General features: G+C 36.2%; 2 protein-coding genes and 1 pseudogene across 5 annotated transcripts; 1 reads left to right on the top strand and 2 right to left on the bottom strand.

Moving 5' to 3' along the window:
• Positions 1-18,252: 18,252 nt before the first annotated feature.
• LOC105857008 (ATP-dependent RNA helicase DDX24 pseudogene) lies at positions 18,253-21,640 on the bottom strand (annotated as a pseudogene).
• Positions 19,539-146,683, bottom strand: CEP85L (centrosomal protein 85L). 4 transcript variants are annotated; one of them, XM_012739129.3, is made up of 14 exons: positions 142,949-146,683; positions 139,193-139,363; positions 128,098-128,256; positions 114,060-114,847; positions 77,665-77,786; positions 69,141-69,258; positions 58,717-58,896; positions 54,469-54,621; positions 52,465-52,619; positions 49,151-49,268; positions 48,625-48,675; positions 35,044-35,151; positions 32,877-33,108; positions 19,539-28,917 (listed from the first exon to the last, which is right to left on the bottom strand). In XM_012739129.3, the coding sequence occupies exons 4-14, from the start codon at positions 114,771-114,773 to the stop codon at positions 28,754-28,756; spliced, it is 2,115 nt and encodes a 704-aa protein (XP_012594583.1). In that variant the 5' UTR covers positions 114,774-114,847; positions 128,098-128,256; positions 139,193-139,363; positions 142,949-146,683; the 3' UTR covers positions 19,539-28,753. The 4 variants fall into 4 exon arrangements, with proteins under 4 accessions (XP_012594583.1, XP_012594584.1, XP_012594580.2 ...); XM_012739130.3 differs by lacking the exon at positions 139,193-139,363; XM_012739126.3 differs by lacking the exon at positions 139,193-139,363 and having other exon boundaries at positions 146,196-146,683.
• PLN (phospholamban) lies at positions 96,827-109,931 on the top strand. The gene is made up of 2 exons (XM_012739133.3): positions 96,827-96,916; positions 107,283-109,931. Exon 2 carries the CDS (start codon positions 107,380-107,382, stop codon positions 107,536-107,538), a length of 159 nt encoding a protein of 52 aa, XP_012594587.1. The 5' UTR covers positions 96,827-96,916; positions 107,283-107,379; the 3' UTR covers positions 107,539-109,931.
• Positions 146,684-207,332: the final 60,649 nt, after the last annotated feature.

Below are 207,332 nucleotides of genomic sequence, written 5' to 3'. Positions count from 1 at the left end.
TCTCATAAATGCTAGATTGGAACATGAGACTTCAGCTGAGCCTGTGTGGGTCTCCTTGTGCTGCACTAAACACAGTTATTCGAATCTACACACTCTTGGAACTGTCCGAACAGATTGGAGTGCATTTGAAAAGCAGATTTTGAATCTCTTATCCCAATCACTGCAGGAAGAAAGACCATCTGCCATGGACCTTGGTCCCATCCAGGTGTACTTACTGCTTGAGGACAGAAGGCAGAGGAACAACTCCTGTCACCCGGTCCAGAAGTGAAGCGGAGGGAGCGAAGGAAAATGAATGTGTGGAGCCTGCATCTTGCTTCCGGGGCCCAGTTAGCCTTGGCTCAAACTCAGTAGAAGCCAAGTCCTGGCTAGATCGCCCTCTCTGTCTCCCCTAAGGAAGGAGGGAATAAGTGGATGGAAAGAGGCCATATTTCTAATTCTAGTACTTCACTTGGCAAGAATGGGGAGGAAATCCCTTCAACGTGGAAACAAGACCCCTAATGAGAGTCTAGACTAAAGGATTTATATTTGAAAGAATAGAATCTGAAAAGACACAGTTCATGTGTGTAATTAACAGGGGAGAAACAGACTAGTCAAGGGCACAAGGCAGGAGTGGCCGCAGCAAGTACATGGAGAGATCTAGGCAGGGTCCTGTCCTGTCCGGCCAAGTGAGCTACACTTTACCAGAGCTCCCATCTCAGGAGGGAACTAAGTGACAGTCAGGAACCAAAGCCTGGTCTGAGATACAGAGTATGGAACTGTGGAGGATATCAGGAAAAGGAGGGTTCAAATGACATATGGAGACATGGAGGTCACCACCAGAACTTAAGTTTTAGGGCAAACAGAAGTAATTCCAAAGCAATCCCCAGTTCATAAGCAGAAGTTTCCTAAAGGATCTCCAACCCTTATTTGTTGAAAATTAGAAAGCTATTCCCCAATCATCTGACTCCTAAAAATATGGTTCTTTAGGCAAGTTTGCCTTGAAGTTGGCATTGTGCAAAAACATGTCATTTAGGGGAAATGAGAGTCTCTGATAATTCTTTACAAAGCTAAGATGCTTCTGTTGGAACTACTCATGTGGTATTAAAAAATCAGCAAGGATTTTTAACTTTTATTTGCATTTCACTTCTATACTTACCAGAAAGGGAAACAAATGAAGAAAACACATTTCCCGGTACTAAACCACAAATTCTAGCTCAGTTCAAGAAACCAAATGACTAGGACCTCTGCCTTCTGATGGATGCAATAGTCAGTGGGGCTCTGCGTTAAAAAGGCAGCTAATAATATAGCGCAGGCATAGCAAACAACAGTTCTGGGAAGGAAGAAAACCAGCCAAACTCTTGCCAAAAATTATTGTATTAAGTGCTAAATCCTACTTTAAGGTGGGAACCACAATTTAGTCTTTTTGAATTCTTCCTTTTATAAATAGAGCCTCCTGCTGTTTTCTGAGGGGCTGAAGCATTTTTTTTTTTTTTGACAAGAGCCAGAATTGAAAACTGGCATCAAAACCCAGGCAATCTGAAGCCAGAAAGAAGATAGTATCACTGCCTATTTTATGTAGAGATGAGCCATTCAAATTTTTGGCATATTGATGCTACGTTTGCCTGAGAGCAAATTTAGGAAGTTTAACTATGTATTATCTCCTATCTCATGACTTGTCACCTGCATTGGTGAGGGAATGACTGGATGCCATTGGTAATTATTTGGAACCATCACCAGGGCTGCATCCACCAAGAGCAGCCCAGTTAAGCAGCACGTCCATGGTGTTCTGTCTCACAGGGACCAGTGGGCCCTAGCCATCTGCCCCAAGTCTATGAAATCTGTGGGAGAATGAAGCACGTACCTGAGGCTCCTCATGACTGGCCGTGTCCAGGCAGAGACTCGCCAAGGAGGATGTGAGGAAGGTTCTTGTTTGATTGGAAAAGTTGGCCACGGAGCTTGTAGGGGTGGAGCAGGTACGATATTATGTGTTCAAAACATTCTAAAAATCAAAATAGGTAAGCAGGTTCAGAAGATTGTCCAGGAATACCAAAAATAATGATGCTCTTCATTGTGGAATGCTTTAAAATGACTAATAAAATGAAAATATCTTCCCTTTAACATATTTTCAAAGCCTTCAGTAATGAAAATAATTGCTTCTTTGGCAATTCCCCATGCCTAAAGGAAAACTTATAATGCCATTAGCATGGAAATTGTGAAATTTAAGCTACCGAGCATTAAAAACATGTAAAAATGACATTTAATTTTGAGATTTAACTTTGAATCCTCAGGCGTCTTAAAATATGCTCTAATGATCAGACATCCTGATGTGCTGATCATATATTTATAAAGAAGGTCACAGCCTCATAGAAACACATACCAGTTGTTTAACCTTAGGCATTAGAAGAGAAAAAATGATTGATTATTAAGATAAAGGAAGTTGAGGTTTGGGATGAGAATCTGGAAAGAAATATCTACAACTGAAATAAAAGGTGAGAAATAAAATACATTCTGGGAAAAACTACGGCCTTAATACCTGGGATTATTCTATGAAGGCCACTATCTTTGTTTTCTACTTATCTTTTATTATATAGCTCCATATACCCTAATTATACAATATATAGCTCATTAAATGTCCTATCCTAATACTCCCCTCACCCCCATTTCTTCCTTCAATAGAGACTATTGGAGAAAAATCTTTTTAAAAACAAAATGTCTGCATGAACACAAAGGATACTATTTATGTCTTTACGTTCCTTATCAAGATAAACCTCAGTAGTCTTTGTTCCCTGTATCTTGAGTGCCTAGAACAGTGCCTGGCACATAATAAGTGCTTGTCTTAACCTGGAATCCCCAGAAAGCAGAGCTGAAGACAAAACCTTTAAGTTCAAGTACTTTGTTGGCGAAGGAACACTGGGGGAGCAAAAGTGAGGGTATGGGGTTGAGGGGCAGGAGGAAGAACTATTCCTTAAGCAGGACACCACTAAGTGCAGATGTTTGCCCCATCCTATGAGGCCATCCCCTGCTAAGCATGGAAACTACATCTCAAGACAGCCCCAGAGGAAGAAGGGAGAATTCATCCACTGGCCCCAGCCCACTGGTCTCCCATGCATTCCGAGCTGTGCGTGCATGCAGGCTGCACAAGGACCCCAGAGCCTCATCCCTTGTGGTCAACAGAAAAGCAGCCAGCAGTTCAGTGTGACACGGCTGCACCTGGGGGAAGCTGGGAAGAGCCCACACAGAGACAAGTAAGGGCCAGAGAACGTGAAGTGGGGCATAAAAGGAGTTTGCTACAGTACTCAATAAATATTTGCTGAACGAACATGGTTTTATTATAACAGTTTGTTATTGATTGAAGAGGAGCAAAAAGTCAGCAGGAATTCATCATCATTATCATCTGTAGTTTAGTGAAGAAAAGACACAGGTTCTTCTTTGAAAGAGCTTGTTTCGTGGAAGAATTTTAATATTTGCTGATTTTTAAATTTTTTCCCCAATGTTAGCTTAGTGTAATTAGAACTGATTAACTAGTGGCAAAAAGTCACAGACAATGCGCCTATCTCTCAATTGGACTAAAGAAAAATTATTCATAAAAATGTGAAGCAAATCACATATTCCATGAGCATCATTATGACAAATAATATGCCAAGTTAGCTTTTGTGCTTCTTCAAGTTAGCCACTCTCTTGTATACTGCTCCTTCCCTGTCCCAACATCATTTCCTTACTGCTACTCATCCTTCAAAGCTAAACTGAGGAATTACTGCCACCAAATAGCTTTCACCTTCTCTGTCTCTCTCTCTTTCCCTCCTTCACCCTCCCTTCCTCCCTCCTTTCAGGACTGGGATGGAGAAAGTTACCTTCCTAGAACCTGACACATAGCAGGCACCCGTTGAATTTCAGCTGAATGAAAGAATGGATAAATTGTGGAATGAGTTGTAGAGAAAACTACAAAGGATTTTGGGGAGAAGGGATTGGCTGATGGTTGTAGTTGGCTGAGTCAGAGAAATCTTGGAGGAGCTGGGTGTGGGCTGGATGCAGAAGGAGGATGAGACTCGTGGACCTGGGGAAAAGGGAAATTACATTCCAATTGGGGTTCTGGCATGAGACCAAAATGCACTTAACCTACTGTAAAGCAGTGGATTCTCCAGCTTGACTAGCGCAGAAAGATCTAGGGTAGTTCATAGAGAATAAAAATGGAGAGGAAAGTCATAGTGAGATTGTAGAGAGCACTAAATGCTGGGCCAAGCAGTTTTGCCTTTTTCCATATTTCAGGTTTTCAGAATGTTTTGAGCAGTAGGCAACATGACCAAGTGGAGTTTTAAAATGGCTGATAGATATGCAGAAGAGAAATTGGAAGAGAGAAACCAATTACACATAGAAGAAAAAAGTAATTCATTTTGTCAACCTGTAAGCCAAAGGAGTAAGACAAAGTTTGCCTTTAGAAAAAACAACTTGGGAGGGATTTAAAGATTATTTACAGATTCAGCAATTTCCTATCCCTTAGTTAGAGTTAACATTCTCCAAGATGTGATCTGTACTCCACTATTGGCCTAATTTCTTCATCTCCTACCAAACTGAACCGTTAGTCATCTGCACATATGACCTCTATTGCCGCATCTCCGGGAAAATCTTGGTGCCTAGAACGCTCCCCCTTCCACCCACCTCCTCCTGTCAAAATCTGACCTGCTGATTTTCCTGAGTTCTATATAGATCTAGTTATCAGTCCTTTATTGGAGTGTAGCATGCAAATATTTCCCCCCATTCTGTAGGTTGTCTGTTTACTCTCGTGATAGTTTCCTTGGCTGTGCAGAAGCTTTTTAAGTTGATCAGGCCCCATTTATTTACTTTTGTTGTTGCTGTGATTGCCTTTGGGCTCTTCTTCATAAATTCTTACCCTAGGCCAATGTCTATGAGAATTTTTCCAACATTTTCTTCTAGAATGCTTATAGTTTCATGCACAGGTTTATGTCTGTTATCTACCGTGAGTTGATTTTTGTGAGAGGTGAGAGGTGTGGATCCTGTTTGAGTCTTCTTTATGTGGCTATCCAATTTTCCCAGCACCATTTATTGAGTAAGGATTCTTTTCCACATTGTACGTTTTCATCTGCTTTGTCAAAGATTAAATGGTTATATGAAGATGGTTTTATATCTGGGTTCTCAGTTCTGTTCCATTGGTCTATGTCTCTGTTCTTGTGCCAATACCATGCTTTTTTAGTTACTATAGCCTTATAGTATAGCTTGAAGTCTGGTAAATTGATGCCTCTCAATTTATTCTTTTTGCTTAAGATTGCTTTTGCTCTACAGGGTCTTCTCTGATTCCATATGAAGCATAGAATTATTTTTTCTAGATCTGAAATATAGAACTCAGGAGAATCAGCAAGAAAAAAATCAAACAACCCCACTAAAAAGTGGGCAAAAGACATGAACAGAAACTTTGCAAAGAAGACAAACAGCCAAAAAACATGAAAAATGCCCAATATCAGTAATCATCAAAGAAATGCAAATCAAAACCACAATGAGATATCACTTATCTCCAGTGAGAATGGCCTTTATCAAAAAGTCCCAAAACAATAAATGTTGGCATGGATGTGGAGAGGTAGGAACACTCCTACACTGCTGGTGGGACTGCAAACTAGTTCAACCTCTGTGGAAAGCAATATGGAGATACTTTAAAGCAATTCGAGTAGAACTACCGTTTGATCCAGCAATCCCATTACTGAGCATCTACCCAAAGGAAAAAAGAAGACATTCTATAAAAAAGACATTTGTACTAGAATGTTTATAGCAGCACAATTCATAATGGCAAAGATGTGGAAACAACCGAGGTACCCAGCAATACATGAGCAGATTAATAAAATATACGTATACTATGGAGTTCATGTATCACTAGTATTATGTTAAGCTGATTGTTTCCAATGCTGCTATTCTTGCCTTTTAATTTAAAATTGACATGAATTTAGCTGGAATTATCAATTTAATGGTGGCCTATTTTGTTGAATCCTATGATGAGTAGTTCCACGTTTGCACCACTGGCCTATATATTTCCATTAGTTGGACTCTCATACATGTATGCATTTGAGGTTCAAATATGAAGTATCTACACCCTAATTAGGAAAGCAGATATACCTATTCTTTTGTCAAATTCTGCTTGCCCAGTGACATTTAACTGTGAACAAGTCCTTTTATCCACAAAAGGAAGAAATAAAGAGGGTAAGTGGGCCATAACTCTACTTGTTCACTGAATGCTAATCAGGGAGAATCATTTGGAGGTTGAAATTTATGAGGATGCCAGCCACAATCAAAGGTTTCTACCACCTGGAGTTTTACAATTATTATTATATGTGAGTGTCAGGATTTTTCTCTTTGGTTTGATGATTGCCTTAGCCAAGTGCTTCCTGAGTTTCTGCTTCCTTATTCTCTCTCACCATCAGGAGAGCTATTACTGATTTCATTTTCTCCTTGCAGACTGGAATAGGGTTTCTTTCCAAGATTGAATATTTTAAGATATTGGATGTTTCCCTCACTTTATGCTTGGTCCAAACAGCAAAGTGAGATATGTTTTCCTGGTAGTAATTGGGAAATCAGTCTAAGTGTCCCTTGGCTTTTTTCCACTTTGAAAATACAGGGAATTTTTTGAAGACTAAGCATATACTATTTTCATAAATTAAAAGTGTTTTTGAAATAAATGACTTGTTGAGAATGATTGAGTTAAGTATGGTCATTCTTTGTTATGAAGTGACTAGTAAGGTGATATTTTTAAAAATCATGTTTGCTTCTAGTTTTGCTAAAGGAGGATAAAGTAAGTCATCTTTAAAAAACATTATTTTTATTTTTTATCCTTTATTATCCTGGGAAAAGGGTATAACTGGACCTTTTTACTCTGTGACTTAAAAAGGTTCCCTTTCCCCTTGGAGCTCTGGGAAGTAACATGACAATTTGTAAACTTCCGGAGGGGAAAGTGTAATTCTGATCCCTTTTCCTAAAACCCTAAGACTGAGTCATTCTATGATTGATAGAGTGGGTCAGACCAAAGTCTGATGGTTGGAGAGGACATGACAGATCCCAAAGGGGAATTCTACATGCAGTATGAGGGAGGACGGCCTGTGGCCTCGTCTCAGCTCAGGGCTGTGGGTCCGTGAGAGGGCACCTGCCTGGCAGGGCGAGCGCCTGCGGCTGCAAGCACCTCCTGACCTGGCCACCCTGTCAGTGGCCTGCCAGGTACAAGAGCAGAACTTAATCCCGCTGAACTGAATGAGCCCCGACATTTCTAGACCAAGCCAAAGAGGAGGGGAGCTCAAAAGGAAGATACTGTATCCTGCTAAAATGTAGCCATTAACTGGGAACATATTAGACAGATTAACAGGAGAAAAGCATAAAAATTTATTTACTAAAAGTTTTACGCGATACAGGAACCCTCATAAGGAAATGAAGACCCAACGAAGTGGTAAAACCTGAATGTTTTTATATTATGTTGAGCAAAAGAGAGGCAACTGTGGAAGAGTAAACTATGTGAGGACGCTAAAGGAAGACACAAATTGTTTCAACAAGATCTGTCTGTACAGAATTCTCTTGGTTGCAACTTCCCATCCTTGATAATAAGAGTGCTACTTCATGGTATAGGGAAGACATATTCCATATGGGGTTTTTTTTCTCCTGTTTCAGAAAAAGAAAAGGAGGAGGATCAGACTGTTCTTCTTGCACCTGCTGTTTTTTTAAGTGCCTTTAGTTCAAAATAATCCTTATCCCAAGTGGCACATTTTGGGGTGGCATGTTCTGTCACCTTTTGTAACCCTATTTGTCCCCCAGGCTTATGAACTGAGTAATACCAGTCATCTTCCTGTGTTTGCCAGATGTAACGTAAGGAGGCAATGCTCCCTCAACCAAGTTCTATGCAGGGATTAGGGGCCTGGACGCTTGTTGATAATGTTATGAATAAAGCTCGAGCAGCAAGTTTTATGTGTGAGTTTACGGCCCTGTGCACTTCAGATGTGAGTTTCAATGGCCTGTTACCTGGGAAGAATACCCAGGAGACCCAGGGACAGCACAGTAACTGATGACAGAGAAATCTGGCAAACCAGCAAATGCCGGGATGCCTCTGAGTGTCGTGGACCCTCTGATCTGAGAGGAGGGCTTGCCTAGGTAAGCCCGGTCAGTGAGAGTGGGTTGTGTGGAAGTTCGGGGGTCTGCTTCCTGGGACTTTTTTGGAGGTAGGAGGGAAACTGTGGCTCCTGCTTAAGGAAGCCCCTACTCTGGAGAGAAGGGGAGTTCTTCTACAGCTCCTGGGAAGATTCCATGTGTCCCCAACAGCCTTCTCTCCCAAATGCTGCAGTGTCTGGAAGGATACCACAGGCCTTCATTCTTCTGCAACGTACCTCCCAAGGTGCCATTTAAAGCACTGCAATGAAACCCATTATAGCGTATGTAAACAAGAGTGAGAGATGTCAGGGACCATGAAAGAAATTATGCCTACATCTCTCTTTTGCTTGAGGTGGCTGTCTCAGTTTCCTAAGGCCACTATAATAAAGTGCCATGAACTGGGTGGCTTAAAACAGAGCAAAAACAAACAAAAAAAAAACAGCAGTAATGTATTTCCCCATGGTTCTAGGGGCTAGAAGTGCAAAATCAAGGCGTGGACAGGGCCATATTCTCTCTGACAGTTTTAGGAAGAATCGTTCCTTGCCTCTTCCCAACTTCTGGTGAGGAAGCAATCCTTGGCACTCCTCGGCTTTGCAGATACATCACTACAATCTCTGCTCCATCTTCACATGGTATTCTTCCCTTTGTGTCTGTGTTTCTATTGTCTCTCTTTATAAGGATACCAGTCATTGGATTAGGGTCCATGCTAATCTACTATGATCTCATGTTAATTATACCTGCAAATATCTTATTTCCAAATACAGTCATATTCTGAGGTTCCTGGTAAACATGAATTTGAGAGGAACCCTATTCAACCCAGTATAGTGGTTACACTTCCTCTTGGCTCTATTTGCTACTCCTAATGTTCTAGATAAAAAATATATATATATATCAAGATAAAAAGATTTCTTGCTACTTGGGATTAGTAGACAGCAGACTAGAGATTTTTGATTTAGTAAAAAATACGCTCTCTCACTAGATGGGGTAATTCAAGATCAATAATTGCTTTGCATGACATTGGAATCTATTCATGTGTCTTGTATGGTCTTCAAACCAGCTGCTGCCAGTGTTTCTGGTATAGGCTCTCCCCAAAATCTGCCTTTGTATGTTCCTGACAACAAGTTCCCTCTAGAATATCATGATTTGGATCTGTCCTATGTCCTCAACCACACCTCCTTCTTGTTGACAATAATTTCTGGGACTCTGGGAAATTAAAAGAAATAACTTTATGCAAAATTATTGCTGACTCTTTCTGTGGGCTCCTTCTGTGATACCTTTTTCTAAACATCTAGCTCTGTACAAAGAACGAATCCAGAGGAAATAACAAATACTAGTTGATATGTTAGTGACAGAAGGTATCACCTCATCCAAGTGTAGAGTGCTCTTACACACTCACTGCCTAAGCATCAGATATACACGCTGCAAAAAAGGTGCTCATAAGTTATAAAACTATCCAGTCAATAATCAAAGAAACATAAAGGAGTCATGATTCCAAACAATAGAAAGTAAAATCAGCCAAATGAAGGTATCTTTTCTAAATAAACATATTTTACATAACACGTTTATGATCATATTATACAAATCTGTCTGTTTCAGTCCTTTGTTGCTTTATCTACAGTAACCTAGCGAGAGAACATTGCATTGTCTGGATTGGATTCGGGAAGAAATTATAAAAGTCTCCTATGCTCATAAGCCTCAATAACGTTTGAAGTGATACAAGTGCCTTATAATCTAAATAAAAATAGAAGCACAGAAAAATTTGTTAGGAAATTTGAAATAAGCAAAAATTGTTATGGTTTACCTTCAATAGAAAACTATTCATTGTTTTATAGCACGCTATTTTAGCTTGTCTGATTTAAGCCTTTCATGGCCTTTGAGCTATTTTACAATTCTTATAAGTTGTAGGTAACTGACAACAAGGCAAAATAATTGTCTATCAACAATTCTTGTCTATTGAAATGCAGTAAATTGTGCCTAGTGGAGATTCAATTAACTTCTCTTCCCATGATGGAAAGTCAGTTTTGTAATCACTCACATTCATTTCAATATTTCTGATTTGTAAATGTCTTTGTGCTTTGGATTCTCTCTCGAATCAGTTGTAATAGGTTTTCCACTTCTATCATTTAATTAATGAGTTAAATCAAATCTTTGACATATGTTCATTTTATATTCATGAGTCATAATGTTACTTTTTTTGGAAAATTATCCTTTTACAGATTTATGAAATGAAATACTTCACCATTTTCAAGTTGAAAAGAAGCCTTCAATTTTTACTTAAAACTGAATCTAACCATTAAATTTAAGTGAATTTACATATTCTATTATATATTCCTAGCACAGCATTATACGGAAACATTAATCCCTGCATAGGGGGACTGACAGCTCAAGGTTGTTAAATGCACTGTTTTTCCATAGTGTCCCCATTTCTGATTATTTGTGGCCAGAAAGTTTTCCAGACCAGCTCCGTTTCAGGACTAAGGAAAAACTGGAATAGAGCCACAGAACTCATTTGGCTTGCTTTGTGAAGGCACATCAAAGTTGAGATTGGCAGCGATATAATTCTAAAAATAATTAACTGCTTGATGACAATGCAATAGTTATTATATTTGAAGAATACTTTTACAATTTACACAGCACATGAAGGAGGAGAAAGAAGGGGAATATACTCCCCAGCCCAATCATTCCAATGGGGAATGGGGGCTTACTATGGACCAAAGTCTGACTGGAGGTGACCTCCTTACTCCAACACACTCAGACCCCAGGCAAAACTGAGACCAAATCAGAGAATATGTCTTTGGTAGATTTTAGTTGTCAATTTCTGCCCTGCCAACCCATTACCACTACCTCAACAGCCAATATTCTCTTAACCCAGTCACTGCTGTCAATAGAAGATTTTGTATAACTCTTTCATACTAAAATTTTAATAACTTTCAACATGTTACCTTTCCCAGGAAGAGCTTTATTTTAAAAGAAAATTTCAACCCACACAAATATAGTCAATTAATCTTTGACAAAGAGCAAAAGCAATTTAATGGAGAAAGGATAGTCTTTTCAACAAATGGTGCTAGAACAAGTGGGCACCCACATGCAAAAAACTCAATCTAGAGACAGATTTTAAACATTTCACAAAAATTAACTCAAAATGAATTGTAGACCAAAATGTACAACGCAAAACTATAAAACTTCTAGAAGATAACATAGAAGAAATCTACATGACCTTGAGTTTGGAAATGACTTTTTAGATATATCACCAAAAACATGATCCATGAAAGAAAAATTAGATAAGATGAATGTCATTAAAATTAGAAACTTCTATTCTAAGAAAGATGCTGTTAAGATAATGAAAAGATAAGCCATAGACTAACAGAAAATATTTGCAAAACACATATCTGATTAAAAAACTTGTATTTAAAATATACAAAGGACTCTAAAAACTCAACAATAAGAACACAAACCACCCAATTAAAAAATGGAGAAAGGATCTGAAGAGACATCTCACCAAAGAAGATCTAGAGATGGCAAATAAGCATATGAAAAGATGCTCAACACTGTATGTCATTAGGGAATTACCAATTCAAGCAACAATGAGATACCACAATACACCTGTTAGAAGGGTTAAAACCTGAAACACTGACAATACCAAATACTGATGAGGATGTGGAGCAATAGTAAGTCTCATTCACTGCTGGTGAGAACACAAAATGGTACAGCCACTTTGCAAGACAGGTTGGCAGTTTCTTTTAATGATATAGTCTACCGCATAATCTAGCAGTCATGCTCCTGGGTTTACCAAAATGAGTTGAAAATTTATGTTCAAACAAAAACCTACACATCAATGCTTACAGCGGCTTTATTCATAATTACAAAACCTGCAAACAGCCAAGATATCCTTCAATAAGTGAATGCATAAACTGCAGTATAACCATACAATGGAACATTTGATGATAAGACGAAATACGCTATCAAGCCATGAAAAGACACAGAGGAGACTTACATGCATATTGCTAAGTCAAAGAAGTCATTCTGAAAAGGCAACATAGTGTGTGAGTACAACTATATAATGCTCTGGAAAGGCAATACTATAGACATAGTTAAAAGATCAGTGGTTTCCAGGGGGGTGGAGAAAGGGAGGAAGAGAAGGATGAAAAGTGGAGAACAGAGGATTTTCTGGCAGTCAAGCTAGTCTGTTACGATACTGTAATGATGGATACATGATACTACATATTTTTCATAACGCATAGAATTGCTCAAACAAATATGAATGCTACTGCAAACTATGGACTGCAAAATAACATATCAATATCAGTTCACTAATTATAAGGAAATGTACCACACTAATACAAGATGTTAATAATAGGGGAAACTGTGCAGAGGTGTAGGGAGAGTGGATGTATTTTCTGAGCAATTTTTCTGCAAATATAAAAGTTCACTAAAAAAAAAAAGTCCATACAAAGAGAATTGCAGGATGAGTAAAATGTTTAACACAAAAGCATGAATCATAATGATGGAATACCGGCAGATGTTTTGGGGTAAGGAATCCACCTTAGTATCTCTTAATTCTCATCAAATAAAAGCGAGCATTCCTCCTGTCTATCAGTAATACAGCCCTCCTGAGTACAATAGAAGGATTTTGCTTCATTCCTTCTTCTCCAGATCTGTTCTTTTTGTTTACCCCTGCCCCAAACTCACTGATGAGCAAATATTAATATCGAGTCTTAAATCCTCATACATTTTCCTGCACTCTTGCTATTTGCACACAGAGGTACTATCACTTTCATTCTGAACTCAAAAGCCAGATAAAGACAATTCCTATCCTATTGTGTTCACCAATCTTTGGTGTCCCCATCATATTCAGCATTTCATAACAAAACTCGTCAGTATCTACTACAATATTTATTCCAGACACTTCTCTACCTCTCCCCCGGAGTAGCTGATGTTTTAGTTTTTGCTTTGTATACACCCTGCCACTTGCCAACACCATTGAACTATTGAGGGCAACTTCCAAAGGTGCAAATCAGATTTTTTCATCACAGATTCAAATACAGATGCTTCTCCACATACAATGAGGTTATGTCCCAATAAAGTTGAAAACATCAAGTTGAAAATGGGTGTTTTGTAGACTTGATGGGAAAAACACAAAATATGTTCTCCACCAAATGCTTGCAACGTAGTACACTGTAGAGTATTGGTTGTTTACCCTTGTGATTGTGTGTCTGACTAGGAGCTGTGGCTCATCGCAAGAGAGTATTGTACTGCATATTACAGCCGGAAAAGAGATCAGAATTCAAAATTCAAAGTACGGTTTCTACTGAATTTGTATCACTTTTGCACCATCTTAAAATTAAAAAAAAAAATCCTTTGGACCATCATAAGTTGGGGACTATCTGTAATACATAAAGGTTACCTATTGAAAGGCTTGAGAAAATGATTATCCCACTTTATACACATTAGAAAATTGGACATTTTAGTCCAGCTCAGAAAGTTTTAAAACCCATATCCTCTCAAACAGACTTTTTATACATCTTTCTCCGGGTTTTTAAATTAACTAATCTGTATGTATTCTTGAAGATTCTCTCATAAAATTACCCAAAGCCTTCAGATTAGTACACTTAATAAGGAATCTAAATTCTTAAAACATTAGGATTCTTAGATACCAGTCACATGACTTACTTTGCTTAGTTGAATTAAAATAAAAATTAGCAAATTCAAATTATTCAACTGTCATCAACAGTCTAAAACGGTTATAAGAAATGTCAATACCATATCTGATGACAGCCCTTATTCGATAATTATTATCTAGCCTCCCAAAGATAGAAATGACTTCAGTAATTTTAATAATCATTTTCAGTAATGATTCAAACACTTGGGGAAGAAATAAGACTGACAACCCAACCCCAATACAAAATAGTTTACCTTTGTTTCTTTAACAGAAATGTTGAGAAAGAGAAATTACTCAAAGCAAATATTTTAGAGCCCAACTCTTATTTTCAGTGAAAAACATGTTTATTGAATGCAAACTAGGTGCAAGCCACTCTGATGCATACAAAAATAAGGAAGATACAGTCAGACATCATCTCATCTGGGTTGCATTTTGAGAAGTAGAAGTGGGAGGAAGTTCATTCTAAAGGAGAAAGAAGTATTAAGTTGGCTAGAAATAGCTTGGTACTTTTTTTTAGCAAAGCTGAGTGTCCACTTTGACCAATGTATGTGTATTAGATTGGTGAAAAAGAAAATCTTGAAAATAGAATAAAGAAAAACAAACAAAAATGGACCATGAACATCATGTTAAGGATTTCTTTAATACATAATAGAAACATGAAAGGTTGCTGAAAGCCTAATTAGGGCTACCATCTTGATGATGGTATCTCTTGCATCTCTTATTCAGGAGAGATGCAGGATACATGATGTGAACTAAAATCCTCAACCCCTACTGGCTGACTGAATGGACCCCCTCGTGGCCAGAGGAATATTCAAGGGCAAAGTTGCCTGCCAGGAGGAGGGAGGTCAGACAGGCCTTATCATGCCCCCCTCCCTTCTTGGAGACTTCCTTTGTAACCCATTAACAGGCCTGAGGGTATGCAAGACAAACCTGCAGGCCTTCTATTTGCAACAAATGGTGGCTTACCTCTGGTAAACAGTTTATGTTAAAACATTCCACCTCTTTAGACAAAGCTTCATGTCTTTAGCCAATTACAATCTAAAGAATCTTTAAACCCACCTATAACCTGTAAGCACCCCCGGTTCGAGATGGCCCTCCTTTTTGGGCCAAACCAATGTATGCCTCCCACACATTGATTGATGGCTTTACCCATAACCCTTGTCTCTAAAATGTATAAAAACCAAACTGTAACCCAGCCACACCGAGTCCACTTGCCCAAGGCCTCTTGGCAGTGGCTCTGGGTCATGGTCCTCAAATTTGGCTCAGAATAAATCTCTTTAAAATTATTTTGCAGACTTGGCTTTTTTCCGTCAACAATGAGAAGGGGATGGAACCGAGCATATTGAAATAGTCTAGGAAGGAAGTCATTTTTGTGTGATGATAGCAGTTCTTAAGAGTACAAAGAGAACTCGAGAGTTACTGCACCCTGTATACTGAAGCGAACCACTAGAGGCCGAAGGTAACAAAAGGCAACGTCGCTGGTAAATTATATTTTAACAAACAAAAGGGAGTGGTGGAATGCCCATTGTCAGGCTGAATTTGTTTAAAAACTGGTTGTAAAAATATCTTACAACAAACACTTTATAAAGATTTCTGCTTCCAGTAATGGCGAACTAGAAAATTCAGATCAGCCCTCTCACAGAGAACAAAAATGCTGGGGAAAAAAATCTCTTTGAAGACATCAGAGAGCTAATGATGTAGTAAAAAAAAAAAAAGAAATTACAGGGCTCAAGATCCAGTAGAAGAAAAACACTAAAAGAGGTTACCCTGGGCTTTAGAGCTATTTTTTCCTTTAGGGATATCTGCCGTTTCTGAAAAAAAGAGCTCAGAGGCAAAGAAGCTGAGCTGAGCTTTCCTCACACTTATGGAACTAGGACAGGGGTCAGCAAAATTCTCCTACAAAGGGCCAGATAAGAATGGGCATGTCTGTGCCCTCATAAGACTTATTTAAAAAAAAAAAACGGTAGTAGGCTAGATTTGTCCTGTGGGTCACAGCTCACTAATCCCTGGGGGGGGGGGTACAAATTAGAATTCATACCTGTCTGCTAGGTAAATCAGACATAGACTGGCTCTCCTAGTCCTCAAACTCTTGCTTTAAATTATCTGAGTCCGTGATTTGATTAAGGCAATTTGGATTCTTAGTGCCACTAGCTCTGCCAGAGGTAAGTTTAAATACTACCTGGAATATATAATATCATTCAGAGCCTCAAACTGTGTCTATAATATTTTCAGATATAATGTTCAGCTCTCAATTAAAAATGACCAGGCATATGAGGAAATAAAAATTTATAAAAAATGAAGAGAAATAAAAGATGGTAGAAACAGAGCAACTGGGGGTGGTACAGATAATAGATTTTAAAATATTTATGTTTAATATGCTCAAGAAATAACTGACAAAAATTGGGACATGCTAGCAGAAAACTGAAAATTCTAAGAACTAAACAGAAATTCTAGAACTCAAAACTACAATAATTGATATTAAGAACTCAATGACCCTTCCTAGGGAAAGGCAAAGATGTACAATGTAACCCAAAGGTCAAAAAAAGAGAAAAAAACACAAACTTTTATCGGGTGGTGGGCAGATGGGAGGAGGAAGGAGTGGTGCGCATCGCACCTTACAAAATAGGTGCGATGCGCACCACCTGGGGGTAGGACACACTTGATGTTTTGGTAAGGCGGGGGGTGGGGAGAGGAAGGGCAGGGGCAATATATGTAACCCTAACAATATTTGTACCCCCATAATATGATAAAATAAAATAAAATTTAAAAAAAAATTATACATTGTCAAATATAAAAAAACTCAATGAATAGATAGATTTCACAGATGAATATAGTTTAAGAGAAAAATAGCGAATTAGAAGATACATCACCACAAGAGAATGTTCAGAATGAAGGAGCAAAAGACTAGCAAAAACAAAAAAAGAAAAGAAAGGGGATAAAAAGGGAAGGTATATATAATTGGAGTCACAGAGAGGAAAGAAAAACTGAGACAAAAAAAAAATATTTACAAAAACAGAAAAAAAGCCCGTCAACTATAAATAGAAACAAAAAAATTAGCCAGGCATGGTAGCGCATGCTTGTAATCCCAGCTACTCAGGAGGCCGAGGCAGGAGGATCACTTGAGCCCAGGAGTTTGAGGTTGCTGTGAGCTAGGCTGACACCATGGCACTCTAGCCCAGGCAACAAAGTGAGACTCTGTCTAAAAAAAAACAAAAACAAAAACCACAACCACTCTTAGGTACATTATAGTAAAAGTGCAAAACATAAAGAGAAAATCTTAAAAAGAGTCAGAAGGGCCTCAATAAAATACCAGCAAACCAAACTCAACAGCAAATTGAAAGGATTATATACTATGACTAAGTGGGCTATTTTCCAAGAAGCAGGGAAGGTACGACATACAAAAATCCTGTAATACACTGTAACAATAGGATGAAGATGAAAATCCCACATGATCATGTCAATTGATGGAGATTAAACATTCAACAAAATTCAACAACTTTAATGACATAAAATTACTCAACAAACCAGGAATAGAAGAAAACTACTTCAACATAATAAAGGCTACAAAGTATAAACTATAATTTTGTTTTATATTTTACACAATGTTTACTTGTACACCAATTTCTTTGCTAACAGTTCCTTCTTTCTTCTCAATCCTTTCTGGATTTTTCTCTTAGAATTTATTCTTTGGGAATTCCTTTAATAAGGCCCTCTGATGTTAAACTCATTCCAAGTTTTGTTTTTAAGAAAAATGCCTTGTTTTGCTTTCATTTACATGACTTCATGTTGACAGTTATTTTGTCTCAGCATTTAGAAGTCATCATTCTACTGTGTTCTGTCCTTTGTTATTGCTACTGAGAATTCTTCTGTTCTAATTGTTTCTTTCAAGTTATTCTCTACCACCTTTAAAGACTTTCTTTTTAACTTTCAGATTCTGAGTTTTGCTACCATGTATCCAGGTAACACTTTTTTCCCATTGTTCTGCCATTAGTTTCACCGTATTTTCATGAATCTCCAAATTCATGTTTTTCTCTGTCCTGAAAAATTTACCCACTCTGGACAATTGCTCAAATAAATATGATCTCTAAATAGTTTCTATTCCCATTTTATCAGTTCTTTCCTTTTAAAAACTCTAATTAAAATTTCTATTAGCCCTTCTCATTATATCTGCCTTGTTTCTAAACCTCCTTTCCTGGGTAATTTATTATTGACTATATTCCAGTTGACTACTTCTCTCTTCATTTCTATCTAACATGATATTTAACTGCTACAATGAATTTTCTGACTAGTGTTTTTTATCAAGTCAAACATTAATCTATAAACACTGGAATACAGAAATATTAAGCTGCTGCATAGAATTCTTCTTACAAAACAACACAAATCTGCATGAGGTCTCTCTGGCTATAGAGGGTTAAAGTGAAAGAGATTTTTCTAACTGACATACATGGTGAAGTGAAATGAAATGATGGGAAGGAAAGAGATTTTTACATATAACCAGAGAACACAGACACCACTGTGTGGTCACCAACAAACTTTGACCTGGGACAGTCAAATTGCATTTGTACTTGTACTTGTTCCTGCTGCTGCTTTTTTGGCTGTGGCTTCTTGTCCTCCTTCTCCTCCTCTTCCCCCTGTTCTTCCTTTTCTGTTTGGAGAGGCGACTTACCATTTCTTGGGGCAGACAAGAGCACAAGCAGCTTGACAGATTGAGTTGGATACTTGGTTTTCAGGTCCTATTTAAGCATTGCTAGGGAGAGCAAATGGTGCAGCTCCTTCTTCAGGACCTTCATCTACTTTTGTCTTCAACACTCCTCTTCCTGATCAGCTTTTCTTCCTTTATATATCTCTTCTTCCAGCTCACTCTCAAGGGCAGCCACTGCATACTCAACCCAAGAGTTGTGCAGACAAGTCTGGATGTTTCAATACTCAGCTTTCTCGGTCAAGAAAAATAGATTTGCTCCTTGACTGTATCCATATACTTTCTTTCTTGAGGATTTTGTACATCTTCTTAAAATTGCTCACATCCCCAGGCCTAACCAGCATCAGGCTGAGGTCTTCATTGGTGGCACAAGCATTTCGAATACTTCGGTGGATATAAATCGCCAAAGTGTGGTGGACCTGGTAATGGATCACAAGCTAGACTTTAGGATTAGCCAGACCCTGAGCTGCCACATCTGTTGCCAGGAGAACATAGTCTTCCACATGGGAAAACCCGTTCCAGGCTTCTCAGCCTTTGCTTTTGGTGCATGCAGGGATGTAGGGTCAGCAGCATGATATTCAAGACTTTGAGGAGCACAGAGAGGTGTTTGATGCAAGAGGCCTGGACACTGCCTCTGGAAGTAGTACAGGCAGAAGTCTTACTTATCAGGCTCACAATGAAACTTGATCTTGGCTAGCATCTCCACTGTGGCCTTGTTCCTTGTGAGGTCAATGACCTTGGGCTGGCCCCTCATGCCAATCTTCTGCATGAGGACGTCATGTTGGCAGTTTTGTCCATTTTTTTGGTGTGCTGATGAAGGATTCAAGCAGCAGCTTGGTGTATTAATACCAGCTTCACTGTGACAGAAAAAAACAAGCATGTGTCTCTTTAGGTTGTATTAGGAAGTTTTCCCACATCCCGTCTCAGCACCCCTACGAATGTCCAGTTTGTCACAGATGGCAGGTGTCAAATTCAGAGCTTAAATTGATGTAGATGCAGAGAAACCTAAAAAGCTGAGGGCTCAGATAACTGATGCGGGTATAAACCGGTCCTTCAAGTTGATACGTCTGCTTTCTGGTCAGGCCCTCATGTCTTTGCTTTTTTGTGTATCTTTGGGATAGTGCCCTGGGAAGGCTCCAATTTGTTTCCCCTTCCTTCTTCTTCTTTTTTGGAACACTCTGAGCCAAACTTTCTGATGCCACCCCCCACCTCTGGATCAGGACACATGTGCCATCTCCCTGTAGCTCCGGCTCAGCCTCTTTGACCTTAAACTCTTTCTGGACACTGGTTCCTTCAGTTTCCACACCTTGGCTCTTAGGGAGCTAGACTCTCCTTCTCAAACACCTTGTGTCTTTTTCTTCTTGGACTCCTCCTTTAAGAAGAGACTGGAGTAATTCTTGGCAGGGGAGACCAACAAGTAATTTCATTTACTCAAAGCACACTAAGTCACCTGTCTGTCCATCTGCAAAAATTGATTTATTTGGGTCACTGTTAATTTGCTTCCTCTTTTTTCACAACTTTGGCTCTCTTCATCTTAAATTTTCATAGTTGACTTTGCCCTTCATTTTATCTCCTTCAACTTCATGGTTGCATTTAGAGATACCATCCCAGCTCCTCAGATGCAGGATAACCACCTTAAAGTTTTAATTAACATATTTTTCATTTCCAAAAATTCTCTTTCTTTTCTAAGTTGCCTTGTTCATTATTTAGTATAAACTTTTTATTGCATTATAACATACATAAAGCGCACATATTGTAACAAGACAGTTTAGTGAATTTTTACAAAGTGAACCCAGATCGATAAATGGAACATCCCCAGAAACCCAGAAGTTCCCGTGGGCTCCTTGAAGTCACAATCTCATAGATGAGTTTTACATGGTTCAGAACTTTATATAAATTTAACCATATAGTAATTCCTATTTTATAATATACATTGATAACTCCATTATCTGAAATACTTAGTTTCTAGCTCTGTTATTTGTTGGGTTTCTGCTTTTTCTTTTTTTTTAATTTTAGCATATTATGGTACAAATGTTAAGGTTACATATATTGCCCATGCCCCCCTCCCTGAGTCAGACCTTCAAGGGTGACCATCCCCCAGATGGTGCACATCTCACTCATTATGATTGTATATACCCATTCCCTCCCCCTCCCACCTGCCCAACACCTGATAAATGTTATTCCTATATGTCCACTTAGGTGTTGATCAGTTAATACCAGTTTGCTGGTGAGTACATGTGGTGCTTGTTTTTCCATTCTTGGGATACTTCACTTAGTAGTATGGGTTCCAGCTCTATCCATGAAAATACAAGAGGTGCTATATTACCATTGTTTCTTAACCACTTCGGTACGGCGCTCACCAGCCGCGAAACCTTGCCCACAGCCGGCACTCACAGTCCGCACGATAGTTTGTGCTGTGCATTGACGACGAATCCGTTTTGCTCTTGTGTGATGAGGAAAGCTTTAAAGCACTGAAAGCTTGTTTCACTTTACAGGCAGCTTTACTTGTAATGTAAATCAGAATAGGTAACATATACATATATGTTTTCATTACGTTATTTTTAAATGTTCACAATTGTATTTTGATAAATGAAAAATTAGAAAAGTCATATCATGGCTGTCAGCGACAGTCTGTGTGTGTTCATCTGTGGCTATGGACTATAGTCGATGTTCGTGCTGAAGTGGTTAAAGCTGAATAGTACTCCATGGTATACATATACCACATTTTATTAATCCACTCATGTATTGATGGGCACTCGGGTTGTTTCCACAACTTTGCAATTGTGAATTGTGCTGTTATAAACATTCGAGTGCAGATGTCTTTTAACATTTTAGAGTTTGAGCTCATGTTTGAAGGGACAAATCGATGAGATTCTGTGAGGAATCAATTCAAAATGCTTCCCTGTAGGGAATATTTATTTTGTTTTACCCAACATTTCCAGTGAGTTAGTAACCTTGAATTCTTTAAGTCAACTTCTGGCCTTAGTATTTCTTGGCCCACACGTACAAGTTTAAACCACATTCTACTTGAATGTAGAATTATGGTCACATAATCTCAAGGGAATATTTTTCATCTCCCTACCTGGAGCTGAGTCCCTGAAAACCAAATAACCTTTTAATTTCCTTTCACCAAGAGGCAGATTTTCTCCTGATCTCTTCTTTTTACTGAACATGTGATCTTTTGAGCATCCTGGCTTTACGTAGATGTCTTAGTTCCAACTCCCCAGCTTACAGGAACCAAGTCCTTCTCATGTGTCCTTCTTCTGACTGTTAAAACTGAAGGTGTTTCAGTTCAACCACATGATGTAATTTAGCATCACCAATAATAAACTGTTATCATGAGTTTCTACATGAGGATAATACAACATCACCACATGACATTTTTGTTAAAAATGTTTAACTTAAATCTAATAATGACGAATCAGACAAATCCAGAGTGTGGCACATCCTACAAGGCACTGACAAATGTTAATGATATAAAAACTCAGAAATTCTCTATTAAAAAAATCCTTTTTTTCTTGAGATGTTAAATCAGGGGTCTCAAGCCTTTTCTTGAGTGAAGTAAATATCTGAATCATCAATGATCAACAATGTAGCTTACATAGCGGTTTTCAGGTTCTAATCAAAAAATTTTAACTGAAATATGTGACATTTGCTTTATAATAGTTTGGGCCTAAGTTATATATATTCAGCAAGGGAGATGGAAATGAAGTACCCAAGACAAATGTGAAAGAAACAGAGAAAGCAGAAACTTCAAGATTTGACAACTAATTTGTTCAGGGCATGGTATCAAAGTTATAATGACAACTCCCCCAAAGATGTGCATGTCCCAATCCCTGGAACCTGCAAATACATTAAGTTACATGGCAAAGAGGAATTGAGATTGCAGATGGAACTATAGGGAAAATATTCAGCATTATCTGGGTGGGCCCAATGTAATGAAATTGTAGCTATTAATACAATTTCCCATATTCCCTATGTATGGTGATTTGGGGGACACAATGTATATAGAGGAATAAATGTGATAATGTATGCAAAGTCTGCTTAATTAGGCATGTATTCAAATGTTGGTTAATAAAGAATTAATAATAATGATGATATAGAAGACATAAAGTTTAGAACTTTAAAACTTAGGAGGGAATCAATAGAGATGAAGAGAGACTGTGTTTAAGTAAAAACAGGTTGGCTAAAATGGAAAGATTTTTCTTTTTGTGATCACACCAACTTTCTGTCCAGGATAGCAGTTTGATTTAAACATTTTTCTTTTTAATAAATAGATTTTAATAAAAAGAAATCTTTTATCATAATTTCATTCCTCAGACTGGAATTTCCTCTAAATCAAGACAATTGCCTTAACTGACGCGATCTTAGAGGGCTATTCATTTGCAGACTGTCTGCTCTACTGGATCCACACCCTGCTATTGTGGGGCATTACTAATGACGTATTTCACACCTCTTTTTAACTGAATCTTCTGCATTCTGACATAGAATGTCAGAGTCTGTGTGGTTGGTGAAAACTGTCATCAAAAGAAGTTCAAAGCTATTATCAAAATCAATAGAATGTGCCCTTTCAAAAGCTTTGTGTTAACCCTCCCCCAACAAAACACTTTTCTTTTTTTACACTAGAAAAATTAGCTAGGTGTGGTGGTACACACCTGTAGTCCCAGGTACTCGGGAGGCTGAGGCAGGAGGATAGCTTGAGCTCAGGAGTTTGAGGTTGCAGTGAGCTACAATGACGCCACTGCACTCTAGCCAGGGTTAAAGAGTGAAACTCAGTCTCAAAACAAGCCCCCCCCCAAAAAAAAAAACCAAACCATTTTTTAAATTTTTTACCAAATCAAAAATGATCCTATATTTCATCTGAAAGAGAAGCTTCTTTACTGATCACCTTAGAAATATTCTAAGATTTATATCCATTTTGTTCTTATTTCTAACACATCTGCTTGCAACCTAAGTAGCCTGTGATACAGGATTTCAAAAGTGAGTCTTTCTCTGTTAACTGAATTAGATGCCTCATTAAAGACTCTGACAGAACAATGTCAAGTTAGCTAAACTGGAAACAGATACTACTAATCAAAGTATTAACCAACTTCCCATAGAGATTGGGGCTATAGCCCATATATGTTAGAACAAGGACTTAGGATGCCATCCATGGGGCATCTCTGGGACTAGACTGACAAATTATCAAAGTTGAGATGTCAAGATCCTTTGCATAGCAACCTTATAACAAGGCTTTATTTGTACATGTTTCAGTAAGTTTTCAACCTTTGATTAGAAGGGGTAAAATAAAAAGATTTGACTTACCAGCACAACCTTTCAGCAGTATAGAAAACTGAAGTCAGATTTTTGTGTTGGAAAACTAGAAAGAAGACCCCTGATTTAAATAGGGATTTTAGAAATTCAGAAGGGTGACACAATGCTGTCAGCTGAAATGGACAAAGGCATGACTTTGAATTTACAGTATCTGGCATCAGAAAATCTCACTGTCCTTCTGAAATCATAAGACAGACTTCGAAGGCAGAAGTCTCCATGTTTTTAGTCAAGGATTCTCCAGTGTATTTATAGAAAGCTTTCACCTAAAAGTTAAGTCAGCATATTCTTGTCATTGAGAATTCGGAATACAGAGTCTAAAATTTCCAATACATTCTTATATTAACATTAGGCACTTGGAAGACACAAATCTTTTTATAAAAAATTTATTTCTCTGTAAATAAAAATTCCAACATCAACAAATAATAGTCCAGTGGAAAAATACTAGCCATTAACATTGAAAACTTTTTTCTTAATTTAATAAATAGAACTTTGGCATTCAAAATTCTAGCTGTAAACCCTATTAAAAAACAAAAACAAAAACAACCCCTTTACAAAAAAAGAGGCAAAAATGATAGATGAGAAGGCATAAGCCAACCAGTGGCTTCACATTCTTTTTAAAATAACTGTATTTCAATTAAGTCATGAACACTGTATTTACACATGAGGTATTCTGGGTGGTTCAAAAACTGAACCTAGTTTATAAAACCACCAGTCATAATGACTGATTACACACTCTGCTGTGCTTTTAATGTAACCACCTAGCACCTTACTACTTCTTGTCATCACATCAATGTGATGTTGAATTTTATGTTTGTGTATTTAAATAACTATTTATACATATATATGTACACAGATATACTCACAAATGAATACATTCTAAAGGAGTTTCCCACTCACTATACAGGAAGGCTAGATTCCAAAGACATATATCTGATATCTCCTCTCATATTTTACTGCCTAAAAATGAAAACCAACTCCTAGCTTTAAAAAAAATCCTTAAGTCTATTTACAGAGGAACAAGGTGCAATAATCATCAACATTCTTATAGCTCATGTAAAATAGAAATGAATGCTTACTGCAGCAAAAAGGCACAAAAGGTTCTCTCTATGCAGCTGCAATAGTGTTGTTAATGACTTATTGATTTGAAACTACATTCTTATTATATTTAATATTTCTTTTAAATAAGAAAAAAATCCAAAATCTTTCCCCTTCATGATTAAATGTATGATATAATCATATGGAAATATAACACCCATGGCTTTTTGGGGCAAAGTTGGAAATTTTACTCTTTATACCAAATAGGAAATCGTTGGTCTTGTTTTGTGAACACTTTAAAAGAACTGTCAAAAATGGAAACAAAATGAATTAACTTTGGCTCTGAGAGCCACAGCTACTGGCAGTTTCAAATTATATAGTCTGAGTCAGCATGGTTATGAAAATTGCTTATTACTATAATTATATATCTACAATGATAGAAATCTACATAAGAGAATGCCAATAATCCAAACTAAAGGCGTGTCTGAGCTGACATGCTATGTAAAAATATAGTCTAGGTTCTCAGCTACTATGTTACTCAATGAACTATTACTGATATTTAAAGAACATTTTCCCAATAAAGTAACTCCTTTAAAAATATCCTCTAAGAGATTCCTATTAATACATCTTGCACTATGACAGAATTTGTAAGCTCATTAATGTCAGAAATGTACAATATTCATTTTAACAACACATTCCAGCCCTTGAGATTGTCTCTAAAATCAGCTATTGAAAGAAGTCTAATTCAGTTTAATAAATTGTCACCATCAAAATAAATTTCACTAAAATATAATACTGTTAACATTAAATATTGAATACTAGTTCAAATATAAAAAAGGGGCCACACTTATTTTAAAATAAATTCAGGAATACCTTACCTAGTCAGTATAAATTCAGGAATACCTTTTTTTAAAATTAGAGGCCATTGAAAATTTACTAACAGTTTAAAGTCATCCTATTTTTCTGACATCAAATAAAAAGATAGCTATTGTGCCTTTGATTCAGTGAATTTTATCTGCACAGGTACTTTGGATTTTTCATTGAGACAACTGTTACTTTACCCCTGTTGTAACGTGACCGAGGCAGAATAAGCTCAACTTTAAAACCCAAACAACAATAATTAATATTAATACTTCATGAGATGCTTCCTAAAAGGACATTTAATCCACAAAATCATAATTAAAAAGAGGTTTCATTATCTAAGGAAACTTTCAAATAGATGTTCTTTAAAATTTAGGTTAATTTTCATTTTAGGCATATTTTGCTACCCTAACTTCGATGAATATCCTAGTTCACTTGCCCATCTTACTTGGTAACATCCCTCTTTTCAATATGATACCAATGTTGTTACTATTCTAATCCAATAGAGTGTCTTGAGAAAGGGGAATTTTCTGAAAAATAAAAATCAAAACTTAAATACTGACATATTAGAATATTACTGGTTTCACTTCTCCCCAAATTCCTTCCAAGGCTATCCACTGGAGGCCCCATTACAAACTCCAGATTCCAAGAGATTCAATTTTATAATTCAAGGTTATACTTAAACTATCACATCTTAATTCCCCTTTTTATGGGAAAGACACAATTTTCAAACTGAAATGCATCAGTAGGAGTTAATTTCCTACTAAGTTAAAACTTTTTTTACCTCAAGATATGTGAACTAAGTTTAATTCTGTAAGTTTCAGAATACTAACTAAAATGAATAAAAAATTACTTTATCCCAACTAAACCAGAAAACAAAAATTAATCTACAGATTAAAACAAATGACCATAAAACAACAATCATAAAACCAAAAACATACACCAAAAACCTAGGATATATTTAATAGACTACTCATCCAAATTGGTGACTGTCTGCCAGTTAGTTCTATTATTTTAGGGTGCCTCTATTTCCAAAATCATGGGGGAATGTTGGGATTGTATTCAAAGAGAATGCAAAAATGTTGTTTGCCGTACTTGTGGCTGATCTATTTTGATGTTATTATCTATTAATACTTTAGTATAAAGGATCATTTCACAGATACTAATTTTTTGCAAGGCAGAATTCTTTGTATCATATTTTTGGTACAAATTTATTATACCCTGATTGTCTTCAAACCACTAACATTAAAAAAGAAATGACCCATCAAAAGCCAAGTTCTTACCAGTAACTAATACCCTCCTTAGGTTAGGGACCTTGGGATGCTGAATCACTATAATGCACTGATTTCTTAGTGCCCAGATGCTAAGAAGTTAAGAAGAGCAACGGGGACTCAGGCACTGCACAGAAGGGAAATTTGATGTCTTTACAATGTATTATAACTAATTGCTGAAATAGAATTATAAAACAATTTATTGAGAGCAGTATATACGCCAAAATTCTGAACTGAGTATCTTCCTGGATAGCCTCCAAGAAGGCCTTGTCTCACTTATTTTCACTGTTAAAAATATTTAAGAAAAATATTTTCTAGGAGCAGCCTTTATACCACTATATAAGCCTGGCAAGAAAACAGACATGTGATCTGCTCTGACCTTATCAGTATTATCCTGCTTGATTCACACCCTGTATCCTTCCACCTTTTACTAATATTTAGTCTTGCCCTAAATGAAGACTTGGTTGCATCAAGAAATCAAGCCAATTGAAAAAGGACAAGTTTTGCCACAATTAAGTATATTCAAAGAATGTAATGAATGTTCTGAAGGCAAGAAAATATATAGTTCTTCCAAAATACCAACTAAAACATGGACAATACTCATTGGAAGTTTAAATGATTATATATCTACTTAAAAAACAGTTTCACTTCAGAGTAATACCCTGTACTCCAGATAAACAAATAACCTGGCCAAGTTCATATTCTATAAAAAAACTCCGTTGTTAATGTACTTATCTAATAAAAGAAATTAAAATATCTATGTTTTATTTTGTTTTGTGCTAGTGTTAGTTCAGATATAAAGAATATGTGTTGGCTTTCTCTTAAAGTAGTTTCAACTTTAAAACAGATACAAAACTGTTAAAATGTAAATGTTGAGATTTAGATAAATAAGCTATTGTTCCAGAGTCATTTCATTAATCTTCCTCTCACAATAATTATCTGAAGCCTCAGAAGATTTGCATTAATTATGTATGGCTTTGTTTACATTGATACACAAAATATAAATTAAAAATTGTAAATTTAAGGGATATTTTTAAATTAGTTCAAATTATGTTAAACTTCCTTATAATACATAAATTATAATGCTATTGAAAAAGATCATCACATCAAAATTTCAGCCCTCTGAGAGAATCCACAACCACTCTGGAAAAACAGCTGATCTATCTGCAGTACTAAAATCAACCCATGCCCACAACCTCATCATCTCAGCACACTGATTGTCCAAAATACAAATGCTTTTGCCTACTGTACTTCTATTAGAACACTTGCCTGCTGTTGGAACTCTTGTTCAGCCAGCCTCTGAAAATCCCAAAGTACAACAAAAACTTTAATATGAAAGAAATATAAGAGTAAACAGTGTGTGCCTTTCTCAGAAACTTTGCTTTGACCCTAGAAACCCATATAATTTTGTGAATAAAGCACGCACACACACAAAACACACGTACATGCACAAACACACAAAACCATAGGATTAACAGAAATTCTATCCCTTTATCTGAAGGGTACTCTTCACAGCTTGGTCCTATAATCAGTAGTTTGAAAATACAGACCTTTTTTTTTTTCTTGTAGACTTTATCATATTTTTCAAAGGTAATTTGATTCTTTTTTTTTTGCCTGATAAGCCTTTTTAAAACCTCGTCATATCCACTTTTCCCCTCAATGAAACAAATCCACAGAACAAAACAACCTATGTGCAGTCATATGTCACTTGCAACTTTCCATTATGGCTCCTAAAGAGAAATGTGAAGAACCGTAATGCAGCAGCACTTAACAATGGGTCATTATTGCTGTGGGACCAACACTTGATCACTGGGTAACGCAGTTGTCTCCCATGTCCTGAGCATAGCGGTCTGATATTGTAGTCCTTAATTCATCAATGTCCCTCCGTAACTGGCACACATCTGATAATTTTTTACTGAGTGTTTCTGGGCTGTGGTCATTCTCAGTCTCTTCAGCTGAACAGTTCATTGCTGTGTAAATAAAGCAAAGAGAGAATGTCTCACATTTTTTTGAACAAAGACATTTTAGGATTTTCATCTTAATGATCATAGAAATATAATGCTACATTCTGAGTAGCAGTGAGGCTCAGGTTTAACCTATGTATCATTCAATATTAAATAGATCTTATCTATTTGGTCCTTTTAAAATTTGGCTACTTAAAATGCATTAAATTCATACAGTGATACATACAAATTCGACATTTTTAATGGATGACAATATTCCAAAAGTAAAAAAGAACATATTCTAATGTCTCTCTATAGGCTCAACTAGGGCACTCAGTTTTTCCCATTTGACAAAATCTGAAAATCATTTGTGTAGTGAGAAGTGGCATCATAAATTTTTATGATTGCAAAATGGGTTTATTGGCATGAAAATATTAATTTTCAAAATATACTGTAAGTGTGTGTATATATATATGTATGGAGAAAGACAGAAGGAGAGAGGGAGAGGGAGGGAGGGAAGAAAAGGAGAATAGTTGGGGAAAGAGGAAGGGAGAGAGAAGGGGAAAGGGGCAGGGAGGGGTGGGAAGGAGGGAGAAAGGAGAGAGGGAGGAGGTAGAGTGGGAGAGGGGTAGAATATTAGAGTTGGAACCCTATAATGCTAAATAACTGAAGCACTGGGCGATTGATAGCTAATTGCCCAGTAGCTGAATAACTGAGAGTCCTAATTCAGCTAGGTTTTAATTATTTATTTCAGTTCCTCTCTTTGTAAGCAAGCATATCTCAACATAAAAGCAGGCAGAGCCAGTGACTGTGAAATAGACCTTTCCTTATATCTTCACTGGCCCTGACAGTTTATTGGAGGCATGAGAGTCAGATAATGTTATTTTAACAAACAGTAATTGAACATCTGCCACAATCCAGAGACTATGCTAGATGTTGAGGTCAGCAAAGTCATATACAGTGTCTTGTTCTCAATACTTAACACACAATTTCATGAACAAATGAACACAGTGACATATTGTAGGTGGCCTACCAATACACACAAGCTGCAGTGGCACAAAAGGAAGAGAACAAATAACTAGGCTTAACTGGAAAGGCCAACAGTTACTTGTTCATCAGGTGGCGGAAGGAACCAGAATGAATAAAGGTGTGGAGACAGAAAACAAAATAGCCTGATGGAGCTTGAGAAACCTCAGGTAAATCAATAACTAGCTCTAAAATGGTAGAGAATAAATATGTGAAGGGAGAGTGCCAAGAAATAAGGCTGCAGAGGTGGATAAGAGCTACCTATCTCATCACAGAAGAGTGTAAGTAATAGGATATCAGATTCATGGTTTAGACAGATCACTCTGACAACAGTGTAAAATGGACTAGGGCGAGGGGGTGAGCAAGATGGTTGACAGAGAGACAAGTCCAGGTAAGGGGCTATGAAAACTTGAAGGCAACAGTGCAAAGGAGATATAATGGAAGGAATAAATGTTAGGCATAGTAGGGGGATGATAGAATGGATAGAGTTCAATCACTATTGGTTTGGGTAAGAATCAGGGATTAGGACATGGGTCCCAAATGAAGGACAAAACGGGGTGAAGGATAAAATCTGGGCTGGGGTGACAGATGAATGATGGTGCTATTCACTGAGAAGGAGGAGCAGAGGTTTAGGGAAGGAAGAAAAGTGGATTCAGTTTTGGACATGTTGAATCTAATGCCTATGAAGCAGCTAGTTCTAATATATAGGTGGATATAATCAGGAGCCCAGAAAAGACATTTTAGGCAGGGTAAGAGGTAAATATCTATATGGGTGAAAGGTATAGCAATAATAGAAAACAGAGTGTGGATAAGATTACTCAATAAAAGGAAACAAACAAAAACCGACAATAAAATGTTCCTGGGATAACAATAAAAAGTGGCAAAGAGTCTACAGAAGACTGAGACTGAGCAGTCATAAAGGCAGAAGCAGAATCTGGAAAATGATGTCATGGAAACCAAGCAGCAGAGCGTTTTCAGAAGGGGTGTGGAGTGAACAGATGGAGTCATGACACAAGGATTCAAAAGAATTCATTGGCTTTTGACAAATTAGCTGGCTGGTCAAATTTTCATGATGCCAAATATAAGGTAGGGATTCTGGGGTTGAACTTTGAGGACCAGAAGCAATATACATTGGGAGGTAAAGGTGGTACAGTTCTTGATCTCCTTTTATTCATATTAGGATAGCTCTAGTACCCTATAACTGAAAAAGTTAACAAATTCTATCTAGATAGTGAAATATAGAAGGTTACAAAACAATTGAAGGGGTGAGCAGCTCTAAAATGGAGAAAATGAGTTCCTTTATGTGTGAGCTTTTATTTCTTGCTGCTAACATGTCAGATTTTTTTTTTTTTTAAGATGGGATCTTACTCTGTTGCCCTCCCTGGAGTGAAGTGGCAGGATCATAGCTCACTGCAGCCTGGAACTTCTGGGCTCAAGTGTAGCTGAGCTCAAATGTAGCTCCTGTGTAGCTGGGACTACAAGTGTGCACCACCACACCCAACTAATTTTCCTTTCATGTTTTTAGAGATGATGTATCACTATGTTGCCCAGGCTGGTCTCAAACTCCTGACCTTAAGCCATCCTCAGCCTCCTGAGTAGCTGAGATTACAGGGGTGAGCTACTGTGCCCAATAAGAGATCAGTTCTAAATCACTACATCCTCATCTGGCAAACTTCTCTTCTTCCTTCTCTAAGACCCACACTAAACACCAGCTACTCCATGGAACCTTCACAGCCCTTCCTGTGTAGATTTAGTTGGTATTTTTCCCTGTGTGCTCATTGTGCTTTGTCCACATCTGTTACGGCACCTATCACAATTCTCTAATTATCTGATTAATGTGTGGCATGGGCTGTGTTCATTTTATCTGCATTATCAGCACCTAACTTTGTACCTGGACCACAGAAGGCATCCGATAAATGTTTACTGACTGAGTGAATATATGCAAACATTAAGTGCTTTTTATATATCCACACTTACAAGCATACATACACATATCTATGAAGTGAAAGGGAAAATTCTGCTGATATTGAGCACAGAGAACATGTTTTACTTAACCAGTGATATACTTGGATCAAGAGCATTATTTGATTTGCCAAAATAATTATGATGCAAAACGGTGGAATATTTTTGATTAAACTGCCAACAAAACCAGTCCCTTTTCTAGTCATACATTAACCATATTATTAGGCAGCTAGTTAATATAAATGTTGGTTCATAAACCTATTATGTGGTCCCTACTCTATTCTTATCTCCTTACTGAAGTCCATTTCTTCTCTATTAAAAAGAGACCAATATGCTGATATTATCTAATTTGGAACCACATGCATAGATGAGTGTTCCTGCAAAAGTAGCACAGAGGGGAAGGACACTAGGATATTACTTTGGTAGCTCTCAAAATTATGTGTTCAGGGAGATAGAACTGAGGCAGAGACTGGGTGCCACACTGAAAAGCACAAAGCCAGCAAGTATGTGTGACAAGGGGGATAGATCTGCAGACCATGAAAACTGGCTCGTGTGATAGCACTGGTACTGACAATAAGCAACTGCCAAAAAACATACACTGCATTGGAAAGCAAGCGAGTATTTTCTTGCAAATATTTTACTAGTGGACCTATGGCTGGGTCATTAATCTATACAACTACTACATGAATTATTACTTTTCAAAACGTAATTGGGAAGTCAAACCTAACTACCACTCCATCCACTCATTTACAGATTCAGGCTAGGAAACATCTGCAGGCATTCTGCCAAGTGTAGTCCATAGCAACCCTGACCCTGCTCCCTTCTATAAGTATAATGAGGTCAGTCCTAGCAATGAAGTAGTAACAGGTCTAAACCCACAGATTGATTCAGAGATTTATAAATCTAAGAAAAGGAGATAAAAATAAACATAAGTTCCTCCTTCATGAATACAGGTTTCTAACTGTCAAACCACAAAGGACAAGTCATCAGCCACTTACATCTGATTCCCAGTAATAATGAAAGATTAGGCTCCTTGCCCTGTGCACGCTGATTAAGAATACTACACAATGCTTTCAAGTCAAACAAACAATAGGACATTTCCTTAAACAGTTGATCAATCACAGTCAAATCAAATAGAGGCCGTTTGGAAAGAAGTGTCTGCTGCCTAGATGGGTCTGTGTCCTGGCCCTGATCCATTACAGGGCACGTCTCTTCTGTTTGTCTTTGGTTCTAAAATGGATAGAGAAAACAAAAATCAGGTCGTTAGAACACAGGAAAGGTACTAAAAAATCAGACAGGTTAACATTTTCCCCCAAGTCTATAAACACAACAGTGGAATCATATGCACATTAACCAAAGTCAGTTGCATACACATAGTAGGGGGAAAAATAATTTAAATAGTAGAAATAGTTCCTGTGCCATCTGACGCCCCAGGGTAAACCGAAGAGAGGAAACATAAATCCAGACAGTTTCGGTTTCTAGGGATTTCTCACATAATGAGCATCTTGGCTGTGTATGTATTTTTTATATTAAGATTTATTTCAAGGATAAAAAGAACTACAAAAAACTTTTAAACCCCCCCATTCTGTAGTTTTATTGTTAGTAGCAACAGTAATTTAGTTACTTTGGAATTATTTTTTGCTTACTAAGAAAAAAAGCATATATACTATGTTACTGTTGATAGAAACCAAAAAATCCAGTGTAAGACACAAAAACACCCCACAAATATAAAATCAAACAAGGAAAAAATCCCCAACAACTCTGAATTGTTAAATTAATTTGGAAGTCACAATATGAACTCATGATTTATTACCCTCAGAAAAAGCTACCCTCACTTCACCCTAAAAACTGTCATCTTCTCATCATGAAAATTGCTAATTAAGGTAAGGTGAATTAGCTTTCAAATTGGAACTGTATTTCAGAACAACCAAATTGCTTGGGATCATAAGGAAAATATCATTTACAGATGAATGCCAGATAATAAATATGAAAGGAATGACGTAATTTGTAAAATCACCATTTTTCAATCATCTAATGATTCAGGTAATGATCATGAATGGGTAGCTAAAACCATCAAAGGGAAAAACTGCTGGCAAACTGCATACGGCCCCCTAAGTATCACCCCACAGATTATGTGCTATTTGCAGAGGTTGTAACTTCATAAGGGAAAAGAAACAGGCTGTCACCACCCTACCCCAGTGAATTCCATATTTGTATGTCACTTACAGTGGAATAATCGAATATTGTATATTCTGATGATGTGAATAACACCTACAAAGTATTCATGTCAAAAAAAGGTCTAGCCTAAATCTAATGATGTCCTTAGCTCTAACTTGTAGCTTACAAAATATACAGGGAGTAAAGAACAAGATATATGACACCTTGAGGAAGTAATCAAATCTAGGTGTGACAACCTATAAGTCTATGAGACAACAGACCCAGTTTCAAGTCACTAACCTGGGGGAAAAAGGGCCCTTATAAGATCTTGTTTATAAGACACAACAATGAAATATAATTTATACTCCTAACTGAATGCTGGTTTCAATAGTCCCTAGATAAAACATTTGATGATAAAGCAGGGAAATTTGAATATAGACTAAGTATTATTGAATGTCAAGAAATTATTATTTTTATTGGGTGTCATAATGGTGTTATGATTATAAAGGAAAATGTCCTTAATTTTTGGAGATGCATTCTTAAGTAAACTAGGAGGAAACTGTCATGATCACAATTAAAAAAACCCTAAGATATTTATTTTTTGTTGTTTAATATGTCCTTAAACATAAGACAAGTACTTCATCTCATACTTAAAAAGTGTGATCTGTTTTAATAAGGAAGTACCAACATTGCACTGACCTTAAGGATTTTCACAGGTAACTTTGTTTATGTTCAATTTGTCTTATTTGCTCACTTTGGAACCTAATCTTTATACTGTATAACATTTCAGTTAAGTCTATGGAATTGTATTATATGAGATAAGAAAAATAAAGTTTGGTCTTTTATGATAATTTTGGTAAGAAATCTAATGGATTTAATTAACTGGCACATCAAAATCAAGTCTCCAACTTAAAAATATTCTATTAATACGTATGAAATCAGCATTTGCTTAAACTTAAATAGGTAGTGAATCATCCTTTCAAAATAATTCAAATTTCTTCTACTCACTTCAAGCAATGCTTTTGTTAATCTCTGCAGGTTTCTTTCTTTCTTTTCCAGCTCTTCCATCATCTTTTGAGTGTTCAATTTCTCTTTGGAAAGTTTCCCTTGCATAGACTAGAATAAAAAACAGAAATGCAAAGCAAGCATATTACATGTAAAGGAAAATGTCAATCTAACATAAGTAACCAGGAATGTTGGTGCTGAATACTTTAGATCTTCTATTCTCCCCAGCTCCTTGGAATATGAAGCCTTAACCTTTAAGTCAACCTGTCTTAGTTATAGAGTGGCTGACTCCAAAAAAGGAAAAAATAGCATCTTACCAAGAAAGTTTTTAATCTGGATAAAATATGTCAAATATCAATATAAAGTTGCTGTATAATGCTGTATTATACACAGTTCCTATTTTATTAGTTTTTTATATTTTAGGAATGTGTTAACCAATTTATATCTTTGCTTTTACATTTTTTATGGTTAATAAGATGCAAGATAAGATCATAATAACAACTCTATTTTCTATCATTTGAAACATAGCTAAACTTCCTTCTTTCAGTGAATAGTATTCTAAGCAGTGAATATGATGCTGAACTTAGGCCAAGGTCAATTATGGAACTTTGATAAGCTAATCTCCTTCCTACTCCATCATAAAATTACAAATTATCTAGACATGATACTATTGTAAAAAAACCTGATTATACCCAAGGTATAGAGAACATTAAGAGTACTTGGGTCATTTCAGATATCAGTCTGCTTTTCAGCTACACACCAAAGAAAAACACATGCCACAAATCCATAAACTAATAACTACTAGTGAATTCTAGGTATTTCTATCAATTTTTTTCCTTTTGTCAGAACACAAAAATCAATAAACATATGACCAGAGGTATATCACTTTTTTCAGGTCTGTATTTAGTTTCAATTCCGAAAATATTTCAGTATGCTGACCACCTAAATAGCACATAATCCACTACAAAGGTTTTTTCTTCACATTATCTCTGGATGGAATAAGAGAAGACAGCAATTACCATGGCTTAAGACACTATAAATATAAAGCCATTTCTTTAGTAACAGATATTCAAATTTGTTGCTTTTAAATTTCATTTGCCTGCTAAACTCTGAGAAAATATTACATTTAATAACTCAAAAGTTGGATACAAATGAATCAAACTCTATAACAACTACATTTCCTTCCAGGGAAAATATGTTTTAAAGTCTACAAAAATGAATCTCACAGCACAAAGTCAAAATGGGGCTCTTCAAATATGTACATGTTTAACACAAATTCCTTTGTAACTTCATTAGATTGAATCAACACTTTATTTAATTGTCCAATAAATGGAGATGTATTTATCTAGCTGAAGATCTGTGCTTTCTGGCCTGACAAGATTATTTGGCTGGAATTCAGAGTTCAACGTAAATTTTCTTAAAATCTGTGACTGTTAGAATTATAGAAAAAAGGTATCACAGATAAAATGTGAGTTTTAGAGTAGTTTAACAATGAAAATTGAACCCAAGAGAGGTGTTTTCACAATTAATATATAACAGAATAATTATAATACACTACATATAGTATAATTAACATAATTCTTTAAAAGATTACAGTGTTTTATATTTTTACCAATTCAGAGTCATGTTGGATATAACTAATAATTAGCTAGCAAATCTAATATGCTCCTATATAAGACTGAATTTACATCAGTGAAGAAACAAGCATCCTCATCATCAGAATAAACTGAAAATGTTTGGCAGTAGTACCTTTTATCACAAGAAGGAAAATCAAATTTGGGAAATAACATCAAGCTTAACCTGTCATATGTTGGTTAGGTTCCAGGGCAGTTATCAAGAAGCCCTTTAATACATACAAAAGCTCACAGATATGTTTATCCTAAAAGGACCAACTGCTATACAATTTTTAGGATAATACCAAGTGTAAATGGTGTATAGCCCCCTGATAATAAAATTTCACCTAAAACATTAATTACTTCTCTATCCTAAATTGTATGAAAAAGTGTAGGTTTAAGGAATAAGAAGAAAAAGGGGAGAAAGGAAAGTTTCTACTAAGCTTAGAACGGTCTTACCAGATTCAAATTAAAATGGAACAAAACCTAATTATTAAGTAAGGTCTCCAAAACGAATTATAGTGCAGGCAGTACAACAATGCCATCTCTCATTTTAAGTCATTCTGACCTTTAACAACAGAAGGTGGTTTGGGTAAATATTTCCTTTTGGCATTTTACCTAAAATTCATATGAGCTTCAAAAATATTAGCATTTATAAATGCAAATGTACAATATATTTATTTTGGAATATAAATCCATAACACCAAGTTATTATCTTCTGCATGTATAAGATAGAAAACTTGATAGAAGTTTCAGTTTTTAATTTGTTCTATTTAGAATGAATAGTACATGTTATTTCACAAGGAATTTTGAAAAGTATTTTCTGAACTCTCTAAGATCTTAAAAACATAATTGCTTGAACTAATAGTACTCTAGTACGCACAAGTGAAATGACCCATTTTTTTTTAAAATAAGTGTTTGGCTTTGTGAAATTCACAATCACAATCTGTTTATAATTCACTAAACATGTCAGGGATTACTAAAATTAAAAATTTGAATTAGGCCGGGCGCGGTGGCTCACGCCTGTAATCCTAGCACTCTGGGAGGCCGAGGTGGGCGGATTGCTCGAGGTCAGGAGTTCAAAACCAGCCTGAGCAAGACCCCATCTCTACCAAAATATAGAAAGAAATTAATTGACTAACTAAAAATATATATACAAAAAAAAAAAAATTAGCCGGGCATGGTGGCGCATGCCTGTAGTCCCAGCTACTAGGGAGGCTGAGGCAGTAGGATCGCTGAGCCCAGGAGATTGAGGTTGCTGTGAGCCAGGCTGACGCCACGGCACTCACTCTAGCCTGGGCAACAAAGTGAGACTCTGTCTCAAAAAAAAAAGAAACAAAAAAAAAAAAAGAAAAAAAAAAAAAAATTTGAATTAATTTTCAAATGCCTATCTCTTAAATTACCAGTTTAATAATAATATATTTTTTAGTTATGCTAAGTTACTAACCTATAGGTATTCATCATGATCATTTCTGATTTTGAAAAGTGGTTTTAAGTACATTTGTTGTTTTCACATAAGTATACAGAAATACCCGATACACAAATAGCTCAAATGAAGGACAGCCAGATGTGCCTTAGCTAACAGATTCTATGTAATATACTAACCCAATTTAAGACAAAATATTTTGAAAGAAAAGTTATGTTAGCAGTTTTACTGCATATATACATATACACAAATACACACACATGCCATAAAGGAGTTTCACAAATATATTCCTTCCTGCAATTATTCATTCAGCAAAAGTCATTGCCAAACACTATTCTGTGCATTGGGTGATACACAACAGTGAACAAAACAGTCAAAACTCAGGAACATTGTGGAACTTTTACTAGGAGGAAAAATACCAAAGGAAATAAACAAAATAAATATATAAGTTGCACAGTATTGTATATTAGAATTTGACTAGTACTATGGAGAATAAACAGAGCATGGTAAGGGTCAGGGGGTTAAAATCTCAAGTGGGGGAGAACAAGGGCTCAAGAAGAAGGAGGCAAAGGCTTTAAGGAAGTGAGAGATTGGGTCCCACAGATAATATAGAGAAAATGTTTCAGTCAGTGCAAAGGTTCTGGGACAGATGGTTCCTTCTGTGTTTGGGAAAAGACAAGAGAGCCAGGGAGGCTAAGAGTAGTAGGTGATGGAATCAGAGAAGGCAGGCAGTGTGAGGAACCAACTGTATGGGGCCTAACAAGCCAGTGTAAGAACTTCGATTTTACTCTGGAAAAAATGAGGAATTATTGAAGAGTTCTAAGCAGAGACATGATATGATCCGATTTTTGTTCAATAGATTCACTTAAACTGATGAGAATATATTGTGGGCAGTCAAGAGTGGATGCAAGAAGAAATAATCCAGAGGAGAAAGGAAGATGGCTCAGACCAGGGTGGCAATGGAGGAGATAGGTAGAAAGGGGCAGATTCTAGATATACTTTGAAGGTAACAGAAATTTGCTGACAAATGTGAGGTAAGTGCAGAGTCAAGGATTAGGTCTAAGATTTCTGGACTAAGCAAATGTTAGGGCATATTTGCCATTAATGGGAAGTCTGGAAGGTATAGCAGCAGGGTTTGTTTATTTTTCTGTGGTAGTGGGGATAAGAAATTCAGTTTGGGACAGTTTATATCTGATAAGTGAAGTGGTGATATTGAATAGACCAGTAGTCCTGAACCTTTTTGGCACTAGGGACTGGTTTCACGGAAGACAATTTTTCCCTGGATGGGGTTGGGGTTTGGGGTGGGGGTCGGGAGAGAAAGTTTGGGGCTCATTCGAGCACATTACATCGATTCTGCAGTCAAACCTCTCTGCTAATGATAATCTGTATTTGCAGCCACTCCCCAGACTAACATCAGCTCCACCTCAGATCATCAGGTATTACATTCTCATAAGCAGTGCGCAACCTAGATCCCTTGCATGTGCAGTCTGCAGTAGGGTTTGCATGCCTATGAGAATCTAATGCCACTGCTGATCTGACAGGAGGTGGAGCTCAGCAGGTGACGTGAGTTATGGGGAGTAGCAGTAAATACAGATGAAGATTCACTCTCTTGCCTGCTGCTCCCTTCCTGCTGTGTGGCCTGGTTCCTAACAGGCCACAAACCAGTACTGGTCTGCAGCTGGGGGGTTGGGGACCACAGGAATAGGCAACTAGATACACAAGTTGGGAGCTCAGCAGAGAATTTTGAGCTGAAGACAAAAACTGAGTAGTGAGCACACGTATTATATTTAAAGCCGTGAGACTGGGTAAGGTCACCAGAGAAGAAGTATAAAGAATTCTAGGAAGAAAACCAAATTCTCTTTTGTGAAATATGATACAATATTATTGAAAATAATTTATATGTCTTCAAAATAAACTTTATCATTAATATCAAAAATGAAACTAAACTTATATGTAAATTAGAAACTGGAAAATTTTCCATTTAATAAGGCATTATTGTCCAGTTTATATATACTAATCCATTGATCTGCCTATATCTTTATTATAATAAGATTTATACTACAGATCTTAAGTTTATTGTGTCAAGTTAGATGAGTCAAATGAAATAACAAAATCTAAAAATTCTTCTGAGATTTTATTATTATACATATTTCAATTAGCTAGAAACAAGATACAAAATCATTGTAAATTTATTACTGAGAACAGTTGAATGGTCTCATACTAACTGTTATGATTCTATTAATATAGCACAATATTTTTGCAATAGCTTATGTAACTACTATACATGAAAGATAATAATGCTAGTATCAAAAGAAATAGCAATTAATAAAGAGCATGCATACTTAACAATGTAAGATAATGCCATCTATTATAGAAAGCATTAAAAGGGGAATGAACTTTTGAATGAAATTTAATGATATTTTCTCTCAATATATTTTAAAAACTACTTAAGAATAGAGTAATGGCATAAAATTTTGGAGTCAGACAAAACTAGGTTCTGAGTCTGGAGCTTATGTGCTGTGCAACCATGGATAAATTATGATTGCACAGCTCCAAATTCATCAGAATGAATTTCCAACCTTATAAGGTATTGTGAAAATTCAATGTGTTTGTAGACAATAGGGTGTTTGCCTATTCATAAATCCCACAAGTCACAGCAGTCACGTTTGTGCTAAGATTCTGTACTCTTGGGCCACAGCTCAGTGGATCAAGCTGAGTGAAAACTTTACCAAGCCTTAGGAATTGGGATGTAGAGTCTAAAAGTTAGTCTGCATGGGTGGTTGGAAATAAAGTATATAACTTATAGTTCTGTAAGTTCTGTGGGGCAGCCATATTCAGCCATGTGAACTAAAAAAGAAAGGAAGTCAGCCTGCAGAGAAAGAACAAAACACGCTGCAATGACAGAAGCAACAAAGTCCTTTCCTCCTTGAAGCCCAGCTTTCCTTCCTACTCTTTGGCTTCCATAGATATTACTGCATTTCGATAACACAGTAGATTCTACTATTTTTGCTTGAGCTAAATTGAGTTGGTTCTGTTGCTTACAACCGAAAAGCCTAAATGACTTTTATCTGGTATAAAAGATTTATGTAAAAAACACTAATTCCTTATACATATTTAAAATATATTACATAGTTTTAAAGGTACATTCCAAATTCAGCATAGTCAGTGAAATTCCTTGTGGGCAAAGGCATTTGTCTGTTTTGTTCACTAGTTTTCCTTTAGAAAAAGTGCCTGACCCATGGTAGAAATTCAGTAAATAATGACTGAATTGTTGAATTAATGTTCCTGAGGACATTAATACTGTTTAATCTTATGGGCACGATTGGAAACTACCAATCTCAAAACTGTAACTGTGTATCCTATTTATAATTATGTCAATAGAAGATGTTCCTACAGCCTCAGAAGATTCTATTCCAATTTTTAGGAAATCTCTTACAAGGCCTTTAGCTAAGTAGGTTTTCTTAGTAGAAACAGTGAGAAAATGGATCAGAAGCCAACAGAATGTCTTACAGGCAGAATACAACTTTCTTAACCTATATAAATATCAATCACTTTAATGTTTTCCCATTATTATTGTGTGGTATTTATCTCCTATTTTTTGTTACCTTTATTTTGTGATATATCCTAAAATAAAGTACTTTCTTCCTAAAGTTTAGTTTTTAAATTATTTACCTATGTAAAATTGCTTTATGATGCATGAAAAACTAAAAACATTCTTATCAGAAATATAATTCTTAAAAAATCTAGCAGCCAAATTAATGCCTTTTATCAAAAGAAAAGTAGCTTTTTAATTTTTAATTGTATTTATTTATTTTTTGAGACAGAGTCTTGCTCTGTTGCCTAGGCTAGAGTGCTGTGGTGTCAGTCTAGGTCACAGCAATCTCAAACTCCTGGGCTCAAGCAATCCTTTTGCCTCAGCCTACCAAGGAGCTGGGACTACAGGCATGCACAACCACGTCCAGCTAATTTTTCTATTTTTAGTAAAGATGGGGGTCTCACTCTTGCTCAGGCTGGTCTCGAACTCCTGAGCTTAAACAATCCTCTCCCACCTCAGCCTCTCAGAGTGCTGTGTTAAAGGCGTGAGCCACTGCGCCCAGCTAAAAGCAGATTTTTAAAAAAATAAGCTCTCTCCTATCCTTATACCTGTAAAGAGAACAATATTTACTGTTTGTGTAGATTTGTTTAATGCATGCTATTGTTGTTGTATAATTAAGACATATCAGAAAAAATGTTTAAATGGATTTAACTTTTGGAAATCAGTTCTTTTTTTTTTTTTTAAAGTCTAGATGTTGCTGCAAAGGTATTTATTTATTTATTATTTTGGCATATTATGGGGGTACAGATTTTAAGATTTCAATAAATGCCCTTTGCCCCCCTCCCCCCAAAAGTCTGAGTTTCCAGCATGACCATCTCCCAGATGGTGCACATCTCACTCATTATGTATGTATATACCCACCCCCCTCCCACTTGCCCAATACCTTATTATTGTAGTACCTATGTGTCCACTTAGGTGCTGCTCAGTTAATACCAGTTTGCTGGTGAGTATATGTGGTGCTTGTTTTTCCATTCTTGGGATATTTCACTTAGTAGTTCAGTTCCTTATGTTAGTAGCGAGGAGGAGTTGCAGGAAAGGAGGCAGTTCACTTGAATCATAAAAGAATGTTCTTAGGCCTGCCTGTTTGTGTTACAAGTGGTCACCAAATCTGTACAAATATTCAAATTGTTTGTGATGCTTTTAAAACTATATTATTTCTGGGCCCCATTTTGAACTTAATGAATCAGTATTTCTGGGGTGAAGCTTGAATTATGTATTATTAACAAGTTCTCCAGGCAATCCCTAACTATAGTCTGGCAGTAGTTCTACTCCTAGACCCTTTAAGAAGTATTATTACAATCTTTACTGTGCTGACCAGAATGGGAACTAAATGGGAAGACTGAGGTTTAAATTTAAAAAAGAGGCTTAGTTTCTGAGATACCTAGGTGTGTTGAACACATTTAAACTGTTTCGGTAGATCTTACTTATAAACTAGAATATAGATCAGAAGCTAGAAGCAAAGGAACTCAGGCGGTTTGTTTTATCTCTATATTGTGATAACTTTTTTTTTTATATTGTGATAACTTTTTAATAACAAGTTTTATTGAGATATAAGTCACATAACATACAATTCACTCATTTAAAGTGTATGATTCAATAATTTTAAATATAACCACAAACATGTGGAACCAAGACAACAGTCAATTTTATCACTCAAATAGAAGACTCATTCATTTTATGTGTTACTCCTTTAAGTCCTCATCTGTTCCACCAGCCAAAGTAACCACTAATCTAACTTCTAGTCTCTATAGATTTGTCTCTTCTGGACATTTCATATAAATGTATATGTGGTCTTTTGTGACTCTTTTTATGAGGACATCCAGCTGTTAACCTCCACTAATTGCCAGTTGATCATTCTGTTGTTTTCAACAATACCTTGTAGAATAAATTGTTTCATAGACTGATCCATTCTTGTTCCTCCAGTTCATTACAGGTTAGTATTTGAGATTTGTTCTGATTCCAGGAATGCTCTTCCCACTGACCTCACTCACTGTTTCTCTCTGGGAAAGTAGTCAGCCTATAGTTTAGACTACCTATAGCATCAATGGATCTAATAGTACCCTGCCAGTTGCCTTTTACCACAACCTCCAATGTTTTTGAGAGTGCCCTTAGGCTTGAACTTTTCTCCACACTGTTGGAAATGAAGCCAGTTCCTTATAAAGAGATATTTGGAGCTTCCTGTTTTATGGACTACTTTTCCTCAGACAAAATCTTTGAGGCAGGTCAATGGGCGTATAGACAATGACAAGCTTCTGAGTGACACCCCTACTCTAGGAGCTGAGCACTCAGTGGAGGGAGTAGGGCAGCAGCTCTAGATCTCCTTGGGCTTGGCTCTCCCAGTGTGGAACCCCTGTTCCGCAAGCTGGGGCAAGGCAACCAGGGCCCCAGTATTCTCAGTGGTGCTGCACTCAAAGTAAAGCCTCCATCCCATGACAGGATCTAGGTGGAAGAGGGGAGCCCCCACCTCTTAGCTGTACTTGCATGAAGCTTAGCCTCAGCTACATGTTGCTAGGAGCAGTATGATAAATACTGATGTCTTGTCCCTTCTGGGAAGGCAGCTCTCTAACTGGGAGCTGGGAGGAGAGGGAGCCTGTGTTATTGGCTGTATTAGCTATAGTGGTTTTATGAATATAAAGAAAGACAACATTTCTAAAAGGTCAATGAGTAAACAAAGGTATTCGTGCCAATTAGCAAAATCATCTTCACAAGTGAAAAAATGGTAGATAATTCTGTATTTTTATAGCACTCAACTCAGTTTCAAAATTAGCATATACTTTTACACGAAGTACTACTTTTTCTATATTTCAACAACATTATAAGTAGTTGAAGGCTGATTTCTCCTCAACTTTCAAATCTATGAATCAGTAAACTTTCCAATAAAACACAGCATTTTACTATGAAACAATGCCTTATTCTTATCTTTTATAAATTGGAAGTAAAAGGTACATGGTATAGGATTTTATTTTTCCCTTTTGGGATTAAATTTAAACTGTAAGAATAACTTGCTTGTTTCCAAGGCAATGTAGTACTCCAAATCAGTCAAATGAACTTCAAACAAATTTGGTCTTCTCGATAGTTTACAGGGACATAAAGAATCAGTGAAGGCCGGGCGCGGTGGCTCACGCCTGTAATCCTAGCTCTTGGGAGGCCGAGGCGGGCGGATTGCTCGAGGTCAGGAGTTCGAAACCAGCCTAAGCAAGAGCGAGACCCCGTCTCTACTATAAATAGAAAGAAATTAATTGGCCAACTAATATATCTAAAATTAGCCGGGCATGGTGGTGCATGCCTGTAGTCCCAGCTACTCGGGAGGCTGAGGCAGAAGGATTACTTGAGCCCAGGAGTTTGAGGTTGCTGTGAGCTAGGCTGATGCCACGGCACTCACTAAGCCTGGACAACAAGTGAGACCCTGTCTCCAAAAAAAAAAAAAAAAAAAAAAAAAAAAAAAAGAATCAGTGAAACATGAAATTCTAATAATACTAGCTTATCTTTGTCTACAAAATACTTTAAAATGGAAAAACATTCCAGTACTGTGGAGGAACAAAGAATACCCAACTACAATGGCAGTGAAATTTTATAAATTTAATATTATAGTGATAGTCAAACTGCATAATTTATGTTAAAAATAATTGGGAGGCTCTCTGTTACCCTTAATTATACAGTACTTTGTGTTATTTTGGCTATGTTAAGGAATTTAAAGAAATTAAACAGAGCTACAGCATATGGAAAAGACAACATAATCTACATAGGTAAAAACTTGGCCATCCTTTATGTAAGCAGATGAGGAAAAACTAGGCTGCTTTAAAGAATTAGTACTTGAAAGGAAATGCTCTATGAGGTGTATCAATTTGATAATATGCACATTAATTATGCTCATTAACTGCAGTGCAAAGCAATAAGAATACTTTTTCAACCCAAAGTATTCTTAAGGATTTCCAATGCAAGGGAAATAATTAGTGTTCTTTTTTCACAATAGGCAAAATTTTTAGGTTTTTACAGAGAACGCAACTTTTACGAAAAGGATTCATAGTCCACCCAATACAAACAAAAATAAAACCTTGCTTTTTCAACTTTAAGGGGCCAAAAAAATAACCTGAGAAGAGTTAAGGAAAGAATTTTCTCAGTATGTAAATCATATTTGTCTCCATCTATAATTTGCCATTCAAATAACATCTTGATAAATAATAACTAAATTGGCAAGTTATCAACATCTACTGTCTGTCTCTGTGATCTATACCTACAGATCTCTGTGTCTCTAGATCTATAGACCTATATGGTCAAAATGGGTAAAAGAGATGCAAAGATCAAAAATGAAAAAAAAAAAAAAAATGATAGCCATGCTTCAAAAGATAAGACAAAAGAATTAACAAGTATACTGTCTGGGCCCAAATATTTGAAAATAAATACATCTCATTAATTTTATTTCAATTTTCTTAAGTTGTTTGAGAAATGAAAGAAGCTAGGTTGCTCAAACATTTTAAGATCAAGGAACAGAATGGCATAATTACATATTTTTCTACATATTTATTTGTATATGGTCATGACATATTTACATGTGACTAAAGACTTGGTTAATGTGTAAGAGTAAATTGCATTAATATGCAAACACAAATGGCAAAAATGCACATTTCAATTAACACAAATACCTACTGAACACCTATAATATGAGAGATAGTATGTGATAAAATCTTATCAACAAAGTTTCAATGCCAAAGTTCATGTGGTGATTGTCCTTAATTTAGATTAAAATAAATTTTATTAGATTTACTTCTTGGAAAATGTTACCAAGTGGAATAGAAATTCCTTTCATTATGGTCTTTGATAGGAAATCAGATAATAATGGCTGAGGGAACCTAACAATTTTGGGACTTTAATGCCTTATGGAACAACTGAAGTTATGTCTGTAGGAATACAAAAGAGATTATAAACTCTGTGAATCAATCCATCAGGTTCATACATTTGTTGAATCAGATTGGTGTTTACTTAAATTGATAAATCACTTAATACAGCAAAAATACAATCAAAGCAGACTATACATAATTCTGACACACAAACCATTTACCATTTCTACTTCTACTTTAAGAAGTAATATTAGAATTAGGAAATATAAAACTAAAAATTTTTCAGCAAAATTTGTCCAATCGCTTCCCATCACACTTAGAATAAAATGCAAAGACATATACCCCTTTGTGATCTGGTCCCAGGCTACTTTCCACCATCACTTCTCTCCTCTCTACCTCACAATCCCTGCACTCTGGGTTTGCAGACTTCTTGCTGGTCTTAGAGCACAGCAGGCGGATTAAGGGCATTTGTTGCTCCCTTTGCCTGGAATGCTCTTCCCCTATATATTTTCATTCAAACTGCTGTTCAAATATTTCCTCCTGAGGAAAAATGTCATGACCACTCTATCAAATGCAGCACTCTCTGTCACTATTCTCTATCCTACCTAATTTTTAATAGCATTTTTTATTAATAATAGCATTTTTTTTCACAGCACCTGGCATCTATTAGTCTTCCATTATCTCCAACTCACCCCACTAGAATGGTCAGGGGCTTGTTTTGTTCATTGATTGATCCCCAGTGCCAAGAACTGTGCCTGGCATACAGGCAGGGGCTCAGTAAATATCTGACAAATAAATAAAAGAATAAAAATCCATTTAATTCCTAAAGTTTGGGGTGTGTTTTATGAGTCAGGCACTCTACTAAGATCTAGATCTACAGATGAAATATCACAGTCTCTACTTTCAAGAAACTAACTAGAAGGTAAAGACATAAATATAAAAAACAAAGTGTTATAGTTTGATATTACAGAAATAATATATACGGTTATTAGGAGGTGGAGTAAAGTTAATAGGGATGTGGGCCAATTCTCTCTAAAAGGTAGAGAAAGTATTTCCAGGTTTTATAGAAATGTTTCTGCAGAATCCTGAAAGCTGAGTCAATACTTGTCAGATGAGCATTCCAAGAAGAATATAGGTACTTTTTGGTAAACTCCAAGCCCTGAAATTTACTGAGGCACCATATATGCATGCTCATGTATAGTATGTATGTACTTGCATAAGCACGGTGTGTATGTTCTGAAGGTAGGGAGGTAGAAGGAAGTAGAAAAGCAGACTATGGGAATGCCATGCTTAGAATTCAGGACTTTTTCCCTCAGATAATAGGGAGGCACCAGATTATTTCTACACTTGAAAAGCGTCATCTAAATGCCTTATACAGGTTGTCCCAAAAGTCTCCATACAAAGGAAAAATTTTGCAATGAATACTTTGTAAATAAAGGTTTATTTAGCTACAATTTCCTATTTTCCCTATGTATGGTGACTTCTGGGACACCCTGCAGAACTGAGACAATGGCGGGGTAGAAGCATAATTGGAAGGCACAGAAAACCAGTTAGGAGAAAAGAGATAAAGTGATAATACAGATCTTAATGTTAGGCCATTATTAATTGGGATACAAGGGAGGGGACAGAGATATGCTTGCAAGATATCAATATTTAAGGGGTGGGGCAGAGAAATAGAACTCTTCATAAAACTGAGGAGAATTTGATGGAGAAAAGGGATCTTATGATGAACAGAGTGGGGCTGTGGATATGCTTCTAGATGAGAGCTGTATAAAGACCAAATAATATGTGGACTAAGAAGAATCCATCTTCTATTATTATATCACTTCTGACCTTAACCAAATGTGTTCTCAATAGTGGAGATAGGCTACATCCAATAACACAGAGAAGGAGAGGCAAGGAATAGAGAAGAACTATTGCACAATTTTTTGAAGAATTTACCAAATAGCATTTTCTTTATAAAAAACTAGAACATTTAATATTAAAGAATTTACAGCTTTACCTCAAGTGCTATTATTATCTTTTCATACATATATGTGTTAATATTTTTAGGTTATATAAGCATTAAATATGCATATAGCTAACTTAAAATAAGTGAAAAATATTCCTTACCTGAATTTCTAAAATCATTCTGTCAATTTCATCCTGTTGACTGTCTATTATCTAAAACACAGGAAATAAATCAGTTTGAATCAAATAATTTTTTCCATTGCTTTTTAAAAGTATGAATATTCTAAGAAAACAAAGGACAGAGAGTTATGAATTTATTTTTGAAAAGAATCTTTTTTTTTTTTTTTACAAAAGTATTCATACCAAGGATCCTTATGATTTAGGTCACACACATATAAAACTGTTCTTGGTAAAACTTTTCTCTGTGTTATTTATAAGAATAACTTTGAGATGGATTTTGAGTAATTTAGGAAGGAACAAGATATCCTTTTATTTTGGCTTTTATCTAAATTTAAATTTGTTTAAACTGCTATTTTCTTTCCAAATAAAAACATTCAAATTAAAATTCCATAAGCTATTAAATATTAATACAAATATAAATCACATAAATTAACTATAAATTATATATCTATACACACATATCCACACAGTATAGATTTCATTTTTATTATCAGAGGTAACTACTGACCTTATTAGCAGTCTCATTTTGTTCTCTGAGATTATCATTTTCATTCTGAAGCTGTTTTGCATCTAACATGGGAAGGCGGATTCCATCTTCAAGGCATCTTTCTACTTTTTGTTGCAAACTTTTCAAAAGACACAATCATATGAAGAAAATAAGCTCTATTTGCTGATTTTGATAGATGACTTCAACATAAATGATGTTCCTTTTTAGGGTATATAATATTTTTTAATCAAGAGCGACAGAGTAGTATATGAATGTGTGTCTATATTTTATAGAAGAAGCGTCCATAATTATGTAGATGCTGATCATCTTTTCAGAAAAGGCAAATTTGAGACCAGGTCCAGAGTTGCTTAGCATGTGACATACTTAGGCGCCAATGAAGTCCTCTATCAGAGGACTTAAAATCTGAGCTCTTTAATCTAACTCCTGTTCTTTCCCTTTCCCCTGAAAGCAGAGAATTCCTTGATTAAGATAATTGTGGTAGGGAGCCTAAAAATATGGATACATATCTTTTTGTCCATTTTCTGAGCTCAGGAAAAATCTACTTATAAGAATAGTTGTTGCCTAAACAAGGATAATTACATTCCTCCTTCATTAATAAGAGCAACAATCTACTATGTTTATAAATTTACCAAACAGTGTCTCACTATACAAGAGGAAAAACAACAAAAGGAAGCTCCTCTTTTAAATTAAAAATAAAAGGATAAAGGGGCTTTAAGAAAGGAAGAATAGTAATGCTTGGGTTAAAAGGCAATATTGTTAACAATAATGACGAAACCAAAACCAAAACAATAGCAGCAAGAAACCTAGGAATGTTTTATTTTAGCTTGTAATCATACTCAGAGTTGCAAAGTACTAAAAGAAAGTCTTCTCATAATTTGGGTTTGGTATTTTCATTATTCTTCTCCTTTCAAGTATTATGGCTAACCTGTGCCTTCTCTCTCTTCCCAAAAAAAAAAGAAGAAATGTTGAATCTAGATCATGGGCAGAGAACTGACAATCCTAGATGGTACAATTAGGGCCTCAGATGTGTTTATTGATAATGGCACCAGAGACATTTTGTATTACCAATGTAGTATACTGCTACTTGTCATAAAAGTATTTGCTTTTTGAGTCTAAAGGGAAAAATAAATTATTTTGATTTTAGAATAAGCTTTTTTTTTAATTAATTCAGTGTCAAGATACTACTTCCATGCATTTATAACACTTCAAAAGAAACAAAGTAAATTAAAAATATTAAAGTCTTTCAAATAAAAAAAATAGGCCAGCTATGAAGAGGGGAAAATGTACTGTCATGGCAAAATACCAAATAAGTTATTTTCATGTATACATTTTCCGGATATGTAGTATGCTCACTTCAAAAAGTAATAACTCTCTTGAGCAGCAGAGGTTACCTACAATTGCATTATTAAGGATCCCACCCACATCTTTAACTTTAATTCTCACTTCTAATGGAAAGCTTTTCTTATTATATTTATAAATTACTTAAGTTAAATATTCATAAAGCAGGAAGCTTAGAAATATTATATAAAACATATATATGTAATAATAAAATTCACAGTCACATATACATCCAGTGTTCTTTTGGAAATTAAGGAATATTATATCATAAAACTGAGGAAACTGTAGCCAGCCATATAAGTACTGAATAATTACAGAACTTCTTTGGTTCTTTATATCTATTTGAAATCAAGAGAAATTATCTGGGATGATAATCATCTCAGAGACTATGAAGATTAAAAATGGAAAATATTTTCTAAAATGCACTATACTAAATCTTTCAAAACCAAGAATAATAGGTGTTCTCCAAAAACCTAATAAAAGAAAAAGTCTTAAAAAAATCTATAGTCATATAAATATGTAAAAGCATACAATGGAACAAAACAACATTCAAATTATTTTCAGGTGTTGCCAATAGTGTTCTTAAAATAACACAGCTTAAGTTTGTGATCATACTGCTCCATAAGATAGAACTGATACATTGTCTATTTTCATTTTATCAATAAAGATGAAGAAAAAGTTGTATGATTGAATTAGGGGAGATCTGGAGACTGTTTTTAGACTAGAGATTAGGGTATAAGATGTAGAGTTATAAAAAGGGAAATTCAAGAGCAACAAAGCAGCAAATAGAAAAAAAATAAAGACAGAATGAAAAGTACATGATATTTTTTGGAGCTGAGATCAGGAACACTAACGATTCAATTGTCCCACACATCAGAGATTTTCTGCATTAAAATCCAAGAAAAAAAAAGTAGACCAGGCATGAAAGTAGTAGTAAAGCAATATTAATATGAAATTAACATGGAATCAGATGAATTTTGATTTAAAAGCTGAGAATACATAGAGTTTTACAATTGATATAAGCATGAAGTACGTATTTCTTATATTTAGTTTTTGTTGCATTTATTGTCTTATTCTTCAGGATAGTTTTATCTATTTATAGTTGATAATATTAAGGTTTATTTTACAAAAGAAAAATCCATGTTGATGCATATAAAAGATTTTTCCAGGTCTTTTAGGAATCCATTTCCAAGCTTAAATATAGAAATTGAATATAAAAATATTCACTGTAATTTTCACTGTATTAATTTAAAATAGAAGATTCCCATCAGGCAACATATGTGAGTAAATCTAGAAAGTATATGGCAAATCCGCCATACCTGTTACTCTATTTGCAGTAAGGTGAATGAGAGCCAATTACTTCACTTTAACATATACTATTAAGGAGTACGGATTGAGTATTTTGCTATCCCTTTTTTTGTTACTTATAACTTTTACTTATTTTTTTCACAAACCCATCAGATAAAGGGTTTGTGTTAATATTTTCAGTCTTCATTTGTGCGTTTTTGATGGTCTCACCTAGAATCTTTGGCAAGACATCGGTATGTTGCTTTGAAATATAAAATTACAACTGAGATGAGACAACCTGGTTCAATGAAATTACAGCTCTGGTTCTTAATACAGATTGAGCAATCCTAATCTGAAAATCCAAAACCTGAGATGCTCCAAAATCTGAAACTTTTTAGCATGGACATGACACTCAAAATAAATGACCATTGGAGAATTTTGGATTGTCTGATTAGGGATACCCAGTGAGTAAGTATACTGCAAATATTCTGAAATCCAAAAAAATATGAAATCCGAAACACTGCTGGGTCACAAGCATTTCAAATATAGGATACTCAACTTGTAGTTTAACTTTAAAATAAGGGAATAATAAAGTAATAATTATAAATTAGTGTATTTTAAGTGAAATGCTTTATGAAAGACATGAATAACTTTAAAATAACATAAAAGGATTCTGAAAGTTTTCTTACCTCTGAACAGTAGTTACTAACTCCTTTTCTTTCTTTTTCTGGCATATTAACTGTGACTCTTTATCTTGATACTGTTTTTTGATCTCTTCGAGCTTTTTTTCTGTAGCTATCAAAGTCTCTTGCAAATTCTTATTTTTTTCTTCTAAAACCTGCAACTAAGAAGAAATTTTTTACAGTTCATAACACATGGGATGTTAAAATATGTTTCTAGTAGAAATTGTTAACTATGTTCTCAAGGATTAATAGACTTAGAGCCAAATACTACACTATCTTCATTTTAGCTAGAGTACTTAACATCATCTCCTCCTTTGTGTGGAAGGAAGTTGGGAGAATGGGACTATGAAAAAGAGAACGGGGTTAGAAATTTCTAGAAGACAGAGAAAGGTTAATCTTGTTTATTTATTTATTTAAATTTTATTTTTTAATTTGGGTGTATGTGTGTGTTTGTATGTATATAACATAAAATTTACCCTCTTAACCATTTCAAGTATACAGTTTAGTAATGTTAGGTACCTCCGCATGGTCATGCAACTAATCTCCAGAACTCTTCATCTTGCCAAACTGAAACTCTATGCCCATGAAACAACTCCCTACCCATTCCTCTCTCTATGCCCTGGCAACCCTCCTTCTACTTTCTATCTCTATGATTTGACTCCCAGTATCGCATATAAGCAAAATCACTGTAATTTGTCGTTTTGAGACAGGCTTATTTTGCTTCGCAAAATGTCCTCCAGCTTACTCCATATTATAGCATGTGTCAGAATTTCTTTCCTTTTTAGGCCTGAATAATATTCCATTGTATGTATATACCACCTTTTATTTATCCATTCATCCATCCATGAACACTCAGATTGCTTCCCCCTTTTGGCTATTGTGAATAATGCTGTTATAAACATGGGTGCATAAACATCTGTTCAAGAACCTTAATAGCCATCCTTACGGTTGTAAGGCGGTATGATCTCATATTTTTTAATTATTTTATATTACTTTCTATATTATTTCTATATTACTTTCTGTTCCTGTTCATGCAACCTCCTGTGGTCCTTAAGTTCCTTCTTGACTAACCTCTCTTGGTTTTACAACTTTAAATTAATATAATTTAAATTAATATAATTAATTTACAACTTTAAATTAATATAAAATAAACAGAGACTGCTATATATGTCTTAAAAAGTATGCAGAATAATGACACTCCATGGATTAGACTAATGATTCTCAACTCGGGGGTGATTTTACTCCCAGGGGACGTTTTTGGTTTGGGAGAGAGGGGAAGGGACAGCACTATTGGCATCTAGTGGGCAGAAGCCAGACATGCTAATGCAGAAATGTACATCCTTCAATGCACAGGGCAGACTCCTATAACAAAAATTATCTGTCCCCAAATGTCAGTAGTGTCAAGACTGAGATTCCCTGGATTGGGAAGACTTTGGGAAGAGACTGAAGAATAGATTTAATGTATTTATAAATAAGGTTTCAAGAGGGTAGGCCTCACCAGAGTTAGTGGAAAGACTTTGGATGAGGTATTATTAAGAAAGGAAAATAGAAGAGAAGTCAGAGCAGTGAATAGGAAGTCACATATCAAGGTAGAAGAACGAATTTATGGAAAGAAAGGTTAAGAAGAATGAAGAAAATAAATGAACTATCTAGAAAGTCAACAAAAGGTCTTCTTGTGCTTTGGTAAATCCCAGAGAATACTGGGAAAAGTATTCTGGGGTACATGCATGTGTGTGTATGAGGCAGGGGTTATCAGACTAGTTTAAAAACCATCTTTTATAGCAGAATGTGAAGCTAAACAGTTAACACACAGGATCATTAGGAGGGCAATCACATATTAACTGACAATAAAAAAGATCTATTTATTCATGCTTAAAGTTTCTGACCAAAGTCCTATAAACATCAAGTAAACACATAGATTTAATTTATAACTAGCCAAATTTCTAAAGAGTCAACTTAAAAATCACATGTTTTTATGTCATTTAAAGATGAGCTTTTATTTCATGTTACCTGTAGACTCTGACTCTGTACATCATCTAGAGTTGGAAGATCAGCCAGATACTTTTCCAAGGTCTCAATTCTTCTCTGCTTTTCTTTGTTTTGTTCAGATTCCTTCTGGCATTTCTTTTTCAGGCTACTGATGTATCTATCTCTGGTTTTAAGCTAAAGAAAGCAATTATGAATCTTCAGTTTTGACTCATTAAACAAAATAAGAGAACCAACATTCCATATCTTAGGCATCATTGAATTCACCAACAGTTCTAGGCTATAGTGAAGACCACCAGCAACTCAATTAAGACTTACCTTATTTCATTCTAAGATTCACATCTTTTTCAAATTTTCATTATCACTGAAATCAAGAGTTTTGGAGGTATTTGTTTGCTTTTACAACTGGTGGCATCCTATAAACTGCAGTCAGCCAGGAGGCAGTAATGATGTAGTTTTTCTTGCTTGCACATACGCAAATTCGGTCAAGACTGTTCATATCTTTGTCATTTCAATATTGTTAAGTACATGTTGAACCTATGTGTTAAGTTTAAATTATGTTTAAAATGCTTCAAAAGTGTTACATTATAATCTGGTACTGAAAAAGTTATTGGATACCAACAAAAGCACAGAAATAAAGCTTCAGGGTATAATTTTGAAATCAGTGAAGCAAGTATTCATCTCTGAAGAAATTACTCCAATGACTTATTTTTTGCACAGCTTTACGTGAACTACGAAAGGAAGATACCTACAACTAACTACAACTATTTTGTTAATTGCAGACTCGCAAAGGAATTGCTTGCACCTATATCCAAGAGAATGCACCAAATATTTAGGAACAGTTAAGAGACATATGAGACCAATCTATACCTCAAGCAAGACTACTGTTAAGGCACTGGGTCATAACTGAATTTGCAGCATATTTTCTTTCTAAAAAAGGATGCCTTACAACTGATGTCATCTTAGGATTGATGAAATATGCTAATTGAACACCTACTATAGAACATAAATGGTACATGATTCTAGTAGATCCCAATTTATATAGGCTGAACATCAGACTTTAATGTACTAATATTTTTCACCTTACCACCTGAAACATATCATATTAACTTTCACATCTCATATACTTAAGATCAATTACAAACAAAATGTGTACAAAAATAGTTGTCTAAAAAGTAAACTCCAGACTCATATTTACTTTAAATTCCCAGCTTTCCAAATGTTTAATGCTCTTAAAATATTTTATAGCCTTTTCCCATATTCACCTGGGAAATAACTAGCAGTAATTAGTATTATAATAGATAACTTCTTCAAATTTTACTAAAGCTAACACTTGTCCATAGTCTGGTTTCTTTCATATCTTATCTAATTTCTTTTAGTTCTAATGTATAACTTTTATTAAAATAAATTCATTTGGAAAAATTATCACATCCCATTTTATGTATTCATCAATGACATTAGGATCTATTTATTACCTAGAGTAAGGAGTAATACTGATAAGACAAATAAATCCTATTATTTATTGGGGCTTTCTCAGGATTAAAGGTGAGTGTGCTGGTGTTACAGTTTAACTTGTGATCAAAATGAAAAAACGGAAAAAACACACTGCTGGTGACCATATAATACAATTCCATTTTAAAATCTGAGGCCCAGAGATCTTTAGATTCTTAATGACAAGTCAGTCAGTCAGAGTTGGAATTTAAATCTAGACAGTCTGACTGAATGTCAATGTTCTTTCACTTGGTCCATACACCTCATTGGCAGGTTCTCATAAATTCTCTAGCAACCAGCTATGCTTGGATTCCCAATCAACCAAGTCTGCTCTTGCCTTAGCAAATGATCCTATAAGTTACAAAAGTAAACAGGATTAACTAGCCTGTTTTACTAAATGCTCTTTAATTTAGTCAATTGTTTAAATGTGGCATAATGGTGCCCCAAAAAGCAGCAACTGGAATAGATCGGCCATGCTGTATGCATGCAAAGATGTCCTAGCTTTCCTCTTTTTCTTTTGGTTGGCCAACTGTCTTTGATGTCACATGTTAAGCTTGCTGCCCTTGATCACAATTCCTGTCAACATTCTCTTACTGGACACCATCTCTGTTATTTGTTGATCACATGTTGATCACACATAATTATTAAGTCCTGGGTTTTTTCAGCCCTGCTCACCAATGAGAAGTTCTTTGTGTTTCTCTTTTTTTGGTAACTGCCACTGCCAAGTTTTGTGTTGTTTCAGACTAACAGAGATTTCTAAAGTCTAAACTACATGAATTTCCTCCAGGTAAATGAGGCATCACTGAATAAATCTTCTCTATTTTATATGTAAATGATTAATTTTTGCCTTTCAAAAAGGCATGATGTAATACTGATACCAATCCTAGAAGGTAACAGGAGGGCCATGTTTCAGAACAGATTTACAAACAGTTATTTTTCTTCATTTTAAATACAATGATTAGAATAAAATAAGTTAGTGAAGAAATATTTCCCTCTAAATTTTTTTATAAATCATTATTATTAAAACCAAAGGATAAGCTGTAGAGTTAAATTATCTTGAGTTTTACCTTTGTTTTTTTTTTCCTTGTCCCATATTTTTTCTTTGTTTTAAAAGGGGGTACAGTATATATTCACAGGGTCTTTGTGAAAATTAGAATTAAATGAGAAAATGCACTTAGTGTACATCAACATGTCTGGCTCCTAAATGAAAGAGCTCATCAAAGGGTAACTTCCACTATTATTGTTATCAGATTAAATGTTTTTCTGTCACAGAATCAGTCATAATCAGAATTCTGGAGAGTAAATGCAGAAGGAAACAATGTAATCCAATCTTATGTGGGCCTAAAGTGCTATATATTTAATAGTTGATCTGTTATCAGTGAGCCTACTTTCTAGCCTCTGCACTTCCTTCAGGAACTCAAGCCATCGCATGTGCTCTGACACAAACTCTATCCTCTACATTCACTCTCTCTCAAGTTTCCCTGGTACTATCTTTCTATTCTTCACTGTTTCGCTCAGAGAAGCTATTCCTCTTCTTTTCTAAGAGTAACTCTGCCACACTGGCATCTGTTATCAACCTTTCCCTATGTTTCTTAGGGAAAGACATGCATGCTTCACCATGCACCCACTCTGACATCTTTGATCTCTCTCTAACTGCTTTCTTTATCCCTTTATTTGTGGCTATCTCATGGTTCCCCCCCCCTTTCACAAAAATTACCCAAAAGAATTTATTCATTTATTCAATATGCCAGGCACCATGGATGATGCTGCATATGCCACAGTGACACATACACATTTCTCCCACATGTATATGACCAATGAGTACATAACCTCCTTGCTTCCTCAGTTGTGGTACTGTATGAAGCCCCCAGAATAAAGAAAAGAAACAAGAAAGAAGTATTTAAGTTCTTTCAAGTTAACTAAGATAAAAAGACATCAGGTGGCTGAGATAGATCATGTAAAATTTTTTCCAGTTTTAGAAAATAAAAATTTCAACTCACATGCATGTATGTACACGCACAAAGATGTCAAATTCTCTATTTATAGTGCCAAACCTATCTGAAGAAATCACAGTGATCTGATCCAAGACCACTTGAATGGAAGGCTCACTTAATAGAATAAGCTGGGTATATCAAAAGAGAAGTCTAAAACCAATTCTGCCACTAAGTAGTAGCTCACAGATCTGTGTCTCTTCAATAAATTAGGGCTAACGCATGTTTTACTTGATCTTTAAAGACACTATAATGGAATGAGATGAAATATGTGAAAATGCTTTTAATAAAAGCAGAAAGATCAAATAAATTTTATATATATGTGTGTATATATATATGCAATATACATATATATATGTATTCAGCTTTTAGCTACTTATTCTGAATCAGGGGCTTCAGCTTAATAACTTGAAGTCACATCATTATGAAACATAGACCACCTTCATTTAATTTACTAACACTTTATGTCAAACATGACAGAAAAGTGAAATCATAGACTCCATTCCATTTTCTCCATGATAGAAAAAGGAGAACAGTTATTGGTATAGGTAACTGACTTTCTAACTCACTATTGGTTAGAAAGATATAATATAAAGGAGTATTTTTATCCCTCAAGGAAATCCTTGGATTTTCACAGATAGCACAGGGTTTCTCAAAAGTTACTAAAAAAATTAATCACTTCCATATGGTTGTATAAGCTGGTAGGACACCTGGCACAGGGTAAATGACAGACAAATAATATGCTGAAGTAATATTGTTGACCTAATACAACTTTATTAAAAATACCTACTTTTTCCTCCAGTTTCTTTTTCTCTTCACTAAATTGGCTTATTCTTTGTTTGAGAAACTCATTGAGTTGTAAAACTTCTTTCTCAGTAGATGCAAGTTTTTGCTCAAGTTCCTCTTGCTGGGCATGGGACACTGATTCCTCTGAAAATGGAGACTGGAGTGACGTGTTCTCATACTGTGGCTATTGGGAAAGGAAAACAAAGCAAGTAAGACTTTAAAATATTACTTGTCTTGAACAAATTGAAAGAAATTGGAAATGAGACATAGTACAAAGGATATTAGAGACTTTAGCAACAGACAGACCTTGACTTAAATCCCAGCTCTTCTGCTTCCTAGTTAAGTATTATGATTACAGCAAATTACTTACCATGTCCACACCTTGTTTTTCTCAACAATAAAATAGAAATAATAAAGCCTACTTTGTAGGATATTTTAAAGAATAAGGTATTAAGATTCCTAGCACATAACAGAAGCTTAATGAAAGGCAGTTATTATTTGGTTTTAAAGTATACCTGGAAATGTAAACAGTACATCAGATATATTCATAATATAAACGTGAAAGTTCTACGGAAATAAATAAAAACAACAAAAAAAAAATTCCTTCACAGGCAATCATTTACAGCTAATATTCAATTCAATAAGCATTAATAGAATGTTTCCCTAACTAGAAAGTAAGGTCCATGAAATCAGGGATTTTTGTCCTTCTTAAGGTGCTCAATATTCCTATTGCTAAGAGCAATGTCTGGCACAAAATAGGTGCTCAAAAAATAATTCCTGAATGAATAAATGTATTATTGTTTCTATGAGAAAAGCTTTGATTAAAATTCTTTTGAAGGGAAAGATCTCCTCCCTTCCCTTCATAGGATTAAAACCTAGAAGGGAGGACAGGTAATACAAATACTCCCTCAAACAAATCAGAAAGTGATAGTGCTATAAGCTATATCAACAAAACACTATGGGAAAAAAAAGGAAACATATTGTTTTTCTATTTATTCAACAGATTATTTACTACATACATATGTTAGGCATTGTGCTAGGTCCTAAGGATTCTACATTTAATAAAACGATATCCCACCTTGGACCTTGTAAGTATCACACACACAAAAAAAGATCCCCCCCAAAAAGAAAAATAAAAGAAAGAAAAGAACAACTAGCTAGTTGTATGTGTAGTAGCTATAGGAAAGTATTACAGAAGTGAACTTGAACTAAGCCTTGAATAACTGATACTTTTCCCCAAAGGTGGGCATGCAATTCAGTAATTACATAAATAAGCATTTATCACATGCAGGGTTATTTCAAAGATGGCAGACTCAGGCCCTGCCCTTTATGAACTCAAATTTTAATCACAGGCATGAGGGAAACCCTTTAGATAATTATAACATAGGACACAATATTATACGGTAGCCAAATAAAAGCCATGTGAAGTACAAAGTATCGGGATAGGGGAGGATAAATGAAGACATTGAGCAAATGAGGAAAAAGGCTTTACTGGGGAGGTGGCTTTTGAGATAGATTTTGAAAAATAGGATTTTGACAAGAATGGAGAAAGGAAGAAAAGCAGTCTAGAAAGAACATTAAATAAAGATAAAAGACAGTATATGCAGACACTATTTGTTTCTATTTATGCGGAGAGTATCATGTCATATTTATAAGCTAAATTTAAAAACCCAAGTCAGGACCTTACTGTAGAATCCCAACGTTCACAGTTCAACCTTAATTTGTAGGCAATGGAAAGATAGTGATGGCTTTAAAGGAAAAAAGTAACATGATTTAAGAAGAGTGTGAACTCTACCTTGTAAATCTCTGTACTTTCTGGCATTTACCCCAGTGCCTAGACTCTCAGTAAGTTTTGATGAAAGGGAAAAGAAGAGGGAAAAAGGGACAACAGAGTGCAAGAACAAAAGTGACAAAACTGGAGGCAGTAGACAAGATAACCTAGAGGACACTGAGAATGGATATGGATGTATCAATTGAAGAAATTATTCTAACTAATTTAGTTGAAAAGACAAAAGGAGCTGAAATAGAACACTGAGAACAGAACACAGAAATTCTAGAAGCAGAGAGAATTCAGAGAAAATTGTTCAAATGTGAATGTATAATAAATGTTAAAGATAACCATAGTTTGAAATTTTGAGCCTAAGTAATATGAAAGATTATATTTTGAGCAGAGGTTAAGTAGGAAGCACAGGTTTAAACAGATATACTTGATTTTAATTAGAGCCTATTGATATTGTGATTCCAGTTGAACATGCAAGTAGAGAAGAAAAACATGCAGTTAGAGAGGTAGATCTAGAACTCAGGACAATGGCTAGGCTAGGAAACTATAAAAAGTTAATACAGACTTCCAGTTTCCAGCCCAGCATGTAAGGAGATTAGAAGCAGCCAATTTATTCTAAAAAGAATAAAATGCTGAACAAACTAAAATATCAACAACTCTTCTAAAATCCATCAGAGTAGTGAAGGCACAGGGCAAACTGCTGCCTCCAAAATTAGACAAAGACACAGATGGATCCAGAGAATCATCCACAAGCAAAAGCCTCCATGCAAACCAATGCTGGGGTAGGAAAACCTTCACTGTAAGTTAAGGGTTCAACTGGACAAATATCAAAGTTAAAAATTCCATGGGGACCCAGTCAAAGGGGGACCCCCACACTTTGAGTTTTACCTTTAGGAGTTCTATAAAATCCTTGTAGTAACTATCAGAGAAAAATCCCCTCCAGTTTCTGGTAGGAGAAGAGGAAAGGGAACCATTTAAAAATATTCCAGAGCATTATGTTCTTCTTAAAAATGCCTACTTAAGGAGAAACCATTTTACCAGAGTCAAAACTGCTGGAGTTTTATCAGAGCTAAACCTAGCTAGGGGAAGAAAACACCCAACTCTAGCCAACTCTAGCCTTCCACATGGAGGAAGGAAAATACACAAATCAAACTCCCTCTCCACTTCCATGTGGAGAAAGGGAAATACCTACTCTACCCTCTTCCAGCCATCCTGTCCCACCTCAAGGTGATGAACAAACAAAAAAACTGAGAAAACTGTGAAGTTCACAATCCAGGAGAATAAGCTCATCAAAAGAGAGAACTAATCATAGGATTCTAGAATATTCCCCCTCCCCCACACTTTACCATTACATAACTAAAGGCCTATTTACCACACTTACTAAACCCAGGACTATCATGTCCACTTTCAACAAAATATTAGACGACAGTTTACAAAAAGGCAAAAACCACAGTTTGAAGAGAATGAACAAGCATAAGATATAGAGTCAGATATGGCAAGAATGTTAAAATTATCAAACCAGAATTTAATTTCAGAATATTACAGGGGTACAAATGTTTTGGTTACATGGATTGCTTTTGTATTGCTTGAGTCAAAGTTGTAAGTGTGCCCATCACCCAGATAGTATACCTTGTACCTGATAGGTATTATTTCACCCAATCCCTCCTCTGACCTCCCATCTGCATGATTTCTGTTGAGTTTTACTTCCATGTATGCACATGAGTGCTGATCAGTTAGTTCCAATTTAATAGTGAGTACATGTGGTGTTTGTTTTTCCATTCTTGCAGTACTTCACTTATGAAGATGGTCTCCAGTTCCATCCAGATTGTTGCAAAAGGTATTAATTCGTTTTTATGGCTGACTAGTACTTCATGGTATACATATACCACATTTTATTAATCTATTCATGAATTAATGGGCACTTGGGTTGATTCCACATCTTTGCAATTATAAATTGTGCTGTAATAAATATTTTTAAGTGCAAGTGTCTTTTTGATGAAATGACTATTTTTTCCTCTCTGGGTAAATATCCAATAGTGGGATTCTAGATCAAATACTAGGTCTACTTATAGGTTTTTGAAGAATCTCCATACTATTTTCCATAGAGGTTGCACTAGTTTGCAATCCCACCAACAGTGTGTATGTGTTCCTCTCTCTCTACATCCATGCCAGCATCTATTGTTTTAGGACTTTTTGATTAAAGCCATTCTCACTGGCATTAGGTGATATTTTACTGTGGTTTTGATTTGCATTTCTCTGATGACTAGTAACGTTGAGCATTTCTTCATTTGTTTATTGGCCATTAGTCTATCTTCTTTTGAAAAGCTTCTGTTCATGTCTTTGCCCACTTTTTCATAATGTTGTTTGACTTTTTTCTTGCTGATTTGCTTAAGTTCTTTATAGATTCTGGTAATAATTAGCCCTATATTGGATGTGTAGTATGTGAATATTTTCTCCAATTCTGTAGGTTGCTTATTTGCTCTGTTGATTGTTTCCTTGGCTGTGTAGAAGCGTTTAAATTTAATCAAGTCCCATTTATTTATTTTTGTCGTTACTGTGATTGCCCTCTGGGTCTTCTTCATAAATTCTTTGCCTAGGCAAACCAGGAATCTTTTAAAACTGTAACTAATACGATAAAGGCTTTAACAGTAAATATAGACAACATGGTAAGAACAGACAGATAATGTAAGCACAGAGATAGAAATTCTAGGAAAGAATAAAAAAGAAATGTGAAAGATCAAAAACACTAACAGAAATGAAGAAGGCCTTTGATGAGCTGATTAGAAGACTGACTGAGGAAAGAATCTCTGAGTTTGAGGATGTGACAACAGAAATTTCCAAAACTGAAAAACAAAGAGAAAAAAGACTTAAAAAAGATAACAGAATATCCAAGAACTGTGGACCAACTACGAAAAGTATAAACGTAAGTAATGGGAATACCATAAGGAGAAAAAGAAAAATAAGCTCTATTTGAAACAGTAATGACTGATAATTTCCCCAAATTGATGTCAGACACCAAACCACAGATCAAGAAGGTCAGAAAACACCAAGCAAGACAAATGCCAAAAAAAACTATACCCAGGCATATTATATTTAAGCATCAGAGAATCAAAGATAAAGAAAAAAATCCCAAAAGAAACCAGAGGGGGGTAAAACCTTACCTATAGAGGAACAAAGATCAGAATTATATCCAACTTCTCCTCAGAAACCATGCAAACAAGAAGACAGTGGAGTGAAATATTTTCTCTGTTGAGAAAATAAAACCACCAACCTATATCCTACAAAATTATCCTTTAAAAGTGAAGGAGAAATACAGGCAAACAAAAATTGAAGGATTTTGTTGCCAGTAGATCTGCCTTGCAAGAAATGTTAAAAGAAGTTCTTCAGGGAGAAGGGAAACGATATTGGTCAGAAACTCAGATCAACATAAAGAAAGGAAGAGCATCAGAGAAGGAATAAGTGACTATAACATAAAAACCTTTATTTTTCTTATTCTTAATTTATCTAAGTAAGTTTGTTGAAAATAGCAGCAACAATGTATTTGATTACATATGTGTGTGTGTGAATACACATGCTTAAATATGCTTGTATATAAGTAAAATGAATGACAATGATACAATGGATGAGAAGGAAGATGGAAGATTTAATAGGATTCTGTTATGATAAGGTACTTGTACTACCTGTAAAGTGGTATAGGGTTATTTGACAGTAGACTTGGATAAGTTGCAATGTATATGCAAATTCTAGGCCAATCACTAAATAAAGTAAAAAGAGAAATATAACTGCTATGATGAAAAGAGGTCCATGCCTGTAATCCTAGCACTTTGGGAGGCCAAGGCAGGAAGTTCACTTGAGGCCAGGAGTTTAAGACCAGCCTGGGCAACACTGCAAGGCTCGCTCTCTACTAAAAATAAAAATATATCAGGTAGGCACGGTGGTGCACATCTGTAGTCCTATCTACTCAGGAGGCTGAGGTAGGAAGACTGCTTGAGGACAGGAGTTTCAGGCTATAGTGAGACTATGATCATGCTATTGTACTCTACTCTGGGTGACAGGACAAGACATTATCACTACAAAACAAACAAACAAAATTAAAAGAGAAAATGGATTCACATAAAATGCTCAATTAAAATTACAAAAGACAGAAAAAGTATGGAAGACAAAGGAAAAATAGAGAACATTAACAAATACAGTGGATATTAATCCAACTATATCCATAACCACTGAACATCAATAGTCTAAATGCACCAATTAAAAGATAAAGATTGTCAGAGGGGATCCCCAACTATACATTCTCTATAAGAAACACAGATTAAATAAAAAGACACAAATGAATACAAACTAAAGGGATAAAGAAGATATGATACTAGCACTACTCAGAAGAAAGTGGAAGTAGCTATATATTAATCAGAGAAAGCAGACTTCAGAAGCAAGGAAAGTTGTCAGGGATAAAGAGGGACATTACATAATGACAAAGGGGTCAATATTCTAAGAAGGTGTATTTTTAACAATATTTAGGGTGTATTATTTAACAACAAAGCAAACCTGGAACAGACAGATACCTGTGATGGCCCCTCCTTACCTCCTCACCCACATCTCTTACAACTACCCTACTCTCATTTTACGTTTCATCCATATGGAATACTTTGTAGTTTTCCAAATATATTATCTCCCCTCATTTCTTTGGGCCTCTCCGCATGCTGCACACTATGCCTCAAGCGCTATTCCTACCCCTTCACCAGACTAAACTAGTGTAGTTTATCAGGTTCTCAGATTAGATAGCCCTTCCTACAGGAAGCCTGACTTGACCTTTGGAAGACTAATTTATATGTTTGTAGAAGGGGTTTCTAAAACACTTCATATAACATTTTGAAATTATCTATTGTTTGTCTGTGTTCACCATTAGACTACACATTCCTTGAGGGCAAAACCAACTTCATTCACATTTATATTACTAAAACCTAAATGACCTAATCCATAGTGAATAAAAATAACTTTTAAGGAAATGGATAAACATGTTTTTGATATAGTCTCCCTCTATGGACTTTGAGATCCATAACAGGCAAAAACTGTTCTTCATTTATGTAGCCCCAGTACTTAACACATTAGATGTTTAACGTTTTGTTGAACAGGCTCATTTGTAAAGGCGGGACTCATTTATTAAATGTTCATTAGAACCAAAGGAGTTGGTGGTAGAAAAAAAAAATAGCTGAAGGAAAAAGAAATAGGAAAAAAAAAAGATATAATGGGGAAAAAGGATAAAATGGAAAGAAAATAACAAATGACGCAGCAATGAAGCTTAGAAAGTTTCATATTACTCAGTATTACTTGGTTGGTCTTTTCAGAGCACATGTATATACAGAAAGAAGAAACCCCTAATCTTTTTTACTTAACACAATGAAAACGTGTCTTTCAAATTTCGTTTTTCCATGAAGGCCTATTAACCACAGATGGAAATTTTGGTGTACTGTACATATAAACTACTCTTTGGTTCTACCAATTCTACCCCTAAAACTATTTAGAAAGGTTTGGATTTTAGAATAAAGACATAGTTCTCATTCTCTACCGATGAGACTAAGTGACATCTATTGCAAGGATAGTGCAAGTTTTTAACAGGCAAATGGAAGTTCTCTCTCAAGCATATGCTTTTTATGTATAAATTCATAAAAGAATGTTATTTTTATTTTACTAATTGACTTAATTTACTCTATAATATAAAGAATATTAAAAGCATAATTTTCTTTGTCTAATGTGCTCTGGAATTAGGAAGAACAAACTATGGATCAGAAAAATAGGCATATGCAAAATGTTAGGCATAAAAAATAAAGCTGTTGTTCATAGATCCAAGGTAAATATTCTAATGCTAAAGAAATATTTTATCTTATCTGTTGTTTTTTCTAATCCTTGACATTTTATTAGCTCTCTGTATATCTACCTACTGATAAAAGTTTATCTTATATGTCTATTATACCCATATAGTATTTAAGATTTTCTTGTATTTCCTTTTATGAATTTTCCTTCTCTTTTAAAATCAAACTTCTCAATGATAATTCTCCATATAATTCAAAATCCTCCTAAATATTTTTAACATATCCTTCCAGATCTTTTTATCTGTCCTTGCAGACTGACTTGGAGAGCCCTCTACTGGCCTGATATTGTGTCAAAAAAATTTGTTTCATCATTCAGATTACCTATTTTCACATGTTTTCAGTAATATAATAATTGCATAATTAAAGTAAAACTGTTATTCAGAATGACAAAGAGAAAATGAATGGTTCTGCTAAAAGACTTATTAAATCAAATTATTCTACTTATATAGCATAGGAAAACCAATTTTAAATAAATGTACACTATTAATCTCTGTACAGCACCATAAAGCCTTGCTATCATGTGACAGAAGTGATAGATGAGACCACATTACAATGTATTTTTATATACTAGTAACTAAAGTATGAAAAACAAGTTGGAATCTATGTTAAATGCCTCCGCCTCAGGTAAATCTGATGGTTATCTGGTCTTTAATATTTCATGATTTTAACATATCAATGCCTTTAGTATTTATTAACATGTTAGAAGATATAATGAAAGGGAAAAAGTCCACTTAAAATGATGTTTTTTAAATCTAGGAATAAAGACCTTAATGAAGACGACAAAAAAAATTTCTGCAAAAAAAAGTATACACTACCACAAAGTTATCAGGCCTCACTTTTGATCCCAATAAAAATGTCAACAGTTTTATTTTCTTTTGGAAATAAGCCAATTATAAAGTTTATATAGAAAAACATGCAAACAAGTGTTTTGAAGACAGAGTCTCACTGTATTGCCGGGGCTAGAGTATCGTGGCATCATCAGCCTAGCTCACTGCAACCTCAAACTCCTGGGCTCAAGCAATCCTCTTGCTTCAGCCTCTTAAGTAGCTGTGACTACAGGCATGCCACACATGGCTAATTTTTTCTATTTTTAGTAGAGATGGGGTAACACTCTTGTTCAGGGCTCAGGATGCTCTTGAATTCCTGAGCTCAAGAGATCCTCCTCGCCTCTGCCTCCCAGAAAGATAGGATTACAGGCATGAGCTGCTGCACCAAGCCTAAGAAAAACTCTCAAAAAGAAGAGTAACAGTTAGGGAAAGTAGCCCTTCCAGTCACATAAATTTTGTTATAAAGCCTCACAAACTCTGTGTTCCCATTAGACTGTACTCTCCTTACAGGCCAAACTACTAACATTATTCACATTTCTTTTCCTAGGACCTAGACACTACCTTACCCCTTTTAAAACGAATAAAATAGATAAGAAACAGATAAACATGTTTTCCTAAATGGTCTCTCCACCTGTAAGTTTTGAGATCAGTAAACGCAGGAACTATTATTCATTTTTATGACATCAGAATTTAGCATAGTTGATTTTTAGTCATTGTTTTGTTAAATGGGTTCATTTGTAAAGGTGAGACTCATTTATAAAATACTCATTAGAATTAGACTTCATGGTAGAAAAAATTACACAAAGGAGAAAGGAATAATAATATAAACAGAAATTACAATAAATTTGGAAAAAGTACATTCAAATCAAATTACAGATAAAAGGCTAATTTCTTTCATATATAAACGGCTCCTGAAACAATAAGCAAAAACCTAAAACCTAACATAAAATATAAGCAAAAGGATATGAAAAACAATTCACAGAAAAAGAAATGTGAATTGGTCCTAAATATATAAAAAGATACTCAACATCACTCTAAAAAGAAATATATATTAAAACCGTATGGCGATACCTCTCTCCTGCATTTTGTATAAACCTACCAGAAGGGCAAAATCCCTAAGTTTGATAACATACTCTGTGACAGCTAGGGAGTTAGAGAGAGAGAAGTCTTACATAATGTTCTCCTAGATGGCAATTTGACAATATCAATAAAAACTGCAAAGTCATATAACACCAAGAAATTTCACTTCCCAGACTTTAACTTATAACAATATTTGTACATGAGCAAAATAATATTTATAAAAGGCTATTCTTCACAGCATTATTTATAATAACCTCAAACTGGAAACAACCCAAATTTTGATGAGTAGGGGGGATTAAAGTGAATAAATTGTGAATAAATGAATGAATAATAAATTATTATCATAATTTATTATAAATAATAATATTTTATTTTAATTTATTTATAATAAAATAATTTATTATAAATAATAAATAAATAAAGTGAATAAATAACACCATAAAATAGAAAATCATGTAGTTGTAAAAGCAAAGGGGCACTACATAAAGATCAGAAATAATGATCAATACAATAAGCATTATATTTTATATAATTTTATGTATTAATAATACATAGGAAAGAGGCAAAGTGCCAGATAAGTATATATTCTGATACTTTTTGTAAATGTAGAGGGATAAACTACATTTAGATCTGTTTGTGATATGCCTCAACTCTGAAGGATACATTAGAAACTGATCACAGTTCTTGCGTGTAGAGTAGGTATGAACTGGACAGATGGAAGACAGTATCTTTTACCACACATAAATATATATCATGTGAATGTATTATTAATTTAAAAAATTAACTTATAATATCCTAATATTTCAAGATAAATATATTTTTAACACAAGCTTTACTACTAAAACAACTACAAAATTCTCTGTAGCCTTACCTGCAAACTAGCCACATAAGAATCCTCACAATTTACATAATGTCCTAACATGGCATGCTGTGCCCGTAATTCATTATCTCTTATCCTCTCATGTAGGTGGGTAATTTGTTGCTTCTGCCTGAAAAACATAAATTGAGGTCACATTATAAAGAATATACTTTTCTAAAAGGTAGTTAAAGGTAGTTAAAAATCTTAACCTTTAGTATTCTAATAATTTTACATAAGAGTTTAAAAGTATTATCAATTTTACAAATCATAATGGGGAATTATTTGAAACCACAGTACCATGTGTAGAATTACAGTAAAAGTTTATATACTGTAAAGTACTTCCAGCATTCTGTAGAATACAATCTTTTGTACAATAATTCTCTTAGATTCTAACAAAGTCATGCTTTGCTTGCTTTCTTCTTGTTATTTAACCTAATAAATGTTTTGTCCTTAATCTGGAATGTCATTACACCTTAAAAATCATTATTTTCATTCATACAAATTCTGATCAATACTTTGTACCTTTTGAGAATCTCATCAGGGGTGAAAGTAGTTTTATAAAGATCATCTAGCCAAATTGCTGTTCTATGCCTGCATCTTATTTGATATATCCCAGGTTACACAGTTTATACATAAACAAAACCAGTGATGAAGAACTCACTCAGCGACAGATCTCCATCTTTGTATAGCTCTGACATTTCATTTAGTAATATAACCTCATGTTGGAACCAGACACATTGAAGTTCAAATCTTTCTTTAGCAGCTCATAGCTTACTTTAACCACGTTATTTAACTTGTGTGAATATGTATCCTTATAAATTTTAAAACTGTTATGTGTCAGGCATGATGCTGAGAGCTTTGTATGCAGTCTCTCTCATCTTCAAAAACTTAATAAGTATCATAATGAACTTATGAGGGAGAGAGGGCTTTTAAGAAATCATATAGTGTGAGTAAACAAATAGCTTTATGTTTTCCAAAATTACTTACAAAGTAACTTTTGGAACTAGCTAGATTATATGTTTCAGACTGCATCAAAGACCTTTTACTACTTAGAGTTATTTTTATTTTTTAATAAATTTGCTAACCTCTAAGAAACTCCATATAGAAAACATTAAATAGGCAATAGGTAAGTTAGGAGAGATTAGTCATGTAACACTTTTCAAATAATTTAAAGCTTTACAAAAAAAAAAAAAAAAGTCCTATGCTGAGTGACCCTTGAGAATTCAGTTGAATGTTAATTAATACATGTATGAGGAAACCACTGAGGGTACATATGGAGGGAGAGAGCCAACCAAAAAGACCAGAGGGAACAATGCTTGAAGCTCACACATGGCCTGGAATATTGCCTATTGTCAATTGCCAGAATGAGAAACTTCATGATTCACAGCACATCATCAGTTCACAGCAATTCTCTGGGGGCAATTTTAATACCAGGGTTTAGAGGCAGTTTTGATTGCCACAAGTGGGGCAGAATGCTACTGGTGTCTAGTGAGTAGAGACAAGGGATGCTACTAAATGCCTCCAATTAACAGGACAGCCACCCGCAAAAAAGAATTATCTGACCAAAAAAAATCCATAGTACTGAGACTGAGAAATCCTGGGTTTCTAAGATGGGCCTTGTCTCAGTACTGGGGAAAAAATAACCCTAGACAAAACAGCTCTAGTGCCATCTGACAAAACTTAAAAATAAGAACAAAAACTATTTCTCAGAACAAAGCTCAGGAACACAAAAATATGTAACATCTAAAACAAGTTAAAATTCATAATGCCTAGCAAATAAAAAAAAATACAGGAATGCAAAAAAGCAAGAAAATATAAGTCAGAATAAGAAGAAAAAGCAATCAACTGAAACGGAGCCAGAACTGACATGAGTGACAGAATTATAATAATAGGCAAGGACACAGAGTCAGTTATTATAACTGTATTCATATGCTTAAGAAGCTAAAAAAAATGAACTTGTTAAGTAGAGATATAAAAGACAAATAATACACTGGATGATGATTAAGAGGAGATTAGACATTGTAGAGGAATAGTGAACTTGAAAACAAAGCAATAGAAAATATCCAAAAAAACCCACAAAACACAGAAAAAAAGACAAACAAATAAGAGAAGAAGAACTCAGAACATCAATGAGCTATGGGTCTATTATACCAAAGGGCAGATATATGTATAATTGGAAATCCTAAAGGAGAGGTAAGGGGGGGGTGCAGAAAAAAATATTCATAGAAAACAGGCCAGAATTTTTCACACCTCATGAGAACTATATACCCACAGATTGGAGAAGCTCAGGGAACCCCAAGCACAAGTTACATGAAGAAAAAAACTAAGCCAAGGTATGTCTTAATCAAATGGTTTATAATCAGTGATAAAAGCTTAAAAGCAGCCAGAGGGAAAAAAAATAAATTCACTCAGGTAAAGAGAATAGCAGATTTCTCATTTGAAAAATGCAAGCAAAAAGACAATGAAGTACTTTAACATACTAAAATTAAAAAGCTCCCAATCTAAAATTTCTTACACAAGAAAAATTTTAAAAATAACACAAACGAAAAGACCTACCAATCTAGAATACCTAATCCAAGGAAAATGCAAAAAGCAGAGGTGAAACAAAGACCTTTTATGGAGACTTAAAAACTGAAAGAATTTATCACTTGCAGATTTCAACTACAAGAAATAATAAAGAGACACCTGTAAGCAAAAGAAAAATGATACCAGATAAAAACCTGGATCTACACAAAAGAAGGAAGTGTATCAGAAATGATAACTACATGGGCAAATACATAAGATATTTTTCTTATTATTTAACTCTCATTAAAAGATTATAGACTGAGTAAAGCAAAAATAATAATGTTTTACAAGGGCATATAACTTTTGTAAATATACAATCTGTGACCTTAATAGCTCAAAGGCTAGGAGAGGAAAAATGAAAGTATACTTTATAAGATTCTTACATTTATATGAAATAGTACAATTGGAAAATAGCCTGCTATATTTTAAAGAAACATATAATAAACTCTAAAGCAATCACTATAACAACATAACAAAGAGTTATAGCTAACAAACCAACAAAGGAGATAACAGGAATTATATAAAGAAAACATGATATATGTATGTATTTATGTATACACACACACATATACACACACATATACGGAATACTATTCGGCCATAAAAAAGAATAAAATCATACTGCAGCAACACAGATGGAACTGAAGGCCATTACCTTAATTGAAATAACTTAGAAAGTCAAACGTCCCATGCTCTCATAAGTGGGAGCTAGATAATGTATACACACAGACATAAAGAGTGGAATTATAGACACTGGAGACTGGGAAGCATGGAAGAGAGTGTGGGGTGAGAAATTACCTAATGTACCTAATGGGTACTATATATACTAACTGTGTGAGGGTTACACAAAAAGCCCAGACTTCACCACTATACTATTTATATCCATGTAATAAATCTGCTCATGTACCATATAAAATTAGAAAATAAAATTTTAAAAAGAAAACTATAAAAAAATAAGTTAATCAATAAAGAGATTATGCTGAGTAAGCCTGATCTTGTCAGGTGAGCCATGAAAAGATGGTTTTGAGGACAGAAATCAGAGAATTTGAGGTCAGAGACAGAAGTAGTCACAGAAATGCTCTCCTGCTGGACTTTAAGAAGCCAACAGCCATGTTTCAAATTTCCAAGAGAGGGGTAGTCTCTAGGAGGTCAGGGCCCCATTCCTACAACCACAAAGAAATGAATTCTGCCAACCACCACATGATCTTGGAAGACATTCTAAGCCACAATAAAACTCCAGCCCTGGCTGACACCTTGTTTGCAGCCTTGTGAGATCCTGAGCAGAGAACCTAGCTAAGCCACGCCTAGACTCCTGACCCATGGAAAACTGTGAGATAATAAATATAAGATGGTATGTAGTAATAGAGCACTAATAGACTACATTAAACATACCACCACATGTTAAGAGACTAAAGTGTTTTCACAAATCTTGTGTAATTCTATTAAGAAGTCTTCAAATAAAAAAAGATTTCATAGATTACAACATCAAGAAGCACAATCCAGAAAGAAAATATTGATGAATTAGACTTTATTACATTAAAAACTTTTGCTGTGTGAAAGACAGTTAAAAGAATAAAAACGTAAGCCTCAGACTGGGAGATAATATAATAATAATTATACATATGTATGTGTATGTATATATATAAGTATGTATATGTATGCATCTGTTTCCTGAACTCTAGATTCAAAACCTTCAATAGAAACTATTTTCAGAGACCCAGTTTAATAAAGGAAAGGAACTTTCTCAAAAAAGTTACAAATATACTTTTTTAGTTTTTTATATTTTCTCAACTGGAGACAGAATGTATACATTCTTATTCTTTCCCTACATCAGGTACACAAACTGCATTTCTAGCTAGATTAGGTATTTCCTTTGGTACATAGTTGTTACAGCAGATGCCTGAAGTGTGGGTCGCCGGGTAATCCCACTTGTGGCTAGCATCTGAAGTGGGATAGTCTTGTTGGGAACTGTGCCCTTAAACCTGTGGAATCTAATGCTAACTCTGGGAGTTCAGTGTCAGAAGTGAATTTCAGTACACCAGCTGGGACTGAAATAGAATAGACTCAAAAACCCATTCTATCATTGATTGTATAATATCAATACTATATGCCTAGGTATAAGCAACCAAAATAACTTCCACAGAAATAAACTATTAAAAGTACATTTAAATGCTCAAATTAGCTGGTAAAAATAATCAAATCTCACTTCAACACTTGTGATGGAAAATAACCATGATTCCTTCATTATGAGGTGCATCTCAAAGTAAAACACATATGTTACAAATTCCCATGAACATTATAAAATCCCACATTTCATAATCAAATGTGTGGAGTTTGGAATACTTTTCATAATCATGATATGCCCTTATAAGCAAGCCTTCCTCCAAGTAATTTGATCATAAATCCTATCTTATAAGGCAGATGAATTAGAAGATTATAAATTTCAATAAAAAAATAAAAATACTACATCAAAGAATTCACCAATGATTTTAAAAACCTATCTAGCACAATTAGATGACTTTACTTTCACATATAATTAAATGAGAAACATATATATATAGCAAACTTAGAGTTCCCTTCTACCTTGCCAGTGTCATTTATGAATAGCAGTAACTCAGTTGTCACCACAGGAGGCATAAGGGTCTCTCTGGGTCAGTTCCAAGTACACTGATTTACTATCTGATCAATTCAGTGGCAAATACTGAGCAATTTTAAAGTGCAAACCCATTATAAGAACTACTAGTCTAAGCAATGGCACAGGTTAACCAACAACGTTGACTTCTATTAAAATGAGTCTACTTCCTCTGAATATTTTTGAGCATCTATTATGAGTAATGAAATGTACAAGAAAGTCGCTTCTGTGAAGGAGCTCAGAGTCTTTTCAGGAGAGATAAGCATATAAACAGTAACAAACATACAAAACATGAGTATATGACTGCCATTCACTGATGGCTACTATGTATCAGGCAGTATATTCTGATTTTTAGATACATTCATTCATCTAATTCTCAGGCTAGAAAATTGAGTATAGGAGGGGAGTTGCCTAGAACAGTGACCTCCAAAAAACTTCATTTAAAATTAAAATATATATATATATGTATATATATATATGGGGGAATTTTATATGTTATGTATGTATATTTCAGAATATTATGGAGGTATGAACATTTTGGTTACATATATTGCCTTTGCACCACACAAATCAGAGCTACAAAGCATGCCTTTTTAATTGACAGAATTGTACATATTTGTGTGATATTTCAATACATGTATACAATGTGTAATAATCAAATAAGGGTAATTAGCATATCCATCATCTCAAGACTATCATTTCTTTGTGTTGGTAACATTCAAATTCCTCTCTACTAGCTATTTGAAAACATACAATAAATTATTGCTTACTATAGTTACCCTAACAGTGTTATATAACTAGAATTTATTCCTATCTAGCTGTAATATTGTATCTATTAGCCAACCTCTCTCTATTCCCCACTCACCACAAATCTTCCCAGACTCTAGTAACCACTCTTCTCTTTACTTCTATGAGATCAATTTTCAAAAAACTTCATTCTTGTTTAAGTGGTGAAACTCCTTTACCCAGGCAGATAAGTAGATTAAAATGCAGAAGGTTAAGCACTTTACTCAGGAAACACCTAAATGGCTATGGTGGCAGATAAAAAGAATGAGAAACTAGGTTTCCTGTTTTCCTGAATTGTTCCTGAAATTAATCTATAATATATGCTTTTTTCTCGTGAGATGGGGAAAATTTAGGAACACCATTTAGATAGCAGTCATTTTTCCCAAACATATGCTCTACAGTGTGAAAAAAAAAAAAACATTTTTTCTCATGTAATTATTATGGGTAACTTGATAATTTCAGAAATCATATCCAAAATATAATTTTTGTTAAGTGACTTGAAAGGTATCATCAACACAGAACATCCCAAAGTAGGAAGCTTAGCTTCTTCACTCTCAGTTCCATTCAACTGGACACCAAATCCTGTCAATTCTATCTCTGAAATAGCCTCTGCATGTGTCATCAACATTTTAAAGGCCATTAATCTAATCTACTTCTTCAAAAAACAGAATGTTATATATTTGGTTCTAATTTTAAGTAATATATATGTTGTAGAGATTTTTATATACAAACTTTTTTTACTTTTAAATATTAGTTATACTGCTTTTGAAACAAAAGCTGCTAGTTTCTCTTCTACTGTTTTATGCAATATCAAATGCATTGATTATCAAAAATTTATAATAAACTTGTAAAGAAACCAAAGATAATTTAAGATACTGGGTATGGTAGATTTTTTACCAAAATACCTCAATTATTCCCCTCCCTGTGTTATTAATGCTCCATTTACAATGTGACTTTGCTGCTCCTGCTGTCTAAAGGTCTACTGGCTTTGTGACCAGCAGAATGTAACTAAAGTGACATTGGGCCAGTTCTGAACCTAAGCCTCGAGAGACCTTATATGCTTCATTCACTCTTAGAATCCCACTCAGTCACCACATGAACAAACCCAGACTAGCCTGCTGCAGAATGACAGACCACGTGGAGTAAACACAAGCCATATAGCTGTGGCCACCATCCTAGGCCACCAGCCCCCACCCAATCTTCCTTAGATTTTAAAATTAATTAAAATTAGATTTAAAACATGCACCATTCTATAATATACACAATTAAGAAATATATATTTTGTTAGAATATGTCAATAATTTTCTACGTTTTCTACTGACTTATACCCAATGGAATGGCATTCAAAAAATAATAAAAGCCAATTGATTCTGTTTGAGGGAGAGCAAATCCATATTAATAAAATTCTGTAATGGTCTGTTTAAAAAATATTAATTTCAAGTATATTAAATTAAATTATAAGTGAATTAAATTATAATTTAAAAATACATATACAGCTGGGCATGTGTGTATTCATATATCAGATTTACTTGTATTGGAAACAGCTAATATTTTTAAGTAGTTTTTTTCTAAAATCAATTAAAACTACCTTCTACAATCTTCATTCATTTATCAACAAGGGAAGTATCAAGTTTTAAGCACATACTACATGCTAGACTCTCTTCAAAATATCAGGGACATACTAGAGAACAAGAAAGTCCAGATGTCTATGGTCTAGTTCATATTCCAGTAGATCTTCCTTTAATACTGCTAAGTTTCCAAGCAAAACCTTTTGAAATTTCAACTATTAAATGCATTTAACATTTGAATTAGAATTTTAAAGATGCAAGCACACAAAAATAAGCAGCGATTAGCACTAAGAAAAAAAAGCCTCCTAGAACTATTTCCCAATTACTATGATATACAACATGTTTAATTATCCCAAAAGCATACATAAATGACATAGAACCAGTCTATATCAAAGATAATATGATTAAGTAACATTAAGGTTTACTGCTTAGAATAATCAGGGGACTGTATTAAGTACAAATGAATTTCTTTTTCAAAGCTTAGGTACCCAAACATTCAAAAACTTTGGAAATGTCGCATAAAACTCCCATAATTCTCAACTATAAGTCATTATCTTCATAGTTTGTGGCTTCACACCTAACATATTTAAAGGAGATTACTATTATACTTTAGTTTTCCAATTTGATAGTTCCCAAGTATAAAACACAAAGATACTATCTTGTAGCTGTGATAGTTCATTAGCATTGCAGACAACCTGCTACATATACAGAAAAGACAGAGAGGAGCTTCCAAATAATAAAATATTAATAATTCACTAAGTGAATGAGGAGGGTCATAGAAATCAAACATATAAACCAAAGAGTGGTTTCTTCAAAGAGTGGTTCTTGAAAAGATTGGGAGTGAGGAGGGGAAAACATGTACCACTCAATGTATTTGTAAGGTTCTAGTTCTCAAACTCTAAGTAGTGGATGCAGAGGTAATTGTTTCATTAATCTACATTCCTGTGTGCCTGAAACATTTAGGAATTTTAAAAAATAGACTCACCGATCAATTACAATTTCTTTCTGTCTTAGAAGTCCTTCTTTTATTTTCAACATTGATTCCCACTTACTGAAATCCTGATAGCCAGAAGGTGAATAACTTTGACGAGATGATCCAGTCAAAACCTGCACAAACATGTTTACACTATTAGTATGCTAAAACTATCCAAAGGAATATTTATATACCATCTAATATTTTCCCAATGATTTTCTTTAAAAAACAGAGGAATTGCTCTAACTTTTCAAATACTATCTGAAATCACACTTGTGAATACAACATAACTTGAAGAAATTCAAGGAAGTTCCAAAGTAAATGTACAAGTCTAATGAAGAATTAATGACAACAGGACATTTAACCTGGCTAAATAATACCATATATAGGATGTTATTTTCATTATCTTGTGGAGTAGAATCTTTCTGGAAATAAGAGCTTAATCACTACCTAAGGAAGGAGTATAATAAAGACTCTACTCCACATGGCCTAACTAAACAAACATTACCAGGAGGGTTTCCACAAGGAAATAAAAGCAGTATCTGTAGTAATTCAGACTTCAAACTGTCATGCATCATATCATCATTTAATTACATTAAAATTTCAAAATGACAAATGTTTTCACCAAGTAGTAAATATATCCATATAAAATATGACTATCTATTAAGAAGGTAATTTGTATGATTACTGTTCTCCAGTGTAAATTATACCATTTAGAAAAAAATCTGCTTAGACTTTAAGAAAAATTTCAGATACTTAAAGTAAATCAACAATAAAAACCAATGTGGCAAATATCCTCAAATTTCTACCACTGAAATAACAACAAGCATTTTTTTAACATTGGCACATGGGTTCAATTGTGTCCCCTCAAAGAGATAAGTTGAAGTCCTAACTCCTAGTACCTGAGAAAGTGATCTTACTTGGAAATAGGGTCTTTGCAGATGTAGTCAAGTTAAGATGAAGTCCTCAGGGTGAGCCCTAATCCAATATGACTGGTGTCCTTATAGAAAAGGAAAAATCTGAACACGCACACAAGGAAGACCATGTGAAGAGGCACAGGGATAATCCCACATGAATATGAAAGCAGGGACTGGAGTGAAGCATCTACAAGCCAGTAAAACACCAGAAGCTAGGAGAGAGGTATGGGGCAGATTCTCCTACACAGTTCTCAGAAGGAACCAACTCTGCCAACACCTTAATTTCCAACTTTAGCTTCCAGACTGTGAGACAATAAATTTCGGTTGAAGCTACCCAGTTTGTGGTACTTTGTTAAGGCAGCTCTAGGAACCTCATTTCAAATAGAAACATAAATTCCTTGGCAAGCTAGAAGATGCTGTATTAAACATCACAAAGCAACATTAGGAGAATTCAAATGTGCAGTACTATTTTTATCCTTTATTTTCCAAAGATGCTACTAACAAGGACTACTTCTGAGTAAACTACTAATTGTGTGACATCAAGCAGTCCTAGATTAACTCTTTAAACAACCTCTATGGAAAACAGTGTGGAAATTTCTCAAAGAACTAAAAATAGAACTACCATTTGATCCATCAATCACATTACTGGGTATCTACCCAAAGGAAAAGAAATCATTATATCAAAAAGATCTGCACTGGTATGTTTATCATAGCACTATCCACAATAGCAACAATATGGAATCAACCTAAATGTCCAAGTGTCTTGTGTGTGTATATACACATATGTACACATACATACATACACACACACACACATATCATGGACTACTACTCAGCTGTAAAAAAGAATAAAATTGTGTCCTTGGCAGCAACATGGATGGAACTGGAGGCCATTATTTTAAGTGAAATGACTCAGAAACAGAAAGTCAAATACCACATGCTCTCACTTATAAGTGGGAGCTAAATAATGCATAGACATGGACATAGAAAGTGGAATAATAGACATTGGAGACTCATAAGAGCAGAAAGGGGCTATGGAATGAGAAATTACCTAATGGGCACCATGTGCATTAATAGAGTGAAGGTTACACAGAAAGTTCGGACTTCACCATGATGCAATATATCCATGTATCAAAACTGTACTTGTACATCCTAATCTATAAAAATAATTTTTAAAATAACATTATCAAAAAAATAAAATAGGCCGGGCGCTGTGGCTCACGCCTGTAATCCTAGCTCTTGGGAGGCCGAGGCGGGCGGATTGCTCAAGGTCAGGAGTTCAAAACCAGCCTGAGCAAGAGCGAGACCCCGTCTCTACTATAAATAGAAAGAAATCAATTGGCCAACTGATATATATATAAAAAAAATTAGCCGGGCATGGTGGCACATGCCTGTAGTCCCAGCTACCAGGGAGGCTGAGGCAGAAGGATCGCTCGAGCCCAGGAGTTTGAGGTTGCTGTGAGCTAGGCTGACGCCACGGCACTCACTCTAGCCTGGGCAACAAAGCGAGACTCTGTCTCAAAAAAAAAAATAAATAAAATAAAAAAAATAAAATAACTGGTTGGTTGTAGTGGCCCACACCTGTAATCCTAGCACTTTGGGAGGCTGAGGCAGGAAGATCACTTGAGGCCAGGCGTTTAAGACCTGCCTGAGCAACATAGTGAGAACTTATCTCTACAAAAAATACAAAAATTAGCTAGGCATGGTGGTGTGTGCCTGTAGTCCCAGCTACTCAGGAGTCTGAGGCAGGATCATGGCTTGAGCCTAGGAGTTTGAGGTTACAGTGAGCTCTGATCATGCCACTGCACTCCAGCCTGAGCAACAGAGACTCTGTCACAAATAAACAAACAAATAAATTAAGATGATAGTCAAGTAATATTAGGATTAGATATTTCATAAGGAAGATAGGATAAGTAGACTAGGGATAGAAACAGTTGATATTAATAACAGGGTACATATCTTCTCAGATAAAGAGATATTTTGAGTGTAAATGACACATAATAGGGTAGTTTAGTCAGAGATCCTGCCTCTGAATTTCTTTCTTTCCCTTGCCTAATTTACAACAAAGGCTAATAATCAGTCAACATGCACCAGTACAGATGTTAGTTGTTACAATACTGAAGTACTTCCACTATGGTTGGTAACTAACTGCTATCCAAACCCTCTAACTGTCCTTTCCCCAGCCCAGGCCACTCCTCAGAATGCTCCGTGACCCAACAAATAAAGTGTTACTACCCAGGGGGTATGGGAGGTGGGGAGAGACAGCTGACAAAAGACATTGGTTGCTTGATTGTCCCAAATAGAAGGAAAAGTTTCAGGTGAGAAAGCATAGCCCAAATGAAATGCTGAAAGAATGATGACAGAATCTACCCTTACCAGAGATCCCATGGGAAGATATGGAGCAAAATAAGAAGGAACAAAATTTTGGCAGAGACCAACCCCCGAGGGATTTGAAACCAAGCAGAAACGGTAGGTCAGAGTGTTTTGCTTTTCCTCCTCTCAATCCTGTAGCAGTCTGCCAGATCCCAATGTGTTGGAGGGCCCTTCTACCGTGACGAACCTAGGCGCTGCTACCATTGGCCAACTGAGAGCTTCCTGGGAGCAGGGCACTGGGCTGCGACCTGCATAGGGTCACTTCCCTTTGACACAGACCTGAGCTGAGACAGCAGATGCCATACTGCCTACATAGACACCAGGTGTCTCTAACGGATTTACAAAGAACAGGTACCTATTCTACTAAAACTGGCACATAACATCAGGAAGGAGGGAATCCTCCCTAACTTAATTCTATGAAGCAGTATCACCCTGATACCAAAAACCAGGAAAGGACACAACCATAAGAGAAAACTACAGACCAATATACCTCATGAACACAGATGCAAAAGTCTTCAACAAAATACCAGCAAACTGAATGGAACAGTACATCAAGAAAATAATTTACCATGATCAAGTGGGTTTCATCCCATGATGCAAGGATGACTCAACATACACAAATGAATAAATGTGATTCACCACATAAATAGAACTAAAAACAAAAACCATATGATCATCTCAGCATATGCAGAAAAAGCATTCGGTAAAATCCAGCACTGCTTTAGGATAAAAACTCTTAATTAGGCATAGAGGAACATAGCTCAAAATAATAAAAGCCACATATGACAAACCCATAGCCAACATCATACTGAATGGAGTAAAGTTGAAAGCACTCCCCCTAAGAACTGGAACAAGACAAGGGTGGTCCACTTTAACCACTTCTAATCAACATAGTACTGGAACCTCTAGCCAGAGCAATTGAACAAAAGAATGAAATAAAAAGTATCCAAATCAAGAATGAGGAAGTCAAACTATCCCTGTTTGCCAACAATATGATCTTATATCTAGAAAACACTAAAGATTCCTCCAAAAGACTCCTGGAATTGACAAATAGATTCAGTAAAGTTTCAGGTCAAATAATTAATGTACAAAAATCAGTTGCATTTCCATACACCATTAACAATCAAGTTGAGAATCAAGAACTCAATATTACTTACAATAGATGCAAAAAAATAAAATAGCTAGGAATATACTTAAGCAAGGAGGCGAAAGATCTCTACAAGGAGAATTACAAAACACTGATGAAAGAAATCATAGATGACACAAACGGATGGAAAAATATCCAATGCTAATGGATTGGAAGAATATTGTTATAATGTTCTTACCACCTAAAATTATTTACAGATTCAATACAATTTCCATCCAAATACCAAGGTCATTTTACACAGAACTAGAAAAAGAGTCCTAAATTTCACATGGAATAAAAAAAGACCCTGAATCGCCAAAGCAATCCTAAGGAAAAAGAATAAATCTGAAGCATCACATTACTTGACTTTATACTACAAGGCTATAGTAACCAAAATATTAATAGCACAGCACTTGTATAAAAGTAGATACATGGATCAATGGAACAAAATAGACAACCCAGAAATAAAATATGGACAACCAACTGATCTTCAACAAACCAGACAAAAACATATACTGGGAAAGGACCCCATTAATCAATAAATGGTGCTGGGAAAATTGGAGAGCCACATGAAGAAGAATGAAACTGGGTCTCTATCTCTCACCATACACAAAAATAAACTCAAGATGGATTAAGACTTAAATGTAAACCCTGATAACATAAAAATTATAGAAGAAAATGTACAAAAAACTCTTCTAGACATTGGCCTAGGCAAAGAATTTATGACCAAGACCCCAAAAGCAAATACAACAAAAACAAAACAAACAGATGTAAGTTAATTAAACTAAAAAGTTTCTACACAGTAAAGAGATAATCAACAGAGTAAATAGGCAACCTAGAGAATGGGAGAAAATACTCACAAACTATACATCTGACAAAGGACTAATACCCAGAATCTACAAGGAACACAAATAAATCAGCAATTTAAAAAAATCCCATTAAAAAGTGGCAAAAGACATGAACATTTTTCTGAAGATGAGACACAAATGACAAACATATGAAAAATTGCTCAACATCACTGATCATCAGGGAAGTGTAAATTAAAACCACAATGAGATACCACATTACCCCTGTCAGAACGGCCATTTTAAAATGTCAGTAAATAATAGATGTGAGATGGGGTGAAAAGAAATTACATATTCACTTCTGGTGGGAATGTAAATTAGTACAACCTCCATGGAACACAACATGGAGATTCCTCAAGGAACTAAAAGTTGACCTACCATTTGATCCAGCAATCCCACTACTGGGTATCCACACAAAGAAAAAGAAGTTATTATAACAAAAAAATATGTGAACTCATATGTTAATCACAGCACAATTCATAATTGCAAAGATATGCCCATCAACTAATAAGTGAATAAAGAAAATGTGGGGTGTATTATACACACACACACACACACACACACACACACACACACACACACACACCATGAAACACCATTCAGCCATAAAAAGAATGAAATAATAGCTTTCATAGCAACTTCAATGGAACTGGAATCCATTATCCTAAGTGAAGTATCTCAAGAATGGAAAAACAAAACCCATATGTACTCACTTATATGTGGAGCTGAATGATGGGTATGCATGGTCACACATACTGGTATAGGGACTTTGGGGAGAATGAAGGGGGTATGGTGGGAGAAGGGTGAGGGATCAAAAACTACCTATTAGGTACAATGTATACTATTTGGGTGATGGGTACACTGAAAGCCTTGACTTCACCACCACACAAATCCATCCATGTAACACAAAACCACCTGTAACTCCCCTAAATCTACTGAAACAATAATAATAATAATAAAACAGGTTGGTTAAATTGATGATCTAAAATTCCACCTGAGGCATTAACTTTAGTTATTTATTGAAGTTACTGCTAGTTCTGAAACAGTGTTTGCTTTAATTCTTAAATAGTATAGGCCGGGCGCAGTGGCTCACGCCTGTAATCCTAACTCTCTGGGAGGCCGAGGCGGGCGGATGGCTCGAGGTCAGGAGTTCAAAACCAGCCTGAGCAAGAGCGAGACCCCGTCTCTACTATAAATAGAAAGAAATTAATTGGCCAACTGATATATATATAAAAAAAAATTAGCCGGGCATGGTGGCGCATGCCTGTAGTCCCAGCTACTCGGGAGGCTGAGGCAGAAGGATCGCTCAAGCCCAGGAGTTTGAGGTTGCTGTGAGCGAGGCTGACGCCACGGCACTCACTCTAGCCTGGACAACAAAGCGAGACTCTGTCTCAAAAAAAATAGTATAAAATCTCACAGGTAGGAAGAGTCCCTCAACAGCCATTCAAGCTCCAGTGAGCTTTCTGAGATAGAAAGATCAAGTAGAGCAGGGATTCAAAAGTCCAGTTCACTGTCTGTGCTTTCATGGCATGCAAACAAAAAACAGATTTAATATTTTTAAACAGTTGAAAACAATTGAAAGAAAAATATTTTGTGATACATAAAGTTTACTGGAATACATCCACACTCATTCTTTTACATATGGCCTGACAGCGTTCACAACAAAGTTGAATAGCTGCAAGATACTATACATGTCTGTATATATATACATTTATTAAGAGACTATGTATTTAAAACTAGTTATTCAAAGAGCACTTTAAAATTGTATTGCAATATCTATCAATAAATCTAAAAATTTACATAAACAACTTTCTAAGAAAATATCAATTACCAAAATTAAGTCTTGAGACAGACTATCTGAATAATCATGGGAAGAACTAAGGGGAAAAAAGTCTACTCCTAAAATGAGTTATTGATTTTATAGGTAGTTTTTTCCTAAATCTAAAGAAAAAATAAAGCAGTAAAATAAGAAAAATTTTGAGAAAGCTAATGAAGTAGGGCTTGAATAATAATGAAGCATGTTATAAATTACCATATTTAAAACAATAATGCATCTTAATGCAGATACAGAAATTCAAATTAAAATACCACCATTTTCTGGTATCACTGAAATTAAATAACACACTTCTAAATAATACATTAGTTGAAAGAAAATGAAAATATCAAAATTTGTGGGATACAGATAAAGCAGTACTGAGAGGAAAATTTAAAGTCCTAAGTAGTTAATTAGAAAAAGGGAATGGTCTCAATCTAAGCTCCCATCTTTAGAAGCTAGAACATAAACTCAAAGCAACACCTCTGTTGTCATAACATGACTATACAGTAGTTCCCCCTCATCCGCAGTTTCTTTTTCCACAGTTTCAGTTACCATGGTCTACTGTGGCCAAAAAATATTAAATGGAAAATTCCAAAATAAACAATTCATAAATTTTAAATTGTATGCCATTCTGAACAGCATGATGAGTCCTGCACCATCCCGTTCTGTCACATCCAAGACATAAATCATCCCTTTTTCCAGCATATCCACACTGTGTAAGCTAATGGCCCATTATCCACTTAGTAGCCACCTTCAGTATCAGATCAACTGTCTTGGTAGTTCAGTGCTTGTATTCCAGTAACCTTTATTTTACTTAATAATGGCCCCAAATGCAACAGTAGCAATGCTTACATAGTGTTATAATTGTTCTATTTTATTATTAATTATTGCTAATTTCTGGGTGTGCCTACTTTATAAATTGAGCTTTATCATAGGTATATTTGTATAGGAAAAAACAGTATGAGAGTTTGGTACTATCCCCAATTTTAGGCATTCACTGGGGGTCTTGGAACGTATCTCCCACAGATAATAGCCAACTACTGTATACATTTTTCAAAAACTCAAACTATAATATTTTATGTACATTTAACCTTTCATATTTCAGAGGTTAAATTCCACTATATGTAAATCACACCTCAATGATCCTATTAAAAATGAGTGTATTTTGTTTGTAAATAATATCAATTAAATTGATTTTTCTACAAGTAATTCCAGGTGAATATTTACACATATCCCATTCAACACTGTAGATGACAGAATGCACTGTCCTGGCTATAAGTTCCTATCTCTTCATCACTTTGGTACTATCCCACAGGAAAATGGCTGATAAAGTAAATACCCTACACCAAGAGTACAAGAACAGAGTTGATAACAACCTACAAGCTGGGTTGTACTTAAGAGCTGTCAATACTCTAGCAGAACAAAGAAACCTCTATTAAGGCAGAGGACAATCTTGCTTCCTAATATGGAAAAGAGAAAAGTATTTTGTATTCAAATAACTTCTCCCCTATATCCCATCAGTAGCACATTTTATCCTAAGTAGTATCTATTCAATAAAATCATAACAAGCCATGAGATGCATACCATTAATGTGGCAGTTATATACTGGCAGTAAAAAACACATTTTGACTGTATCTTAGAAAACCTAGATACTTGTTTTGATAGAAAAATATATATCAAAATTCACATATTGGTAAGAGAAAATTACTCTGTTGTTATGCTGTTTTACTTAGAATTTCAAGTAGTTAGTCATGTTTCTACTTGACTGTATCCAACATAAGTAATCAAGGAGAACATAATTTAAACTTATGAATGTATAATTTATATTTATAGCTTATGAATAAAACTTTAACTAGATATGAACATGAAATGTAAAAGGTAATTATAAAGGCTTGTAGCTATGTGAATTAATCTGAAGAAACAGAAAGTATGTCATCAAAGTAACATTTTAAAATATGTCAAGGTGAAACAAAGACACTTTTACATGTAAAAATTGTTCATACATATTTGGTCAGGAAGGGAATACCCCCTTTAGATGTTTTATCTAAAAATGTACAACATATATTGTTCTTTGGTGGTTAGAGAAGAAAATAGTTTACTAGCCAAGGAAGAATAAGTCTTCTGCATATAAAATATAACCATATAAAGGTATCGACCCATAAGATACTTATAGGTACCTCTCACTGGGAATAGCAAATTCCACACTCAAAACTGAATATGGATAGTGGGCATCTACAACAATCCCAAATACATGCTACTTAGATGAGACCCAGATGCTATGAAAAGTTTCCAAAATATGTTGGTTAATGCCAAACATGCTTCTAATAAAAGTTTACTATAGTGCAGCTGAAAATAGCTCACAATTCTTTGGCTTGGACAAATACTGTTAAATTTAGATAATCCAATGCTACCACACTTAACTGGAATACAACCTCTGCAGTTCTTCAAGTTTGTTATCTCTCCCCTTCATTTGCCTTTGTCCCTGAGCTCATTCATCACTCACAACATGTCAAATAACACAGCAAATCTTCTTCTGTTTCCTGGAATAGTCTATCTGAAGAGATATTCTACAAGTGCTTTTAGGTAAAAGAATCAAGATACTGCACCCAAACATAAATAAATTCACAAAGCTCAACAGTGAAGATGAAATAAACTACAAATAACACAGAATTTAAAGAGCTTTTATTAATTAAGAGAAGGAAAAAATATGGATTATTACTAAAAGAACTGTGCATTTAAGATCTATATTTTAACTAAGCCTACATAATTATTTTAGAGTACATTACTACATATTGATTTTCTTTAACTAAAAGAACTGTGCATTTAAGATCTATATTTTAACTAAGCCTACATAATTATTTTAGAGTACATTACCACATATTGATTTTCTTTAACCAAAAAAACAAACAAAAAAAACAAAATTCTATCAGTAACCCCTTCCTCAGAGTGACCCATTATCAATTAAACTCTGCATCTTGACTGTCAAAATTTAAATTATATTAATAAAAGGAAGTTTTAATAATCTCATTATTGTTTCAATTTGTTTTTATTACTAACTCTATAATGTTCTCCTTGCCATCCTAATATGATTTACTGAAATAACAATTCAAGTATATTGAGTTATGTCACGGGTAAAAAACCCTAGGAAAAAAATGTTAAAAAGAAACTGACAGGAATATACGTCTGTATTTTATATCTTAAAAATACACATTCATGAAGATAAAGAGTACACTAAAAGTACTTCTGATTTCCACCATCCTAAACAACCAAATTACTATTCTTTTCTTTTAGAAGAAAGAACATCTTTTTTCTCAAAGAACAACATGGTTCCTGTCTGTGTTAGCATTATCATGTTTAAAAAAAAAATGCAAAGATATGAACCATGCATGAAACATGATCCCAATACAGTCATAATGTAAAAGTGAAGGGCAGAAATGGTATATCCAAAATTGAGAAGTAAATCACTTTCTTTAAGCAAGTCAATTAGAAGGTTAAATAAAACAAATGAAGCTCAAGTCTTCAAACTAAACTTAATCATGAATTTTACTTATAAAACAGATTACAGCCTTCCCAAACCTTTTGTTGCTATAATTTGCTTTTTTAAACTTAAGATAAATATATTAACAGTAAGGCCAGGCACGGTGGCTCCTATAATCCTATGCTTTGGGAGGCCAAGGTGGGAGGATTGCTTGAGGCCAGGAGTTCAAGACCAGACTCAGCAACAAAGTGAAACCTCTAACTCTACAAAAAATATTTTGAATTAAATACATGTGTGCACACACACACAAATACACACACACAGAGTAAAAGTTAATGAATCAATCCTTTGTAATTAACAGATAAGACAGTTACTACTAGCAACCAAACTGGGAAAAAATTAAGAGTATAACTGACAATTCACACAATATATAATTATGAAATGGAAATAAAAAGAAGCTTATCAAAATGAGGTATTTAATAAAATGTGGCTCTATTTTGGATCCTGCCCAAGATTATGAATAACAAATGTACTAGACTATAAAACAAGCTTCTACTAAAACAGAGCTATAGCACAAATACTAACATATTTCATGTATTTTAAAAATCAGATTACCAAAATGTGTTTTATCAAATATTTTATCATATTTTACTATCAGAGATGAAACGAAAATCTATAATAATGGTTATATACTGCATAACAATGTTTTGGTCAATAATGGATGGCATATACAATTGTGATCCCATAGGATTATAATACCATATTTTTGTGCCTTTTCTATGTTTCAATACACAAATGCAATTGCATTACAACTGTCTACAGTATTCAGTACATTAGCATGTGTATAGGTTTGTAACTAGAAGCAAATACTATATAGCCTAGGTGTGTAGTAGGGTATACCATCTAGGTTTGCATAAGTATGCTCTATGATGTTTGTACAATGACAAAATTGCCTAAAAAGACATTTCTCAGAACATATCCCCACTGATAAGTGATACATGACTACAAATACGTTCTGGGACAAAAGTACTACCTACATTATTTAAAAATATATCTAAGAATTTTTCTAAAAGTATATAAAAGAAATTATTAATATTAGTGGTGGTTATCTTGAGGGGAGAGAGGGAATAGGCGTTTACTTTCTATCAGTTGGGGTTATCTGACTTTGCTTACCATTTACATTCTCCTTTTTTCTTTTCTATCAGTGCAGTTATACATAGGTCATCAATGTTTCTTCTATTATATCTTAAAAATACCATTTAAAAAATGCCTAGGCCGGGCGCTGTGGCTCACGCCTGTAATCCTAGCTCTTGGGAGGCCGAGGCGGGCGGATTGCTCAAGGTCAGGAGTTCAAAACCAGCCTGAGCAAGAGCGAGACCCCGTCTCTACTATAAATAGAAAGAAATTAATTGGCCAACTGATATATATATAAAAAAAAAAAAAAATTAGCCGGGCATGGTGGCGCATGCCTGTAGTCCCAGCTACTCGGGAGGCTGAGGCAGAAGGATCGCTCAAGCCCAGGAGATTGAGGTTGCTGTGAGCTAGGCTGACGCCACGGCACTCACTCTAGCCTGGACAACAAAGTGAGACTCTGTCTCAAAAAAAAAAAAAAAAAAAAAAAAAAAAAAAAATGCCTAAAGAGTCAAAAATGGAAAATCTTCTCAGGGTGAAATTGTTGAGTGAAGTTTAGAGAGCTCTCTATATATGTTTAGAACATAAAACAGGAGCAGGTTGATTGCTGACACTAATTTGTTTTTTTAATACCCACAGTCTAGTTCATCGCCTGGCCCATAGCACGCAAAAAGAGGATAAATAGCTAGAATTCCCTAGGTATGTTTCTCAGCCTTCAAAAAAAATCCAAAACTATTTCCAACAGCACAGACAGGTATTTAATTAGCATACTGTAATAGTAATTATGGCAGTGGTTCCTTTCCCAGTTTAGTCTGTATCATGATAAATTGGGTCTTATTATTTTGTACCCCTTGATACTCAGCATAACACCTGACAATGTTTGTTAAATACCAACTGACTTAAAAATTTGGAGATTTCTACAGGTTACCCTCCCACAAATTATCTGTACTTAAAATCTCTATTACCATTTTCATAGCAATGACACAAGTAATAGCAGAAAATATCTATACTTTAAAAATTATAGTTCAAAGATCAGTACACAAACTTAGGTTTGAATAAAAATCAGTCTTTCAGGCCCTTGAGGTCTAGCCTCATTTTTGTCAGATCCAGGGAAACTGACTAATCTGCACTAGCCAGGGCAACAGAGCAAGACTCTGTCTCAAAAAAAAGACAGACAGACAGACAGAAAGACAGAAAGAAGAGAAGACAAGAGAAGACGAGACGAGACAAGAAGAGAAGAATGATCAGTGTCTATTCATGAAGTTTATGGCAAAGAAAATAAATCCACATTTAAAAATACATAAAGTCCCCTTCCAATTTCTGATTTATCTGACTTTTCTGAGTTATAAGAGATACTCATTACTTATATAATTAATAACCAAGGACAAACAAAACAGAGCTCCCTACCTATTTCAGAATAATGAAAGAGTTCCAAAAGAACAAGAAAGTGGAAAAGATTTCAGATATAAGAAATAAAACATAACGGCAGAGTTGTCAAACTGTTACAGTGGGAATAGATGACAATGGCCAGATCAGGAAAGAGCTTTTATGTAATGCTGTAAAAGTATGAGTTTTAATCCTGAAGGAGAATGAAAAGTTCTCAGCATATGAGTGACAATAAAATTTGCACTTGAGAAAGCCAACTTGGATTGCAGGGTGAAGACTGAGTAGGAAAGCATCACAGCAAAAGATAGAAAACTAGTTAATATATACACTTCTACAAAAGTTCAGAGAGCTGATGAATCTATGAGAACAAAGATTTATATTTGGTAATTTGCATTTGATTTCTTAATGTATAGGAAATCTGGCAGAAGACTAATAAAGGATGAACCTCAAATTTCCATTTTGTAGCAAAGTAAGTAATAGTGCCACAACAAAGCCTGGGAATGCAAGGGGCTCAAGGACTGAGGTATCGAGTCCAAAGATAATGAATTCAATGTGTGCAGGGTAACACTAAAATTACTATACAACAACCATTGAACTTCGGTTTAATGGAACCATCTTAACAATGGAACAGCATCATAGTCTATAGAAATTAAAGCAAGCATCTAGAGGCCTGAAGGATAGTTTTTGTTGCTGTTAAATTTATTTTGTGGTGTTGCCCTTTCTTATTTTGGCTTTGGTTCTATCAGCTTCCTTTGTATAAAATGATGTAGTTTTCTTAGAAGTCACACTGCTTTTTACTGTATGTGTTCATCTGACTATCAATTCTGAATTTCCTTGTTCTGGTGTTATCTTACACTCATTCTGAACTTCTAAATGTTAAATATTTCATTTCCATATTACTTGTATACCAATAAACAACAAATTCCTTGAAGCCACATAGCATGCTATAGCATTTCTATCACTTAGAATGTGTTTCATAAAATTTCCAAAAACTGTACAAATCTACTTGAGCCCTTTTCTTAATCTGTCTGGTCTCTTGATGTCAATATTCTTCTCCATCTCTAATTGGGATATTTAATAAGGAAAGAGATTCTGTCTAGAATTCAGACATTTATGAAAAAATATTTGGGCCTTAAGGTAACTGGAAAATTAGCTCTAAAAGTGAACCTATCTCCCCTGAAAAGAACTTAAGGTTTACAGGTTACTTTAGTATTGGTGAGTAACTCCTATTTTCTCTTCCTGACTGCCCTAGGGAGGAAATTCCCATCCTCTCAGTCTCACTCAGATCACTATTCTCATTCTCATTTTTGTTTAGATGTTTATTCAACAAATCTTTCCTTAAGAAGCTTTAAAATTTAAGGCAATAATTCTCAAACCCTCAAGTACCTTCAAGATTTCAGTAAAATGAATGTTCCTTCTGTGTGTCTAGGAGGGCTAACCTTTGAAAAAAAAAAAACAACCAAAAACCTTCCTATTCATTCAAGGCCAAGTGCAATGGCTCACACCTGTATCCTAGCACTCTGGGAGGCCAAGGTGGGAGGACTGCTGGAGCTCAGAAGTTCAAGACCAGCCTGAGCAAGAAGCAAGACCCCATCCCTACTATAATAAAATAAAAAAGTTAACTGAGTGTGGTGCCACATGTTTGTAGTCCCAGCTACTCGGGAGGCTGAGGCAGCAGGACTGCTTGAGCCCAGGAGTTTCAGGTTGCAGTGAGCTATGATGATGTCACTGCACTCTACACAGGACAACAGAGAGAGACTCTGCCTCAAAAAAAAAAAAAAAAAAAAAAAAAAAAATTCAAAGCTTACATTTTATTATATATCTGTCTAAATATTAAAATACTTTAATTTAGTCACCACTTAAATTAACTTTTTGTCAAAAAAAGTTTGCAGAAAATCTTTGCCCCTGACATATCACTAAAAATTGGAGTTTATATAATACGCAATGTAAAAGATTACATACTTCATGATATCCTCTACATAAAGTTAATAAAAAATACTTTTGAGGAACACATTTTAAAATGCCACAAAATTATAAAAAGAAAAACAAAGAAACAAATCCCAAATTCAGTCAAAACTGGAGAAATACTAAATTTCATTTAGAGCTTAGTAAAAATAAAGATGTAATTGTTTTCCTTTATCCAAGTTCAAAGACCCTTCAACTCTACCCATGGATGGTAGGTTAAGAATTCATCTTCTAAAGGAAAAGAGAGAGTAAGTACTAACACTAAATAAACTTATTATCATAAATGGAGCTACAGCCCATTCTACTATCACAGGAATGGAAAAACAAGCACCATATGTACTCACCATCAAATTGGTACTAACTGATCAACACTTATATGCACATATGGTAGTAACATTCATGGGGTGTCAGGCAGGTGAGAGGGGGAAGAGGGGACGGTTATACTCATACCTAATGGGTATGGTGCACACTGTTTGGGGGATGGGCACACTTGTAGCTCTGACTCAGGCAGGGCAAAGGCAATATATGAAAGCTAAACATTTGTGCCCCTGTAATATTATGAAATTTAAAAAAAAATTTTAATCAATAAATATCAGTTTTAAAAAAACACTAAATGTGTTGCAGCATCCCTGATAATCACTACACACACTTCATGTCATTAAACTCTCACAATACCATTCCACAGATCAGTCAGTTTAGAGAGGTTATTTGTATAAGGTCACATGGTCAAAAATGGATACAAACTATAGTGTGACTCCACATAAGATTCTAACAAAGCACCTCTAAAAACTTTTCCGGCTTCTAGCTAAGGAATTGTTTAAGAACACTTTACTAATTATATTGTAACTCATGAATGTTCTTATTAAACAACTTTTTGTTTCAACATCAGGTTAAAACTATAATCAAATGCAACACTTCCTAGAGTTACATATGGAATAATTATTAGTATAACAGCAGCAGCTACCCCAAAGGAAAAGGGTGAACATAGAAGCTCCCCACACTTGTACAAATTTAAAAGGTAAATTTCTGACTTCATTTTCCAACTATGTCACAGTTGTTTGTATCCTTCTAAGGTGTGCATATGCCTATGTATGCTTTTTCCCCCATTCATAAAACTTTTATTTCACTTACATAAACTTAATACATGTTCTTAACAATTATGCTTGGATTGTTCATAACATTTTCCTAAGACTATAAACAGAGCTAGCCATCATCTCAAGTTATTTCCCTGATATCTATTTTCACATTAAATGCATATTAGGCAAGTATCAAAAAAAAATCACAAAAGCAAAAACCCTAAAACTTAAATATGTGGGTTTTTTAATTTTTGTTTTACTGATCTGCTTGATACATCTCCACTTGATATACAGATATCAAGTAATTCATTTGTACTGCATCTTTTTACTTTTACACACACTTGTTCTTAAGATGCCTAAAATATTTAAATACAAATAAAATGAATGCAGAAAAAAAAAAAGAAAGCAAACCATAACTTTACAAATAATGGAATGTGAACCATTTTTGCCTTTATCCAGAGTAAACTGGGTCACAACTTTGTCTAAAGGAACACTTCTGCAATTGTAGTCTAATGTTAAGCACATTGAGATTGAGTATTTCACAGATATGGTTTAACACGTGGTATCCAAGAAATATCTGTTTCTGCCACAGCCTTGTAAGTGCTCCAAACCTTAAAGTGCCCATAATAACTACACCTGTGACTAGAACCAATTATCCCTTTTATTCCCCACCAGGACAAACTGAAACGTAGACAGTACTCTGTGCTTAGACATGGGAGCAGTTTTAACACCGGCCCTTGTGAAGCCACAACGTACAAAAAGTACTATGCCAAACATTTGTAACATGTATAAAAATTCCACATCTCCATACTCGCCACCACAAGATGAAAACAGGTAATTCCTTAAATGCTAACTGGCTCTACTCCCCTAATATTAAACAGAAAAACCACATGGAAAATAAGAAATTCAAATACAAATATGCCATACAATATGCCATTATGTATGGCATAATACAAATATGCCATAAATCTATTGGTGGGACAGCATGGAAGACAAATGGTATACTGTGTAAATTTTAGAATGAGGCAGACAAAAGTTGGAAGGCCAGCTTATTAGGTAAACTTGTAAACATATTAGATAACTAGGGACTATTTTCTTCTATATATTTTAAACTATAGCAGTTTCTGAGTTTATCCAGCTAAGTATCACTAATTCTATTTTCTTAGAACAAAAAGTTCTCAGAACAATGACCTATATCCCCTAAACTTCATTTTCAAATGAATGTGTAACTGGCAGACAAAATTAACAGAGACTTTCTAAAAATAGTAAGTCTTCAATAATTCTTCTATTCTATCTTTAAAATTTCTTAGTTAATATATGTTACTCTATGAAAGGTATATCCAAATTATGATTTTTTTCCCCACAATAAGCCAATATATCAAAAATTATAACTAAACAGATCTGGAATTGAAGCCTCAGCCTGTCCTTTAGCAGCTATGTTCTTTGACAAATGACTATAAACTTCTTTAGATTTCTAGGTTTCATATTGTTAGTCATTGGCAACTGATAATCATAAGAAATTCTCATTATGTAAGGATTGAAATAAAAATGGTTGTAGAGCACTAAGCAAAGTATAAAACATTATTCATGCAATTTCCTTAATTTGGGGTTTACTTTTAAGTTATAAATTTTCCCTTAGTAATGTTCACAGAGGGTCTTTGCTAAAATACTGTTTTTTAGTTAGTTTTAGCTGATTCTTTAAATAACAAAAGATTTGCTTGAGAGAAGGATTTTATCTTTCTTTGGAAGGAGCCAAGATCATCTCCATTTAAGGACACAGAAGCAGCTGCTGCTACACATTTTAGTTACCCATGAAGAAAGTGAGGTGGGCCTAGTTCACTCTTATATAAGCATTTAAAAATTAAAACTTATAAATAACTACTCCAAAATTAAAGAATTAAGAATTAGAATTTGCAACTGTGACGATTTAAGTAAATCTAATATATAAAACAACAAATTAGAAAAATAGAAAACAGGAATATGATGCCTGGCTTTTCAAAATGATTCTTTTTCCAGTTCCACTGTAAGATAAATTGGTCTAAGAAGTTCAAAATATCATCCTACTTACTTAAATATCATTTATATAGTAATTTTCAGGGAAGCATCTGCTGGATTAAATGAAGCACATCCCTTTAGGACCACCATACAATTTAAATTTCAACAAATGCGAACCTATGTCAATAAAGCCTCATTAACTAAGATACGCCTGATTAGTAATCTACAATTATTTTTTTTTTACTAGAAAGTTGTCCTTGATACTGTGCCAGCTTATTAAATAATTAGTAAGATATAATAATTTAATGTGGCTGTTAAATCTTAAAGACTTAAAATTGATATATTGCTTTTTTTTGCAGTGATACATATCAGTTTAAATATGGGAATTACAATTCACAAATATATTGTTAAACTGCTAACTGAAGAAAACATAAATGAATTAAATACATTTATTAGTTTTCACTTTATAAGGTAAAGGTGATTTTTTAAAACCAAATGCAGTTATTAGACTGGTTTTCTCATACACACTCCCTCCTCCATACACACCTATATAGATACAAGAAACAAAAACAAAATAAGAAGAGAAAAAGTATAAAATTTGATTCTGTGAAAATGTTTAATTATTGTCTTGCTAGAAACCAACATGAAGAAGCTGCAGTATTAAAGCAACAGAAGCAACATTCAAGGAAAGTTGTTTCACTTACACCAGTATTATTCTCATTCTATTAAAATTTCTATTATAATTATTTTAGCTCTTTATCACCATAATATACAATTATCTTTAAGCCTGAGATGCATGAATCTTTAATGAGAGCTTTCTACCAACCCATATTTACTTTTTGCATTTATCTGCCATATATGTTTTAAAATTAAAAACAAAAAATGAAGTACAAAGTGTTAATGACCTTTCCATACCAAAAGTAAGATAAATGAAGTTCTACAGTTTGGTTGTGATAAGACTAAGACTATGACTAGCCAATCATAACATCTGAATTCCTGTGTGACATCATAAGACCTCCCTAGAACACTTTTTCTCCTCCACCTACTGCAACTGTTCCCATAAACCTGGTAACAAGAGTCAGAAAACTTCCCAGCTAAACGCAAATAGACTTCACACAATCCAATACTCTATATTGTGATGATCGCAGCAGCTAAGGTAAGAAATAGATCTCTCTAATTTTGGTAATTCTTACTTTTCTATAATTCAAATTTACAAAACTTTTAAGAGAGTTAATTATACTTTGTAAATTTCAGTTCAAAGTTAATAAAATGTTTAATATGACAAATTAATTTTTACATAAATGCTTAATCTGTTTAATTACAGTAAGAATGAGACTTAACGTTGAAATGGAAAGGGTCACATTCATCTTTGATCCTGGTTATTGGTTTGTCATTTTAATTTAACTGTCACTTTTATTTTGCTTTTCAAATGAGAATTTCTGACAATTAAAAAAATCTTCCAATTATGTTACCATATTTGGTGGTAGTGGTGGTTTAATATTTCCACACAAAAACAATGACAATTTTGTTCTCTATTACTCTGCTAAGAAAGAGTGCAAAAGAGAGCTGTGTATTTACATATAGAATAACATGAATAGTCATGTGACTACATCATGTATATTATCAACATACCTATTCCAACATTATCACTATGATTCCTTATAGTGAATATTAATAAGATAAAATTTAAGAATATATAATACAAACTACTTTTTAAATGCTCTTGAGGATTTTTCCTGTTTATAAAATCCAGTCAACTTTTAATAAACACTTCTAAAAATTCTATGCTTTTAATAAATTTAGTTGCTTATATTAAATTGAATACTATATCATAAAGAAGTTTGGAAATTTTAAAACATTTGTCATAAATACATATAAAAGTCTTTCTAATGTTACAGAATAATAATTTGACATTTAAGAGACATTATTTTGGCACATAAATATTTCTAAATATCTCTTTTGAGCAAATTTAATAAAATGAATATTTATTCTGCCTATTAATTAATATACCTTTGGAACGTTATTATCCTCTGGTGTACTCAGTTTCTTCTCCTGAATTTAGAATGAAAAAAAGAAAGAAAAGGAAAAAAAATGCCCAGGAATGGCTATATGGCAATAAATTTTATGACTTCTATGCAAATTCTACTATATTCTTTATGTTATAATCCTCAATTTAATAAATGAAATGTTTCTTCATCCTTATACCTCTGTCAAGGCATAAAGAAAACTACATAGATTTTATTTCCTTAATTTTCCTATTTTTATATTTATGCTAAAATAAAATTTACCTCTAAAATTCTCAATCACTATGATAGATGTTCACTATAAATAAGAACTTTGTAATTCCATAAGCAGCTTTCCTTAAGACATATGAAAACATTTCTAATTTTTATCTACCACTAAAGCACTCTAACTGCCTCTCAACATCTTTATATTCACAAAATATTTTTCCTTTTGATATTATATAAGTCATTCAGTACAGGTATTGTTATATGCATATTTGTGCATTTTTATTGAAATACCTATCCAATTACATTCTCACACTTCAAATGAAGTGTTCATGAATTGTTTCTTTGTACCAGAATTTCACCATATCATTTATTGCTCCAAAAAGTATACAACTTCTAAAAAGAGCAGAAATTCTATTAAAGTTATCTTTAGCTAACTAGTATGTCCAGATTAATAGACATTACATTAGCTACAGTGACTGTTGTTCAAATTTCAAAAAAATGTCATAGTGCCAGATGTTATGTCCCAACTAGTTCATCTCTCCCTTAAAGTGACATTGTCTTTCTTTATAAAGACATGGTTTAAAACTAAGTGCTCAAAAAAGTGTTAGATGAAGTCAAATGGAAGAAATGTGAAAGATGTTTAAATCATGAAACATTAAGTCTTAAATGTGAAAGAACTAGAGTATTTGCTTTACTAAGAGGAATCACATCACTGCCATTTCCTAAAACTCAAATATCAAAACTATTTTAATAGTACTTTAGTAAACATAAGGAAAATAATTACATCTGGGCTATATATGAATACATATTATTTCTTAATCTCACTAATTAAGTAAAGACAGGAGAATTTTGCACAAATAAAATAGTACAAGAAAATAAAATTTTAATGTATTTAAAATGCTATATAATGTATAAACTATGTAATATATTAAAATTTTAATTGAAAAATTATAAATTACCTCTCTAAATTAGATATATTTATTTCCAATCCTAGAAATAAGGAGGGTAAATTAAAACTTCATTCTTAATTCTTAAAGAACAATTTTCTAAATGTACTATATACATAAATATTTCATTTGATCCTCTTAATTCCCTATATGTTTGATACTGCATCTCTATTTCACAATTTGGGAAACAGATACAAAAAGGTCAAATATTGCCCAAGGTCACAGAGCTAGAAAATAGGGAAACCTTGGCAAGAGCCTAGGTTTTGTGGCTTTAAACCACAGGGACATCCTATATTCTGATCAACATGGCTTAAAAACAAATCAGGACATTGGAAAACCAATATATATTAAAAATCCTCACATACTGTAAATGGTACTCCACAAGGCAAATCTAGAGAATACAAACTTCTATTTTAATTTAAAACCATGCCATTTCATTTGAAGTTAATTGATACATCAAGCATTATATCCTTAATAGCCTAAGTGATATTCTAATCACTTTCAATACCAAGAATATAAATTATTAGATGTCCTTATTAAGCAATATATTCTAAAAGGCAAAATTCCAAGTAATCATACAGACTTTAAAAAACAATAACATACCACAATCAATCAAACTGAAGTTTCCTTTTATTTGTTTCATTGTTAAAATACTTATGCCTTCACTCTATTCAGCCTCAACAACCCAAATCTAGGTTAGTATCTCCTCAAAACTTTTCACAAAAACCCCACTTTGGTACTTTATTCCATAGTTCCATATTAAATCCTTAGAATTCCTCAATTTAATTTCTCTCTCCCTTGTCCTACCCTTTAAATATCCAACCCCATTTGTTTTGAGGTACTTGAATCTTGTTTATTATTGATGCTATGAAAATCACTAACTTTCATCTAAACTGTGAATTAACACAGTGCTGATCACACTGGCAAAGTATATAAATCTGAATGTTGGGAATCAAGAAAATAATCCTTCTAAATTACAGTGGAATAAATCAGATAAGATTAGTCTCTTTGTACATTTCAGAAATAGTGTACCAATGTTCTTACCCTACCTAATTTTGAAGCATGTTTTAGCAAATGAACACATAAAAATGAATCTGGAATTATAGCGACACCTCAGTATACTCACAGTCAACTGAGGACCTCTAGTGGTTTTGAAAAGGTACTCCATCTTTAGGGCTTTCAAACAATGAACAATTCACTCACATTAATGGGGGTATATTTATTAAGAGCACACATTTTTCCTTAAGAGTTTACCAACACTCCCTTCCTACATCCTCTTCCAATAAAAACAAAAGGAATCTGATCCCAACTCCTATAGGGTTAAAAAGAGTATTTTAATTACAAATAAATTTTAAAGTATTGTTTCAACATTTGAAATACTAAACAGTAATGAAAACAAACCTACAAACAAAATAGCAACAGCAATGTGCCAACTTCACAGAGAAAATCTCTCCATGCTGTTGTTTAATGAATTCGTCTCAAGGCAAAGCTTTAAACCAAGGGAAACATTTCATTATAGGGTCAATTTAGGAGTGAGAATACATTGATTTTTAAGTGCATACAATTCTTTCCATAACCAGGAAGAAGCAGCTTGAAGATTCTTCAAACAGCCAGTCTGGACTAACAAAGCTCTGGAATGTTGCTGCCACAAAGTAACTTCAAATATAACTTCCAAGTTTAGTATTAGGCAATCTCAAAAGGAAATGATTCTACCAGAGTGAATTTTTATAAGCCAACAGATTGATCATAAATCTAATGATGAACTGTCCTAATTTATTACAAGTCAAAAAAAGATGCATACACAACCACTTCTGGCTTATATGTGGTAATGGCAGCAAGTAGTAGGAAAAAAAAAAAATAAAACATCAAACAATCCTAACACAGACAAGTCCTGTTTATTCAAATTCAATTTACAGAGAATTCTAATCTTCTGAACCAATTAAATGGGAAAAAATTTAAAAATAATGTCAGACTGTAGTCTTCAATGTTTATTACTTGAATTAACTAGCAAAATATTCCCAAGTTCACTGAAAGAACAAATTTGAAAATTCTATATTCCACAATTAGATAAAGAATCTCAGGTATTTATTATTTCAACATAAGGAATAGCCCCCCAAAATTAAAGTTTGACAAGTTTTTCAAGGCATATTAAATTATAGGTGGGGATTCCTGCTCAGCATATACAACATGATTAAAGTATCAATTGTCTAGCAAGTCATAAAGCAGGCCACAAAAAATTCTCAAGTCTATTACAGTTCCTTTTAAACAAGAATGCATCTGATATTATGTTGGTAAAATAGGATGTACTGCAGACAAAGTAAGGATTCTTGAAGGAGTTTATATATAGTACCTTCCATCCAACATGTTGCCTAACCTAGTACATGTTTTGGAGTTGCCTATGGTTTTTCTCTTTCCTTCTTCCACCTAACCAAAAAAAAAAAAAAATTATATATATATATATATATATATATATATATATATATATATATATATATTATCTTGAATTTGTTTTTTAAATTTCCAGTGTTACCGTCTTTGAGGAAAAGAGCACAACCAAAAGCTTTATAAATCCAAAAAGAATAGTAAAGAGTTCTTTACTCTTTATTCTTCTCATCCCTCTAAAAAATAGAGTAATCATGGATTCCACAGACATACAAGATACTTTATGAGTACTTTTCTGCCTCTCACCTGCAACTCAAGAGACAAGGATCTGGCATTTCCACAACCAAACTCCTATCAATCAACTTTCATATTTTCAATATTTTGATTCTAGTCTCTGATGATTTAACTTTTAAATTCATCTGTAAATGTATACTCCCCCTGTGCCAAAACAACCAATTTACATATACTGTCATCCTTTTAATAAGGTGTGTGTGGGGGGGGGGACAGTGGGGAGTTAACTTCAGTCTCCATGGCTGTTTAGGCCAGATGCAAGATCAGAGCATGCCAACACAATATATTTCTGATTGGACTAAAAGAATGATCTAGTCTGGGCACAGTGCCTCCCATCTGTAATCCTAGCACTTTGGGAGGTCAAGGTAGGAGGATCATTTGAGGCTTGGAGTTCCAAGACCAGCCTGAGTAACACAGCGAGACCCTGCCTCTACAAAAAATAGAAAAAGTAGCTGGGCTTGGTGGCACATACCTGTAGTCCCAGGTACTAGGGATGCTGAGGCAGTAGGATCGCTTGAGCCCTGGAGTTTGAGGCTGCAGTGAACTATGATGATGCCACTGCAATCTACCCCAAGCAAGAGAGCAAGACCCACTCCACCCTCAAAAAAAAGAATGCTCTAGGCCGGGCGAGGTGGCTCACGCCTGTAATCCTAGCATTCTGGGAGGCCGAGGCGGGCGGATTGCTCGAGGTCAGGAGTTCAAAACCAGCCTGAGCGAGACCCCGTCTCTACCATAAAAATAGAAAGAAATTAATTGGCCAACTAATGTATATAATATAAAAATCAGCCGGGCATGGTGGCGCATGCCTGTAGTCCCAGCTACTCGGGAGACTGAGGCAGGAGGATCGCTTGAGCCCAGGAGTTTGAGGTTGCTGTGAGCGAGGCTGACACCACGGCACTCACTCTAGCCTAGGCAAGAAAGCGAGACTCTGTCTCAAAAAAAAAAAAAAAAAAAAAAGAATGCTCTAAAAATATCAGATAACATGAAAATAAAATTAAACTATTTTCTGTGCTTCCCATCAAATTTACTCTATTAAACCGGTTGGCAATAAGAAATTTATAAAAAGAAAAGACTGCAGGTCTTCTAAATTCATAGGGTGGTTGTCAGTGGAGACAGAAAAAAGAATGATAAACACCTGACAACCATGCCATAAATTATAATGTAGTAAAGGTCGGTAATAGACAACTTCAAAAATAAGATTGTGCTATTCTCACACAAAGCTTTTCAACTTCCAACATATGACAGGAAGCCCCATATTCTATGGATGAAATCTGTCTTAATTATTATGATAGAAAGTTTGGAAGTTCGGCAGAATTAGGACTCAACACATTTCAGATTATACCACTGTAAAATAAATTGAGCCCAATAAATTAAATGCATTTTAGCATGTAAAGCAGATTTGTTTTCGGTTTTAGTGTAAGACTAAAAAGTAACTACAAATCACTTTAGGATTATGACATATTTCTAAGTTTGACAAGAAACAGGACACTATCTTTGGTCATCTCCTTTACACTCTATTTAAAATAGTTTCCAAGAACAAATTCTCCTTTTTCAGTAACAGTTAGCTATTGCAGTTTTATGAGATCACCTTTAAAGTACGTTAATTATACGTTCAACAGTAGAGAGCTCATCTCTTTTGGGCATGCCTCTTTGTATTTCACAAACACCAAATATCCATTTGTACAAAGCCTATTTCAGATTAATGTTGTGTTAATCAGGAGACCATGAATTTAGGTAAATCTTCTGAGCCTCATTTTCCTTATCTGTGATAGGAAGAGACTTGAGAAGAATATTAGAGTTTATGCATTCAACATCAAACTCTCGTTATTCTAACCAGTTAACCTGTTAATCACAGCACTATCTTTGATCATTAACAATTTTCTAAAATTTTCACTCAAAAAATTCCCTTATTCAACTTTATTGATTTATTCAAATGGTACCAATTTATGCCCTACATACTAGGATACAAAATGAACACGTTTCTTTACTCATACTAAGAAGTCTCACTGGGGACACAGACACGTAAATTGAAATTATAACACCATCTGATAGATATCCTGATATAAGCAGCACTAAAGCCCTACTAAAAACCAGTAGAGGTGATAACAAATTCTACCTAAATGACTTATGAAAGGTTTTATTGGAAGTGATATTTAAATTGGGCCTCTAAGCTGAAATTTGCTTGGCAGAGAATCAAAAGGTAGAGGCGGGCGGAGTGAGGCATTCCAGGCAGAGACAGAACAACATGTGCAAAGGACAAAATCATAAAAGGGAATAGAGTATTTATGGAAAGCTGACATGTTTCATGAGACTGAAGTACCATTCATCAGTGTCAGGGTAGAGGATGAGTCCTATATATGCTTTGTGATAAACTCGTGGCCATCTCCCTCCTTTTCCATGTTTTACCTCAAAATAATGTTTAAAACTCAGATCTTTTAAGACTATTTAAGCTCTGAAACCTCTACAAAAATGTAAGTTCAAATAGAAATTACCAATGTTAATGCTTATTCTTTTCTTAACTGTTACTCAGATTAATACAATGCAACTAGGCAAATACATAAAGGAATAAAGAAAATTTTCCCATAATTTTCCAACAGTATAAATTGACTAGATCTATAAGCAAATATAAGCAAAAGCAACTTAAATGATGCATCATCTTAAAGAACAAGAGAAAAATCTGTTATTTCTATAGTGTTTTATCTGAAGAATTCAAATAAAAGTAATTAAATTAAATATATACCAGCCAGGCACAGTGGCCCATGCCTGTAATCCCAACACTTTGCGAGGTAGAGGCAGATGCAGGAGAGGATCACTTGAGCCCTGGGGTTCTGGGTTACAGTAAGCTATTATCGTGTAACTGCACTCTAGCCTGGGCAATAGAGTGAGACCTGTCTCTTAAAATAATAAACAAACAAACACATACCAAGTTTAAGCTGCCATTTTCTAAGTAAGGAACATTATAGATAAATTAAGTAACAACCTTTAGCCACCTGTTTGAACAATAAAGAATACACACTAGAGAAATATAAGGTGCTTCTAATTCATTAAAAAAATGAGGTTTGATGTAAGTTGGCTGTTTGGAACTCTTTGCTGCAGGCCAATATTATGAAAGAGGACAGAGTCCCAGGTCAAATGATATAGCCCAATCTATAATACAATTCAAAATATAAGAAAGCTAAGTTGAAATACTGAAACCTACAGAATCTAAACACCATTTATTTACTACATGGTTTCTTTGTAAAGTAAATATCAAGCTCTAACTGGTCATGCCTGACACATATCTTCCCCCCTTTCACATATTTTCAGTACTCTCCTTTGCTCTCTTCTTCACTTGTCTCTCTCAGGAAAGGGCTGACAGGTTGAGATGGGCTTTTAAGGGATGTATAAAGACTAGGTAGAAAAAGAAATTTGGCAGCTGGGGTAGGGTAACAATATCTTGATTAATAATATATCAACAAATGATAATAGTGATTATCTCTGGACAGTTAAATTATGAGGTTTTTTTTACTCTATTCTTAATTTTTCTTATTTTAAAATTCATACAGAAGTGTTCTGATTTAAAATGAAATATCCCCAAGTGTCAATAGCCATTATCTCTAGCTATTAACAATGTATGGTCAATATATGGTTAATTTTTAATCTATATCTAATTTTTCTATAATGATATTTGTTATGTTTTTATTTTGTTTTGTTTATTAGTTATCAAAGCTTAGGCTCCACAGGCAGCAGTAGCTTGTGGGAGCTCTGAAAGAAGGCAAGATGGAAACCACTGCTCTTGAGCACAGGTCGTCTATAAATAGAAACTGCCTGTAATAAATAGTAAAATAAGATAACAATTACTATGCCTTCCAAGCCTGAAGTCTTCAACACTTAGTATCAAAGCTTGTTAAATGTTATTTAAAATAATATTCTACAAAGCTATAAAATCATAATAAGGAATGACAAACAATTTGAATTTATATTTCCAGTAAAACACTTTTTATTTAACTATTTTATTTTGGACCAAAATTAAGATCCAGTAAATAATCTGTTATATGCATTTTTTTTTTTTAACATAGCTGTAGAAAATGAAATGCATTTCTTTTTTATAAGATTGGCTCTGCAGCTATTAATACACTAAATGTTCACACCAATTATGTCTAGAGAGGAATAGACTTAAAGAAACTATATGTAAGAACTTTGCCCCAAACAAGGTGCACCCTAAACCAAATATAGCAGGTCCTCGAATAACACCTTTCCTTCAACATCGTTTCACTGCAACAGTGTAACTGTCTGTGTGAAGTTTGCACTGTTCTCCCGTAGCTCTGTATGGGTTTTCTCTGGGTACTCCTATTTCCTCCCACATCATAAAGGTGTGCATGTTAGGTGAACTGGTGTGTTTAAAGTATCCCAGTGTGAGTGAATGTGGGTGTGTGTTGAGTGTGCCCTGAGACAGGATGGCAGCCTGTCCAAGGCCGGTTCCTGACTGGCACCATGAGCTGCCAGGAAAGGCTCCAGCCATCTGTGACCCTGAGCTAGAATAAGTGGGTTGGGAAATGAATAGATGAATAAAAATTATTGTCAAATAAAAATTTGTGAAGTCTATGATAATCACACAAACGCACAACAATAAATGAGGCAGTATGAAAGCCCTCAGTGAGCTAGCCATTTCTATTGTTTTTGATCTGCATGGAGATCAGATTCCTGACAATTTTCACTTTGCAAACATTTATTCCTTGAATTAACCGACCACCAATACAGCTGCTGTCACTCACTGATTCACCAAAAATTGGGTAAATATCTTTATTAATCTTTCTTACATATATAGCTCCCATTTATTTCAATGTTTAATATTAGAAGCACGTAGTCAGGTACAGTGGCTCATGCTTGCAATCCTAGCACTTTGGGCGACTGAGGTGGAAGGATTGCTTGAGGCCAGGAGTTTGAAATCAGCCCAGGCAACACAGCGAGACCGTGTCTCTACAAAAATTTTTTTAAATTAGCCAAGCATGGTGGTGCTCACCTGTACTACTATCTAGTGGTGAAGCTGAGGCAGGAGAACTTCCTGAGCCCAGGAGTTTGAGGTTGCAGTGAGCAATGACTGTGCTACTGCACTCCAGACTAGGCAGCAGTGCAAGATCCTATCTCAAACAAAGAGAAAAAAAAATCTATCTCCTTGAGTGTGAGTGTGTGTGTGTGTGTGTGTGTGTGTGTGTAGCATCTTGGATCTTTATTTGGAAGTTTAGTGATGTTTTTGTGACCAAATATATGCCACAGGGACTTAATTCTCATTTAATATCAATTAGCCTAGGGTAAAACTGGTTTCCTTATACTTGGTTTTACTTAAAGACACAATTTCTAAGAACCCATCAATGATATTAAATGAAGACTTACTATAACACTTCTAGTCATTTTGGGAGAAGATGACAAAGACTGACGTTACAACATTCCAAACACAACACAAATGAGACTGCCATGGTGTACTACACAGAAAAGGACAAAGAGACACATGTAGAAACACATGCACATATACAAACACACACACACACACACACACAGACTATAGAGACATTTGATGTTCTGAATACAGTAGTGCTGAAGAAGATGAATTCATGCAAAATTTCTCAGAGTACCTGTTCAGAGAATACGATACACACAGGACTCTAATCCATTTACTCTTTTTACATTCCAGGCCACCTAAAAGAAGACAGTTATCTCACGTTTGGCTGCCAGCTTTTTATCTCTCTCTTGATCATTTAAAACTTCAGACTTCCTGCCTTCCTGGTGTCATGGAGAAAGTCCAATACCTCACTCGTTCTGCTATAAGAAGAGCCTCAAATATTGAAATGCCTCAACAAGCACGTCAAAATTTCCAGAACCTATTTATCAATTTCTGTCTCATTTTAATATGCCTCTTGCTGATCTGCATCATCGTGATGCTTCTCTGAAGTTCTGCTGCAACCTCCAGATCTGCAATTTACCACATCAGCTTAAAATCTGTCATCCCATGAAGAGGGGGAAAACAATACTGTATAATAGGACACTTCCAGAGTAGAAGAATTTCTTTGTGAAAAAGTCAAGATTAGAGTAAAACAAATTGTTAGCAAATGTATCCATCTGCTGGATCTTGTAAACATGGAAAGGGCTTTATTTTCAAAAATTAATAACTTTAAAATGACTATAAGTATGTAAAATGTAACTCTTGATTTATTTCCTCAACATGATTTATAAATTTCTATCCCAAATCTTTTCTAAAGATGAAATAGGAGTTTAGTTTTAAAACTGCACTGGTAACAAGTTCAGTTCATATATAAAGCATTAGCTTCACTCTTTGAGGAAAATATAATTTATATTACATTGTAAAAGCTTCTTTGAAACTTAGTATTTTTCAAGTCTTCAACAAGTATCAAAATAATAATTCTAATGAAGTGTCACTATTCAAAATAGCACACTGACTCCTCACATGTGTTATCTTTAGTATTATTATTATACAAAACTCTTTTATAGTAACTCTTTATCAGAACCTACATTCTAATATAGAAATTGGTATTGCTTTTCTATACCATATTAACATTTTAAAAGTTTACAAGAATCAGGTAGGGAAAATGCCATACTCTTGTATAAATAAAATTTCTCTTAAGTAATGATTTCAATGAATTATAGAATTCTAGTACATGTAAGTAAACCATAAATCTGTTCTCTCTAGGACATTATGATTAACAGATGAGAACTGGTGGTTAATTTAATATCTGACAGTGTGATAGCCATAATTACTAATATAATAATAGAACAGGTCGAACCTTCATTTAAGGCACTGTAGATGATTATCTGAGCTAGAGTACTTAACTTGTCATATTATATTTTTGGAGTCATGAAATCTTAAAACTTCAGTATGACTTTATAGGTTGTCTTCTATTCCAACCTCATACTCAATGTAGGCATGGAAAAGAATAAAAGATTTCTAATTACTGAAAAATATACTATTTCAAGCATTTTAAAAATAAAAATATGAATTCTTTCTCCAAATACTAATTCTTAGATTTTATTTTGAAATCAACTTTTTATACTATTATTTATATAGTTGACCCTTGAACAACATGGGGGTTAAGGAGCATTGACAATCCATGTATAACTTGACTGACTCCCTAAAAACTTAACTACAAATAGCCTGGTGTTGACCAGATGCCTTACCAATAACATACACAGTCAATTAACACATATTTTGTATGTTAAATGTATTACGTACTGTTTTCTTACAATAAAGCAAGCCAGAGAAAGAAAAACGTTACTAAGAAGATCATAAGGAAAAGAAAGTATGTTTACTATTCATTAAGTGGAAGTGATCATCATAAAAGTCTTCATCCTCGTTGTCTTCACATTGAGTAGGCCAAGGAGGAGGAAGATAAGAGGTTTGTCTTGCTACCTCACAGATGGCAAAGGAAGGAAAAAATCCACATATAAGTGGATCCTAACAGTTCATACCTGTTGTTCAAGGGTCAACTGTAGTAGAATATACTATTTTCCTTTATCTATCAACCAGATGATAAACACTTATTTTGTAGGCTACTCTACCAAACTAGATTATACATCTGGGAATCGTAATCCATAATTATTTTCTTTCTGAATACATTTTTAGTTTCCCCTCTGATCATTTCAAAACATCTTCTAACAACTCGTAAAATGATAAAAGTAAAAATTAGTGCTGGAAAATATATTCACCAAGCTTTGATAATTTAAGTTGACCCAAGTTTAAAATTAAAACTAAAATAGTTTACACCTATACTGTATAATCTAACAATTCTAATTTCAGTTCAAGACATGTAACTAATATAGCAATTATTAAAGGAGTAGAGAATGTGTAATTAACCATATCTTCTAAAATATGATTACTAAAAGAATATGAAATAGTCAATATTGACGTTGGTTTCTAACACAAGTATTGCTAACTAAATAGTGAAGGTGACACTGCTTTTAAGTATTCTGAATCCCTAAGAGGTAACAGAAATGGGGAGGGGAAGGGAGTCTGGTTCATAGATAGCTGAAGAACAGAGGCAAAGGGATTTCTTAAGTGAAGCCTCACCTACAGATGAGATCCCTAATAACAACCAGAAAGCTTATAAATAACAAATGATATACTCACTCCACTATTCTCAGTAAATTAACCAATAAGTATTCATGTTCTATAATTAACTACACTGATATTAAAAACTGAAAGTTTTGAACTAGTAAGTCCTATTCTTTTCATCACATTGTTCATTACAACATTAACTTCAAACTATTAACTGTGATGTTGTGGGCTTTTCCTCAGTAAAACAGAAATAAAGAATTTTTTTGTTCTTCATTATGTCCTTGATAGAAATTAAAATCTTACACTGTGAAGATTATAGAATATAACTCAGATTATGATACAGAACAGAAAACCTATTCTTTAAATTAAACTTATTTATTCTATCATGATGTGTAAAAAATAAGACATATGGGCCGGGTGTGGTGGCTCACGCCTGTAATCCTAGCACTTTGGGAGGCCGAGGCGGGCGGATTGCTCAAGGTCAGGAGTTCGAAACTAGCCTGAGCGAGACCCCGTCTCTACCAAAAATAGAAATAAATTAATTGACCAACTAAAAATATATATACAAAAAATTAGCCGGGCATGGGGGCGCATGCCTGTAGTCCCAGCTACTCGGGAGGCTGAGGCAGTAGGATCGCTGAGCCCCGGAGACTGAGGTTGCTGTGAGCCAGGCTGACGCCACGGCACTCGGCACTCACTCTAGCCTGGGCAACAAAGTGAGACTCTGTCTCAAAAAAAAAAAAAAAAAAAAAAAAAAGACTAAGACATATGAAAACAATGTATTTTAAAATTTTAAATACTAAATGTTCAAATACTTTCTACTATGGAATGAATTCTAATTTTAATTTACAGGGTACTAAAAAACAACTAATTTTTAAATGTTTAATGTCGCCCTTTATATTTTAATTGGTTAAAAATGTTTTGTTTAATGCAAACCATCAAAATTATCTACATTAAAATGAATGTTCTTCTTCAATTCAGTTAAATTATAATATACTTATGATTGACACTGACTATAAAATATTCTAATTATAAATAGTTTTGATTTTGTAGGGGTCATTTTTGGTGACTTTTTTCCAAATAAAATAAAATCAAAACTTCCTAGTCTAGACACAAGAGGGCAGTCTAGACACAAGAGGGCAGACCTATATAAAGTAATGAATTTGCTACTACCTATCTAGACACTACTTATCCTTTGATTATTTTTGAGTCTTCTGGCAAAGTGGGAATGTAATAAATTTTCTAAAAAGATCTTCTCTGCCACTAAGTAATAGCACACTTTAAAACGTCTAGAAATTACATGCTAATATTATATAGAAAAGTTGACAGATGAAAAAGTCAAACATATTATAACATATAAAAATATATATATAAATCATTTATATACTTTATATATTTTTTAACTACCAAAGGAATATGTCATATCCTATCTAAGATAGAGTGTCATAGTGTCCACATCTTTGATACTGTTATCTCAAATAGTAAAAAAATTAAAGACAAAATAGGTGACATTTTAAAATAAGAATAAAAATATTAAAACTATTTCTTTTCAGAGGACGTAATAGAATACATAAAACACTCCCAAGTTAGACATAAAATTTTCATTCTTACTTCATGTTAGACAAAAACAAAGTTATTTAATTTAAGTCATTTTATCAATTTTTTTATTTCTGTAAGAGAAAATTTTTAGTAAAATATGTTGAAATCATTAGGTGCCCTACCTTGATTAAAATACTTTTATAATTTAAATAGGCATGAAATTTAATCTCCTCTTTTTAATGACTAGAACCCAGAGTTTAGAAACACTCTAAGGAATGTAAGAGAAAAAAGGATAAATAACTTTGTCAATAAAGAGAGCAGTACTTCACCACTGTCTGGGAGATCCACTGTGGGCTTATAAGAATCTAATGGATATTGCTGTCAGGTGTAGAAGTACACATCCATTCCACCCCCTCCAAAAAAGGCAACACAAGGGGGACATGGAAAGGGAGCATTCTTCCCAAAGACTTTGTTTTTTTCTTCTGTCACAGTCTATAGACTCAGAAAGCTTATGGGGGTGGGGGGACAGGAGATAGAGGTATGATAGATTACAGAGGAAAAAAACAAAGACTAGTGGTGGACATTGCACATGGAGCCCTATATCCTGATTATCTGAGGGCATAATTCACAAAGTAAAATGCTTCAGAGAACTACACTACCAGCACTCTAGATGATCAAGGAACATCACCACGCACATAAGACTCTATGGCTGGCTCAATATAATTACTCTGGACTGAGTCCTAAAAATAGCAAAACTTCCATGTTAAAATTAACTTTGGGGAGGAGAGGGGAAGGAGGTTATAAGGATCAAATGAAATAAACCACTCTAAGAGCTACAAAGCTCTATATAAATCTATATATTAGATCATAACTTTTGGCCAAATTCCTAAGTTGTAAAAAAAAAAAGTTTTTTCTCATGGTTAGAGTTTAGCAGTTATGCTTAAAAATCACAATTTATCAGATGAGCTGATCCATATTAAGGTTCTTCTCTTTATGTAAAAGTTATATTAACAGGAAGTCAAGATTTCAAAGAGACTTTTAATAAACAACTATGATGACAGCTTTTAAAACAGATTACTTGGTGGCTCCAAGGAGAAGGTATTTAAGAACTTTTTTCTGCAGTAGTCCAAGAAGGAAATTAGAAGGGAAGCAGTCATTTAATGATTACAACTGAAGTGTCTAGTTTTCCTCACCTGGCTTCATCTTTCCAAAATTTAAAAGCAGTATAATGAGACCATTCCCAATATGATTAATCAAGAAGTAAGGCTTTCCAGGGATACGTGCAAATTTTGTCCATTAGTAGCCTTCTCCCTTACCACACACTAGGAAGAAAATTTAAAAATAAAATTTTCTCTGCAATGTACTTCCAACCCCATATCCTCTCTGCTTCAACATTAGGGAAAATCTTGTTTAAGGTACATCAAAACAAAATGAAAGGAGTGAATTAGTGCTCACTCCTTCAAATTTTCCCAATTTTCTCAGTTATCTTTCTCACATACCTGCTTCGCCTTGGAATAAGTATACTTAGCCCTCCTGAACAGCTCCAATTCTGTATAAAGACATTAGCTGGAGAAACAACTGTCTGATCCCTGTTCTCATATAAATCACAAGCATTTAAAAAACTAAAATGTGATAGTATTTGAAAAATTAGGTTTCCTATCTTTCAATCACTTGAACTGATAAATCACAAATAAATTTGTAATCCAATCATAATGATCTCCTGTTTTGGTTATGTGGTTTAAAAATATATAATAAGATTATAAGAACTGTGTCTAAAGCAAGAATAAAGAAGGTACATGGGATATGTTAACGGTTCTCCTATGAATGTAGCACATTAGGCTGTATGTATGTTTTGAGACTGCACTCAAGATTTGTGAGGTTTCTGGATGAGTGATCTCCTTATTGTTTCATAGATTATATTCTTTTATTCTTTATTAATTTTCATTAGTAATTTAATGAATAGTAATTTAAATGAATAGTAATTTAATGAATAGTAATTTAATGAATAGTAATTTAAATAGTAATTTTTTACTCTAGGGAAATTCTATCATTTTTGTTCAAAATAATTTGTTTCAGAAAATTCTGATAAATAAAAAATGAATGACAAGATTTTTGTCAGAAAATTGGTTTCTTTGTTAAAATAAGCTGTAGAAAATTATCTTGGAATAGAAACATTTCCAGATTAAGAAATTCATACATTTACATGTTATTCCCTAGGGCTATTAAGAGCTATATTCTATTTTTATTTATATATGGTATCAACATAAAGTGCTTACTTTAAACTGTTTAACAAATAAATCTTGATACCCAATTTAATTTTTTAAACAAGCACATCTGATTTATAAACCTCAATACATTTTCAATGATTATAAAAATTTTACAAATGACTGTAGTTTCCCTTTCTCATTTTATAGATGAAGAAACTGAGGCCCAGAGAAAGTACTGACAAGTCAAGAATCATCCAGCTTCTAAATCTTACAGAACCAGAAACAAAATCCAAGATCTCATACCCTCAAGTTAATGCTCTATTATACTATGTAAGCTTTTAGGTTTTGTTTACAAGTTTCTTTAGATTGAATAAATTTTGCTTTCTTTATTTTTATGCCCATTTAACAAATGAAAAGGAAAGACCAAGTTAGATATAAAGTTTTAAGTTTTTCATGTTAATTAGTCTCAAATGCTTTGTAAATTTTGTTTACCAACACAACACTTTAAGTTTATAATATTTCTGCTTATTAACTTATAGAGGAAAGGAAAAGCAAAACAATGTGACTGTGGACACTGTCATATGCTTACTGCAAGTGTACGACTGTACTCATAACATCCACTAGAGGGAAGCAAAGATTAAATTTTGAGCTTTACCTGCATTGGTGTTTCACTTCCTGGTCGAAACTCTTCAATTTGCTGCTGTTGCCAAGGAGCTAAACTGTAAGAGTCCTCTGTAGTTCTACCTTCCAAAGGGTTTGTCCGCAATTGTTCTGTAAGCCACATCTGAGTCCTCACAGAAGGCTGAATGGGAACTCCATCTACTGCCTGTTGACCAAGCATTAAATATTTTGGAGATTCAAAACTCTCTGATTTCGCCATAATGGGCTTGCTTTCAGGTAAGGCACTATATGTCATGTCTAAGGTTTGTCTCCTAAGAGCAGAGGAAGAGGTTTTAAAGTCCTCTTTGCTGCAGCTCTCAAATTTATACTTGCAGTCCAGAGTTGATGACCGTTTTTTATTTATTTCCTTGTCCTCTAACTTAAGCATCTCCATACTATCATGTAAACAGCTAGACCCAACTGTCCTTCGTTGTGATATTAAAGCCTTGCCCCTCCCTGTTTTTTCCAAACCATTCCTCGACTCCTGTGTGTGTGCAGTGCCACCCTGGCTGCAGTTATCTGGGGCAATGAGTTTGGATAAAGATGCCCATTTCCGAAGGGGTCGGAAGTCCTTCATGTCTAGTGATGAGTCCTGCTCCCCCCTACTGTGGCTTCCCAATGTCTGCATGAGGCTTGTACTCCATGGTGAGCCATCTGATGTCAAGGATTCCCTATGTTTGGAAATTGAAGCGCTGGAATTAGACGGCATCACATGAGCAGTAGGAAGAGTAATCAATGATCGACTAGGCTTAAAAGATAATGTGCCACTTGAAGTTGAATGATCTGGAAAGAGAAAAGATTGCCAAATTAGTTATAATTAAAAGACGAAATAGAATGAGGTAAAATATGAAATGCAGCACAAATTTTTCAGAGGTACTTCCTCAAAATGAGGAATTATTATTATTCCTTCAGGTTTATCTGAAAAAAGTCAAATATGCTTTCAAACATTATTTTCTAAATATGAATACATAATAAAGATATGCCCTTTTACTATCTATTATACTTATAGATGAAAAATGATTCGAAAACAGGTTTATATCTACCCGATTTAATCAAAGTATTGTGCCTTTAAAAGAAAAAGAATCCATCTCCCTATTGAGAGGTCTTAGTCATAGTCCAGCACTGAAGTCTCAGAAATAACTCTATCTGAAAATGGTATTTTTCAGTGTATTTCCTGAACTGTGGAAATCAATGCCAAAGGTGAACATTTCAGCACCTCCACAAAATATTCAAATTAGAAATATTAGTAAAGGAGCTCCTGCAATAATAGAAAATAATCAGAAAGATTCTAGAAATATATTTGCAGAGAAAGAGAAGTTCCTAAGCTTCCAGTCTTGCTTAATGGCATCATCAATGATATATATCCCAAGCTAGAATTTTGGAGTCTACTTTGATTCCTATCTTCTTCTTTACATTTATTATATCCTAAAGTTGTAAATTTTTACTTCCAAAATGGCTGAAAATCTATCATAGGTCATGCCCTCACATCATACTAGTCTATACTCAGAAATAGTTTTAATAGGCTCTATAAAAGACCAAAAGATAAATAAGAGCTTCCATATTCATTGAGCTTATTACCATCATATTTGCCAAATTAAAACCAAAGATAATTTTGTAATCAGAGTAGGAGACTAGGAAATAGGGCTGAGACAGGATGCAGGGGCTTCAAGATTGGGTGCAGATATTAAAGTAAACAACGTTAAACAAAAGGGGCTGATAACCACAGGCAAGAACCAGCTTCAACCAGCTTGTTGGCTATCTGTCACCTTACATGAACTTTGGCTAATTACAGTATCCTTTACATTGTGGTTTTAAAATTTCCCCACCCTTGAAATCGCCATGACATCAACCATCGCACGGTTGTTCTGAGACAACTGCATAAAGTAAGAAAATGGGAGGAAACCCAATTCTAGGAATTAATACCCAAATTCTTAGTGAAATCCAACCCCGTGGCCTTAAACATTTCTCCCCTCAATTACTAAGACTACAAAAGATCTAAAACCGCTTCCTCCCAATGCAGCTGCTCTCTTTTGAACCCGCCTACTCTCCTCCCTAAGAGTATACTTTTGCTTTCATTAAAAGGCTGTCATTTGTTTGACTTGCATGGTGCATCCTGAAATTCTTTTCCCTATGAACACCAAAAACTTAGAAAAACCTGCACCTATAAACTGGTAATATCTTTGTGGCCAGCCAGCCAGCAAACACTGCATAAGCCTTGATTGTCATATCATACTTTGAGGGAAGTACATTCTTGTGTCTCATCACTTTTGCAGTTTCTCAGTGAGTTACAGGTACATAACCTTGCTCTATCTGGCTGATTGTGGCTCCCCCTTACCAAGGTGGCAGAGGGTCTCTCCTCAGGCCATGCAGATTCAAACTATCACCAGACATTGAGTGACAACAGCCTAGGAAACTGACAGAGGACTTTCTCTGTGCCATGCAGGAGTCCAAATACTGACTCCTAAATCATGGCAATTCTATGCCTAGCTTCTTCTGTTAGACCTCATTCTTACTTCTCTGTACTGCTTCCCCATATTTGGGGGCAAGATGCACGTGACTTACTATTCCACCTTACAAGGCTTGGATGCCCCTACACTGCTTGCCCTTATAATGTTAGCCAATCTCCCCCTATTTCCTGTGTTTGTACTAAGTTTTTGTGGAAGGATTATAGGGATAGACAAGATGACCCAAAGGAAAGGGAACTTGGACTATGGTCTTGCCTGATCAGACACTTGATTGAATGGCACAGAGTAGAGGTACTTTGGGATAAAAGAACTCCTATGGAGGTCAGCTCCCATTTACAGAGACAATACTTGATGACATCAAATGTTACATGAAGAATAAAAAAGGAGCCTTCAAGACTCAGAAAGCTCTATTCCCTTTAACCACCTGTCAGGGTTAAAAATGCTCCATAAGACCTAGAAGAGAAGATAATGGAATTATCAGAAGTCTTGGAACCTTAGAGATGCCACTTCCAGAGCAATACATCCCAGCATAGGAGCACTAATAATTAGACATAGTCCATACCTCAAGCCCCTAGACAATTCCTGACTCCAGCCACCATGTCCGCAGATGCTGGGAAGGGGAAGGTCTCCCCTGGGGCGTGACCACCAGCGTGAGGAGTGTCCAGCAATACATGCGACCATGGACACTGTTGCAATGGGTAAAAGGCAGGGGAGAGGACAGGGACGCCTATGGCCTCCCCCTCACCCATGAGCCCCCTATGGCTCTATTATTACTCCAAAGAGCCTCCGGGAAACTCCATTATAACCCCTTCCTTTTTCTTCTTTTCTTTCAGGTCTTGTCTAGAGAGCCAAAGAAATAGGCAACACCCTTTCCTTTAAATAAGATAGCATAAAAAAAAACTCTTATTCCTATGTTACACTACTTGGCCCTAATATAAGCTGAGTGACAGAGAGGTCTGGCCAGTCAACGGGAAACTAAACTATAATACTATCCTCCTATTAGACCTCTTTCGCAAACAACAGAAGAAATAATCCAAAATTGCTTATGTTCAGACATTTATGGCCTTATAGGAAAACCCAGAGGCACAACAAGCTTGCATCCTAGCGCAATGCCATGTAAAACTGGATGTTCCCAAGTCCCTTTATATAAACCTTGCACCTTCTTTTAACCCCAGTTCAGCAAACTCTGAAGCCTCCTCAGAATCTCGGAAGCAGGGAGAGAACCCTTGAGGCAATTCCAGCTTCTGCCCCTTAACCCCCACCCTACCCAATGATAGATTCTCAATAACCTGGCCCTGGACTCCTGTGTCCTTGAGATGAGAGACCAGAGACAAGACAAGATGAGACCAGAGACAAGACAATCTTTTGGCAGTAGTCAAAGGCAAGCCCCGGCCACCTCAGAGCCACCTTAACCATCCTGGAAGAGGATATATAGAAAGGAGACTGCAGTTTGAATCTGTGGGGGGTTTGAGGTGAGTGGTGAAAGGCAATTTTCACAATTTATTCTATATATTCCCATATTGTTTGACTATTATGCCAGAACATATTTAATTACTGTGTGCTCTGATGTTGTTTTTTAAAAAATAGAGTAATAACAAAAGATACGTTGATTAAATCGTAAAAAAAAGTCAGATGAGAATGAGCCAGGCAGACTAAAACAGAATTCCAGCTGATCTATGTACAGAATTTGTTTACCTGGAGTTAAAAATGGAAACATAATATATTACAGGTGTAGGAATATGAGCAAAATTATTATAGTGGGTATTTATTAATATCATAGTCAAAGCTGCCTATTAGCTTCTGAAGAACCTTTCTGTATTTAGGAAAATTCTCACACTATTGAGTACAGCCTCCCAAAATAAATTTCAGACCTCAGTTTCCCAACATATCCTGTAACAACGATGCAGAGATTCCAAAGCACCAGCACAAGATTTCAGTTTGGAAGTGAGTCTTATAAGAAAGTGGGCTCTATGTGGAGCTACCACTTTTTGGCTGGTATAGGCAACAGCAGAAGCATTACTTTTCCACAATGGCAGGGGCAAAGGAGGCTCCACAGTAGCTACAGAAGTGGCAATAGTTAGGCAGGTTGGTGGACAAAAGAGTAACAGCTCTCAGATGTGATTTGAGGCATACTGCCTGGAAGCTTAACCTTAAGCCTGGCTCTCTAGCCCTCCCCAAAATTCTGTGAAGTACCAAATATCCTTAAATAAATTCACCATCTGCTCAATCAGCCAGTCAGCTTCTTCTGCTGATTAAGAACTTTGAATGATCCAAGTATGAAGCTAGAAGAATATGGATCTACAAGAAGAAAAACAAATTATTCCATTCGTCTATAGCATGGAGTTAAGTGCCAAGAAAAGCTGCTCAAGGTAATTCTTGAAAAGTAAAGGTGAAATAGAGTTGTACAAATCTTCACTTCCTCTGCTACAAAAAAAAGAGCCTGGCCTTCATTCAGCATGAAATGTGATATCACTGACTTTCTAAACAAAGGAACGAGTGGCATGATCAAAGCTGTACTTAAGATGATTATTCCAGTAGCAGAGTTATAGATGGATTAAAGCAAAATAACTGGCAACCTGACTGATTAACAGACTGTATCAGGAATCAGTAGAACAAGAAAATAGGGGGGAATATGCTACTGAGAGTTGGTTCTAAATATAATACGAACAGAACAAATGTCCACAAAAGCTTATGGAATATTTGATTTATATAGTATTACAAGATATTTTTACATATATATTTGCATTAATATTTCTAAAGGAATTTTTGTGTTAAAATTATCATAGCCCCTAAAAATATCTTTACATTAAAAAAAAATAAAAACAAGTTTTATATCAAATTTGAAATTTTCAATATTTTACATTTAAAAATTGCAGGTAAACCAAAGCAAGAGGCTCACTTGAGCCCAGGAGTTTGAGACCAGCCTGGGCAATAGCAAGACCCCGTGTCTACATAAAATAATAAAAAGAACTTAGCAAAGCATGGTGGTGTACACCTATAGCCCTAGCTACTCAGGAAGCTGAGGCAGGAGGGTCACTTAAGCATAGGCTTTTGAAGTTGCAGTGAATTATGATGAGGCCACTGCACTCTAGCCCAGGCAACATGGTGAGATCCAATTTCAGGAAAAAAAAGATTGCAGGTAAAGATATAATGGAAAGGTTAAATATTAATAGTTTTGAAATCAGCATTTATAGATTCATAACCTGGCTCTACCACTTAGTTGTTATGTGTGCTCAAATAAGTTATTTAATATTCTTGCATCATAAAGTATAGATGACAACACTGAGAATTAAATGAAATAATATACATAAAGTACTCAGAAGAATTCTTGGTGCAAAGAAAAATGTTATTATGCTACCAAAAAAGGTAAAAGTAAATATTATTTTTGATATAATAGACAAAAGGGCTAAATATCCATATATATAAAGAGCTCTAAGAAATCAATAAAAAAACCTAGCAATCCAATTTTAAAATAGGTTAAAAAAAAAAAAACTATAAGCAAACCACCAAATAAGAAATGCAACTAGAGAATACATGTTAAAAAAAAAAAAAAAAAAAGATGCTCAACCTCACTAACAGTAAAACTGCATTCCTATCATATTCATAAAATTATGAAAGGCTGCTAACACACCATGATGATAACAAACTGTTTTAGTCTTTGGAAGAAGAGTAATTTGTACATATCAATTTTTAAAATATGTATACATGTGTGTGAATATACATATAAATATATATGTACATATATATGTACATACATATATATTTATGAGCAGAGAAAAAGTCTGGAAGAATACACCTAAAACATAATATACAAAGGTAATCTCTGCATAATGGAAAGAGAGCAAAAAGGAGAAAGATGCTTTCACATTTTCATTTATGCAATGTCTTATTTTAATTTCTTTTCAAGGAATGTAACTTTACCATTTGATCAAACTGCTGCAAAGGTATTTTGTTGTTTTGTGACCTCAAAAAATTTGAAATTCTTCAAATAAAGAACATTGTTACTAAAATATGAATAATATATAGTTTATCATCTCACATCCCATGTCACAGCTGAAACCGCTGAAACTGTAACCCCAGTCTTAGCTATTACTTATATCTGATAATGTATTACTTTCCTGCCTGCTTTTACTAAGTCAATATTTTCCAAATGCATAGAAAATAGACAATTGGTGATAAAAAAAAACCAATTCCACATCAGACTAGTGTTTATTCCTGTAAATCCGAAAGCAGAAATGAACATATGCTGTTCATAGATTATTACATTGAATATATCCTTTACTCCTAAAAGTTCCTTATTAAAAATTCTCAGGCTGGATGCTGTGGCTCATGCCTATAATCTCAGCACTTTGGGAGGTCAAAGCAGGAGGATGGTTTGAGGTCAGGAGTTCAAGACCAGCCTGGGCAACACAGTAAGATTTCATCTCTTAAAAAAAACAAATATTTTTTTAAAAATTAGTTGGATGTAGTGGCACACTCCTATAGTCCCAACTACTCAGGAGGCTGAGGGAGGAGGTTCACTTGAGCTTAGGAGTTTGGGGCTGCAGTGACCTATGATCACACCACTGCACTCCAGCCTGGGTGACAGAGTAAGACCCTGTCTCAAAAAAAAAAAATTCTCAAACCTTAGCATACAAAAAAGTTGGCTGGGATCTGGTACCCTACTCCAAAAGATTCTGATTCTGAAAGAGTAGAAACAGGCCCAGGAAATAGCACATTGAAATAAGTGATTCAGCTGCTCTATTCACTATAACATCATTCTATTTGGATCTGATTCTAGTTCTAAAGCCTTCAAACTTAAATATCTCAAGTTCAAACATGACCAGTAGCTGAGTTCTAGTGTAAACTCTGACTTACTGTGACATTCAGAACTCATTACTGTCTTTTAAAACTAACGATCAAAGCTTAGTCAATTCACACACATATGTACATAGATATACATGTACACACAACACATGAATAAATGAACAAGGAACTAAATATTTGACAGTATGAACGTCTGGGGAAAAAAGACCATTATATCTTTGACCAATGAGTAGAGAAAAATGTTAATTTTAATAATTCTAACACTTTAAAAATGTTATTTTGCCCTAAGGAAACAGTTAATTGGAGGTAGATACAATGCAATTCCTAATATGCTATATTAAGCCACCTAATTGTAGCCACAAATCCCAAATGCAAGTTATTACAATGGCATATAGCCCACATCTAAGTTACAACACTGAAATCTGAATCTAGCACAGGATAGTCCTTTTAAAAACCAGAAAATAGGGGATACAGCATTCACAGGGGACATAGAAGAGCTAATGGTTTCAGACAGATTTAAACTTGTAAGGGCAGAACATAAGCAAAGGACATCACTGTAACCTGATAATGCAAGTAAATTATGTTTAAGATAACATATTTCTAAATTCCAAACAAAATCCCAATCTTGTTTCACTGTCATGTTATTCTTACCTAGCAATAGGTGAATGAATACATTGATTCTATTATTAATAATATCTTTTCTACATAGGGAAAGTATCTCTCTCTCTCTCCTCTATCCCTCTGATAGCAAAAAAGAATTAAATGGAAAAAAAAGATGACACCCTCCAGCACTCTAGATCTATATTATAACACTAAATCACAAGTCTTCACAGTTTAAAAAAAGTAATCAGGGCCGGGCGCGGTGGCTCACACCTGTAATCCTAGCTCTCTGGGAGGCCGAGGCGGGCGGATTGCTCAAGGTCAGGAGTTCAAAACCAGCCTGAGCAAGAGCGAGACCCCGTCTCTACTATAAAAAATAGAAAGAAATTAATTGGCCAACTGATATGTATATAAAAAATTAGCCGGGCATGGTGGCTCATGCCTGTAGTCCCAGCTACTTGGGAGGCTGAGGCAGAAGGATCGCTCGAGCCCAGGAGTTTGAGGTTGCTGTGAGCGAGGCTGACGCCACGGCACTCACTCTAGCCTGGACAACAAAGCGAGACTCTGTCTCAAAAAAAAAAAAAAAAAAAGTAATCAGGAGACTATATAACCCTGTATTGAAATATTCGGGTTTAAAATATAACATCTTAATATATTTATGAGTAAACAGGAAATATAATAATTAATATTTTATTATTTTAAATAAAAATGTTATGCTAATCCTAACCACAGAGACAATAATTAAGTTTTACATAACACAATAACTTTTTTTCTCTTCCTGGTAATACATGATCATATCGTATCATATACACACACAAAAAAAACATTTTATGCCACATGTAACCTTTCCCTTTTTTAAAAACAAATAAACACTTCAGAGTATTCTCTATATTTTTAGGTAAATATTTTTAAACATTATAAATCATATTTTGGTAGGAAAGGAACTTTATAAAGTAATTCACCAATAATTTAACTAAAGAATCTTCTAAGAATGTATTACGTACAAAGAAATCACTGTGCTAGGCAGAAAAGACAAAAATATATTATTCACAATAAAAGTATGAACTATAGGCCTCCCCCCTCAAGGCTTACAATTTCACTGTTACACAGCTACAGAGCTGGACTAAAGCTTATCATAAAGAAAATACAAAATACCAGACAATGAGAAGCAAGCCACAGAGAAAGAGCAGACTATTCATAAAACAGTATCACTATCTCAGAATGACAGCCAACTTCTCAACAGCAATAATGGAATCCAAAACACAGTAGACTAGTATCTTCAAAATGTTAAGAGTACAGGCCGGGCGAGGTGGCTCATGCCTGTAATCCTAGCACTCTGGGAGGCCGAGGCAGGCAGATTGCTCGAGGTCAGGAGTTCGAAACCAGCCTGAGCAAGAGCGAGACCCTGTCTCTACTATAAAAATAGAAAGAAATTAACTGGCCAACTAATATATATAGAAAAAATTAGCTGGGCATGGTGGCACATACCTGTAGTCCCAGCTACTTGGGAGGCTGAGGCAGCAGGATTGCTTGAGCCCAGGAGATTGAGGCTGCTGTGACCTAGGCTGATGCCACAGCACTCACTCTAGTCTGGGCAACAAAGCAAGACTCTGTCTCCAAAAAAAAAAAAAAAAAAAAAAAAAAAGAATACATAACTGACATCCAAGAACTGTTCTTTCATGGAAAATCTCTCTCAAAATTAAGGGCAAAATTAAAGTTTACCACCAACAGACTCACCAAAACAACTGTTTACATTCCCTTAGTTTCTTTCAAGATGAAGAATAATGATTCTTGAGTTTCAAAAAGTAATAGTGAGGGGAAAAATGTAAATTGGTGATTAAATCTAAGTAAATGACTACATTAAAATAATAAAAACAATATCTAATTTGTGGGTAAAAAAAGAGAGAGGGAAAGATAAAACAAAAATATTTGGCAACTATGGCATATAACTCAAAACAAAGGTAACTGTTATTCCAAAGTTCTAAGGTCCTTATATTTCTGAGAGAAGGATAAAGATTCTGATTACCATTACAGATAGTCAATGACGTAGGGGTCCATATTATGAGTTCTATATTAACATCTAAAAGAATACATAGAGATGATATAACTGGATGGCCACAGGCAAAAGAATAAAGTTGTACCCCTATCTTATACCATCCATGAATATTTATTCAAATGAATCATAGGCCTAAATGTAACAGTTAAAACTATAAGACTCCTCTTAGAGGAAACCATACATTTATATCTTCACGATCTTAAGTTGGGCAACAATTTCTAAGGTACAACACCAAAAGCTCAAGCAACAAAAAAATATAAAGTTGGACTTCATTAAAATTTAAAAATTTTTTGATGCAAAATGATACCCTCAAGAAAGTAAAAAGATAACCCACATAATTAGCAGATAATGTTTGCAAATCATGTATCTGATAGAGACTTTTATATAGATTATATAAATAACTCTTTATGTAATAAACTCAATAATAAACTCCTAGAAATGGCAGACTAGAAACAGCCTGCACACACTGCTCTCAAAGGAGAGGCTCAAAAGTTGCAAGGAGATGTTCACCTATAGCTTGACTGCATTAGAGAGAGCACTGTGAATTATCAAAGAAACAATGGGAGACACACAAAGTAAAGGAGAGAGAAGCTAGGTAAACTGTTTGGCAGGATCGTAAGGGGTACCTGGAGGAAGGCACCCACAAATAAGGAAGGGCCAAGGAGAGAGCCCAGGAACCACACTCTCCCTGCAGGCACAGCAACCTGAGTTGCAAGGGGTTGGCAGCACCAACACCACCACTACCATGGCAGGTACCAGACTTATCAGGGGACTGCTTGGAGACTGTACAGCAGCTCTGAACCAGAGAGCAGGTACTGTGGGATCCCACTGGTTTGTGATCCTGGGTTACTACAATTAATACCATTCTGAGCTCTCAGCCCTAGAGTGCCTGGTAAACACAGGGGTCAGCTCCACTGCAGCCACCTCCCCCATCACACCTGCCAGGCCAGGGAGGGAGTGGGCTGAGCGCACCCCAAACCCAGGCCCCGGAAGATCCTAGAAGAGTAGGTGCCCACAGGCCCCAACATCTCCCGTTACCATCTAGATAGCACTACCAATGCTGCTGCTGCTGTCCTGAGAGGCACCACAGCAACTACCACTACCAGTCCCAGGGGGAAAGAAAGCAACAGCCATAGCAACTTGCCCACAGCACACCTGCCCTCTTCAAGCTGCCATGACAATGCATACTGCATGCTTCAGCACCCCTGCCAACCATGTGCTGAACAGCCACCATTGCCCCATCCTGTCATGCCCTGCCTGGCTGCCACAGCCCCATCCACCATATGCCACTCAGCTCCAACCCGCCCACTACCCAGATGCCATCACAGTGCTGCTCCTTACACGCTGCCCTAGCCTAGACCATGGCATACCACCCACCATCCACCATCATGGATCCACTCCCCTCAACTGCCCCCCTCTACATACCACCATTGTACCCAGACCTCTGCGGAGCCAACTCCCACAGACCTCCCTGTGCGGCCACCATCTAAATAGCCTCACCCAGACGCCACTACCACCACTGCAGGGAGACCCAGAAAGAGCAAACTCCCACACTGCTGGCAGGGCGTGGAGAAGGAAATACCCAGCCTCTACCCAACCTTCCAACAGGGGCCTGGAGACCAACCCATTACTCTGCACAATATGCCCCAGCACTGGCTTGGACTGTGACAACCACAGGGAAATGGGACAATACAGAAGAACAGATGTGTCTCAAAGCATCAACTTCTGTCCTGCTGGGTCAATCTGGAGTAGGACACAAGTGTGCAATCCAGGGACCTCTCTTCCTTGCCACTAAGTAGGAGAGCTCCCAGCAGAGAAGAACAAGTGCACCATGAATTTATCTGTCTTGAGCTGAGAGGAGAGGTTTCAGATGAGAAGGAACCAGCATTGTATTGGGTATTATAAGTAACCTAGAGATGATTTAAAGTATACAAGAGGATGTGCACAGGTTATATGCTAATACTATACCATTTTACACAGGGGACTTAAGCATCCTTGGATCTTGATATCAGGGGTTCTGGAACCAATTATCCACAAATACCAACAGACAGCTGTATTTGCAGAAGACAGGACTGTTACCTAAAATTAAAAACTCTTGAAACTCAAAAAGAAAACAAACCACCCAATTAAAAAACAGGCTAAAGACCTTAACAGAGACCTCACCAAAGAAGATATACAGATGACAAATAAGTATATGAAAAGATATTCCACATCACATATCATCAGGGAAATGCCAATTAAAACAACAAAATATCATTACGTACCTATTAAAATAGCAAAACCCAGAAAACTGACAATACCAAATGCTGAGCAGGATGTGGAGCAACAGAACTCTCATTCATTATTGGTGGAAATGCAAAATGGTACAGCCACTTTGGAAGGCAGTTTCTTATAAAACTAAACCTACTCTTATCTTTTGACCCAATCATGCTCCTTGGTATTTACCCAAAGGAGCTGAAAATTGACATCCACACAAAAACCTACACATGGATGTTTATAGCAGCTTTACTCAAAAATGCCCAAACATGGAAGCAACTAAGATGCCCTTCAGTAGGTGAATGGATTAAAGAATTGTGGTATATCCTGACATAGAATATTATTTGGCACTAAAAACAAGTGAGCCAGCAAGCCATGAAAAGGCATGCAGGAACCTTACATGCATATTACTAAGTGAATGAAGCCAATCTGAAAAGGCAATATAATGTATGATGCCATTATGACATTCTGCAAAAGGCAAAACTATAGAGACAGTAAAAAGACCAGTGGTTGATAGGGGTTGGGGTGAGGAAGGGATGAACTGGCAGAGCATAGAGGATTCTTAAGGCAGTGAAACTATTCTGCATGATACATAATGATGGATGCATGTCATTATAAATTTGTTCAAACTCATACAATACACAACACCAAGACTGAACCCTAATGTAAACTATGGACACTGGGTTATAATAATTTATCAATCTAGGTTCATCAATTTTAACGTATGTACTATAGTGGTGGGTGATGATGATACTGTGAGAGAGTGTACATGTGTGGGGACGGGGGATCTGAGAAATCTCTATACCGTCCAAAGAATTTTTCTGCTGCTCTAAAAAAGAAAGTCTATTTAAAAAATGTTATCACTATCACAAGGAGATGTCACTATACGATCAGAATAGCTAAAATTTTAAAAACATCAAATGCTAGCAAAGATAAAGAGAAAACTGGATCACTTATACATATATGGCTGATGAAAATGGTACAGCCACTCTGGAAACAGTGTGATGGCTTCTTTAAACCCTAAACATGAAATTATATTACACAACTCAACAACTGCACTCTTGGGCTTCTACCAACCCCAGAAAAATGAAGACAAAACCTGTATGCACACCAAAACCTGTATACATACACATGTTTATTCATAACAGTCAAAAAGTGGAAATGACCCAGAAATTTTTCAATGGATGAATGGGTAAATAAAGCGTTGTCTCTCCAATACCACCATTGTTGAATACTAGCCATCAAAAAAAAGGAATGAACTGTTGATACAACACAACAACCTGGATGGATCTCCAGAGGTAAAAGTCAATTCCAAAAGATTAAGTATTGTAACCATTTATATGGCATTCTTGAAATGACAAAATTATAGAAATGGAGCATAGATTAGTGGTTTCCAAGAGTTAAGGGGGGAGGAGGGGTGAAGAGAGAAGTGGAAGTGGGCAACATGAGGTATACAGAATTGTTCTGTATCTTGACTATATCAATGTCAATACCTTGGTTGTGATACTGTACTATAGTTTTGCAAGATATTACTATAGGGGAAAATGGATAAAGGGTCTCTGATAAATGAAATGATAAATAAAAATATATTATTTTTTAAAACTGCATGTGAATCTATAATTATCTCAATATAAAAAGTTTAGTTAAAAAAAAATGAAAGGAAAACTGTAATATGACCAAAGGGACAATTTCTTTTGATATATAGCAATACTGAGCATTATTAAATATTCAAACACTACTTTATAATTTTTAGTTTGAAATAATAAAACATATCCCTTGAATATTCTCATATCACAACCATTCTCATGAATATGAAGATTCATATCTAAAGACTAAGAATTTTAGCTCACCTTCCACACTGTCAGAACAGGAAGTTCCAATGCCGGTGTCTCCACTGTCAGAAGCTATACTGTGTCTCCTGATATGGTTATTTCGATGGTTAGATGGAACAGTTGTGGCCTGCCACAATGATTCACTACCAGGTAACCATGCTGATAAATAATCTGGGCCTACAAAGGAACATACGCAAACGTTAACACATATGTAATATCTGAGTAGACAGAAGTTTTTTTTTACCTTGTGAAAAATACTTACAGGGTATAATAGGGTTATTTTCTGCCCAAAATAATTTAAAATGATAGATAAGATTCACCAAATAAACTTACATGTCTCATGCACATCAATTCAATTCTGATCTCAGAGCTTCCTCTGGCTAAAGAACTCTGTTTTTTGCTTCTGGCTATTGAAATTTCAAACATGTACTGTTGTCTTATTAAAAATTTTAAATCTACCTAGTTATCTTCAAATGTCAGTACTCTAGAATAATTGATGGGTAGGAGTCTGTGATTCTACATACAGGCAATAGTCAGAATTGGAGCTCAGGGAAAGTCTAACTCAATCATAGTGCATGACAATATATAAAGTATGTACATGGAAGATTAAAAAAATCTACTTTTCTACTATATCCTAATCACATCAAATGAGAAATTATTTTACATTATTTTAATTGAATTTGTTTTATATCTTTAACTTTTGGTAAAAGTTTTATAGCATCGCATTTTCCTACTCTTAGCTTGATTTACCCTTTTGAGTTATAATAAATCTTTATTTTTTAGCTAACTTAAGGTTTTTCAACGTTCTTTAAATGTTTATTTTCACTTATCTTGCCCATTTTTACTTAACTTTTATTTGCCTTTTTCTGTTTTACCCATCACTTTACTTAACTTCATTCTTTTACTGTCAAGTATAATGCTACTCAAAGGATATCCATGGACCAGGGCCAGTCTGAACTATGTGTTCCAAGTTAGGGGCAGAAATAAAGAATAAGTATTTGGAAATTGTTATAGTACTGTAATTAGAAAGAGCAATTTTAAATCTGCTGAATTTAATATAAAAGCTGTAGAAGAACAAATTTTTACTGATGCCTAATACCATGATTCTCAAATTAGGGCCTACACACATATTCATGAAAGTTAAATTCTCTACATGAATTTTAACTTTTCATTTCAATTATAATCCTTTAAAAATTAATAAGCATATTACAGATTATCTGAATAACTACCTTAAAATATTATTTCTACGTAATTTTAATACTCCTATTAATCTGCATAGCTACCTTAAAACAGATTTATCACATAATTCTAATGCCCCCCATTTATGTTTGTAATTGCAGTTGCTTCCAAGTAAGAGCAAATGACATCACTGGGCACTTACCATGATTTGAAACAAGATAGCTTTACAGAATTATCAAGTGACACCCTATTGAAATTGGTATGCAAGGAATGCCTTCTGGCAGTTTAAACATAGGATCACAAAATAAAAAACAAATACATAAAATTAATCACACCATTTTTTACATTTTTAGGAACAGTTATTCTCTATATTAATTAACATTAAAATCAAAACACAGAAACAAATAACAAAATCAGACCTGAAGTTACTTCTGTCATAGTAATCCCAACATTAACGATTCAATTTTAATAAAACATTATGCCACGTAAATATTATTTTAGAGATTTAAATATAATTTATAAATTAAATTTGGGCTTTATAGATGTATTAAGTATATAAGAAGCCTTAAAAGCAATATACATTTAAATTAACAACCCCAAATTGAAAAATATTAGCCAAAGAGATACTTCTATCACTTGGAGGTCCTGAATAGCCACTTGATACTTTGTAGATTCTAGACCTCTCTCAGAATGGGACTTATTTTAATTCATGTGATTAAACACTCTTACATTAAAGCACTATAAGCACTAGATGAAGATATTCTGTCACCAGATCTGTTCCAACTCTGATATGCGGTCTATAATCTATAGTAAATGTTTTCTTCAATCAGGCAATAACCCATCTAAATGAACTCAAAGTCCTATCTAAACCATCATCAAAACAGCAACCAGCCCACTACTTTCTCTCATAAGTACAAACCTATTAGTTGGAGAAATATTATTTTAGGAATACTCAACAATAGCATAATTAGCCTGGGAGTACATATACATAGAAAACAATGAAAAGATCCCCAATCTCACTAATAATGAAAGAAATGAAAAAGTTTTTGGATTTTTTAAAAGTATCACATTGGCAAATATTTGAAAGACTAGTGTCAACAAAGTGAAGGGAATGTTTGTATTTTTTGTGGTCTTGTAAATTGGTACAACCTTTCTAAAGTGCAATCTGGGAACAGATATCTAAATTTCAAAATATTCATGACTTCCTCCTGGGAATTTACCCTAAAGAAATACCAGACGAGTACAAATATATGTAAACACAAGGACATTCCTAACAGCCCTGCTGAAAATAAAATAAATAAATGCCTAGAAACAAAATATATATGTAAATTAGTTGAAAATGTTTAAGTGCTAAAAATTATTTTATCAATCTATTTAACATGGAAGGACATCCAAAATACGTGTGTGAGACAGTAGCATTTTACATAGCTGTATATATAGTATGATTCCATGATTGGAAAAGAGTCTGTACACACATGGAATAAAACTTTAAGGAAGTTCTAAATGCTAACATTGCCTATAAGGTTTTACTAAAGGCACAAATGTATCTAAACAGGAACATTTACTCCATCATTGATTGGTACCATTCATTCTGTCAGTTTATGGGGGAAAAGACTAAAAGTTACATATACTGATTTGCAGATTACATCAACATTTGATTCTGAGCTTCGGAACCAGCTATAGATAAAGATATATAAATTCAATAGACTCCTAGTAACAATTTTTAACAAAAGCTGCATAAAAGCACTAAAGTAAAAACCCTTGTTTTTAGTAAATGCAACTATTTTGAGCAGTATAAAGTAATGCTACATTTTCACCCACAACTGCAGTCCTCAACCCCCAGGCCACCATACCAGTCTGTGGCCTATTAGGAACCAGGCCACACAGCAGGAGGTGAGCAGCGGGCCAGCCAGCAAAGTTCCATCTGAATTTACAGCCTCTCCCCATCACGTGCCATCCACCCCTGTTCCCCCGAATTGTCTTCCATGAAACTGGTCCCTGGTGCCAAAAAGGTTGGGGTCTGCTGGCCCACAATACACCTTAACCCTATTTATTGTTGACAAATCTTCACCAAGGAAACAATTTACATATTAAGAGAACATAATCACACACGCACATGCACACACACAACCAGTAATGAGGGACAAAATCCAATATATATACTAATGCTATGGTGTTATTATCAAGAGCTAGAAAAATGTTCAATAATTAGTCTTTTATAACTACTGCCAGGAAGAATGGCTCAACAAAACATTTTATGTAAAGGGCCAGACAGTAAATATTTTCAGCTTTGCATGCCATTCTTCTGTCTCAACTACCCAACTCTGCGACTGTAGTGTAAATCAGCTGTAGACTATAATAGAAGGGGTGAAGCTATGCTGCAATAAAACTTAATTTCTAAAAAACAGGACAAATCAGATTTGACCTGTGGGCCATACTTTGCAGACCCCTTAAAAATTCTTTCTAATTGGAAAATATTCAGTAAGATTCCATTGATTCATAATGAGTAACTCCAGTCAGCACGGTACTTCATTCCTCTATTTGGAAGAAAGCCTGGTTCATCCTGGAATACATTGTGAGCAAGCCATGCTGTTCAGAATCTGACAGTTCATGAGAACGTTATTGAGGTTTTTCAAAGATTACAAAGATAAATGTCAAAAACTATTTTTGATTTCTTTTTCTAGAATAAAATGATCTCAGTTTATCTGTACGGCATGGAACTCTTGGACAACGTCAAATATGTGTGATAATTGACTGAGCCATGGGGTACTCAAACATTATTTGATCAAACATTATTTCTGTGAAGGTGTTTTTGGATGAGGTTAACATTTAGCTTGGTAGATTGGATAAAGTATACTGCCCTCCAGAACGTGGGTGGCTTCATCCAATCAGTTGAAGGCCCGAATAGAACAAAAAAGCTAACCATCCTCTGAGTAAATTATTCCTTCCTGACAGCCTTTGAACTAAAACATTGGCTTTTTCCTGCCATCAGACTGGATAAATAAGAAATTCACAAATAACCTCAGATTTCATATTGTCCAGGAATTCTCTGAACTCTTCTTTGCATATCTCTACCTTAGAACAAACCCACCACATCAAACTGAAGTTATCTGTTCATGTACCTGTCATCCTTCTAGGCTACAATAATACTCATTGAGGGCACAGGCCACTTGTCCCAGCCCTAACTCAGGGCTACAGGCAGCACATGGTAAAGATTCAAACAAAGAATGTACATAACAACTGCAAGGAAATACAGTACAGCAAAATACTGCTAATTTTCTCTAGATGGTAAAATTACTGGTGATTTCTTTGACCTTTATGCTTTTATTTTCCTTTTAATTATTACAGTTTACTTTCATAATCAGAAACAAAACTGTATTTTTTCAATGCATTTTTTAATGCTTTTTCAATGTTTAAATGCTTAACCCCTGCTACTAATAAACTTAATAATTTACTTATCATTTTAACACTCCTTAATTTCTTAGGAGATAGTTTTTCCTGGAATGAGAATGGCAACCTTAGTTGGCCTAGCCTAGAGTAAAATGAATACATTCTACCACATAAATCAAACCACTGTAACATCAAAAAATGTTCATAAATACAAAACCATACGTTAATGTACACAAAATCTTATCCACAAACTTGTATGGAAAAACGTCCATTACTTCAAAATAACCTTGTAATAGTCTCTGGTTCTCGTTTTGGTTGATATAGCTTCAAGTCTGTTTCAATAATATCACAATTGAGCTCATGAAAAGAATACTGAAGCTTTTTAAAGCTGTAGGAGGTTCTACTAGGGAATCATAGCAACTCATATATTTTGACAAAAAGATCAGAGTGGTCGTCCTTTTTCCAGGAAGGTATCCTCATCACAAGATGAGCTCTCGACCAGTGGTCCCCAACCTTTTGGGCACCAGGGACAGGTTTCATGGAAGACTATTTTTCCACGGAGTAGGCAGGGATGGTTTTGGGATGATTCAAGTGCATTATATTTATTGTGCAGTCAAACCTCTCTGCTAATGATAATCTGTATTTGCAGCCACTCCCCAGCACTAGCATCACCACCTCAGATCATCAGGCATTCGATTCTTACAGGAATGTGCAACCTAGATCCCTCACATGCCAGTTTACAGTAGGGTTCATGCTCCTAATGAGAATCTAATGCCATTGCTGATCTGACAGGAGGCAGAGCTTATGTGGTGATGCCAGAGATGGAGAGAAGCTGTAAATACAGAAGAATTTTCACACACTTGCCCACCGCTCACCTCCTGCCTAGAATACTGAAGATGATTAACCAATGTCATTAAAAATAACATTCAAATATTTTAATATAGATGGAATAAATTCATAGTCTGAGAAGAATGATATGTCTTGTCTCTAGATAAGTCAATCCAAAAATCACAATGCAGCAAAAAGTAGATGTAAAATATGCCTACCAGGTGATTTAATAAGAAAAATTTTCTCACAGAATAGTTACAAGACTATGCTACTGAAATGGGAACACTCAATTTCTAGATACATGCAATGAACTTTTAAAAAGGGTTAATATAAGTGATTTTAAGATTCTAGTGATCTCTGTCAATAAAGTCTTACTTAACAGGTCCTATCATACTAAAGCAAATGCATGACTAAAAAATCATTCTCTCTAAAACAAAGACAGAAGCATTACGGTAAGAACAACAAAGTTTCCGAGACACCCTACATTGGAACTTCTCTTTAGAAGACAGTATGTTACATTTTTTAATACTAATTTTAACTCCTTTAAATAGAATACTGAATACCCAGGGATAACTTATAAAAAGTTAGGAACATTTCTCACACAGAAGATTAGCATCAAATGAAGAAGCAACCTATTTTATTTTATTTCTGAAGCTTTCTTATTGGAAGCAAAAATGCATACAGTACAAGGTCTTCCACTGTATAAAAATATATCTGTAACTGCACTTAGAATAACAACTTATCTTCTTATTGAATATTTTAATGACAACTCCAAGCCAGAAGAAAATAAAACTAATACCACTGACAAAGCAGATTTATACTTTTACATAAAAAGCTAAATATATAATACAGTCACGAATATAAATGTTTTTCAAAATGCTGATTATCTATCACATATTACTAGGTCTTAAAAATCAACTTTGAGACCAACCTTTTAAAATAAAATAGAACAGACCAAACTAGAAAATATCAAAGTGCATTTACCCTTACATCATATAAGTTACACATATTTTACACTTTAATATCTGAAATATTAACAAGTACAAAGTACTTTTGCACAAAGAATCTATTCTCCTTCTGGAGTAACTCCACTCAAGCCAACCTCTACCCTACCATCAGAAAGAATTATCTTAGAATCAAGTATGTTTATATCATTCTCCTGCTTATATAGGTCTGTGGGGTAAAACTCAAACTTATTAAGTTTGGCAACGTTCTTCACCAGTTGTCAGCCTCATTTTCTAACGCTTTCCAACTTCTACCTCTCCCATTCTAGCTCCCCTGCAAATGCACTTACCTAATGGCTTCCTCCAAACACAACAGGCTTTTGATGACTCCAAGCTGTTTCCCTTTTGTACCTTTAAGAGTCCCAGTTCAGGCCAGCACAGTGGCTCACACCTGTAATCCAAGCACTCTGGAGGCCGGGGTGATGGACGTTTGAGCTCAGGAGTTCCAGACCAGCCTGAGCAAGAGAGAGATCCCCATCTCTACCAAAAATAGACAAAATTAGACAGGCGTGGTCCCAGCCACTCGGGAGGCTGAGGCAGAAGGATCCCTGGACCCCAGGAGGAGTTTGAGGTTACTAAGCTGACGCCAAGGCACTCTAGCTGGGGGGGGGGGGGGGAGGGTCACAGAGTGAGTAAGAGTCTGTCTCAAAAAAAAAAAAAGTCCCAGTTCAGACTTAATTTGCTCTGTCTTCCCTGATTCCTCCACATGGCATTAAATAACTATTACTTTGTTCACTTCCAACATATTATTCAAAATTCTATCACAGTATTTACTAAATTTTATTAACCCCTATACATATGACTTTCTTCTCCCTCACCACACTAGGAACAGTGAAAAATAAAATTTTGTTTTTAGTGTCCAGCACCTAGCACAGAGCTGCACACTTAGGCAGGGTCTCAATAAATGTAGTCATTATAACCACTGGGTATCCAATAAGTGTTCATAGAATAAAATTAGAATTTTGGAAGCCTTACAATTAGAGCTACAAAAATACCCTTCCCTGTAGAAGGATTAAAACAAGGGTTTTGTTTGGTGGTTGTTGCCTGTTTATTTTAAAATCCAGGATATTTTAAACTATCCCTTGAGTCAGTTTGCATTTAAGTATCTATTTAAAGATCAGTAAATATTTATCAAAGAAGCTTTTTTAAAAAATAATTTTAAAGATTTGAAGAGCTAATGACCAAAACTCCAAACAAAAAATAGGAAAACAGTCTCTAATAGGTCAAAAAGACACACAAAAGTCACAAAAAATAAATAAAACATTAAACCATATGAAAATAATCATATTAATGGTCACTAGAAAGAAAAAGAAAATCATGTACTGCAACTGAGAATATCTAACTAAGATGGCAGAAACATAATATATTGAGATATATAATCTTCATTCTAATCCTTTATTTCATTTTAGTACTGTATCTCTGGGGAAAATGACTCTAATAGTCTTAATTTATGTGTTTTATTATAAAAATAACAGTATAGCTTAATGGAAAAGGATATGGACTATGAAACCAGACTACCCGAGTTCAAGTTTTTACCACCTCTTATTAGCACAGTGAGACTTCAAAGTAAATCATTTAACTTCTATGTGCCTGTTTCTTCATATGTAAAAGGAATACAAACTTACATATATTACCTATGTTATAGGATTGTTATGATAAATAATTATGTAAAAACATTTAAAAAAGTACCAGGCATATTAAGATCTCAATAAGTGTTAGTCATATTTTTATTATTGTACATGCACAGAAATCTTCCAGAAGGATAAATAAAAACTATGAAAAATGGAAGACTGGCATGAAAGAAAATGAAGAGGCTTATCTTCATTTTAAACCTTTCTATATTGAGTCAATATTTTACTGAGCATATATATAACTTTAATAATTAGAGAAGAAAAATATCATCTGACAAATACCACATAATAATTCTTCTGTTCCTCATGAGAGACAGTACCCTACTCTTATAAGTTTTTAACCTTGTTCTTCTCCTTTCCTGTTCGATCAAGGACAACTAAACTATCACCAGCTTCTCTGCCTAATATAATAATTATTTCTCATTAGGATGTTTACAACTACTCCTTCAAACATATACCCAATACCCATCTCTCTAATAGCTGCCATTTTTTTTTAACATCTATATTCCAGAGATTAGGCATACAATAGCTTTCTACTTCTATGATCTCCAAAGTGGATACATTCATGCCAGGGAGTACAGGAATAAATCCATCAGATGACTGCTGGAAGAAAATGTTATAAGTTCTGTATACATTTAGAATTATCTTTAGGAAAAAGTAATGCGTTAAGTTTCACTAATATTTAATATACAAATTAACATTGGTGCCCCTGATTATCAGAACATCATGTTACATACAGGTAAGGTAAACTGAGGAAAAAGGGGGAGTTTTGGGGTTTTTTTACTTTTTAACATAGGTAAAAGCCAAAAAAGGGGGGAGTTCTACACAGAGAGCTTGACAGTGATATTCTCCTTCATTCAATTTCTTTGTATTGCAATGCATTGCAGTTTGTGCCTGATGAAGCAGATTTACATACACATGTAGTTTTATCTAAGCTAACACTTACAAAATGGATCAGTAGCTTTAAAATATTACTGCAAGTGTATCTACCATTTGACCCAGCAATCCCATTACTGGGCATCTATCCAAAAGAACAAAGTCAATCTATGAAAAATACACCTACACTGGAATGTTTATATCAGCACTATCACAATTGCAAAGATGTGGAAACAACCCAAGTGCCCATCAATACATGAGTAGATTAATATAATGTGGTATATGTATGCCATGGAGTACTATTTAGCTATAAGAAACAATGGTGATATAGCACCTCTTTTATTTTCCTGGATAGAGCTGAAGCCCATTCTACTAAGTGAAGCATCCCAAGAATGGAAAAACAAGCACCACATGTACTCACCAGCAAATTGGTATTAACTGATCAACACCTAAGTGGACATATAGGAATAACATTTATCAGGTGTTGGTGAGGGGGAGGGGATGGGTATATACATATATAATGAGTGCAATGCACACCATCTGGGGGATGGACACCCTTGAAGCTCTGACTCGTGGGGGGAGGGGGAGCAAGGGCAATATACGTAACCTTAACATTTGTACCCCCATAATATGCTGAAATAATAAATAAATATATTACTGCAAAGAAACCTGAAAATTGAAAAGCCTGAAGATAATACTGAAAATATAAGTACAAACAAACAAGAAAATATCCAAGCTGTGCTTCCTATGAACACTCTTCATCATTCTCTTTGCAAGAAGAAAAAAAAAGACAATCAAATCAGATCTGGCAGTAATATGTCACTTAGGATTTCAGTTTAAAAAAAATAACAGCTGATCCCCTTAAGGCTAAAGATGATGCTTTACAAGCTCCCAATATGAAGAAGGTATATTGGGGGTCAAAATGACTCACATACCTGCAAACTTTACAAGTTGGAAAAATAATTTTAACATATATCATTTTTTATGTACAACTAAAACAGTGCCAATTAAAGGATACCATGAATTATGAGACTATGCATGTAGATATCAGAAATATTAAAACACTTTTAAAGTACATCTTAAAATTGATAAACTATGATAAATATCACCTACATATAATAGGAGCATTAGGTGGAATTTTGACTGTTAGGCATTTCCAAAACATAAGGAATCCATTGCTTCTCTGCAGTCTCTTTTCAAAAACATTTGCTAAACACCTACCTTTTTCATGAAGGTTCAGTCATAATGTATCAAGAAAAATAATCAAACAGGTAGTAAAAAGGAGAGGTGTTTTGAGGCTGTGCTCCTCCTGTTCTAAAAGATCTAAAGATCAGCTCAAATATGAAATGTTAGAATTTATCTCTCGTTAGAACTTATGTCAGAAGAACCAAGAATAAAATAAAACCAGTTTTTAAGACTGAGAATTAAATAGTCACTGAAGATGATTCCACTCTGCTAAAATAAGGTTAGCAGCATCAAGTTAGTAAGTATACTTGTTCACATAACACATTAACTAGCTAAAAAAAATAATGACATTAAAATCTAACTCAGTCTAAGCTAATTGGCTTGCTTACATTTAAAGATTTAAATCAAATTTTTAAGTAAATTGGTAGCTAGTATTTGTTACTTGCTAAACATAAAAGGGGGAGGGCTCGAGAAAGGGGGGATGTTGATCAAAGGGTACGTTTCAGTTAGAGTAGAGGAATAAGTTTTAGTGACCTATTGTACTGCACAATGACCATAGTTAATAATAATGTATATTGCAAAACTGCTAAAACAATAGATTTTTAAGTATAACTCCAAAAGAATAAGTTGGTAAGAATGTTAATTAGCTTGATTTAATCTTTCTACAATATATGCGTAGATCAAAACATGACATCGTACCCCATAAATATATACAACTATTATTTGTCAATTATTGTCAATTATTTGTCAATACTATATTTTATCAAAAGTAAAGTATAAAAAGAAAAGTTTGAAGTTTGCTCATTAACCACTGCAAATAATTTTAAAAACATAACCACAAAAGGCATAAGAATACATTCTTTAAATATGATTCCAAATTTCCTTATTTTCAATTCTACTACTACAAGGACCTTAAACTAGGTTGGTTCAGGCTATGGCTAAAATTACCTCAACTAAGAACAAAGATCAGATGGATTAAAAAAGTAGTTCACCTTTCACAGAAAAAGTATGAATTCTTACCAATAAATATTCACCAAGTACTTCTTATATGAAAGAAGGAACTCCAGAAGGTAAAGGGAGCAACCAAGATGGATAAGACTTATCTTTCCTCCTTCTATGAAAAAATTAGATGTCTGTTGATTTCGGTGTGTGGACAAGCCAGACAGTACTATCTTCTGGTTACATGCAACACTGTAATCAAAAAAGCATTTTGGCAGCTATTCAGAATGATAGCCACATATTTAATTTATTTTTTCATAAGCCTTTCTTCCTGGTTAGAAATTAGAAAAATTAGGTACAGTTAAAAACTACTAAGAGTTGTTAATAAAACCACTACAAATGTGGGGGAGTACACCAAGTGGTATTTCAGGGGGTTTACCTTTGTCTTAGACTACAACTATTTCATATTATCACCTAATAGGGAAAATATTCTACACAGTAGAAAATTATGCCAAAACCAAGAAAGAGAGAGCATCAGCACTCAGGAGAAAATAAACCCCTTGATCAAAGTAAATTTTCCTAAATAAGGAAGTTGTTATACCTAATGAATACTACTTTTTTTAATGAAGCCATTGACTTCTAAAGGAAGCACAGTAGGCTAATTATTCTTCAATAGTCCTTCAATTTTTCTGATACTAGGGAATATAAGAACCATACATAATGCATCTAAATGTCAAAATTAAAACAAAATTTTAGTCTTAAAACACTTGAAAATAAAGTTTTGAGAAACTTTATGTCTGGAATTTTTGTCCCCCAAATTAAAGCACTTAATTTCTTGTCAAACTTTTCAGTACATTATTCCTAAAATGAGACAGAGAATGCTGAGTATTAATGAGAAATTAATTAATGAGCTTCAGAAATATCATGGCAAAGCCATATCTATATATAATTTCTTATGGTTAATAGTCATGCAATCTCTGCCTCTACAAAAGCAAGGTAACCAACTGGTAGAAAATTTTGAACCACATGAAATGTAGTACCACTCTTTCATCCCATTCTCTTCCAGAGGACCATAACTAAAAACTATAGTTCATTTCAGAACTCTGAACTTTAATATTAAAAATTAGTTTAAAAAGTAGTATCAATAAAGCAATCAAGTTTTCTTCACTAGATAGCAACTATATATAAAGCAGGCATGTTCACTCCCTTTAAAGTAACTCAAATTCCTATCAACCATTTGAATTAATTTAGCACTACCTAATGAAGCCTTAAAACAATTTATCACAGGAGGGGAAAAGCAAAAATAGAGGCAGAAACCAGATGTGGTCACTCACTCCTGTACTCTGGAGGATGAGGGGAGAGGATCACTTTAGGCCAGGAGTTAAGACCAGCCTAGGCAACATAGTAAGACCCTGCTTATAAAAATATTTTTTAAAAAATTAGGTGGGTGTGGTGGCTGGTACCTGCAGTCCCAGCTATTCAGGAGGCTGAGGTGGGAAGATTACTTGAGCCCAGGAGTTCAAGATCAACCTGGGTGACAGAACAAAACAGTCTCTTTAAAAAAAAAAAAAAAAAAAAAAAAAAGGCAGTTATTTTTCTGAGGTAGTCAGACCAGAGGGAGGTTAATAAGAGCATGAAATAAAACTAGATACAGACACAATACGAAAGTCTGATCCCTGTTGACAGAATCTTCCATCTGATGAGAAAGGGAACACTGTTAACACCAGTTCAGAGGCCCTGGGCAGAGAACTCTGGACGAGGCTCCACCATCATTTGATGTAAGGCATCCCAGGAAACCTTTCAGCCCTGGGCAAACCCAGGACACTTCTCCTAGTTTTAAAACTGAAAATCCCAGACGCCCAGACTGTTGGTCACCCTAGCTTGAGAACTGGTAAAAAGAAAGCAATTCAAACATTTATTAAGCCCCTATGTATAAATCCTTGTGCAATAAAATGAGTTTACTGGATTAGATAATCTCTACTTCCACCAGCTTTAACTTTTAAATCTCTCACTGAAACTGGCCAATGGCATTGATCCATTTTCTTCTGAGTCATCTTAACATGCCTCTTGGAAGCATGAGACTTTGAAGATCACTCCTGCCTTCAGTCTCCTCTCTTCTGGAACAACACATTCTCCTGCATTTACTCCTACCTCTCTGGTGCTGCTTCTCAGTCTCTCTGGATGGCTCATCTTCCTCTACCCGAACAGAAAATGTTAGTGACCCAGGGCTTGGACCTCTGCTGTCTTCTCTATAATGTCTCCATGTGATCCATCCAGCTCCATGACCTTTAAACACCATTTATACCCAAGTAACTCTCAAATTCCTATCTCCCCCCACCCCAGTGGTGTCCCCACTATGCTCCAGACTTGTAAACCAACTTCCTACTCAACATCTCACCTGAACTTCTCAAAAGGATCTCAAACTTCACATGGCCAAAACAGAACTCTTGATTCCACTTATCTTCCTTACACTCTTCCCTTACTCCTAACTAACCTTCCCCATCTCAGGAAATAACACTACCATCCATTATTATTACTGAAGCCAAAACTAAATTTCATCTTTGATTCTTCTTTCTCTGACTTGCAACCTCCAAACTGTCAGTAAATGCTATCAGCTTTATTTCTCATGTATATTCCAAATCCATCCTCTTCTCTCTAAATGCCAATCCAACCACTCTAATGCAAGCCATCGCCTCTTACCTAATAACTGCAATGGCCTATTAACTGGCTTCCCTACTGCTATTTTTGCCCCTATCCCTCCACAATTTCTTTCCCCACACAACAGCCAGGAGTGATTGTAAACACCAAGGATAAAGAATGTCTGTTCCCTGTCCCAAATACATAGAACAGTATCTGCCTCATAGTAGGCACTTGATGTACTACTACTGAGTGAAATGGTAGTCTCTCCTGCCGTTTCATGCTAAGCTTCCTCTCACATACAGAATAGAATCCAAACTCCTTACAATTCCTAACATTATTGTCAGGTCTTCCTCACTTCACATTCCTGCTCACTAAGCTCTATACTCACCAGCTTCTCATATTCTTCAAACTCCCCAAAGTCATTTCCACCCTGGAGATTTTGCTGTTTCTGTTCCCTCCACCTGAACACTCCTCCCTTCATGCTAGGCTCCTTTTCATCATTCAGGTCTCACAGTAAAGTTACCTCCTCAGAGAGGCAACCAAAGGAACTCTGCCTACCCAAGTAACTCTGTCCATCCTCTGCCACCTCACCAAGTTTTCTTTTCTCCGTAGTACTTAACACTAGCTGAATCTTGTTATCTGTTTACTTACTGACTGCATCCTCTCTACTAAAATGTAAGCTCCCTAAGAACAGGAACTTTATCTTTCTTGTTCAGTGATGTACTCCCCAGAAACTAGCACAATACCTGGCACACAATACTTACTGAAAGAACAATTTAAGCACTATGCTAGGTAACAATTTTTTAATTAAAGAAAAGTAGAAAGTAAAATATTGGTATGAAAAGCAATTTGATGTTCTTTTTATGTTGATTATTCCCATTCTTAAAATAAGTCACCTCATACAATAGTGTTCTTTTTAGAAAGTTATTTTTCTAGTATCAATTATGAAAATCCTTACAGTAATAATAATAATATCATGTGCCTTAACAATTACATGGGTGATCATATTCTTCATTTTTTCATGCAAAATTTATGGGAACTAGTTAAGCTATAACTCACCAAAATACTAGAGACTTTAACACTTCATCATCTCAGAGTACACATACACACATTTTATCCCATCAGAAAAATCATGACTCTAAAATCATTCTGATCACAACATACATAAATATTCACAACATGAGATTATCAACTCACCATTTATTGCTTGGCCTCAGATTAATTTACCAGCTTCATTCAAGCCAAGAAGTGATCAAATTCCAATTATTAATCAAGTTCATTTCACAAAAGTCATCACTAAAGTTGAGATTCACACCTCAACCCCAATGTCTATTATGAAAGAACATGTCCAGTTGAGCTTAGGCTAAAGAGTTGTTTCACTGTTACCATAGTACTCTTGGGTCCATCTAATTCAGAACCACAGCAGAAAACATTTGTTGTAATCATGCCAGTTATTACCACTATCATTATGACATCACTAAACACTAAACACTATGGCAATGCATCATCTAAGAAGAGACAGATGTAAAGCACAAAGCAATGAACAAATGACATTTTTTGAGGTCAAATGTGTCCTATAACATTTTCTTTTTAGCACACTTCAAAAGTATAATACTCTACCTCAAAATGTTTTAAGGGTTGGTTATTTTTTAAATTTTATTTATAAAAATGAAGAGACTCAGTATAACTAGGTATTAGGAAGTACTCAAAATATCACTATATCATACTAAATTTCAAAAGCCTAAGGGAAATACATCCTTTCTGCACCAAACTTTGAAACTAATATGCATTTTGAATGGGGTAATTTCAAATGCACTCAACCAAATGCATAGAAGACATACCACCACTTGTCCTATTTAAAATTAGCCTTCTAACCACACTTGCCAATACAAGGTGGGGGGAGCTTTTATTTGTCCTTTACAAGGAAATATTTATTTTAGTTTATAACACAATTACTAAGGAAAGCTGAAAAACTGTAGGTAAATCCAAACAGAAATCTTAAAGCAAAGGCCAAAATTTCAATATTTTTCAAACCACACTTCTATTCTTATTTTTTACTACCATTTCCTTAAGAAGAAAGTTTCCTCTGATTTTTTAGAAATCTAGTTCTACATTACCTTTGGTTTTCCCTTTAGTGTAGCCACATATTTGTATTAAAAAATCAACCAGGACACCAGACATATTGAGATAAACTCATTTTAATACTAGAAATCATTTATTTATCCCTGCCTTCACATTGGCCCTCAGGACAAAAAAGATTACCAATAAACTCAATCAGAAGACAGGTTCCCTTTGTTTCAGACAAGCCCCAAAATAGCTCAAATTAGTCAAAAGATATATTGGACAATAATATTTCAAAGATTTAAATTTTCTGCAAATTCCCAGAAGGGAAAAAAGATCCCTACATGAACCAACTCAGAGGTCATAATCTTGACCTCCACCATCTGCTCATTTGCTAAAGAAATGACACAAGTTTTCCACCTAAGGTATAGCTTTTTAAAACTTTAAATTATTTTAAATATCTTTATTAATATATTTGTTTGAAAATAAAGAAACAATAAATAATTACATATTTTTAGCATATAGCTGAAAAATTTTTATTGGAAAGCCAAGCCCTGATTTACCAATGGTTTATCATGGTCAAAGCTGAGATAAAATACATGCTTCTGTAAAGATATAATGTCTAAATTCCTTAAACTTGGATTTGAGAATATAAAATGTCTTCTTCCACAATATTCTATGCCATAGCAAATGTCCAGACGCTGCAATAAAACATCAGAGTCTTTCGGTTACTTAACTTTAAACACTAAGACATTTTCTTCATAGAAAATAATGCAAAAATGGATACATCGCTTCCAGTGATATACCTCCAAACAAGCTGCTATTATCAGAAGTAAATTTTAAGAGGATGAGTTACAAAGACATTACAGATGGCTTTTGACATGTACGGATAAATTGAAACCACTCCCTACAGTCCCTATCACTGAAGTTACCTTAGACGGCAAGATTTATGAAAACTGGTAAGCTCAGAAACCTCTTAACTCCTGTCTCCTTCACAGGATAAATAGTATACAATTTATAAAAAATAATTTTCTACCGTTTTTTTTACTAACTTCACTCCTACATCAAATTCAATTATTTCTAACAGCGATGCAGAACTAAACTTCAGTGCATGATTTCAAAACTAACTCTGGATTTTTAAAATGTATATGTCTTTTCTAAAAAACCACATTCCAAATGTCTAAACCATCTTGGAATTGCATTATTTGAAATTTCAATAGCAATAGGGTTAGTGTCAGATAAATAGCAGAAAATATTATCATCAAAAAACCATTTCCAAATGCTGCTTCTGCCTTTTTGTTTTGTAAATGATAAGTTTGAAAACATATACAAAAATATCTAAGTTACACAAGTCCAATGCAAACACTTTGTGGAGCAAGGTTACAAGGTTACAGGAGCTCGTTGTAGGGAAATTTTTGAGTACATACATATGGCTTTTTTTCTGAATAAAAGGTCTATATAACTTTCAGCTTTCCCAAAGGAGTTAAAAACTCAATTAAGTTTAAAGGACAGCCATCGTTAGGTAATCTGTCACGGGCAACCCAAACCTGATTTTTTTTATCCCTAATTAGGGGAGGATTTATCCTAATTTGGTGGCTCCTACACAACTTCTGAGCAATGCAGGCATGAAATGGCTGTCCTATACAAACTGCCCCCTTCACACAGGAACAAGGCAAACCCCTAATTTTCCCGGACGGGGCCAGAGAAAGACAAACGAATTCACACACCCATTGCTCAAAGGTCGATTGGCTCTCGCAGGACGTGCCCTCCCCTTACGCCGGAGGGGGCTTCGGGGCGGCGACCCGGTTCCTGTGAGGGGCTCAAGTTCCCTCGGGGCTCCATTACAGCGACCGCTGCACCCGCAGCTTCCTCCCGCCCCGAAACGCGCCCTACCGTAGCGGCCGCGGGCGCAGGCACGGGAGACCCGGGTCCGCGCCCCACAGAGGTCGGGCGGGCGCGGAACCGTGATCCGCCTGAACCGCCGCAGCACGGTCGCAGCGACCTTCCCGCCCGGGTCCCCGCGAGCGGCAGGCAAGTCCCGTTATCACGCCGGTCACACACCCCACGAGGGAAAAGGAGAAGGACAGGAAGACGGACAACAAAGCCTGAGCCGTGGGGGCCCAGGCGAGCTGGATAGCTGCGGGCACTGGGGCTGCGGCCGGCGGGACGCGGAGCCGTGCGGGGCCGGGATGCGGGGCGGACGCGCCGGGGACGCGGCCCGCCAGATGTCAGCCTGCCGGGAGGAAACGGGGCGCGCGGCGGCGGCGGGGAGGCGGCCAGGGGGAAGACAGGCCTGAGGAGGGAGCGGAGCGCCGGCGGGGTCCCGAGGCGCCGGGATCCGCCGCGACGCCCACCCTAGCCTGGGAGCTGTCCTGTTCCTTACCGGCCGGGAAGCTGCGGGCTCCGCCGGGGCTGTCTCGGCCGCCGGCCGCGGGGGCCAGGAAGCGCCCCCACATCGCCGACGGGAGGGCTGGGTGGGCCGGGGGCGCCCGACTCCCCACGTCCGTCCTCCCTCGCCTTCGCCTCGGGCTGCTTCGGCGGCGGAAACTTGAGCGGAGCCTGGGCCTCGGCGGCGCGGGCAGGAGGAAAAGCGGGCGGACAGGCTGGCTGGGTAACGGCTGCTCAGCGACGGACGGGGAGCGCAGGGGCCAGATTCGCCGCAGAGGCGGCGGCTGCCATGGCCAAGCCGCTTGGGCTAAGGCCCGGGCCGGGGAAGCGGCGGCTCGGCGGTGACGGCAGCTCGGTCCCCGGCTGAGCCCAGGCTTTTCAAAGGCTCTAGGCGAAGTTGCAGCTGCGGGTTCGCTCCGCCCCCTCCGCCGGCGGAGCCAGAGCTCCGTCTGGGCCCGAGGAGGGCGGGGCCGGGCTGCCGGAGGCGGGGCCTCGGGCGCTTACTTAAGACGTGCGCGGCGCCGCGCGGGGCGGAGGTTGCGGCCGGGTGGGCAGGCTGCCTTCTCGCCGCTTTGCTGCCCTGGCGGCGAACAGTCAGGCCCCCTGCCGCCTCTCAACCTCCCTGCCCTGAGACCCCGCGAGTTGAGAAGAGGGCGGGACCTAGGGCCCTAGCCCGTCCCCCTCCCTGGGTAATCCCTCACGCCGCGGAGCATCTTCCTGAAAGAGACTCGAGAGAGCTGCAGCCGCGTCACCACTGCCAAACGGGGAGGGGTCGAGGGGCTCCCGGTTTCGCGTGGGATTGGTGTTGGGATTGAAATCATCATGCATTCCACAAACTGCTTTTATAGATAACTGTTGGGATAGAAAAGAGGTTGTTTTCCTTAACTAATTTAAGGGGCGGGGGTACCACAGGCACCAGAATACCTACGACACCGAATGTATGCAGGAAAAGGTGGAAAAGATGAAAAAGGCTTGGTGGTAATTAAGACCAGAGGGTTCAGAGAGTGGCCCAGCTATCTAGTCGCCCAGTGTTTTTAGGTGAGCAACAAGAAAGCAGCCAAAATGGCATCAAAGTATATGATGGGACAGCCTTCCGCCTTGCCTCCTGACCTTAACATTCCTCCTCCTAGTCAGTGTCCAGCCTTCACCTGGACCTCCAGTGCAGGAGCAGACACCCTGAGGAAGAACATAAAGGTGCAGCATCCTTTTATTTTTAAATCTTGCAGCAATGTGATGATCCTTCCAACATTTAGTTACCAAATGGTTCATTTAATAAATACTGGGTGAGCACTGTAGTAGGAGCCAGGCTCTGTGCTAGGCCGATCAGTCAGAGGTAAACCAGTAAGCAAGTCCCTGACGTAGAGAAGTTTTGAGTCCAGTTATGCTTTTTGTTATTCAGGAAGTTTCTTGACAAAGGCCTCATATTTGTATTTTTTCCTTAAAGACGCTGTAATTGAGAAATATTGCTTAAAACTTTCAGAGGTTAAATTACATTTAGGTGTATATTGTATCACTTAAATCTGTGTTGTAATTTAGCTGATTGAAGTTTTACATTTAGTCTAAGGGATATGTAAATATGTAAATACAGATGATTAGATGAAATTTTAGATATTTAATACTTTGAGAGGGGACTTTTAAAAATTATAAATTGTCACAAAAGAGGGGAATAGTACTTAAAACATCATATTTAACACCAGACAGTATTAAATTCTTCATTTAAAATGTTGCATTCCAAAAAGAAAACATTATTTTAAAAGTAAAAAATGTTGCATTCATAATACTTCAATTTGGATCTAAATCTCTGGACTGATTCAAGTGGTGCTATCTTACATGTATTTTTGTGATTCAAATTTATCAGATTGTGCAGACATCAACTAGAGAACTGAAGAGGGATATACTATGGATAAAAGTGATATTTCAAAATTAAAAGAAAATCTCATGCATAATATGGAGAAAGCTCAAGAGAGCTTTATATTTTAAAAATATAAAGTATAAAAAATACAATGTGTAGGAAAATTAAAACAACCAATAACAATTGAAATAATTCCTAAAGAATGATTGCCACTAGATAGAAAATGATTTATGGATGAATTCCATAAAATTCCAAGAACTAGATAATTCTGGTATATCATAGGTATATCAAGGATCATGCTATACAACCTCTTCCAGATCACAAAAATAAGTTATCCAGTTTTTGACAGGTTGTAGTAATACCAAAAATCATTTATAACAAAGAAAAAATAAAATTAAGAACACTCTACCTTTTGAAGATGGATTTGAAAATCTTAATTGGATTCCTAGCAAGAATAATTCAACTATGTAACAGTGACTAGAAAACAATTAGGTTGCTTAAACTGTACCTCAATTCCCTCATCTGTAATTTGGGGACTATAATTGTAACTACCTCATAAGACTGCTGTGAGGATTAAATGAGTTAATATGTATAAAATACTTAGAACAGTGCATGTGTGCATCTATATTGGTGACCCAGACAAGCATACAATCTAGAAATGGAACTCTGTAATATCTCCCCAAGAAAAAATAACATACACTGGTATAAGCCGGATCAGTTGTAGAAGATAATTTATCTACATTATCAGAATGGAGTAAAGTATTGATTGATATCCTTTCATTACCCTTTAAGGTTATTAATTAGTCCAGGAATTATGGTGAAATAGTACACTCTTGAGCAATAGTTACCAAATTATTTGGGGCCAAGTCTTCATTCTAGGCTGTGATTCCCTACCCAGTGCTACCAGTATAAAGGAAGGGAAATTAAGGAGAGGTTGCTGGGTGGTCTGACTAGGCCAAGAGGACAAAGACAACTCATCTTAAGTCCCTGATTCCTAAAAGGTACAGTCCCTGATTCCTAAAATGACAAATCCCACCTATACCTTGGGCTCCCGGTTGCAGTGGCCAGTGATAAAGTAGGTAAAATGTGGGCCACTGAAGCAGTCCTTGGGATAGGGAGTCAGGGTGGGAAAGATGGAATTTATCCAAGAGATCAAGTCTTCCAAGAGACCATTGATGTTCACTGGAACTGCTTAGGACTGGTGTCTTGTCAGTGGAACTTATTGTAGTCACCACCTGGTCATACTGAGCCTATGAAAAGAAGCAAGGTTATTTACAGTGAAAGGTGGGGCAGAAACCTTGACAGTGTATAAGGAGACAAATTCTTCCCTGCCTGCCTTCCTTTTCAGACACTGGAGGGGTAAGTGACCGGATGGGAGTGTAGAGATCAGGAAAGCAGATTACACCTTTACTACACACACAAACACACACACAGCCTCCTCTCTGACCTGCACAAGTGGAGGACTGTTGAATAACTGAAAATGTCCCAAATGCTATGGAATTGGATTGAGATGTACTCAGTGGAAAGTCGGGGGGGGGGGGGCGGGGGAGTTAGTAAAGGACAGTTGGCAGGAGTTACTGGGGGAAAAAACCTTCAAGTGTATACTTCCAGTGATTTAAGTTTTCTCAGTAAACCAATTATGTATTTTATGCAATCCTCAAAACAATCTGTCATGAACAGTTAGTATTAGTTCCATTTTACAGATTGGGAAAAAAGACTCAGAAAAGTTAGGTAAGGCCATATAGGAAGTACAGAGCTAGAATTCAAATCTGATCCGCATGACTCAAAAGCCCCTGCTTTTCCACCATGCTCTTTAATATGTTGTAAAATAAAAATTAAAGATTTTTCTTCAGATGCTATGTGAGAAGGTATAATTAACTGATGATAGGTTTTCTGTATAGTGTTTAGGGGTCAGCTAAGATTGGTAACTGTGTGACATTAATCTGTGGTGCTGTGTGATTTTCTTTAGCTGGAACCAGCAGTTTGAGTGTAGGAATAAAGGCAGATAGACAAGGTTTTACAGTGTGAGCACTTAGACAGGAAGAGGGGGCAAAGAGTTTAAGGATATTCACTGGAGAATAAAAGAAGTGGTGAGGACCCGGATCTACCCTGTCTGCAGAAAGCAGTGAAATGCAGAGAGCTGAAATGTTGAGAGAAGATTGAGCAAAAAAAGGAATGGAAGTTAGACAATCAAAGAGCAAATATAATGAGATTAAGGGAGTGAAAGTTGCAAAGATAAGACGTTAGGGTGAGAGAGTAGGATGGTGATGTTTAGATTTCAGAGATGTTGCCGTGGAGGAGTTAACCTGTAAGGCAACATTGGAGGTACATCCCCCTGATCTTCCTTCAAAAAAGGCCTTGATGTTCAGCTACAAGGAGCACAGTTGGCTGACAGTCTCCAGGTATTAGCGCCTGCACGATCTGCCTCAGCCTTTATTTTTATTTTATTTTATTGATATATAATAGATGTCTATGTTTGGGGGAGTACATGTTATAGCTTAATACATTCATATGATTTGTAAAGATCAAACCAGTGTAATTGGGCTATCCATCAACTTAAATATTTGTTTTTATGCTAGAAACATTCGAATTATTCTCATCTAGCTATTTTGAAATACACAATAGATCATTGTAAACTAAAGTCACCCTACTCCTGGATCTCCCCAGCCAATGACTGAGCTTATCAAAGGTACTGGGGCCTGGCCATGCTTTCCAATACATCCAATACATCATCAGTCTTTGCTCTCTAGCTCTCCTTTGAGTTGACTGAGATCTTAACCGGTGTGCACTGTGGTCTGAGCCTTTCCTTCCAATCCTGCTTCCTGCTCCTTTCATCTTTCACAAGTGGTACCTTCCAAGAAACCTCTTACACTACTAATTCCATTTTAGCATCTGCTTCCCAGAGAGCCCAAGTGATACAAATCTGTGAGGAAGATAAAGATAGAAAGGAGTTGGGTTTTTTGTTTTAAATTATCATGATGATAATATTTCCAAGAAAGGACAGTATACCAAGGATGAGGGACCAGGAAGGCAGCATAAGGCAAAATAGACTGAGACTGTACAAAGTATAGATAAATAAGTGCCTATGTTTTGAACAGCAGGGTAAGGCAGGATTGAGGGAAATGACAGGTTTCAATGGACTCAATACTCTTTAGGCACATGAAACTCCTGGGGAGAAGGTCCCCAATGCTCCTGACTTAGCTGGGCCTGGCCGCTGCTGCCCCAATTAGAAAAGTTTGCCACTATTCAAAATACTTCCAAGAACAAATTACAAACTTGTGAAACTTATTGAAGTCAACAGGATTTTAATTAGTTAATTAAGAGTAATTAGTTGGTTACAACTTCACTATTCAAATAATTTTAAATCATTAAGATATTATAGTTTTCATAGTAGCTTCTTTACTTCCAAGCAGAAGACGAGAATTCAATTCAATACATTCTGTTAACGTTGATAATTTTCTTTCCAAAGAATTTTCAGCATATTGCTGACACAATGGAAGAATATAGGGATTTCTGGAACCATAAATAGAGTTAGCATCACTAAAACAATCCCTAGAGGAATCTGAGCTAATTTAAGGAGTGGACCCTTTGCTAAGACTTCAGTGGCAGTCTGGAATTTTAACAAGTATTATAATATAGTCAATAAACCAAACACAAGTCTAGCTACAATTTTCAGGTTTATGGGGGAACTAATTTTTTTATTTTGGGGATTTTTTTCTGGTTGTAAAAATAATACATATAAAAAACAGATAGTATATGAAATATTCATTAGTATTCATATGGCAATTATTTGTTGAATACCAAAGTAGGTCAGGAAAATTAAAACTAGAGACAAGTATGAAAAATTGGCTACTTTGCAATAACCCTTTATAGCTTTTTAATTTTCTAGTGTGTCAATATACATATATAGCTATGATGTGAAGTTTGTTTGTTTGTTTGTTTGAACCCAAATTATCTCTCAGAAAACATAAAGTCACTTTGTACTGCAGTCCTTACAGTTGCTCATATTATGGGTCACTCTTTTAATTATTTTGATCAACAACGTACTGATTGGAGAAGTCACTTAACCTAACACAAATTTGTAAAATGTAGAATCTGTATTTTAAAAAATAAATAAATAAACTTTGAAAATACCACTTTAAAATGGAATGCAATAATTATGACATTATGATTATAAATGTATGTTAAATATGAAAATGGGAAAAAGCAACAAAGTAAATCACTATATTTAATAAATATGTTATAAGTAAATTAATAAATGTTATAAGTTGACATTTAACTATTTCACTTATATCTCAAAAATTTAACGTATCAGCTTGTCCCAAACACACTTTTGAAAATGTGTTTTAGTTTTAGAAAAAAAAATGGATCATCTTATATTTTAACATATCTAGACTAAATCAAAATTAATTAAAATTAGTCTATTTTCTTCTCTACTTTGAAGCATAGAAAATTTATTTCTTGAGCATCTCTAATATTTTGTAATGTTATGTTTGGGAAATCTGTTTTTAACATACTACCTGAAAGAATAACATCTTACAGCCTTTTTTTATAAACAAGCAAGTAAGTCTTAAAAGTTTTTTGAAACCTAGTAGAATAACCAATCTATACTTTCATTCTAGTAATTGAGACTAGTTTTTTTTTAATGTTCTATGTACCTTGAATCATCAATTACTGAACTACAAAATGAAAACACAAAGAGCCAGCTGAATATCAAATATATTCATTATAAGTGTTCACAGAGAATATGAGATGAATTAACAATGAACAAAGCATCTAAAATTAATTCGCACTCCTCATATACTATGGCTAATGACAAGATAAAAGAAATTACAAAAGATATGTATATAAGATACACATAAATCTATATAACATTTCTTTGAGACATTATACAAATCTTTATATTAATTAGTCTTTATATTAATTAGGTACTTTTTTTGTCCATTAAAGGTAATCTCTTAATGATGATATGGAGCAAACTTTAGTCTTAGTAAAATCGGGCAAGTTATTTATACTGTGAAAGATAGCTGAAGAATAACTGTTTTCAACTGAGTCCAAAAGACATAGTGGTTAGCATTTATTTTCATAATCTTAAAGAAGTATACAATTTCAGCAGGAGAGAGCTAAAGTGACACTAAATGGGGGAGGGAGTTTGAGATTGGGAGTATTTAATCAGCATTTTGAAGAACTGAGTGAAAAGACAATATCAAGAAAATTCACCACCACAGTTGTCTGGATGTTGTTGTCTTCCTTGCTCACCCTTGAAGGTCAGTCTGATTCTGGCCTGGGCCCAAGATCTAAGTTTCAGATCATGGCAGGCTTAGGAGAACAGTGCAGACTGGAACATCTAATCCCACCCTGGCTTGCCCTAAAATGGCCCCTGAATTTGTTCAGCTCAGCCTGCGTTGGTCCTAACTGCCTGAAACTGTTTTTCAGAAAATTAGAGCATAGAAGAGCAATGCCGCGTTTGCTTCAGTTTTGATTTCATGTGTTACCACATAATTTTTTAAAAGAATTTTCATCTTCCCACATACCAACTTTTAGAACAGATGGCTTAAAATGTCTTAGAGGAAATGAGTTGTAGTCAGCAGATGAGAGTGTGCCTCTCCATGTTTCCATGGCACAGTTAACTATCACCCCACACGTACCACCTACCTGCTACACGTAAAGCTGGCACCAGGCACTGCAGTTTTTCTGTTGTCTTTTCATCCAGGGGGTTATAATGAATTTCCTTAAAATGGTTTGGTATACATGTGGGCATTTGCCTGCAAGTGTAGCCTCTGTTAAGAGGTTAACTTTCTAGGCTGCAAGGTGGCTATCTGGGGAGGTGACTGCCAGCCTCCCTGAAGAAGGTGTCAGCTGAAGGAGACCTCAAGCAAAAGCCACAGTGAAGCTCATATTCCTTGATCCCTTTTCAGATACTGGCAAAAGGCCAGACCCAGAGTATTGCTACAATGAGTAGCTGGGTGAATTGGCAAATTGCCAGGTAAGAGGCCACTCTGTCATTTATAAGGTGATGATTTCTATAGACTTCTAGTAATCCATTCTGCCACCTGCCTGAAATCCTATGGTTTCTGGAGGGTGGAAAGAGCCAGATTGCTCTCCTATTGAGATAAAACCAAAACAAACAGTAGATTTGGGTTTGTGGGATCTATATTGAATGTCTTTTCAAAGCACTTCATATTTATTTCAGTAAATATCCTTTGCATGATTGTGTGTCCACTCACACTTTTCTTGAATCTTGCTTGAGATGCTCCTTGCTCCTCTAATTGTGCCCTCTCATCCCACCCTGGCTGGGGACAATGTAATATTGTCTGTAATGCCTCATTAATTCCCACCTTGGATTCTCTGAACCTTGTTTTCTTAAATATAATGAGGAAATGTCACTTCATGTAAGATGTGTCAGAATATTCAAAGAAAAAAATGAATGATAAAGTGAGTAAAATATGATTACCATATAATGTCATCTTAGAAATGTTCTTGTAGGGCCAGGCATGATGGTTCACACCTATAATCCTAGCACTTTGGGAGGCCAAGGCGAGAGAATTCCTTGAAGCCAGGAGTTTCAGACAAGCCTGGGCAATAGAGACCCCATCTCTACAAAAAAAAAAAAAATTATAATTTAAAACTTGTATAAACAAAAGTGATATATAGAGATGCGTCCTACTAATGCAGGCAAGAGTAGATTATAATAATCTACATCCAGAGTACTTGTCTCTTGTGCCTTGAAAAACCAATAAAAAATAAGGTTTGTGAAATATGGTATATAAATACATTTTGATAAAGTTTATTCTTTTTCTTTTAAAATTAAATTTTATAAAACATAAATGTTAATTCCCTTCCAGTTAACTATTAATAAATATCCAGAATCATTATGGGTTATTTTAGTTAAAATGTTTAGGATTAATACATTAATAAACTGAAATTTGGATGCAGAAATTGCTTAAGATCTTTACTTTGTCTTACTAAAAAATCAGAAAAAGTAATACTCCATGAGATCTTAAATCTCTACTAATGTCAATATACTTATATTATTAATGCTAATATTATCTGTTGAGTTTAAGAATATATTTAGCTTTATAGAACAATAAAATCTTTTTATATAGAATATTCAGAAAAACTAGAGAAGGAAGACAATCCCAAGTAAAAGAGAAACTGGAATCTATCTGTAATGACTGTGTTAAAGAACAGGGTTAAAATGACCTCAAAGACCAATTATATTGTATCATGAAATGACTTGTTAAGTTTAGAGTTGATGGAACTAAAGCAAATAAGTGCTAAGTATGCCAGCAGCAGAGACTCGAGTTTGGACACAACTCTGCTCCCTACCGACTTACAGTTGGCATCAAATGGGATCATTGCAGTATTATTTCATAAAGCCATGGTGAGGAATAATATGATCATGTTGGAAAAGTTCTTCACAAGTTTTGTGTAATCTAATTTTTCTAAGAAGGACAAGGGGCAAATAACTCATAAGGGAAACTAGAATAATAATAAAAGATATTAGTGAGTGCCAAGAGTTTCACATGTACTGTCTCATTTATCTTCCTAAGAGGATGATAAAGAATAGTAGGAATTATTATTATCTCCATTTCATAGATAAGGCAACTGAGGCACAGAGAAGCCCAAGGAAACATGCTTATCAAGTGGCAGAGCAGAAACTCAAGGACAATTCTACCTGTCTCTAGAACCTGAGCACTTTGCTATTAGCCATGGTATATAAAAAAGTTCAACTTCATTAATAAAGATTTAAGAATTAAAATATACAAAAATGGGAATGTAGAGGAAGAGGACACATCAAATTCCAGTTGTCTCTACAGAGGGAAGGAGGAAAGAAGCAGAGTAGATTTGGGAAGAGGGTACACAAAGACTTCAATTACAGATGTAGTATTTTATTTTTATAAAAGCTATGGAAATATGGAAGTGCGTTAAGATTTGGTAAACCAGGACCATGGGGTTGTATTTTTTTCTGCATATTTTCTGTATGCTCAAAATATTCATAATAAAAAAGCAGTGAACTAAAGTTATCCTGTTTTATCTATATAAAGAATAATTAAGGAAATAATTCTGATGAAGCTTTGGAGACACTTATATTCTTATATACTTTTTTATTCATATAAATTGGTCCAACTCTTTTGTAAAGTCATTTGGCAATATATGCCATAAAAATAATTATGCTCTTTGGTTCAGTAATTTTCCTTTTGGGACACTCTCCTATGGAAAAAAATCGAAATATGCATGCACATACCTACAGAAACACACACACTAAAAAAACTATAGGTGTGAAAATGTTAACTGCATTGTTGTTTATAGCGGTGGAATAAACAATCTAAAATTTTAACAGTAGATAAATAATCAATATTTTTCAGCTTTTAAAGAAATATTTATGAAGGTTATATAGCAATTTGAATAATGGTTATGATACAACATTAATTGAAGAAAGTTAGGATATGAAATTGCACATCCACTAGAATTAAATCAATGAGAAAATAAGCATAGAAAAAATTTTAGGAACACCCTAAAGTAATGAGTACAGAATTTGTGTCAAGATGATGAGATTGTGAATATTTCTTTCCTCTCTCTCTTCCAGATTTTTGACAGTATTGATCTAACATATTGTTTTTGTAATGTAAAATTACAGTTGTCCCTTGGTATCTAGGGGAATTGGTTCCAGGACCCCCCTTGGATACCAAAATTCAGGGATACTCAAGTCCCTTATTTAAAATGGCATAGTATTTGCATATAACCTACACTCATCCTCCCCCATACTTTAAATCATCTCTAGATTATTTATAACACCTAATACAATGTCAACGCTATGTAAATAGTTGTTATACTGTACTGGTTTTATTTGTATTATTTTCCCTTTTTATTATTTTGGGTTTTTTTTTCAAATATTTTCTGTCACTTGAATATGCAGTTGGTTGAATCTGTGGATGTGGAATCTGCAAATAAGAAGGGCTGACTGTATTTACACAGTACAAACCCAGCTTTATACGTAGTGAGACACATATGAAAATAAACTAGAATTCAGGAGAAAAGATGAGTTTAATATAAAGGTTGTAGACAATACACAGTCAATACAGGAGATCTATCAGGCTGGGTTCTTCAGTAATGCTTCATGAAGGAAGGGTGGCCATTGTGGGCTTTAATAATTGGAAGAGCAGGGTAAGAGCCGGGGACTAGGACAGGAGCTAGGAAAGTGGTATGCATTGCAAGCTGCCAAGGAGAGTTGGGGCATGTTCTCAGGAAGCAGCACTGTGTGTCGTGGAATATTTCACTTTTAGTTTTTAATCTTACAATTTTTCTCAGAAAAGATGATGACTTAAAAGTTTTCACAGTTGAATTAATTCCACAGAACAACTGGTTGCAGAATCACATCAACATAATTATGAGCTGTGCTTCTGGCTCCAAATCTTTCATCTAAAAATAATCGCAATGACTATATCTTGGGAAAACAAAACCATTACCTATTCTTGTACCCCAGCTATCTTGGTAGTCGCTTACTGGAAGAGGAATCATGGGTAAAATAACTGCATGTTTTTAGAACACTGCTTGTCACTTTTACCTTAAGCGAGTTGATTCATGAAATAATTTTAAAACTTTCAGTCTCCAGCCATTCTCTGAGGCATGAACATGACTTAGAAAAAAGAAATCCTTTACCATCACACAAGCCTGCCTGTACTCAACAAGGGGGACAGCCCTGGCACTCCTGGGAGCACATATTGTTCCTTCAGGGAATGTTTTCTTGTTGTGCAGAAAGGAAAGCAGGGACCAGTACAGAGATGTGGGGAGCAATAGGAGGGCTTTTAGGTAAGTCTTGGCCATAGGTAAGGTGAATGGAAACCTGCATGCTCCACCACTCCCACGTACACCAGCTGCTCTTTGCCCAGCTTTGTTGGGTTAGATAAATATTCACTAAATAATATATGGATCAACAGGATGAGTGATGACAGTTATCATTTACTAAATGATTACCTTGTGCTACGAGTTTACATCCATTACCTTTAATTGTCATAAGAATCCTGCTGAGTCTATAACTTAAATGGCAGGGTACTCAGGCTCTTCAACTGACTCAGACTTTTCTGTCCTTTAAGATCAGTGTAAAATAAAAGTGTTCAATTGCCTTCTCATACATTAGTGAGAAATCTGCTGTTTTTCCCCACACCTTCAGGTTTCTCTTCCTTACCGCACATTCTGTTTTCCTGCACAGGCTAAATTCTCCACGTCTCCTTTACATCCCCCTTGTGTTGGCTTTCTCTTTTGTTCTATTGCCTCACCTAATACTTAACACATCACCCCAATTTCTTCACTCCTCCCAATGTCACTGACATATGACTGCTTGGGTAAGCATCTATTTAACTTTTGGTTAAAAAGGTAAAGAATGTTCCATTCCAGTGCCAAGTAACAATTTAATATTGGATATTAAGACTGTTGGTCCAAATAGAGCCCCAGGTTCTTGACTATTTTGCTGGACTTCTTGCCTTCCTAGGGTTGGTGCTTTCATCTCAAGCTCTGGGATGCTAAAAACTTATATTTTATTATACAAAACAATTTAGTTCTCCGCTCGGGACTTCCTCCTTCATATCCAAAGTAGGTCCATAAAGGTGTTTTCCTAAGCTTAAGAGTCCTAGGAATCAGAAGACCACAGTCTGCTCTAATTTTAAATAGCATTTTTCCCCATTATGTTATTATCCACATTTTACACAAGATGAAACAAGTTTAGTGGAATTAAGTGATTGCCCAAGAAAAAAAAGGACCAGAGCCTGAATTAAAAGCCTGGCTTTCCTAACTCAAAACTTATGCTCATTCCACTATACCAGGATGAATACATGTGAGTCAATACTTATTGAATGTTTGCAACATGTCTGGCTCTAAGAGCTTTGGGGGGCATTAACTCGTTAAATTTTCACATTGGCTAATACCCATTTTATAGATACAGAGATAGTAACTTGCCCAAAGTCACATAGCTAACTAGTGAAAAGGTAAGGATTAGAGCCTGGGTCAGTCAGTCTCTGTGGTTTTCATCATTATCTCCTGCCTTCCACCAGCCTCAATTTATAGCTCCCTCCAATTCTCACAGTGGCTGGAAATAAGGGCAGCTACTGGATGGCAGTTCAGTCTACATGCTAAAAATGACCCCAGCATGGTTTGGAATCTTCCAAAAGCTCTGAGAGTATAGAGAATCACTGGGGTCTGAAGGTATAGACTAGATTTGCTCAGTGACAAACTGAATTATAAACTTTGTAATGGCTGCTTTCAAAAACAATCATGTAATTCAGTCTTTCTTTGCTTAACAAGTTGCTCAATTCATTTAGCGAGTCAGTCAGTCAAGACTTACCGAGTGTCCTCTATATGTCAGGTACTGTTAGGCACTGAACGAACGAATATGAATCCTTCAAATCCTGGCTCAGTCCTGGAGTGACTCCAACCCTTGTGGGGAGCATGCAGTCCAGAGCATGCTGCTATAGGATTCCCTTATCAGATAGTTATACGATTGATGACATTTGAATCTATAGAGAATTGTATTTTACATCAGTGTATGGAAGAAATGTCTAAGAATTACTCTTTTGAGGAGACGGAAATGGTTTCATCTCCAGTGGTAGCAAACCCTCCAACATGAAAAGGGGATGAGCAGAGTCTGGGTGACCACCTGGATGAGAGCCTGTAAAGAGCATTCAAACATCTGGTGACCTGAAAAGTTCTCATCCTGAGAGTCTGTGATCCATATCCTGAGTGCTCAGAGAATAGTCATGTCAGTGAGTGTGGAGATCCGCATGGAGGCATAAAAAGGCAAGTTAAAGGATAAGATTATAGTGTATCTTCCAATACTGGTCTTTGGGGGATGGTGTTGAGATTCTAGATTTCCTGGCCTAGTTTTTTAAGGAAAAAAAATTACTAGCATGAGGAAGGGCATTAAATTGGGTTACTGTTGCTTGGTGGAACTATTTCTTGAGAATATAGAACTCACTTTGATTTCTTTTATGCTCAAAGTTCTGCTCTAAGGTTTGATTTCCTGAGTAGACATGACCATCAGAGCAAGATGTTCCCGTAGATGACAGCTAGCAATATTTTAGCAGGAACATCTCTCACTTTAAGTTAGTAAATGGGCATCTTAATGTAGATGTAAATCAGTGGTTTGCAAGCTGTATTTGTGGGGCCTCATATGCAAACAATGAACATTTTAAACTGCATGTGAAATCTGCATTTTTTTTTGGTATCTGATTTATATATTGAAATTTTGCAGTTCAATTTCATTTAGAAAAAAAAGAACCTTGTGGCAAAAAGTCAAACGTCTGAGATTTTGGCCCATTTCTCTACTCACATAGGACTAAAACCCAGAAAGGTTAAATGAGTCACCAAAATGGCAGAGGTAAATCTTAAACCTAGGTCATAGGTTTAAGGTCATAACCCTGGGTCACTGCTAGCCCAGGCTGCTGCAAACCTTCTCCTTCCTATCTGCAACCCACTGCGAGTCTGAAGAGCATGGGAGTCACCCAGGCCAGTGTGACTCTGGGTGAACTGTACCTTTCTAGCACTGCAACAGCTGAGAATTACACTCCAAGCAGGAAGATTCTGCAAAAATACTGTCCAGCCACCATTTACTGTTTATATGATTAAATGCTATGTAATCTAGTATGTTCCTCACAATAATTATTTAATTGGGCTGAGCAAGTATCTTCCCAGCCTCATCCTTAATTTTGTAAAAGGTATAACAGTCTTAAGGATGCTAGTTCTTTGAAGAAATATATTAGTAGATAATAACAACAACAAAAAATTCCAATCTTCTGACTTTTAGAAAGACAGGGTTCTGACCATTATGTTATATACTGTTCGAGCCAACTAGTGAGATTATGCAGTGCCTATGTACACAGGAAAGCAATGATGTCATTAAATAAGATAGCTCCCAAACTGACAGGCATAGAGGATAAAAGGCAAAGTTTAGATATCAACCTATGAGCCATGGACCTCTGCAGAGCTTTAAAATTATTACAAGGAGACCCATAGTCCCATGAGATCTGCTTATCTGTACCCTGAATAAGGTGGCTTGCATTGATATGTACACCCAGTTTTCAAATGAATATAGATGCTCTTTTGTCCAATAAAGTATGACTTTAATTAAAAGCATTACTAGTCCCAGCTACTCAGGAGACTGAGGTGGGAAGATTGCTTGAGCCCAGGACTTGGAGTCCAGCCTGGGCAACACAGAAAGACCTTGTCTCTTGGAAAAAAAAAAAAAAAAAGAAAAGCATTACTGAATGCAATTCATAGCAATGTATTTAGTCTTTATGTATTTTCTCAGTCAACATCTACTAAAAAGTAAAACTACTATTATGTAGGGCTCTGAAATTTTTTTGTTAAAAATGGAATCATAGTTGAAAATTTGGGGATTTTCAAAACATCTGTTTGAGGCTAAAATAAAGGGGACAGCACAGTATTAAGATAGGAAATAATTTTTTAAAACATATTTTGTATCTTTTCCTGTGTTTCTATATTAAAGTTGTATATCTGAATTATTGCTCTTTGTTTTTCATGTCAAATGGCTGCTTCTTATCTGGTTTTGTTTGTTATGTGTGGTCAGATCATGGATTCTCAGAAAAACTACCCTGTAGCCTAGCCCTACATTCCTCTAAGATAATATCATCTGCAGGAGTCAAGTTTCTTGCCAGGAGAGCTGATTTGCAGAAGTAAACAAACTAGAAGTAAAATCATGAAATGTTAAAGAAACGTTCAAACTTGGACAGGCCATTAATAACAAATACTATCTTAGCTATTAAAGGTCTCTAAAAAAAAAAAAAAAAAACAGTATATCTGGTCAAACCGACCTACAGAATTGGAGCAGTAAACAGAACACAGAAAGGGCTGTAAGCAATACCATCTAGGAACACTGAGGTAACAGACAGGCTCCGTGTCTGCTGGGACTGCAGGACGAACAGCTGTTCCCTTCTCTCAAAACAAACCGTCTACTGGTGTGTGTCAGTGTGCTTACCAGCTCAGATCTGCTTTTGAGGAGTAAGCCAAACACGTGGCCCCTGGTGATTTACCTTAGAGAGGGCATGAGGGAAACTTAAAAAACAAACATCAACTTGAAAAGGCCCTATTTTATATCTTTCCTCCATTTCTGGCAAATCTTCCATTCTCCTTCCACCTACCCACCCGCTCCCCCTTCCTTGCATTTGATTCTTTGTTAGATGAAACATGCAGACAATGGAAAGCAACTGGAGAACAAACTTAACATTTCCTTCTGGAAGTATTACCTAATTTTAAATAACAACTCAGAGTCTATAGATGTTTTCATTAGAAATTCACCCTCCCCCGACACAGAGCAGTCACAATGAAAAACCAATTTCTCCAAGCCAGAACCTAGCATTTAAGGTTTCCCTTCAGTGTACCACTAAAACCCTTCATATGCACAATGAATGTAGGCTTTTACCTCTGGAGATTGAAGTTCAGGGTCTTACTCATATGTTTATCTCATAGACTAAATTCCTATACTTCCATATAGAGTTGGGGTTTGGTGGTAGATCTAGAGAGGAAAGTTAGTGTTACAACATTTGGTTCGGTGTGGTAGAGCTTAGAATTGACTGTGTGATCTTAGGCAAGTCCCATACTCTCTCTGGACCCCAGATAACTAATCTGTAAAATGAAAAGATCATACTAGACAACCCCCACCTTTGTACAATTAGAAAATGTACTAAATAGAAAATGAAGAGTAAAGGGGAACAGCAAATCAAATTATGGTTGTGGTAATTGGATTATTCCCAATTCTTCACTCTCTCTCTGCTGTAGAATTATACAGCAATTGTCACTGGCTTGGCAGTACCTTCCACCAGAGTAGACAGAATATATGGTATTTCCCCACCTAATTCATATTGGGCTTGCCCATGTGACTTGATTTGGCCAAGTGAAGTGAGTGGATGTAATGCAAGCAGAGGCTTTAAAAGTGGCTTTACTTTTTTTGCTTCTATAATCTACCGCCCAGCCGCTGGTTCAAGAATGAGGAAAGCAGATGTGGAGCTGACCAAAACCTTGAATAAGAAAAATAAACATCTGTTGTTTTAAGCCTCTAAAATTTGTGGTTGATCGTTACGCAGCACTACTGCAGCAGAAATCCAACTGATACAATGCATCCCTGCTCTTTTACCTTTTTTCATGCATTTTATCCAACAATATTTCCACTGACCTGAAAATTTTATCAAAGCTATTGAGCTGCATTGAAACCATCTAGGTTGCTTAGGTTGACCATGAGAACGTTCTCCTCATTAGCACCATCAGTAGAACTATTGTTGGTGCTGAGAATACCAACTATCTGCTGGTGCAGAATATATTATTCTGCACAACTAGAAATTATTGTACTAAACTTTTCTGTGTAAAACATGGTGTATTTTTAGCCTGTGTTGAGAAATGACTTATATGAAATTGTGCTGTGTTGGCTGTAAGGATGGTGATCACTGTTTTGGATAAATTTCTGTCTGGTTTCAGGAACTAGAGAAATTACGGTCATCCTGAGCAATTTGATCATTTGAATCTTGTGTGCACAGGCTCTCTAACTGGTTGTGAGCCCTTTTGAAATTGTTTGGAAAAGTCAGAGGTAAATATGTGGCCCTCCACAAGCAACTGCGGGTAGGTGACCTTGCAGTTTGCATTGTGTTTATCAACTTCCCCTCCTGGTTTCATTTTATTTTTCTTACACTCATATTCCCTTTTTCTGTTTTCCCCATAATTTGTTATTGTTATTCCATTAAGTGTCATTATATCACATATACTTATGTCAGCCACCTTAAATCCTTTTAGGAACAGAGTTGAGAATATATAAAACACTACAGTTAATAAGAAAAATTTTAGTTTCAACTAGTACAATGAAGACAAAATACAGTCTCATCACTGATCCATCAACTCTTTTACTGTTAAAACTTACTGAAGATCTGCTATTTCTTTAGTCTGAATTTTCTCCAAGTAGGTATTGTGTGTAAAGCACTGATACCCATTTGTACCATTTCAAATCCGTAATCAAAATAAATATAAGGACAAAAAACTGTCTTTCTTCAAGCTGAAATAGGAAGGCTTTTTCTTTACTAAGAACTTGATATATTATTCTTTTAATTATTCAAGATAATTCTTTCAATATTTGTTGAATACTTACTATGTGCTTAGATGGTGCTAGTTGTTATGGAAAATACAAAGATGAATAAGGTACTTGAATATTTTAAGAAGCTCTTGTATGTGCATTATATGCTTCTACATTACAAAGACTTGCTTACCTTAGGTGTAATTGAAGTTCTTTATAAGAATGAAGAAAGGTGAGGCAGTGTGGAATGACTAGGGACCTCAAGCAGAAGCATAATCTGGCCTCCAGATTCCAGTGTAGGGCTCTAATACATCAAAGAATTGGTCACCAAGGATTGGGGTAGGACAATTATAGGAAATCCAGCATAAACACAAAATAAGAGTTCAGGGTGAGGAAAACACAAACCTGAACTAATTTGGGTCACTAGATGGAAGCCAAGAATAATCAGTCATGAAAAGAGCCAAATCAGAAGCTGAAATAAGGGCTCTGATTTAAGATATTGATCTAGTTTACATGTTTTAACTACCATTGAATGTCCAAAGGGATATGAAAATAGGGGAAAATATGAATTGGCACTTGCTGTGAAGCCTAGAGGATTTCTAGTAAAGTATTCTATGCTTAGAGGCATATGTGAGCTATAGGGCAGTCAGGGAGGGGCAAATACCAATCCTCTATCATCTATAGAAAGTTCATTATCAAAAAATAGGCAAAGGACATGAACAGAAACTTCTCAAAAGAAGATAGAATAACGGCCAACAAACATGAAAAAATGCTCAACATCTCTAATCATCAGGGAAATGCAAATCAAAACCACAATGAGATACCACTTAACTCCAGTGAGAATGGCCTTTATCAAAAAGTCTCAAAACAATAAATGCTGGCATGGTTGCGGAGAGAGAGGAACACTCCTACACTGCTGGTGGGACTGCAAACTGGTTCAGCCTCTGTGGAAAGCAATATGGAGATACCTTAAAGCGATACAAGTAGATCTACCATTTGATCCAGCAATTCCACTACTGAGTATCTACCCAAAAGATCAAATGACACTCTACAAATGGGATATCTGCACTTGAATGTTTATAGCAGCACAGTTTACAATCGCAAAGGTGTGGAAACAACCCAGGTGCCCATCAACACATGAGTGGATAATAAAATGTGGTATATGTATACCATGGAGTACTATTCAGCTTTAAGAAACAATGGTGATATAGCACCTCTTGTATTCTCCTGGATAGAGCTGGAACCCATTCTACTAAGTGATGTATCTCAAGAATGGAAAAACAAGCATCACATGTACTCACCAGCAAATTGGTATTAACGGATAAACACTTAAGTGGACATATAGGAATAACATTTATCGGGTGTTGGGCGGGTGGGGGGGGAGCATGGGCAATATATGTAACCCTAACATTTGTACCCCCATAATATGCTGAAATTAAAAAAAAAAAAAGTTCATTAAAGGTCTAGGCAGAGCACAGTGGTTCCCACCTGTAATCATAGCATTCTGGGAGGCCAAGGTGGGAGGATTGCAGATATCAGAAGTTCAAGACCAGCCTGAGCAAGAGCGAGACCCCATCTCTACTAAAAATAGAAAAAAATTAGCTGGGCGTGGTGGTATATACCTGTAGTCCCAGCTACAGCTACTATATACCTGTAGTCCTCGGGAGGCTGAGGCAGGAGGATCGCTTGAGCCTAGAAGTTTGAGGTTGAACAAAACCCTCACAAAATTCTTAAATTAACTGTGAACTCCAAACATGGTCATGAAAACAATCATAAACATAAACTAACAGATGAACAATATTCTAAACTAAAAGATTAAGTTTTAATCTATAAAAGGAGAATAACCATAGGAATAAAATTAAATGATCCCACCCATAAAACAATTAATAATAAAAACAAAACAAAATAAAACAAACAAACAAAGAAAATTTTAGAAAAATCTCCAAATGCCAGATACTGGAAAGACACTACCAACAAGATTCAAAAGAACATTACACCATATGTACACCATATGCAAAATTTAACACAAAATGGATCACAGACCTAATTGTAAGAGCTAAAATTATAAAGCTCTTAAAAGAAAATATGGGCATAAATATTTCTGAGCTGGGATTAGGCAGTGGTTTCTTAGATATGACACCAGAAACACAAGTAATAAAAAAAATAGATAAACTGGACTTAAAAGTTTGGTGCTTCAAAGGAAACCTTGAGAAAGTAAAGAGACAATATTTTCCCTCATTGAATGAGAGAAAATATTTGCAAATCATATATTAATAACTGATAAAAGATTTATATCCAGGACTTTTATAACTCCATAACAAAAAGACAATCCAATTTTTAAATGATCTGAATAAACATTGCACCAAAGATACACACATGGCCAATGAGGATTTGAAAAGATGCTCAACATTATTAGTCATTAGGGAAATGCAAATTTAAACCGTAATTAGATGCCACTTTACACTAAGTAGAATAGCTATAACAAAAAAAGCAAACAGTATAAAGTATTGGTGAGGATATGGAGAAATTGGAACCCTCATCCATTGCTGGTGGGAATGTAAATGGTGCAATCACTTTGGAAAAACAATTTGGCAGTTCCTCAAAAAGTTAAACAGAGCATTACCAGATGACCCAGCAATTCTACTCCTAGATATTTACCCAAGAGAAATGAAAACATGTTTACACAATAACCTATACACAAATGTTCTTAGTAGCATCATTCATAATAACTCAGATGTCCATCAACTCAAGAATGGATAAACAAAATAATATATACACACAGACCCATGGGTATATTATTTGGCAATAAAAAGGAATGGGGTACTGATACATGCTACAACATGGATGAACTTTGAAAGTATTATACTCACTAAAAGAGGCCAGACACAAAAGACCATATATTTTATGATTCTACATATATATATGAAGTGTCATATAGAAAATTGTAGATTAGTGATTGCCAGGAGCTGAGAGCATAGAAAATAGGGAGTGAATGCTAATGATTATGGGGTTTCCTTTAGGGATGTGAAAATATTCTAAAATTGGATAGTGGTGATGGTTACACAACTCCAAATATAATAAAAACCACTGGATGGTGTACTTTAAAATGGTGGATTTATGGCATGTTAATTTTATCTCAATAAAACTATCATTTAAAAAAATAACATATTTAAATCAGAATAATTTGATATTAGAGGAGATTAAAATAAGAATAAGATTGCTAAAAGTTAAAAAAAAAAGAATGAAATGGAAGCAGTAAAGAGCACAATTGGAAAATGCTGAAAATCAAATCAATGAATTTGAAATCAAGCTCAAAAAACCTTTCAGAATTCACAAGAAAATGATAAAGGAATGAGTAAGATGGGAGAAAAGGTAATGTATAAAGAACAGTCTAGGATATCCAACAAAGGATTTCAAAAAGAAAGGATAGAATAATAACAAAGAAATATATTTTTTAAATTTCCCTGAATAGAAGACCAAGCCAAGTTCAGATCCAGAGAATTAAGTGAAAAGAATTATTTCTTATTCTATTTTATTACCATTGTTATCATTGCTAATACTTTTCAGTCAGCTTGAAACTTTAAATTTTTGGGGGGGAGAGGCAAAAAAAACCCTTTATATTTATAATTGACACAAATTATATATATTTATGGAGTATAATGTGATGTTTCAATCTATGTATACATGGTGGAATGAAGGTAATTAACATATCCATCACCTCACCTACTTATTTTTGTGTGTGTGTGGTGAGATCATTTAAAATCTACTCTTTTAGCAATTTTTAAATATACATTATTTAAATGTCACCATGCTATGCAATAGCTCTAAAACTTATTCCTCCTAACTGAAACTTTGTACTCTTTGACCTTTCCCCATACCCACCTTCCCACCCCCAGCCTATGATAACCACTATTCTACTTTGTGTTCTGTGAGTTTGACTTTTTCTAGATTCCATATATAAATGAGTTCATGCAATATTTGTCTTTCTGTGCTTGGCTTATTTCACTTAGCATAATGTAACTCAGCTTTATCTTTGTTGTCACTAATGACAAAATTCCTCCTTTTTAAAGGCTGTATAGTATTCCATTGTGCATGTATGCCATATTTTCTTTATTCATTCATCCATTGACAAACACTTTAGTTGCTTCCATATCTTAGCTATTGTAATTCTTCTATGAACATAAGAGTTCAGATATTTCTTTGACATGCAGATTTCAACTCCACTGGATGTATACCCAGAAGGGAGATTGTTGGATCATATGGTAATTCCATTTTTAGTTTTTCAAGTGACCTCTATACTGTTTTCCATAATGGCTGTGCTAATTTGCATTTCCATCAGCAGTATACCAGGGTTCCCTTTTCTGGCATCCTCACCAACACCTGTTATCGTTCATCTTTTTTGTAATAGCCATTCTGACAGGGGTAAGGTGATATCTCATTGTGATTTTAATTTGCTTTTCCCTGAAGATTAGAGATGTTGAATATTTTTTCATTTATCTGTTGGCCCTTTGTATGTCTTCTTTCGAGAAATGTCTGTCAGCTTCAAACTTGTTGCTTGGAAAATTGTGAAGCCTACTACATATTGTAGTGCACTAGAACATTAAACCATGATCTTGTAAATCTGGGCCTCAGCTCTGTTACCAGGAATGTGGCTTTGCACAAAGCATTTAGCCTCTTTGGGGCACAAGTTCCTCCTCTGATAAAGAAAAAAAAAAAAAAAGAAAGAAAGAAAATCTTGAACTAGGCTGGGCTCTGTGGCTCACACCTGTAATCTAGCACTCTCGGAGGCTGAGGCGGGAGGATTGCTTGAGATCAGGAGTTCAAGACTAGCCTGAGCAAGAGTGAGACCCCCATCTATACCAAAATTAGAAAAATTAGCTGGACATTGTGGCACACACCTGTAGTCCCAGCTACTTGAGAGGCTGAGACAGGAAGTTCACTTGAACCCAGGAGTTTGAGGTTACAGTGAGCTATGATGACACCACTGCACTACCCATGGCAAGAGAGAAAGAAAGGAAAGGAAAGGAAAGGAAGGAAGGAAGGAAGGAAGGAAGGAAGGAAGGAAGGAAGGAAGGAAGGAAGGAAGGAAGGAAGGAAGGAAGGAAAGAAAGAAAGAAAGAAAGAAAGAAAGAAAGAAAGAAAGAAAGAAAGAAAGAAAGAAAGAAAGAAAGAAAGAAAGAAAGAAAGAAAGAAAGAGAGAAAAGCTTGAACTAGATGACTTTAACTCTTATGCCTTAAGCGTAACTTATGGGCCAAAGGAGAAGTAGGAAGTAAGACAAGAAAGCTAGACAGGGAAGATAATGAAGACTTTCTCTGACAGAACTAAAATATTGTGGGTGGGGTGTGGAGGGGGCGGAATGTAAAAGCAATCCTGACACTGTCCATAGTGCTGAAGCATCATTGTTTTGTCTGAATGCCAGTTGGAGGAGTTGGGAATTGCTTTGGTAAGCAATATGGAGATCCGACCAGTTTAGAGCAGAACAATGACACTCTGAGCTCATTCACTTCTATGTATTTAACTTTCACATCTACAGTGATGTTCCAAAACCTATCTCTCTAGCATTGGCCTCCTCCTGATCTCTCAATGCATCTTTTCAACCATCTACCAAGCATCACCTGCATTTTACTATATTGAATTTACTTCAAATTTAACAGGTCCCAAAGCAAATTTGTTATATTCATTGATGATCCTGCTTCTCCTCTGCATTTTTTAGCATGATTAGTGATAAAAAATTTATTCTTTTTGCCAAGCCAAAGACCTAGGAGACTTAAATGATTTTTACCATGCCCACTGCCTATCATCAATCACCAAATTCTGCCAATATTTTCCATAAATACATCTTACATTCATCTCTTTCTCTCCACCTCACTGCAAAGACTATTGGACTATTATAACACCTTTCTAATTAATCTCCCTGTCTTCAATATCATACACTTCCAACTTATACTTATGATGAAGTTATTTCCCTGCTAAAATCCTTCTCTGGATCTAGTTGATTACAGCACAAGGTCCAAGTTTTTAATACTTAGAATGGCACTCAAGGATACTTCATAATCTGTATGGGGAAGAAAATTCTGAAACAGGACATGTATTAGGGAGTTCCCTGTGGCTCAACATCTGTGGAAGAATGGAGAAGGGGACAGGATTAGGCAGAGGGAGAAGTTGAGCTGTGATCTAGCCCTAACAAAGGCCTTTCAGCCCACCCCATGGGTTGCCTTGGAGCTGGAATGGCCATTCAGAATTGCTCCAAGTTAGATCAAGTGGTCCAGGGCTTTATATAACACATTGGCCAAGCATTAGATGAAAGATGCCTCTTGAAGAAAGCATGACCTTGGCTAATGCTACAATTTGAGGGTTGCCTTATGGCAGCACTCCCAGAAGTTGAGAGAACAAGTACTTCATTTCCAAAGGTGGATCTGGGCAGCACATGAGAAAATCCACTAGTCTACCTCTACACATCTTCCTCTGTGCTTTCTAACCTCTTGCATGTACTGCCCTCTACTTTAATGCCTCTTTACTTCTCTGTATTCCTCATTAGACTCTAAACTGTGTAACAAATGCTGTGACTGTATAAATCATTGTTTATCCTGAATGTTTGCAACATAGCAAGTCATTAAACAAAATAAATCATTAAATGAATGAATGTGTATTTTCTTTCTCCCATTCTTTACTGTCTGGTGCTCCAGTCAAACCAAACTACTTGTAGTTCCTTGAATTTCCCAAGCCTTTCTTTGAACCCTTGCTTTGGGTTTGCTCTTCATTTGGTTCTAACTGAATTTATATGACTTGATCATGAGCTGAATGCCTACATTTTTTTTATTCCATTTCAATTTTTAAGTCATGTGGTCACCAGACAGAACCGTGTTTGGGCCTGGCGTGGCCTGCAAGCCTCCAGGATGTCTCCCCTTCTCCACATTATGAAATCACATTTTCTGAACTACAGTGGAACCGAGTGGGGGGGGAGACATTGGATAACATTCTCATCCCTGTAGAAAAACAGGGTGTTTCTTTATTTTTAATAAGAAGTAAAATTCTTTCTGAAATGGCTTCCAACTCTGCCAGGAAATCGGATTAGAAATTTCTTTGGCATTACAAAAAAAGAAATCCTTCTTTGTCATTGCTTTTTTATATATACAGTTTATTTTCTTCTTATTAAAAAAAAAGTAACATAAGCTCTTTGTGAAATTATTTAGAAAATATAGAAAGGAAAAAATCAAAAAATAATCTCTCCAAATTCTACCACCAAAGAGCAGCCTCTACCAGCACAGTCTGTGCATCAGATACCAGGTGGGACTGTGGAACTGGCATGCGTACTCAGGGCTAGGTAGCAAGCAAGCAGAAAAATAAGTTACTTCTAAACCTTTGAGTTTCTATAAGAACTTATGATCCAACAGAACTAATACAGACATTCTGAGGTGACTCTAAAGTGCCTGAGACCAGATGACCACGGCACAGGGCCTGATGAGGAGGAATTTCCTGCTGCGCTACTGTTGTTGAAATGGAACTTGGTTCTGAATCCACAACAGAACTATTGTGCTTATGACATTTTCTTTGAGAAATGAATACTGGATTGATAGTACACAAGAGCTTTTCAGTCTGGCCTATAAAGAACTTTCACTTAGTTGCCAGCTTCTTAACATAGAAAAGTGCAGTTTTTGACCTTAAAACATCGAATGTAGTCCTTAAAATTAAAAGATGTGGATTTATACAAGTCAAATAAGAAGACAATTACAATAAACAGAGCCACGTTTTTTTGGGGTTTTTTGTTTTTTAGGGAACTGTGTCGTATTTATATTTAGAGCATTTTGTGCTGAGGTATTCCCTGGCTCTTCTATAGAATCATAAAGAAGGGAGAAGTTGAGGAGAAAGGAATTAGATCAGAATATTAATTATTAGGGATCTGGAATGAAAAATAAACCCAACATATTCATTATTAATAGTAAGCAGACTTAATGTTAATATTTTCAAGAAGACTTCACAGATTTCAAAATATGTGAAGTTGCTCTACTTTTTTTTCCCCACTGAATTTTTAAATGTTTACAATTTTTATAAATAGTATTTTGTACTTCCCTTGAAATTTTCCTGCAATCTCATGGGTATATTTGAGGATAGAGTTTTAAGAATATCTCAGATGAGGGATTAGAAAAATTTAATCCATTATAAATATCTTTGGAAGCCAGATCTATTTTACTTTAATTATTATTTTACCATAATTATTTCTAATCATGATATTTCTTACTTACAGGCCACCTCATATTCAGATCATTTTTTCACATGTAATTAGAAATATAAAACCTGTACTGCACTTAAATATCACCATGCTGGTTTAACATGCCTTCATCTACATTAATATTCATTTCAAAATTATGAATCTTAAAAAGACAACTGAGGAACAATAAGGTTTACTGTCTCTAAGGTTTTAGATATTCAAAAACCAAGCAGCTGTTCTTTCAAGCTTAATATTATAGACTGATTTTATTAAGTAAGGTCTTACATTTCATAGTGGCAGCAGTTTATAAACACATGTTTACTAATTTTTTAATTCCACTCATCAGTCATGTTTTTGGTACTTTATGTGCTAGGGTTATACTAGAGACTGCAGTTCAGAAATACAGGTTCTCTGTGGGTGAGACATGAGCTTCACCTCCAGGGAGGGGTCTACAGTTTAATTCCATAAAGAATTTTTATAGAAGGGCTGCTTCACCATCGATTAAGAAAACAGGTGATTTGATGAACAACCAGTACAAGGAACATACGTGTCTCTTCCACTGCTAAGTTGTTCACATTTTCTTGGTTTGTGTTTCATGCAGAGGTAAGTGAAGCTTCAACTCATATTACCCCCTAAAGCTTCAAGCTGGAAAAAAGTCCTAGTCCTTCCACCCTTTACACATACACACCTTTCAGCTTGCATTAAATCTTTGCTCTTGAATATTAAATCTTAGTACTAAAATGTTATTTTTAGAGTTCACTGCTACCATATGGCAATGTGTCTAGAGCTTGGATCTAGAAGTTTATGTCTTTCTTGAAGTTCCCAAGTGGTAATAATAACCACAGTGAGGACAAGAGCACCAGAATAATGCCAAACCAGAAGATATAGCCTGAATTTGAAAGAGTACAAGTTTTTATCAGGCATGACGATTAAGGAAGTTGAAACCTTGGAGCTGCTACTAAAAGAAGTTGTGGAGTAGTTCCTGGGGCCTCCAAGGAGCAATTGATCATAAATCATAAAGATGTGTATTTTTCTGAATATTTCAAACAAGATAATTTTGAGGGTTCTTATACTACAATTTTTTTTTGTTTTGAGGCAGAGTCTTTCTCTGTCACCTGGGCCAGAGTGCTGTGGCATCAGTCTAGCTCAGAGCAACTTCAAACTCCTGGACTCAAGCAACTGTCCTGCCTCAGCCTCAGCCTCAGCCTCCCTAGTAGCTGGGATTACAGGCGTGCGCCACCATGCCCAGCTAGTTTTTCTATTTTCAGTAGAGAGGGGGTCTTGCTCTTGCTCAGGCTTGTCTCAAACTCCTGACTTCAAGCAATCCTCCCACCTCAGCCTCCCAGAGTGCCTCGCAGAGGCGTGAGCCACCATGCCCAGCATGTTCTTATACTACAATTATAAAAATCTGATGACTACATTTTAATATAGTGCGTCGTGTTTTTGCCAGCAATTTCATCAGACAGCTTTCTTTTGGGAAGACTGCCAAACCAATGTTTGGGGGAGAATCTAATCCTTTTTATGCAAAGCTGGTGGAGTTTTCCCCTTTGAATTTTTATGTGGAAGGATATGAACCATAAACATTTTTATATGAAAACCTAACCTTTTTGCTTTTTATTGGCTTCATTGCAAGGAGTCATTTGGCCCAGTATTCCTTCTCTTCTCCCAACTCCAGCAGTAATGATGGAAAATCAGTGCAGCATCCTGGTGCGTTTGCAGTGTGGTTTGACAAAGATCATGACGTTCTTGTCAACATATGATAACAGATCAACATCCAACCATAGATTCTAGTATTTTTTCTTACTGAAATAATAAGTAACTCCTGAATGTAGTATGTCTACTATAACTACCTAGTTTTGTAATGCATATAGTTAATTAAAGGGTAGGAATAAAAAACGTGATCAACTCTGTAAAAGCGCTGAGCTTAATGAGCTGTTTCTTGCAAACGTCAACCTGTGGGGTCAAGAGGCATTTGCTGGATTACAACTTGCTCACCTATGGAAAGGATCTTTCCAAGACGGGCCCTTTTTTCAGGACTGGGTCCTGGCTAAATATGCAGGACCCAGTGTCACCCATTTTGCCATGTCCCTTTTTGCCTTGCCAAACTGACTTTCCTTTTGAAAAACTATGTGGAAAATTAATGTGCCATTTTTCAATAATAATATTTTCTCTTTGTTTGGTTTTTCCTAATGATTTCATATCTATACAAAACATTCATTCCAAAGAACTTATGCAGGAAGTAGAGACCAAAGCTAAAACAAATTCACACCCTTTTCTCTGGCAGCCTAATTTAAAAAAATAGCAATTCAAAAAAAAAAAAAAACTTTAAACAAAACCCTTTCTGCTGAGATACTCTCTCCCTAGTTTATGTTAGAAAATTCCACCTAATATTTACATGGAGTTTTTGCTGTTCATGATCTTAGTTTTCATTATTGTGGCTTAACAAGTATGTATAAAGGTCAAAGATATTTTGAAGCTGCAAAGAAATCTCATAAATTATGAGTGACCTGTAGAAAATGAAAGCTCAGCATTGTTTCTTCCTACGCTGCTCCCAATAGGGCTGAACAGTTTATTTTACACCCTTGAATGCAGTCTGCCCTAGATTGTCTGTGTATATCCATCTCCTTTAAGACAAGATATGATATTAACCCATAATAGTAACCCATAATTTCATGATCTCACATAACAAGGGCATTATGATCTGTAGTCCTGGTTGTTTCCTTTAAGCTGAATTTTAAAGGAATTTAGAATCTCATTCTCTCACATTTTTGTAACCAAGAAACAAACCCTGACAATAGAGACTATTAATATGCTAATTATTCCCAGCACTATATATTTCATGTGAAAGGAAGATGGGAAAAGTGAGGAACCTGTCATCTGTTCTACTGAAAGGGAAATTTAGTTTTTGCTTATTTATATCTATAATTGTACTTTGCTTTTAAGAAAATAACAGAAAGAAATTTGAATAAAATAAGACAGGCGGTTGGCCAATGGAACAATTACAATATAGCACTTAAAAAGATGTACAGGTGTGTAAAAATCATTAAGTAATGGCAGTCTCCAATTAATAAATCAAAAATAAATTCTAACCATTTCTTTGACTTCAAATATCTCTTTTTTCTATAGAAATAATGTGATATGTAGTGTTCCCTCTACTGGATCAACCCACAAAAGTATTTACATTGATATAAATACTTTTTGCAATCGAATATTCTTGTTCATAATGAAAAATAATTTTAAAAGACGGGTAGAGTATAAATAAGCAAAACTTTAAAAATACAATTTAATCAAATTTTTATTTTTCATGAACACAATTAGAGGGAGAACAGGTTTGACTGAACAATAGGGAGGTAGCGGGAAATTTTGAGGATGTTGTTGAGAAGGACTTTTTAGCACTTTTGAGTTTAGAACTTGATAGGGCAAAGTACTACTTAGGCTTTCCTTTCTTTTGATACTGATATGTCCCCAATAGTGTTCTCCTATGATTATCATCTCTTTTAAGGGTCACAAATGGAACAAACAGAGAAAGAGTGACCGATGAAAATGAAGAAAATAGAGGGACAAAAGGGAGGAAGAGAGGAGAAAAAAAGAGAAAAGAATGTAGCAAAGATACATTTTTAAATAGTTGGCAATGGTTAGAAAAGTGAAAGGAAAAAGTTCATGAGTTAAAAATGATAAAAGAGATTTTTAAAGTAAGGAACCAACCAATCTGAGAGTTTTGAAAATAAGGGAAATGGGGAATGCTTGGAATGTGTATGATCTACTGAGAGGCAGGAAATTTGGGAAAGAAAGAAACATTAAGTCTATCCATTCTCACAGTAGGCCCCTGAGTGATCGGGGAAGGTGGAACTTGGTGCTTTTCAGAGCAATGGGGACAGGGGACAGGGTAACCTCAGGTCAAACCAAGGTCTGCAGAAACTGAGGGTCCATATACTCTGAAGATATAGGTTCTAAATTCATAAATCCATATATGTTTTTAGAAAAAAACTTTAAATCTAAATTTAAGTATAAAATACCTTTAAATTCACCTGTTTTAAATGTACAATTCACTAATTTTTGGTAGATTTACCACATTGGGCACCCATTACCACTGTCTAGTTTTACAACATTCCATCACTCTAATAAGATCTCTCCTGCTTCATTACAGTTAATCTTTGCTTCTACTTTTAGCCCCAGGTAATCACCAATCTGTTTTCTCCATATATAGATTTTCTTTTTCTGGACATTTTATATAAATAGAATCATACAATAATATGGTCTTCTATGTCTGTATTCTTTCATTTAGCACATTTTGGTGCTTATCTATGTTGTAGCATGTGTCAATATTTCTTTTTATTGTTAAATGGTTGTCCATTGTGCTTGAGGATAAACATGTTTTGTTTTTCCATGTACCAGTTGATGGTCATTTGAGTTGTTTCTACTTTTTTGCTATTATAAATAATGCTGCTAAGAACACTTTTGTGTTTGCAGGTCTTTGTGTGGACACCAATATGTGTTTCAAGCAAAACATGACTGAGAGATCCCTTTGTTCATGGAAAATAGAAACACTTAGGCCTGTGATGTTCCACAACTCCAGAGACCACAGCTGCACACACACACTTTTCACATGGCAACCAGAGTGGACTTTTTTAAAACAGAAAATCAGATCATTAAAATAATCCCTGAGGAGAACATTTAGAGCTAGGAGTTGAGGCTACAAAGTCAACCTCCCCTACCAGGAAAAAAATTCTCCACCATTGATTACTTTGAAGTCAACGGGTTTTATTTCACTAAGGAAAACATGAGTTTATTACACCAATTATACGAAAGCATAAAATTAGACATCCGAAGTAAAAAAAAATATTAACCCCCCAAACAAGAAGAGCAAGAGTACCCAAATTCTTTTAATCTAACAGACCTATTAAGACTTCTGGCTACACTTTCAGACTCAAGGTACGGATGGCAGTGAGCTAGGCCAGTGCAGAGGAAACGAGACAAAGTGTAGGTACAGTGATAGAAGAGGGTATGGGGGACTTTTGCTGGAAGTCAGGATGAGAAATCATTAGAAAGGAAGTTCCACTGTAGCTTGAACTTTGTCTATTTTGAGTGCTTGGGCATCCTCAGAACCTAGAAGCATGCCCAGCACACAGTAGGCCAAAACCTGAGGTTGGGACTATTTAAATTCTTCTTACCTCAGGTTAGGATTTGCCCTAAGAAATCAGCATAAACAGATGCTGAAGGTGGGACCCATGTGTCCCCAACTGTTGAGAGGAAGTGGAAGGACAGTAGAGACCTCTAACCAAGCTCGTTGGAAAAATACCTGAAAGTACTACATTCAGTTCATGAACAATAATAGTCCAGTGATAAATTTTTAAAATCCTCCTAGAATCCTAGAATAGTAACATGTACAGTAAGTGCTAGTGACACAATATTTATGGAAGGCATTGTCTTTATTTTCCATTTCCCAAACCTCATATTTAGTTATCACGGAGTCAATTATTAATATGTTTCTTTAAAAATTTCCATGCTTTCAAAGAGAGCTGTTTTCTTCCTTAATTATTTATACCAGCTGGAGATTGACCTAGACAATACTACTGGGTAGGTGGATGAACATTTGTCTTTCCTAACTTTTAATATCATCAAAAAGTAAAACTTACTAAGAAACACTCAATTCTGAAAACAATGTTAGTGCTGCAAAAATAAATTTTTTTCTTTTGGAACGATATCTTATAAGTTAATACAGAAGATCTATGTGAGCCAGGAAACCTCATGGCAAAGAATAGAAATGGATTCTGCCCATGTGGGCTGAAAAGGGATTTATCAAAAGGACATTGGGGACTGTTCAGGAAAGCAAACAAGCTCAGAGGTTATGCAGCCAGAGATTCAATCACAATCATACCAAAAACTGGCCTTGTGTGGACATTGCTGCTGCTGCCACATGGTGTCAGATAGCACAGCTACAGTTGACACTTGGCAGTGTATATCGGATACTGCTGTAGATGCGGCTGGCAATGCTATCCTTGGAAACTAGACACTATTGCCACAATCACCAAAAACAGAAGTGCTCCCCACTCTCTTACTTGCAAAATTACCTCCCAATTAAAAGTTGATGGTTTGAATCTAAAGCATATATTCATGTTACAAGGAGAACTGGAAAGCAAGTATCTAGCATTTTTGGCTTCTGGAGTAGTGAGGTTTGACTACCAGCAAGACTCATAGAAGGTGAGGAATTCCCCAAATAGGAAAAAAAAAAAACAGGGACCACTCTAGTCTACATTGCCCAATTGCAAGTACTATCTTCTTTATTTACAGTTACTTATGTGTCTGCCTAATATGAGGCAGAAATTTCCTAAACAGCAAAAACATACTTAACTGCTCACCAAATAGAAACCAAAATGTGATCAGTTACTGCATTCAGCTTCAAGCCCAGAATCTTTGGGTAATGATATTCATTCACCTTATAGTTCAATTATAATCCCATCTTGATATAAACTATGGATTATATTGTTCAGATTCACTACCTCCATTTAATGTAAAATAATGAAGAGGAAGAAGAAATGAAAAGAAAATCAGTTAAGTTATACCTCATAAATTTGTATCATATTTTACCAATTTTAACATATATTTTTCCCACAATTTACCATGCCTGAAATCAATCAATGGGATCTTATAATTGATGTCGACTGATTAGCAATTATGATGTAATTGTCATTGCCTTTGTAGTAACTTAACTGATTTTTAAAAATATTTTCCTTTTAGTATTTCAAAAAGGTAATTTGTGATGGAAATCTGTGTCTAAAACACCTAAAATACCTCCTTCGAGAGGTATAAAATAAAAATTCTAAGTGAAAAGCAGGCATCACATCACAGTTCAGTGGGCAGTGTTCTTTCTCTCAAGGTAGTACATAAATAAGCCTTGTAGAGTCAATGAAAGAGTACATGACACAGAAAAACAAGCAGAGGTAGATACTACAATGTCCATTTCTGCAGTTGATTACCAGTTGGTAGTTGCTATATAGTGACAGATTCCTTACTTCACCACCCATTCCATGCGCCCCTGGCCTCCCGTCAATACCTCAGTTGGTCAGTATTCTTTCCCTGGTAGAGTGACCCAGGCCTTTATCACTGAGGGACCAGAGCCCCCAGAGGTAGTCCTGTTTATGTATGATTGTTGCAGTCTTTCATTAAATTTTTACTGTGGACGTGGCAACATGGAAGCTGCCCCAAGAGACCCTCTTTGCTCCATCTGTGCTCTCTGCTCCTCCTAATCCTTAGAAGCAGCCACATCTACTTTTCATAGACAGGGTCAATAATTCAAGCCAGCAGCATATACCACTTTTCCTGTCCACCAAGTGACAAGAGGGTACAAACAGGGCCAAATGGCAGTCTCAGCTTCTTATTCAGTGGAACAACATTATTCCCTAGTGGAAGCATTCTTCCCTTTAAGGTACTAAAACTTCTAAGCTGCCAGAGTTCAGTGTTACAGGGAAGAGAAGCAAATAATTTGCAAATAGATCATTAGAAGTAGCAATGAGGGGCCAATTCCTACTTCCACAACTTGGTTTCTAGGGTGTATTGTGCCTATGGGGAAAAGGAGCAACATGTTTTGGTTGATATTTCAGAGCAGTGGTTCTCAAACTTTAATGTGCATCAGAATTTCCTGGAGGGCTTGTATAAACATTGATTGTCGTGCCCACTTCAAGACTCTCTGTTCAGTAGTTCAAAAGTGAAGCCAGGTAATTTGCATTTCTAAAAAATACCCACATGATGCTGATGTTGCTGGTCTTGGATCACCTTTTCAGAACTCCTGGTTCCAAGAATATATCACATTCTATAGGACAGTATCTTAATTTTGCCTCATAGTTGTTTGTCTCATAGTTGTTTGTCTATTTATAGTTTTTTCTCTATTAACTACGTTCACAGACATATGGTAAGCCGTAAATGTAGGCTCTACTGCTTATTTCACTAACAAATGGCTTTTCATATCAGAAACAATGTGTGCAAGACACCATGATGGTGCATAAGTAGGGTGCCTTTATAATTTGTTGTCTGACCTGGAATGCTTTCGAGGGTAATGGAGGCTATTGATTACACCAGGACAATAGCAGTAAACGGGGACTGACATGGGCAAACCAATGGTCACCTTTTCTATGGTATTTCATATATCTGGGATGGCTATACTAGCAGGTGTTACACAGGAATGTTAGATAGGAAAAGAAAATCCAGAATAAGCACCCCATGCAGTAAGGACAAATTTCTGTCTTTTCTATGATAGTACACAGCTAAAAAATTGACCTGCCACCCAGTGGCTGTTTGGCCTCCCAGGGTGCAATATAGTAGCAGAGGTTCAGGATTTATTGGGGCTCCTAGCAAGTTGGGCACTCAGCGGTAGCAGCATTGGTGATGGAAATTCCACATTGTTGAGTCTGTGCATTCTGTGCATCCAAGTTGCTGCAGATACTTTGTTGATGAGCCCACTGAGTAAGCCCTGGGGTGGATGGGGAAGGAGATGACTGTTATGTGCAGGTGGATCATCTTGTCCACCTGCTCATTAAGCTTCCTCCACAGGGGGTGCTTTTTGTCGAGTGTTATCAGTTAAGATTTTTTTTTTTTTTTTTTTTTTTTGAGACAGAGTCTCGCTTTGTTGTCCAGGCTAGAGTGAGTGCCGTGGCGTCAGCCTAGCTCACAGCAACCTCAAACTCCTGGGCTCGAGTGATCCTTCTGCCTCAGCCTCCCGAGTAGCTGGGACTACAGGCATGCGCCACCATGCCCGGCTAATTTTTTTTATATATATATCAGTTGGCCAATTAATTTCTTTCTATTTATAGTAGAGACGGGGTCTCACTCTTGCTCAGGCTGGTTTTGAACTCCTGACCTTGAGCAATCCGCCCGCCTCGGCCTCCCAAGAGCTAGGATTACAGGCGTGAGCCACAGCGCCCGGCCCAAGTTAAGATATTTTTGACTGTAAGAAAATAAAAACCTTGGACATTTGGTATAAACAATAATTTATTACTTTATATATTAAGAAATTCTAAGATAGGGTAGCTCAAGAGTTAATTAGATGGCTCAAAAATTTTATCAAGAATCCAGGTCTTTCCATCTTTTTGCCTTGTTATTCTAAGCACAGTACCTTAGCTTCTTTTATGGTCATAAGAAGGCTAACACAGCTGTTCCAGGTGACACATCTTCACACACTAGCATCTAGAGACAGAAAAAGGGAGTACCTCATATTTTCATTTTAAGAGGTAAAGAAATTCTAAGAGAACTAACTGCAGCAGACTTCGTTCAAGTCTCACTAGCCGAAATGGGATCACATGGCCCTTTCTAAGCCAACCATTTATAAGGGGAAGACAATCACCATCATTGCCTAGATTCACTGATTCACCTGCTAGGGTGGAAATGTGGCCAACCCTCTCTGGAACATAACATCACATGCAGGAGCTTGGATACCTGTACAAAACTGAAATTTTGTTCACAAGAAAGGGGAACGGCTATTGGATTGACAGCCAATATAGTGACACTTATATAGATCCTGAATGTCTTTACACTTTGGTACCATTTTGAGAGCCATCCACATACTTCCTCCCGAACTCCCTTGTCACCAGGCCTCTGGTCTTTTTCTTTCCACTTCCATGACAATCTGAACAAACTATTACTGTCCATCAGTATTTCTCTCTTTCCTGGGAAAAGCAAAGATGCTATACCCTCAAAGTTCTACCTATTGAAAGCATTTTTCTTTCTCCACTTTTACTTTGGTGGGATTGAGTGGCACTATAGCAATCTACTTTTTAAGCTTACTTTGCTGTGATGCCAGTTTATTCTACAAAGCTAGATGTAAACTATGCTCGATTTTTCTTTATCTTTCTTTCTTTTCTTTTCCTCCCTCCCTGCCTTCCTCCCTCCCTCCCTCCCTCCTTCCCTTTTCTTCTTCTTCTTTTTTCTTTTGCTCAGAGACAGGGTTTTTCTCTGTCTCCCAGGCTGGCTGAAGTGCAGTGGTGTGATCATAGCTCAATGTAACCTGGAACTTCTGAGCTCAAGGGATCCTCCTGCCTCAGCTGCCCATGACTACAGGCACACACCACCACACCTGGCTAAGATTTTTCTTTTTCTTCAATTAAATGATAATAGAGAACTATTTATGAAGTTGTGTTGATGGGTGGAGAGGTAGCAATGTGGCACTAAGAGGAATATGAGGAAGATGAACCATCAGCATGTGAAACCTGAGCTCTCAGGACCAGCTCAGATGCACCCACTTGTATACTATTTCCACTTGGATGTGTCTGACTTTATAGCTGGGCAGATCAGATAACATTCAGTTCGTGGTAGGCAGCTTGTATTTCATGGTAGGGCCTAGTAGCAAGCCAAGGACGGTTCCTTCAAAGAAGAATGGCTACTCACTGGAGTGAGTATAGCATTGCTCTAAAACCCTGATGTTTCTGCTGTGAACCTTGTTTGTATTTGGTCTTTCTGCAGACTCATTTGACTTTTGAGCACCACTGGTCCCACTGGATCTTAAGGGCCATGCGGCCATTTGGAAAAACTTCAGCCTGGACCAGCTAGATAGCCTTCTGGGCCCTACTCAAAGCTGTCAAAGCTGTCAGCATATGGAGAAGAACCACCAAGGTGCTTTTTAAGAATCTAGGCCTTGCTCACACCAAAGCCCCTGGTACAACAAAAGGTTTTCTATGCATTTCTTCCTCTTTAGAGGAAGGAGACAAGGAACAGGTGAGTAGTTCATATGTGATAATTTACCCCAATACTCTTTTATCTCATAAACTTTTGGATTCCTTACCCTATATTTTAACAAGAAATTTCTAGCATCTCAAGTTCATTTAGAATGAACTACCATTGAGCACAGCTCACAAGAGCCAATAATTTAAACAACTTGCAACTTCTTGAGCCAGCATATTACATCCAGAATCTCCAATAAGTGTATTTCTATTGATAAATTCTATCTGATCTACAGTTGTGCTCTTCCTTCCTTCCTTAGTCTGGTACTCTCAGAATCCATTTCCACACATATCCTCCATATTTGGCCAGTGTAACTTAGCAGTCTTTCAATTCCTATGATGAATATGTCTTCTGCTCCTGAATTTGGCTTTGCAATTGACCTCCTGAATCTGCTTTTGGGTCTGGTGATCACAGAGACAGTTGGAGTGGGGCATGAGGGGAATTGACTTGCCTGTAAAACCTTCCCTAGACTCTCTCAGGTGACAGTATTGAGGACCCCTCAGAACAGACAAAAGCAGCTGCATCAGACAGGAAGAATCATTCAGACTAAAAATAATAAAACCTGTATGAAACTGGCCTAAAGAGTAAACATGTTTATTATGTAACATACAAGAATTCTGTAGGCAAGATGGGCTTCAGCAGTGGTATATAGGCAGGCTCTGGTATTGCTTCTCTTCAGTTCTCTTGTTCTGTCCTCGTGTGGTAGCTTTGTCCTCAGGTGGCACCCTTCGTGGTTGTTAAGGTGTTGGCCATCTAAGCCTAATACCTCCTTATTTGCATTTGGTAGGAGGGTGACAATCCATCCCAAAGTCATGGGATACAAGTCCTCCCGTTCAGAGTGACTTGCCATCAGTCACAGTCACCATGGAAATGGCATGCATAGGAGAGCTTTCAAAATTGGGATCCTGAACCTATCACTAGCAAGGGAGAAGAAATTAACACAATGGATCAATCTAATAAGATTTACTCCTATGGTGGTAGATTATGCCTGTAATACCAGCACTTTGGGAGGCTAAGGTGGGAAAATCACTTGAGGCTAGGAGTTTAAGACCAGCCTGAACAACATAGTAAGACCCTGTCTCTACAAAAAATAGAAAAATTAACTGGGTGTGGTGATGCACATCTGTAGTCCCAGTTACTTGGGAGACTGAGGAAGGAGGATTGCTTAAACCTGGGATTTGGAGGCTGCAGTGAGCTATGATTGGGCCACTGCATTCTAGCCCAAGGGGCAAAATGAGACAAGAAAAGAAAGAAAGAAAGAAAGAAAGAAAGAAAGAAAGAAAGAAAGAAAGAAAGAAAGAAAGAAAGAAAGAAAGAAAGAAAGAAAGAAAGAAAGAAAGAAAGAAAGAAAGAAAGAAAGAAAGAAAGAAAGAAAGAAAGAAAGAAAGAAAGAAAGGAGAGAAAGAGAGGAAGGAAGGAAGAAGGAAGGAAGGAAGGAAGGAAGGAAGGAAGGAAGGAAGGAAGGAAGGAAGGAAGGAAGGAAGGAAGGAAGGAAGGAAGGAAGGAAAGAAGGAGAAAAGGGAGGGAGGAAGGAAGGATGAAAGGAAGGGAGGGGAGGGAATGTGGAAGGAAGAAATTCCTTTTTTATCATTCGCTATTTATACTAATTGGATACATGCCTGTCAAATAACTACCTCTTATTTACCTAAATTTTAAAAATTTTAATGCAATTTTAGTTACAAAGTAGTTTAAAGGAAGTAAGTGGGAGAAAAAAGTTTTGTGTGCATTTCTTTAACCTTTTGATAAAACCTACACGTTCTAAAACAAGTTTAACATTTTCCAAATGTGGTGGATTAAAATGGTCACAAGAATGTTTACAACTCTTTTCAAAGAGATGGAGTTTATTTTTTCACCCCTTAAACTCTGGCTGGCCTTGTAACTTTCTTTGATAAACAGAATGCTAAAGAAGTGACTATTGGTGACTTCTAAACAAGACCTCAAGAGAACTTAGCGGCTTCAGCTCCTGCCTTCTTTAGAACCCCAACACTCCGTGAAGAAGCCTGGCCTTGCCTGCTGGAGTGTCAGCCACAGCCAACCACCAACTGACTCCATTTTCAAGTTAGCCCAGTTGACACCACCTGGAGCAGAGATGCTTCGGCCCAGCTGATCCCAGCACAAATGGCTGGCCCAAGAATTGCAAACAAATAAATGATTATTTTAGGCCGCTAAATTTTGAGGTAGTTTTTATGCAGCAATAGATAACTGATACACCAAGACTCTCATAGTTTTTATTGTGTCTTCATGTTCTTTTCTTGTCATTTTAGTGGAATTTGGGGAAGGAGTAGACTACACAGTGTGTTGTTACTCAACCATATTTAATTAGAAACCAAATATTACAGAGAAAAGTTTTCTTAGAGGAATAACTTAAAAAACTCAGTCCTATCTTATATCTAGAAAAACAGAAATAACATATAGATCTGTATGGGAATGATAATATAAATGTCACTCTATGCATCCCTATAAAATATGATGTTGCATCCCAGAGCAGGGATTGGGAAAATGCTATTCCATTCCTATTTACTGTAAATGCCAACCAAGCCTCATTACACAGTGTTATATGATATCTCAGTGTTGTATGATATCACTTTCCCACCCAACCCTCAGCCAAATTTGGCTGAGGGTTGGGTGGGAAAGTGAAGGTAAAGATGGGGAGATGAAGGTTCCATTAATAAATAAAATAAAACCCTTAACCAATTAAATAAAATTTAAAATATATTGAATTTTACCTTTATCTCATCATTATTAATATATATATCATAGTCTAATGACCCATCTATTATTAGATAATACATATGTATAATTTATGAGTAAAAATTACCTGTGTTGATTTTCCTGAGCTCTAAAAAAATCAAACAACTCTATCAAAAAATGGGCAAAGGACATGAACAGAAACTTTCCAAAAGAAGACAGAATAATGGTCAACAAACATATGAAAAATGCTCAACATCTATAATCATCAGCGAAATGCAAATCAAAATCACAGTGAGATATCACTTATCTCCAGTGAGAATGGCCTTTATCAAAAAGTCCCCAAACAATAAATGCTGGCATGGATGCAAAGAGATAGGAACACTCCTACACTGCTGGTGGGACTACAAACTAGTGCAACCTCTGGGGAAAGCAATATGGAGATACCTTAAAGTGATACAAGTAGATCTACCATTTGATTCAGCAATCCCATTACTGGGCATCTACCCAAAAGAACAAAAGACACTATAAAAATGACATCTGCACTTGAATGTTTATAGCAGCACAGTTCACAATTGCAAAGATGTGGAAACAACCGAAGTGCCCATCAATACATGAGTGGATTAATAAAATGTGGTATATGTATACCATGCAGTATTATTCAGATATAAGAAACAATGGTGAGATAGCACCTCTTGTATTTTCCTGGATAGAGCTGGAAACCATTCCACTAAGTGAAGTATCTCAAGAACAGAAAAATAAGCACAACATGTACTCACCAGCAAATTGGTATTAACTGATCAACACCTAAGTGGACATATAGGAATAACATGTACCGGGTATGGGGCAGATGGGAGGGGGGAAGAGGGTATGCACGTACATAATGAGTGTGACATGCACCATCTGGGGGATGGACACCCTTGAAGCTCTGACTCTGGGGGACAGGGGGGAAGACAACACAAGTAACCTAAACATTTATACCCCCATAATATGCTGAAATAAAAAAATAAGAATAAATAAAAATTACCCATGTTGAGCAAACACTCAAAATTTTTTCATTCATACATACATGAATGATCAAAAAATATGGAGGATGGGCCAGGAAGTAGGGTTGTCCTTTCAAGAGACAAATATAGACGAGAACTGTACCTGTCATGTAATATAAAAACATGCACATGCCTATAAGAAAGACATCACATAACCACCAAGACAAAGGCACTGGGAGAACTGTCAAGGCGTGTTTATCCATAAATACGTATTGACCCACTCTGTGCTAGACACTGTAATAAGCTCTTTGGAGGAATCAGAGATGGAATTAGAAGTTTTCTGCCTAATCTAAAGTATGTCCAATTCTCTTAGGGTTTCCCTTTTGGGGCAGGCCTGATGTAGTGGTCTAAAAATCTAAGTTATTTTAGGATCAGTCTAAGGGTTCATAAGTATTATAAAATGTTATAAAAATATCCCTGGAGCTACTGTGCCTCCTGGCTCATTTTGTGAGTGGTCTAATCGGCCTTGCATGGCCTGGGGTTTGTTCTGAGCACCCTGTCTCGGGTCTATCTTGGTGCGACCTCACACACAGGAAGAGCCTAGTCTTCACCCAAGAGTTCATGACACTGGGGCACTTTATGCCACCATTTGCCTGGTAGCTTCCACTGCAGATGTTTTCTTACCCATCTGGCTATCTTCACCTTCCTTTCAGTTTACTTTTTTTTTGCCAATTATTTTTATTCACGGTCTTCTGGTTTTTGCACACCTACCACGTCCATGTTCATGCTTTTTCCCTGTTTTATTTTTCACCCTTCTCTTAGCCCTCTCTCACCACATCTGCTTTCCTCCCTTTCAGTTTTCCCCATTCATTTATTCCCTGCTGTCCTATTTTCCTTTGTTCAATTCAGCACATCAGCCGGAAGCTTCCCTGTTGCTAAGTAACCACATCACCCACTCACACACACCCTTTTCCACTCTCAGCTTGTTTCTTCTTCTGCTTTAATAAACTCATGGGGCCAAATGGTCTCTAAAAGCAAACGAAGGGTGCTGCTGTCTTCTGTTCCTACAGCAGGGATGCACACCCTCCCATACCCTGGCTCCTCTTATTGTATTTGGCTTCTTCTTTTATTGATAACTGGCCCCAGGCTGTAAGATAGCACTAAAAAAGCACAAAACATCCCTTTGAACATATACAATTTATAGAAGGGAAAAAGAGATATAATTCCATCTGAAGGAACAACAAAAGAAAAAATGTTTAGAGTTTTAACTACAAGGCTCATTTAAGGGTGTTTGCCTTGATCCCAGAATCAAATCCAGCCCTCCCTAGTAAGAGGTTTCCATTAGGGATCAGGTTAGCCAGCAAGTCCCTCTTACTGACCTATATCTTGCTGAGCTGTGACAAAGCTGCTAGTGGCATGTTGAGTGTGGTTTGCACAGAATGAAGGGTAAAACAATGCAAGAAATCATCATGCAGTTTTCCAAATCTCGGTCCTTTTCCAGACATCAATCTGACATGGCATTTGTGCCAAAGGCATAATTGGAGGTGTGTTAGCCCTTCTCACAACATGTTCTTGAGGGATTCCAAGTCTGCTGGCACATTTTAATAGTTTAATGGGAATGGTAACTCCATATGTCCAAACACTAGGGCAGAGTAACAGAGATACCAGGAGATCTGAAAAAAATATTTTCACCCTTGCAATACCATAAATAATTTCCCTCCCTGGTGTGAATTCTTTCTCTGTCCTTGTGCATTTATGCAATGCCTGGGAGGCCCTCCCTGCTAAGCCTGCCCCCACATGGCTGCTGTCAGCTTTTTGTCCACAGTTAGCACTGTGCTAATTGGGTTGTTTTGGTGCTACTTTGGTAGTACTTCATAGCCCGTTGTGTAGGTGTGTGTCCCAGCTCCTTGGGACTTGCTCTTTATAAGGGAAGGACTGAGATCCAGCATGTAATGAATACTCAGCAAATTGCCTTCAATTTAATCATAGAAAGCAGACATTCTGACAAGGGGATTATTTTTAGTTTAATTTTGTACAGAGAAGAACAGTAATTTCCCTCATATTAAAGTCCAAGTTCATCAATCAAAGTGGCACAAGTGAAGCTTACATATTTCCTTCGCTATCCTGAAATGCAGATTGAGCATTTCGGTAGAAGGAAATTTCAGGAGGTTTATTTGTTAGGACCTGTTGATATTCTGAAAGCAGAAACCCTATAACACTAAATCCCACTCTAAGATATTCTAAGAATGCCTGACCAGAACCAGAATTGGCAAGCTACTACAATTTTCCTTCTAGAATAGAGGCCTTTTGAGATGCTAGGTCTTTTGAGAGGTTCAGAAAATTTTAATATGCATTTCAGTTTTTTATCTTAGGGTAATCTCAATATATCTTTCAACTTCCTGGAATTTTTACTTTACATACTTTAAACAGCTGAAAATTGTATCAAATTTTCACTATTCTTCAGTATTCACTTTTTTTTTTTTTTTTTTTTTTTTTTGTGAGACAGAGTCTCACTCTGTCACCCTGGGCTAGAGTGAGTGGCGTCATCATAGCTCACAGCAACCTCAAACTCCTGGGCTCAAGTGATCCTCCTGCCTCAGCCTCCTGAGTAGCTGGGACTACAGGCATGCACCATGAGGCCTGGCTAATTTTTCTATTTTTCATAGAGACAGGATCTCACTATGTTGTTCCAGCTGGTCTCTAACTCCTGATCTCAAGCAATCTTCCCACCTCGACCTCCCAGAGTGCTAGGATTACAGGCGTGAGCCATCACACCTGGCCTACGTCTCTTTTAAGTCTCTTCTCTCTAACTCGAGGTATCAGTCAACACAGCCATGTCATATTAACCTCTTTTCTTCACATTTCTAGACATTTAATTCTTTTTTCCCCTTTCATCCTCCTCATCAATGTGGTCTACAGTCTCATAGTCCCTCCTGTCTTTGAAAACTGTGGCATCCTTCCCAGAAAAAAGACTTAGTCTCCATCCTAAACAATTACATCATCATATAGCCAGTCCCTAGAAGACCTCTCCTTTTTTTTGACCTCTCAAAGATAATAATCCCTCTATCCATTCAGCCACCTACAACCTCAGCCACACCCTCAACCTCAACTCCTGGGACTGTTTCACCTCTGAAGCTTTTAAGTGGGAATTTTTCTCTCTAATTGTAATGCACTCCCCTTCCAGTTCTCATTTAGCTATTCTTCACACACTCAATCGGGACCCTCCCTCCACAGTCCAGTTCCTGTATTCCTTTCCTGTTAGTCTCTTCCTCTCTTCACTCCCTCCCCTATTCACCCAGCTCTTGTGACCAATCCCTCCAACAACTCTCTCTAGTATATCAGTTCCTTGCTCCTCATTGGCCTAGGAAATCTCCAACCTTGAATGAGTTCTTCTTTATGTTTTCCCTGTCTGTACCCAGGCTATTCACTGAGGTCTCCTGCAGAGAGGATGCAACTCTGCCATGGGTGCTATTCCAACTCTGTAGCACCAAGCACTGGTCCCTCCAGGCTGCCCCTCATCTGCTTTTTATAAAGTGTCATTCATTCATTCACTCACTCATTCCCCCAAATGTCATATTTATTGAATGCCCACTCTAGCAGTATTCTGGGTCCTGGGAGAGAATGATGAGCAAAACAAACAAGGTCTGAGTCCCCAGACAGCTGGAGGTCTAGCCTAGAAAACTGAAACTAAGGCAGTTCCAGTGATGTGAATTATTTGGAAGCACATGTTAGAGAAGAGTGGTGAATGGATGCAATATTTACTATGGTGAATGTGACAGAAGATGGCTGGGGAAACAGAGGGGGGTTGCTGGGTATCCTGGAGAGACCAATGCTTGGTGGCACAGCTGGAGTGGCACCATGGCAGAGTTGTTATTCTTTCTCCAGGAGACCTCCTGGAGACCACCCAGGAACCTGGGTGCAGACAAGGAGAACATGAAGATGAACTGATTCAAGGTGGAGATTTACCAGCTGATGCAGGACAGGGAATCGAGATACTAGAGAGAAACGCTATAGACTAAATATCATATTTCACTTTTAAAAGTGTTCATGGATATGTAGTGCCTTTTGTAATTATTTCTTTTCTAAACAGACACTAGAAATATAACTATTACCATATGTCTGTCTAGAATTTTATTCGACAATTAAAGAGGATCCTCATACTCCAAAAAGTTGTGATCTACTTGTATATATTGTTCTAAGAGATATATAGAATACCAACTTTAGACAATATCTTGTCATTTTCTCTTTATTTTTTAATATTGCACAAGTAAAAAACAAAAATATTCTCACATTTTAAAAACTCGAACATTACAGAGTACTAGGAATAAAAGTGAACTCTCCCAACACCCTCCTTTTCCCTTCGCCATTCCCTCTCGCTGCTCAGAAGCTTGGTTAAGAGCTTGATGTGTGTCCATACAGACCTCATTTCTGTGGCTTTACATACATAATGGCTTTACATGCATACATGTTTGTAAGATATACATATGGCTTTACATACATACATGTTTGCAGGCCTATGCATACACCCTTCAATTGTGGAAACTGCATCATTAAATTGTCTTTTTTAGAGGGGGGAAATATATGGGCTTGTATACCTGGTACATTCTTATAAGGTACTTGTTGAATCAATAAAGTAAGATATGGGTCTTGAAATTAAAAAAAAAAGATATGGGAAAAGCACATAAAAAGGTTTAGTTCGTATCAACTTGGATTCAGTCAACAGTCTCACCTATTCAAGACTTTTCCTTGAATACATGAGTTCCTTCCTTGCCTCTCTGGCTTTTTCCCTCTTTTCTTCTCCTCTTTCCACTCCCTTTCTATCATTTTTCAAGAAAAAGACTCCAGTCAAATTGTGATTCTAAATCCTGTTAACCTCATTTTGACTCTGTTATTTCACCATTTAATGATGAGGCAAAACCATCAGCTCTTAAATCATAAACTTTAAATGCCAAAAACAGTGTTGAGCAATTTTAAAAATATGAATGCTATATATAAAAAGAATGTCTGGCATTAAAAACAAACAAAACAGACATTTCATTAGCAACTGGTAATGTATGCCAACCCTAATTCTGTAAGTAACAGATCTCAGGACGGGATTGCCAGGCCATGGAGAAACAAGAGCAGCACATCTAGAAGAAGGTACATTTTCTTCCTAACTATTGTCATTTAAGGAGAAAACATGAGCGTGGGTTCTCTTATGGAAAGGCTGGGACCTTCACAAAATGATAACTTCCCAGAGTCGAAGGACTCCTGGCATCGCTCCCATATCAACAGCAAAACAATTGCATAGCAACCTACATTTGCCCATTTCCTCACTCATTACTGTTTGTCCAGAGAAAACACTCCTGCTACTTACTCCTTGTCTGCTTCGAAAAGTATGTGGAAGAGGAATTGAGTCTATACGCCAGATTGGGGAGCGACACATGCTGGCATTTCCCAGGATACGCTGTTCCCCACGCGGCTTGCTGGAGCGCTGCCTCTTGCCCACAGCGCAGCGAGGGCGCCTCCCCCTCCCCCATTTCCTCTCACAAAGGCAACACGGAACAACAATTAGCAAGTGTGTGTGTGAAAGCTCCCAACTGGCCAAGTGCCCTTCAGATCCAGTGATCTGTTTTATGAATAGTAGGGAAAGAAAGCGTTTCTAGCTTGTTTTCTGCATTCTCAGGAGTACATGGAGTTCACAGGAAAAGCAGAATAACAGTCACTTCTAAAACAAAGAAAATCCACTCTAAATGCTGCCTTGCAAGGACCATTTGCCATCTGTTTCTTTCCCCACGGCCGAGCTGCTGATTGAGAATCCAGCAGCGGCACCATCATTCCCATCCAGCCTGGAGTGCCCTCCCTCTGTCCCAGGGGCTGTCTCTTTGAACTTTCCCATCTACCTCTAAGCAAGATGCAGAAAATATTATTTATAAAATAAGACTAGCAAATGACTCACAGTGACTAAAAATAAATCAGGATGCAGTTTGTCATCATCTTTAAGAGAGAGAAAAAAAGTAAAATGCTCCACCATTGGAGAAACAACTCACTTTTGCAAACCTCCTCAAGGACTGTCTTCAAATGATAGGCAGGAAATGGGTATGTGGGGGTTAAGTTAAGCTCAAGTACACTCAAGTGGCAAGAGCATGATCCAGCCCCGTCATGCATATTCATAAGAGGCAACCTGAGCTCCCGTGTCAGACCACAGTGTGACTGTGTTTCCTGCACACGCTTTGCATCCCACACTGCCAGGAAACCCTAACACCGAAGAGGCCCAGGCCTTGCTTTACAATATGGTTCAGAAGAATGAGAATTGTTCATTGACGACTGAGCCCACACATTGACTGCCTTTTCTCCATAGGCAGTATGACAGCTCGAGAAGTCCCCATCTGTCATGATGCAGCTTGAGAGCCATCACTGTGCAAGTGTGAATTTCAAGACTTTGGCTACTAAGAAGCAAAAAGGAATATGGTCGCTTACTTTCAATAAAGCATTGGGCATTTATTAGTAATACTCTAATGGAGAAAGAGGTCAGTATAACAAACATGGGAAGATAATTGCACTCTATACACTGCTTCCCTTCTCAACAGGCTTTCTCCAACAAGATGACCAGAGTTAGTTTCTGCCGCCAGAACACGTAAACCAAGGGCCTTGTTTCAACAGGCTTTGGATTGGCATTGATGGTACGGTGGTGAGCATAGCTACCTTCTAGTAGAATCTGTGGAAGAATGTACTGGGTTTTTCATTCATTCATTCAACAAATATTTACTAAGTACCGTTATGTGCCAAGTACTGTTCTGGGCTCTTAGAAATTCACAACGAACAAAGCAAACATGATGTTTCACATTGCCATGCTCTGCTGGGAGAAAGAGCATCTTATTGTGCAGCTGTTGAGGAAGGGCCTGGACCTTTTCGTTCAATTTCTTTCAAGTGCCCTTGATGCCTCCGTGAATGCAGAAGTTGGTATGTGGGTCCATAAGTGCTGTTTGAAAGAGAGAACGAGAGAGAGGGAAAGAAAGCAACATTTAAACACAGAGAATGAACTGACAGGGAGATTATTTGCAAAGTGATAGATTTACCTTCATGACCTAATAAAGTCACAAAGGACACGAGTAGTGGGAAACACAAAAGAACACCAGTACAGATGGAAAAACCTATTTGTTCAGTTAGGAAGACACAAAATATTACCAAGACGTCAACTCTCCCGATTTAATCTATAATTTTTATAGAAGCCAACAAATTCTATAATGTTGTTTTGAACTACATAAGCTGATTCTAAAGCGCAAGGAAAAACCTGAGGGGAAAAATGTAATGAAAGAGGAACCAGCCCCACCAGATACTGAAATACAAAGCTTCGATAACTAAAAGCATGGTTCTAACCCATAAATAGACAAAACTGAATTAACTGCCCAGAAATAGTTCCAAACTCAGTTGGGAATTTAATATGTGGTCCACAGGGCGCACTCCCACAGACTGTGTGCCCACAGCGCCAGCATTGCCAGCCGTGCTGCGGTACTTTGGCTCCTCACCAGGAGGCGCTATGCTAACCAGGGGCCCTCAGGAGTGAGAGAGCGCTGGGCTTCCATGGTAAGGCACGAACACACAGTCTTGCTATACTAACTTTGAACACGTAGCTTAACTGTGTTGAGTTTTGGTTTCATTGTCTACAACATGACGATAATAAAACCTATCACAAAGAATTATTAAGAGAACAAAATAAGTTGATATATATGAATCTGCCTAACAAATAGTAAGTACTTAAAAAAATAAACATCCTAATCGAATAACTTAATAGCCATCTTAACTCCAGGTTGATAGCTTCACAACTTGTCTGCAGACAGAAATAGCTTTCTTAAAATCTCAAATCTCTTTTTGTCATGCAACATGTAAATAAGATTTAGAAAAAAAGGATTTTTTTTTAAACTCAGATTTAGAAGCAATGATTTCCTTACAGAGAAAACTCTTTGTAAATGAGATCAGCTAGCACTCTGGAAGGCCGAGGCAGGAGGATCACTTGAGCTCAGGAGTTCGAGACCAGCCTGAGCAAGAGCAAGACCCTGTCTCTACTAAAAGTAGAAAGAAATTAGTCGGACAACTAAAAATATATAGAAAAATTAGCCGGGCATGGTGGCACATACCTATAGTCCCAGCTACTTGGGAGGCTGAAGCAGGATTGCTTGAGCCCAGGAGATTGAGGTTGCTGTGAGCTAGGCTGATGCCACGGCAGGCACTCTAGCCAGGGCAACAGAGTGAGACTCTGTCTCAAAAAAAAAAAAAAAAATGAGACCAGGTTGTGGATGCAATCCAACAAGAGAAGTGCTGGTTGCACAGCACAGGAAACGACCTTCTGGCTTCGGTGTTTTAAAGGAAGAGGCGGAGCTTTTTAAAGATGACCCAGGACTGAGCACGGGACTGATGGAAACTTGCCATTTGTGTAGGGACCATCCAAGGTCCAGGTGTGGTGTTGACATAGAGACCTGACTGTTGCCCCCAAAAAGCTCGAACAATTTACAGACAGGGTAGAAATACAAACAAAACTGCATGTAAATTTTTAATTTCCACCTTTGGTTATATTGTAGAATTCATTGCCTTAAGGATCAAAGGATGTTGAAGGGAGTTGTAGCAATGAAAACATGAAAACTACATATAGTCTTGGAAAACTTCATAACAAAAGACAATCTTGGGCAGTGCTGGAAAGAAACAGGGTGGGTCACTTGGTGGAAAGTGACAGGCAGAAGCATCTGTGGATGCCTCAGCGGTGGAACGCGGTCAAAGGAAGGAACCGTCAAGGGTATGATGGCCACAGGAAAGCACACAAGACAACCGCATGAGGAATAAGTTGACGGAATATTTGCTGAATAACCCTGATTTAAATTTGTCAGGCAAGTGATGAAAGGAAAGCTTGCTGCTGGCCAGGGCAGTTTGAATTGGAAGGAGTTAGAGGCAGGAGACCAAGAAAGCTATTGTCCAGATACAATGCGTAGGTCTAGTCTGTCCTGAACCCATGAGAATAGAGTGCATGGCTTTGGAAGCCTGTAGAGCAAGAAGTCATGCAATTGGTGATTTTCTAGACAAAATTATAGAAGGGAAAGCTTTAACAAGGTTAAAAACATTGAAGGTGGATGAGAGAATAGAGCTGCTAAAACAAAGGGACCTTCAGATCTGGAAAGCATTTGTAAAGACAAGAACCAAAAGTAAAACCGATTTTGGCTACATTAGCTGTAGGTGGCAACCACCCAACGTGTGACCCAAGTTTTATCAGAAATAGAATCAAGACTTTAATATAATAAATTTAGAATTCTTAGGAAAAGAAGTGCTGTTTTTTTCTATCATGAGGCTAAAAGTTTTTCTCATTTATAATAGGCATGAAATACATTTATGAAGGTCATGCTATCAGTGACCTACATCTTCTGTAAGTAAAATGAATGCTACAGATAACAGTAAGATCTTTCTTCCCACCCCCTCCTTGAAAATGGCAGAGGAGCACATTTTTTACAATTTCGCTAACAGGGGACAACATTTCATGCAGTATCATCAGCTCCGCCATCTGTCTTGCTCCAAAGTTCACCAGCTGCTAAATTAATGAATTTCCTTTAGGTCATCATTTTGGTCCTTTCTTGGATATGGTCATTGCAAAGATGAGATGTTATTAGGTCACTGTGTGGACTTCCAGATGGACATCAGAGATGGGACCACAGCTGGTCGTGATGTGCATACAGGGTGTGCATAATCACTGTATATGCCACAATGTCACGTAAGAAAATCAACATTTCAGTTGACAGAGGAAGAGAAGAAAAAAAGCAAGTAAGAAAGAAAAGCAACATCATTATTTTGTCATTTGCACCTTGTTTTTTAATGAATGAATTGCTTATTCACCCAACTCACCAGGTTTGGCTTTGAGTAATCCTCAGGCTCCCCCTATCCCCAGGACATGTTTTAAAAGAATTTTGAGAATTTTCAAAAGAATACATTACACTTTCAAACATTTTTAGCAGCACAACTTTTATTTTCCTAATGATAATCCCAACTTATTAAATAGTTAATAGTCATGAAGGTCTTTCTCATCTCTTTTAAATTTTCAGGGATTGGCCAGGCATAGTGTGACTCATGACTATAATCCCAGCACTTTGGGAGGCTGAGACAGGACAAGCACTTGAGGCCACGAGTTCAAGACCAGCCTGTGCAACATAGAGAGACCCTGTCTATAAAAACGAAAAAATTGTTTTAATTAGCCGGGCAGAGTAGCACATGCCTATAGTCCTAGCTACTCAAGAGGCTGAGGCAGGAGGATCGCTTAAATCCAGGAGTTTGAGGTTACAGTAACCTGTGGTCATGCCATTGCACTCTAGCCTGGGTGACAGGGACCTCATCTCAAAAATAAAAAAGAAAAGAAGAGAAGAACAAACATTAACCACATCTTGGGGTACATAAGAGCACCAGCTTTAGAGTCATACAGACCCAGGTTTGAATCCTGCTGTATGATTGATTTTCAAAAGGTTACATACCCTCCCCAACACTCAGTTTAAATATCTGTAAAATGGATATAATAATACTCATCTTCAAATGTTGTTATGAAGGCAATGTATGTAAAGAACTAGCACAGTAAAGAAAGAAAGAAAATCTGTCTCTAGTTTAGGACTATAAATAAATAAACACATACATACATACGTACATAGGAACTAGCACAGTGCCTAACATATAGTGAGTGCTCAAAATGGTAGATAATAGTTATAATATTAGTAATAATAATTGCCTTACTTTATGGGGTATAGTCACCACAGTGGGTAAGGCACTGAGGACTTAGTAATAACTAACTACTAGCTTAGTTAATGAACTAACTGCTAGTTCATATATGGCTAGTTTGATCTGAAATGGAATTTCTAACTCTCCTAACATAAATAGCATCAGCAAGTCAGGCCCTAAGGCATCAAAATGCCACCTGGTATTAGGCTCTTCAATGAGTACCTTCAGCAGAGTTTCTACAAGTTTAGCAAGTAGATCTTGGCAGCTAAATGAAGCTGTCTTCTGTCAGCATCCTGGAATCTTCTATAGAATAGTCATTGTCTTATTTTAAAAAGAACCTCCAGGGAAACAGATTCTGCAACTTCCTTTAATAACCTATTTCAGTGTTTAGTACCTGTCCCTCTTAGCAAATCTTCAGAGCTAATTGAATCCTTAGCACTCTAGTTTAAGGCCAGTCATCTCGCATTTGATTCAGATTTTATTGATACCTGTGTGGGCATCAAACCAAATTACAGCCAGACACATAGACAGTTGTGTTAGCGTGGAGCTTTCAGTGTGAGCAGATGCTCTTAAAAATCTCCTGTGCTGAGTTAACATGCAGGAGAGAGTGGAATTGTTAATGTGATCAGAGACACATTAGCAATGTTTGCTTAAAGGCACAGCCCACGTTCATCTTTGACAATTGTCGCACACTGACTAGTGTGACAAGAATCAGAAATGAGCATTTAAAAAGCCAGCAAAATGAAAGGAACTGTCATCTGAGCTGTTTTCTGCAGAGTTTTCTGCTCCTTGGGCCAAGCTGCATCCTAGAGATTTCGTTTCCAGGGCATTGGCTCATTCTCGTTAGAAGGTGCTACTTCCTGGTCTGCTTTCTGGGATGTCTTGGCTTTTCACATAGTGTCCAGGATTAATCAAATAGCAACAAAAACAACAAATCCCCTGAGGCCAACACCAAGGAGCAGGTGACTTTCCTTTCTTTATTGCATGTCAGAGAAATACCAGTCCAAGTGCCGCTGCTTTGTTCAGGAGATTTGAAGAGCAGTGCTCAGCAGGGACTCCTGTCCCCAGCAGTCCGCCCGCAGAACAGTGCGTGCTGCCAAGGTGTCTGCAGCCTTTCCAGGTAAACTAGGTTGAAGTTCCTCAAGTGTGTTTTTGGATTCATGGTCCTTTGGGTACTGCCCTCTCCCAAAGAAAAAGTGACCAAAAAAACCCTGCTCAGACAACTTGGGATACAGAGATGGATTGACCGCGAGCTGAGGAGGTGTAAGATTTATTCACGTGACTCCCATTCCAAGCCCTGTCCCTAATATATATTCGTGATTTTGTGATTTGGGGGCTCAATTCTCTGGACTAGTCTGAGACCCACTTTCCTCTGCTGTGTAACAAGACAAATAATATATTTCCTGCACCTAGTGTTCCTTTTCTTAAAAGGGCCACCAAAAAGAGCTCCAGGACCCTCAAAATCTGATCCCACCTCTGACTCTGGGAGATTTATAATGCCTGTTTGTTTATGAAATTCACTAAGTCATAAAATAAAGACTTCCACTTAATTTTAGTCTAATGTTTTCTCGTATGTGGAAGCAGAAGGACACTCTCTTTCCTAGCGAGCAGCCTGTCCCTCAGCCTGTCTCCCTGTCCCTAGGGAGATGACAGGTAAAAGAGGTCACAGAAGTCCTCATGTTACCCCGCACGACCCCCACCCCCAGCCTGGCCTGCCCTCCTCTCCCTCCACCCGGCGCCTCTCTGGACATTCTCTTCTTAAGGACATTTCATTTGGCAGCTGAGCAGGACTCAAAGTCCCCACTTCAGTTCCCTAGACATCCTTTAGAAGTGGGTGTCTTTTCCAGAGCCTTTATGTCAGCTCCTTGTCACTCACAATTAGAATCTGCTGAGCACTGCCTGAGCTCCCAGGTAGGACTGGGTACTTTAGGACATGAAGAGAAAAAGAAATATAAAAGGAAAATAGGAAGAACAGTGACTGGTAAACTGACACTGTACTCACACCAGGAGTTATAAAATGGATGTGAATATAATACTTAACCAGGTGTTCACAAATTTTTGTATGGGAGTGGGTTGACAATAGCATTTTTCTTTCTTAGCATTCAATTTTTAAAAGAAAGGAGACTGGGCCATGCTCTTGCCAATCTCCCCTCTGGGGATGACCACACTAACCACAAACTACTAACAACCTTCCCCCATATCTTCTACTAGCCTATATCCTTGTTGGATCACAGAATGTCACCACCTGCCAGAATTCCGCGTTGAACCACCCCAGTGCTCATCGCTGATCTGTGAAGCAGCCCTGCCCTGCTAACTGCATTTTCTCCTGGAAACTATTTCTTGGTGCCTGTCTCACTAGCCCCTCCAAGGCTGCCTGTCCCCCTGCAGTTAACTGGGTTATGCCTGGCCGCAGCCCAAGATATGTCAACAATTGGTAGAGCAACACTTTAGGAGCCAGAGAATCTTATTAGAAAGAAATGTCAATTAAGACAGGAACTCTTGGAATGTAGCAGGGAGCAGAGCCATCCAGGTTGGGATGGGGGAGAATGTGTAAGCATCACATTAGGAAATTACTCTTGAGTAAAATACAAAATGAGGTGCCTCAAACTGAAGAGAAAACAAATGACTGCCAATTTTACAAAGCCTGATGGTTTTTAAGTTTTTTGTTGTTTTTATTTGTTTTTATGTTTTTTAAAATTATTTTTAATTATGATGAACATAAAATGTACTTTCTTACCCCTTTTTAAGGGTACAATTTGGTGGTGTTAAGTGCATGCATTCACATTGTTGTGCAACCATCACCACCATCCGTCTCCAGAACTCTTTTTATCTTCAAAACTGAAACTCTGTTTCACAGATGTAGCCAATGAAAAAAAAAAAAAACTGAAACTCTGTACCTATTAAAGAATAAATCTCCATTTCTCCCCTTCCCCCAACCCCTGGCAACCAACTTTTATATTTTCTGTCTCTATGAATCTGACTAGTCACCCCGGCTGGACTCATATAGGTACCTCTAGGTACCTCATATAAGTCAAATCATAAAGTATCTGTCCTTTCATAATTGATTTATTTCGCTTAACTTAATGTCTTTCAGGTTCATCCATGTTGTAGCATGTGTCAGAATTTCCTTCCCTTTTAAGGCTGAATAATTTTCCATCATATGCATATACCACATTTTGTTTATCCATTCTGCTGTTAATGGACACTTGGGTTGCTTCCACTTTCTAGATATTATGAATAATGTTGCTATGAACATGGATATACAAATAACTGTTCGAGTTCCTGCTTTCAATTATTTTGAGCATATATCTGTAAGTGGGATTGCTGGGTCATATGGTAATTCTATGTTTAGCTTTTTGAGGAACTGCCATGACATTTTCCACAGCAGTGGCACCATTTTACATTCCCACCAAAAGTACACAAGATTTCCAGTTTCCCCATATCCTCTTCAATGCTTGTTATTTAGGTGGGTTTTTTTTCTTTTATAATAGCCATCTAATGAATGCATTTTTTCCCACAAATCATCTGTAAGTTTTAATCCTCTGAAAATATTTACAAGTGACCATCTTGTCATCCTCCATCCCTACAGATGAGTATTGTTCCAGTTAAATGATAATCATCTCTTTGTCCTCACTAATTTGTAGCTTGATAGTATTTTTTTTTTTTTTTTGAGACAAAGTCTCACTCTGTTGCCCAGGCTAGAGTGCCATGGCATCAGCCTACCTCACAGCAAACTCAATCTCCTGGGCTCAAGCAATCCTTCTGCCTCAGCCTCCCGAGTAGCTGGGACTACAGGCATGCACTACCATGCCAGGCTAATTTTTTCTATATATTTTTAGTAGGCCAATTGATTTCTTTCTATTTTTAGTAGAGACAGGGTGTTGCTCTTGTTCAATCTGGTCTCGTACCCCTGAGCTCAAACAACCCACCCTCTGCGGCCTCCCATAGTGCTAGGATTACAGGCGTGAGCCACCACGCCTGGCCGCCTGATGGTATTTTTAACAATAAAGTTTTCCATCTCCCTGTATCTAGAGTTTAGGAAGGGCCTCATCAACAGAGATTAAGTAAAAAATGAATTAAAGTTTTCAATATGAGCATTTGATTTTATTTATCTTCATTATCTTATTTATACATAAGTAGCTTCAAATTTGTTTTTATTTTGCCTTCCTTCAGAATCCAGAGAACATATATTCACCAGCAAACTGGTATTAACTGAGTAGCACCTAAGTGGACACATAGGTACTACAGTAATAGGGTATTGGGCAGGGGGTAGGCGGGCATATACATACATAATGAGTGAGATGTGCACCATCTGGGGGATGGGCATGCTGGAAACTCAGACTTGTGGGGGGAGGGGGGCAAAGGGCATTTATTGAAACCTTAAAATCTGTACCCCCATAATATGCCAGAATAAAAAATAAATAAATAAATAAATAAATAAACAGAATCCCAGAGAATTTCTTTTTAAAGGTGATGACTTATTCCATAGAGATGCAAAAAATCTTTAAAAATATAAGATTTCTGAGAGTTTTGAAGGAATAACCAGGTCCTCAGAAATGTGAGGGAGATCATAATTATTTGCAATAATCATTAGTAAAATTATCCCATTAGCAAAACATTTCAAGAAATAAAGACATGTTAATAAGAAAATTACCAGTGAAACATATCTAAATTATTGTATTGCACATATAATACAACCTAGTAAAAATATAGTGATTAAAAATATTCCATGTAATTTATTACAATTATTAATTTAAAACATGCATATTAATTCCATGTTATCCAAACAATTGATTTTTTTTAAACCATGTGATTTTGGATTTTAAAAATGATCCTTAATGCCATAGAAGTTAAATAAATTATATTCATGAAGTGATTTTGCCATTCCTTTATTCCTAATACTCTTCTGGTTTCATGTGAATCAAACTCTATTCTCTATGTTTAGAATGCTCTTCTTTCCATAACTGTCTAAATTCTACTCATCCTTCAGGACCTAGATTAGTCTTCCTCCACTAGAAGGTAATTTTCAGGAGGGCAGGGATTTTCCTCAGTTTGGTTTAATGCTGTATACCCACTACTTAGAAGAGCACTAGTACTAGGAGGCACTCTTTAGCTGTACATTGAATAAAAGAATCATGAATGAGTTGAATAAGTGAATGAATATCTCAGATTTTATTGCTTACTCCCTACCTTAAACTTCTACAGTGTGTGAACTGAGTGTTCATATAACTTACTTGACTCTTAACATGTAAATTTTGTGATAGCATTTGTGGTTTCCGCCAAATATTCATAGTTCTCCTCCCAGCATGTGGTAGAATTACACTTTTCCACCTTCTTTAAGTTAGGTGTGGATATGAACTTGCTTTAGATAATGACACATGAGCAGAAGTGACAAGTGTAACATCTAGAAGGAAATGCTAAGAACCACTGGGTGAATCATCACCTTCCCTTTTTTCCTGCCTCAGTGATTGCAAAATGAGTGGCAGTAGGGAGCCCCCATCAGCCTGGGTTCCTGAGTGACACATAGGAGTAAAACCCCCATGCCAACCTGTGATGGTCATGTAGTTGGAGTGAGAAATAACCTTTGTTATAATCCTCTGACATGTGGGGGCTATTTATTTCTGCAGTATAACCTACATGTGCCTGACTAGTACACACTTCGTTTCTGTATTTATCCATTAATTTGTGTCTTCTCTCTCCAGCTGGATCCTGAGTCCTTTGAAAGAAGTAACTATATCTTATAGTCTTTTGAGTTCTCTCTTTCTAGACCAGGACTTTAAACATTATAGATACTTTATAAATGCATATTGATGATCACTGGGGGAGGTGGTGGTGGTGATGATGATGATGATGATGAAAATGACAATGACATGAAGTCATCATCAGGTGTACTTAGATTTTCAGGCAACAACTTTGGCCTCTGCATTCTTGATTTAAAAAAAAAAATTCCCAGTTAGAAACAGAAACAGACTCAAGTTTGCCATGGTTTTTGAAATCATAAAATATGTAATTTTGATCATATTTCCTGTGTACCCTCAGAAGCCTGTTCCAGGCCAGGCATGATGGCTCATGCCTGTAATCTTGGCATTTCAGGAGGCTGAGGCAGGAGGATTGCTTGAGGCCAGGAGTTCAAGACAAGCCTGGACAACATAGCAAGACCTCATCTCTAAAAAAAAAAAAAAAATTATTTTAATTAGCTGTGTGTGGTGGTATGTGCCTATAGTCCTCACTACTTGGGACACTGAGGCAAGAGGATCACTTGAGCCCAGGAGTTTGAGGCTGCAGGGGGCTGTGATGGTGCCATTGTGTGCTAGCCAGGCAACAGAGTGGGACACTGTTCCAATAAAAATGTGTATGCAATAATACCGAGACTCTAGTTATCTTAATTTTCATGTTAAATTTGATCATATAAATCATCATCTGAGATCATGAGTAAGAAGGTACCGTGTGTTTAAACATACTTTCAATACGTCACTCCCCTGGTTTAAAACATACTTTGTTGTCTTCCTTTTCAATGCCTCGCATAGTGCTGCGCTGAATATTTTGCGATCCCCAGGGTGACTTCAAGGCTGTCCCTGTTCCAGTTTCAATGACAGCCCATTTGGGAAATATCCTTTTAGCATCCCTGAAGTTTGGCTTTGGGTGACCCGAGATGGCTTGAAACTGCCACGGATAATTATTCCCCTGGAAATGAAGAAGAGTTTCCTACATCAAGCCATTTGTATAACCTTGGACAAGGATTACGGTAACATTTGCCATATTTGCCTAGAAGAACAACTGCGTCCAATTCTAATTTATAATTGTATCTTGAAAACTATGAACATTTTATCGGGGATACTTCCTCAAGATCACTTAACTCTAGCAATTCACATGGCAAAGACTGCACCACTTAACAGTGAAGAACCAAGGTCAACCTTTCCGCCCCCAACACGAACTGTCAGCACCTCCCCCTCGCTTGGGTTCCCTCCACAGTCATGGGCACTTCTCATCCTCTGCTCTTTCTCACGGCTGCTCTATTTTCATTCTTCCTCGCAGTCCCAGATGTGGGATTTCTCCTTCCTTCTGACCTTGACCAACCTCCCATCATTTCTCCAATTACAGTGCATATCTTCAACATCGATTTCATATCCCTGTTCTCACTTTCTCTTTCCCTGAGTGATATCGAGAGAGAAGATAATTGAGGCATGTCACTTGGAGATCACTATCTTCTGCTGACACTGAACATCTCTTCAGAAGGACCAACGGGCAAAGTAATGCTCGGAATAAAGACAGGAAGACGTGGTGAAGATCACATACAGGAGAGACAGATGGCTGAGTTCATTCTGTAGAGTCTGATTGGTGGAGGCTGAGATGAAATTAATTACAATCATGCAGTGAGGTAGTCATATGAAACTCATGAGCGATGAAAGTGTAAGTTCCACTTCCTACCCAACCTCCAGATCTCCATATATGGTTTTCTAATTCCTGTGTGAATCCCTTTTCCTTTTATACTCATCATCCTTAATTCTCTCTTTCTCTCACAGACAAGCATTTCCATGTTACAAATGCACTGTAGAATAATACAGCACATCTATGTGCTGAGAAATAATATCTTGCCTGGACTATTGTGTTAACCTCCCAACTAGGAGTCTCTTTGCTTAAGCACTCCACCCCACCCATGTCGTTTTGTTCTATTCTCAACACAACAGCCAGGATGATCTTTTTAAAATGGAAGTCACATAACATCACTCCTTTGCCCAGATAGTCCATTCACCCCTCACAATAATAAAACCCCAAGTCTTAATGGAGGTTCTAAGGCCTCCATTTTCTGACCTCTGATGCCTTTCTGACTCATCTCTTACTACTCCACTCCAGCCTCACTGAGCCCCTTGCTGTTCCTTGAACACCCCATGTAAACTCCTATTTTAAGTTTTTGCAGGCACTATTCCCTCTGCTTAGAAAGGTGCTTCCCTAGATACCCACACAGATTGTGCTCTGAATTAGCTAAGCTGCTGGAACAAAATACAGTGGTTTCCCTTAAAGATAGAATTTTATTTCTCTCTCCCATAAAAATGCAGAGATGGCAGGTCAGCTATGCCATCTTCAGTATGTGACCTCCAGGATTGCTCTAATTGTTACCATTTCCCAGTTAGCAGGAAAAAGGCAAATAAATGCTTTTAAGGAGATGACCTAGAGATCGCATACATCATTTTTGCTCACGTCCAATGGGCTCAATCTGAGTCCGTGGCACATGCAGCTGCCAAGGAAGGCTGGGAAAGGTAGTCAGGGGCTGTCATCCACTTGCTTAGTGAAAACTCTGAAGGTTTATCAATGAAAGCAACAAGAGGATAGGATGCTGCAGGGCAGTTAGCAGTCTCTACCACATCCCTTCCCTGACTCAGGACTCTCCTTAAATATACCCCAAGCAGAAAAACTGTCCCTTTTCACGCTCTGAAAATATCTTCTCACTGTAACTCTCTATCCTTTTACTCTTTTTTAGTTCCTTCTTAGCAAGTATCATCAGCTGATAAATTGTAGTTGTATTTGCTTATTCATTGCTTCCCCTACCAGAATGTAGACACCAAACACTCTAAGAGCAAGAATTTTGCTTTGTTCACTACTGTATCCCCAGTGCCTAGAGCAGTGCTTCCACACTGTAGCATTTAAAAAATATCAATATTTGTTTGATGAATGGATAAATATATGCTGGATCACGTTTGGGCTTCAATAAGTACGTAATGGAGTATGGCAGAGATGAGATTTTAATTTATTCTTGAGAGCTGGAGCAATACCAATTAAAGCTTTCAAGAAACAACAACAACAAAAAAAAAAAATCAAGAAACAACAGAAATCTTTAAGGAAAGTCCAATTTAAGCCCAAATTTCCTAACACCCTTCTTTAACTTGGTGAGGGCAAAGTCTCATGAAACATACCCTTAGTTCTTACTACTATGCAGAACGTTTAGCAATTCAAGTTGTACTGTCCTCAGTTCAATGATGTTTTTTGAAGTTGTTTGTGTGTCTTGATTCCAAACACGGCCCCATGGGAGGTTATGCAATTGGAGTCACAGTGCAAGGGAGGACAGCTGCCACTCCTTCACCTTAAGCTTCACCTAAAGCTGAGGAAGACCACGGGGTGTGGGCTGGCCTGGACCAGGGCTGTCCAGATTTCACAATTGGTGTCCCACACAGGGTGATATTTAAGATTGTGAAATATGTGACTAACCATTTGAGTGCCTTGTCTGTGCCATGCAGAAAGCCTAATCAAGCATGGGCATTCAGCCTTCCCAAAGGAAACAAGCCATCCTATTGTGGGATTGAGTTGTCTGAGGATAGAAGAGGAAAGGAATCTCTCTTCCGGAACTGGAAGGTAGACTCCTGGGCATGGTCTTTGGTGGGGGTTGATTCGGCCCCTCCATGTGGAAGCCGGATGGAAGTTTTCTTTAAGATTTGGGTCTGGGTGCCTGACCCTTAGGAGCTCCCTTCGGCAGCAGTGCCTGTTACTCTTTCTGCTGGATGTCTGCTTATCCCGCCATAGCTGGGCTTTGGGGACTAAAGGGAGTACCCAGAGTCCCTGCTTGGAGCAACAGGTACAGGGGTACTAGGGCAGCCTGGAGAAGCCAGATGCACGTTGGACTGGAGTATTTGTGGAGCTCCAGAAAGCCAGGGTTCTATAGACAGCACGCCTCCTCCAGGGTGCCAGAAACCAATTGAGAGGTGAATCCTGTAGGAAAATTGGCATCCTATGGGCCATGAAGGGGGGCTTCATTGTAATTTGAATACTAAAGAGAGAACATTCTTGTTTTTAAGTCACAAGATCCAAGGCTCTGTCAATCACATCTAATTGGGAATATTGAGAGAAGGAGTCATAGCTCTCGTTTATGACATCCCAATGTTTTCTAATTATCCCAGGCAGC

This window comes from Microcebus murinus, chromosome 5 (assembly GCF_040939455.1).
Source record: "Microcebus murinus isolate Inina chromosome 5, M.murinus_Inina_mat1.0, whole genome shotgun sequence".
Taxonomy (NCBI): Eukaryota; Metazoa; Chordata; class Mammalia; order Primates; family Cheirogaleidae; genus Microcebus; species Microcebus murinus.
Note: the sequence above shows the minus strand (reverse complement) of the source record. Positions and strands in the feature narration are given on the sequence as shown.

Excerpts from the sequence above, each read along its gene's own strand:
- PLN (XM_012739133.3), top strand. The coding sequence starts at position 107,380 with ATGGAGAAAGTCCAATACCTCACTCGTTCTGCTATAAGAAGAGCCTCA.
- CEP85L (XM_012739126.3), bottom strand. The coding sequence starts at position 146,268 with ATGTGGGGGCGCTTCCTGGCCCCCGCGGCCGGCGGCCGAGACAGCCCC. Across the intron at positions 58,897-69,140 it reads CTTATGTGGCTAGTTTGCAG|CCACAGTATGAGAACACGTC; the intron begins GTAAGGCTACAG and ends CTTTCCCAATAG. Across the intron at positions 52,620-54,468 it reads TACAGAGTCAGAGTCTACAG|TTGCAGGTTTTAGAAGAAAA; the intron begins GTAACATGAAAT and ends ATTTCTTCTTAG.